This window comes from Chiroxiphia lanceolata, chromosome 3 (assembly GCF_009829145.1).
Source record: "Chiroxiphia lanceolata isolate bChiLan1 chromosome 3, bChiLan1.pri, whole genome shotgun sequence".
NCBI lineage: Eukaryota > Metazoa > Chordata > Aves > Passeriformes > Pipridae > Chiroxiphia > Chiroxiphia lanceolata.
In genome coordinates this window covers 70830661-71115511 of record NC_045639.1, presented here as the reverse complement: position 1 = coordinate 71115511, position 284851 = coordinate 70830661, and the positions used below count along the sequence as shown (strand labels likewise).

General features: G+C 41.3%; 5 protein-coding genes and 1 long non-coding RNA gene across 6 annotated transcripts; 2 read left to right on the top strand and 4 right to left on the bottom strand.

The window, feature by feature from the left end:
- Positions 1–14136: 14136 nt before the first annotated feature.
- SEC63 (SEC63 homolog, protein translocation regulator) lies at positions 14137–73268 on the bottom strand. Its single transcript, XM_032682971.1, has 21 exons — positions 73075–73268; positions 54614–54713; positions 53678–53792; positions 49878–49990; positions 47199–47260; positions 44066–44124; positions 43299–43349; positions 40645–40753; positions 38037–38131; positions 35286–35418; positions 34044–34136; positions 29943–30097; positions 27991–28138; positions 26132–26214; positions 24402–24461; positions 24018–24176; positions 23018–23176; positions 21972–22073; positions 16796–16894; positions 15839–15943; positions 14137–15268 (listed from the first exon to the last, which is right to left on the bottom strand). Exons 1-21 carry the CDS (start codon positions 73196–73198, stop codon positions 15125–15127), a joined length of 2268 nt encoding a protein of 755 aa, XP_032538862.1. The 5' UTR covers positions 73199–73268; the 3' UTR covers positions 14137–15124.
- A 29402-nt stretch (positions 73269–102670) lies between these two features.
- Positions 102671–112705, bottom strand: OSTM1 (osteoclastogenesis associated transmembrane protein 1). Its single transcript, XM_032683815.1, has 6 exons — positions 112366–112705; positions 109378–109492; positions 107822–107919; positions 106643–106807; positions 105660–105825; positions 102671–105353 (listed from the first exon to the last, which is right to left on the bottom strand). Exons 1-6 carry the CDS (start codon positions 112696–112698, stop codon positions 105298–105300), a joined length of 933 nt encoding a protein of 310 aa, XP_032539706.1. The 5' UTR covers positions 112699–112705; the 3' UTR covers positions 102671–105297.
- A 23237-nt stretch (positions 112706–135942) lies between these two features.
- Positions 135943–140293, bottom strand: LOC116784529. The gene is made up of 2 exons (XR_004356112.1): positions 140171–140293; positions 135943–137235 (listed from the first exon to the last, which is right to left on the bottom strand). It is a non-coding gene; the product is annotated as an uncharacterized LOC116784529 (long non-coding RNA).
- A 19062-nt stretch (positions 140294–159355) lies between these two features.
- Positions 159356–177355, top strand: NR2E1 (nuclear receptor subfamily 2 group E member 1). The gene is given in 10 exon segments (XM_032682071.1): positions 159356–159622; positions 164745–164890; positions 165595–165682; positions 165955–166190; positions 167495–167641; positions 172301–172397; positions 172783–172932; positions 173204–173309; positions 175922–175938; positions 175941–177355. Coding segments are annotated over 10 exon segments (1155 nt in total). The 5' UTR covers positions 159356–159597; the 3' UTR covers positions 176084–177355.
- A 406-nt stretch (positions 177356–177761) lies between these two features.
- On the bottom strand, positions 177762–197345 carry SNX3 (sorting nexin 3). The gene is given in 6 exon segments (XM_032682072.1): positions 177762–180982; positions 184426–184480; positions 184483–184510; positions 184512–184550; positions 184927–185022; positions 197090–197345. Coding segments are annotated over 6 exon segments (486 nt in total). The 5' UTR covers positions 197252–197345; the 3' UTR covers positions 177762–180876.
- Positions 197346–203977: 6632 nt separating this feature from the next.
- On the top strand, positions 203978–268467 carry AFG1L (AFG1 like ATPase). Its single transcript, XM_032682606.1, is given in 15 exon segments — positions 203978–204091; positions 206277–206500; positions 215454–215475; positions 215478–215504; positions 216119–216144; positions 216146–216221; positions 217512–217642; positions 222988–223087; positions 226015–226073; positions 242764–242846; positions 246197–246267; positions 246524–246624; positions 260514–260654; positions 262346–262459; positions 263205–268467. Coding segments are annotated over 15 exon segments (1395 nt in total). The 5' UTR covers positions 203978–204003; the 3' UTR covers positions 263337–268467.
- The last annotated feature ends 16384 nt before the right edge of the window (positions 268468–284851 follow it).

Here is a 284851-nt window from a genome sequence, read left to right as displayed (position 1 = left end):
AGTGAGAAGAAGGGGTGTTTGCAACATTTCTGGTCTCACTACCCCTCCTCTGTTGCCATGGAAACCAGACTGTAGCATCAGCCCTTTGTCCCACTCCTGCAGCAGCCTGGCCTGATGCTGAGCTTATGCGATGTGCCACGGATGGGAAGGACCAGTCACTTAGTTTTGGATAATTTACATGGAAATTGGGGGAATAGCTCTTGGAGTCTTTTTGCTGGCAACACTAATGTGTGTACAGTGTTGTTCACTCACACACACAGGTACTTGTACACAAGCACAGAGAGTCGGCTGTGTGGAGAATATTACAGGTATGGCCAGACAGTGATATCCGTAATATACAGAACTATCAGTTATCATAACCATGCCATGGCATTTGGACAGAATGCAGGAGTGGCTTTTCATTGAATTTCCAGTCACTCATCACAGAAGGCACCAGATCTTCCCTTGTTTAGCACAACACTAGCAGCTCCCACCATAAAAAAATATTTCTACAGTACATATGATAAATAATGATCATAATAATCCTGCCATGCTCCATTGACTGTGCTAGATCAAATTATCCCAGCAAAGGGACTTGTCACAGTTGTTTGTGAGCGCTGCACAGCTCCCCGCTGCCCACTTCACATGCTCACATATATTGTTACTCAGTATTCATGGCAACCAAATGTGTTCCTCACCTCTTTCTTTCCAGTCCCATGAGTGCCTCATCAGACAGGCTTGCAGCCGCAGCCACTGGTTCTGCTGGTTTCGTGGTTCCTGTATGGTTTTGTGCTAGTCAGGCTTTATGGATTTTAGGGGAGATACTTTCGACTTGCCACCACAAAAGATGAGATGACTGTTAAGCCTGTTTTATTTACCAAGGAAGAAGAGGAGAAGCAAGAAACTACAAATCCTGGACCATCTGTAGCAATAAGCGCCTGGGTTTTGCTGGTGCCCCTCCAGGGCAGAGGGGAGGAGGGCAAACACCTGCCCACCAGTGACTGACCCAGGTGAGATGCTCAAGTTCATTCTGCCAGTCCCTTGCAAGTTCAGGAGGATGGTCAGGGTAAGAAACATCTTACAGTTATGGCTAGAGAAAAACTCTGTACATTTAAAGAAAAAAAACTCTGAGGTTTGGAAAATTGAGGATAAACAAAATGGTATCTATTATCTTTTTTTTTTCTATTGCATTGCTATAAACTTGACAGACATTATAGGTGTGAAAAAATATATTCACATATTCACACGGAATTGAAACAACTGTTTTCTGTCTCCTGCTACTGGTGTATGAAACCCATGGTGCTTGTGAACACACTGGGTAAGGAAGTACATAAAGGCTCCTCAGCCCAACCTTCATCCTGGCAAAGACCTGTAATCCCTCTTTTTCCCTCTTCTCTTTTTTCTTTTTTCAGTGGGCCAGCATTCATGGATTCCCACACCAGAGTAAAATAGAGGCAACTGAAGTACCATACAAATTCTTGTTTTGAGTTCCCTAACAGGATAAATGGGGAAAAGTACTAATGATTACAAAAAATTGTGACAGGATCTTTTAAAAAGCCTCACTTCTCTTGTAAGTCATTTAAAATTTTGAGCATGAGTCTTAATCATGTCACATTGCCTCCACAGATGCATTTCTGCTGTGGCTTGTCACACCCGGTGCTGTTTGTGTCACACCATGTTACTGATATCATTTACCACGGGCAGGCTGGCACAACCTCACAGCACAGAGGCATCAGCTGTGGCCTCTCACAAAAAATATCATATTAATACAATGCAACACAAGACCAAAGTGGAAATTTTGCTTTTTCTTCACTGCTGTGGTTAATGCCGTGTGTAATTTTGCAGGTCTCAAACCAGCCAAATACCCACTACTTTGGGAGCAAGTTCTGCTCAGTGAGGGATTGAAGAATTCCTTGGACTGTGGTCTTTGGAGGGCTCATTGGACAGCCTTGAATTTAAAGAGTCTTGAATTTTGGTTTAAAACATACAGCTGGTCTGGAGAGCAGCTTAACAGCTGAAAGCAAGGGCAGGTGAATTAATGTTGGGGGAATGGTTCAATGTATTTACATCTGCTATGGAGTCAAATCCAAGGCTCATTCCCAGATCTTGGGCTCCACAAGAGAGGAGGGAAGGGCACAGGGAGTGAGCCAGAGATGGAGCCAAGGGGATGGTTGTGCCCAGGATGGTGCAGGGGAACAGTCTGCCTGTGTGCTTGTGGCATGCTCAGGTGAGTCTCGGGGCCACCTGAGCAGCCATGGTCACCCACTGGTGGCTTCAACCCAAGGCTGGCCCTTCCACCCAAGGCTGGTTCACACCACCCTCACACACACACACGGACTTACCCGATGTTGGGGTGAGGAGAAGAGTGGATGGAGGAGGTAGGGGAGCTTTAAATTGCTGCCCAAGTAAATCTGCCAACCAAACACCAGAAATATGGTTGAGCAATTTAATCACTTGATTAATTTCCAAATAAAAGTGGAAAAGGTGATAAAGTGGGTGGGGGAGGGAAAGAAAAGGTCTTGTTTATGTGAGGCATTAGATGTCACAGCCTCAAAAACACTGAAATACTTTCCTCTGTTAGCATAAGGTTTGCAAATGAAGATGACACTGCAGAGGAATATTAAGGATCTCTGCACAGAGAGGCAGGCAGCAGCAGAGCAAGGAAAACAACTGAAGCCTCCTGCCTCCTGCTGCTGCTTCCCCAACTATTTGAGCCACAGGCCATCATCAATCTCGAAAGTAATTTTTTAAAAATACAAGTCCTCTTCATTGTGTCCTCCATCCACTTCCATGCTCTTTTCATCAGTATCCTGATATTTGTATTTCACCTATTTTGTACTGATTATTTTTCAACCACTCCCTCCACTACTTGTCTTCACAGCCTCCGCTGAACAGGAACAGCCACCTGATGTGGGCTTTTAGGGCAGGTGATAGTATAGTGAGGGATGAAGGACCAGGGTTTTAATGATCGGCAGGGAGGCAGCTCAACACTCAGGGTTTGGACGCGGATTTTTAAGTGCTGGGTTAGCCCCTCGTTTGTCTGATCTCCTGGGCACAAGGGCTTTGCTTGCCTGCCTCCAGACTAGGTGGGTATCCTTCTGTGCCATATACATAACTCTTACCATCACATCTGAAATACCAGCAGCCACATGAAAGCCCTGCTATGCTCTTTGCTGTAGGCTCCTCCTTTGGTAGTTCCATTGGTTGGGGTCTCAGATGTCCATTGCCATCCATGTAGCAAGGGAGAACAGGTAGGGGCACAGCCCTTATCCTCAGGTAGTTTCTGTCATTCCCCCTAGATGTCCTGAAACAGCCTCAAATTGGGACTGAGCCACCAGCTCTTGCTGAACTGCCCAAGCCATTTCAGATAGAAGACAAACCTGGCCACGATCCAGGCTTTGCTGAGTATCACAGAGGATCATGCTGGATCCTGACCTTGCACGATTGTCGCACCTCAGCCACAGGCCCCATGGCACAGCCAGCTCTGCAGCCCTGTGCAGAGCAGTTTGGCACACATCACTCCACCACTCTCCATCCACCACCAACATCAATAAACTCCCACAGATCGTCACTTTACTTCAAGAATTACGCTATAATTTAAATAACTTGATTCTTTAAACAATTACATTCAATTACCTTCAGATTTCCACAAAATCAGAAAGCATTCAGGGTAAGTGAGAAAGGAAATTAAATATCCTAAAACAGCCCAAGTGTGTGCAGCCCTACCTGCTATTTGGGCAGAAGATGAGCAGGGCAGGGGAGGCTTGGAGCACATCTTTCCATCTGGCTGCAGGGGTGACATTCCCCCTGTCAGTCACCGCAGCACAAATGGCAGCTGCCTGCCCAGGTTATGCCCTCTATGTGATTTTCCCCTGCATCTTTATTAGGCATTTCAGTTTAATAAGATTTTTACCTATAAATCTTTCCGGATGATGAATCAATCTCATGCCATCCACCCTGACCCTCTTCAACCTCCCCCATGCTTGCATAGATACAGTTGGTTAAGTTATGATGGGGTCCAGTTTAAGGGAATGAATTTAAACAATTACCTTAATTATAAGAGCAGTATCATCTTTCAAGAAAGCAGGTCTCCAAGGAGGACAGCTGCTGAGAAGTCATTTAGACATGTGAACCTTTGAAAACAGCAGTGAGAGGAGCTGCGACTCCAGCCCTGGCTGCCAGCATTCCCTGCTTACACCCCAGCTCCTTCCAGCTTGCCCAGTAAAGGAACTGATGTGTGACAGCAGCTCTCAGGCAAGCAAGAAATCCCCAGGTTGCCAGGGCCCCACACCACTGCCAGTCACCCCCTGCCCAGTCCAGCCCGGGAGGTCACCTTTTGTTTAGGCACTGTTGCTAAATGGAAGTAAAGCCACAGAGACTTACAGACACACTCCAGCAATCTGCGCAGGAGGCTGAGCTGAAAATTAAGCACATGCCCAAGGCAAAGAGAAATCCCAAATACAAGCCTGGCAGCAGCCTGGATTGGCAAGGGGTGGCAGGACAGGATTCCCATCCCGCTCAGACCCCCACTGAGCCCAACCTGCACCCACTGACTACCCCACAGCCCCCTTTGCCCCCAGGAGGTGCTCTGGACCTGCTCTGCCTCCTTCATCCCTGGCACAGCAGCCCCTGCAAGGTCACCCAGCTACCTCCCCACCCCAACTCACTGCTCGCTTGAGGACATGATTATTTCCCAAATCACTAAACATCAGGAACCGCTTTGTAATTTGCTTGGTTCTTTATTACATTTATTGATTTTAAAATATTTTAACGGCTCGTTTATTGCTGTGTTAAAGAGCTCAGAAAGGCAATAAAGCCACACAGCATCCTTAGTGATGAAAGAAATAATCTCTTGAGCTGCAGAAATCATGTCTTCTGCCTTCCCTTCTGAATTTCTTTCAAGCAAAAAAAACCCAGAGCAACTACCCCCAAAAGGCCAAGTGCCTGGGCAAAATCTAATACACCCAGAGTGGGCAGGTAGAACAAACTGAAACAAACTGTAGTCAAAACTCATGAGCTCCAAAGCAATCTGCTGCAGCTAAGAAACAAAGAAACCTTATTCATCCCCCAAGGTTAAGGTGCTTGACACACGTAGTCATTTGTCATATGTTTTTTTATATCACTGAAGAGGTTGGCCATAGACCATCTCTGTCTGGCCAGTGTCAGCAGTGATGACAAAACAGTGATGTGCCTCCAGGTCTGGAGCGAGAAGCTTGCATCAGTGTTGACTGGGGTGTAAAACACTAACTTGCTTATCTGCAAATATTTAGGAGCCCTGCTTTCCCCTTCAGCCCTGGTCCCACTTCCAGCATTGTGCATGTCACCCTGTGGGATCATGGCCTCACCGTTCAGCACTTGAAGGTAGATGGAGGCTTCACCCATGCTGTCAGCAACCCAGCAAACCCTCCTGTGAAGGGACAGAAGTGGCAGAGGGATGGCCCCACGGGGATGTATCTTTGAGCATCTTTCTCAAAGAACTTGCCTCAAAAAGCCTAACTTTCTGCACTAGAGATAACTGGGTCTGAGCAGTAATTAAAATAATCCTCCAGGTGAGGCTTTTTGTTCCTTGGATTACTCTGCTGTTTCTACAGTCATTTACATCCCAGAGTCTCTCCAGGCACTTAACCAATTAAACACCTACAGCATGGCAGCTGCCGGCAGCTCCCTACTCTCCAGTGGGAGACCACGGCCAGCAAAGCCTGTTCCTGTGTGAGATACCACCAGATTTCATTGACCTAGCCTTTATTCAGCACACATGTCCGTGGTCTGCTTCCCTATGAGCCTGGCTCTGCCCTTAGAGGTGCAAAGCCCGAGCCGCTGGGCTTGCCGCATGGATGTGATCAAAAGAGAAGCAGTGGCAAGCTGTTGTTCAGCAGAGGGGGCTATTCCCCCTCACCAGCAGCTGCCACAGTGCGTGCCATGCCTTTGTGTGGGCTCTTCCCCCCTCGAGCTAGGGCAGGATCACGCTCTCTCCAGCTTCCTCCCTTTCTTTAGGCATGGAAAACTGCTCTGGCATTAGGAAAGCAGATGTTATTCCCATGAAAAAAAAAAAAAAAAAAAGAAAAAAAAAAAGACACTTCTGAGAGCAAGTTAGCACAGAAATTCTGAAAGAAATAGTGTTGAAGATGATAGGCAGGGTGATAAAAACAGCCAATGAATGTCACACCTGAGGAGGATGAAGGTCAAGAAAGCCATTCCCAGCCAGGAATTCAGTCCCAAAAGTTTGTCTTTTAGTAGTCACTGAGACTACTGCAAAGAGGAAACTGTGCTTCCACGGCAGGTCCTCCCCAACAGTTACTGCATGTCCATGTCACACAGAAAGCTGTTCTTCCCCAGACTAAACACTTGCTCGCACACCAGTCAGAAGAAAGACAAGGTGTGATGGTGCCACCTCCTGCCTCCTGCCAGAGGAGCACTGCATCTCACTAGCTAGGGTGGGCTTAGCTGCCAACTTCAAGCCAAACTCATCAGAGAGAAAGCCATTAGTAGCAATTTCATATAATAAAATTTTATCAAATGTACAAGTCCAGTAGATTATATTTTCCTCCATAGCAAAAAGAGCAGTAAAGATATATGTCTCTATATAAGCTATGTTTGCATACTCCTTTTCCTAATTCAATAAAAAAATAAAATCTGTTGCTATCCAAATTCACTGTAATTATCTCTGTTTTTCTCTTGGCAAGTGCTATTTTTAGTCAATACGCATGCATAGCCATACTATAGCATAGCTATTTTTTAAATTACATATGCCAGCATAGTTTATAGATTTTAATTAGCTGGGGATTTGGATAGCCATCAGCAGTCAGGAGCTGCATGTTGTTTGCATACAAACTCAGTCGAGAAACTTCCCTACACAGCATCTGTTCGTACAACTGAGGAGGGGCACACCCTTCCCAGGAGCCAAACCCCGGTACAGTTTAGCGGTCGTTGAACCAAGGGCTCAAATGCCACAGCTCCTCACTTGGAGGAGAGAAGGGAGGCCTGGACGGAAGAGGGTACTTTAGTGATGAGCATGGATTTAGGAATATAAATGCAGCTCTCCACTTCCAAAAAACCCGAGAGATGGGCACACGGGACAGGCGTCCCTCCTTGGTCAGTGTGTCGAAGCACGGCCTCCAACATGAATTGCAAAGGCCGTTTCCCACCCAGGCTACATCATGCATGTCCCCAGGCTGGAGGGAATACAGAGACCCCTCTCCATGTGCACTTTGGAGGTCAGTGATGGTTGGGAGAGGCACAGGCCACCACAGCACACTTCCATCAGCTGCAATATCCATGAGTAGAGCCAGGGAGCAGGGCTCTCTGAAACGCAGCTTTGCAGCCACCCAGGCAGCTGTGGTGCCTACACACAAGTTCACCTCACTGACAAAACTGACACCAGCTACATTTCTTAGCCATACACTATTTTTCTTTAACAAAAAAAAATAAAATAATAATACTAGAAATGATCAGAAATATATAAAAATTTCAGCATCCTCAGCTTCTAAGGATGATCTGTACCTGGATTTCTTTTCACTAGGGAGTGGGGGAAGTACTTTAGTACAGTTTAGCCTGAAAGCACCCTAAAGTCTTGTGAAATTCAGAATCCCAGGACAGGCTGTGTTGTCCTTCATCCACATGTAACTCTGCAGAGACTTGTTGAATCCTTTCACAGGTGAGCAAATAACTGAATTAGCAAAGGAGATTTAGACTTTGCAAGTGGCTTCTGCTGTATGCCAGAGAAGGGATAAGTGGGTTTTTTCCAGATGTGGAATAGCTGCCAACAGAGAAAAAAAGGAAAGAAAAAAAACCAGAACCAAAACATACTTCCCAGTTGTAATCTGATCTAGCTGATTAATTACTCACGTGCTAAACTTCAGAAATCATATTGTGGTTATAATAAAACTAATCTAATTTTAGTAGTGATATCTTTTAAATAAAGGTTTGATTTTAGGGTTTTCCTTATATTTTCCCTCCTCTGCTGTTTTGACACTTCATCGTTTTTGAGGCTGGCATGATGTGCATACCAAAAAGCCTTGCCTGTGTCTAACAAGCTGAACTATTTTATTATTGCCTAGCCTACAACCTTGCATCTACAGAGACCTGGCTTACAAAGGCTGGTGTCAGCTTCCACGTCAGTGCCGTTGAAATGTTTAACACTGAGCACTTACATAAAGATTCAAAGCAGTGTGGTGATTAATTGCTGTCACTCCTGCGAGTCTCCCAGGCTCACATTTGACCAGAGGTCTGTGCTTCCCTTTTAAGAGACACTGGGGCTTGAACAACATTGTTCTATTTTTTGTTTTAATGGGCTTTTAGCAGCGAGCGCAGAAGCAGCTGCGCTAGGCAGGGCTGTCCGAGAGTGTGCGGGCAGCTGGAGCTGACCTGTGGCTGATGCCTGGTACTGATGCCCCAGTGACATCTCACAGGCACCACTCAAGACATGAAATTTGGAAGAGGTTAGAGGTGAACCGGGCAGGGATAATGTCAGCATTGATGTTACAAGGAAGCAATGGACTGGACTAGCTAAGTTGCTTTCATCCTGATTATTTCTCTTTTAAGCCTTGTGCTTCTATTGAGTTCATAATGATGGTCCCCCTTGCCTCGCTACCCATCCTCCTCCTGCCTCTAATGCTCAGCTTGTCTCATTGCTTCCACAGTGCTCAGTGCAGCACTCTGTATGTTGCTGTGTGCCTGGCAGAGCCAGCTCTAGGGTCACTGCGAGGACACAATGTCATCGTGCGAGGAGCAACAGCACCCAGCCATCCCCCACCAATACCCTCTTTCCAAGAGACAATCCTTCAGGAGGTGGGAGCCATCATCCTGATTTCCATGGTTACCAGGCAAAAAACCAAAGGAAAGAAGATGTTCTTCACTTGTCCAAAAGAGCCTGACCCCCCCCTCCGATGCTGGACCCAGAGGTACTGGTTCTCAGGGTGGGGATGGGTTGGGGGAGAAGCAGGTGACACAGATCGCTTCCACCCCACTGCGAGGTCCAGCCCCAGCTGCCCTGCCTGATCACCTTTGAGCCTTATAAGCTTTCTGAGAGGTAGGCCTGAAGAAGAAGAATGAAGAACCCATGCATAGGAGTCTCCATATTTTAAATAACTGGCAACTTTTAGCATACATGTTATAGATTAAATATGAATTTGAATGTAAAATATAATGGAGCAGCTTTTCATCTTCTGAATGAACTCGGTCCCAGTTGCAATGAAGGAGGTAAAAAATAAGAGAGATCAAATACATCTAACAAATCTACATCAGCAGGGAACCATAAAAAGATACAACCAAGATAAAACCTTACGTGAGGAAGTTAACTGCGAAGAGTAAATCCTCATAACTTCAGGAAAAAGTACTCGTACGCAGCAGTCCCTTCTGCCCCTTGATGTTTAAGAGAAGCTAATGATGTAAATGAAGCTGCTCAAATTGCCTCATGATGAGAAGCTGACACCCATGCCTTGTAGATGAGGCTGAGAGAGCAACAGGCTTAACTGATCTGGAAGGACCTGTGCAGCTGGGTGACATTGGTGGCCCAACAGCGGGGTGCAGAATGAAGCAAGAGATATCTCATTTCATCTGTTCATTTCAAACAGCCAAAGTGATTGTCACCTGGGTCTCCAAATCTCACCACCCTGTCATGGACACTGTCTATTTTACAGTCATTATAACCTAATCTCAGCTAGTGATTTATCTCAGCTATGTGATTTACACATAGTAATTAATTCAGTGGTGAGGAAATTGCTCATTCAATTTGAGTTTAATTTACTGTACACACATACATTAGAAAGCACAAATTCCATAGCTGTGATCTGGGCACAGAGAAAGGGTTGTGTGGTGGGAAAGAAAAAATAAAACACACAGTAAACAATATGCCACTGGTCTTTCACACCTCCCACTCCATGAGTGTCTCCTCAATGGGAGGAAGGCATGAAAATAAATCTGGACATTTCAGTTTGGATACTTGGAGGTGGAAGGCAAAGTCCCACTGTCACTGCTATCCCATTTCCCACCTGCAGGAAACATCAGCCTGGAATATTGACGAGTATGGCCTCATTCTGATCCCTGCTTATGTTTGGGGTGTGTATCCATCAGAGAGAGCAGAGTGGGTTGATGGGGTATCATGGTACAGGGTATAAAGACTACAAAAGCTGCTGTATCTGTGGCATACTCCGGAACAACTCTAATGATGGAAAACCATGCAAAAGCCAGGACAACCTTTTGCTGCAAGGACAGCATTTCATTTTCAGCTGCCTGAAGTTAAAGGTGGCCTCCTAACAGGCTGGACTTTGGAGTATCTAGTAACCATGCCCCAGCAAAGCCAAAAGCAATGCCTGGGTGATCCTCACTGGCCTGTGTGAGACCAGAAATTCCCCAGAGGCATCAGGGTTTTCCCAGGTCAGGGACTACCCTGCAGAAAATACCTGCAAGATGTCCAGTTTTGTAGGGTTTCTCCACAGAATGCCTCCAGCGTTATGCCATGAAGCAACTAGCTATGTTGCTTGCAAAAAAGAAAAGCACTCACACCTTATTTTAAAGTAAAGGTGGATGAATTAAAAGCAATTGCTCAAGGTGGTTGGTTCATGCAGTCCCCTTTGTGTCAATAAATTCCACACATGCAACATAACTGTAATGTCTTCCCTGTTTAATGATCAGAGCATAATGTGGAGGGCTTATACACAGTGAAAGACTGAAAATTATTCAGTGCTTCCTGATTCAGCACACATGAGAAATCAAATTCTAGGTAGAGTGTATGCAATTTGGCTTAAAAATACTATCATTAGCTTTACAATCTATTGTGCTAATTAGATTTATTAATAGGTTTCATTGCCAGTAACAGTTTTGTTATTTAACTGAATGATAAACATAAACAATTCTGGTAGAAAATTATTTCTACCATCTAAATAGTGTCAGTATGGGCTCAAACTGCATCTTAAAACAAACAACTGACATGAAAGAAATGAAGTGCAAACCATGAACATCACCCTGATGTATGAATTTAGTATCCCAGCTAGAGATCAATACTGAACAGGAGTCACACAAAGCTCTCTCTTCTGTTTGCTCCCAACACAGCATAGCACCTGCTTACCTTACTGAATAGAAATGAGCTTAAGCACAAGCACCTGCTTACCTTACTGAATAGAAATGAGTTTAAGCACATGCTCAACCTCTAATCCAGCACTTGGGTGCTCTGCCAAGCCTTTGACAAACCTTGAGAAAAAGGAGCACCACCGTCATGCATAAATTTTAAGGATGATACTGTCAGGGGCATTTTCACATTTCCGTGCACAGAGCATAAAACTCGAGTGATCGTGGCACACTGTGGATGCCCACAAGGCACTCTGGGTACCCCACAAACTGGCTCTTCAAGGTACAGCATCCTCATGGTAGAACCAACTAATGCACCTCCCCTTGCAGAGCTTAAAATAGAGCTGAATCAGAGATACCTTCACAACGACCATCTTATGCAAACACTTTTCCAAAAACTAAAACAAAGCAATGTTTATAGCTCAGACTCATTAACAACCCATTTCCTCCTAAAAAAAGGAAGTTATGCCTTTCTTTCTCTGGCAGGTTTTTATTTCAAAATAATTTAATAATAATAGTAATTGTAATAATTCCAATATTAAAATGGGTTTCCTTCAGCAGTTTTTAAATGAAGAGTCAGTAAGGAGTTTGGGGGAAAAAACACCACCAGAAAAACAGATACAGAAAGAGAGGGCATGCAAATGTAATAGTAGAGTTTCTTGAAAAGAAAAAAATTAGATAAATCTCTATTTATGCCCTCTTCCCCTCCGGAAAGGGGGAACACAAAACCAAACCTACAGCTCAAAACACGGTAAGTATCCCCTGGAAGAATCCCAAGGTTTCCTGAAGCAATCCATGCCCCTGCCTCCCCCTGCTGAGCGCAGCCGGGAACTGCACCCGCTCCTTGGGAAAAGCATCTTCCCCTGCAACTCACGAGTTTTCCAACTCACAGATATTTAATAGTATTTAATTACTTTTAATAGTAATCAACCTCTGTCAACGTTTTGCAGGACAGAAGGTTAAATCACATTACACAAACAAGAAAAATCTCATTTTTATTACTTCTTTCTTCTATCTGCACACATCTGCTTCATCAAGCAGCGTTTATCTGCCCTAAATCTAATTCCTGGTGCTTCTTACTACAAATGCAGTTACAGCACCCCACACCCACACGTGAGCTGGGCCAGGAGGAGCACGGCCAGTCACATTGCATCACCCTCCTGCCTATTTCAGCAAAGTCCCATTTTTATCCCTCGAAGTGCTGCAAGCCATGAAGGTATTTCCAGCAGTGGACAGTTGGGCTCTGCAGTTGCCTCCTCTGACCTAGAACATGGGGCTACAAAAAGGAGCAAGACAGCAGCAGGGTAGAAATAAATCTATTCACACAAAAGAATACTAGCTGCTTCCCAATTATGCTTGGGTCACTATTGCACAGGGAAGGCAGCAGCAATGCAGATTTTATTTCTAGAACTTTTTTTTGCTCTTCAGTTACTAGCCCAGAGTTTCAGAAGGTGGAAAACTGGCCAAATTCATTCCTAAACCCTATCAGAAAGTGAGGCATATACAACAGTGAGCACAAAATGCTGTTTCTTCCTGTAAAGCTTTTCCCATCCTGGTAACTATTATTCAAGAGGGAGTTGGTCAATGCTTGAATGACAATTCAAATTTTTATTAAAAAATTGTTATTAATAGACACACCACACAACAGATGAACCAACAACTCAGTAATGCTGGGCACCTGCAGTTGGGTGGTTTCAACTCTGTGAAGCTCTTAAATACCTCCTCAGCCCCACTTTTGCATCTGTCTTGGAGGGTGTTGTAAAATTATGCACAACTACACAGCCAGCATTTTTAAAAGAAAAAGTATCAGCATGCCTTCTTCATGTTATCAAGGTTTCCAATACCACCACAATTTTTCTTCTCACATCTTCTATTGTTACCTTGACTATGCAGGAGACACATTTGAAGAAGTATTAGATTTGACTGAGCCTTTGTTGGCTCAATAGAATTATCCTTGGTTTGCAACTTTCAGTGTAATCCCAGATGTCAGCTTTGATCTTTAAGACGAAAATAGTTCAGTGTTCAGACCAGGGACATGATTCTTTTTTTTTTTCTTTTTGAAATCATTTCACTGCATTCACATCTTGCCGGTATATACCTTGACTTTTAACAGTAAAATTTAGGGATCAATGGTCATAGCACAGCCCAACTCATTCCCATCCCAAAATGCTTCTATTATCAACTATTTCTCCTAACTATAATTGTTTCCCTGCTTTTAACAACTGTAGAATTTCACTATGAGTTGTTCTGACAGAACAATGTAATCTTACCATTCACTTTGCCTACTTGTTTGAGAAAGAGTCACCAGATTTTTTACTATAATTTCTCTCATCAATGCAGAATTTGACTCAAAAGCCTATGGAATGCAACTAGAGCTTTTTTGTTGTTATTTTCCTACTGTATTTTGCAAATAAAAACTGGAGTTAAAAGCCATCAAGCGTAGAAGCCGTTTAATTTAAAGCTATTCTTCATTCTTGAGTTTGAACACCTGACACTGCTTATGGTTTACAAGAGTTTTTTCTGCACAATGTGCACTTCAGAAGTACTTTGAAAGATAACAATCCCATTTAGAACATCTTCAAATTTTATTTGCTCTATTGCAATTACAAAGAATATAACAATGTAAATTTGCATTTAAAGTGACAACCCTTTCTAATAAACAAGGTCACAAATTAGTGTGCACCTATTCCAGCTTTGGGCAATTTTCATAGGATGGAATTTTTCCCTCATGGCAATTTGTCATATTTTACAGCATTGCATTTTCCTAATTCAATACATGGGAACAGAAATACATCTGTTCCTACTTGCAGAACACTCGTATGTATTTCTGAAGTATAGAAATGCAATATTTTCAGTAATTTTCATTTGTTTTACTGGAAGGAAGAAAAGGAAGAATCCATCCATGGCTTTTGTCAAGTCATACAATACACTAACAGCCCTGATTCTTTCCTCCCTGAAATTATTCTCTAATTAAACTTGATTTTTTTTTAAACAGGAGTAGCGACAGAATCAATCGATCAGTCTTGTTTACAACCCTGCAGGAGACTGAGGTTAAAAAAAAAAACCCAACAACTCAGACAAAGAGGCACACTATTACAAATGCAAACAGCCATCAAATTGTCCAGTTTATTCATGGGAATTCAAAACTGATACAAAACATGCCCTCTACGCATGTTGTATTTTACCCTTAGAACGTTTCTGACGGTGTCAGGTAGGTTCAGAATATACTTCGGCTTTCAGCATGTACCTTTTATAAAGGTATTACACAAAAGCCACTTACTTACATAACACGTGGTCCCAAAATTGTTTTCAGACATTCTGTTTATCAAAAGACTCAGATCTTCTGCTGATCTGATGAAATACAGGCTTAAAAATGTTTTAAGCCATTAATAAGTATCCTCTGGCAGAGTCAAGAAAGTTTATGATTTCCATTATAATCTCGGGCATAAAAAGGCAACAGTCCTAAAAAAAGCAGCCCTCCAGAATATATGGAACATGGCAATGGGTATGATGCCAATTTATAATGATCATGTTAAGTAAAACAGATTTTTAAAGCTATGAATGATGTGAGCAGTATCACAATAAAATAGCTAATGAATACCACAGAACCAATCAAGTTTGAAAGTTGAGCAGATGTTGTTTCAATCAGCAGAGATTTATAATGTCAAATATACCAAAAAATTTTCTAAAATAAATTCTTAATGCAGAAAAATTGTGAAAGTTTGCTCCTAGCTAGTAGTACCTTTTATTTAAATTGGACCCTAAACTGATCAGACAATACATAGCCCACACTTTTGGACATTTATAATAAAAAAGCTTTTATTTTCAATTGAAACAAATGCACCATCCTGCACTTTGAAGGCTATAATGAGCCATAAGCATATTCCAAGGTGTATCAATGGCAACAGATTTGTTTCACCTCCACTGAGAAGTTACATAATGCACTCTTAATTGGTAAAGAAAATTTAAACTCAGCCTTCTCAAAGCTTCTGTACTGTGTTTCTTGGTTATTTTACAAGTTCCACAGTCAGACCAAGAGTTTGCAGTATGTGCAGATATTGTAGTCAATCAATAGTACTGTTTAATCATCGTCTTCCTCCTCTTCCTCTTCCTCCTCAAAACTGTCTTCAAAGCCCTCACTGTCTTCCTGGTCCTCATCACCTTCTATTGCTGTATCCCATTGTGGATGATTTTCTGGCACTGGTTTTGCTTCATGAACTTCCAGCTGCAATTGGATAAGGAAAGAGAAGAGGGGGAAGAAAAGGTTACAGATAATAAACAGCAACGCGGAAAAACAAACAAATCCGCCCACCCAGAAACAAATGACACACCACACAAAAAGGACAGTTAAAAAAACAAACAAACAAACAACAAAACAAATCCCATCTCACCCCAAAAATCCAAAACAAAACCAAGAACTGCTTCCAGAAATATGGCATGCCAGATTTTTCTCATTAACTGTATGAATCTAGGACTAAGGGCAGAGAAATGCCATGGTAGACCTCAAGGTATAAAAAGCCAGAGCCAACGATACTGCAGAAATTTAACAAATGCTAGAAAAATGTGAATAAAATACATAGGCACTGGAAAGCATCACAGACTTTAGTCCTGTTTAATCCATCATAAAATTGCGACTACTGACATCAGGCAGAAACCACTTATAAGTCCCTCCTTCCCACTTGTTTTAAAATTAGGACAGGTTGAATTCTTATTGCTAACAGGACTCCCGGGGGTTTAATAACCATATGAAGTAGCTTTCAATGTAATACAAATACATAACACAGTCAAACATCACCTTCAATGGTTTAATCTGGTCCAATCCCATATATGAATCTGATCTTAAATAAACTGTGTACTGATAGTTTCCAGGCTTGCCTGGTGCTGGGAACTTCAGTTCTACCTACAAAATAGAATTTAAGCCATAAGTTCTTACTGCTTTCAAAAGACACATTAAAATAAGTACCTGAGTACTACAATGAACAATAAATACTACTACCAAATAATACCTTTTTAAGAAATGTTTTAATTTCTTAGTAGTGACATTTCTTTGAAAATCTCTATGTAATAAAATAGACACAGAAAAGAGTCACAATACCCAGGAACAATACCTTCCATGAAAGCTGAATAATCAGTCACATGTTTTCTGAGTTAGACCAAGTAATTACATTAAGTACACAATTTCACCCCCTTGTATGCTAAATCTCAAAAACCCAAACAGGTTAAAATATTTAGTCTGCTGAAAGCATTATCTTAACTCTACTGATACTTGAAATTGAACATAACATATAGTTTGGAAGAACAAATACATTGTCTTCATTTTTCAGAAGAGTATCAAGAACACAGCCAAAGGTTACAGTCCCAGAAAGGTTCACATGAGCTGAGGCAAATTAATTTGTCACAGTCTCTGCTTTAAAGAAAGAGGACACTTAATATTTCTAACAAATTTTAATAACTTTAAGAATAACATTGTATATGAATACTGGGTTTCATCAGCTTTTGATATCAGGGAAAAAAACCCCAAACATGTTCTGCAAAGGAACCTGAAAGTCATCTTAAATTACTTTTTTTTTCTCCATTATCAATTTTCATAGTTAAAAGACTCTTCTCCACTTTTATCAGGAGAGTAAAATTTGTTTTCCATTTTAATAGATAAGTATAAAAAAAATTAAAATCTAGATGTACTTGCATACCATAGACACTTTACAACAGAGTTTTCTAATACTCCAAAAAGAAAACTCTCCCAGTACTTTACCTCTTCTTTATCTTTTAGTGTACAAACATGATATGGCATACATATTAGCATCTGCTCCTTCCGATCTGCAATATAGAGCCACCACCATTCTTGTTTTTCCTTTCAGAAGGGGAAAAAAAAAAACAAACAAAAGAAAACAAAAACACCAGGATTATTGAAGTCATAGAAAATTATGCCCCTGCACTTTATAACAGGTAATTAGGAATTTCTGGTCCTTGTAATACAGAGAGAAAGGAGGCAGTTTGTGTTTTGTGGGTTTTTTAAACTCATGGATATGCATGAATAAAATATATAGTATATACTGTACACTGAAGGTAAACTGATTATCACAAGTGACTGCTGGTCTCCAAAAACTTCATTCCATCTATTTAACTTAACTACCATGTGGGACACGGAACCATTCCAAAGAATTGTGTTCACTGAGGGTTAATGAGCAACTTAATGCAATATACTACTACTTTACGTCCTTCTACAGAAATCCAGCCTGGATAAAAATTTCAACATATAAAGCAAGGGACACGTAAAGACAGATAAAGTACTCTTCCCAGTAGTCTTTTTCAGGCAAGCGTACTTTACCCACTGCTCCCCCACTCCAAAAAGTCGGAATCTGCCAAAAAATGAAATTTGAATGTACTGAGATTTCACTTTGAGGAATTGAATCAATATCAGTCAATACTGATTTATATTTGTAAAGGATGCCCAACAACTGCTGCCTATCACACACAGCTTTCAAAATAGCTACAAGACCCAACGGTTTTGCCACTGCAGGCACCAAAGCAGAGTTCCTAAATTAAATTAAATGAGCGTGGTCCTTCATAAAAGACAGAAACACTGTAAAAAATAATATTTTCTTCTTCAATTGGAGTCAAATTTTTAAGACTGTCGTGCAGTTCAGCAGCATAGACACAATGATTCTCAAATGGGAAAGACAGTTCTTTGGCATCAACTGTTCTTTATTTAAACCCTACACCTTTTTGGTTAACACTCTGGCACTCATTTTAAGCAAAATCCACCTTATTGTAGTAGAAGCCGAAACCTTGTTGTTGTAAAAAAGCTAGTTTAGTACTGCAAAGCAAGTTTCCATTCCTTTATCTCCTTAAGTCTTTTTTTTAAACAAGTGAGAATAGTGGGGGCATGAGGGGGAAGACTTCTTCATAATGAAGTATTTTAGTAGACAGGTAACAGTCATAACAGCATAATCTTGCCCTTCAGGGGAAAAAGGGGAAAACACACACTCCTTTTACACAATTCAAATGTCCTTCTGTGTTCCAAAACAATTTTTATCCACCCCTGATGGTTTGTTAACTGATCACATCTATAACAGACTGAAGCCCTCAAAAGTGAATGTCAGAACAGTTACAAGTCAAAGCTCCAAACCAGGAGGGCAATTTTTACATATTTACACCAAAACCAATCAGGTAGTTGCTTCCATGTCACATAAAAAGTGGTTGTTTTGTTTAATTTTTAATCTAACAGCATTAGGAGGACTGAATGAGAGGATACAGTGGACTTTAACACCACCACTGAGATTCTTCCAAATTCCATGGACGGGAAATAAATGCTGTTAATATGTAGAATTTGAAGAACTTTTGTGTCCATTGAAAGAGTCAAAAGTTCAGTAGTTTTAGATATTTTTAAAATTTCAGAAAACACTGTCTGGTGATCTGAAATTTAAATAATGTATAAATTGAAAAATTACAAAAGATAAATTAACTTCTTTTCTCTTTTGAAGTGACTAATTGTTATGCTAGTAATAACTATCACAATCTCACTGAAATATTCAACTATTTACAACAGCAAGCCACTCACATCAACAACCAAAACACCCTGAATTAGCACTGCTGAGTCCCAGAACACAGAAATGTAAAATTAACTCAATATCTTAAATGCCCATTTAACAGTGTATAAAAGCAAAGGCAACTGCATCACAGTAAAGCAACAGCACTCCTTTTAGAGTTTTGGAACAGGCACTGTGACCAGGACAAAAACCTATTCCCACACTATTTAAGACCACAATATATAGCATTCTTAATTCTTACAATTATTCCAAGTGACTTTCTTTATGAAAAGCCATCCCATGTGATTAAAAAGCATAAGTTATTTTATCTGTAAGTTTCAACAGTAAATATATTGTCAATCTCCTTGACAGCTGTAGCAAAGAAGGTTCTTATGCAGTTGGAGTGTTTATTTCCTAGTCAAGAGGCCTCTAGGAATAGAAAGATGAACAGTATAAATAGTACAGATGAAAAAGAGCCACAAGCTAGATCCCTTACAGAATGGCTACTCAGCATTTTGGGCCTGTAAAGACTCTCACCAGAGAAAAAAGCATCTGTAGTTGTATCAATACATTATTTTTTACATTAACAAAACACTGTGCTGACTGGCTATACATTGTGTAGGTTTTCATTACTCCCAGTGGCAAGGAATTTTTATTTTTTTTAAGAACAAAAGATCAAAACTGCCAAGTGGATTTTCACAAAAACTGGTAAAAAATAACAGCCAAGGGGGGAAGAAATACCAGGGCAAATGACATTCATTGATCTAATGATCAAGTAATCTATATAGTAAAACATTTGGAAGTAAAGCTACTGACCCCAAAGTGCCATCGCTTTTTTAGAGAAAGGACAACTGTGTAGGAGTGTCATTTTCCTCTCTCTTATTGGGTGGAATTTAAAGTTTATGCCTGTGAGAATCTGGCAAACTAACAGGCAAGTGGGCAAAATGCCCTTTAACAGATGGGTGCAAGGTTTGGCATGCCAGGGAACCAGTATGTTCATGAAATTGGAACATCTAGGCCAGTTTCTACCTAAAAATGTCAAAACTACAATCTGTGCAGTTTCTGGATCCATGGATTCAGGAGCAAAAGATAATTATTTAGGAACCAGCATAGATTAAAGACACATCTCTGGCAGAGTAATCAACTGCCCCAAAACTTGGATGAAATAGCCATAAGGCTGTCCCCTGAGAACAAGTATATTAGGCTCAGCTACACTCAAACATCTGCAAGTTCTGGAATACACCATTTTATCCTTAACTCTGCATCTCTGAACTGGCCATGACTACAATACGTGCAATTCTCTAAATAACAGATGCAAAAAAACCCCCAGCGAGTACGATGGATTTTGTTCTTCGGATGTTGCAGATCAACTCTATCTGAACATGCTCCAACTGCAGCTACAGCACCACACACAGCTGCATTCAACTTTCATGAAATCCGTAAAGAAAAGTTGAAAATTTACAGCTGCAGTACCATGAGAGAATACGCGTGTATCTTTCAAGTTCAAGCATTCGATTCAGCCCTAGAATTTTTTTAGCAGTGAACTGTATTTAGGTTTTATCATAAAACCCATCTGTAGCTTGGGTAGACACAGCTGAAGCTTATGGAGCTTGGTACAGAGAAAGTATAAGCAAAATCTCAGAAAGAACCCTCAAGTGCAGCAAAAGAGAAATACAAATAGCAACCCTGAGGCACTGGGCGTAACACGTACTCATTCTCTGAACTTCGACTGATGACCAAAGCCAGCTGCCTTCGCAGCAAGGAGGTATTAAGTCTGCAGCATACTTAACATGATCTAAGGCAGCCAGAAGAGCAAAATGCCAGCACACCTTTTTCTTTTATGCTGGTGTACTTCTGGAAGCTGTATTCAGAGATGGGAGCATACCTAACAGCGTCAGAAAAATACAGCATTAAGATCAGCCATTACAAAACTAGATGTCACAAGGCCAGACAGCTCTCAGCTCAGGCCTTCAGGAAAACAATGTATTTGATTTGTATATCCTCTCTAGGTCCTTAGGAACAGGTCTTGCTTCCCAGAATTTGCTTTCTAATGATTACACTACGTAAAATCAGCAAGAACAGTATGATCACAAGCATGCAGACAATGGAGTATGTTTGCACGCACAACAAGCTTTATGGGGTATACACATAAAGAGCTCTGGGGACTCAGAGGAGAGAGCAAATATACACAGTATCTTCCTTTTTTCTCATGTTTTACTCTTTTTCCCCATCTCAGTTGTCTTCTTTAAAACACAAGAGGAAGCATAAGCTTTGCATCCTACCTCTGTTATTGGAGATAGCACAACGACAGAGAATAGATCCTAGATTAGTTCCCTAGTCCGACTGCAAGGGAACAAAGGAAACCTCTGAACCACTGGCCTGGAAAGAAAATGTAGCCAAATACTCCTTCCTCCTGGTTCCAGTCTGGTCACCCCCAACCAGCTAACTTATTTGCTCAGGACACAAACACCACGCTTTGAAAAATCCCATCGTTTTCAAGGTTTCCTTGCTGTAAGGGGTTTTCAGACAACTACTGAGTGGTTCACTGTTTGTGTAAGTAACAACTGATACATCACAACATCCTTTCAACACCAAAGACTGCTGTAGAGACACCTGAGTCGCTGCTCTCAAATACAGCCCTTTCTCCAATACCCATCCACACCTGAACTTCTATTTTTGAGCTCCACAGGAAAGACTGTTCCACAGTTGGCTTCCACCACTTCCAGACTACATTGCGGTAGAAAGACACAGCTTTGCCAACCAACTCCATCTTCCACATCTGCACACTGTGCTGCCACCACGTTGGTGCACTGAGACTTGAAGTCAAGCAGTAAGCCAAAACAATCTGCTGATTCAAATAACTCCCAAACTCTCCTGCCATTACTGTTAACACAGGAGGGGTCAGGACCTCCCTCAGTCACAGGTATTTGCAGTTAGATATAGAGTTAAGGGTAGAATACTACTTGCTCTTTATTAGAGCTGTGCTTTCACATCCCATAGCAAAACGACCAAAAAAAAGGTAAAGAAAAGGACTATAAATTAGATACCTATCAGATTAAAAGCTTTCAGACATAATCTACCTATATGTAGCAGATCAGTAGGAAAAAAACCCACTTCAGTATTACTGCTATCAAAAAGGAACCTTAAATTTCATACAAGTTTGCAAGTTTCTGGGAACCCGATAAGAAGAATAATAAATAAAAAGTTTTTAGAAAAGTATCTGAAGGAGTTTAATAGGATTTTATAAGTTAAGACTTTATAAAATTAAATGAGATTTTTTTTTCAAGTATTAGACTTTTTTAAAAGCCCAGTATTTACAGCAAAAACACAAAAAGAACAATTAATTTGTATTATTATTAATTCTCACATTTTACAACTGTAATGTTTTCTATTACTGACCTCGGGAAAAAAAAGACTGTAAACAGGATGTGTTATCTTTGACTTCGTTTCAAGAAGGGCTCGTTCCTTTCTCTGTATACTTTGCTGTAGTTCTTGCCACTCCTGTCAAAGATAAGGTTAAAGAATAACTGTGCACTAGCCACCTTCTGCATTAAAAAGACAGAAATTTTAGTCCATGAAAATGGTACATGTGACAAGTTCTTGTGCTACACTAAACATGATAAAGGGGAAAGCATGTAGAGATTGAGTTATACAGTACAATCAAAGGCAAAAAAACCCCCAAGCAACAGTAAAACTAGAGACCATCTAAGTAATTATTTAAAAAAACAAACAAACAAACAAAAAACCACACCCCAAAATACAGATCTGTGGGGCTTGCACACATTCTTCAAAACTCGATTCTACAGCACTATCTGTAAACACTCACTACCTGAGCCATAAGAGTTCTGATTACAAGTTTGATGTTTCTTTTCCCACCAGAAGCTTATTCTCACTTTGTACGGGACTTTCAGCTGTCATACAAGTCTTCCACTGTAAGACCTGTGGTGCAGAAAACATCTACCACCACAATGTCTCATTCTCAATTACAATTACAGTTTCAAATTACTAACTTAACAGTGACTACAATTTAGTAAGCACGTGTACAAGTTTGTTCAACTACTGCATGCTTGGAATATGCACTATGCAGCATGCAACACCCACTGCCTGTCAAGAACACAGTTCAAGGGAGAGACTACCTCACAAAGTCTGTAGCAGCTAGTAATCAAATTAAGCTAAAAGAAACACTACAATCTTTTCCTGAAGTTCAGCCATTTTTCTCATGTCATTTAAGTTTCCTGACTACTCTGCAAAGACCCTTCACTACTCTCTGAAACAAACTTGTAGTGACAAAGCTCTTACGCCAGAATGAGATCTGAAAACCTCTGGAGAACTGGTATTACTCCTTCATCCTAGTGTTCCCTGGCCTGAGGGGACGGTAAAGAATTAAATGCATCTTCTGTCAACCCCAGAGGCAATATTACCCTTCAAGATAAAGTAAAGCTTACAGCTTCATCATCTTTGTTTTGCTTCTCGTCTTGTTCTCTATCAGAGTCTCTGTCACTTCCATCTTCTTTTTCACTTTGAGAGTCCCTGTTTGTTTCTTCTTCTTCAGAATCACTTCCTTTATCAGAGACCTCCTCCTCTTCTTCCTTCACAACAACTTCCTAATGGGAAAGAAAAAAAAAGACAACGCCTCTAACTTAGTTTGTCTGCATTACTGTAGTACACAGCATTCACAGCACCTGTCCTAGGGCCACACGATCTACACTCTTCTTGTATCAGAGCGTTTGTCTACAACGAAGGTTAATCCTTCTCACATCATGTGTTAAGAGGAGAAAGGAAGCAATTTTCCTTCTCCTTATGGCACCCACAACAGGAATAGGAGAAAACAGTATTTGATTCCTGGATTGTTTGCCCCATCCCTGGAAGTGTTCAAGGCCAGTTTGGAAAATTGGTCTAGTAGGTTGCATGCCTGCCCATGTCAGAGGGGTTGGAACTGGATGATCTTCAAGGTCCCGTCCAACCCAAACTGTTCTATGACTCTGGGACTGCATTTCAAGAAATCTCAAGAAAAATCACATAGAACTTAAGAAAGTACCTACAACACAGTCCACGAGCTGGAGAAAACACCATACAGTGGAAACACAAAGGTACTAATTTTTCAGAAGAAAGTTTCATTGCAGTTTTTTCCATTAAGGGAAAAGTAGAAGCTACAGAACAATTCACCTCCCAGAAGGCAGCATAACAAGAACTAATAATAAGAAGGGACTATGAAGCCAGATTTCTGAAATAGTTGAGCACAACTTTCGGCAGGCCACTGAAACCATGGTGGTTCCCTAATTACTTTACTAGTTATTTTTAAATGTAAAGAAAACAAATGCTATTTTAGAAGATACACTTCACAAAAGCACAAACCAAAATGTAAGAGACAGCTATAAAACCTGCCTCAGATTAGCAGTGATAAACTTAATAAAATTATAAAATATCATTGAATCTATGAGCTACCCCATTAGCTTGTTTTTGCTTCTGCTGTTTCGGTGGTTGCAACGAAGGTGGCACAGGTTTCTTTTTCAATGGCTTCTTTTTCTTTGATTTCGAAGCTTTCTTGGTGCCTTTATTCTTTTGCTGCCATCCTTTGCTCTTAACTTTGTTGACATCTCCTTGCTGTAGGAAAGCAGTATTTAAAATATTTATTCTGTTCATAAGATTTCTGGCATTCAACTGTAGTTTAAGCAATTTAAGCAGAGAAACAAAATTAAAAGGCACAGCTCAAGATACACTTCAGGAGGCATTTCTGAAAAAAATGCTTGAGAAGTACACAATTAGCAACTCAAGATCTGAAAGAAAGTTTTCTTTAATTAGCAAGAGGAACATTCACTCTTCACTTACCCCTTCTTCTGTTGGTTGCTCTTCCGCTGCACATATAGACTGTTCCTTTTCAAACACTTCCTGGTTAGAGAAAGATGTGAAAACTAATAATGCCTCTCTGTACCAAAAGAGCAAATTATTATTTCGTATTTGAACTTGAACTAAATCAGCTTAATCAGGTCTGAATCTTTTACTCATTATGGCAAATTCTTTTATCAGTGACAGATACAACGGGGGACTAACAGATCAAAATTAAACACTATTTCAAACATTTGGTCTCAGATTTTTCCATCACTAGTATTATAAAGAAACTCAGTAGCAACATGTCACCTTGTTCAAAAGAATCTACTTGTTTTATAAAGCACAGAAATACTATATCACAAAAGCAAGCAGTAGTAAAATGCTAATTCTGCTCCAGTTGTCAGAGCATTAAAAACTTCAACAGCTGCTCTGTTACTGAGGGACACAAAACAACAAATCAAACTAGAAATATGAAACATTAAGACACAACACAATGTTAGTATTCTGTAGACTAGGACATCTCTACGAAAATGGATCTTTTTTCCTTGCATTTCTCTCTTCAAAACATACTATATGCCATCAAAAAAAACCCACCAAAACAAAACAGTCATAAGGAGCTGTCTTATATAAAGATGGTAATAGGAGATACCACTGCAAAAAAAAAAAAAAAGCATCGTACAAAATCTAGCTCTAGTTTTGCAGTTGTATTTCAATGCCAGACTGCCTAGTGGAGGTCACATACGAAACATCTTAAATGAGTTTTCTATATGCTGTTGGACATCTTCATTTTTTAAGTACAGTCCAGTTTCCTCATAATTTTCGGGTTCTTTCATTTTTTTCATTCCAGCATAGTGATACACTGCTTTTACATTTTACCTACTGTACCCTCAGCTACCGCAGCATGAGCACACAGCACTTTTACAGAGAGACTGTTGGTTGAACTGGCTTCAATGGCAAGTCTGATCTTCAACTGTAATACTCATGGATTGTGCGCCTTACCTTAGAGGTATAACTCAGACTTTCTGTTTACTTAGACAATTACGTGATTAGTACAGATGCAAAAAATCGGCACTGTAGTCTTTGTTATGTCAGAGTTTGTTTAGCTCCTGTGCATTAAGGGTTTTTTGTTCAAAGAAAGTACTGCATTTTAAGCTCAAAAATAAGCACAAGTCAGAAGCTTAACTACTAGGGTGTAATATTATTTTGATTATGCCACACTGTTACCTATTCAGCAGTCCACTTTCTTCAGGTGGCACTGGTGTACTTCCTCTATATTAAGTTATGTATATTCTGCATTCTGCTGGACTGAATTTCTTTCATAAAAGTGTCTAAAACACCCAGGAGATCTGAAACATTATGAGCCCACATAAAGTGAAATCAAATCCTGTCCTAAGGACTTGAGTGAATACTTTATTTTAGTTCAAGAACCGAGTCTCTGAATGTCTCTTTTCCTGTTATTTACAAACCTCAGAGCAGTATCACTTGCCATATTCTTTTACCATTCCCTAGACAACAGCAACGGGTCAGACTGAATTCTGGTTTTATTCCAGGAAAACTTTCTCACTCAGAAACAAAAACATAAGGAAGGATTAAGAGCACAAGTTCTCAATTTCAAATCTTAACTTTACAGTTATATTTATAAAACATTATGCTAGCTTGAAAAGCATAAATGCCTGTTTATAGTATATATCTGCAGTTACCCTGAAAGAACAAATATTCTTAATACTTACTGCCATGGTCTGCCTTGTTAGTGTGACCAGAACAGTGACAAGAGAACCTACTGTAATATTGTTGCTGTCTTCATCATCCAAAACTAGTGTAAAAAGAAAAGCAACACATATATTAGACTTCTTTAAACCCTTTTTCTCCATTAAACATTGTTTTTGCTACTTCTAAATATAAGTATACAAATTCCAGAATTTTTAACAAAAGAAAATTTCAAAATATTATTTAATAAGTCTCTTACAACCTCAAATATGCTGTTAGGAGGAGGGTTGGTAATTAAGTAAACTATAAAACTGCAACACTGAGTTTGAAATTTTAATTGCATGAAAGTTAGAAAATTCAAAGTTATAGCTGCTGTGGGAACCATAACCCTGTAATACTGTGCATTATATATTAAAGCATAAAACTTCAGAAACATGAAATACTGCACATGACCAAAGGGACCCTGTTATATTTGTTCTGGGAATCATAATTTTCATTTTCCTGACTTTCATAAGATTAACAACTCAATTTCAATGCCACATTAACAATCATGCATTTAATTCTTTTTTTAAGGAGAAGGCAAAGGAAAATAAAAGAACAGCAATGATTAGTTTAAGTAAAACATCAGACATAAACCCCGCAGGACAGACATTGAGGAGTTTATATTTCTGACCTATAAACTGGAGGATCTCAGGTTGGAAAGGAATAGTTATATCCCAGGGTAGACATTTTACTTATTCCCTCTCAACTTCTCCCTGAGAAAGCAGTTTTAATATTCACTAGTCTTACATATTTATTTTATATAATGGCAATACTGAGCTAAACAGAAATGCATATGCATTGTTTAATCCTTCGTACCACACCTGAGTGCAGCTGTGTGACAAATGAAGACTATGGGCAGAAAAGGAGAGTTTGCCAAAATATGGGAAGGTACTCCAAGACTGAATTTTAAGCAGATTAACAGGACTGTATACAATCCTGTGCTACAATAAGATAAAGTCTTTTGTTTCTTTGTTTTTAAAAACACCTACAAACAACATTTAGAAACACCAAGATTGGGAGACATTTGCTTCCTTAACAGGTATTTCCATTAACACTTGCTTCTCACAGAGGACTTATGCATAAGCCAAAATACAAATCAGGCTACCCAAACAAAGCACATCACATTTTGAATTTGATCAATGCTATCACAGTAACAACATAAACTAGAAGTAAGAATTAGAACAATCTTTCAAATACCACATGTTTACTAGCACTGATCTTCTACAAAGGAAAGGAGAATGCAGAATCAATTCACTTCCCTCTGCAATGCTGCCTAACAGGAACTGCACAATATATTTAATCTTCAGAGGGGGAGAGCATTATACATTCATGGAAACAGTGCACACAAAAGGTACCTAAGCATAGCACAGACAAATTCTGCCAGATATAAAAACTGTACAAGGATTATCACAAAGGAACCCATGAATATTTAGTCATTAGGGTCTCCAACTCAAAATCTCACAAATGTCTCCTCATGCTGGAGTAAGCTGAGCAGAAATTCTGGAATAAGCACAACTTTTAAAGATAGCTAATAAAAGCAATATTTCAACCAGAATTCCACATTGCTCATGAAATACTAAAACAACAAACAAAATATCTGATAAGCTCCTTTAGGAGAAACTACGGCTGGTTTGGGAATCCGTGAAATGTTTCAATGTACTTTACCTCCTCAGACTATAAATTTCATGTACAAGAACCTGCCACTCAGAAAAGTATGTAATTTCCAGGCCACATAAATAACAGTGAGTTGTGTTTCAGCATCCTCTAAAAGCCTACTGCCAACAGACTATCAAAATGTCAGAAGAGTGACATATACAGAACAAAAGCACCTCCCACTCACCCTGTGGTTTTATATCCATAGTGACATATGGAAAGCTGCCAAGGACAGCCATAACTTCTTCATATTTCTTATCTTCTAGGAAGTGCAGTAAATTGCGACGGTCTGAGCCTTTCAAACTCACCAAATCCTGAATACTTTTGATTTTATACTGAAATGAAAAAAAAAAAAGGGAAAGGATGTCATGTGGTAGCATAGAACACAGTCCACAAATAAACTCTTGATAATACACCACTCATGTCCCCACGTTACTAATACATACACACCACTTGATTTGTTCTTATAAAACACCGCACACCTTAGGAAACTAGCAAGCATATGTTTTGAGAAACAATAAACCAAAGAAGTTGCATTCAAACCTACTAAATAGCACTGCTTTGAACATTGATGTGTTCCTTAGCATGTGTCACCCCTTAGAAATGGCACTTTTTAGTTTCTTATAAAACTATTATTTCAGCCAGGTTTTTTAAAAAGTTGAGTCAAGAAATCTTACTAATAGGGTTTTTTTATTTAGATAGAGTACTTCAGTGCTTTGAGATTTGTATTAGCAGGAACAGCTGAATAAAAGTTGCTTTTTTTTTTTTTTTTTTTACTGAACTGGAAATGAATCTAAACCCAATCCTTTTAAGATTTTCAGAGATTTGAACACTTGGTTACCTCACCACTATAAACGTACATACTTTATTAAAAACAATTTCATGCATCCAGGTAGACTGATCATACCTCCAATCTAGGGCACTGTATTTTTGAAGAGCTTAGTGCATGGGAACATGTACAAAAAAGTCTAATAAATTGGTCTCTTCCCTCTTTCAGGGTAAGGACAGATGGAATTATAACACAGTTAAATTCTTGGGGTTTGTACTTAGTTACACTGCACATGTCAAAAAATACATCAAAAATTGCATATTTTTTACAATCCCTGTAGTTCAGGGCTGCATTTAAAAAGAGTTTAATGATACCTATAAGAGAATGGTTCTTTTACTTAACCTAAAGGATAACATTACTTGAATATTTAGTGAACAAGAGGGACTGAAAAAAAAAAAAAAGCAGTACCTAAGAATTCTTAGTCTTCACAGTAACACAGAAGCATTTAAACACCCCCTAAGGCTGTAGTTAAAGCTAAACAAAACTTCCATCAGATAAAAAGGATATTTTCAAGATCTATCCAAATTAACCACTGTAATAAAACTACCAGAAAAGTCAACAGCTTCTAGTAGAAGACAACTGCTTGTTTCTAACCAGGCATTTGTAGAAGATATACTGGCGTCAAGCCAACAAGCAGGTTTGAATACAGGACAAGCAGCAAAACAAAGTGAAGAAACACATGCAAGTATTCAAACAAGACTATTCTTTTTCATCTTTAAATTCTACAAATACCAACACTTTCCCCACTACAACTGCATGGCAATAGCTTTAAAAGACACCCTCTGTCAAATGTAAAGGATCACAAAACCTGAAATACTTCCCACAGTAATTCATTTTTTTTCCTTTTATGAACAACTCTGTGTAAGCTTCTGAATCTCTTTTCTATCAAAATAGATTAAGAATTATATAAGGCCAAACAAGCTTCCCCTGTTCACCCCCAGCCACCCCAAAAAAAAAATTCCCAGTAGGATATTCCAGACACATTCTGGAAAAATACTAAATAGGAGACAGTACATTGTACTAATAAAGAAATTCAATTTCTTCTGTTTATGAGGTCAACATAGACTGATCTTTTACACTTATTTACATTTACCAGATCTCTAATCTTAATTTCCACCTCCTAACTGAGATGGACTTCAAAGAAATAAAAAGTAGACAGATCTAGGAAGTATTGTATTGAATTGCTGCAAAATAAATCTATTTTTATTCTCTTAGCTAATTCATGACCTTGCTTCTTTATAGGAAAGTAGGTACAAGAAGGAGCAGAAAGCACTTTAAGAAGTTAACTAGTATCATTTGTAGTTTTATACCTTTTTATGATTGGAAACTCGCCTAAGATTGTCCTCTTCAATGTGAGGCAGCTGTAAAAGGGGAGACTTGAACTGTTGAAGCCCCTGGACTGTCATCTGGGAAAGCTTCATGCAATTTTCCAAAGATCCCAAAGATGGAGCACGGAACTCCCTTTCTTGGGGAGAATGAAACAAACAACATAATTTTAAACTTTTTTTTCTTCTTACACTTCTACAATGTAAACTTGTATTATAAGCCACAGAAAACCTTGTTTTCAGTCCACCAAGCAAAAGAGACATCTTAAAATGTTCAGCATAATTAACCAGGTAGCCCTTTTACTCTCACTGCAATCACACAGCTCAGCAGACATTTTCTTCCCTCTACTTAAGTGTCACAACTGAACACTAAGAAAGGGAAAGACTTCCATCTCACATTGTCTCAGGGAACAACAGCACACTCTATCTATGAAATTATTACAGATAAAACCTCCACCAATTAAGCAAAAAAACTGCAGCATCAAAACAAACGTGGCTTATATTTGTTTATTTTACGTATGTGTGTCTGTATAATGTGTTTGGCTCTATTTTGTAAGCATATAATTATAGTTTATCATTAAACATTAATCTTTTACAACATAATACATTATTTATAAGATTTTCATCTTGAGAGATGAACATACAGGTAACATTAAAGAAAAAAACTTTACGTATGAGTGAAGCTAAGCAGAGCATATTATATTACGTTAGAAGGCAGCAAGAATAGCTAGAAAAATATCAAACGCATGACTTTTAGGTTTATTTACAAAGGTTAAAAAGAGTGTTTGAGCATAGACTTATTTGACTTTCCCTTTAGAAATTACATATAATTCTTTTAATATTTTAAAGTACAAAAAGGCCTACATTGCACATAATTTAAATTATAAGATAAACAAGGAGAAAGCCCTAGCCAGAACAGAGCAAAAGGAAGAAAAAAAAAAAAAAAAAAAAAAAGCCAAAAAGACATGTAGTGATTTAATACTCTTCATCACATCACATACTGCTATATAACTTTGTTTGACAACCATCCATTTATGAATAAAATCTCTCATAAACCCTGTTTAAAGAAATCATTTCAGAGTTCCCCTGCAGCTCAAGAGCTGCTGCAAGTCCAGAATTGGCCATGTTTGGGTCATTCTATATATCCTTTACCATGAAACAGAGAATGGTTTGGGTTGACCTTAAAGATGATCTGATTTCAACCCCCTCCCCATTCCACTAAACCAGGTTGCTCAAGGCCCCATCCAGCCTGGCCTTGAACACTTCCAGGGATGGGCCATCCACAGCTTCTCTGGGCCAGTGCCTTACCACCCTCACAGGGAAGAATTTCTTCCTTATCTAAACCCATCCTTTAAACCCAACATGACATCAAAGTAGTCAAACACAAATTTAAATGCAAATTATAGTTGCTTGTGAAGGAATGGGTTAAACCACATTAACCTGGGTTAAACCACAACCTCTACATTACACTGCAGCTTCCAGCTTGAATTAAGGAATGTGCCTTGATTGGACAGCTGAACTGATGCCTAACTTCTCTGCAGACAGTTACTAGAGCACATTCCATGTTTTTGGCAGCAAAATCCCTCACTTGACAAGGCAGTTATCTACTTATCATACTTAAAGATGATCTCAAAGAAGCCATGAAAATAATTCAGACCTGCTGATTATCAGCCACCAGTTAACTGCCACAGAACAGTGGTTGCAAGCAATGGATGCCACAAAGCAAAGTGCCAAGATGGTGAAAAGTCATCCCAAGTGCTTTTCTTCAAAAGACTGGATTACAAAGTATTCATAAATGGGTGCAGATATTTTTAAGCTTATAATAATAACAAAAACAGTTCAGGGTATTTGAAAGACACAAATGCAGCACAAAATGAGACTCCTTATCCCACCAGTAACTTAGGTTTCATAAAGTAAGATCTGTCCCCAAAATTTTTCTTTAGATAGTATTAACATATGCCATCATCTTTGTATTTTCACAGATCAGGTCTGCTGAAAAACTACAGCTAGTTATAAAATCTGATAGTTTTATGTACCATGTCAAGGCTGATTTAAGTGAAAATTAAAACTAACCCTAAAAACATCTGCAGTTAAGCTTTAAGCTACTTAAAATTATGCTGGCATATACACAAACTTAAACAAAATAGCCTCTCAAAAATTTCAAAATCTAACTTCAATTTTACTCCTATCATAAAAAATAACCAAAACAACAACAACAAAAATAAAAAAGGAAACAACCCCAAATCCATCCCAACAAAAAAAACCTAAACAAAACCAAACATTTACAATTTCCAATTGTTTCCCAACAACAGTCAGCAGGACAGCAAAGTTCTCTCTACATGTAAAGTCATCAAAAATAGGGTCAATGTGTTACATTTGCTAAGTGATAAATAGTAAAAGAAGTGATTTTGCTTTAGATCAAAGACCAAATTTCTGAATACTGTCTCTTTCAAACTTTGGAAATAATGTTGAGAAAAGCTGTAAAGAAATACCAAAGTCCTCCACTATACCTATGATACATTCCTACTTTTTTTTCCAAATCTACTGTACATAATGACAGCTATAAATTCTCTTCCACTTTCACAGACTCACTGAGGCTGGAAGAGATCACGATGATCTCTAGAAATTGTTAGTAGTAGAGGTTGTTCAGATTTTGTTTATAAATAACCATCACTTCCATTTCACATGCAAATGGAAAATTAGTTTACACTACTGTCTTCCAAAAACCTGTTTCTTTATTTTAATTTACTCTAAAATCTAAATTTTCTGGAACTTCAAAGCAATTTATTAAAAACACTGCATCTATAAATGATGATTTTACTCTCATATTAAAAAGCTATCTCCAGAACTAGAGGAGAAGAACACACCTACTTGGAGGTCATTTAAATTGCAAGGTATATCATGTATTCTTTACTATGCTCAGCATCTTATTTCAGCTTTTAGAAGAAGAACTACAGGTATTTTTAATTTTTCAAGACTTCCAGTTCAGTTGCATAAAATAAGCTTTTGGCTGTATTATTTTGGTTTCATTTTGCCCAAAAGAAAACAAGCATTTCCAAATACATACATAGTTCATCTTAAAAGACATCTTTCAGAGCTTTGAAGTATTTTACGGTATCAAAGGTTCAAGTATTTTTTATAAAGTATAAAAGTTCAAGTATTTTTTATACAGACCAAAAAAGGCACACCCACATTTGGCACAACATCCTTATCTGCTCATGTCCCCTCTCACACTTGATTTTGTTATGAAGCCCAACTTCCAGCACCACTTGCAATGGTGCTAGGAAATATCTTTCCCAAAACTGTTCTTGTTGGGAGGCTATCAACGCTCATTAAAGGAGTTTTAGTCTAGTAAAGTTAAACCAATATGTATTGTTTGACAGCAAACAAAATGGTCAGTGGTTTGGGGTAAAAAAAAAAGCCTTGCCTATCTTTGTTGCAATAAAGGAATGATATCCAAGTCTTTGCTTCTTTACATTGTAAGCAACTACTTCGGAGCAATTGATTTTTTTACAGTGAAAAGAAAAAAGCTTAAATATTACATTTCAATTAAATTGTAATGTCTACGGCAATTACAGCTAATCACCTGCCCTACAAGTTCAGAGTAAAACTACATAGCAGGCTAAATGGTATAGAATCCTGAAATGGAGAAATATGAGCAACAAACAATGAAATAATCACAAAGAAATGATCTAAAAAAGAAGTGGCACTTGCAAGAGGAGGGAAAAACTGTAAAAGTGCAAATGGAAAGACGGATGAACACAGGGTCTTATACTAAGTGCTTTGCTACTGAAAATGCACCAGATCTTTAAGAAAAGGTTTTCAATTGCATTTAAGGAGAAACTTTATTGAATGAATTACATGCAGAACACATATACTCAGGATTTCAGAGCAAAGCCTGGCAGCGGCAGCAGCATTTCAATCCTCAAAATAGAGAACTCTCTCATTACAATAAAAAGAGCAAAAGTGCATTTAGGCATTTCTAAATATCACAGGTTAAGTTTCCCACAAGAACCAAAGACTTTATGAAGTACTGCAATGAAGAAACATATTTACTGGTTTTAATTATACAGTTTCTTTTCTTACCTTCCCGGCTTCGAGCCATTATTATTAGTTGGCAGATCACATTAATCATTTCTTGAAGTAGTGCAGGACTCTTTTTAAGGATAAACTGTTGATCTGCAAGATAAAACTGGCTGCAATTATGCTGTACTACTTTATGGGAAAAAAAAATTAGACAGTTTACATGAACTAGACATTTAACAGTGTGGTCTTCACTCCTACTCATTCTTGTATTACTGAAAATACCACTTTATGCTCACTGACACATCCATCTGCAGCATTTCTCCACAAAACAGGAATAAGCAAGTGCTAAGAAAAAACAAATATTGTATACCAGCTTCCACACCAAATGAAGAAATACTTAATAGATCCATCTAAGAAAAGCAACAGGATGGCATTGACAATTTACCAGTCATACTAAAATAGCATGAATTCTCTAAGTAATCACGAGTTAAAAAAAAGAATTTTAAATTTTAAGTGAAACACCCGTTTGGGGAAAAACATTATTTGTGAAGGAGCAACTACTTTTGAATACAGTTCTGTGAAGCTGTAAGTACAAACAGTAACTGAGTTGGCAAGGAAGATGAGACATTTTTCATGACTATGTAAGACTGATTATTTTTCTTTTGAAAGAAACTGAAAAATTTGAACCAAAGCATCTTCCCTGTTTTGCTCAGGGGTTTTTGTTTGGTTTTTTTTATTTGCACTAAAATGTAGAACATCTCTCAGCCTAAAACAATGACTTTCATGGTTTAAACTTAAGAACTGCATTTAGGAACATTTCAGTCTGAATATTTACAAGTACAAAAAATTCCAAAACACAAACTGAAGCTCACAGGTAACTGTTAGATAGTTCTCGTCTTATCATCTTTGTTTCACAAAGTGGGCTAAAAAACTCCAAAAATAAACACACATGGAAATGTTATAGAGAGCAGCGTTATGCTTGTCTTGGATTTCTTTGCTCTGAAAAGCAAAAAAACTTCACTTGTTTTACCTTTTACCCTATTACAAAGATAAAAAAAGTTTATCTAAGCCATTTGCAGCCAAAGGCATTAAAAAACAAGATATCAGTATTACAGGGCTGCCATGAGTAAATGCTAAGTAAATGTTCTAAAGAGTCATTAAAGTTGAAAAACTAAGTATCCTGCATAGAGGCTATTAAGCAGAGATCCATTCAACTCTTTAATGGACCAGAATCATAAGTACTGTAGCATGCCACATCTTGCTCTGTTTCCAACAATATCTGATTAGGGGAAAAGCCATTACCTTCTTCAAGGACCTCAGGAACTTTTATCCGGGCAAGATGAGTCAACAACAGAACTCTGGCTTTCAGACTGTAAGGGCAGGTGAGAGGAGGCTCATTCTTCTTTAAATTTATGCCACCAATTTCTCTGATTAGCTAAAATAAATAGTCAAACACAAACAGCTATTTTGTTGCTAAAGAGAAGCAAATACAAGACAGTTTACAAGGAAAAAAAGATACCTTCACAAAAGCAAGCCTTTAAGTAACTTTTCCCTAGAAATTTCTGTAGAGATAAACATTTACCCTTTTTATTCATAACCCAGCTCCACAAAGTAAAGAAGTGTCTTTATATGCATTGCTTCAATGTGGAAATGAGGAGGGATAAAAGGGGGTAGTAAGAAACTTATCTTGAATAGCTTTAAGTAAATTTGTATTGGTAGATAAATATTTTTTAAATCTCAACTTATTGCCAAGGTTTACTAGACTCAACCATACTTCTAAGGTATTTACATTAAACTCGATACACACAAGCAACAGCATGACCTTGAGACCTTTCACCCACCTAAGACACAGCAAACCTCCCCAGAAACACTCTCAGTTATCACAAGAAGGAGGTTTATAAGTCTGAAATCCCTTAGGCTGAAGATCAAGTATTTTAACTTGCTTATAAACTGCACCAACTTGAAAAAAGCGTGGTGTTCTTTATTCAGGATGACCTTTCTTGATCCCTACCAGACCAAGACCCACAGCTCAAACAGGTCTGAGTAACAGGAGCATAGATAAAGTAGCACCAACATATAGCCCAGAAGTTTCACTTTTTAGGTCAAAAGGTTACCTGAGGAGAGACAGAGATTTCAAAATCTCCAGCCAAGAAGAGAAGTCTGGGTATCAACAGCTAAGCTACAACAACCTTTGACCAGTCTTCCCCACTCTTGAAAAAAGATCTTAAGAACATCCTGGTATAACACTAGACCAAGAGTAGTAAAACTTTGATAAGAAAACTTTGTAAAAACTATCAATACTTGAGGATAAAATAGTGAAATAAAAATGGGAACAATGATGATGGCCCCAAAAGCAGGATACACTAACAAAAATTATTAGCAATACCCTTCTGTATTGATGCTTCAGAGAATCGTACTGCCATATATTCAGAAAAAAAAAGAACATAGATGACACTGATTACTGGAGCTTTAGAATGGGAACAAAATCCAATGGTATAAAATGCAACAAACATGCATACTAACAAGAACTGCAGCTCAAAGACAGAAGCCTGTTAGCTGGAAAACAGAAACACCCTATGACAAGGGAAATCCAGAAAACATTGAGATCCCACTCTAATTGAAACAGTTGTGGACAACAGTATACTGAAAGCTATTCCTTGCAGAAATACAGGAAGAGTATTCAGTGCCACTGACTAAGGCACTGCTAAGACTTCACATAGAAAACTGTGGAAAATTCTAAGAAAATTAAAAATAATGTAAAAGTTAGAAATATATTGCCAGGGAACAGTATCCCTTTCAGCATGCAGCAGGAGGAGGGAAACAAAGAGCATTTTGGAACAGACGGGAATAAAACACAGCAGCTTTTCCAGTTTAGCAAAATAAAGACAAAAAGATAACTAATGGGCTATTGCTTCTGTCTATAGATGCATTAAGGACAGACAGCAAGAATCATTTTGACTCCAGAATAGTGATGATATATCACCAAGGCTATAAATTGGTCACAAACAAGACTCCTAAACACTAGAACGGCAAGTTCTGGAACAGCTTCTCAGCAGGATATGGTTACAGGAGACTTGACTGCCTTTTAAATAACGAACGATTAAACGTAAAGGGCTTGCAAAATGCCAGTGCTTGCAACAGCATAGGAAAAGAACTGATGATCAAGGTGATCTTTTCCAACCTTTTGCCACGACTGCTGAAAAACCTCACCTTTCCATTTCCTACTCTTCAAGTCTACAACATCATAAAGAATTTGTAAAAGAGACAAAGACAACTAAGTAAAGAGGTATCTCAGTCTATTTTCTTTATGTTTAGGTCATGAAAATATGTTTACAATAAGAAAATTCAATTGTGTGCATAAAAGGTTAAATCTGTGAGACTACCTCCCCTCCTTTGGCCAATTCAAAACATTTTCATTGGAGCATTTGGATACTGAGCTTTAAACTTCTTAAAGCCAAGTGTTAGTTCCTGATAAATAAGACTACCTAAAACTCTACTAGTAGTAATTATTTGCCACAGTATGCATTATGGCATCTCTGTTGGAAACACCAAGTGGAAATGAATATAAAAGGAAACCAGAGGGGAACAGACATTCATGGAGGAATCTTTATAATATTTCAAGACATTATTAATTCAGACATCGGATAATAATTTTATTTCAGTATTAACATACTCAACTAGATCTGTGGTAACGATTTAAAAGAACCTTATCAAAGGGTGATTACCTCCTTATATCAGTACTCAAAATTTGTAAGGACTGACACTCTAATTTTTTATTTAGTTTACTCTTCCCCAAAAGCTGAACCCAGCAGTCTATACACTAAACTGATTCCATTTAAAATAAGCATTAGTACCAATTAATGTTATCTTTTCTTTTAAAAAGTTTAAAACAAGTCTAGCTTCTAATTCCTATTTCTAAAGGGAAGCAGTTATATCTCAGTAAAATTAATGCTTTGAGAACTTGAATTCTGTCAGCTGGTCACCTAGAAGCACCATCTCCCTCTTCCCTTGAAGGGGTCAGTTATTTATTGAACATCTCCTGATATAACTGACCTGTGGTATCCAGATGTTGTCTGCTGGTCTGCTTGTTGCATCTTTATTGTACTGAGGATCAAATTCAGATGCCCCTGCTAAAACCATGATAAGCCCTGCAAAGATAATTGGAGTCAGACAAAGAAAATGACAACAGCATCCTGAGCCATCGACTGATTCTTCAGAACCTTCAGCCATAAAACTTACTCCCACTCTTCCTCCAACAACCATGAATACCCACATTCTCTAGTGGATCAGTAAGTACTGCCACAGGGCAAAGGACGAAAGAATCAATGCCTGGCACGAGACAAAGGAGATCACTCAATGCTCCATTTTGCACGGCATCAAGTCCAGCATTTGACACTAAATGTCTTCACAAAAACAAAATTAGGCTTCTTTAGGACTAGCAGACATCACTGCAAAGCAGTTTGACTACTACTGCATGCTCACAGAACCATTCCTCTCAGCAATCCATATGTCTGCAGCAGTATGATGATGTGTACTGAAGGGGGAGGCAGAAAGGATAATATTTCAACTCCATTTTCTGTTCAGTAAGCATTGAAAATTCACCCCAAAAAAATTCTTTTAATTATTAGAAAAGCAGTTCAGTAAATATTCCTGCAAAAAATTGCACAGAGATGATGGACTGCTCTTTTCCTAACGTGATTAGGAAAATTCATACTAACTCAAAACAATCTGTTGTGTAATTAAGACAAAAGTCCTACACAACTGGGTATTTTAGTCCCATCATATCATCAGTCCACTCATGAACGTCTAAGACCCCTCATCCATAGACAGTCAGAGAAAGATCAGGAATCATTTGCTCCAGTTAAAATAACATTTTCAGCAATAGTTACTCACACTTCTTTCTTAAATTTTGAGCAAGTTTTCTTCTGAGCAATCAAAGTTATTTATGCCTACTTGCAGTGCCCAGTGAATTCCAGCTACTAAATTTGAGTCAAGTTCCCTGAGCATCAATTTTCATTTCCGCCCTCGATTATCTATTCACTTCCTGAGCAAAGCATATTGAAGAGTTTCAGACAACTATAAATATCTTCTCATTATTTAAGATCAACAACTGTGGATCCTCAGGAAAGGAAATTTTAAAAAGTTTGCCTGTAGCCTGAAAAAATACCTTAAAGAAGGCAAGTCATGCAGGTCCCACCATTTCGCTAGCCCAGTTTGACTACATTTGTCCAGGTTTAAGCCCTGAGTTTTTGCACTGATACCACACCACTGTGGAATTCACAACCAAGCCTTAACTGATCACTGTGTGGTTTGTCTAAGCCACCTCAGCTGCACCTCATTTTTAATTCAGACTGCACAACAGACCTCAGTATAAAAAAACCTGACCTGCCCCTGATTCCAGGACTACCTGAAAGTGTTAAGTCCTTAAATAAGGCCACTTAAACCTAGAATTGGCTTTTTAACCAAATCTGTAGGAGAGATAAGGTAAGCCTCGAAGCTGTGATTCTGAGCAAGGTTCAACATGAAATAATCTACTGTTGACAACAAGTTTGGAGAAAGAAGAGACCAGGTTTGAAGTGATCTCCCTAAGCTTCTAACGTCTCACCTATTCTCCCAATTCCTCCTTTCTCACCTAGCTGGAGAGAGAAAAAAGCAAAAGATTATAAAGAATAAGATTTATAAAGAATATAAACTGGTCTGAACTAATCCCACACATAAATCCATGTGTGCTGTGAGTAGAAGGCTAACATATTTCCATACTCTTATCTCCTAGACCTCTTGGATTGTCTGTGAAGCACTTCTGCTCAGTAGGAAAAGGATGTATCAAAGAGCAGATCTCAGCACTCTTCCAGCAAATCTAAAGTTGAACAACAGTGCAATTCAAAGGAGTAAGAAAATATTTTAATGAACCTTTTTAGAAGGTTTTGGGGACTCTTCTACTCTGCTCTTCAATTGCTCTAAGCAAGCAATCTAGTTAAATCCAATCTAGAACTATCTAGTACTATGCTGATTCTTCAGGGCCACGCCAGCCCCCAAATCAAAAGGTAAAATTCTGCACCAACATAATGGATCAATAGATTTCCACAGAAAAAGTTTTTTAATTCCTTTAAAAGTGAGTAGAGAAGAAAAATAAGTATATTGAAAACTACAAACAAGTAATAAATTAACATGAAATTGATAGCAAAATTTTAAATCAGAAATTTAGCTCTAAAATAACAAGTAATAACAGAGAACCAGAAATGCTATTTCATTCTTTATGAATATAATTTTTTTCTGACAGCCCCTAGAAAATTCCCAAAGCCTATTTTGTTACACTAACAGAAAAAGCCACACAGACAGAGGTTGGCTTCTAGTGGCCACATAGTAACTGAGGGCTACAGGCAGGTCAGCATGTTTTTCCCAACATGCAATATCCTTTTTTCTTTTTTTTAAATGTATAGATGGACATAAATATAGATCTATACAACTCCCTCTCCCAAATACTTAAGTCTTCTTCCAGAGTACTCTTCCTCTGAAACAAAATGAAGTTTTAAAAACACTCTAGAAGAACCAGAACCATTATTTTAACCTAACAAAGGCTTATAAAGTAGGAGTATTTAAAAATCAGCAGGCTGACATTTCCAGATGAACACACTGGCATTGCAAGATGCCTTTTACTTACGTTTCATGTCCATGTTCCGTGTTTTATAGACAAAATATGTATATATTTGAGTTGTCCGAATGAGAATCTGATCTCCACTATATCGTATTGATCGGTACCACCAGGAACCCTGAGACATTCAACAAGAACAAGCTGATGTCAGATATGTGGAAACACAACAAAACTGGATGACTCCATGTCTGTTGACAATCAGGTAACTTGGCCCAACTGACTTTACCAATGTTAAGGCCAATTGAATTTCCGAAAGGAGAGGGAAATGAAAAAAAAGTATTTGCTGACACAAATTTTAAAAGCACAGTGATAAATTCATCTGAGAGAATCTGATGCTATATGTTTTTGGATGACCTCTAACCGAGGGAATTCCCCCAAGGATATACAGCTGCACACATATACATGGCTTTGGTTATTTCTGATGTTGTTTTAGTGAACTCACTAAACAGTAAATCATCAGTAAATCATCATAAGATTTACCACTCTCTATATACATGGTAACTCCTTAGAGTGCAACACAGCATTCAAATCAAACTCACTTTAGTCAGACCAAGACCAAATCAAGAACAAATATGAGATTCATTTCACTATGAGAAAATTTGGAAAAAAAAAATTAAATAATCTAATCAGAAAACACTTCTGAGAAGAGGAATCTGGAGGCAGCACAGTGCTCTTGCTGTAGATTTTCAGAATTAAGCCATTTGTCTTCAGATAAGACAGAAAAAGTTTTCCAAACCTTCAGCAACACTCCAAGAATTGAATAACTAACATTACACCAGTGCCTGAAATTATGGATCTCACTCTATAGTGATTGTACTCTGTAATATATTTTCAGAAAAATGGTGTGATGGGTTATAAACTACAGTCTGTTTATCAAACTTCTCCCTGTAACCAAAGCTCACTTAACATGAGAAAAAACCTTGAAGATACTTCTCAATCTGTTGTTAAGTTTACCATAAGGGAAGAGAACAAGCATTAAGGTAGTAAGTGATGTTTACTATAGCAAGTACTATAGCAAGAACCGTGCAATCTACTTAATTATTTAGGAAATGTTATAAGACTGGCTCCCCACAAACTTCTCAATAAATTAAGTTTGATTCTTCCATGAATAGATGAACCCTGACACAAAACAGTACACAACTTCATAAAAAGTTTTTCTGCAGAAAAATTTTGATTACAATCCCACAGATATCAAATTTTTGTCTAAGCACAGATACTGGAAGAAAAATGTAACTACAGCTAGTTTAAATCTACATGAAAGAGGCTGCCCTAACTGCTTCTGATGTAGCTCATGTCTCTTACCTCAAATACAGAATATTATTTAGGTCAATGGAGGTCTGGAAAGAACTACATATCAGTATTTTCCTTTTTGTTGATCTGGATTCAAAGGGTCCAAGGAGCCTTACTTTATTTTAGTTGTCTATCAACTATAGGATGACTACATTGTCGTCAACTTCCACTTCTTTATTGATTCATAAAAGAGAAAGGGGCCCATTAAAGGCATGAATCATCTTGTATGTCTACTTTAGAATGAAATGATAAAATAACTTGCTCCATAAAAATTACTATTCCTCTTCACTGACTATAAAAGAAATTTACAGTGACAAGTCTGAATGCAGAATCCTACATCTGGTATGGGGCAAGAAGAGGCAAATTATTTTTTCTGTGCTCAGAACATTTCTTTGTACCGACACAAAGGATGTTCACTTTCACTCGAGCTACGATAAACCTGGTATAAATCACTAAAAGTACATGTATGCCAAAAAGCATCAACAGACACCAACTGAAACCTAAAAGGAGAGACATGAAAAACAGGTAGACATTGCACCCTGGATTTCAGACATCTTATTCAACAACTTGAATGTGGTGATTTCAGCAATTTTCTAAACTAAATCTTCAATTACACAGAAAGACTCTCAAAGTGAAGGGATAATGTCTGGCTGAATTTCCGCACACATTGATGCATGCAGCTGCCAAGACCTCAGGACACTTTCTCAAATGAAAGTCTTCTTCCCCAGAACATGAATGGTTTTGGGTGTCAATTTTCTGAGTCTTTCTTCATGCCATACCCCAAATGCACCATCACTAGATAAGGGACATTGTTCAAAAACAGTACTGTAGGGCAAACCCAATCCCTGAAATAACACTCATCTAGCAATTGATTCCTCACACAAAGAAATCTCAAGGGCAGACATCTCATGGCCTACAGAAGATCAATAAAAACTGAAGTTATGAAAACAAAGCCAGCCAGGAGAAATCAAATCAACAACCTGTTCCACATGCAGTAATTATTCTAGCACCACCAGCTACAGACATCTCAGTCTTGGCTCTACTGTAACACCACTGAATATCCTCTTGAGCTCATCCCCTCATACTAATTTTCTTCAGACAAATGAAAGAAGGTACAAGACAGATTACATAACTAAGTAGCTTTTGTGATATCTAATATTTTCCCTGCAGCTCCCTCTCTATCATGGCACTGCATTTTTCTGGGAACTCTACAGTAGTTACACTTTTTTCACAATAAAAAAACCACATGCATTAAAAAAAGGCTCATTTGCACTCTCCCTCCATGAAAGGCAAGAATTAGCAACTCTATATCCAAGACAGCTTTGTTTACTGCTTGCTTACAGAGGGTAGAATATTAATCAGATAATACTTACCACAACAACTGGAAGAATAACCATAAATGCTAATCCATATACAAACAAAACCTAGAGGAAAAAATATGAAACACACTGCGTTAGGCACCTGTTTAACCTTTATTCTAAAATACAGTCAAGTATTATTACCACAAGCCAACTACAAATTAATGCAAGTTTATTGCATAATACCTGTCATCATTTCTGAAGAACAACTTACAAGTAATATAATTAGATGGGTAGGGTTTAAATAAGGAGTATCAGTTTAGTGTGAGTAATCTTTTAAATGATTCATGCATTGTCTCAGGACAGTTTCTTTAATAATTAAAAAGTTGGCAGCTAAACTGTGATGCAGTGGACAGGAATGATTAAAAGAAATCAAGTGGTTAAGCCAAATACCTTAGAGCAACAAATGCAACAGATATAACATTTAGTCCCTGTATGATTATAGCATCACTAGCAAACCAAATGCAACTACAGAAACCTAGGAAACAGTCTCATGTGTGTTTTCTTGCAACAGCAAACACACACTTTGTAACAGGGGTGACCATAGTACAGCCTCATTATCATTGGAGTAAGACCCTTCCAAGCATATTAATACTCTCAAACATTAGATTTAAGCTACTCTAATACTTACGACTCTTGAATTTGCTTCAAAGATATGCATTTGGACCAAAGTATTATTAACTACGTGTTTAGACTAAAAATGTGCAGTATGAGGCAAAAACATTTTAAGGTGAACACTTGAAAGTTCACCTTAAAATTCTAAGCTAAGTAAGCTGACTCACCAAAATTGAATTTTTCTGATCAACAATCCAAGCTGGCAAAGCTATACCAAAGCTTGTAGCTGCAGGATGAAAGAAAATAAATTCACTATAAAATATTAAAGAACAATTTTAAAGTCACATTATGCCTAACAAACAAACAAAACAACCAACCCACAAAAAAATCTTCATGTTTACCACTTCAATAAGCAAAAATTTAACAAATATAGCAAAATCAAATAAACTTATTAGAAACACACTCAAGTATGCAATAAAGTAACAAGACTTAAATACCACATCTGTAATACCAAATATTTTAGCTTAACATATTGCAGTGAAATATATATTAAAAAATATTGTCTATTTTAAAAAAAAGATTTCACAGATTGAAAGATTTATGAGTTTTACATTGCAGAGTTTTCAGCAGTTTGAATACATATAGTTCAGTAAACACATGAAAATGGTCTGAGTAAATGACTTCTATAGGAAGTTTTGTTAGTTTGTACCTTTAGGAAAGTCTGTTAAGATGTAAATTGTAAACACAAAACCCTCTGTCAGTTCAAATTTCTGTGCGATGGATAAGAAAGAGAAAGGAACATTTTTCAATTCAAAAGGAGTTAGGCTGCACAAAAGGGAAGACATGATTCTCCAACAGTAACATCTGCAGCATTCAGATCTGAATGCAGAATAGCATAAAATAGCTTGTCTTCAGACACTTTAGTGGTAATAAATTAAATTTTGCAAACACTATCTTTCCCAGTACTGAAAGTTCTATGAAATGAAGGGGTGGAAGAAAAAAAAAAAAGACTACAGATTTCTAGAACCTGCTTAAAAGGAAAACAACATGTTTCCCTCAGTACTAGCAGGTATCAATGAGGAGTAATGCCTTTAATAAGGACAGACTAGGATCCCTATGTACTTAGATACTATTCTGATACTATTTCCAGCAGATCGTGATAGCCATCAATTCAGACAAACAGTTGTTATGCACAAGCCTAATGTTTTATAATTAAGTTGAAAACTATAATTTGTTGAGACTGAAATGAAACATCTGACAAACTTAACCACACCTCAAGCACAGCAGTTCAACAAAATAATTCCCAGTGAATTTACCACATTAAGTTACAGTTGGACAGAGAGGAATACTGCTCACTGTTCCTCTTTGCTAGGCACAGAGGGGGGGATGTACCAAACTTAACTTGGTTAGATGTGTCTAACACCAGGATGTGCTTCATCTCATCCCAGAAAATACCTCTGTAAGGGACCACAACCATTCTTTGACTACAGAACTAGAAAACTAGACTATGGAGCTTGGATACAGATTTTTATGCTACAGATGTAAAATGAAGAGAATATGAATTTCATTAAATTAGAAAGCTCTCCACATTTCAAAGTGGAACATTGCAAGAAAGAACATTACAGAATTGAGGAGGGAGAGAGAAAATTTAAGGGACTTCTCTGCTTTATTTCTAGACCTCTCATTACTGCTTCATCTGAAGAGTAGGAGAACTCTAATTTCACTGTAGTCTCAGATAGAGTTTTCAGAAAAGGAGGCGGCTTCACACACAGCATGAACCACTGCCCTATCGAAGTATCATTTAATTTTGCCCTCCAGGAATCCAAAGTCCCTTAAGTTTGTGAAAACAATCACTAAGCCAATCGCACAATCATCTTCATGCCTTTAAATTCTCAACTTTTGGCTGAGTTTTCTTTTAAGTCACAGTCTCAGGTCCGTTCAAGGACACTGACATACTGCTGAACTCGAAATCCTATGCCTTAGCAACATTAAGTTATTAGTTTGTAGATGTAAAAAACAATTTAACATCGAGAAAAGTCCTAGGAAAGCTATTTGTGCGTATACCGGTCTAAAACTTAAAGTACCATTTTGCTAATATTGTGACAGTATTTCTGACAAAAGATTTTATTTTTATTTTGCAGCAAGAGGGACAGAGACCTCCTACTTGCACAGTTAGGGAACCACAAGAAGCTAGGAGCTGAAAGAAACCTGCTATGTTACAAAACACAGTGGTTACAGAAAGTTAACCACCACCTTAGTTGATCAAAAATGCCTTTGTCAGACTGTTGGCAGAGCTGGTTTTTTGAAGGGAGAGGGAAGATTTCTTTTTTGTTTCTTTGACACACTGGTTCAAAGGTTGGGACTGGTTTTTTTCCTTTAAAAATTAATTTCCCATGTTGGATGGATACAATTCACAAGAAGAATTTACAACACAGAGTTCCCTCACTTCACCATAATTTCATAATTAAGTTACATATCCCATTTACTACTTCCAAGCTGGCTGTAACTCATTTCACATAGATATGCAGTATACACTTAGCCCCCCAAACTATAGGGCATCAACAGCACAGATCTATGGAAGCCTGCCCCAACAAATGGCAGGTTTCAATTTTGCTTGTAATAGCCACTTAAACAACAATCACAAAAATGTTTTATAAGCAACTCACACAACTGCAAACAGGGAAAAAAACTACTAACTTTCAGTCTTAAATTGTTTTAATTTGGATCACCTACTGTACAACTTCAACGCACCATCATCAGGAATATTTTCATGTAGCTACCTGCCCAGGAACAATCTACAATGGGATAATCACCTCAACTCCTCAAGATGAAGGAGGCACAGGCACTCAAATAGTACCACTTTCAGCAAATGGAAGGTCAATGTGCATACAGTATTTATTTCAATACACACACATCCTCATGTACATCCCTTCAAAGTGTGTTCATTGCATTATTGCTAGTTGTTTATTTTTCAATATACATCTATAATACTTGGTCATAAATACCAAGAAAGGTTTAAAATTGACAAGTTTCTGATAAGTATTATTCTATTTTTTGCTTATACCTCCATGAACATTGGCAAGTCTCTCTAGACACCTACTGTAGCCGAGTAGTCAAAAAAATAACCCTTCTCTTTTTAACATAATATGAAATTTGAGAAATATGAAAGCAAAACTCTTTCCTGTTTTTCCATGCCACCACCACCCCAGAGCCAGTTTGACAAGCAAAGAATTGATAAGATGCATTGCTTCAAATCACAGGAGAAAGTTATTATATATAACCATATAAAGAACTGAATACTAATCAACTGAACAGATATTAGCTCTCAATATATAAAATTCTATCATTCATAATTCTTACCTTGTGGTCCATCTGGATTACCAAATTCTTCCCAATTTTTTCGTGATTCTTCATCAGTTAAACTAGTTACAAGAAGAGATATAAAGTTAATACAGAAGTAAAGATACTTCTCTAAATCATTAACATACAGAAACTTTAAAATGTGCTATTCATACCATCCTTTTAGGATGGCTGGGCAAGCTAAACAGATTTTGCTATTTTCTGTGTGAAATCTAATATGAAAAAATACTACTGTATTCCTTCATAATACACAGGCAAATTCTTTTATCACTCTGACAGGAAAAGAAATCAGACACACAAGAAGTATGTGCAGGAAACAGAATAATCACATCTCCCTTTCACGAGAGTGAGTGCATACTCATCAGCAAAGAGCACTTTTTGATGCCAGGTTACAGTATAGCAAATTTTGAAAGACAACAGAGGTTGAAAACGTTCTGGGGTTTTTGGAAGAAAGGTGAATATGAAAGATTAATTGATAGAGCACAAGTGGTCCATATGGGCCTTTAATGATTGTATTCTAGACTGTTAGCCTTTGACAGCATGTGTTTGGTTCTTGGGTTTTGGGTTTTTTTCCCCCTGGGACTCCGTCATTGCATAATTTAATTCTCTCTTCTTAAACAAGACACTACATTCTAAATCTTCCAGTTTCTGTGCCTGTTCTGGAATGCCAGTTTCTTAGCAATAGTATGCCATCTCAACAGAATCCCTGTTACTAGAAGGAAGAATATTGCTTTAGAAAACAAAATACTATGCAACTGCTATATGGAAGATTTTGTCTCACGGAAGAAACCCAGTGAATGAACCAGGCATCTGCTGATCATTTCTGAGTCTCACATTTGTTGACAATCAGACTCATTTAATGGGTAAATTTTACATTTTTTCAAGACAGCATGGCTTAGGAACTTCACCATCATTTACTTCAAGGTATGCCTCCGCCACAGCCCTTGCACTAGTCTTCAAAGTATCAAATGGTAGCACCAAGCATTTGAGTGCTAGCTTGCAAAGCAAAGAATTTAAATGTTTCAGGAGTTCAGAAAGCCATACCAGAATTTGCTATTGAAGAGACTTTCATAGTGATTACAGATGTGTTTAAGCAGAAATATGATTTCAAAACTGCTCAAGTGAGCATGGTGTTGGTTCTCCTTCTCACCCTGCCCCAAACAGGACTCTCAGTCAGTAAGGTCAGCCACACGGACAACTGACTTCTAAGCAGAAATCACCAACTTCCTAGATTCTCGATGATGTGACTGACCCAATGAATCCCTACAATGGAATAAGGCTCAGAGGGATGGGCAAGGGCAGTGTGCCGTGCCACTGAGTGACCACAGTGATTTAGCACAGCTTGCTACAAAGAAGCTGACTCAATCTCAGCACAAAGGGGACACAAAGGTGGCCTCTGTTTTAGACAAAACACCTATCAACATGTTTCTTCAAGAACATTAAAAAAGTATGAATGTCTGCTCAAGTTTGAGAGACCAGCAAGGGGGGAGTACACACCTGACTCAGCCCAACAGAGACTAAAAACTAGACAACTAGCAAAAGAGTTTTGAAGACAACAACAGGTTCAACCCACACATGCCTTCCCATCACCTGGGGACACCCAGCATTGTGACAGAGAACATATGACACTGGTAATTGGAATCACATTGGTACTGTTTAAACCGCATATTGAAATTCCTGTATTTTGCTAAGTCTAACTTGAAAAATATACTAAAATATAATAAAGACACAACACAAATCTATCGCTCCACTAAGTCAGAGATCACGTATCACATTAACTGTCTTCTACGCAAATTTGACATTAAACATTCCACATGTGGAATATCTAAAAGAACCTGAGCAGAGACTACTGGACTCTGACAGATGATCATTTAGACTAGAAAAGATTATAAAGTTGTATTGACATTCCATGTACGAACAGCATTACAAAACCCAAACCACATCTTGATTATGGGAAAAAAAAAAAAAAAATCAATAAATAGAGATTTCCTTTATACCAAATTCTAATATTAGATATCTTCTTTCAGATAGTAAAAAAAAAAAAAGCTGTAAGTAGACATAAGACCAAAAAATACTCTAGAGTAAAAGAAGATTCAAGGATTCAGCTTTTAAGAACTACACGGGTAACGTGAAACAGTCACCATACAAAAAAATCAGGACTATAAGGCAAGTGCCAATGGAATGGGAGATGGGTAAGCTGAGAGAAAACTGAGTCAGAACCAGAATGAAACATCTTTGTCACTAGACGGGAACAGAGTTAAAATGCTGTCTGTCACTCCTTGGCTTTATCACCAGATGAAATGAACGGTGTATTTATTTTCTAAGCATTGCTTCAAAACTGCTGTGACGGGGTTGGTTGGTTAAAAACCATAACACCTATTTTGTTCTTTGTCATCTTTAAGATTTAGCATGTGTTGTATTGGAAACATTTTTTCCTAGCTGACACAGAAGTTTGAAACAAAGATCAAACACCTTATAGTATTCTGACAGTTTCAAAACAAATTATCCTTCCTAACACGTACAGAGAAACAGGCACTGAACTGAGACATGTTTTGACTTGCATTCCATATCCAAATACACTTTTTCCTGTCTGCTTCAGCCATCCTTGCTATTATCACAAAGGATTCCCTCCCCGTAATATTACATTCCCATTTTTTTATGAGCAAAAAAGAAACTTACGCTGCATAGGCCTTAGCAATCCTCATGAACATAACTTCATCTCCTCCTTTATCTGGATGGTATTTTAGTGACAGTGCACGGTACTGTTTCTTAATTTCTGATATACTTGCCCCCTTAAAAAGGAAAGGTTTGAGTTTATTAATAAATATCTTAAATGAAATCCATTCTTATATATGTAATTGTAACACACACTGCACATTATTTCTCTGAATAAAAGAATTATGTTCTAATATAGGATCATGAAACTATATATATATTTCATGAAAACATTATTATACTATTTTTCTAATAGCATTCTTATACCCATTATATTTTTAAATCAAGATAGAAGTCACAGTCTAAAAAAAGACATTCAGATGACTGGGCATGGGTTTTTTCCGGATTATTTTGCTCATCCATCTACAGAAAAAAGAAAGGACTTCTTATCTGTTTGACAAATCTTATCTTCTCTAAAACATATTCATGAATACGAGGAATTCTCACTTGCAGTGAGAATATTTAAGCAAGAGTTCTTCTATTTAAGCAAGAGTTCATAGATCAAGTATGATGGTTCACTTGCAGCTTGCCTGCAGAAATAAATCTGTCAGTTAGCAGGAACAGCGGGTTTCCCTGCTGCTTAAGAATGCCTTTGACCAGAATCATCTTACCCATAAATTATTTCTAACTTCTTGAACAAAGGGAATACATTACCTATACCTGAGAAAGATCGATTTTTACTCTACTACAGCACGTTGTTAAATGACACCAACACAATCCCCTGTGTGTTAACTTTCAGCTTGGACTGTGAACTTCACTACTCAAGAAAACCCACAAAACTTTATAGTAACATATTAGAAGAAACTTTATCTGCTAACATAGAACCACTGCCATGGTGACTTTTCAATTTTTTGTGGTAGAGAAGCCTAGTATGCTGACATTAACTGCATAATAAACACACAAGAAGTTATTTACAGATGATGGTACTATTTCAATAAATTTAAACCAGGAATTAAACTACCCTGAGGCTTCACTTGCTGTTGCTTTATCTCACTTTATGCAGTCTGTCTATCATATTTGAACGCTATTTTTCAACAGCATGCCTGCCTCATTTAATGCACAGGATGAATTTACTACATAATAAATTAGACTTCAAGTAAAAATAGGCGTTTCAAGACTAGATGAAGAATGCCAGAAGAGCAGCAGAAGCTGGACAGTAGGGGGGTTGAAATCAAGTTGGTCGAGTAGAGATGGGGTTTCATAGCTCACATGAATGCTGTCCACAAAAAAAAACCAAAACTAAATTTTTTCTCTCTCTGACACAGAGGGTGCATATGATCCCTGATGAGCTGATGTCAAATTTCTGTCTATCGCTAATCGCTTACTCCTCATTTTCAAAAGCTAAGCTACAGAGATTAGGCCTGACTTACAGAAATGCTTAGTAGCCTAGGACAGTCAGTGTCAGTCAGCACTCTGCTTGGAACACAGAGCATCCCTAAATTAACTACTCGCAAAAAAAGGAAAAATGTAATGCACTAATTTTCTTACTTAAAGAATCAAAATTATAATCACTGTTGAGCTTCATCTTTATGCCTTGGATCCCATCTCTAAACTGCAGTACAGATACTTATTAAATAAATCAGTAATAATATCTGAGTGGCTTATGTATTAGTTAATTTAAGTGATGTGCTTCAAAAAGAGCTATACCATGTTCAAAAGAAAGTGCTGATATTATATACAAAATAAGGTATATGGACATTATCTGGACTTTGTCCGTGTTGTGGTTATCTTCTGGAGAAAAAACAGCTTCTTGTTATAAACTGATATGTTGACATAAAATAAAAAAACTAATCTTGACCAGAGTGTGAATGCAAAGAAGCAAATTAATTACTGCGCATCAAAACTTTAAAGTGCTTGAATCTGCAACCTTTTCATTTGTTTAAGTTTGGGGAGGTTTTTGCTGCCTTTTTTTTTTTTTAACAACAATAACATTTTCATTATCTAACAACACTTCAACATTTGTATCACTTTGTCAGGAGGGTTGGCAATGACTTTAAAGGTTCCATTTGTATGGTAACAAATGAAAGCTGCTAATTTTCATGTAGTCCAAATTAAAAGTTTTTCAAGAGGATTTAACAGATTATCACCTGATGGCAAGAAATACACAAGACACCCTGGGATGTCAGACTCTTATTTTGAGCCCTACTTCAACTATCTATCTTAAAACCCATCTGTTCATTCCCCTTGTAACATCTCTGGCTTTCATTCAGCTTGTCCTTATGACAGTCTGCTCCATCCTGCCATTCTTGAGACATTCCAATATTGTCTTCTTTCTCTGCGCAAGCTGCACTTGCCTTGTGCACGTGTACAGGTTTTCATTAATAAACATGAAGTTATAATTCACTACATACATACCTTTTTGCCCTCTGGGCTGTTATTTGTAGAAATTTGCCAAAATGACAAAGGAAAATCCTCTGATGACCTAATCCCTAGCCTGGTTTGTTTAATCAAAGTTAACCCAGATATACGTACATTTAAATTCCATGTGTCCCACAGATACCATTCAAGAGTAAAAATTTATCTTGTTCCTTCCTGTGCATCAGTGAGAGAACTCAAGTCAGCAATCAGTCAGTCATGGAGGAACTGAGCAGGGGTTGAATTTAAATAACTTGCCTCTAGACATGGCAGGTAGGTGTTAGGCCTGTCTAGCCAGGAACAGGTTATAGACGACTTATCAGCTATAATGGCTTTTGTAGCATAAGGTACTGCTTTTCTGTGCTGACAAGCCACATCACTAATGGCAAGAGATGTATTTGTTAATGTTTATATACATATTAAGCTCTCTCACACTAACAGTATACATCAAGTTTAATCAAAACAGGTACATTCAAAGCTCATTCATATTCTTGTGTTGAGCTGTATCCACAAGTGTTCTTCCTCAGACTTGAAACATACCTCAGACTTCAGACTGAAAAGATGATTCTACTGTTATTCAAAAGAGGAGCTTAGGATCAGGAAGTAATTAACATAAGAAGAGAATTTGCTCAAGGTATTGCGGTTAAGATGAAGAGTTTGACTAGATTAAACAAGACTTTGAGAGCTGTTCAGGTCTGTTTGTCTCCTTGGGATATGTAATTCTTTATATCCATTTTGAGTCAGTCCTTCAATATAAATAAAGCTCTGCATCTGTTTTCTAGTTAAGCATTATGTCTTCTTTTTTTTCCCCAGTTTAATAAACCTATTGGCTGGTATATCACTAGTTAGAATTTGTTGTTTGCATTCACAGATAGAAGCAAGATTCAAGGTAACCTTTACTACATCAAAATGTGCATCACCAACACTCCTCAGTGAAACTTCTCATTTACAAGAGAAATATTGCTGTGCAACAACTGTAAATTAAATGAATTCACATTATTTTTATACAGTTTTTTCAGCACCCCTAAAACTGGCTATTGAGAAGATTTTTCACAGGGCATACAAAGCAGAATTTTCGTTTTGTTTTGTTTTCTTGTACCAAGAGAGGAAAACAACATCAGAATAAGATTCAAAATAGATTAAAATAAACCACCTCACTGTATGAGGTTATTAGAATTTTGAAGGAGCTAGATACAAAAGTTATAAATTAGTACATATATAGGCAAAAAACCCCATAATGACTGACTTTATAATATGCAACAGCAACTTTCCCAGACCAAAAAGGATAAAAACAGTAGATACATTCACTAAAGTTAACTTACTTCAAAAAAACAAGTCTCAAATTTGGCATCTAGACATAGAATATAAAGTTACAGTAGTACAGATTAGTGAAAGATGCTATTACTTACAGGATCCAGATGTAACACCTCATAAGGGTTGTATTCTTGATACTCTCGGTCAGTTTTGGAAACTTTGTATGCAAGAAACAAAAATAATGCCCAGCCAGCAAGGAGGACTATCTTCCTGATTGGAAGAAAGAATTTTTTAAATACACAAATCCACTAGCTCTAGCACCATTCTACAAATAACATTAGAAGCCACTTGTTATCAATCTTCAAGAAACAATATTAAAATAGCAAAAAATATTAAAGCAGGCATTAGTAATTCAGTTACAATACCACCTTTGACACAGATAAGAGCTGCTCTGATTTATAATTAATTTCTTTTCCTAGTTTTTAACAAAGGCAAGCCACTATCACATTCTATAACTGTCTGTTCTCAGCAGGTATACAATAGTATTTCCTATTTTTAAAGGATGACTTATTCTTAGACAAAGTCAGTATTAAAAAAAAAAAAACCAAAACAAAATGCACAAAGCTGAAACAGGCAGAAAAATATTTGCAGAGTGGGAGTATGGATATAAAGCTATTGACTTCAAACACACAAAATTATTACTCTTGTATATTTGAATATATATGTTCAGATATTAAATATTTAAATCAAAAGACATCCCTGGCACTACTAATTTCAGTGAGCGAGAATTATTTTTCTGAACAAATAAATGCATTGTTTACTTATTTTTTTTACTGCTGAGGTTCACTGGTTTCATTTAGAAGATACTTCACGCAGCACAAACAGCATCCATCTTGATTTCAAGCCCTACTAAATAATAATGATTAACTATTAATTATTCAAATACAGCAGATTGCAAATGTCTTTTCAGTGACACAAAAGCCAATGCTACAAAACTAATTCCAGCTGCTTTGATTACAGAAAATATATTTTCATTAAAAAAACAGTAAGAATTGCTTTAATGAAAAGTCATGCAAATGAAATGTACGTACTTTACTGTAGGAATTATGTTTTGTTGCGGTTGTAACAGTCGCAAACGATACCACAAGCATCTTCCATATACATTTCTTATATTCTTTAATCGAATTTGCTCTATAAAAATAAAGAGAAAGATTGTGATTAACCAAGCTGACAAAACACAGAACAACAAAAATGCTCACTTCACCCTGAAGTAGGCGGTACAAGGTCAGTTGGAGGACTGACAAAAGGTCCAGTATTACTGGAGGAAAGAATGCTTTTTATCCATTGAAGTGACACTGCACACCCATAATCATAAGAAGTGGGTCACATTACTTGCTGCTACCTAAAAGGAATACATTCTGTTACCCACATGCCACATAGCAACCGTCACTTGTGAACTCAGCCTTTGCATGTCTAATATGCACCTGTAAACTTTGCTTCTGCCATTTTATACTCAACTCCAACAAGTTTCCCATTTCAGTATGTCAGCTACTGCATGCAGGGAAAACAAACAGAACCTAACCCACATCCAAACTGGTGTTTGTATACAATTAAAGAGTGCAGCGAGAACAACAGCTCCTTCCTCAATTCAAAATATGATGCATTTTCTTGCTCTTTGTGACATCTGCTTTTATAAGTTGCCTTCATTTGTGTTTTTTCGTTGAACAGGAAAAGGAAGGAAGATTAAAGTAATAGCTACTTGTAAACCACATAGATCGGTAATCCCTGCCCTTGGTAACAGAGTATCCACATTAATGACAAAGTAGCCAACAAGATTTCCTCCCTTGGTCCTTTTAGGACAGAATGAGGCTGGAAGGAAATTGTATTTATACTGTCAAACTCCTCATGATGAGGCATGGAAGCTCTCTCTGTTAAGAGCTTTAATTGTATTTCAGAGTTAATCAAGACCAACCTAGCCTTGGTCAAAGAATTCTTTTATTCTAAAAGTACAGTGGAAAGCAAATACCTTGTATAGAATTTCTGTAAATACTGAAATTACATGTTAAAAAGTGACTTCAGTCCTGTTTATGTAACTTGTCTATCCATAAACTATGTACTCTGACCTGCAACACTTCTGAACTAAGGAGGTCACTATTAATTACCTTACTTGCAAAAGAACGAGACCACTAGGCTCTTTTCAGGCTAAAGGAAAAAGAAATAAGAGAAAAAAAATCATCCTGCCTCAATACATTTAGATATTGCTGGTGAACAAAATTTAGAAAGATAATTGTGAATTATCTAAATATGGGAATTATATTAACAACTTTGATCTGAAGCACACGTCAATCATATCCTACTAAGTCTTAAATCCACTTTTGGCCTTTTGACCAGGTGATGTCTTCATGGAATCATAGAATGGTTTGGGTTGAAAGGGACCTTAAAGATCATTTAGTCCAAGCTCCCTGCCATAGGCAGCGACACCTTTCACTAGGCCAGGTTACTCAAAGCCCCACCCTGACCTTAAACTGATCTCAACTAAAATAGTAGTTATGATACATGGAAACATTTATTATGGAAGGCAGTGACAACCTCTGTTTAGTTATTCTGAAGGTATTGGGAGGTGGGATACAGTGTTCAGTGATCTACTCAAATTTCTAAGCAAGAATGTAATTTAAATGGAAAATGCAGAACTCCAGTTTGCAGTCACCAAACCATTTAAGGCAGAGAAACATGACCATAAGTGCCAATGCTGTGTACCATATCAACCATGAGTTCAGATTTAAGGCAGATCAGATGTGAGCATTGGATGTTATTTCAAACTCTGGCTGATTTGGCAGAGAGTGGGAACACAGATGACACGTGGCCACCCACAAACTAGTAAAGCAGACAAAAATTAAAGCTTGCAGAGACAAGGCACCAGAACCAGAAAAAAAAGCGTATCAGCTTATTCTGAACTACTTAATTCTATAAAGTATATCTTCCTCAAAATTCAATACGACATTAAACAACCCGATGCATTTCCTGAGAGTTTTAGTAGTCCCATCACCCCCAAAGAGGGAGAAATGGAGGAGGATAATTCAATCCCCTGCATCTGATCCAACTCTTGCAGTGCTTCAAAATAAGCTTCCAAACTTGCCTCACTATTCTGTGCAACAGATAAACCACATACAAGTACTATGCAGCTCCCCTGATCTGCAAGGATTCTTCACATATCTGAAAGAGGTACTACATGAAAACTTCTAAACAAAAAGAATATGACTAAAATGTGGTTAAGCAATTGCCCAGTTAGTTTGATTCATGTAAGGCTTTAGAAAGCACTGTGAAGGAAAAGTTCAGCAGACAATGAAAACAGAGTGAAAATGCAACACTGACTACCTACTGGTAGAATGCAAATTAATCTGGCATTTTCTCTTTGCAACTTTTTTTTTTTTAAAGACAAAAACTGTGGGAGATCTCTCTTGATTCAGAACTGGATCCTGCACAACCAGAAGTGAGCTAATTGTTACTTAGAATTAAACTACAATTTTTAAAGCAAAACTGAAGAGACACAGAACTAAACATAAAGTTGGCATTTCAAAAAAAAGAAAACCAAAAAAATAACACCATTAAAGACTAGACTGACAATTAAGTTATGAGGACTAAAAAGCTCTGCTACAGAGACAGGGAGGAAAGTGTTCAGAAGGTTTTAAATGGTCACTGGACAACTATGAGCCATAGTGTGATGCTTTTATGAAAAAGTCACTGATTATACTTGAACAAATGGGGCATCACAAGCCTCGCAGAAGACGCGTGTGCTTACGTGAAGCCTAAATCCCTCATTTCAAATATTGTCAATGAATTCAGTCATTCGGTGCTGAAGCAAGATGAAAACAACTGTTCAGCAGTTCAGCCTGGTCCAATCTGTATCACAGCCCCACTAACATTTCTGCAGCACAATCAAGAGGCAGTGCTGTTTGGTCACCGTCCTGACTGACCTGACTACACTGCTTGTAGAAATACCTAACATCAATATGAAAATGCAGTACCAGTGCTCTTGGAGAAACAGAAGGTGACTAACAGAAATCTGTTTACTTAATCATGTAAAACTACACCTAATAGGATATGACTCCTTTTAGTGTTTTGCTAGGATGTTTTAACAAGCTGCTGTGCCTTGTCTGTATAAACCTACACCACAATGCCCTGCTTTTCAAACCTGCTGATGTCCAGCCCTGCAAGGACCAGATGACCCTCTCCTTTCCCCGCTCGGCACCCTCCCTGCAAGAACCACCAGTACCCTTTACCTTACCATGCCAGAAACCTTCCAAAAGTGTCTTAGAGAAAGGCACCTTGGAGAAACATAAAACAGTTGTGCAAGATAAACTGATGACTTGGCATAAAGTCAAATAAAAATTGACCACTAACTGTGGTTTATAATTATCAGAGAATTGAGGTTTTGGAACAGTTTTCCAGTAACAGTTGCAGAAGACACATTTTGTGACCAGTCTGACAACAGCAACAGAAGAAAAACAAAAAGACCAACCCAAGACAAGTGGTATGAGCAAAATTTAAGCCCTGTGAATATGTAAACAGCACACACCTAAGTCAGGTAAAAACTCCCTGGCAAAGGGAGTCCTGGAACAGGTGTGCTGCACAGGGGGACCTCTTCAGCCAAATACCAAATGAAGGTATGATGCTAAGCAGCCATTGCATTTTTTACACATGCATCTGAACAGTTCTGGATCAAATCTAATTATAGTTGATTAAACAATATCAAAGCAAAAGCAGTTTATTAATCCCTTTCTGATCTCGGGATGGCAATAGTCTCATCTGACTATCAATCCCAGAAGGAAAAAGGGCTCTAAAAAGATGAAGGATTTTTTACAGTTACCTGTTCAGAACATAAAGAAAGAATAAAATCCTACTCAAATTGAGGCTAAAGCCCAGACTACCCAAATTCTTCAGAGGCATCCTGAGGCACTTCCTCTGTCACATGCCATCATTAACACATATAAACTTGTGGAATTCAAAAACAGGCAGCTACTTGGGCAAAAGAAGGAGTACAGACAGCATCACTCCCAGTTTAGGCAGAAAGCCACTGGTAAAACACCATACTGAGTAAGAAAGTTATATTCCTACCGTATCCAGGAAAAACAGGCTTCCTGTTTATTTAAAGAAAATGTATGTGATTTCACCAAAAAAAAATACTTATCTTGTTAGGAAGACATTGATTGCAGAAAAAATAAATAAAAAGAAAAAACTTTAAAAAAAATTGAAAAAAATAGAGAGGAAAAAAGAGGACAAAGTTTAAAAAAAAAAAGAAAATAAGGACTATTTTTTAAAAAAGAAAACTAAAAAATAAAATTACAAAAGGAAAAGAAAAAGAAAGAAAATTTAAAAAGGCTAGCAAAGGCCAGAATACCTGTGCTTAACAAAAGCAGCAACATACTCCTAATGAGAAAGTTGTGGATAAATGGAGGTCTTTTTTGCTTTGCCTTTGTCTCCCAAGGAACTTCCTTTTTACACAAGTGGATTTGCCATGCCACAGAATTGGCACACTGTCCTTGCAATATCCTGCAGACCCTGATCGCACAGGAGTAAATACGTTACATACCGCTCAAGGTAAAGCTCTGCAGTGAAATGTGAATTGTACCTTCTTTGGATTTTAGCTCTGGAATCCTTGTTCTGTCAGTGAAACAGATTCAGAGTTTGAAAAGCAGAGGAGTTCTCCTGTTTCTTTTTGGTCCAGATCATTGCTCCCCATTACAGTACCAGAGCACTTCTGACAACATCTTTTGATGATCCATCTTTACAGGGAGACAAGGTGGGGGGAGGGTGGGGGTTGAGGGGGGAAATGCTTTTCCTTTAGTCAAAATGACTTCTCATTCAATGGGCAAAACCCTTAACAATAGTGAATCTCTCCTACATTTTTAAAATAGGTATTAAACAGCCTTGAAAAGCAAAGGCATAATACATCCCTGGGCTTTTGAGTTAATCTCACTAACAATAATCATTGCATCAAGATATTGTTAAAGCACCCTCTCAGAGGATGATGCCGACTGCAGTTCATTTCTGTAAATAATCTGGGGAAGCATCCCATGCTTGCTTTATTTCCCTCCAAATTGTTCCCGATCATCCAAGGTTCCTGAGATACACAAGCAGATTTTTGCCAATACAATTCTGACTCACAGGGGTTCTCACAAGTACCTATGTATAATATCTTAACAAATGCATGCAAATATCCAGCCAAAACTACATCTTAACATACTTTTCAAGTTCTCGAGAAATACAACTAGTACTGATACAAAATAAAATCTGTGTACCATCTCTTTCATTTATTCAGAAAGCACCATAGAATGGTTGGGTTGGAAGGGACCTTAAAGATCATCTAGTCCAAAACCCCCTATCCTGGGCAGGGATGCCACTCACTAGACCAGGTTGCTCAAAGCCCTGTGCAATCTGGCCTCGAACACCGCCAGGGACAGGGCATCCACAACTTTCTCTTCAGGGCAACCTCCTTCAGTACCTTGCCACCCTCACAGTAAAGAATTTCTTCCTAACATCTAATCTAAGTGTCTCCTTGTTTTAAAAACACACAGATACACCATCCTATAAGTATCCATCTGCATAAAAAGTCTCTCTATAAGTCCTCTTTAAGTACTGGAAAGCCACAACAAGGTCTATTCAGAGTCTTTTCTTCTCCAGGTAGAACAACTCCAGTTCTCTCAGACTGTCTTCATAGAGGAGGTGCTCCAGCCCTCTGGTCATCTTCACGGCCCTCCTCTGGACTTCTTCCAACAAGTCCATGTCTTTCTTGTACTGAGGACTCCAGACCTGGACATAGGTTTCACAAGATCAGAGCTGAGGGGCAGAACAACCTCCCTCAACCTGCTGGCCTCACTTCTCTTGAGGCAGCCCAGGATGCAGTTGGCTCTCTGGGCTGCAAGCACACACTGCTGGCTCATGTCCAGCTTTTCATCCACGAGAACCCCCACATCCTTCTCCACAGGGCGGCTCTCAATGAGTTCTTCTCTGGTCTGTACTCATGTCTGGGATTGCCCTGACCCAAGTGCAGCACTTTGCATTTGGACTTGTTGAAACTCAAGAGGTTCTCATGGGCCCACTTCTCAAGTTTGTCCAGGTTCCTCTGGACAGCACCCCATCCTTCAGGAGTGTCAACTGTACCGTTCAGCTTTGTCTCATCTGCAAACCTGCTGAGGGTGCACTTGATCTCACTATGTCAATGATAAATTTACTGAAGAGACAGAGCCCTGAGGGACATCCCTCGGGACCAGTCTCTGCCTGAACATAGAGTCATTGACCACAAGTCTCTGGCTGCACCCATCCAGCCAATTATTTATTCACTGAATAGTCCACCCTTCAATTTGTATTTCTCCAATCTGAAGATAAGGATGTCATGTGGGACCGTCACAGAGGCCTTAAGAAATTTAGGTAGATGACATAGGTTGGTCTTCCCTTGTTGATATTGCAGTCAATTCCTTTGTATTCCAGGTGACAACATGGGCATCAGTGGAGAATGTTTAAGTAAACAATTGACTCCTCTTGGTCAGAACTTATATATGCCTCTGGAATATCCAGGTCTGTAAGCCAGAGGTGTCTAATTTTTCTGGGTGGGTAACCTAGACCACACAGTTCTTGGGCAAAACCAGAACAACTAAAGACTCATGTTCAAAGAGACCTCTGGAGATCACCTAATCCAACCCTGCTGCTCAGGAGGGTCAACAAAGCAGCTGCTCAAGGTCTGGCTGTAGGCCTTTGAGTAGCTTCAAGGACAGAGAGCTCACTGTCCTTCTGAGCAGCCTGTTCTACAGTCTGATCATCCTCATTAGGCAACAATTTTTCTCATATCTGTCTCAACCTCTGTTCTTTACCCATTACACAATGGGTGAGGAACACAGTACACACGAACACAGAAGGAAGCTACTCACAGGCTGGATTTGCTGTTTCCATAGATTGTGTCTATAACTGAGCCATGTCTGACTTTTAAGTTTGAAATTCACCCATCTTATATATTTGTTTCCAAAGAAACAGGAGGATACACTTAATCCTTAGGTATGCTTGACAAATGATCCCTACCTAGACCTAACTCCAGGTTCTGAAGGTCCCAAGAAATGATCCAAAAGAAAACCTAAGGAAGATTCTTTTTCATTCTCCTGAGGAAAGAAAGAAGAATTACACACTCATTGGAAATGGGAAATTCTAGAAGTGATAGAATGGAAAGAGGTACACGTGGAATTGTACAGAAAAGTTTTAATCTCCAGAATCTTGTTCTAGCTGCAACACAGGTCAGCTTCAGGGAAAAAAATACCACAAATAAGGCTATTGTCATCAGTACTTATAACTAAAGCATATAAAAGTTTAAAAATATCATAGTCAATTTGTAGGACAGCTAAAAGCTATCAAAAAAACTAATACCCAGAATACATGGAAGCCACCAGTTTTCCATCATTCTACCTCAAACAGCAGGAAAGAACAGAAGTACATCCCAGCCTCCTGTGTCCTTTCTACCTTCAGGCTACCAAGAAAAGCAAAGGCAGAAAGTCTAAAATACAGCTCCCGTGGACTTTGTGAGAAAGAGAAATAGGAAGGAAGAGGTGCACATGAAACATTCTGCCCACCAGATGCAGACAATTCATCTAAAGGAGAATGCTGTTTGGTTTCGAAAGAAAATTACTTCTTTCAGCAAGGAACACAGAGTGACACAGTTCTGCAGCCCTAGGAAATGCCAAGATCACTTCAAAAACAGACTTTCACAAAAATTATTTGCAGCATGTCATCCTCTCTCTACACTTGAATGGAAAACTTGTACCTGTGGAAAGCATCAAGAGATGCAAGTAATACACATAGCATGCAAGTCTTGAGTAAAGGCTAGAACCCAAGGGTACTGAAGCTCTAAACATGAAATCCGTTCTGTTAAAACTGAGGGCAACAGGCTCAGTTGAAACACTCTTTCTCTGGGTTTGCTGGTTTTTATTCAGGGTTCTACAGTTCTAATCCTCTGAACTGTGCACTAAATACATTCTTCCCATTTAATTTTCAACAGTTATGTGTATGTATACATATACAAAATCTGAGGTCTTGGGCTTTTTCCTGCTTCAACAATTACAGAAATTAAACAATTGTATCAACAATTTATTTACTGAGGTCTTGAACTGAGGATCTCTGAACAAATTTACTTTTTAAGCACTGAACCGCTTCTCAGATAACAGCTGGTGAATACAAGCATGAAAAGGCTACCCTACTGCCTTACTAGGCCATTTTTGCTTAACTCTATTGACATTCTCCTTGATAATTATTATAAAATAAGACTCCACATGGATACAGTATAGTAACTGAGAACAATTTAAAAATCACAGTGTTAGGAAAAAACTCTACAAAAAAGCTACTAATAAACACTGCTAACGATGTTTTAAAGCAGTAACCCATCTTTGCCAGCAACTAAAAGGCAGGATTCAAACTCACAGTAAACTCACAAAGTCAGCAACTCCTCTGAAGTACTAAGTAATTTCAAACCTTATTATAATAGGATTGACTTGCAAAACTCCAAATTAAAGAGGCATGAAGCAAATTAAACTGATTTTAAAATGTTCTAAAATGCATTTGCTTAAATCCAGAAGCCTTTACATGACCACTAGTGTTTTCATTAGGATTTAAAAAAAAAAAAAAGCAAAAAAAAAAGCATGTTTCAGGACTTTGTACTGACCATAGCAGTGAAGAACGAAATGATCTCATAAATGCCTTCTAACTTTAACATCTATTATTGTAAGAATTGTCGTCATTACCTTGAGTTTAGCTATAAAGAGGTCATGTCCAAGTTAGCCTCTTCACTACAACATTTACAGCTGAATAATCTGACCCTAGTTGTTTTCAAAGAGATTTTTTCTGTCTAGCAAATATTCATAGAAATAACAAAAAAAATAGCATGTGTTTTGAGTCACATTAAAGCTCTGAGCAGTCCCTAAACTACAAGAAGTCCTGTGAAAGACTTTAATAGCACGGCTGCTCTTTCCAGAGCATGTTTTGCAGTAACTACGTTAAGCTTAAAAGGGACAAAAAGTAACCTAACTTTTCATTTACACAGTTTGACACAGTGGTGCCGACTAAAAGACAGCATTTGTTCCTAAAAATTTTAATAAAAAGCAACATAAGATGATTCAACATCTTGCAAGTTAACTTCTTTTCAGAGTTTACTTACTCAAACTTTCTGTTTACAGTCAGCCTTGCTGGTCTCAGGGCACAGTTTCACATTGCACTACTCCTAATCAAGCCATTTCCAAACCTTGTCCTTCCTATTAGTATACTATCTTATTTGTACTGACAAAATCATCAGTGGGAATAACTATACTAAATTTTAAGCTACATCACCTAAATTACCACATTTATAGTAGGACTGGACCTACAGGTGTACTGTAAAACTTTAAGAGAATCTGAGAGGAATCAGAAAACTGGCCATTTTAATATGGAATGACACTCATGTGAGTTAAGGTTACCAATTTCAGATGAAATCAACAACAACGCTGGGCTCCAAGAATACACATTCTTAATTATTAGCTTGATTTTATCAGTTTAGTGTGGTAGGAAACAAGAATTCATTCAATCCAAAACAAATGTAGACAAAAGTCACAGCATATCACCAATCACTGAACCTGTGTTCAGTGTTGTTCTGATGCACACCTCGAAGGAACTATAATAAAGGATCAAATTAGCGGACACAGGGATAAGTACCACACATCCACTTATCATCAGTGGGGCTTTTGTGAAGGTAAAGTCCTCTAAAGGAAGTACACATATGGAAGAGGAGATACTCCTCATATAGTCTGTGGTTTCCAAAAGGCTTTTGAAAGGTTCCTCTTAGAAGTCTTTCAGGACAACAATCTAACTATTGCAAAAAATAAATATGTGACTAAAAGAGAGAGTGAATGGCCCATTCTCACAGCAGAAGGAAATCACCAGGAGTTCTGTAGGAACTGGAACTACAACACTCATATTTCACGAATAAGTAACCTGAGTAAAAGGGTGAGCAGTAAAACAAGGTTTCTGGATATGATTTTAACTTATTCTGGGTAACAAAGACAAGGGCATCCTGAAAAATTGTAAAGATCAAGCAAGTAGACTACAGAATGGTGCACGAAATTCGGGGTATGAAAATGTGAAGAGAAATGGGAACTATGCTAATCTAATATGTACTATGATGAGCTTGAGGCTGACCATTATCTCTCAGGAATGCAGTCTTGGTGTTGTGAAAAACTGCTCTGTATAAACCTCAGTTGAATACTTATTAGATATAAAAATCAAAGCAAATGTTTAGAGCATTCCTATGAGGAAAGGAGGGGAACATTACTCCACCACAGAAGTTTGAGCCATGTACAAGCTTGAGGTTGTACATACCTTGAGTATGATGTACTGTCCTAGTCCCCACCTCTCAAAGAGGGGTAACTAGAAAACATTCGATTAAGGTGAACAAGGGTCATCAAACATATGAGAAGATTTATGTCCAGAATATAAGCTACAAATCTTCCAGCTGGGAGAGAGTCAAGTGCAAGGACAGGTAATGGAAGGCTGTGAAAAACCTAAGTGACAGCCAGGATAGACAGAACTGAATGTTTACTGCCTCTTCCAGTAGAGGAAATAAGGATCATCAAGTAACATCAGAAAGCTGATTATTTGCAGTGTGGGCAGCCAAGCTGGTGACCTCCTTACCATAGGATGGTACAGATGCTATAATAAAAGAGTCACTGAACTGAAAACCACTGGAAACAAGGAGAATGTGCAAAGGAAGCAGCATTTATGCTTGTCCCGTTATTCCTTCCTTAAGGCATACACTTCTGTAATACCACATAAAAAAAGACACCTGACCTGACCCAGTATATCCATTCTTTTGTTTCTAAAGAAAAAAGGGTATTTGAAACTTTATTGGTAAGCCTCTGCAGAAGCCACAATCCTTGCAAATATTCTAGTTTCAAATAGTTCATCCAGCAAACCAAGATAAAGGAATCTTCTGAATTTAAAATGCTCGTAAGCAATTTTCTGTAAAAGGGAAATACTAAGTGAAAATCTGAAAACACCTCCTCAATCTTCTTAATTGTACAATTATTTAAAAACTGGTGCAGACACTAATCTTTTTGCTCGGGAAAGAAATTAAGTGCCTATTTTGGGCCTCTCCCTGTTCTTAGTATGTTCTAGCCAGCATGACTCCCCTCACCACGAAATGGAGACATGGATGTCTGGTCCTGGCTAATAACTGAGGGAAAGGCCTACAGACCCCACAGTGGGAGAAGGTAGCACTGCAGGGTGCAAGGATGTAGCAGAAGCCTAGTTTATACTTATTCAAATTGCTGCAGGTCTGAACCCTTCTTCACAGGCATGAGTTTGAAGAACAAATTAAAAAAAAAAAACCAAACCTCTACGACAAGCAACCAACCAAAACAAAATAAACCAACCAACCACTAAAAAACCTACGGAATCACTGTTGATTCCATTCTTTGCCATTTACCTTGCTCGTCTCTCAAAATTCCTGCTCCCCCTGCAAGAATGGCTTAGCTGCTCATGAGACCATAACTGAATCATCACACTTCACTACTGAATATATCAGGTTAGATAGCACCAATTTGAATTCTCTAATACATAGCCTGTATATCCTGATAGTTTAGTATCATCTATGTGAATAAGGAAGATACCCTTGCAGCAAATATTAACTGAAGAAGGTGTGTAATAAAACTTAGGACACAGTTTACATAAGCTTCCATAACAAAGGTTGAATTTTTATAAATAGAAACTACTTTATTTTCATGTGCATGCAGTGAAAGTAAAGTTCTTGTAATACCTTGGTCTTCAGCTTGCCACAAAAAGCTCTTCAGAGTTAAGTGTTCTGGACAGTCTTGAAACTACTCAACTAATCTCTAACAAAGGACTATTAATTTTATTTTACTGCTAGGAAGCTACAGTGCTCATAGTAACATTACAATAGTTAAAAAACTCCAGGAAATTATAGGGGGTTTTTTTTCCCCCCAAATAACAGAGCAGTTTGGATAACTATCCAAATGCTTTGTTTTGAAAAATATTTTTAGAGATAATTGCTAGGCATTACTAGTAACATCTCATAACTTTTGCCCCTTCTTCAAACGTTTCTCAAAAAAACCCCTACTGCTTCAAAATAGCAATATAGTAAAAAAACTATCAAAATAGTGTTAAGCATCACCATTACATTGTATTCTGCCTTCTAACAGTTACCTAATAAGCCGTATTTTTCTGAACTTAAAATGGTTTAAGTCAACCATGGTACACTCAGTCTCTCAGTACCTCAAAAATCTCAATTTGTACGTAAGAACAGTTCTTAAATGCATAACTGCATTTCACTGACTCTCCTCCCACTTCCTGACACAATGATGAAAGGCTATATTAACAGGAAAGGATAAGCATACACACATACGAGCACAAAATGCTTATATTCACAGATATCAAGTTTTCACACTCATGCTTATCCACCACAGCAGCAATGAGCATGGCATCCTGTGGTTTTATCCTGTCCTTTACCAGCATCCTGTACTTTATCCTCTATTACCAAATACCAAAATACTGTGAAATACTTTTGGAGTAAGGTTAATGAGATTTCAGTGAGCTGTGGCCAAGAACAGGCATCACAATTAACCCACTCCAACCAATCTTATCTCACACCAGAGGATTAGAAGCAGCACAGAAGAATTTTACCAGGAGTGGAAGCAGCATCTCCCCCAGCTGCCGTGGGGTAGAAATGCTCATTATTTCATTACAGATAAAACAGAAGAATCACTCCCTGTGTTCTCTGCACTGGCTTGAGTCACATCTAAGTTGCAGACTCACTGTTTGTCCTTAGAGAGCCAAATAAACTTTACAGCCTCCTTTCCCCTACTTCCAAGTTAAAGCAGAGGATTAATATAAATCTCTGAAAACAGCCTCAAGATATACTGATGAAAAGTGCACCAAAAAATTACACAGAAACCTTCACATATACAGTACTACATAGAGAGATCCAGTATAGTGGGCAGGTATACAGAAAAACAGGGTTCTTAATACAGAAGATCTTTCTCAGGTCTTCTACTCAAGGTTTTGAAAGTGGGTGTCAAGTACTGGCTACCTATAGAAGTATGCAAAAAAACCCACTGCTTCAGAACAGCATTACAGTAAAAATTTAACAAAGTAATATTAAGTGTCAACATTACATTATAGTCCCCCTTTTAATGGTCACCTAGTAAGCTGTATTTTTGAAATATTTCTGCATTCTGCCCAGCCTCAAAGCAAAAAGGTTGGTCTAGAACCAGAGCTCTCAAACTGCCTATGCTACTTCCTAGAGGCATGGCATCTTCAAAGATTAGCAGGGAATCGCATCTTTTAGCCAGATTTTTTAAAGGTTTTCTTTGTATTGACCCAGTGCTCTTCAAGAAAATTTTACTACATTTTAAACAGAAACACTTGAGAGGGGAGAATGCAAGGGAAGAAGATAAAAGAGCAACAGGACAACATATAGCCAGGGCTCCCCAACAACAGCAAGACCCACCCCACCCCCCCAAAAAAGCTAAACATAAACAACCAACTAAAAACAAACAAACAAAAAACCCCACACACACTCTGTATGGATCTCTATTACAATGAAAGTACACTGAACAGCTTTTATCCATTTCATATAATTACTTTTTCCTACATACAAAAATGCAGCAGATCTTTTTTCTTTTTTTTTTTTATCTTTTCTACAGCAGGTGTTTCTATTCTTACACTTGCAGAAGGAAGATCTATGTTCCAAGCAGAATAGCTCCTACAGCCTCTTTTCTATCAGAGACTGCAAACTTTTATTAACGGTATCCCTGCATTCACAGCTGTTATTCTTTGGGGGGTTTGAACTATTTTCAACATCTTTTTGTTCAAGTTACTGTAAAAGACTCAGAACAGAGACATTTATTCTTTCCAGCAACTTTGTAATACGTTATGAATACCTAATGCCCTAAAACAGAATAATTTATTTAATGCAGACCTAAATAAACTAAAAACAATGGATAAAATGAAAAACTTTCAGATAGATGCACTTAACTACAAAGCACATCAGAACCTATGACCACCTGTTTCAGCACAGCTTTATGAGTCTCAATTCAGCAGCACAGGTGGAAGTCAAAAACTACACAAAGTTCAGCAAACACATCAGCGTTGTGCAACAACTTGCAAATTATCCAACTAAACTCATTCACCTCTTGCTCTCCATTTCCTTTCTAGATTCTGACATTTAATCTACACAAACCTTCACTGAAATTGGTTCAAAGCAAGTCCAACAATAGGAAGATACTTTGATGGGCACTCCTCCACCACAAATTGCTGAGAAAAAACATCTTTTCTTCAACTCTTGCAATTAAGTTTTTGAAAGACAACTTAAAAATTCCCATTGCAGAAAATACCTTCTCATTAAGAAGTGAATCTGCACCAGAATAACTTTTTAGCAATCATATTTTTTGTTCCCAATTGAGAGCAGTCCTTGCAATAGTTTTCCTCGCAGTAATTAGGTTAAATTTATACCAGTATTTTCCCAAAACAGAGGTGATCCAGAAAAAAATATGAAATTCTTCTAGTAATAAAACGCATATACACACATATATGTTCTCAAGATACCAGTCAAGGATAAACAATACAGCAGTTTCACTGTCACCTGAAGCCATCACCACCACTGAAAGGATCAATCTTCTTCCCTCACTGTCACATCCTGCACCACCCCAAGCATCCATAAAGTCCTACCCAGAAACTAACACACATTAAAAGTAAGACTGAAAGAAAAAAAAAAAAAAAAAAAAGCCAAAAATTAAACTCAGCTAAAACAAGCTTATTCCAGTCACCCACACTGTTTGGGTGCCCTATTTGGCACAAGGGAGGGTGAGAAATAAGACTTACTCAGTTAGAGCACTACTACCTTGATGCAGTTATGAAACTGCAGCCCAAGACACAACACTGAACAATTAACCTTTTATAAGTGCCTTATTAGCTCTAGAGTGAACACCGAGGAGGTAAAGTCATCGGGAAAAATGCAGTTTAAAAAGTCAATTATCTGCTTGTTTGGTTTATCAAAGCTGAGGTAATGAAATCATAGGACAGTTCACAGGGTGACTAGCACACCACAGCAAAACCCTCCCAAATATTAGTACCAACCCCTACTGCAAGTTGCAGCAACAATTTGTATGGACTTTCTCAGAATGCCTGGAGAAGGCAGGTTTAGACACTCAGGAAATAAAGGAAGCTCAAATTTTACTCAGGACTTTTGAGACACAAATCATGCTGTTCTTCCCAACAGTAGAACTGAAAAGGCCTTTCAGAAGTTTATTAAAGAAGCACTAACAGCAAAATCTTAATGGCTCTCCTACTAAAAATCTGATATTAGGTAACACATTTTGAGTTTCCTCCATATAGTAAAGCAATATAGACATAGCCTCACTCTCCAATCTTCACTACAGCAAAAACAAACACTGAGTTTTTGGGGGTTTTATTTATTCTATGAGCATTTACTACAAAACTACAGTACAGAACAAATCCTAGAATGTTACAGGCCATCAGCAATTCCCAGATTTTTGCTGTTCCTCCACTGGCACTCTACTGTATCACGTACCAGCAATCCATGGCAGTGCATTTGTAGAAGGCAACTGCAAGCACCGAAGGCTCGACTTCCCCACTAAAAGCATTTCACTCTTGCTTCAGACTAGCTCTAGTCTGCTCTTACAAAACTATGTGGCTGAAGCTCATCTTCCAACCTAGTTTTTACCAAAAAAGGAATCTGGTCTGTGTCTTCTGGATGCTCTGCTTTGCATTGCAAAAAGGGTCTTGAAGCAAGGAGGACAGGCATCTGCTCTGCTTCAAAAGTTCCCTCTGACCTGCTCTTTTCACTGCTTACAGGCTCCCCTCCAGCTGGAGCTGAAACAGCTCACCTGTCCAGCTGCACTTCACCAAGTCCACCGAGGGCCACAAAGGCTGGGTTCTCTAGCATAGGCAGGGCAAAACACAGTTCCACAACAAAAATGTTAGTTAGTTCTACACACAGAGAGCAGAGGTCTTGGCAGAGCTTATTCAATTTGACCCAGTACTGTGCCCCTCTGGTTGGAAACCCTGCCCCAAACGAGCATAAAAATAAACATCTCATATCAACATCCAGATATTCCTGCTCACTAAAGGATTCAGGAACTAGCAGTGCTGGAAGACTTCAAGACACAGGCCTTCTCTCAGCTTCTGAAATGTGTGGTTTGGCTTTGTCTTGGTTTGTTGGTTTTTCTAAACTAGTGAATTACTCTGAAAACATAAAGTCATGGCTAAACAATCCATACTTTGCATCATTACAAGGTTTTAATTTATTCTTGAAATCTGGTTCAAATGCCAGGACAGGTATGGTTGAATTAATACAAAAAGCCGTGAGAGGGTATTTTGCTGGAAATGAGCCGGCCAAGAGCCACACACTTAAACAACTCAAACAACACAATATTCTACTACTTAGCAGACTTACTTAGTGAGATCTTACTTAATAGATCAACATTAGTTCCCAGTGTTGATCTGCACAACACCTCAACTCTTCATTTAAAAACAGTCTACAGAACAGAACTCACTCAGGAGACTGCAGGCACACTATTAATCTATATGTTAAAAATTGGACCATATTCACATTTTAAAATCCATTAAGACAATTATGAGGCAGAACCATTCATTGCTATGCCTGATAATTTTCACTTAGTTGATTCATTTTTTTTGTACCAACAGCATAATAAAATTTATCTTTTGTTTTGGAAAGTATGGTTTGATACAACCTTGTAAGAATCTAGCACTAACTGCAGAACAATATGCAACAGGCCTTCCATACTGTGGAGGATGCTGGCTAGAGGGAAAGAAATTATTAATGTTTAATGGCAGGCCTATTTAAAAACTGAGTAAAATCTATATAGCCATATTCCAAAGTCAAGTTTTCATTTCCTGCCATTCTGTAAGGATATCTGAAAATCAAATATGTAAGGTGAGTAAAGTGTTTCCAAGTTTGACAGCATTTCTACAGCTTTTCCTGCTTCTGTCAGCCCCTTGAAACTGAAGTTAACATCACTCAGTGTCCCTGCTGGCCATACCATTCTGCACAGCGTCTCAAGTAAGTCACAACCATTTTCCCAAGAAGTAGCTCCTAAGAACTACAGAGGAATTAAAGCATTATGCAAGAGAAAGAGCGATTTTCTCCCCCACTGCCTCCCACCCTTCACCAGAACAAAAATAAAATAAAAATATTGAGTTTTGGAGAAAGGTTACAGAAGTAATCTTCTCTCTCAGATCCCCTGCTCCTTAAATACAACCCAAAGATTACAAAAGATCTTCAACAGTAACACCTCTCTCTTGCAACAGTCAGGACACAGAAAGATGAGGCAGAGAAACCTTTCTTTTCAGCAGAAAGAGCTAACTCCTCAGCCAGACAACAAGTAGTATCTGGAGGGCAGAGACCAATCCTCCAAAGAGGCCCTGTCAGAAGCCACATCTGTCAGCAATCAAGACTGTGGATAGCTATTATTTAGCACCAAAACATTTGTTGTCTTACTCCCTAACAGAAAGTACAGGATTAAGATTTCATTGCTGAGTATTTCTTTTACATATAAAACTAAGTTAAGGAGAACCTGGCAAGCCATTTAAAATGGCATCAAAACCACCAGATACTGAAGGTAAAAAGATGCAGGGAGCAAAAGGGATTTTTCACAGATTTCAAGGCACAAGTGTTCTTAAGAGGTCTGTAGGTTTCAGCGATGAGAATCACACCAAGCATCCCCGTTTTACTCAGCGTTTACTATCCCGCTTTTAAATACCATTTCTACAGCTTCTTTAATCTCAAAACTGCAGTTAAAAATGTGTTCCTGCACACCCCATATACCAAAACGCCTTCTCCTTCCAAGAATAGAGGGATGCAGTAAAGACAAAGAGGAAAATTACTTTGGAAATGAAATTCTGAACTATTAGGAGAAACTTTCTAACACGGCTCGGTGACACAAAGCATCACCCCGAAGGGTGGAAGAGAAATGTAACCCTTCGGACATTTAACCGCGACTTGTAGCGGGAAAAAATTAAATCTTCTTTTCACACTCGCTGTGACCTTATGGCACATAAAAGCAGAGCTCGGTAACTTTTCCTCTCTGGCCTCAACTCAATAGCTTATTCTCTTCTCCATGGCTAAAATTTAGGTCACCCGCCCTGAAACACTCCGGGAAGGCAGGGAGGAAAACCCAAGCCCCAAACAAAGCCCCGGACCCCGGCGCAGCGATGACTCTGCAGGAGCAGCGGCGCGGAGCCGGGCGGGCTCGGGGGGGCGGCCCCTCGGACCCCCCGGGCACCGCTCGATGGCTGACGGCGAACACCCCGCGGGGCCGCCGCCCCCCGCCCGCCGCATCCGGGGGTCGCGGGGCCGGGCCGGGCCGGCCGGACGCCCCGGCCGGGGCGGCCCCGCCGCGGGCCCGGCCCGGCCCCGCTAAGCCACGGCGGGCGGGCGGGCGGAGCGGGCGAGGAGGAGCCCGGCCGTGCCCGGGGCCGGGCCGCTCACCGGCGTGCTGGTCCCGTGGCCACAGGTAGTAGGTGGCGGGGATGACGATGAGCCCCACGAAGCTGGTGAGGAAGTAGAAGAACGTGTTGCCGCTGTCGTCGTACTGAAACTGCTGCCCCGCCATGGCCGCGCCGGCCGCCCGGCCCCGCCGCCGCTGCTGCTGCTGCTGCTACCGGCGGCCCCCCGGTGTCGCCGCCCCGGGGCCGATCCAGCCGCTCCGGGATCCCGCGAGATCCCACGCTCCCGCTCCCCCGCCCCTTCCCGGGCCAGAAGGAGACGTGTCACTGCTCAGCCACCATAGCTGAGACTGAGGCGTCACGGGCCCGCCCGCCCGCAGCATTCCCCCGGCCGCTGGTTGGCTCGTCGAAAAGCCCCTCCCTTCAGGATCGGGGAATCCATCGCGGAATCCCACGATGGGGAAGGCTGCGAGGGAGCGCAGTGGGGCACCTGGTCCGGCCGCCCTGCTCAAACAGGGCCGACCTGGAGCACATGTCACAGAATCGTTCGGGTTGGAAGGGACCTCTGGAGATCATTCAGTCCAACTCCCTGCCAAGGCAGGGTCACCTAGAACAGGTGGCACAGGAACTCATCCAGGTGGGTTTGGAATGTCTCCAGAGAGGGAGACTCCACGACCTCCCTGAGCAGCCTGTTCCAGTGCTCTGCTACCTTCAGTGTAAAGAAATTCTTCCTTAAGTTGAGGTGAAACTTTCTGTTTATGGCTGTTGCTCCTTGTCCTGTCGCTGCGCATCATCCTCTTGGCACCCGCCTTTGAGATATTTACATGCATTAATGAGATCCCTTCTCAGTCTTCTCTAGACAAAACAGGCCCAGGTCCTTCAATCTCTCCTCACAAGAGAGATGCTCCACACAGCTCATCATCTTTGTGGCCCTCTGCTGGACCCTCTCCAGTAGCTCCTTGTCTTTTTTTTCTACTGAGGAGCCCAGAGCTGGACACAGCACTCCAGATGTGGCCTCACCGGGGCTGAGTGGAGGGGGAGGATCACCTCCCCTTTCCCAATGCACCCCAGGACACTATTGGTGCTCCTGGTTGGAAGGGCACTCTGCTGGCTCATGGTGAACTTGTCATCCACTAAGACTCCCAGGTCCTTCTCCACAAAGCTACTCTCTAGTAGGTCAGCCTCCAACCTGTACTGGTATTTGGGGTTGTTCCTGCCCAGGTGCAGTACGTTACACTTGCCCTTGTTGAACCTCGTTAGGTTTCTCTTTGCCCAATTCTCCAGCCTATCAAGGTCCCACTGAATCTATTCAGTGGTACGGGATTGCATCCAGATGGTTCTTGAATATCTCCAGTGAGGGAGACTCCACAGCCTTTCTGAGCAGTCTGTTCCAGTGTACAATCACTCACACAGTAAATAAGTTCTTCCTCATGTTCAGGTGGAACTTCCTGTGCATAAGTTTCTGCCTGTTGACTCTTGTCCTATTGCTTGGCACAACTGAGTAGAGCCTGGGGTAAAGAGATTATTTCAGACATGATGAAGTTCTCCGGATTTGGAGGGTGGATCCTCAGCAGCCATGTGAGAGCAAACATTTAAAATGTGTCTAATTCTGAATTCAGTTGCAGGAATGATCCTACTTTACAAGGGAGTGTGACCTTAAAGGTGTGAAATCAAAAGGCAGGTACTGTGACTCGTCACACCATTAATGGCAAGTTACCTCTGAGGTAGACAAGGTTGATAATCAAGCCCACTCATGAGAATATGCCCATGATCTCATACAGATCTCACAGCTTTAGTACTTGTAAGTTCAGGCTATGGGAAAATGTGACAGAGAAGTCATGGCATCGTGTGCAGGGGGAGCATTAGGCACTCCTTAGAAAAGTTCTGTCCCAACATTAACAAAGACTGATGTGGGAAGTGGAGATAAAGGTAACACAATGCCACACATGGCAGCAAGTGTCCTGGTGCCATGCTATGGTAATCCATGAATGGAAGAAATCCCTAATTGTTTTCTGGGAAAAGATTTTATGTTAATTAAAATGTTTTAAAATGAAAGATCCAATTTTTTTCACTGATACTCTTTGTAATTGCTTCCAGTTAGATCCTTTTAAGGTCCACAGGCAAGGTTAAGATATTTCCTTCTATGTTCTGTGCTATGAGTATTGCACACACTCTGCAGTGATGGCAACTCTTGCAGTAGTTGTTTTGGAAGATACCTGAGCACATGAAACTCACTCCATCTGGGTTTCTAGTCCTTAATGTTTTACAGTGAGGCAGTGAAAAGCTTCTGTACAGTAAATAAGAAGACAGGTAAAAACCTACACATATAGTCAGCCCGATTTTGTAAGCAGAGGAAATGTTCTTTCTCCAGCTGCGCTCATCTGCTGACTTTGCTACTTCAGTCAGATAAAGGGACAAAGCTCTCAATGATTACATTCCTACAGGTTTTGTGAAAGCAACCTGTTAGATGAGGAAGGCTTGTGAGTGCACCAGCCTGAAGGACCAGCAGTACATGAGCTAAGATCTTACTAGACACGGTAAAATCCACATGGGAGGCAGTCTGAGTAAGTACCCTATAGAAAATCCCTGGTCCATGCGTTCAGCCGATCACAGGAGCCCAAGCAGGAGGAAAGCAGGCATCACTCATGTTGCAGATAATCAGATGGTTTCTTAATGTCATTGTTTCAGAACCCAGCTACAGATTTTCTAACCATTCTTGGCAACATCACTCCTTTGTCCCATTGTCGTGTGAGGGGGTTGGTTGCCTGTGGCATTAACTGACCTAGCAGGGGAATCCTAAGGGTCTGCTTTCAGCCTCATCCTGTCTCTGCTTTCTCCCTGCCAGCCTGTTCTAGCAATTAGGCAGGAGCCACTGGAAAGAAGGGCCTGAAAAAAATAATTCCTACTGTCAGGTCCAGTATGCAGGTTTCCCCAGCCAAGAGAGGGGATGCCCCATGATTGAACAGTAGTGAAGAGATACCATTCTAGCCTAAACCCCAACAGTTTATTTGAGTGCTGTTCCTTACATACTCATTTCCCTATAAAAAATGATGGTGATCTCGTGTCCCAGGAAAAAAGAAGAAGCGATGTTGCTTTTTCCGCTCATGGCCTGTCTGGAAGGTCATCCAGGTAAAATAACCCCCAGTTGCCTGGACTTGAGGAGCAACTTGGTCCACTGGAGGTGAAGATAGCATTATGGCATCTCCTAAGTAGATAATAATTTCTAACCTAGAGGAATTTGATCTTCCCCATATGCTCTCAAAATTCTTTAAGGACCTTTTGTGTCAACTCACAGAAGTGCCGTTTTTTGCAACACAGCTCTGCCATGCTACTAGCTGTCGTAGTGGGCTTTTCCACATGGGTAGGGATGGGTTCTGCAGCTGTGGGAGCTACCCTCAGCATCTCAGCACTTGGCCATCCACCTGGCTTCCCTTCAGCACCCTGCACCAGGTTCAAACTACTCATTGTTATACATATGGTCATTTGCTCAGTGGTTTCACAGTTACCAGCACCTCTCCTGCACATCCACTGGTGACTTTTCTGATCTCATGGGATGTTGTTGGTCGCTGACCACCTCTGCTGAGTGTGCACCTTCAGGCTTTTATCAGGCTTAGTTACAAAAATACAACTGACTGAGTTCAATCCCACCTTAATTCCTAACCACACAAGACAGAGACCCAAATTACTGGCAGAAGAAAGTGCGCTTTGACAAGATCCCATAATATCTGTGGAAGAAAAGCAATGACAAACCTGGTGTGGTGCCAAAGATGACCGTCAGACTGATTTAGTGGATAGGAATGATGAAACTTAGAACAATTCAGCCATAACAGATATATGCTTTCCAAACAGAATGGAAAACTTTATGATTATAAAATGGAAATTGCAACCTAGTAGATACACCTACAGCTGGGGGAATTTGTGCCCCACATGTCATAACCTTCTTAATCTTCCGTGAGGTGATGGACTGCCTTCCTGCAGCTGACAGTCTGGAGAGCAGGGATCTCCAGAGGTAAAGTTTGGCCGGCAGATGGTGCTATGGAGATTATGCAAAGCAGCCACCCTAACAGGATTCGACTCTCGGCTTCCGCTGAATCCATAAGTCAAAAGAGACTCTTATGTGAAGTCGTTTTTATTAATAGTGCTACAGCTCGAGCTGGGCACCTCTGAAGACGGACCCCAAACAAAGAAATCCCTGAGCAATCATTCCCTTACAAGCTAAGTTCACCCCTCACGCGACAGTTCATCCCAGTTGGTAATATTGGGGTCTGGGGTCTTTTTGCTTTTTATTGGTTTGATTTTCTTGCTGTTCATTACTAAGTAGTTGCTACAATATGCAGTGGTTCTGTACCCTGTTTCACATCCTCTTAGGTTGTTTTCAGCTGGTTCTGTAGTTAGCTATTCGACATGCTGTAATGGTTGTTACAGTTCATGTACCACAATCTATAGGCTTTGAATGTTCTAGCTATTAATGTTTAAGCTGATAGTGCTAAATTTAAACTAACACGTTCTACAACAGTCCCCCTTTTGTTTTTATTAACATTCCTGTTATATGGGAGCAGAATATTTGTAGTCCCTAAGGTGTGAGCACAGTTGAGTACAGCAACTGTTACAACACTGAGTACAAACAAACAGTATTTCAAAGGTTGTTAAAAAAAGGAATAAACCATGAAGAATTCATTTTGCCCAAGCTCCTAGTCTGGTACCCAGGAGGTGACCCAATACTTCTTGGTGAAGTATTGGTGAAGAAGAGACCATACTTCTTGGAATCTTACTAAAGTATTGTCCAATTGTAATTAATGCATTAATTTTACTTGGTCTTATGAGGTCATGGAATCATCCAGTTATCAGGTATTTCTTTGGTAAGACAGGTTTTGCCCCTGTTGTTTATGTTCCATCTTCATCCTCCACTGCTTCCCACTTTTCCCACTGTTCCTTTTCTTCATTTGTCACATCAATTGGTATAATTCTTTTGGATGGTCAACATCGGGCCATGAGCTCTTATCTGAAGTAACTGCCATAATGTTCACCACAGGTTGATGAGCCACGGCTTTTGCTGCTGCATTAGCTAAGGCATTTCCTTTGCTGATTACGATAGTGTCCCCTGTACAGGCTGGACAGCAAACCACAGCAATTTCTTTGGGAAGTGGGATTGTGTCCACCAAGTACCAAATTTCTGTTCCATTAGCCATAGCTTTTCCAGAGGAGGTGAGAAACCGCCATTCTTTCCACAACATACCTTTTATTTGGCATACGCCAAAAGCACACCTTGAATCTGTATGGACGGTTACTCTTCCCAGGCAAGCTGCTCGGGCTAACACAATTAACTCTGCCCCTTAAGCACTAACTGTGTCCAGAAGGGCTCTGGCATCTGCAACTTTCCACTGGTCCACATTTTCGTAGCCAGTTTTTGATTGCCCATGTAAACAGTTGGGTGATCCATCTGTGAATAAAACAAGATTTCAGTTCTGTCTGCAAGATCTGCTTGTGCCTTACTAATAGTCTGGATTAGCATGTCACATTGCTGATGCTCTTCCCCTTCTCCAGGTATTGGTACTAGTATTGCCAGGTTTAATGTGTTGCACCTGTTTAGAGCCACATTATCTGCATTTAGAAGAGTTAGTTCATATTTATGTGCTCATTGGGGAGACAAGGCTTGTGTTGCACAGTGTTCGTGAAGTAATTCAACTTCATGTGGCACTTAGAACATAATTGGGTGAAGTGGTCTAATAGTAAAAATTGACTTTTTTTCTACTATTCGAGCTGCCACTGCCACTGATCTAGTGCATGTTGGAGCTTCAGATGCCACTGGATCCAGTTGGACAGAACACTACGCCACAGGTCTTTGATGGGGTCCTAATTTCTGCATTAAAACACTACTAGACTCTTTTTTTCTCATATGTATATACAGATCAAAACGCTTTGTGTAGTCTGGAAGTCCTAAAGCTGGAGCCAAAGCCAGAGCTTCCATGTAATGGGTTCTGTTTCTTAATTTTTTTGTTGCTTCTGTCAGAGATTACATTAGTTCCCCTAATCCTGGTGTCCATGGTCAGCAAAACTCAGCTGCACCTCAAAACCCTCATGGCTGGGGAGTTTTCTGTAACTGGCAGAGGAATTTCATTTATAGCTTTTATTCTTTCTGCATCTGTTACCTGCTGTCCTTCCTTTGAAATGAATCCCAAATATTATACTTCCATTTGACCCAGCTAGAGCTTGGATGGAGATACGCCCTTGTTTGCTAAAGCAGTGCCTGAATGTATAGTGTCTTTTAAACAGTCATTACAATCTCTACTACCTATTAGTAAATAAATCATGTACATGTTGCAGTAAAACTAATCCACCAGGTAATTCAATATCCTTGAAATCTTTTAATATCTGAGAAAATATGGTGGGAAACCCATTAAACTCCTAGGGGAGACAAGTTCATGTCAACTGTTTTCTCTTCCAAGTGAATGCAAACAAGGGATGGCTTTCTCCATCTGTGGGAATACTGAAGAACACTGCAGTCAAATCAGTCACAGTAAAACACGTGGCCCAGTGCAGGATTTGCAAGAGTACAGGAGTGGGATCTGGCACTGCAGGGTGCGAGACAATGATATACTGGTTAGTTGCTCTCAAATCTGGAACAAATCAAAAGTCAGGATCTCTGCCTTTTTCCTGTCTGTTTTTTCTTGCTGGTAACACTGGGGTTTTATATGGGAATTCAGACACTTCCAAGATTCCTTGGGCAGGGTGCTGAGCTACTTGTTTTTGAATACTTTTCCCTGCTTCCCGGGGATGGGCTGCTGTTCCACAGCAGAGGGCGCGCCTCCCTTTGTTTTCAGGCGTGTTTCAGCAGTTCCATTTCATTTCCCGATTGACTCTGCAATTCCGTGGGCACCAGCTTCCAGGGGTTTAGGTATCTCCAGGTTGGGAATATTACGAATATGCCTGCGATTGTCAAACTGGTAACCCTGGGTGATAGATGTAAATATACATCCAGGGTTTGAAGGAGTTCCCTTCCTAATAGATAAGATGGGAACATTTCTGGTATTACAAATCTTCCCTGCACCCCTTTATTTCCTATGTGGATAGTAATGGTTTACTTAAAACATGTTACCCCTTTTCCTGTTACCCCTTGAATTAACACCTTGTCCTGTGATAGAGTTCCCTTTGGTACAAAATTTAAGTTGGTTCTTGTGTCAACTAAAAATTCAACTTCCTCTGTTTTCCTAATTATATGCCCCTTTTCATTCAGCTGAGCTTTCTACATGCCATAGTCATTGCATATTACTTCATGATTCCTGTCTTACGTCTTCCACACCCAGTTCCCTTTGAAGCCCCCTTGGATGAAGTGGGCATTTTCTTTGCCAGGTACCAAGTTTCCCACAGTAATGATACTTTTCCTCCCAGGTAATTCTGTGTCTTCTCATTCCTCTTTCAGGTCTCTGATCTGACCTGCCTCTGCCCTGTTTTGTTCTCTCCAAGGGGGAAATCCCCTCACTCACTCTTTAGTTGTAAACTCTGTGACAGTGCTGCCACTAAAAGACTAGCTTCTTGCTTTTCCTGTTTCTTTTCCTTTGCAAGTTCAGCTCTATGTGTTTCCTCCCATACATCAAACATAAACACCACATAAACATAAGCATAAAACTTAGTGTCTTTTTAATGTCTCCCCTTGCCGCCCAGCCATATTTCCCTATATCTGGGGCGACTTGATCAACAAATACTCTTGCCACTAGCTTGTTGTTAAAGTTCTGCATGGTCATTCCTCCATGCTTTTGTAAAGCCCACCGTAATTCTCCCCAGTAGTCACTATGGTGTTCCTCTAGCGTCTGCCTACATTCCTGTACTTTCATCCAGTTCACTCTTGATTCTCCACAACCTCTAATAGCTTCCACTAAATTCCACATTGCTGTCTGACAGTTGCCTCTGTCTCCTGCATTATGATAATACCAATCTGGATCATTTGTTGCCCAAGGGTTCCTATTTCCCCCAGCTTGTTGCATCAATTCTGCATCCTTTTCAATTATTTTATCTTTTTCATCAGATCAAAATAGCTCCTTCAATAATATTTGAGTATCCCCCTGATGATGCATTATATTCACTACAAATGTTTGAAAATAACTGGGGACACCAATTCACATATTCCTTCAGTCTAGGTATTTTACTCCCCCACGCAACTGTGAAAAGATTTCAAAAGTTTCCAACTCTGGAGAAGAGAAGACACAAGATAGGGGGACCTCATCACAGTATTCCACTATTTACAGGGCTGCTACAAAGAAGGCAGAGGCTCTGCCTGCACATGGAGAAGGCAAGGGGCAATGGATACAACAGCACTGGGAGAGGTTTCATCATGATGTAAGAAAGACATTTTTTACAGTGAGAACAATCACCCGCTGGAACAATCTCTCCAGGGACATGGTAGAGTCCCTATCGCTGGAAGTTTGCAAGATGTGATTGGGCAGCGTTCTAGCTGATTTCATCTAGGCTCTCTTTCCCATGAAATGCTGCACCAGATGAACTTTCAAGGCCCCTTCCAGCCCAGGTTGTTCTATGATTCTGTGTCCTAGTTAGAACAGCTGGGACCGATTCATCACTGGATGGGTATAGCCCAAACTGTGTATTCTATAGCCCTCCATGCCATTTCCCAGAAACTGTTGTCAGTAGAGGCCTGCGAGGTGTGTGTGTGGGGGGGGACGTTCCTGAGCACCCTCATACCCTTTTATGGAATGAGCATCCTCATACCCTTTTATGGAATTCCCCACTCTGTGGGGAGGACTAAACACCCTTTTATGGAATTCCCCGCTCTGAGGGGAGGACTGAACATTCCTGCCTGAACTGGAGAGTATATAAACCTGGAGTTTCGGAACCTTTTTACCACTCGTGGGATCCAGAGGAGGACTGCAGCTCACCGCTCTCAACCAGACTGAGATCACCACCCTCAACTGGACTGCAATCACCACTGTTGGCCGGACTGCAGCAGCTCTCCCACCAGCAGGTTTTTTCCCCTCTCCCTTTGCTTTGGACTCAAGGGGGGGCCCAGGGAGCACCGCTTTGTTTGTGCCCCGGGGTGCTGGGTTGTACTTTTGGGCTTTGTGGGTTAGGGCCGGTTGCTTGTCCATGTGGTCGTACTTATTGTATTATTTTATTAAATTGTTATTCTGACTTGTAATCTCTCTTTTGAGTTGGGTTGGTTTCCCCTGCTGGTTACCTTTTAAACCAGCACATTCTGTGATCTCCAGGATTCCAGGACTGATTAGTAAGTACATGCAATACTAGAGGAGGAGTGTTAGTTTTCCCTGCTACAGACTGCTTGGCAGCTGGATTTGGAAGAACGTTAGCATAAGCATTAGATGGAGGAGTGGCAGAAGCAGTAATAAAACATGGGTTAGAAAAAGCAGAGAGGGGAGTGCAGAGGTGGAGCAGATTCCACAAGCATATCTGTTGGATCACTTATGTCTGCTGCAGCTAGATTCATAACCCAGGTTCTCTGTGAACTTTTGCAACCACCTCCCTTATGGCAGTCGTAGGCCCAGTTGTCCCATACATGCCAAAAATCCATTTGATAAGGTTTTGAATATGTCATAGTAAAGTTAATTTCTTTTGGTCAAAGAATCCTTCATAGGGCCACACCAACACACACACACCCCTGCTTCCTGTCATTGTCAGCCATTCATCCTGGCCCAATGCTGCTGCTCAGGTTTTTGATAGACTTGCAGTGCCATCTATTTTCCTCCAATTTTCTAGTACTTCAATTAAGGGCATCCCCTTCTCTATTCCGGGTCTGTTCCCCATACCTATATGCCAAATTTGTGTGCCTTACTCTGATCAGGCCATGCACACCTCTCCTAGCATGCTTCTGAACTGGGACTTGAAGCCACTTGAAGCCAGAATATCCAGAATTTAGTAGCGGAATTTTGGCAACAATCAGTCAGTGCCTCTTGTCTCCAAAGTTCCCAGGTGAACTCACCCGATGCCAGCAGCTGGACATTTGGAGATGAGAGCATCCAACATCCAGTGGTGATTGCCTAGAGTCCCATCTGGGTTGGCAAACTGCTATGGAAATTACAGATACCAGCCACCATAACAGGGTTTGACTTGGCTTTCACTGAATCAATAAACCAAAATTCTTCTATAAGGTCCTTTTTATTAATAGCACTGCAGCTAGAGCTGGGCAATTCCAAAGAGGGACCCTGAACAAAGAGATCCGTGGGCAATTATTCCCTTACAATCTAAGCTCCCCACCCCTCATGCAACGGTTCAGGCCAATGGTAATATTGGGGTCTGAGGTCTTCTTGCTTTGTATTGGCTTGATTTTCTTGCTGTTTTGTTATTAAGTGGTTGTCTTCTTATACAGTATACAGTGGTTCTATATCCTATTTTATATCCTCTTGGGTAATTTTGTCCAATTCTGTAGTTAGTTACTTGGCATGTTGTAATATGTTTGTTATAATTCGTATACCACATTCTATAGGCTTTGTGTACTCTAGCTGTTAATACTTAAGGTGCTAGTGCTAGATTTCTACTAAGTCTTTCTACAACAATGGCAATCCAACACAGTGCTGGGATGTTCTCCAGCTCACCCTGTTGCCAAACAATTCTGATAAGAAGGTGATAGATTTCCAGTGATTTGCCACTTTTATAGGTGTATTAGTTCCTAATAAAATGATGTCTGGCATTACCTAAGCTGAGTATATCTGGGTCATAAAAGCAACAAAAGAAGAAGGCTCTTAGTGTGTGTAGGTAAGAAAGAGAGAAGATAACAGGTTTGCAAGGCATATTTCATTGAAATGGTCATTGCTAACAAAATAGCTCTTTGTAAGAGCTTCAGAAGAACCTGTCACCATGGAAAAGCTACAGACATGAGAAAGGCAGCAGGATCTGCACTGTGTGTGGGGCTGGGATCCACCTCAGGCTGCCAGGCTCTGTTGGGTGGCCACGCAGATCCCTACTTTTGTTCTGCTCCTGGTCCACTCTGCAGGCAGTATCACACTGGAGCTTTTGTGCTTGGCCCAGCTATTTTAGAAATGTTCTTTCTCTGTGTCTGTCCTGTGACACAAGATGGTCAGTTCTTCCAATTAATTCCAGTCAACAAAAGTTTAGCGTGGCCAACCTGAAGAGCCACGAACCACAATTAGACTTTCATGAGGGAAAATACACTATGGGAGGGAAGATGCCTGCAGCTAGTTCCACAAAGGCGAGTGCCTGCACCCACTTCCATGCAAACACCACTTCCCTTTTACGGCAGATGAGTTGGATGGGGAAACCTTCAGGCCCTGGGAGCCAGCCCATTACCTGGAAGGTGAATGCTTTTCCCCCCTGCCCCTGCCACGTGGCCTGGCAACCCTGTAAGGAGCTCACACAGACCACCAGGGAGGGACGGTGTGATGGTTTCACTCTAGGCCTTCCTGGAGACCAGCTTGTAACCAGGAAGGAACTAGGAAGGTGATCATGGAAGTATTCCATGCTATTCCTTTACATAACTGGAGGTATAAATAAAGCCAGCAGGAGGGACCTCGCTCTCTTCCTTTCCGGTGAGGTTCGAGAACGGTGGTTCCCTGTCTCGGTCTGGCTTATCTGGAGCTGAGGCCTACAGCGACTGCTGTTGTCTGCCACGCGTGAGGGGAGAGTGCTGGGCTGTGTCTAGCCATCCTGCTTGTTCAAAGGGAGGTGGTGAGATTTTGCTAATTTACCTTCAGTTGTCTGGTTGCTGAGTTTTAGATTGTGTAGACTTGTTTGGTCTTAGTCCCTTTTTGTCCTTTTCCCTTCTCCCTTCCCGTCTCCCCTTTTGGGGAGCTATTTAGGATTTCTATTGTGGTGTATAGCATTCTCATTGTATATATCTGTCTCATATGAAAAATATATATATATTTTTTGCTATAGCTTTGGCTGCTTAGGTCAGGTTTTTTTCTTTCCTCTCTGGGAAAGCGGGTCCTTGTTGTCGGGTTTCGGGGACTTGGCGGGAGGCCAACTTGAAACTTGTACAGACGGACAGAAGAGGAAGTTTATTGTGGGGATAGGGGTTTATAAGGCTTTTAGGAGGGTCAAAAAGGGACCAATTACAAGTTCAGAGTCTTACAGAAAAAACCAATTAGGTAAAGAGTTAACAGCCAGTAGGAAGGGGTTAACAAAGACCAATGAGAAACACCTCAGGACATCTTCCCAGGACACTCCTGTATGGGAGATAAGAGTCCTTCACAGGGGGTGTCGGGAAGAAGGAGCAATGACTTTGCAGACATGCCAAAGCCATTTTAAAACCTGTTTAAACCACATTAAAAACTTCTGTTTCTATAACATTTGAGCTGTTTTCTTCTTCTTCTTCTAGTCCATCTCTGATAGGACTTCTTCCATCCTACATATGGCAAACCCATTGCCACATCCCTTCTCACTGGCACTTTTTATTCCTGCTATTTTATTTATTTCTCATAGAGTAGTCAGATTAAAACTGATGGCCCAGTGATCCACCTCAAGACCCCAGTGGACCTGTCCTCTTTGGATTTGCCGTTTGGTTTTGATGGGGATAAAACTAGCTGTTCCTGCTGAGAGGTGACAAATTGAGGAGAAAGGTCCTAGAGCAAGTTGCTGACAGCTTGTATCTCAAGACTGTAGAGGTTAGTGGCAGTCCAAAAACCCTACAGTGCTCCTGAATCAAGTCCTGCCAAAAGAGCCAGGAAAGTGGGAAAATAAGAGCTTACGCACCTCATAAGTTCATCGTGACGTTTGGGCTGTGATTCCCTGGATTCTTACCCTTAGCAGAAATCCAATGGTTGAGTTACATCAGGAGTCAAACTGGTTGGCACTTTGGACTACTTTGTTCTTTCCTGTTGCATGCTAGGGAGTAACCATGGGGATGCAATACTGAAGCTGAGCAGTGCTTTAAAGGTTGAGGGTTTCCACTGACCTAGGTCCAAAATGCTGCCCTTTCTCCTCTTTCTTCACACAGGGAGCGGACATGAGGGTTTTGCCCTTGAGGAGGTACAGGCTTTGCTGCGGGGCTTCAAGGGCACTAATGCCAGGAATATTAGCAATGAAAGCCAGAGCGCAGCTGCTGCTTCTCTGAAAATTGGTGTTACGGTTAAATCCAGCAACTGGGACTCAGGGGTATTATAAGGATAGGCACAACAAAGATGCAGTAAGTGGATTATCTGAAAAGTCCACACACACACTTTTTCCCTCTGAATTTCCCATTTTTGTTTAAATTAACTATTTATGCCTTGTTGTTAAGCATGGCTCCAAAATGATGCAATAGCACTGCCTTTAGAAATGGAAAATCATTTGTAAATTATGCTTAACAATTGTCATTCAGAGCTCTCCAAACACCGTCTGTTTTGATGGTTGACCTTGCAAACTGGGGAAGACAGAAGTAAGTCACAAAGATTCCTGCAAGTTAAACTATTTTCCAAGCTGATTATGAAGCTTAGAGCTCAAAAGGTCTTTGTACAGAAACTCACAAAATACCTTTTCTTTTTCAAGGGTTATCACCACCTAATTCATTTTACCTCTGATTTCGCATTAGAGGTATTGTTTACTCCTCTGCTGTTCTGAAAATGCTCAGGAAGTGTGATATTATGGTCCTTCCCACAAGCCTTTTCCAATAAACAGCAGCTGTCTGTTCACCATGTCTGGGCTTTGTTGATGAATGTTGTTTGAATGTTTAAGAGGGGCTTTCCTTGACATTTTATTTATTCCTTAATAATCTCAATCATGCTGCCAGCCATCAGGCAAAATTCACATTGATACCATTGCCTGGCTGCTACCAGTGCAAGATTTGTTGAAGAAATGGTTAAAAAACCATCAATGCAATGAATCATAGAATACAACTACAGAATACCCTGAGTTGGAGGGGGACCCATAAGGATCATAGCGTCCAACTTCTGGCCCTGCACAAGACAGTCACAAGAGTCACACCATGTGCCTGAGAGCATTGTCCAAACACTTCTTGAACTCTGTCAGGCTTGATGCTGTGACCACTTCCCTGGGGAGCCTGTTCCAGAGCCCGACCACCCTTTGAGTGAAAAACCTTTTCCTGATATCTAACCTAAACCTCCCCTGACACAGCTTTATGTCATTCCCTCAGGTCTTGTCACTCTTAACCAATGTGATGCACAGAGGCTTTTGCTGGCTTCCAGAGGGTTTTTATCAGCTTTCATTAACCATTTATAATTAATTACAGTTCCCTGATTTACTTTGTTTATTTTTAAGAGGCAAGAGGATCTGGGTTTAGATGAACATGTCGGAATGCAAAGGATAAAAGCCATTTTTCATTAAGATTAAAAAGCAGTTAATGCCTAATAGAAGTCATGGCAAGAATAAAAGGTTCTTTGAAATTTGTACCTTCTGGCTAAACTGATCTACACCTACCATTGGTGGCTAGAGCAAACACCTGTTGATATATACTCTTGAGAGAAAGCAGAACTAGAGGAGTCACAGTGTTACGGGGAAGCACAACTGAAATGATCAAGGAGATCCTCTGAAGGTCGTCTTACAGGGAGCAAGGAAGCAGGCTGGGACTCTGCACAGGGAGTGGCTTAGAAAGGACATGTTGTCAGCAAGTTGATAAAGGAATTAGATGGACAATAGATCCAGGGATGGATGCTAAAAGGACTAGGCCAGGACATACCCCTGAATATCCCTAGCACAGGAGCACCAGATGCAGCAGAGAAAGGGGGCAATGGACTATAGAAGATGGCAAGGCTCGCGTGCTTTCTTCCGTTAGTCTCTGCCCAGTGAAAACACACATGTGTGCTTGTATCCGTGTGTACCCACTGACTTCAGCCTACTTCTGGTAGAGAGGTTTCTTTGCTTCAAAAAATTACCTTTTTTTTCGTGAATAACCTTCTTGTCTGCTGTGTAATCAATAATCTCTTGTAAACACTTTGACTTCTCTGCTTCTGCGCCAGGAATGTCCAGCCCGAATCCATCTTATTCAGCCACCGTGATTTTCACTTGGTCCCAAACATTCCAGATGAGCTCTTTCATGCAACAGGAATTGGCTGTGAAATCAGTCTGGTTACACAGTTCTGTGATGTGTATTTTTGTGATGCCCATGGTAAAAGATGGGAAGTCTGTAACAAATGAAGAAGGGGGTAGAGCCTCTTTTCTAAGCAGCGAACCCAGGGAGTGCTCTAAAACTGTCCTGATGCACCAGAGCAGCAGACCAGACTGTGACTCTCCCAGTATGGGGCAGCTGCAGCAGTAATTTACTGGTGAGGAGCTGAGATAACACGTGATAGAACAGAACATGAGCAGCTTATAGCTGCTCACCTCTGGGCACACTGAGTGCCTGCCTGGCTCACATACCCAGGGAGTCAGGAGTAAGATGGCCTTCCGTGCCAGACTCTGGTCTTCTGCTTGCTGAGCTAAAATAATGGTCATGGGCATTTTAGGCTCAGAGGATGGGGAGTGCAGGTAAATGTTTTAAGCAGAGGGATTTTGCCCAGCCTAGCAAGGATGGGGTAGTGCATACCTTTGCTATGAATAGTGCCAGACCACCACTCCAGGCAGTCTTGACCACACAGGGCTTCACACCAGGCCAATAAATACACAGTAGCTCCAGCCCAGCCAAACATAGCTCTCACAGCTGCAATGGGGAAGGCAGGCTCAGACAGGGGGCAGCCTTGCTGCTTAGCAGGGGTGCATTTTAAAGCTTTTTGGGTTTTTTGCCATGATATCTATCAATGTATATGAAGTAAAGATCTGCTTTCAATCCTTCTCTAATTTTAATTTTTTTTCCTTTTTTTTTCCTCTGTAGCCATCAATCTGAGAAACCCAGAACTGTTTGGTACTCTCCTTCTTATATGTCAGGAACCAGATGATAAAGATCTGTAAACCAAATGCAGAGGCTGTGTAAGCATAATGAAAGGAGTAATGCAATTCTGTAGATCTTTTATTATCATTCCTCATGAAAGCACTGCACTTGGTGACAAAAATCTGCTACCTCAACCTTTTCAGACAGGGGCTACTATGGAAAGTTATTACTTTGGTGAGGTGAGGATGTAAGATTGATTTGTATGATGCCGTCATACCGTGATGACATTAATTCCATTACCGCCATTTATTTTCTAAGCTTTTCCTTTTACAGGTCATTTACCTTTTTAAACTACTGTAGGAAGTGGAAGGTTGTGTGGTTGTGTTCAGCGCCACAACCACAGCTGTACTTGGGCTCCCCCTCTCACTGGCATGACACACACACCCTGCCCGAACTGCACCAAGTGTTTCACATTATTCTTTCAGATGTGTAATGCTCTGCATTTTGCTGCAAGATAATTCTCTGATGCAGTAAGGAAAAAGGATAATGTACTAACATATGTTTTTTATGCCCCTAAACTTACTTTACTTTGATTGAGCAGATATTTAAAGATCAGTGCAAGGACCTTTAGCGCTCTTCTCCAACGCTGACAAAGGATTAAGAGAGACCAACACCAGGCTGAGACTTGTGTGTTGTTATGTTGACTTTTTTTTCACAGCTGAGCTATATATCTCCAAACACCAGGGTTTCTAATGCAAATGCTACAGCCCTTCACTGTAGCAACTTAGAGGAGCAATGCTATGATTTTAATAAAGCTGTCAGATTAAGTGACTGCATGGTTACACCATGATATTAATACGTGTTCTTAACTGTCAATTAGTTAACTGGCTAATAAAAAGAGCCTAGCTTATAGGATTTTACTAATGAATATAATGCTTTGTTTCTGGGCAAAACATATGCTTTGGATATATAATTAGGAAAAGGCTCCCCTCTCTCTCCCCCATCGAGAGAGCATGTGCAGCTGAATAAAGGAGCTCATTATACCTGTGAGGGGTCAAAGTCTGTGGATCTGTAGCTTATGGTATTATGACAGATTACAAAATCACTCTATTATGTTAGTCAATCTGTTTCCAAGCACAAGCTAGCAGGGAGCAGGGCACTAGAACCTCCCGAGCGGGGCACCCATTGGCTGTTCCCGGCGGTCTTATGATGGGTCAGCTGGCAGTGACACCACCTCTGACAGCTCACATGTCAGACCTTCCCTGCCTGACTTCTGCCTTTGTTATCACAGAGCCTCTTCACAGACAATCAATCCCTGCTTCAGGTTGCAAAGAGCTCCCAGTAAGAGCTGAAACAAATTTGAAATCCATGTGTAGCCATCACTTCTGCTAATTAAAGGGAAAAGCAGAGCACTTGCGCTCCAGCTAACCTCTCTCAGGCTCTCACCTTAAAAAAATGAACTAAAAATTTTCTAAGTGGAGAGGGGAGTAGCTAAACAGCAACAGCTGGGAGGGAAAACATTGGGTTCAGCTTTGGTGCATGCATCAACAAAAAAAAAGTAAAAGGAAAAAAGTACTTCATATGCGGGATAAAGAGATTTCAGACGTGATAGAGATCTTAAGAAATATTTGACTTTCCTATTCTTTAAGGGAAATTATTCTGCCAAAAAGTCTTATTCAGTCAACTCAGCATAGAACTCCTTGGTACCAAGGGGAAAGAAAATCCTCTTGTATTTGAGAAACACAGTAGTAGTCAGCACTGTGGGCACATACACTTCTGACAGACTGCAACTTTCTGAGATCCTACCAAAGACAGGTGGTTCCACCACTACCTTGGGCTGGTTATTTTGCCCTCTCACCAGTCTGGCAGCTGCGCCAAAACCAGGAGGGTCCTAGGGCTGCCAGCATGGCACAGAAAGACTTGGGGGTAAACCAGAACAGGTAAGCTGTCTTAGGTAGCCCTGAAGGACTGGAACTAACAAAACCACATGTGGTCAATTGATTGTGGTGCCTAGGAAGATGCAAAATCTGACTGTAGCTTTTCCTGCAGCTGGGGCTTTTACAGGCTCCATCACGTGGGATTTTGTCATAGCTAACCAATGGAGAGGTCAGGCTGCTGCCTTTCTGAGGGGTAATTTCTTTCCTCAGCAGCCCTTATCATCAAACTTGTGAGAATTCCTATGGCATGTTCTCTCTTGAGTCCAGTTTGATTAAGATTTGCCAAGAGATTCAAAATGTAGGAGATCATAATCTTCATTCAAACCCCATAAGACACAAGCTCACTTTCCTCAGGAAGCCAAGCTCAGAATGTGCTTGCCCTGCCATTCATTGAGAGCTTTTTTTTTCCTTGAAATACCATGTAAAGAGCACAATTTTAACCATCCCATGTTTACAATAGGCACTGTGTTGCTCAGCAGCAATAGCAGCAGCAGCTTTTCTCTCGTGGTGAGGAAGGGACCTGAGTCAGGTTTGGCCCCAAAACGAAGGAATGCCGTCATGCAGGTGCCCTCATGCCCACCCTGGACTGGGATTAACAAGCATTTAAGGAGCTGTTTCGCCACCCCAGAAGCAGACACAGGGCTGCTGGCTCCTGCACAGTGGACTGCCCAGACATCCAGAGATCAGAGCAGGAGCTTCAACACCAAACCCACACAGTGTCCTTCCTGGAGACACCCATGTTTGGAGCCAAGTGTCACCAGAAATACAGTGCAGACACAGCATCAGGAGAAGCCACAGTTCCTGGAGGACACAGGGTGGATCAGAAGAGATTCTTGTAGGATTATGTTGGACACCATACTGCCCCTGAAAGGGCCTGGGCATGGGGTCTGACCTCCAGCAGTTCTTTCTCAGCACCTTCCTGGAGCCACTGACCTCACTTTCAGAGGTGCCCATGCAAAAGCAGGTAACTAAGAAGGTCAGCATAGACTTACCTTAGGGCAACGATCTCTGCATGACCCTGCTTGAGCAGGGGGGTTGGACCAGGTGACCTGCAGAGGTCCCTTCCATCACCAAGGATTCTGTGATTCTGTGATACTGTGAGGAGGACCAGTGTATATTTGATGTGTATAACAATAGTGAGCTGTGGATTTATTTCATAGCCTGCATGAAATAAGGACTGTGATTCCAGAAGTAAGGACTGTGATTCCAGAATCAAACCGCCATATGAGTGATGGTGGATGAATCTTCAAAGCCACCCTGGGTGCTCACAAATGAAGGGCTACTCACAGACATGGCTGAAACGCTGCAAGGAAGCACTAGGGGGAAGAACCAAGCACTTGTTTGAAAAGCAAGCAGAGGAAGCTGCTTATAGGACATAGTGAAGAGTTTTTCCCACCCTACAGACTCCAGGAGCTATGCCGGCTGTCCTGCCCTAAGTGGAACACTGCTGGGACACCCAATCCTGAGTGACCTGTGCACCTCTCAGAGCTTCTGCTTCCCTTCTGTGTGCTTGCCCATTTCTGCAGTGACTTCCTTGGCATTACAGCTCGCTGGGCTCCCCATTGGTTCCTGGTCAGAGCCCCTGGGCTGGCAGCATGTGACCATGGTGACTGTGTTTGTTCTGGGACCTTTAAAACCATCAATGTTAATCTCTCCCACCAACTTCTGGCTGCACTCTGGAGATTCCTTGGATTGCTTGATGTTTACCAAGTGATTGTGCCATTACCTGCTCATGGTAATAAACTTCATTGTAGTTGCAAAGCACTCCCATAATTTTAACTTTGTCATTTGCAGTACCCCTCCAAATTAGCTGGGAAAGCACTGAAGTAAAACACAGGGTGAAAAATTAAAGTAGGAAATCTTTTCCTTTCTGTTTGAACCTAGGCAAAGAGAAGGAGAATTTGCCATAAATTAGTTTTGCTGTTATTATAACAAGACTGGAAGGGAACTTCTCCTTTACTGGGCAGCAGCCTTTCCTGGCAAACACCATGACATGAAAATTGTAGAATTTGGAACAAAGCCTGGTTTTCAATAAAAACTCCCAGCACTTTTTTTAAAAAAGTGTGGTTTCTTTTCTTATTAATCACCTCAAAGATAGTCTGTCAATCTGTGTCTCTTGGAGATAATATCTGTTGTACTTCAGGAGCTAGCTTGTCTTCTCAAATACATTCACAGGTTTTCATACATATTTATCCCATTTCATTGCAGAACATACAGCACCGTCGGTCATACAAACACCTCGTTAATCCCCAGAGGCTGAATCTGGGCATGGCAAGAGTCAGTTCATGTCCTTGGAGATCAACAGAGCAACATTAGTTTACACCAGGCAATGTTCTGATGCATTGGCTAGCAGCCAAGGAGTTCATGACTTTTATATGTTTCAACAAAAGGCGTTGAAAAGAGCTTTTGATATGGTTATTTGGTGAAAGAGATCAAACGCTTCCCCTTTGCATTAATCCTTTTCATGTTTTCAGTATATAAACTAATTTTTAAAAATCTCATCTTGCAGGTGTTCAAGCACATGGTTTGAGAAACAGTTATTTGGGGCATATGTGCTACTGAAAAGAAATGGCAAAGGTTTAGAAAATCCCAGCCAGCATAGAGAGCAAGAACAAAAAATGATGAGTCCTACCCCATCGTACCAGGATTGGCAGGCACAGTGGAGACAGGCTCCTGGACTAGAGATGACCCGTTACAGCAGCTCTTATGTTCTTCAGTGGGCATTGTCTTTATGCCATTATCACCCCAAAGCCCATCCCTGGAAGTTACAGATGGCTGGGGCATGTTTCAATGACACAAGAAACATATCGCAGAGGCCCCACTGTGCTCACATGTGGTATGAGAGGTGCTGGGCTGCTCCAGCAACCATGATCCTGCCTGGCTGCTCCCGGGCTCATGCCAGGCTCAGGCCAGTGTGGGTTTGCCACTGTGGGCAGGGAGCCAACAGCTTTCCTCCTCCCTGAGTGGGGCAAGGGCAGAAAGGCTCCTGCTTCCATGGGGGGTGAATCTTGTGTGGGTCGGTCTCTCAAAGTGGTAGGTGCTGTAGGGTTTGCCTGAGGGTCGGTAGAGGCTGAATTCATTTACCAATGACTCAGCACTTGTTTTCTGACCTCTGCAGCCCCTTTGTGAGCCCCGGACCACACTTGTTTGTATGAGCTTGGCTATTGTACATGTGCTGGGCTTAACTGCTGTTCCTGAAAGCTGCCCACAAAATGAGATTTACTTCTAAGAATTAACAAAACCCAGGCAGGCAGTCATACTCTCTTCATCCTTCCTGGATTTTTGATTTCTTTTTAAATGACCTCTAAACTATTTTCCCATTAAAGCAAGGTCTATTTTTAGGCTATCAATGTCATTTAATTAGTCATTTTGCACAAGAGGCACATCTGACTGGAATTTATGTTCTTTTTATCCTCTTTTAACAGCATACGCATTTTTTTCTACCAATGAGTAAGATGGGGTCTCTTAGTCTTAGGTCTAACAATCTCTGCTTTTTTTTTTTCCCCTTTTACCCCATCTTCCCTCTCAGATGCTGGAAGCAAGTATAGTAGACAATCTGTGCACCCCCATTTCACAGACTGACTCATGGCATAGGAGCTATGAAGCAATGTGCTCTGAAATCAAGAAGGTACACTTAATAGGAAAAAGAAATAGATTCTAAATATTTATATATGTATTTTAGACATTTTCATCTGTTACTTGGATACCTGTCCATGTTGTCTTATGCTTACTGTCCTCTTGGAATGAGTTTCCAGGGTCAAAATACGAGAGTTTCATAATGTCAGACCATAAAGATAACTTACAGCTTGATTTCTGCCCCAACCACTTAAAGGATGGTGCTATTCCCTTACTGAGCTCTCACAGCTGGGTGAATACAAATTTTCAGGGGAAAAAAAGAAGCGCAGATCTTGAATCAAAATGTTCAGAAATAGAAACCATACCAGAGAAGAAAACATAGTTTTGACCAGCTTAAGTGCCTTCAAGATCTTATAGCTGATTGAGAAGAGTTAATTCAAGCACAGAGCACATGGGTCACATCTGGCATCCTTGTGCTCAACAGCCATGTATCCAAATCCCTGTGATGTGGCCATTTTGCTTACAGACCTCTAGACATGGCAGCAGCAAAAACCTTGAGAAGGCGAGAGATCAGATAGAGAACAACTTTATATGCTTTGCTTTTTTCTTGAGGTTACCTACCTGTATGTAAGACTGCTGACTGCTGTACAGCAAGGTGTGCACTGCAGGGCAGTTATCCCACCTGGGAATAAAACCCCAAGCCTGAAGGAGAAGCCTGCTCCCTGTCCTAGAGCTCTAGTCCCTTTGCATCATAGTCAGAAAGCACAGAACATGTGGGTTTACTTCCAACCTCCTATTACAGAGGGTTGCTTTCACTTGAACTAAAGTAAGTAGACATCTGTATGCATAAGCAGCAGAAATCTGCCCCTGCTACCAGTCACTGGGGATCAGCTTGTGCACACAATCTGCCAAGGAAAGCGAGAGAGAAGCCGTATAAAGAAACTAGGCATGGGAAGCCCCTTCACCTCCTCCATTTTTGGAGTGGTTCCCTGCTAGCCAGCTGTTTTGTGAGACAGCCACACACTCCCCAACCAGGCTGACACACACGGGGTGCTGGGTCAAAGCAGCCTCTGCTGTATGGCTCTTAGAGGATGCAGATAAACATGTACAGTGATGGCACAGCTTCTCAGGACTTTCTAAGCCTCTACTCAAATGTAAAGCCAAAAATTACCATTACCATTAGTGACCTGGATGTCTGCTTACATATCAGAACCTCATTATGATACATGCTGCACAGTGCACAATGAACCTCTGGTGCTCGTGACCCTCCTTCATGTGTGGGCAGTGGGATCATTGCTAGAGCCCTGGCAGCAGCCATGCAGGGAAACGTTCAGCTGAGCAAACTGCAAAGAGAGGCCAGGTGCTTTTGCAGAGAAAATGAAATCTGTCAGTACTGCTTCAGCCTCTGAACCAATAACAGGCAGGAGAGGAGAGCCTCCCTACTCTCTGCTCAGAAAGAACCATGTTGAAGGTTTGCTTACTAGCTTTGTGGGCAGCTTTTCTTTCAGCCCTGTGCCCTGTGGGTGCACAGGAACAGCCTCTGCTCACTAAGGGCTCCAGCACTCTGCAGCCCACTGCAAAGCTTGAGGATTTGTAGCATTCAGCAGCTGTGAACTTATGTTACTGGGAAGAAAATCTCCGTGTTCAGGTGTAAAGCTCTTTTTGAAGTATTTTGATACCAGACAGAGATAAACAACACTTCTTAATAAAACACCAACTGCTTGTGCTGTGATACATCAAGTGTTAAAGGGATTCTGTTCTAAGATGGTCTTTCGGAGACAGTCTGTGTAAAGTTGCTTTCATCTCCAATAGTCTTTCTTGTCCTTTAAGGTCATGGACTTCTCTTTTCTTTCCAACCCTAGTGACCGTGAATCTCACAGTCAGCCAGATAACTGTCCCTCACAGTCAGCTGGATAACATCCTCAGGGAATGCTGCCATAGTTATTTGCAGCATTGTGAGAACCCAGTTCCCCTCTGGTGAAACCGCAGTAAGCTGCACCCACCCTGCTTGAATCAGGATTTCAGATATTAAAGATAGAGCAGCAATCGCAGGGTGCAGAAACCCTTTCTGAGATGGCAGAGGCTACTCCATCACAGTGCGGTAGTATAAAGGCAGAAGAACCACCAGACATCATGGATTTTAGAGCTAGGAGATGTGACACCAAGTCCTGGGAGAACAGAACACCAGAAAGATGTTGATTGTAGATTTTACAGTCAGAAGAAACAGTCAGAGAAGGATGGTCTGGTACGGAGAACCAGTCAGGGATGGCATGATGCTTCCCCTTGCATTGACCTTAACAGCCTTGATTGAGTTAGAGCTGTGGTTTTCAGCCTCAGCAGTGCCACACATTGCACTGAAGGTCTCCAGGGAGGTGACCAGGAAAAGCAAGTTCACATACCTGTACAGCATACTTTGAATAAAGCAAGTTCAAAGCCCCACTAGTGAAAAAACAAGAAACTATCAATTGAAATAAAGTTGACAGACAGGAACTAAAGACCATTTGAATGCTGAACTTGACCCAGTATTTTCAAAAATACCTTACAGCTGAAAAAGAAGGAATATTATTCAGAAATAATAAGTCTTGCAGGAGCCCAAGTCCTGCTTTCAAAATGGCTTGACTGTTGGGATGCTACACTCTTCTGTGGGTCAGTGGGTTTGACCACATTTCTGAAGGCTAGGTGTGGACTTCCAAGTCACTAATGGGAAAAATGGTTGTCATTTGTTCCCTCAGAAATCCTAGCTGTTGCCTCATGGATGCAATAGATAGGGGGACAGCTGTCACAGGGAAAGCTGCTGGGCTTTGGCATGGCCCATTAGTGTGTTGGACTCCAGCAGCGTCCCAGTACAGAAAGATGCAGCAGCACTGCTGACACCAAGCTGAAGCCAGAGGCTCCAGTCCCTCATGTTACCATGAATAAGAATCCAAAAGGCAGAAAACCCTATGCCTTCTGGAGAAATTAAGCTCTAGCAACTCCTTTCAAGGAACAAGAGACCCATTTTATTTAGGGAGTTTACAGTTGCTTTGCTAAACTGGAGGGTGCTGTTATATTTACCACACTTTTCTTTCCTTCCCCAACAACGCTGTTACCAGCAGAGAACAGACAGCATTTCTGGTGGGTAGTGAACCTGCTGCCAGTGGCCTTCCCTGATGAGATGCTGCTGTGGAACTCCAGGGGGCAAGCCGTGTGCATGCCTTTTGCAGAGAGCAGCCAGCTAAATATCACAGAAATAAACAGGCAAGGTTGCTTTGGCCATGCCAGCCAACAGGCAAGCTAAAAGCCAATGAAATTGTTCCAGGAAAAAATAAAAGAAAAGCTTAATCTTAGTAAAAATATAGTCCCTGAGCACTGGCAGGGTCAGGGTCAGATTGGGTTACGTGTTGTATAAGCCCCCATTATACAAGCCAAGGCAGGGCAGAGGCTTTCCCAGGACTATTCAATCCTCCTTTCTCTTGCTCGGTTTCACTGTTGCTCCCTCATTCCTTCCTTCTCACTGTCCCTTCTCCTGCTGCTTGCTTGGATATCGAACAGGTGAGTCCAAATGCTTCTATCACTGTGAGTCAGAGCACACAAATCACTTGGTCTTTGAATGATGTATGACTGTGGGACCTTATGAGTGGGCCTAAAGTTGCTCATGTGAGCTGTTGAGGACATTATTTTCCCCTTGAAGCATGCATGTTCCTTTTAGGGCACTCCATCACATTCACCTTGAGATTCTGCTTTTCCATGAAGAAGTGTCATACCAGTGGCAAATTTCTGTGTATCCCAGCACTCACCCTTCAAGCAAATGTTCTGAAAGCGTCTTCAGGCTATTTTTTTTTTAAATGGAGAAATGCAAAGTGATGCTGCTCCTCCTAACAGACTTCCAGAATGCATTTGCTTCTTCAGAAATAGCCTCCTTCAATCCCTCCACTCTCCCTTTGCCAGATTACTTTTAATTCTCTGTTCTGATCACACAGAGAAAAGCAGCATTCACTGGAAATAACGTGCACCTTCCAGAGTGAGAACCACCACCTGCATTTGAAAACCAACTCCAGCACAGTGCAAATGCACTACTTTTCACATTCTTTCTCATTTCTACATGTTTAAGTAATTGCTGTCAACTCAGCACACATCTGCAATACTTTGAAACCCATTTCTCTGGTTTTGATATTCTAAGTTTGACTCCAAGACCCTAAAAAGCTGCTGAAATACATATTGGCAACTCATCATAATCTTTCAAAGAAAAAGAAACATAACACTGTATTGCAAACAGAAAATTAATTGCAATTTTTAGAACTATGGAGAATATACTGAAGCCCTAACAAATAAAACTTGTTTCTTAATCAACAATAAGGGAAGTTAATTATCTAAAGCATGTCTTTTCACGACAGAGGGAAAGAACAAAACAGGAACCAAAACCCACTGACTTTACAGACTCTCAGCTGAAGTCTGCCCCTGTAGCAGGAAGAGAACACCACACAGTTTTACCTGGAAACTGGAGAGCTTAAGCTTTTCAGATCTGGCCAGAATTATACAATAGAACAGATTTTCTATTATACAATACGGGACAGGTATAAAATACCTGTATCACACTTATTTCCCTGTCCCCTGCTATAGGCTCTAAAATACCTGTATCACCCTTATTTCCCTGTCCCCTGCTACAGGCTCTTTTGAAAACCTTAAGTCTTTACCACATCTATCTTAGGACTCTTCCTTGCAAAGCCAAGATGCCTGCTCCTTGCAGTCTGTTTTTTTCTGCAGCACAGTAAATTGCTACCCTTTGAAAAATTTGAATGAAGTCCAAAGGAATAGCCAGTGGCTGTTCTCTCTGTCTTAACCTAGATCAGTTTGACATAAGCCATTTATTTCATGGTTAACCCCGGAAAAATCCTGCAGGGAATATAAATTTGTGCATTAATCCTGCTCACTGGTTTGGATCCACTTAGGTTTGGATGAAAGAGGTGTCACGCTGCAAACCCCCCAACTCAAATTTACTGTTTCAAATGCTTTATGAAAATATCATTCCAGAGCTTTCCATGATCCTCACACAAACTCATTATTGCAGAGGAGAGAAAGAGACACCACTGTAAGCACTGAGCATTAAAATGAAATATAAAGCAGCATTAAAGTTGCTCCGTGCTTAATGCTGCAGTTTAAGCAGCTAATCTTGTTTCGGTTGAATGGCATGTTCATTACAGCAAATAAATCAGTAACATGTAGGATTATTGAAGAGGAAAGACATATTAAACCAGTTTAGGGCATCATATTGATTTTTCAATATTTTTTTTCAGTGTCCGATTTAGCTTGGCGTTTTTCAACAGTCAGTTCTAATAAACGCTTGTATAGCAGAGATTAAGCAGGTGGGAACACTGCCCAGAAAGAGTATTATGAATAACTTAATGCACTGGTTTAATTGCAGCAATCCATGATACTTACTGTGCTGGCACCAGAGGGGAATTTTCAGTATTAGAAGTTAAAACTTCAACCAAGCTACTAGCAAGTATCTCCCTTTTATTAAATATTTGAAAGAATTTTCCAATATTTTCACTTCAGATGAGAGTAGGGAAGATTTCAGAGTTAATGTAACTATTTAACTTATTTCTACCACAACTAATTAAGTTATTTTTAAAAAATAGTTATCATTTACTTGGCACAACTTTGCCTCTCTGACACTGCAAAACGTTGCAGCCATGTCCCTGCTGTCCCTGTGCCCAGTCAGCCCTATTCTGCCCAATCCCCTTTGCAAACAATGCACAGAAGCAAAAAAGCCCAAACCTATCTCACACTTCAAGCAACAGGCTCCTTTCAAAGCTATACTGTAGAGTATTCCCATATTGCTTTCCCATTGCACCAGCATCCTTGCCACAGTTCAGAGAAATGAATCCTTTTGGAGTCTATCCATTTGGCGATGGTCATACTTGAGTAGCAACATAGTTGACCTTAAGGGGTCTCAAAGTAGGGCTGGCAGGAGAAGAAACACAGTTAAAGCTTAGGTAAAAGAGCAAAGGGCTCCCCATTGCCAGATGGCCTCCCCTCAGCCTCAGCAATTTGTCCACGTAGAGTGGAGAGCTCTGGGTAGGACACCAAAGACATCTGCAGTAATCAAGCCCCTGTCCCACACACCATACACCAAAACACCAAAGCAAGGATTCAGTGGGATGTTGATTTATCTGTGGGAAAAAAAAATGCAGCATTTTCTTCTCTGTAAAAGGCTGAAAGGAACAACATCTGTTCGCAGGACAAAAACCTCCCTTTTCCTTTACCTTCAACCTGTGCAAGGTATGAAGGTCCATCTTAGCCCACTGCACCTCTGGAGAAGTGTGCCTGCTCATGGATGCTCCCATGCACTCATCTTAGCCAGCACAAATCAGAAATGCCCCAAGCACCACCCCTGGCCTGAAGCAGATGCTGGGGGAAACCAGCTTGGAGCAGCACCAACTTTCCAGCAGAGCAAAGCCCTGAAGCTGTGTGCCATAGCAGAACACACTGGTCTGACAGCTCCCTAAGCCCACACACAGTCCTGGGTACAGACCATGCCAGGAACCCTCACAATGGCCAACAGAGATGTTAGTATCTATAACAAACACCTGTGCTTGGAAAAGGTTATCACACAACTCATTGTGGTCACCGATCACTTCACCTCCTGTTTTCTTCCTTCCCATGCTATTTTTGCCTTAGATTAGACCAGGGCCTCCAAGACAGCAAGCGCTTTTCAACTCTCAGCACAACACAAGGCAACATTAATGCACTAATTGCACATAAATCATCCTGGCTGACTCCAGCAAGTAGCAACAGACACCTATCACAATGCTGGGAGAAGCAACGCTCCAGAGCAGTTGCAGAATTTACTGGATCAGCTCTTCCTATGTGTAACTTTTTACACTGGTAAAGATACAGAATGTGCATCCTGCACAAACTTGAAGACCAGGCTAAAAAAGCTTACAACAGCCTCAGAAGGAAAATTCACAATGAAATATGAACAAAAATTGGTAAGTTACTCATACATTCTGATTAGGAGTGCAGTAATTTTGCTAATCACACAGTTTATCATTCCAGAGAAACTCTATATTCAGGGCACGAAAACTAAGGTATAAATTAGCAGAAACACAAAAAGATTTGACGGTACTTGATTAACTGGACAGAATGCACTAGAAACAAAACATTAGGAAACTGAAGCCATTTTGTGATTGTAGCAGGTATTTAATAAAGATGGAAAAAACAGCCATTACACAAAAAATATATATTTCTAGTTTGTTTTGAAGAAGTCCCTTGTTCAATGCTAAACAAGAGTCCTCACTCAGCTCAAAATAGAACGGGAGCTTTGTAAAGAATCTTTGAACCAAGATTATTTTGACACCATCACACAATTCAGTTGTCCTACCAGAAGAAAGCAGTTGCTTTTAAGTAACTCAGAAGAAAGTCCCTGTTGTCATCCTACTACTTCCTCCCATTCCTGACCTATGCAGGCAGCCCCCCTGCATGTCCCATCACAGACCAGTGGGGGACCCAGGGCTCAGCTGCAGTGTTTCCTTACCTAGGCCCACCTCCACCAAGAAGCCAGAGCATCCCCCTTCCAGCTCAGCTGCAATCAGGGTCTCATTCATACCCTCTTAGAATATTTCAACCACCTGTGCACTTCAGCAGCATCTCCATCCAAAGCACTTAGTTCCATGTGTGTTTACAGACCCCCATTTCCACCCTCAATTACTGTCAGAGCCTCTGCTCCACTCATTAGGTAAATCCTCTGCTCTTCCCACTTGCCTTTCCCCTGTGCTGATTCCCTTTCAAGCTTCTCCCCCAAGCATACAGGCAACCAGAACAGTCCCTAGTTTTCCAGCTGAAGCCATACCTCATGGACCGGCATTACAATTTCCCCAGCCTTCCTGGAAGTCCCTTGCAAGGGATACACTGAGATTTAAATTTGCCTTTGAGAAATCCACATCCCACCACTAGTGCACAAGGCTCCTGCCCTCAGGCGAGACACCGGGCTCTCTCCATGGTGAAGCACTGCACTGCCGTTTTTAAAAAAATCTTGCAGCCCAACAGCAATCCAACACCAACTCCGTGCCTGCTGACACTGAAAGTGGCCAGTGCAGGCAACCAGAAGCCTCCCCACAAAGACAGTAAGTTATCCCCACCAGCCTTACTCAGGCATACCCATCCAAGAAACTCCATTGCAACTAACAGGAGCCTTTCCATAGACTTCAAGAGGCTCTGACCCAGCTAAACTCCACCCTTTCTCAGCAGTTGCCATTCATTTGTTCTGTAATTCAGCACAGCACTGCTTTGAAAACATCTTTCTGATGCTGTTTTCCTGCAAATGGAATAATAGGGAATAATAAACAGGTGCTTCTGAACACAAACCCAGAACAGCATGAGTATAAAACTACTATAGATGAAGCAAGTAAGTAACCACACTGTTCATTGTTTATCGACAATCTTTATTACAGCTGACTTTCCATGTTTAGAGGTTTCCTAATAAGTGTAAGTATGAATCAAAGTGCTATCCCACAGTAAGAAATCTTTATTTGCACAAAAGAGATACAAACAATCAGCATTTCAAAGTTTATGCTACTTAATATATATAATACTAAAAAGGTAAAAAATAAACCAAGATGAAAGACTAGCAGCAAAAAGTATTCTATTTCTCTTTCAACACAGTCTGTGTGCTTCCACATTTCTGTAGCAAATAGAGTATAAAGAGAATTCAATCCATTTATATATGAAATATCCTGCCAAAAATATAACACTGTGTAAAGAAAGTTAGTAGTACAAAGTTTGGGGCAGGGGAGAAAAAAGAAAAAAGGAGAAAATAGATGTATTATCAAAAATCCCAAGTGTAAACTTTGCTGCTGCTTTAAAATCAAAAACAAAGTCACATGAGTATTTCCGTTTGGCTTGGGAGCGAGGAAAATAAGAAAAGCTGATTTTTTTTTTAAAGTGCTTAAGCACCATATCCAAAAGTAATGACTTTCAGACCTACTTAACATGAATGTGCTCAAAAAGCCACTGCTTACAGTATAAAAGCTGTCATTCTGAAACGCTGCACATTCAAACTGGCTTTATCTGCACGAATGAAAGATTCCTTTGAACAGCTCTCAATCATATGATGTCCCAAATCAATGTAATGCTATTAGAGCAGGCAGCTGAATTAAGTCCCAGAAAGTTGAAGTTTAAGAATAATAGATATAAAAAAAAAAATCTTTTTTTAATTTAAAGGCAGCATGCCTCTCCCAGCCACATGAAGGTAACTTTATGAAATCAGCATGAGAAACAGTTTTATGTTATTGTTGTAAGCTACCTAAAACAAAGTGACTGTTGATCTCGTAATTCACATGTTAAGCAGCAGGATATAGATACTTCTTACTGATAAAACACAAAAAGGCAATTGTGGGTGGGACCAATTGCTAACACAGTATTTTACTTATTATTAAACATACTGTCAACTTGACTTCAAAATAAACAGTATGTCCTAACAGAAAAAAAATAAAAACAAGAAAACCAATTATTTTAAGAGATTTAGGAGTGTTTTGTTACACTGTTATATATTTATTTGAGCCTTAGAATAAAGGAAAAATTTAACAAAGCAAATCAAATACATAAGACAATTTCATGCGGGGTTTTGACAGACATCAGACACAGATTGCAAGAGAAATTTAAATTTTTTTAGCCATTTAGTAATGGCCATTATTTTTTAATCTCAAGGTTAGAAAACACATTTAAAAATTGGAGCAAAGACTTTGGCATTCATTAAGCCCAGGTACTGCTATAAATCATTTCAATCCCACCACTCTCCCAAATCAGAAATACAATAAACAAACCGAACTGGCAGTATTGCTGCAGCCCCTGAATTGTGTCCACAGAGTGACAGCAGCACTACCCATTCCTGCAGTTATTGCACGAATTTCTCCATCAGCTTTGGAATTCTGCAAGCTCAGATTTGTTTACATCCATCTATTTCACAGGAATAATATTTTTACACTATTTCTTGAAAGTCACCAATTTCCAACACAGTATATTCGTTGTTCTTCAGAACAGTTTTTAAGTTAAGAGAACCCAAAGGCAACTTCTCCCCTACAAAGTTCCTGTAAACACCTCTGTATTAAGCCATAGCAAGTTCTAGAATAGGAAATTCAGCATCTCCAGTGAATTGACTTTACCTCACTTCTCCTCTACAAAAACATTTAAAAAAAACCAGAGCACTTAATAATTAAAAAGGAAAGGAAATGGCACAATAAAGACAGTGAAACATTGTAATCCAAGCAGACATGTAAAATAAACCTCTGAAAAATATAGCATTTGAAAAGCAATTATTTTAGTGGTTAAAGTGTGCAAAAGACTAAATATGCCACCTGTTCCAGAGATAACTGAATACTGTAGCCATCAATGATTACTATTCAAGTCCAGCACTGGCAGTTGTGCTGCTTTTGTTGCTGTTTTGGACACTACATATTACCACTTTCTCTTCATTTGTCATGCCTTTTTGTTTTTTGGTTTTTGTGTGTTTTTTTTTTAACAGATCCCAGCAACATGACTTTACAGTGGTATAGGAAAGATGGGAACTTTTTCTTTTTTAAAGGTTTCCTGTCCATCCTAAGTCTGAATATTATGTGAAATTAACAATAATGTTTTACAAACATTATTTCAATTTTTGTCTGTCAATCAAAATCACCTCAAAAAGATTCAAAATCTCATGGTTTTGTGAAACAAATATGATGAATACAGGAAAATACCATGCAAGGAAAGTGTAGCTATTCTATTGATGTGAAGTACAAAAGCTTAGAAACAGAAAAACACCCGCTTCAGTCCGAGACTGAGAAAAAACACCACAGATTTTTCAAAACCAGAGTCCATACAGTGTCACACAGCCCTGCCTTGTCATGTTTGTTAATACCCTCGCTTAGAAGTCAGACAGCATTTTGTTTAACTTGTGTTGCTCTGTATCATTACACTAAACCATAATTAACTCCTCTTTTGTGTCGGCCTCATTCCAACACAATTGTACCCACTGTATACCAGCAGCAGTTCTCAGGTTTTGTTTTGCAGCTCAGCTGTATTTTTCTTGGATGTTCACAAGACTGGCATTTGACTGGATGCGCTTGGCTAGAAAAGGAAAAATTATATGAAAATTAAACACTAAGAATTCCATAAAACTAGTCTCTCCACTCCCTCTATTTATCCGACACAGACTTGCAAACAGCTTTCTGTTCACGTCCAGAAACTTTAATGAAAAGATACGGCTGAAGCTCTTTCCTACCCTTCTTCAGGGGACAGCAGCAGACTAATAGTTGCTATTAGCGCCGTCAGCACAGCTGCAGGCAGATCTGGCTGGGCTCCTCTCCCACACGAGCCAAGCAAATCCCTGGCACCACCCAGCTCTTACAGTGAAATGCCAACACCACCACTTACGCAAAATGAGTATCCGTTTCTTCTGCTTTGAGTGAAGGAAGCTACTAAGATAAAAAACAATAGGTAGGAAGAGAATAAAGGATGAAACTGCAATCACTGGGACTGTATCACTGCAGGGAAGAGAACAGTTGAAAGTCCTGCTCCAAAGCTTCCGAGTGATGTTCATCTAAAAGGAAAACATAAGCAAACCATGAAAGCAAGCACATGCATTTTTTTCTGTACAGCACGGCATGGCAAACACTCAGGCCTCAAGACATTCAAGTGTTCAAATATCACCTCAGAAAACAGCAATTTAACAGAACTCCCCCCAAAACCAAGCAAATCCCTGGAAATGTAGAAACAGACAATTTAGACAAGGCCGAGATTTCATATCAAAACTTTTACAAGCTTCAAAAATACAACTATACTCACATACATGCAGACATTGGGAAACAGGCATGTGGCAAAGAGCTCACTGACAGTCTGTGGGGACAGGACTAATCCCACACTTTTGACAAGCACTCCTTTAGCCCAGCCACTTAAACTCCCACAATATACAGAAGCTTTTTCCAAACATATGTCATCAGTGCTGAGGACCTCTAGAAACAGCTGCTACAATAAGGAATCAATTAATACACCAGCTAGAACAATAGCAGTAAAGCTTCATATTAAAAGCCAGAAGATTAGGAGATTTTTTTTTTTTTTTAATCCATCCCTTTCACAGTAACAAGAAACGAAAGTGCAGCTACTCAAACTGGAATGCACTCGGGAGATCAGGAGCTTCAGTCACGCTCCTGCAGCCCTGACTGAGGACAGGACCCAGCAAGGCAGCCCCACCAAGCTAAATTCCCGCCATGGGACATCAGCCTGTCAAAGGCACTGTTGCCCACACTGCCCCACACCCAAAGGGAAAAGCCAATCCCTAGCAAGACAAGCACAAATGGCTGAGATTAATAAAGATCCCCATGACAAGGCCTCCGTGGTGAGCCTTAATAAACACTTACTGCATCTTCCACGTCGATACATAAGTGTGCGGAGTGCCCAGACTCATCACTTTGCCTGTTCATCCTCTGCAAGTTGTTATACAGGTCATTCAACTTTGTGTAGGTTTCATTGCAGTTTTTACACACTTCTGTGTAGTTATTTGGTGACAGATAAACGGTTTGTCCCTAGGGTTATAAAAATCTGCATGAATGCTGGTTTAAGGCATTACAAAAAAATTGGTTTGATTTGTTAGGTTGCTACTGCTATATTGACTGCTATATCGACAGGGACAGACAGTGCCATACTGAGCAACCCTCTTCATTTGTGGCCTTCAGCACCTCCTGAATGCAACACAATGCACACAAAAACAAAACTACAATCTCTGAAGATATTTTAACACAGTCATGGCTGTATCAGCAACCCACTGACCACGGGGTTAAGTTCTAGTTTAGACACTTCAAGTGATCAGTAGGCTGAAGAAGGCCTATAAAATGAACAAGGTTTATAAAGGCACATTTCCTAGAAAGCGTTAATAACAAAAAAGCAGTCCCCCCCGAGATTGTCCTGTACCCATCATTTCCCATTTCTACTACTGAATGATCCCATAACTTGGCCAGTTTCTGATTGAAATGGAATATGCACAGTTTCTTAGGCTATATAGGGCATTTTCTCTTAGGATGATTACCACATTTATTTAACTAAGGAAGATATATTTGGCCATATTTGCAATATGGCCAAATTTTAACTACTCATAATTTTAAGAGTCAAAAGAAATGTTACAACAATTTAAGGTATCTGGCCTTTCTGAACTGGTCCACATTATCAAAAGGATATTTAAAGACTGAATTTCTATGCCAAAACACAACAATTCTACAAAGAGAAAGAAAAAGAGCCTTACAGCATGCACACATGATATTTCTTACTGTATAATTATCAACTACGGTGAATTCAGAAATTCTGATGCAAAGTAGCATTGCAATTACATACAAAATGAAGTCAAGGTAAGTATCAGTTAGAATTAATTTTAGGCTCTCAATCTGTAAACTGCGTTTTACAGAACATTGTTTTATCTGCCTACAGTTCACAAACTCAGCAGCAGTTTATTTGTCTGGTTTGTATCTGCAGTTTATTCAACATCAATAAGATTTTGATAGCAATTAGAGGATTTAGAGCTTCTCTTAAATACACAGCATAAATACCTGAAGGTTATGTTCAAAACATGTCAGAGATTTATTGAATAAATCCAGGAATTCTTCAGTAGAATTTGATAATCCCTCACTGTTATTCTTTAAACAATCTGTCAAAGAGAAAGAAAAACATCAGGATATTCTAATTCCTAACATTTCCGCAGCTGGCAAGCCCCGGACACTCCACTCCTGTAAAAAGAGCTCTCGACTATAAAGGACAGGTCTAGTCAACACTGCGATTCCTTATCTGCCTGCCATTGATGTCTCAGACCTGCTGACCTAACTCTTCATCGAGAACACTTTTCAGAATTAATTGGCCTTGATTAAGTGAAAGATGAAGACTATCATCAAGAGCTTTCTGAAGAGGGGGACTGAATTATCTTTGGACTTTGAGATAAAACAAGACATTACTTTTATTTTCCAGCATGCAAATCTGGCTTTGCCCAGCAACAGTAGCAGCCATTTTGTGCACCAGCAGTGGAGATGAAACGGCAAGCACCCAGGAAACAGCTAGACCACAAACACAATAGTAGAAATCAGAGTGTAGATTATTATTCTTTAAGAAAAGAGCTGAGCTTTTCACCAGCTTTGAGGGGAGCTCTGGGGCTTTCCTCCCAGTCATAGGCTCAACCCTACTATGTTACTGCTTCCATCCATCCTACCCTGCTTTAGGTGCTCTAGCCAGCCAGACCCTTGAAAAGAAGACTATTTGGGAATTTAGGTGTTCAGCAACAGCATCATGAGAGCCAGCCAACATCCTAGAAAATTCTTCTGAAAGAAGCAAGCATCAGCAGCAGTGAGGGTAAGCATTCAGCTGGGCACTGGGCAGGCAGCACACAGTCCACAGGCTAAGCATGGCAGGACAGCACAGTCCACAGAGCTGCTCCTGTTCTGCCTTCCCAGCCCTCACAAATGAAAACAAACTCTTTTGGGCTCTCAAGGGATCCTGCAGCAAATCCAGCATCTTTAACACTCAGCTCCATAGTGGTATTCCCACTCTTTCCTAGTGCACCTGTTAGTGCAGGGTCCCACAAAGCACACCAGGGGAATAGCAAACAGCCATAGTTTAGCTGTTAGCACAGCACAGCAGCACCAGCATTGGGATGTGAGACTCAAGTATACACTTGGACACTCTTCACCCATAAAATGAAATCAAATCATGGCTGTGGAGGCAGATACTGTTCAACATGTAAGCATCCCAGAGTTCATAACTTTCCTAACAAACAAGGAAAAGACTCTTATGCAAGTTTTTTTAAAAATGGAAAGACAGACAAAAAACCACAATGAAGCTAAAAAAATTCTCCAGCAAAGTAATCACAAGGAAAACTAGCAAGACTACTTTTTGAAAGATTAATCTAAAAGAAATATTTATATAACAACTAAGTTTTCCAACAGATTACTGCCCTCAAATTTTGGCCCTTACAGAAGAAAACCCGCTTGGAGTGGCTATAATTTAGGATTTGCATGTTATCTACTTATATTCAAACAAATAAGTACAATTCTGACCTGTGCAAATTCTGGGGCTAAGCCATAACAGCAGCACAAAAGCTACAGAATGAGTCACATACTTGCACAGTTGGCTGCCTCCCAGGTTTCATTAAAGAACTCCGAAAGGGTCACAACTATCTGCAGCCTGTCTGAGGTCAAGATGCTTTTGGCACAATTGTGGCTCTCAGAAGAATTCTAGAAACAAAAGGAAACAACAAAAGAAGCAAACAAGTGTTAAAAATACAAAGGGAAAATTTTGAAACATAGTTTGCACAAGCACAACTAAACAATCACACACCGCATTGCATCGATATTTCCAGATAAGCAGAGCAGAACTGATGGAACAAAAATCTTTTGATCCTCCAACTCATACTGTGAGCGACACAGCTTATTGCAAGTGGTCTCTGCAGACCCACTAGGAAATGCATACAAGTCAGTCAAAAATACACCACAACATAAAAAGAAAAAACAAGCACAAGACAGGGCCTTCTCTTCCAGGTGGCTCATATTCATCCACTCCTGGGCTGCTACCACAGGAGCCAGCTCAAGGCATGTGCCGCCAGAGAAAAGGACAGGGTTGTTCTCATTAGACAGAAGGAACAGTTGAAGGACCTGAAGCAATGGAGTGGTCTCAAACAAACCAAACCCAAACAACAGAAACATCCTCCAAAACCACAGTACCAATGTACCAACAGCAAACTTCCCCCCAGTGCAGCGATACCAGGAACAGTCCTCTGCAAAGCAGTGCCTGCGCTCACTCCCCCAGGCCTGTGGCCAGGCTGGGCTCTCATCCTCCCCACACACAGGCACCAAGCTCATCTCTCTCAGTGAGCCACCCAACACCTCACAGCAGGCTCTGGCACAACTCATATAGCAACTTATTCTCTGGACCAAGCTCATAAAAAAGTGGAGATCAACTATAAAAGCAGTTACAGAACAGGAAGTCTCCCTGTCAGAATTCAGATACGGAACCATGACCTCCAGTCAGCTGACTGCCATGCTCTAGCTCCTGGTTTCTGGCTGCTAAATTGACTTAAGCACTTCTCAAAATTGCCAAAGCTGCCAAAAGCCTCTTTGATAAGCGACGTGGAACATAGAAAAAAATAATCTCTTTAATGAGAAATTTGTTCCTTATGGAGCTTTACAAGAGATCCACTTTCTGCCTCTCTTTGTTAAAATGGGGTGGGGGTTGGGTTAAACAAGACCTTTCCTTTGGAGGCTTAACTGCAGAAGTCAAATATTGCCACATCTGGTAACTCCCACATTCACTGACTTTCATTTCTACTGAATTAGAGAAGACAAGAATGTTGCTTATCTGGGAAACTGGTTGCTTCACAAAGGCTCTAACTGTGAAATTTCCTCACCACCTGGGCTCATGAGTAGGAAAAAACACTTTACCAAAACTGAATCAAGTAAACCTAAATAATTCCTTACATATGTTTGCCTAATTGATTCTTTAATTAGCCTAGGGAGGAGGATTTTACATTTCAGAGATGTCCAAAACTTAAGTTGGCTGCCCTTGTCACATTGCACTCTAACTGTTGTTAAGATAAAAACATCAGACACCTGACCACTTGTAATTGTGGACTGAGGTTGCAAGAGGTCACCTCCTTTATTTACTTGGTTAGTTAATCCACACACAGAAGGAAAGCCACATGCTGTCTCATACAGATTTGTCTTCCAGACCACAGAGTGGACCAGTCCTCCCAGGCTGCCAGTATTCAAGCACAGCAGCTACAATGTGTTCATACATATTCTAAGTACTGGAATATGTTTGGCAGCCTATTCCTAGCCAAAATATCATGCTAAAAGTACCCAAGAGAATTGCATACTAAATTTTTCCCTTTCACACTACCTAGTCACTGGTACAAACAGCTTCCATAAGAGAAACAGATAAAACAGACTACATGTTTGCAAACTAAAACACGAGATCAGTGGCTATATATTCGCCCTGGAAAGGGCAATTACCAAGTGAACATCCATGCACTTTTCCAGTACAAGCACTGGGGTGGTGAGGAGAACCAGGCAAACAACCCAACATCACCCAAAAGCAACACTTTTCCAACAACAGGTAATTAAACTGTGAAAGGCTTTGCAGCTGGACACTGCAGCACCTGAAGTTTCCCTGCGTTTAAAAAGCGACAGATTTTTCTCGTCAATGGCAATTCTAAAGTTTGGGATTCAGAAATCCCAAGACTGGAAGCACCGTCCAGGGTACACACTGCTATAAATGTGCTCTCTTACCAGGGTACCCACTTCATCACAGATCAAAGGTCCTTTGGTCTGATCCACTAATGTCATCCTCGTATCATCCCAGGAACTAACTTTTACAAACGGATAAACTGGGTGAGAACACACAAAACAAGCCATGAACCACATCCAATGCTAAGAAATGAAAGAAAAAAAAAAAAAACAAAAACAAAAACACACCAAAATCCAAAACCAAACCAAAGTATGATCAAAGTCTGAAAACCCAGCTTCAGCCAAGGTTCTCCCACCAGGAGGGTGCATTGACTCCAGCCAGTGCTCAAGACTTCTAGTTTGCTGCCACACACTCCCATCACCTTTGGAGCCAAGAAAACCATGACACGGCTCCTTACAGATGATGTGCACCACTCACCACAGTTTCACAGACCATCCATTTTCCAAGAAGTGTCAGGCAACCAAGCTCTGGCACTGTTCCTCATTAGTGCTATACGACATGTAAGCCAGAGCACTGCTTCAGCCACTGCAATAACAGCAAGAACAGCTCAAGTTTTTCCACTTGCACAGCTTTTTTCTGCAGGTGGAGCTACTTGCCCCTGGCCATGCCAGGAGCTGGCTACACGGACCACGCCACCGCACGGAGCAGGAGGTGGCCGTCACCGGCAGCAGCGATTCTCACACATTCCCAGCCTCTGCCAAACTGCCCTGCGCACCCCGGTGAGGCTTCTAGCCTGCCTTCCCGATGATCCCACCTCCACCCGACGTGCTCTGGCACTGAACTCCCACGGCTAGAAGCCTCAAGAGAAGGGCCTAGGCCCTCAGCCCGCCCCGGTAGCCCCGCACCTCCCTCACCCCGGACGCACCCCGACGGCGCGGGCGATGCTGCCGTACAGTGTGAGGAGGCGGCGGTAGAGCCCGTGGCAGCCCTGGCACAGCCGCACCGGGCGGGCGCGCCGGCCCAGGCAGCCCGTCAGCGCCGCGCAGCCCTCCGCGAAGGCGGCCAGCAGGCTGCGGCACTCGGGCTCCAGCTCGGGCAGGTCGCCGGGCAGCCCCGCGCCCCACAGCTCCTCCGCCAGCCCCTCCGCCGCATCCAGTGCCGGGACCCAGCGCGGCTCCTCGGCGGCGGCGGCAGGGCCGAGCACAGCGAGCGCCAGGACAACCAGCAGCACCCCAGAAAGGCACTGCGGCGGCGCCATGGCGGCCGCGCCGAGGAACCGGAAGTGCCGCGCCGGGAAGGGCCCGCCCCCGCCGCAGGGCGCCGCCGCTCATTGGCCCCAGCGGGGAAGGGGCGGGGCCAAAGGGCGGGGCCGCAGCCGGCCGGCCCAGGGGCGCGTCCCGGGGCGGGGCGGGGAGCGGCGGGGGCTCGTCCCGGGCTCGTCCCGGCATCCCGTCCCGGGATCTCGTCCCGGGACACGGCGCTGGGGCGTCCTGAGGGCCGGAAGCGGGTAGGGGTCGTACCTGTGCCCGCGGGATGTACCTGCCTCGGATGCGTCCTGCTCCGCGGGAAGCGCGGTGTCTGTGCCGTGCGTTTCATCTGTTTCACACTCTCTCCCACCGCAAAGGGAATCGAAGGGTATCTGCGGTATGGGAAGTGACTTTAAAATATGCTGAAATACAGCAACAATTAAAAAAAAAATCCCCAAAACAGAGAAAGAATTGATGATGGAGAAATAAACTGCAGCTTTCTGCAGGAAACGTATTTCCCGCATCTTATCTGAAGCTGGACACCTTTGTTCAGGTACCACCTTTGTTGGTACCTAGCTCCAAACTTCCCCGTGGCTGATTATGATTTAAACCGCAGCCACCAAAGGAAAACTCTTCTACTCAGCTCAGGAGAAGAGAGTGGAGCAGTAGGTAACCCCTTGCTGAGGGTTGAAGTGCCAGGCTATTTGGCAGGACCTTGACCCCATACCAGTCCCGTCTGACTAAAACTCTTTTCAGCCATTTCCATGGGCCTCTGACTGAGTCTGGGGTTTATAGTGCTCTGGTCAAATACACCAGAGAGACAAAGCAAAGCCCTGTGATTCCATAGCATGGTCCCTCCAGGAATAACAGAGCCAAGCAGGAATGGCCCTATCCATTTATTGCAGCTGATTCAGTACTGCACACGTGGCACCGGTGACAGTAGACAGTGCTGACTGACGGTGCCACAACAGTGGCAGCTGCTGCGAGTTCATGACTGTTTGAAGCTCCCCACACACCCAGTCATACCCAGCTCCACCAGCTCCACGTCACCTGGCCCACCCAGTGCTGACTTGTGCCAGTCATGTAGTAAATGTCACAGCATGCAAATATCCAGGATAGATTTGTGGAAACACAACAACAAAGGCAATAAAGATGCCATCAGGAAGTCGAAGAGCACCCAACAGAAAGCATCTGACTTCTCTGAGTGGGCTGAATGCCTCATCTCTGAAGATCTGGCTTCCAAAGCAATGAATGAAAACAAATTAAAACCACATCATGAATTTGACACAGAGAAATGTGAGAGTTGATCAAAAAATTACCACATTTCCTGTAATTACAAATGATCAGGGCAAAGGCCCTGGGTTGGGTCCTGGACCTTCCCTGAGCCCCCCTGCCCCATCTCCAAGCAGGTCCCACCGAGGCTTTGTCCGAAGCCAGACAGTACCCTCCTGCACGGGGACTGATGTTTTGGGGACCATGTCTACCAAGGCTGCTACGTGTGGAAGCCTGAAGCTGCTTAGCAGGATGCGTGCGGCCGGGTGGCCGCGGGGCCAGAAGATGGTCACCTTTCCTTAGCTCACTAGCAGGGGTGCAGCCTCAGCACCGAGGAAGCCTGGGGCGGCGGTAATGCCTGTAGCAAGCCGGCGCCCGCAGCCCGGAAACGGGAACAGGGACCGGTTGCCGCCCCTAAACTACCCTCGGCCCAGCCGGCGACCAAAAAGCCCCGTTGTCCTGCCACAGGGAGCGGGGTGTCCCCACAGTGCGGACCCCGGACGCGGCCGGGCTGCCCGCATCCCCCCGGGAGAGGGCAGCAGCACTCCCGCACATCGCCCACCGAGGGGCGGCGGGGGGCTAGAAAGGGCCCTCGGAGTGTCCCATACAGCCCTGAAAGCAGCTGCATCCCGAGGGAGCAACGGAAAAACGCCCCGGACTGGTCGCTTACCATCCTCACCGGAGGCATCCGTCGCATGGGTCTGCACGGGCACCGGGAAGGACCGGCTGGAGAGGGTAAAGCTGCGCCTTCATCTTCGCAGGTCAAGGAGGATGCGTTTGCCCACGCCTTGAGAAACTTAAATATTCTCCTGCGAGAGAACGTGCTCTTCCTCCGAGTGGAAACTGGTCTCGGGGGGTGGGGCGACGGAAAAAAAAGAAAGGGAAAAAGGAGAAAGAAAAAATAGAAAAAAGAAAAAGGGGAGGGAGAAGAATTGAAAAAAACCCCAACAACCAAACTCAAGACTTTCAGATAAAATCTCCAAGGCATAACTGGAGTATAAACATTTCTGGCATTAATAAATGCATTGCTGCAGACCTCTAAGATGTCTGGTCATTAAATGCTTCTCCTTTTTATCAGTAATAAACATGATATTACAAAGTAAATATAACAAGTCACTAACTTTTTCAGCTGTGGTTCAGAACCAGGGCTTGAAGAAGGCATGGACCCCTTCTCTGATAATAGATGAATTTTGTTACCAGGCAGAAGTGGTAACATTACCTTTCTGCTCAACCCTGTCAAAGGGGTTGTACTCACAACTAAAGCAAGCAGAATTTGGCCTTGGCCTGCAAATCTCAGAAATATCTAAAAATCTAAGAAACCTTCTGAGGTTATATAGTCCCAATTATTCTTGAAAATACATCCAAGTGTTTAAACACCTGCCCTGACTATAAGAAAGTATTTCATTCAGAAGGAGGAAGAGTCTTACCTTGACAGTGCAGAAATTGAACATAGCAAATGAATATTGATTTCTTTTGTCATCTTGTTGGATCTGTGGAGACGGCAGTGTGAACTAGAGAAAACTAACAGTTTGAAGCTGTGAACTTGGTTCTCCCTTCTGATTGTCTCCCTGTTACCTTTAGTATTCTTTCTCCTGGTTTATGCCACTGTGAGCTGAGAACTGAACTCTTTTTTCAAGTTTTCTTTTTATCTTTGAAGGATCGTGGCTTGGATAAAGCATTTTCTCCAAAGGGCTGAAAAAAAGAGGATCAGACCATAAGTGTCAAAGTAGTGACAGAAAATTAAGTGATGACTAAGAGAGAAAGGAGTCAGGCATGACTGGGAGGCTGGGTGCTTGGGGAGTGGTATTGCTTCAGAGACTGGGGCAGGCAGCAGCTCAGAGGACAGGATGAAAGGGGAGAAAAGGCTCTGCCTCCAAAGTCAAAACTGCAGCACAGAAGACAGACTATTCTTCATCTGAAATAGGGGCTGGCAAGAACAGGGAGGTGTGAAGGTTGTCCACAGAGAGCTGTTTCTGGCATTGTGGAAATGGAAATCTCTTGACCAATTTCATTGCAAAGATGACAAAGCTTAACATGAACAAAGAATCAGTGTATTATATCTTCTTTGCGCAGCTATTCCCTGCCGATGGAAAGCTTTTCTTCCCCATCTCCATTACAGTTCTGCATGTACCTATTAATTCACAGGGCCAGTGCTGGCTCCCTCGTGTGCTGGTTGTGACTGATGTCAAAGCCTAACAGCAAGTAACCCAATTAAAATGACTTTTTTTCAGATTCCACAGAGCATGAGAAAGCGGTCCAGAAAACAGCACCACATATGTAATTAGTAAAGGGCACACACACATCTTCATCGCACCCATGACAATGAACTTGAGAGGAAGTAAATACGTTAAATAAACTCGTCATGTTGAGACATTTTTGGTTAGTTGCAAGTCAAACTCATCCTGGCAATACCATACAATGGTCTGAGCCAACTCTTATTTTCAAAGGTTGTGTAATCTTAGTTTAAAAGCAGTTGACAAACACTTGTCTAGCTGCACCATTTCTGACCAGCTTGAGCCACTGTGCCTGCTAGCATTGTCCCATTGGAGCATTATTCTTCTATGTGCATAGCAAAGAATAGGAAAGCCTTCTCACTCAGGGTAAGAAGACAGAGTCACATCTGCACTAATCTCTGAAGAATGAGCAGAAGAACTCAAAAGTCAGGAAAAAAAAAGATAGTTGATTTACAGTAATTTCAGTCTTTAATTCAGAAAACCCCAAAGTTTATCAGTGGTTTTGCAAATCAGATGCCAAATCCCAGCTTGAGAACTCGGGAGCAATAATGTTGCATTGGCTGCTAGGGAATCCGGGAAGGCCAGACACTTGAAATCACAGAATCATTTAGACTGGAAAAGACCTCTGACATCAAGTCCAACCTATGACCATCATCACCATGCCAACTAGACTGAGTGCCACAACCAGTCTTTCCTCAAACATGTCCAGTGACAGTGACTCCACCACTTTTCCTGGGAGTCCATTTCAAGTGTGAAGACACACTCAGGAACCTCATTCTCTTGTTGAGTACAAGAAACTGCTTTCCCAACTAAAACTTCAGCAATGTTAGACTTATGGAAAATGTGTGTCAGTGACTCATACAGAATGCTTTTTTAAGAATGTTCTGCAAAAATCATTTTATTCCCAGAATTGCCAAATGAAACAAGGAAAGACTAATAACATCACAGTTTTCTAAAGAGATGTTACTACACCTACTGTGCTTGGCTGTACAACTCAACCAGGATCTTCAATGTGTTTGTCTTGGGCAATTATATGGCAAATTGTGAAGCAGACTATTTGCTCACCTAAGCCAAATGACCACATTCTCATTTTGGAGAATCATGAACCTCCACCCAATATCCTCTAGAGACTGTCCACAGAGACCTGCCCAGGACCCATTTTCCATATCCACCTTCTTCTGAAGCCTATGTTTTTTGTAGCCTCTTGTGAATACTCAGGCCACATGCAGCTGGGACAAGCTCAGCAAAGGAGTCCTGGACACTGTCCTGACCCTGTGGTGAAGGTATCAGAAGGCATCGAAGTGACCTGTAATGGTAAACCAGAAAACCATCAATAATTTCCCCATTTCCGAGGAGATATAGAGAGAACACCAAGACAGACATCAGCTAACCCTCTTCCTTAACACCAGCACATTTCTGAAGAGAGAAAACAACCCCACATCTTCGTATGAAGGCTCTTATTTTCTGTAAGTGTATAACAGCATGATAGCTTCAGAAATCATATATAGTGCCATATGATCTTTGCTTAGACCTTAAATGTTTGCGTATTATCCCCTCTATGAATCCATTGCACAGAGAAATATAATTTCCTTGCACCTGTCAGAGTTTTTTGCTGTGGAAAGGAAAAAAAAAGTACATTATATTTTTAGAATCACGACTAGAAAAACAATAATTGACAGTAGAAAATCATGCCAGTCTGTAAAGATATAGTTAGAAATAAGTTGATGGGATTTTTTCTTTGGCTTTTTTTTTTTTTCCCCAGGATGCTGCGCTTGAGCAATTGAATGACATCACATTTAAGGTCCTGGGTGGCATTGCCATTTCCTTACTCATATTAAGTCTAATTAAGTCTTAATTGTGCTGTTTGTTATGAAATGAAAGAAGAGCTGTTAGACTGCATATTTTTCATGACAGTAAAACAGGATGATACTGATGAAATAACCAACGTATAGGGAAAAGAAATATGAAGGAAGGAAAAGAGACATTTGAAGATAATGTTTAAAACACAGCAGAAACATTAGAAGCATCATAATAGTGAAATTAACATGAATAACTTCTTGATTGACACAAATAATACAAAAGGTAGATTCTTTTCATAGTGTGGATGACTATTCGTGTTCAAAAATACCCAGTGAGCCAAATTCTGCTTTTAGTAACCCTGGAGTCAGTGAGTTATAATCCCAGTCTTCTCTTCAGTAGGAAGCAATCCAAAGTTGTTCTTCCCTTTTGCATAGATTGTTTCTTGCTGGTCATATATCTCCATTGAATTTTACCAAGTTCCCAAAGCACAGGCCTAAAACACAGCTCATGAGGGAAGAGAATGGCTGGGCTTCAGCAGACACTGGATCTGCTTGTGCACCCATCAAGTTTCACTCCTTGTGGTACAGCCCCCCCTGGGATGAGCCAGTGGAGGACACGTTCCAAAAGCCGGAGTCCTTTCCTCCTGCATATGCGTGACCAGGACTGAAGCAATGGTGAAGGAGCCAACATTAACATCTGAACTAATCAGCTAAGGGAAAAAGAATATTTTGACAGGTGTCTCCAGGTCTGTCCTGGTGAGTTCTTTGCTTTACATCTCTTCTTTGCATTGTACCTAGGTATTTCCTTTCACCCATAAAAGTAGAAAATTATCTATTTATTAATATAATTTCCTAAAAAAATTTTTTTCTTTCTTCTCCGGATAAAAGACCACAGCAACATGAACCCTAACAGAAGATAGCATAAACATGATAGGTTATTTCAGTAAAGGTATTGAAATTTAAGCATTGCTTACCCTAATCTATGTTGATTCTGGGAAAATTAAAAAAAATAGAAATATTCAGCACAATTTTAGGTTATTGTAGCAACAAGGTGCCTGCTGGTGAAGGGTTGGCAGAGACAGCTCTGGAGGAGAAGTCTAGTGTCCCATCAGGCCTCGGTCAGCTGTAGCCTCTGCACTGTTGTGAGCTTTGAGGAACCTGGGAAGAGCCAAGTGTTGTTCCTGCCTGGGGTATGTCACCAGCATTGGTCCATTGTGGTTTCCACAAAGGGCCAAACTTTCTCATCTGTGAATTTGCAAATCTGCTCAACTGAGTTCACCGAGGTTGCGTGCATGCAAGAAAGGGAGTGTGCTCTGGTCAAGAGGTTATAAACATAATACTGAGTACCAGATGGCTAGCAGGAATGAACAGGCACTTCCAAAAGGCTACAGACAGTTGAAGACTGGATAAAATTTTGTAAACAGTTGCCTTCACACCTCACAGTGTTCATTGCCATGTTTCAGTCTCAACCTGTTGCTGTGACCTGAAAGTCACTTACCCTGTTCCAAGAGTCCACATGGAATTTATATTAAAAAAAAACAAACAGCAGATAATGTCTCAGTTGTAAACATCACATGTAGTGAATGTAACTTACAGTACTGACATGATAATTATGGATGTTTTATTTGTAATAGCTTCTTTTTAAATTTTTTTTTTCCATTTAGAGCATTTTTATTTAAAAAAAAGTTAGTTCCACCTCATCTCAAAAAAAAAGTTTAAACCAACTGACTTAACGGCAACTGATAAAAAACCCACAACTCATTTCCAGTCTTAAAACTGATCTAATACTGCATACTCAATCCTTCTCTGCTGGGCGGAACTGTACAAATCTACCCGCAGGGCCAGTGGAGGCAACCTGGCCATCCTGCCCACACCACGCCTCTGAAATCTCTGGCTGGTAGGATTTAGCTCTAATCCACATTTAAGGGGACAGTTGCACTGGCTCCTTCCAGGGCCGAAGGATCCAAAGCAAATTTTCAAGAAAGGAGGTTCCAGAGACAGAGGTCAGGCTGTGAGGCTTTATAAAAGAATAAAATTTGATTTTCCTACTCTTTCTACACTGAAGTGTTTGAAAGAGAGGAGTTACTTATTCAACACAAACCTGTCAATTCTTCATCAGGTTGGGCAAGCCTTTGTCAGCAGCACTGTTTTTTGAATGTCTGAGACTGTCTTACATGCACTGATGTCTCACTGTCTTCCAGCTATTCAGAGCCTGGATACCTTTGTCGACAAATGATTAAAAAAAATAAGGAACGGTTGATCCCGGAAATTTCCCACGGGATTTTCAACATCTTCGCTTGCGGTGAAAGCGGGGACACACACACACACACACACACACACACACACTGGCCAGTCCTAGCACCGAGTGGGGCCAGCTTCTGTGAGCTCCGTCCAACAGCTGGACACCCACCACAGGAATTCTCCTTCCACGGTTCCTTGTTGCAAGGTGCGTGGCCCCGGCGACGAGCGTGGAGCCCCCCGCCCGTGGGAGCACAGGCGCTCTCCCCCCCGCAGCCCTTCCGCGCACCTCGGGGGGCGTCGAGCAGTGGGGCAGGCGGTGGTGGTGAGGATAGATGAGTGTCCAGACGGATGGACAGATGGATGGACAGACTTCAGGTGAGCCCTTCTGCTCTTCACGGCTCTGTCTCGACGAGGACAGTGCTGGGGCTGCCTCCCAGGGCTCACTCCCACGCAGACCTCTGGAGAACTGCTGTGACTTTTTTCCCTCTGAGCGCGGGTACCCAGAGCCCAGATTTAGGGGTTTGGGGTTTTTTTTCCAGGTCAGGTATTCCGTTCCTCACAACAACCCCTGAATTTGTCACAAGGGAGGCTTAAACAACTCATCAAAGGAAAGGACAGGAGCCGATGAAATCCGGCACGTACACAGGGGTACAAGCCCCCCCCCCCTCCGCAGCCTCACGCACGGGAGCGCTGGGCACGCTGCCCCTGTCACAGGTGAGGTGGGCTCCGAGGGCTGTGGGGATGAACGGCAGCAGCCACCTGTTGACACCGGCGACTGCATAGGTAGCCTTCCCGGGGCTGGGGTCGGCTTCCCATTCCCCTGTGAGCCCTCCACCCCTTTCTCCTTGGCAGGGTAGGGCCGCGAGCAGGAGCTGGGGAGAGCTCGCTCGGCACCGCGTCGAGGATCTGCCCAGGCTGTCCTGCGCCCCTTGAGGTCGGGGCTTGGGAGGCGGGAGTCCGAGAGCCCGATACTAGCCGGGCCTTTTTGGCATAGGACGGGGGTTGTTTTGAGGAGCGGCCGTGGCAGTAGCTCCGGCGGTGGCTTTGGGAGCAACGCCGCCCTCCAGCCCCGCTCCCCCGGCTCCCCCCGGTCCCGCCGCCCCCAGACCCCCGGCCCGCCCCACAGCCGCCGCCGGGGTCGCCCCTCCTGCCCGGGGCCGCTCTGGGACTCGGCTTTTTGTTATTTTCACGGAGCAGATATTAATTAAAAGAAATACATGATTAAAAAGTAATGAGTTGAATAAAAATTATCTCCGCTCATTTTCTGATTATGTTAATTGTTAAAAACCCTTCAATCACGCTGTTGCAGTCAATGGGTTTTAATGTGAAATTAGTGGGCTCTTGATAACTTACAGTCCAGAATAATCCTGGAGGTTTAGTCATCATTCCTAATAACGAGATGTTACTGAGAACGGAGATTTTACATGATTTTGCCACATTCAGCCCTTCCCCCATGGAAAGGTCTGCCTTTGTGGCACACAACTTCAATTTTCATGCGTACGACTACTTTGTTAGTCTTCCCCTGTGTACTGCTCCATTATACGCCAATTACATATTTTATGTGCCTCTGTGTCGTCTGAACATTTAGAAAAAAACCCACCGTGTGTCCGATATAAGGAAAGAAAAACAATTTTGTCCCTCATGGATTTCTAATTTTATTTTATCGTCCAACTCATCTTGGATATTGCGACTCTTCCTTTGCTCTGATTAATTCTCTCCCTAAGAGTTAAAAACAGGTTTATACTGAAAATATTAAAGTAATTAAACTCTTAAGAGAAAAAAAAAAAAGCTGCAGGCGCTGGTATTCTACAGGCTTAAGGACTAGGGGTGGAAATAAATGTGTAGAGTCTCTCCGATGGGTGATCGCGAAGAGCCGGGGATTTAATAACTTCGGCCCCGCGTTCGGAAATGCCGTGAAATTCGCCTATCAGAGAGGAACGAAATGACGGCCCTCAGACCATTGTTATTACAGTCAACGTGTTTCTACCCTAGAAATTCGTTTAAGAGAGGTTTCCTTTTTATGTAGATAACTAAATACATCCTTTTCTGTTCGACAGACTTAAAAATTTTCGCCTAAATCCGCTCCTCGTATCCACCTAAGAATTTAACTGAAATCTCGAGCACTGACAGCAAACTGACTCCTCGCTGGAAGGAAGGAAAGGAGCGGGGCGGAACAGAGGAGCGGCTGCGGAGCACCGATCCATGCTGCCAGGCCGGGATGTCCCCGAATTCCTTCGCAGGGTCTGTCCCCGCCGCGGGCGAGGAGCCGCCCGGGCCACCGGGGAGCGGGCGCTGAGAGCCCTTGGGACCCACGGACAGCCGCCGGACCCGCTCAGTGCCACTCCTTGAGGCTAAAAAAAAGGAGGGGAAAAGAAAAAAAAAAGGGGGGGGGGGGGAAGGCAGCAGCAAAATTGGCGCTTTCTGTGTGTGTGCGAGCATATCCACGTATTCTTTTCCCCCGAGACAAAGTACTGGTGCCGTGCATCCCTCTGTCACCACAAGGATATCTAATTACTGCTGACAGATAAGAAAAATGTTTTCGGGCGGACCGAGGGGGCTGGCGAGGGGGCAACGGAGTACCGGGCGCATTCCCGGCCAGCCCTGCACCGATCAGTCTGGGGACTGATCGCCACGGTGACTTGGGCTGCTGCTGGTTTAATATTGATCCCCTATTACCGCCACCGAGGAGCGCGTGTTTGCTGGCCTTGCGGGAAGCAGCAGGGTCGGGCCGGGTCCAGCAGTCCTGCCTCTGGCTCCTTTGGGGTGGAGGGAGACCGGCCAGGATTGGGCCCTTCGTGTGCTGCCCCCACGGGAAGAGGCCGGCCAGTGGCAGCATCCCCGTTTCCCACCCATGCCTGCCCCCCCGCCCCCTCCCCGGGAGAGCTCCCGTGGGCGTCGGGCCTTGGGGAGGAGGGGGAACTTTATGTCCTAATTTGTTATGAACGGGAGCTCTTGGGGGGCTGTGGTTTGGTTTGTTGTTGTTTTGGTTTGGGGTTTTTTGTAGGTTTTTTTTTTTTACTCGCACTTCTGGTAAAAAAAGAGCCATTTGTTTACAAAGCCCCTCTGCTCTCATCTGAACCCACCCGACGGGGCTCCCTAAAGGAGCGGGAGGGGGATCCCTCCGTGCCAGGCCCCCTCGCCGGTTCGTTTCTCTATTTGCATCCGCAGTTAGCTGAAGATCATTTTAATAAATAACAATGAAAGGGGAGCGCATCTAGAGGGCTTGTCGGCAACATTCAAAGCCAATAGAGTTTATAATTTTACTCTAATCATTTCTTATTGATTAGAGTAATCAAGATAAAAAGCTAGCCGGGCTCCGAGAAGTTCAGCGGCATATCATTAAAGATAAGAGTCAGTTAATTCTGGCGCAGTAGTAATGGTGACGGCGATGAAGAGTTCATTTGCATGAGATGCTGAGCCCCGTAACAAGAGGACAAAAATCACTAATTAGGACTGCAGAGTGTCTCGAGTTCTTCAAGCACCCTTTCGAGATGAGGGATGATGCAAAGAGACCGCACTTTTATGTAAATCCAGGCCAGGACACCGCGACCGGGGTGCTGCGCCCCGGCAGGGATTGCCGAGTGGGAACGGGCCGGGTCCCCGGGGCCTCTCTGGGCTCCGGTGTGTACGGCCGCCTCCGCATCGAGCTTGCGGGACGCTGGCCGCCCAGAGCAGCCCGGGTAACACGGGGGAAAACACGGCTGCAGCCGGTGCCGGGATTGCCCTGAAATCTGCGAGGTGGGAGAACAGTACAAGAAGAAAAAAAAAAAAGAAAAAAAAAAAAAAGAGGGGAAAAATTAAAACAAAAATAAACCCCGTAGCTTTGCTTAAAAGTTTATTCGTCGGTTCTATTAAAAAAAAATGAAAACAAATAAGCCTCACACCGATGAAAAATAAAAGTCTGCACTAAGGTACCCGTGAGCGTGCGGGTTGCTAAAAACTAGGGAGAGTGCTTCGCGGCAACTTGCGAGCAGAGTCCGCAACTCTGCGGAGAACGGGGAGCGCCCCCAGGTCCCCACCGTCCCGGGTGTCGCGCCGAGGCGAGACAAGCCGGGATTGCGCCAGTCACTCCGGCTGCCTGCGGGCTCCCGGGCACCTCCTTCCCCACGGAGCACGAGTGGGACCATCGCCCCCTCCTTTCATCGTGGTTACTGTCTTCCCCCCTTTCCCTCCGTCTTGTCTCGCCCCCTCTCTGCTCGCACAGACACTCCCAAAGCCGAGCAGAACGTCTCAGCTTCAGTCAGCCCTCCGGGAAGGAAGGACACCCGTGGGGCTTGGGGGAAGCTCCCCTCAAAAGCCGGGGGGCCAGTAGTGGGCTGATGGCTATCGACTTGTTTACTCGCTCGAAAGGTATCAGCCGCGGGAGGCTTGGCAGCTGGCTGTCAGCGCTAACTTTGCCCCTCGCTTGGCCGGGGAGTAAAGGATTCACGGCCTTCTTTGGGCTAATTGTAGGTGTCAGCGTGGAAAGCAGCAATGTTTGCCGCCTCTCAAAAGTCTCACTGTCTCTCTCGCCCCCCAGCAGCTTCCCGGCCAGCCCCGCTGCCCCGCCGCACACGCAGGACCAGGTGCCCCGACTACACCCACCCCTCACAGCCTCCTCTCACTTTCACCCGTGTTCACACCTTTCTCTCTCCACACGTGTCCCTCCTCACCCGCCCCCCGCGGCTCACGCATCTTCCGCTCAAGCACAGGATCCACGCCCGCGTATCCACCCGCGGAGATCCCTCTCCCCCTCCGTTCCTTGCACACTCGCGAGCAAGAATGCACACCCGCGCTTCGCCGTCTCGGGTGCGCGGATTCCTCACGTTCCCAAAGCCCCTTCCCGCCCAAGTGCACCTCCTGGCACCCCCTTGCACGCCCCAGCACTCTCACATGGACATGCGCCCCACCTTCCCTGCAAGCTCACCTGCTCACACGCCCTCAGACAGACAGACAGACAATTCACCCCGCTTCACAAACCTCCTCCCACCCCCGACACCCCCCCCCCATACCCTCGCACACCCCCTGAGCCGGGGCCCGGGGCCGGTGCGGAGGAGGGTGGCCGCTATCCTCCCGCCTCGCCTCCCCGGTCCCCGGCTCTTTGGACTTTTGTCTGGCTATGTGGCTGAAGGCTCCTTTCCCCTTGTTCTTCCCATAGAGAATAAAGTCAGTCTGTATTTAATGGTTATGGCGGATGTGAGGAGGATTTGGCAAATGAAGAGGCCTTTTGCTCTAAAATATTGTTCCTTACGTCGTGTGAGTCTACCAACCCACCACGACCCCATATTCTTCTCCGGGTGTCTGACTCGAATGACAAACGAGCTGATTTTTTCAGTACATCGCTGGGAAATGTAGTGAGTGATAATAGAGATTTCTCTTTCATTTTTTACGCTTGACTTGGTTATTGTTGCTTTTCTTTTCCCGTGATTCCTTCTGAGGATTAGCTCTGACTTCCCCACTATTGGCGGTCAAAGTGGCCCAAACTCTGGATGACAATTGATGGGGATCAGGGGATTGCCCATTCTGTGCCTGTAAGAACTGATTTGTGCAGAGAAACTCATCAAGTATAGGCGAAGAATAAAAGCATTTGGGGGTAAATGTATTCATTGAGAAGGGTTCTTCCAAATTGCTTCTAAGTTTTCTTAATGAAAAGTAACGCTTGCAGCAATCAACGGCTTTTGACGGATTACAACCTGGGTAGGACTATGGGACTGCATTTAAAAGTGCCCCAGCCTTAGCATGGGGGCAACTTGCTCACAAAAGTGTAGGAACGAGGGTCAGGCCGCAAAATACAAAGCTGAGGTTTGATGCATGTAGGAGTAATGAAAGGTGCATTAATTTATTAACATGGTGCGCGCAGGAGAAGTGAAAGAACAGCCCGGTGTAAGAAGAATCATTAACTCTCTACCCCAGGGACCCACCCAAGGCTCGCCATTTACATCAAAATAGTTATTGTATCTTTAGAGAGATTAAAAAAATCCCGCGGCAGCGACGGTCCGTGTAAGAGGGGGAGGAGAGGAGAGGAGAAAAGAAAAAGGAGAGGAGAAGGAGTCAGCGGAGATACAGAGCCAGAGAGAAGGTGGAGGGGGGCGGCGGCCCTGCCCCGGCCCCATCCCGGACCCCGCCGAGCCCTTTTTGCCCCCGCCGGTCTCCCCGGGGCGTCGGGAAGCGGCGCTGGGGCCCCGGGGCCCGGCACCCTGAACCCCCCTTCCCTGAAGTGTGGCTTCGGGCGTTTAAACATCGATTTTGTTAATTAGTCTAATCACTAGGGGCCCTGGAGAGCGGCCCTGGGAGGGAATCGGGCAGGAGGCAGCATTCTGCGGGGAGAGCGGGCTTTGTCCTGGGCTGGGTCAGCGCTCCGCCGGCCCGGCCCGGCCTGCATTTCGCGTCTCGTGGGCTCTTTTCTTTCTTTTTTTCTCTCTTATTTTTCTTAAGCAGTCGAAGAACACAATGAGAACGGCCACGAAGTGAAAAGGGTTAGGCCGGGAAGGAGAGCCGGGAGGAATCTCCAGTCCTTCCCTGCGTTCCCTTCAAATCCGAAAGGCCGGAATATTAACTTTTTTCCCCCTGCATCTTGTCAATGCTATCATGGCTTTGATGGGAGGGTCTTCAAGGTGGCACATTTCTGAACTTAACCCCTTTTCAAACTAACTCTCTACCTCCCTTGTTAGTGCCCAGCTCTGAACTTCTGAAGAGTATTTTTGTGTGAGTCAGGGTTCATTCACTCGGGGGCTTTTGTAGGACTTTCTTCCTTTCAGCCCTCAGTGTGTTACACCAATTAAAGGACGACGTGCTGTAAATGTAATGGGCCGAGCAGTGATTGTTTTTGACAAGCAACAAAACACATAGATCCACCCCTTAGATTAGGCGTTGAAGGGAGGTTCATGCCGGTCAGTTACTGAATAGTTCATGAACTGTAATTCTGAGGCCTTGTGTGAAAGAAAATGTCTCTCTCCCTTTCTTTCTTTTTTTTTTCTTTCTTTTCCCCTCTAAGAGAAGAAACACCAAGCATCTAGGGGCAAGAGGATGGCTTGGGAGGGTGAGGGGAGTTGGAGGAGAGCAGAGGTAGCTTTGTCTTGTCATTTAGAAAGGAAAAAAAAAAGAAGCTAACAGTCAAGGCACTTTATGTCACTAAACATGTCAGCTGCCTTTGCAGAGATGCTCCTCTCCATACATCTCCATAGGCAGCCTCGACCTAATAACCTGCTACCTGCTCCCATCCACACAGTATTTTTATGTTGTTCAGATCTTCCTTGTAGCTGGGCCAGAAGACTTGATAATTCTGACTTCATTTCACAAGAGGAAGAAAATGTGGATTAGACTTGAACCTTTAAGGACCATAAAACACAAGAGAAATTGTATCATATCATGGACCTGATCCTGTTCCTCTTCAGCTCAACACGGGGAAAAAAAGAAGGGAAAATTCCTCTATAATCCGAACAGGACCTGAGTCAAAATGGTTTGGGAAATGGAAAATGATCCTTTACCAAATGTCTAAGGGCCAAGGGGGTCCTCGACTTGTTGTTTATTTGAGTCAAAACAACCTGGATATTCCCAGGGAAGGAGTAGACACAGTCACAGGCTGTGGAAAGAGTGAGAATAAAGAGATGAATGTTTCTTCTTTAAAATAAGTGAGTTTCTTCAGCCTTTCCTATGAAAGATTACCCTGGGCACATCACATTCCCTTTAATCCCAGAGGCATCTGCAGTCCTGCAGCTGCTCGAGTAGCACGTGTGGGTTTCTGAAGGGAACCACAATAGTGTACTCTGTGGAGACGGGTTGCGAGCAGATACAGCACAGAAATGCCTTCAGAGCCCTTTGGGAGAGGGATATGCCTCTACCTGTGGCTCAAAAAGTCAGCCTCTGGGGCAACCTCTGAAAAGTAAACCACCTTGGAACTCCTACTGAAGAAACCCAACATGATCTGCTCTCCACTTTTGCCTGGACATCATTTCACCCCTGAATTGATAAGTTAAATGAACAGTCTGTCTTGTGTTCGGATGTGTTATTTCTCTAGGCTTTTTTTAGCAACTCCCACACTTTGCTAAATCCCTGTTAATTCCTGCAGGGCCTCTGCAAACCCCAAAGACACTTGTGGAAACCATGGGCCAGCTGTCACTCCAAGATACAGAACTACTGCCATGCAATAACCAGATCGCAGCCGTTTTGGGCTAGGTAGCAGTGCACAGCATATTTTTCTAACCCTTCTTCCTTTCACTTTGATACAATGGGACCTAATTCCTGCAACTCTTTTTTTGGATGCAGCAAGTTGTTTACACTGGTAATAAGCACACTGTATGTGCTGTAAAATTCGTACTTGTTACTGCAGGAGATTAATGAATATGTGAATCACAGCTGAGGAGTTTAACTCTCATTGACTTCATTATGCAGAAGGTATCAGGAAACAAAAAGACACGTGTGCTAACTCATAAACAGAAGTACATTTCTAATTCCAGTCTGCAGGCCCCATGAGAGCAGACTTTACATCTGCTCCCCCAAAAGAACTGTGTGTTGCTCATGCTGGCACACAGACCACAGCCATTTGAGGCCACAAATGCCGTAGATGAGGATGCTGCGTGGATGATGGGCACATATGGGGAGACTCCTGACTTGGGGTTGTGAGATCTGCTCCCAAGGGAAGCGGATCAGAATAGAGTGGAGGTCAGTGAGTGCCCCAGCAAAGGATAAGGTCACCATCTGATCTGTGCGTTTGATTAATGATAGTGCAAAATGTTGGAAAATATTATGGTATACACAGAAATACGTGAAAAGGGCCCCTCCCATGTTTCCCACCCTTCTCATCAGCGGAGGAAGAAAGCTCCACCTGATAAAATGAAGTAGAGGTATTTCTGCAGACAGAGGGTTCCTGAAGAATTTATTCCTCTTTTTCCTTTTCAACTAGGTTGAAAAAGACTTTCAAAAGACTTAGCCCAGGAAAGCCAAGGAAATTTTCTTTTTCAGGTTGGGAGAGAATATTCAAAGCAGCCAAGTAAAACAAGTTATAAATTTGTAAACATTTCTGTCATGAAAATGGCCTGTTCTGGTTGCAGTAGGACGATTCTCATTTGCTAGAGAAATCATAACCTGCACAGGGGTTGCCAGTTGTACGTAATGTAGCTGTCCTAAGCCTGTGCCAAACAACCTTTCTGCTATGCCAAACCATCCCAGATTTTGTGTAAATTTATTACACCAAGCACACAGCAGCTGTTTAATTGCAGAGAATTTAGGACAGGAAGTGAAGAATAAATCTGCATCCAATTGAATCCACAGCATGTAATTATCTGGAGCACAAATGGGTAAATAACTAAAACTAATGTGTCTAGGAAAATAAAAGCACACATATAGACACATATTTGTGTGGAGCATGAAAGTGTGTTTCATTCAAGTAAAATGACTCACTTGCAACGTTCCCTTGATCTGGCTCCAAGTGTTTGCAGTGTGCCTTACAATTCTCTCCTGAAGAGTGCTACATGACTTCAAAGCACAGTAACTTTTTTCCAGGTGTTACAGAGTACAGCAGCAGATCTCATGATCTGATGGCTCAGAATACTAGGCAGGAGGAAATTAGCCTGTAGATTCATCACAGAAATTAACAGAGATTTGTGCTGTATGAGGCTGACTGTACTCTCTTCCAAGGAATGAAGAGGAATGAGAAAAAGCACCTACTTCCACTAGTGAAGAAAATGACTGTGTTTGTGCCTTCCACAGAACTGGAGAAAATGAGAACTAGATTAATTTTTATTTATTTCCTTTCAGACAGAAGTACAGTATTTTTCACACTTTCCACAACTCTGAACTTTTCCCAAAGAAGAAGGAGTGTGTTTTTTTCAAGAACAGGTTTTAATTTCTGCTGATTGCTGTGAAAATTCACGTTTGAAAATGAACCAGTAGAAAAGTATACATTCAATGAAGATGGACAGGCTGCAGTAAGCTGCCCTGAAAAAAATGTGGGTAAAGTTTCTGGCTTGTAGATAGATGATTGACAAGTAATGTAATCTCCTGGGGAGATGGTTTTCGGATCTCCTCCCCAAATAGATGTTGAAAGCACCGTCCTGCTTATCCAAGGATATTATGATGTGAATACAGTACTGGCTAGCTGCACACAGCAGAAAGGCTGTAGTCTGAAAAATCTGTGACCCATATATACTCGTAAATGTGGTATCCAGAAAGAGTGTTTACTAGTCAGCTCCCTGCATTTTCCCTCTTCTCCTCTACATAATTTTCCATGGCTTGCATAACCATTAGGATGCTCGTGTTAACACAGCTTTCCCAAAGCTATGAGCCACTTTTGCAATCTTTTTAGCTCTCAGGTTTTCTCAACAACCCACTGCAGGGGGAAAAAAAAAATCCACTGAACTAATCATACCACATTCCTTTGGGTGGAAGAGTTTATTGAAGATTTTAATTTTTTTTTAATCGAGATATTTTGGGAGAGAAAGCAAACAGAGAGGATCAAGAAATTTTTCATTACTGGGTGACTGAATGATAGTGAGACTAGAGGAGATTGACTGTTTTGTAGAGAGATTAGCAGAATTCACATTGCCACTGAATGAAAGGTGGAGGAGGCAGAAACCCCAAACAAGTGAATTCAATTACTTCTGAAAGGAATAGGGTAAATGAGGATTCCCTCTTTTGGGGTTTGCTCCAGGAAATATTTCTGAAAAGGTTTGTTGAAGAATACCAGTCATCCAAACCTCAATTTTGTTATCATATAAAAACTCATCGCTCCATGGCAGCTTGTGATTTGGAAACACTTCCCTTGTTTTGCGTATGCAGTTGGCATGTCACCTCTCCATTTAATTTCACTCTCAGATTACACCACCCAGTGCAACTTGTTTACACATGTGGCAAGGGTTTCAAAAGAAATATAAGCCTGATTCCAAGCCCACCGGAGTTAAAGAACAGATCCTCCTCAGCTTCTCTGGATAACAGCCCTGGCGGAGGGAGCAGTGAGCCACCTTCTCGGGCTGTGAGTGTGATTGCTGGTTCTGGGAGGTTTGCTGTGCTCAGAGCTTTAGCATGCCCTGGCACAGCCTGTAACAGCCTAGAGTCACGACCTGGGAAGTTTGGAATTTCAGTTTATTTGATATGTGGCAATATTGTAAGCAATATGGCATGGTAGGAAGTAGCATTTGTTCTGCAGGCTATTAGAGCAAGGTCTGTTGATCGAGAAGTAGCATGTTCTCAATGCAAGCCTGTATCTCTCTGGGATCTCCTTGGAGCAGGACAGCCCTCCCAGTCATGCAACACTCTCCCCTCTTCCCACTACATTTAAGGATGCCAAGCACAGAGGTCCTCCCAGCTGCACTAGGACCTCCAGGAACTACCAGAGTAAGGACTAGGAGCTGAGGCAGCAGCTCCTGAGGGGAGTAAGGAAGTTTCCCAGCAGCACTCCTCCCCTCATCCTGAAGTATCAGAAGACATTGCTGAACAGACTCAGAGTGGAGAGACATTGACTTGCAGATGTTCCTTCCAAGCAGAGATTTCTCCTTTCCACACTGGCTGGCCCCCTGCCATCCCCAGAACTGTCTCTTAGTGCTGCCAAAACTGACATACCCTCACTCCTTTCCTATCTGCCATCCTGCCTCATCTGTACCTGCCAATTTCTGTTCCTTCTTTGTGGGTGCCTCTGCCCTCCCAGATCCCCCCAGCTCAAGGGACATGGTTCCATATCTTTAGTCCTACCAAAACTCCCTCCACAGTTTTGGATGCCTTAGAAAAGCTTCACACTCTCCTGGCAGTCAGAGTTATTGGGTGAGGTGCTGTATAAGATGCAGGAGACAAACTGGTCTCTGCCCTTCACTGTCTTCTACTCATGTTCTCAGTTTATCCTATCCCCTCCCAGTCTTCCCTCTCATCCATTCCCACAGTAGCAGGTGGGGTTACATTTTATTCACTCTATTTATAACTTTATTTTGGCTGTGTGCTCTGGAGGGATAGATAGGGACTTAGATTGATCAGAACAAGGTAACTTCTGAGAATCCATCTCAACCTTTTTTCACTCTCTAAAAAATAAACAAAATTTTCGTCTTCCCGAGACTGAGATTAAGGTCTTAAACTGCAGAGCTGGAAGGAGTCCGGAGGGCAGCTCCCTCTCTGCAGCAGAGTGTAAGAGAACTGCCCCAACCAAACATGCTGTGTTGACCTCAGGTGCAGGAGAAGGTGGCAAAGGGTGACTGTGTAAGGAATTATCTTCCTATTTTCAAAGTCTGCTCTTGGAGGATGCATCTTGCTCTCCTCCCAATGCCCGCAGCAAAAGCAACACCCAAAAACCAAGTTGCTGGGAAAACCTGCTCACTTATTGGAGCAGAAGACCACAGAGGTATCAAATCTGCAGCTGACAGGAGTGGGTGCTGTTTCACTAAAGAAAATGAAGCTGTGCTGCTCTCTCCCAGCTGATGATGTGACCTTAGCTGTATAATACATGCCATGTACAGCCATGTGACAGACTCTCTCCCTCATTGAGGGTGTTCCTGTTTGCAGGGGGAGTCCAGGAGACTGAAAGAAATTCTTGAGCTCCCTTTCTAAATCCCTTCTCTAATAAACTCTTATCCAGCCTCTTCCTTACTCCGTATGTCTATTCTATTCCAACAGCCTAATTATTGCAAAGAGCTCATTTATGGCCAAATTTCTTATGTTTTTTTACTGGCATTTTACTCAGTAATCCTCCAGTAGTTTGTCTATGATTTTTTGCATTGTCCAAATATCTGGCCGTTTCAAAACTCATGTATGACTCAGGACTGAGCTATGAGGTATTTAGGATCATCAGTTTGTACCAGAACCATTTCTAAATAAGTTTCCCCACCTTTTACATAATTTTCCCTTTAATATCTTCCACAATGACAGTTCTTCGGTACTCAGGGATGAGAACATTCGCCAATAGACTTTCTAGTTACTCACCATGTTACATCCAAGGCAGAGACTTTGGAAAGTATCTACATTTCTCCAGCATATCTGATCCTGTAGTAGTTTTCAGGACATGCATCAGAAAACTTTGAACCTGAGCGTGTTGTGGAAGTGGAGAGACTATCTTCTTTTATAGAGTGTCTCTCTTGAGCAATCTGTCTCAGGGCAACATTTGAAACTGACTTCCACTAGGCAGCTGGGACAAGTGGTCTGTAGCATTTTTCTTATTCCAGGGCATGGGGGTGACTATATATTCCACTACTTCTCCCATTTGTAGACAACCTGCCTCTCTGAACTCCTCTGGATTACTTAGATCATTGTTGATATTAGATCTTTAACTTTATAAATTAAATATGAAATCTTCACATTTACATAGCTTATGTATTCTTGTTTCAGAGCAGCCTCACATTTGCAGGGACCTGCATCTGGGCCCACAGGGGCTACAAACTCCGTAAGGGGTTTTCAAATTGGATCTGCCAAGACAAAAGAAAAACCCTAATTCTGAAGTGGTTAAATCTCACATGCCACTGCAGTTGGTGTTTCTTTCTTACTCAGTTTAGGTAGTAAGTCTGCAATATTGGCAAGTCCACAAACAAGGCCTTCGTAGTAAATGCAGAGCCCCACAAAACTCTGCGCATCTGTGACTGCCTGGGAAATTGCCCAGTCCTGTGCACAGCCATATTTTTCTTTTTGTTAGAGAAAACTCTCTCTTGCTGAGCTGTGTGTCCATGAGAAGTAGTCCCTTTTCAGAGCAACTCTCATTTCAGGAAGCTCAAGTTCAGTGGTAGCCTTGATCTGATCCCAGGCTAGTTGTAAATGCAGTCTTTCTCACCAGCAGTCTCTGAGTGTGCCCTGAGCCATCTCAGCAGAGCAGACAGGCTGAGAGGGACCTATTTTGCAGTGACCGTTTCCAAGATCACTCAGTGTCAGCCAGAAGCCGGCACTTTCAAGTGCTGCTTACTGACGCAGTAGAAATGCTGTCTCCTGCCCTTCACCCCTGCTCTTTGCTTCCACTGCCACTTGCCAATTCTTCTTAAAACCGAGTATGGAAACCAGACTGCAATATCCAAGGTGTTATCCGCTCATGACCGTGGCTGCACCTGCAACCATGTTATTTCTTTCAGTATGTTCTACTTTGTACTGAGGCATGCACTATTGCCTCCCTTCACCAGACCTGTGGACGGCATCCAAGTTACTGCTGAAGGCACCTTTAGGTCTTCAGTGGTCTGTACAATGCCTTCTCCCCAGACAGTGTGGGGCAGTTTAATGGGTCAATGACTCTAAAGATGAGCCTTGAGTCTTCATTATGAAGTAGAACAAGTGACTTCAGGACTCAGAGGAACTATACTTGATTCCTTACCAGAGGCACAATTTCATAGTCTTTTTCACTAACTAGAGTCATTAAAAGACGTCCTGACCCAGCGCTGCCCCTTTCTCTGTTTGCTGCCCATAATTCACAAATGCACAGTTACCATATGTTCTGGTTGTGTTGGTGTTAGCAAGAATTTTGGCTCAAAAGAGGACTGAAACAATTATTGGCTTCCAAGTCTACACTGCCTGCAGTCTGGGAAGGGGGGAGGGGGGGGCTTTTAATATAACATTTAATTAGCTTCTCTGGACCAAACACCCCACCACACAAGTGGGTACTGCCAAGTAGTGTTCTCTGACAGGAGACAAGCTCGTACACACTAGGACAGCTCAGTCACTGAGCCAGCCTGCAGCAAACAGGGGTCATCATGGGATTACCTTTGAACCTGCACTGCTGCCCCAAAGCAAACTGCTTATGCAGGTGCCACCCCTGATGCACTGCAGCATTCACTGCCAAGATTTCCCAGATCTCAAGGCACATCTTGGATCCTCCTCAGCTTTCTTTTACTAGCAGATTGCAGACTGTGTTGTGACACCTTCTTCTCCTATTAAGCAAGGCCATTCATGCCCTACAGATAGATCTTTTAGCTCATCTACTTCATCCACGCAGCCTAGACCCCGCTGTTGAGACACTGGCCTTTCACAACAAGCTGTGGAGTGGGCTGCATGGTGCCAACTGTGGTCTCTCCTCACTTCAGCCCATGCCCACCCAATGACCTGTATGCTCAGCTGGTACCCACTGTCCTCAGAACTGGTGAGCCCTCACACATTTGGCCACAGCCAACACACCTGCCTGAGATGGCTAGGTCAACAGCTCTGACCCTTGTACTTCTTCGTGCTTTCAGTCCATAAACTGCACCTTTTCCTCTTCAAAGGTGGGTGAGGGCTTTCACTGAGTGCCACTAGTTACTCCATTTTGGCCACATGCCAGGCTATGGTTATTGTGGTGTTTCTCTACCTGCCTCCCCTTAAGTGAACAGTTAACAGGCTTAGCAACCATTCTCCCAGTCACACAAACCAACTGTACCATTCCTTCTAATCACTCAAGTGCCATCAGGAGGATTCCTATCCCGTGTGTCCAACTCTTGCCCATACTCACTGTATCTACAGCACTGAGCATCTCTCTCTCTCCCGCAGCAATGTCCCCTTTCAGTGTACAGCTGCAGCTGAGCCCCGTGACAAATTCCAGCACCTCTCAGAACGGCTCTGGCCTCCTTTCACTGGTCTTTGCAGGCCACGCCAAGTCCGGCTGAGTCCCTCTAAGTTGGTCCATGGCCAAAGCATCTTGGCAGTCTTTGCTGGAGGTGTGCCAGTAGAGAAGGCTCCTCAGGTTGTCCTCAGCTTAGGTAGATTCTTCCCTTCTCTTTTCCAAGACCCCCACTGGGCCCCAGTCTATGTGGATGGTTTATAGTTTCTGGCTTTAGAAAGTGTGTCTCAGTTGGGAAGTAAACTGCGCTTTTTTTTTCTTTTTTTTTTTTTTTTTTTTTTGCAGGTAGTGTTTTCAGACCTATTTGTTCCTGGGAAACACTGTTCCTGTCCATCTTCTCTGACATAAAGGTTCTGGTCATGCCTTCCCAGATCATTCACTGCAACTCTGCAACTTTTTAGCCAGTTTCTTGTGTATTGGTACAGCTTGTTCAACGTCTCTTCCAGTTTCTGCAGCTGGAACAGTGTTATAAGGCTAGGCAGCAGAAGTCCTCCAGCAGCCTTAATTCCACATCAGGTTTCTGACTTTTGCAACTTTCTGATTTTCTTGTGCTGTTGGTATTTTTAGCTTTTTTAATCCTCACTGCTGTCCTGCTCAGTTAGTAACCTCCAAGCTTGCCAAAGATTCTTTGGCCTTCCCTGTCCCCGGAAAAGCTGCTGGTTCTCAGCCATCTGGTTACTGGTTCCTTATTCATTTATTTTGAACTTGTTCCAGCCTCTGCTGCCCCTAAAAATTTTACCTCCAGTCTCAGGCCATCTCCCAAGCCTTTCAGGCAAAGCCTTCAGATGTTGCTTTAATCCCTTCTGCAAGGTCTCATGTTCTTTTCTCGGTCTTAGACCTCATTTAGTCACTTGTGATAGCCTCCATTTCTGCAGGTTTTGTTCACAGAATTCCACAGGAAGTCTCAGTGCATGGCAGAGCACAGCATTCCTGTTTTCCTTTCTCTACTGGAAACAGCTCATTTGATATAACTTAGAATTGCATTTGCCTACTTGGCAACCCTGTAACATAACATCTCATGGTCAGAGTGTGGTAAGTAACAGAAGGAGGTACTTTTTTTCCCCCTTTTGCATTTCTACGTGATGAACTTCTGGCTTCAAGCAGGGATCCTTCCAATTCATCTTTAAGGACATTTTGCATGATTACAAACTATCTTCATTCTCTTTGTAAAGGCCAACATCTCTTCCTGCTGAATATTCCCATCCTTTTCTTTATAGCTGATGCTACCATGTTTGGCACCCAGTTATTTATTAAAAATATAAATCTTCTTGAGAAATTCCAGGAATAAAATTCCATTTCAGCATAGCCAACTCTCTCCTCTTCTCTAGACAGCTCCTTTTCCACCTCATAGCTCTCCAGTGGCCCTTCAGTCTCCCACAAGATGCTATGTGCTGGAGTCCCTTCACAAATGCTTCTGGTTTAGCTACAGCACTCAATTTCAAGTTTGAGCCTGACTCAAATGAAGCTGTTTTCTAGATCTGCTTTATACTTCAAGGAGTAGGCATGTTCAGGGCACAGTTCATCTTGTCTTGACATGGAAGTCTGAAACAGGTCAAAAGAGTAAGATCTGCAAGTGTTCCTCTGCCTCTCTTGAATAGAAAAAGACACTCAGAACACTAAAACAGGAGCAGATGACTAAAGCTAAGTGGAATTGTGTACCTTCTAGAAACTCCTACTTCCCCTGAAATACCTTCCATGATGTTTTTAGAGAAGATGGCAGGGGAGAAACTGCACAAGCAGTTAAAACCAGCCTCCTGGACATCCAGAGAACCTTCTGCACTTTTGAATTCTTTTGTATTTCTTTGGATATGTCTCCTGTACTGATTCCTCCCTGTGCCATTTTAAGAAATTTGAGTGAATTAAAAAAACTCAGAGTCACTTTTTCCTTTCTCAATCACTTTGAAGTGCTGCTATATTGAATATAGTTAAAAAGTAATACTAGTGTGCACCTTTTACCAGCCTTCTCAAAGCTGTATTAACTGTGAAATTACTGTAAAATTGTGTTTGCAGTTATTTGTGTTTGTTTTTCTCCCAGTCTCAGCTGCCAAGGGGAAAAAGAAATCATATGAAAAATCCAGTAAAGTTCCGTACCAAGGATACGAATTTGGACCGCAACTCTAGAAGCATCAGGTGAAAAAAAAACATTCATAAGTCATCATTTTTCATGCTTGGTAAGTCATCATTTTTCATGCTTCTCGTGCTCGGTATGCTTGGTAGCATTACAGCTATGGCTACAAGAATTTTTTCCCCCACTTGGGATCTGATCCTGCTCATACTCCCAGCAACACCTCCATTAGTAATACACTGATTACCAGGGGCTTTGTAAAAATATTGTTCAATATTGCCAGAAAACTCGTTGCAGGAACGCTGAAGCTAACACTAACACCAGCTCTCCATTCTCAAAGGCATTTTTAATATGGAGGACACGGTGATACAAAAATATGTCTAAGCAACATAATTGCCCTATCCAGAATGATTTCTAAAGCCTCACAAAGAAACCACCTTAAATTTAGGAACCCGCCCCTAGTTGGGAGTCCAAAGCTCTCAAAGCCACAGGACTGCTACTAGAAGACAAAAGGCAGTAGGAAAACATATAAAAATCCAATGTAACTCTTGAACAGCCTCTGCTGCTCTATAATAAGAGAATAATAGAGTGTGGCCCTCTTATAGTACTCTATCTGAGGATCTCAGTGGCTACACAATGGATGAGTTAGTTTGTCTCTTAGCCTAAAAGAGAAAAATGTCCAAAACAGAGCTGTGGGAACACAGTACATCTCCAGTTCAAATCACAAGTCTCTGGGAGCTCTTCAAAGCATGGAGAAAGCCTTACTCATGGAGTATACCTTGTTCCATTTCCCTGTAATGGTTTAACTCCAGCTGGCAACTAGTACCATGTAGCCACTCACACACACTCTGCTGTGGATGGGGAAGGAGAGTAGGGAAAAAAGGCAAAACCTATGGGTTCAGATGAGAACAATTTAATAGTGGATATAAAATAATAATACTAGTAGTAATAATTATAACAATAATAGTAATGAAAAGAGAGACAACAAAAAAAAGAGATATAAACCCCAAGAGAGGCACGTTATTCTCAACACAACTGCCCTCCACTCACTGACCAATGCCCAGCCTGTCCCCAAACCACGATCAGACCTAGACAACTCCCTCCAATTTATATACTGAGCTTGATGGTCTATGGTATGGAATATTCTTTTGGCTAGTTTGGCTAGTTTACAGCTTTCCTGGCTACACTCCCTCCTGGCTTCTAGTGCACCTCCTCTTGGCAGAGCATGAGAAACTGAAAAGTCCTTGACTTCGGGTAAGCACTACTTAGCAACAACTAAAACATCAGCGTGATATCAACATTGCTCTCATACTGAATCCAAACCACAGCACTGTACCAGCTACCAGGAATAAAACTAACTCTATCCCAGCCGAAACCTGGGCACTCTCTTTTGGCACCACAAGGATACAGAAAAGCTGAGAGCTGCATGGAGCATATCAGAAGCAGCTTGGCAATTTTTTGCTACCATTTCTGTGCTGATACTTGCTTTCGATGCTTGCAATTTTGCATTCTAAAAATACTAAGTAAACTAATTATTTTATAAGAGAGGTTGAATGATAGGCTATATATAAAGTACTATCTAACGCATTGAACAGAAAGATATAGGCAATAAGGCATATGTGTGCCCACAAGCTTTTCACCAGAATTTGAGGTGCAAGAAAAAGTGCAAGATTTTTTAGTAGTTCATTGGTTTTAATGGCCTGGAATAGTGCATAATTTATCCTGAACACCAGTCAATTAAAATATTACTCATCCAATAGTTTTATTTTTAAAATCTTTCTAAAGACATTTTCTGCCACATGCTGCATAGGATATAGTCCTCTAGACATCCAAACAGTTCTTGATTGCACATTTTTAAAACACTCAAACCAATGGCTCCAGGCAATAAGTTCCAGGACATCAGAGCTGGGATACTGTTTAAACGTAAACATCCTAGATTGCAGTAGCCCTTGTCTTTGCCTTCCTCCCCTGGAAGGTGATGGCTTCCCATGTTCAAACAAAACACTTCTGCAATGCTAGGTCACTTTCTTGGTAACAACACTGAGCAGGCTGGACTGGATGTAACCACTGTCTTTGACACAGCTTTTTCAATGTATAGGGAAAAATGTCAAAACTAAACCAGTAAAGACCTCCAGCCAGCCAATTCTCCCAGTAGGTTAAAAAATATGCATGTTAAAATGCCAGGACTGTCTAACATTTCACTTGAAGTCCTCAATAGCAACACCACTTTGGTACTGTAGCAAGAAAAAAAGAGTATAAAAAAATCTGAGGTCTACAAAAAGGCCCTTCAACTTTAAAGTGAATGTATTCTTGGAGAAGTGAAGGGTCTGTTGTGCAGATGGCTGTTTGCTCTCAATGCTAGAAGCAGACACTCTTCAGTGAGGAGGAAAGGGGAGTCAGATAGCGTATTACCATGCAAAAGCAGCAAGCTCTGCCTATGATGACTGCAATATTAACTCCCAGGGCTTCCTGCGGCTGAGAGGCAGCAGCGGCAGCAGCAGCGAGTTTCACTTGCCCCCTGCCCCCCACCCCCAAGCTTCCAGGTTCAATAAAGATTACATCATGGAATAAGTATGCCATGTAAGCCTGAGAATCAAAGCCGTCACAATTGGCGGCTGTTTAACTGTAATGTCGCTGAAACACATACTCCCCCTATGTGCACATACACTTTCCCCCTCACCCCTCCCAGCCCATCCCAAACCCTCCGTGGCTCCTACGGCTAAGGGTAGTATTATTGGGGAGAGGAAAATCTGATCAAAACTGTCGACTGCAAACTGCCGATTTTCTATGGATTCAATAAAGGCCACCTTAACGATTTCCCTAATTAATGGATGACATCTTTGGCTGGAGGAGAGGCGCTGTATTCTACTCTGCCTTAGTCTTTGTTAACCTTCTAATTAACTTTCGTAGGTCACCCAGGTCTCCCAAACCTAAAAGTGAAGAGAGCCATTGTGCTAGAAGCAGTAAACTTACTTTTTCTGCCTGGTACTTAAAAGGGAGAACGATTATAGGCAGGGAAAAATAACTCCATTTAAACTCTTTGTTACTGCAGAGAATGCATAGGTCCCTGCCTTAGAAAATAATTGAAACACCTTTTATACCAATATTTGCATGCATAATACACCAAATTAGCAAATATACATCTAAATTCAGCTGCAGTTGCAAATTGATTAGGCATTTGGAGGGGGTTTTGGTCTCCCTTTTTTTTTTTTTGGAATGTCAACTTCAGTGCATCAACAAAAGGAATTGGATTTCTTGAGCAAATTGCAACTGCAACAGCTATCAGCTTTTACATGGCATGATCTCCAGCAAAGAGTCTGGACTAATAGTACACACACATGCATTCTAACACTATAATATTAGGCCAGATTAATCCCTGTGGTAAGACCATTGAAGTCAATGGAATTGTATCAGAGATGAATTTGGTTCACTGCCTTTTGTGGAATCTAATATGAATTGACCATTGAGCTGGAGGCATCAAAGATGATAAATACAGCCCTCTTTCAGGCAGTCTGATGCAACCCAAAAAAGGGCAGGCAGAAGGCATTTAGGATGGGTGGCCTTTTCTTCTGTCTACAGCTTTCTCAGGGAAATTCTGCCCTCATTCACGCCCATTGACTGAAGTCAATTAAATTATTTTAATAAATTGTAATTAAAATTCACAGTGTACAATGAAAGATTGAAACTTCATAGCACAACTTGACTAATAAACCTGAAGTTAATTGCTTCTTGAAAGTAAAGATTGAGAGTGCTTCTTTGGCTTACGGAAGAGACACAAAATTAATTGTTCCTAGTTTTCTCTGCTCAGCAGAGAACAACAGGGCAGAGTAGAAGAGAGTAATAATTGTTCCCCAATATAAACATACAGATGTACATCCCTGCACAAATATCTGGCTATGCAACCTGTATTCTTGGACAGAATGAACTGAGCTTAAAATTTATGTTGAAAAAAATTTATGGTGAAATTTTTGGATCACCTGAAAAGGAAGTATGATATACTGATTAAAAGAGACCTGAAAATCAGGCTATCTCCAGCCTTATCCCTTACTGCCATTGGTCCACAGTGGAAAATGGTGACTTTGACCTTGATTTAGTTTCTCCAACTTTGGGGAAGTTATGTGTCACTGAAGTAGCATTAAAAAAAAGAGGCCTTGACTGATCAGGTATGCAAGGTGTAGTCATGAAAAATGCAACATGCCAAACCAAAAGTGTGAGACTATTAAATTCTTTTTTTGATGGTTTGATTCTACCACCATGTACATATTTTCTAGTGGAATAATTGGCATGTAAGATGACATCTACTGCTTCTTTACTCTCTGATCAAGTGGTGCAAAGTATATTAATCATCCTTCCAAGTGTCTCTTGATTGTCTTAGAAACATCTTGGCTCTGGATACATAACTCTGAGGATATTTGAGTCATGTCACCTTTCAAAAACATCTTCAGTTATACACGCCCTTTACATTTCTGCCTGCGAGGTCCTGAAAGAAGTTTGGCATCATGTAGTACTGATGGATGAGGAAAGACAATCAAACTACATGTATGAGATCAAGATACAAGTACTGCAAAAGCCTGTTTTTATGGTCAGATGAATCCCACCTTCATTTCCTCTACACTTCTGTTCCCCATTTGTGAGAATGGGGATTCACCTCTCAGGAAAGTAGACAGCTACTTTTAGGTCATCTACTAAATCGGTACTTTTGCGATGCAATTAATCTCATCCAAATTCAGAATCTAAAATAGATCCGAGAAATACATCGCAAAAAACATGTGGGGGGGGGGGGGTTTCAGCATAAGGGGAGATGAAGATAACCAATTCTGCAATTCAGATTTCTAAAGGCAAGTAAAATTAATCTCCTCTGTTTGTTTATACAATACCAAGCGCAACAGAGGCCTCTGATAAAAATAGTTTAGATATCTTGTAATAGTGTTTTAACTGCCTTTGCATCTTAAATAATTCAATGACTAATTAATTGGGATAGCTGGTTAACACTCAGTAGAATAAAACATAAGACATTTTTCTCATTGTCATGGTTTAACCACAGTTGGCAACTAAGTACCACACAGCTGCTTTCTAACATACACATACCTCCCATCAGTGGGATTAGGGGTGACAATCAGAAAGAAGGTAAAACCCATGGGTTGCCATAAGAACAGTTTAATAATTGAAACAAAACATAATAATAACATTATGATAATAATAACTGTAATGGAAAGGGAAACAACAAAAAGAGACAGAGAAATGAAATCCAAGAAAGAAAGACAAGTGATGCACAATACCCACTGACCAATGCCCAACCTGTCTCCAGACTACAACCAGCCCCTCACAGACAACTCCACCCAGTTTATATACTGAGCATGATGTTCTAAAGCATGAAATATCCTTTTGGCTAGTTCAAGTGCCCTGTCCTGGCCACACTCCTTCCCAGCTTCTAGTGCACCTCCTCTTGGCAGAGAATGAGAAACTGAAAAGTCCTTGACTTAGAGTAAGCACTACTTAGCAATAACTAAAACACCAGTGTGTTATCAGCATTTTTCTCAAACTGAATCCAAACCACAGCACTGTATCAGCTACTAGGAAGAAAACTGCTTCTATCGCAGCCAAAACCAGGACACTTGGTAATGAACATAACAGACGATTTAAAACTTGTTGTTTCAAACTAAATAAATGATCTGTGATAATATTTCACAGCAACTGGGACATTCATTATCTGTCTTCTTGACACAACACACTGGGTTGTGTGTACCCAGAACTGGAATTGACTATCTGACTCTGACATTAAAGTCACATTTTACAGTCTGTGAAAGATGCCTCCCTCCAGCTCAGCCCATCATTTTCCAGAGGAAATTAATTATTTTTACCAGATAGCCTTGCTGTTAAATTGGATTATTCTCAATTGTCATCTAGAAATAGCAACAATTTCATATTAATAATAATAAAAAGGATTTACAGACAGAGAGTATAAGCCAGGGTTCCTAAAATGCATTTAATTTGTCTTCTTGCAACACTAACACAATTCTTTTTAGGTCAAACTTGTAGTGAAGTCCTGGGTACATAGCTCATTGAATCCACTGCCTTGGCAAGACTGGAGTTGGACCTGAGGTGCAGCAAATGTTCCAACTCTGTTGCCTGGACTAGAAATTCCACCTTGCCACCTTCTCAGCCCTGAGGGGTGTGATGAGCTGCCTTTGCAGACCAGGAGGCTCATGTGGGCTTTCTCCATCCTCTGAACTTTTCTGTGGAGGAGAAGCCCGTGGACTCAGCAGAAACAAAGATGTCAGTCCTTGTCCTTCCCAATTCTGGAGTGAGCTTAACTCTTAAAAGTGATCTTATACAAAGCAGAGCAAGGCTGCACATTTGCTACAGCTTGGTGGCTTTCACACCAAATATTTTTAATTTACACAACAAAAAAAAGTAGTGTTTCTTTCCCTGCTTGGTGCTCTGGCAGAAGCAGAAGGCTTGATCATCTTTGATGACCTCACTCTGCAGCAATTTTGTCTTCACACTGAGCTGTCCCCACAGAGATGTTACATGTTTACCCAATGGGGCTGAGCAGCTGACCCTGCTTGAGGTGAGCACAGTGCAGCCCAATGCAACTGGCATCCTGGTATACAGCAAACTGAGACAACTGGGCTCGTTTAGCCTACAGAAAAGGAGGCTCAGAGGAGCCTCTTATCACTCTCTACAATTACCTGAAAGAAGGTTGCAGCGAGGTGGGGGTTGGTGTCTTCTCCCAAGTAACAAGCAATAAGATGAGTAGAAATCACCTCAAGTTGAGCCAGAGGAGGTTTAGATTGGATATTAGGAAAAAATTCTTCACTGAAAGTGTTGTCAAGAATTGGAACAGGCTTCCCAGGGAAGTTCAGGAGTTACCATCTCTGAAGGTACTTAAGACACATAGATGTGGCACTTGGGGACATGGTTTGAGGGTGGACTTGGCAGTGTTGGGTTAATGGTTGAATTCAATGACCTTTAAGGTCTTTTCCAACCTAAACAATTCCAATATTTCTATAGCATCTGCATGTCTCTTAGATACAAAAAATCGACTCTACCCTGTTGCCTAACTTGTGCCAGCAAACACAGTGCCCAGTGCATGGATCACCTTAGTAAAGTTTCAGTGCAATAGGTCTGCTTCTCTTGGAAGCCAAGAGCTGTCTAAACAGCTCTTGTGATAGAAAAAAAGCACAACTCTCATTCTTGTTTCTCCACAGGTTCCTGTACAGTGTCAGAGCTTTTTGCATGACCTGGACTAGATTTACAAAGAAGTCTGAGACACAGCAAAGTTGACTGAGCTGCTCAGCATTGTCCAGTACTAGAGATGTAACAAAAGTAAAGACTTTATCCCCAAAATACAGCATTTTAAGTGCCTCCAGGTTGATACAGGTACCTTTATGTGGATCTTGGGTACTAAAGAGAAAATTTGGAGTGAAAGGAAAACACTTTGCTCAGCCCTAGCACAAGAGCCCATTGCTGAACACTAGACTGTCTAAGTAGGGAGCAACAGTGACAGGCTCTGAAGGCAGGTTCATCTGTCGAAGACAAAAATCTGGATATTTGAGAAGTTCTGAGGATTCCAAGGGGTTTATATGGATGAAAAAGAAAACAAGAGAATCCATAGATTCTTCCCTATCTGTTGTTGTTTTGTTTAAAGGGTGTCCTACACCAACTGCGGCAAGGCCATGGGCTTTGGAAACCCTTATGGCCACGCCTGAAACTAGATTAATATGTCAAAATATGTACATAATGGCACTGCTGTCCCCCCAGTTCTCTTTGCCTCACTGTGAACTCCATTAGGTCTGCCAGCTGAGGTGCCAGTTCCTTTCTCCCATTTTCTTATCTGCTACCTTACAGTGCATTCCTGGTAACCATTCTTTTTCCTCCTCACTGTTGCTGATTTGGTTTCTCTTGCTGATTTTTGCAGATCAAGTCCTATATTAAGAGCTTCAGATTTCCACTGCCATCTCAATGGAGAATCACTGACCTCGTTTTACAGCTGTTTCTGCCTTTTACACCTTGTGCATTCTCCAGTTACCTTTTGGCCACTCTGATTTCTTTGTCTTTTTTTGTACCTCCTTCAGCCTCTAAGTCTGGTCATACTTACCCCCAACTCTCCTCTCTGCTTCCCTTCTTGCACTTCCCTGCCCACTAAGTGCTAAATCTTCCAGCCTCTATTTGCCTTATTTCATCCAGGCACGTGGTCCGGCATATGTTTCTAGACCCTTGTGTTCATCCTCTGCATCTTTGCATTTATCCTTGCAAAAAAATCCTTTCTTCATCCACTCCCTGCTAGGGTCCCTTCAACCTCCCCCATCCCTACTCATTCTTTGATTAGCACTTTCCTTCTCCAGACTCACCAGCAGACTCTTTCTATGGATCACCCTCTTCGTCTGTTTTCAAATAAGCCTCTGAAGTCTCTGCAAAAACAACCCTCCTCTACATACCATTATGCCTTTCTCATCTCCTTTACCTCTTATCCTTTCAAATTACTAGTTTACTCCCATTCTCTTGAACTCACCTCTCTGACACTCAGCAGTCTGGTTTCCAGCCACTTCACTCTGCAGGAATTGCTCTCTCTAAAATCACTAATGATGTCCTTCTAGTCAATTCTTACCACCTCTTCTCCAGCCTCTTTCCCTTTGATTTTTCCAACACCTATGACATATCAGACCATTCTTTCCCTTGGAGTTTCCTACAATTCAGCTGCTGTGCTGAAAATTGCCACCTTAATTTTAGAGCTTGGTAGTTGACAGCCAGAAGCGTTAAGAATGGGGGCACAATGAAAAGGATAATTCTTTGTATTGTCTTCTGCACACTAATGAAGCTCCTTTTAAGAAACCACAAAAATTTTAAGGGCATACCCAATAGCAAGGAAAACTTGAGCACAGGATCTTTTTTATTCCTGTAGACCTCTACGCCACACTTAATGTATAATGCAAGAAATTTCACTTTCATATCTTTGTAATTTTGATGAATTCTTGATGATGAAACTAATAATTTTACCTTTCTACAGATTGTTTTTTTGTGACGCTCTCTGTTTACTGATAAAATCAGAGATGGATTAATTCAGAACTATATACAGATACATAATATATACAAAAAGAGGATCAGCCTAGGAAGATAGAGAAGTCTTTCCAGTGTCAGGTTAGCCAAAAGTCAAAGAACAGCTAGAGGGTAAAAGCAAATGCAGTGCCATAGCGAAGGTCACAGTCAAAGGTTTAGGAGAGGGGGGTATGTGGTGTGGTGTTAAATCCTCCAGCTCAGTAATGGAACCAGAAGCTCTTTTCAAGTTAAGCTATACTTGCAGAGCTACATGGATAACATGAACAGATGTCCCTACTGTTTGGCTCTTGCTGAACCCATTTTTACAAAGATAGTTCTACTTGAGAAGTGGACTAAATAAAATCTGTAATGCGGACCTTAAAATATTAAAAGTTCATTTGCAGAGTGCACAGAGATAAAACACATAAGAATTATCATTGACTTCAAATCAAACTGCTACACTCTGTACTCTTCTACTCTAAACTCTGTTTATCTGCCTTATAGTCTGCAGCAAAGCTGTGCATGATAAATCACACCGTGTTTCCCATTAAAGTAAGAATAGGTTGCAGAAAATGATGGTTAAAAAAATCAGAGGAGTTAAATTTAACTGTTGGATGCCCCACTCCCTCCCCTGTGTGTCAAAGCAATTAGTGAGAGTTAGATCAAAGGATCTACTGTGCAGAAAAGGAAGAAATAGAATCCAGTGTGAAATATCCCCCTGCAAAGACAGAAGATATTCAAACAAATTGCAGGTAACTAGGAGATCTGATACTATACCACCGCCAGGAGGAGAGGGTCAGCAGTTACATCTGATAATAGCCTGTCTCTTTTATTTGGGGATCATTATTTTCCAAAAGAAAAGCTAAATATTGATTAAGTGATACCTTAAATACCACAAGATTATCAAAGCAATTACAGGGATTAACTTCCCAAAATGCTCCAGTATAACTTCAGCTGCAGAAACTGTGCCAATTTAGTACTGGCTATTAACATCTGTATGCACAAGAGTAATCCCCCAGTTTTCTTTCTTTTTCCTCTCTCTTTGATTGCTTCTATATATATTATAGTTTTTCTAAGTGCTTGGGATGTACCTCCTGGGAACCTCATTCTGCATTCTCTGTTTTGACCTGATTAGATTCAGAGGAAGTCAAAGTTTATTCAAGGAGGACACAAGACATCTAGTTGTGTTGCCCACTTTCACATGGGAAAACCTTCCGTGTTAGAAGAGGGCAGGAGACTTGCCAGTCATGAAGTCCCATATGGATATGCTGACTTCAATCACACTAACTCAGTCTCATTCACTGACAGCGCTGTCTACCTGAGGATTAAATGTGCTGCAGGCACATTTGAGAACAGCATCAAATGACTGAAGAAGTTTAACTTGACTAAATAAGAGCTTCAGCTTGGTCCCCAGCATGGTCGCAGAGCCCAGGGTCCTTGTTAACTTTCTACTCCAAGAGCTCACTCTCATGCTTACGTTGACGGGGACGGCTCATTTTTGCTTCCATTTTTCCCCCTTCACTCTTAGTAGGAGAAGCAACTTTAAAGCATGAGAGAGACAGACAGAGAGAGCATGACGCCCTATAATCCAACAAGTCAACTTCCCGAGCTCAAACATGAACTGATTTTTTTTTCTTCCCTCGCCTTATAAAAAAGAAATTGACTTTTGTTTGGAGTTTGTGAAAAGTGGGACTCGGGGCCCAGTCAATGGGGCTCCCCGCAGCGCGGGCTGAGTGGAGCCATCTCGAACCAGTCAGCCGCGGCACCAATTAATCCGCTCTTTGTCACAGCCCCGGCCTCAGCAGCAGCGGCAGCAGTAGCAGCAACACATTTGGCCATTGTTCAGACCTTCATGCAACGGGATTTACCCTTTCAAAGAGGCAGTTTTGTCCCAAAGAGTTCGAGCGGAAGTTTCTCACTGACAATTTGCCCCAAATAGATAGATTTGTCAGCAGCAACCTTTAAAAGCAAAAAGCCATGGAGGAAAAAGGGGAAAAGAAGAAGTGAAGGAGGAAGAGCAAGTGTATCCTTGTCCATCTGTCTGTCTGGGAGGCTGTCCTGAGCAGGTGGGATGAGTGCAGGGCCTGAGGTACAGAAAGGCGAAATAGCATTGATGGGGGCTCTTGTTCATCTCAAGACAGATGTAGCAAGGGAGCTAACAAGCTCCCAGGCTGTTGTATAGCTGCTCTGACTTCTGAAAGCCTTTCAGGGAACTTCTTTTACATGGCATTGTCATGCCTGATACACAGCAATGTGCTAGGCTGGCCAGGGTTTCCCAGCCTCAAACACCTCAACAACAGCACAAACCTGAGAGAAGCAGGCCTCGTTCTTTATGGTTTTGCCACCAAAATCTGCATTTAAATGCATGCAAGTTTGGGGGTTTTTTTTTGTGAACAGGCTGGTGCAGCTTTTCCTATGCACAGTGCAGTAGGGCTCATATTCCAGGCAGGAAAAGGGTAAACAAACTACAGGTATTTCTTGTCCCCACACTGATGCTGCAATGCTCCTTACAGGCACACCCTCCTTTGGACTTCATGGTCTGTTTGCATGAACAGAAAGACAAACCTGCTCTGTTGCAAACTGCAGCTCTTCACATGCGCTGCTGTTGCTCCCACCCTCATAATATAGCACTACCCAGTACCCCTGGCTCACACATAGGATCTGCCCTTCCCCACAACACTTCAGCACATACTCCAAAAGCAGAATGGGAAAATGCACTGGAAACTCTCTCCACAGCTTGGACTCACGCAGATCTGCGACCATATACACGCAGCCTCTCCCAGCAGCATGGAGACAGCCTTACTCTCACATTGCAGGGCAGAAACTGAGAAGTTCCCAACCCTGTCAGACTAATCTCTCTTAATAGCTCAAATTTTGGGAAAAATAGAAAAAGCAACCTAATCTCACCTTGACTCCACCTTGACCCTGAGATTAGCTCAATTAGTTAGAGCCTGGTGCTAATAATGCCAAGGTTGTGGGTTTGATCCTTTTATGGGCCATTCACTCAAGAGTTGGACTCAATGAGCCTTGGAAGTCCCTTCCAACTAAGACTATTCTGTGATTCTGTTATACCCACTGGGTGGGTGCTGAGGTGGGAGCTAGCAGGTTCCTGTGAGCATTATGGTGTTGAAAACTAGAGCTCTGTTTTTTTCTGGGAAAGGCTGGAAAAAGTTGTTCAGCCCAACATAGAGTTGCCCTTTCCATATGAGAAACTGGCATCTAATCCTCTAGACACCAAGTATAGCCTGCTCTTCCCCAGAGGCCTTTGCACAGCAAAGAAGCCAAATTCACAGGAGAATAAGTGGTTCTGCTGCAGTCTTAGTGTTTATCTGTTGCTATTCAGGCAGTTTGGCTTCCCAAACAAAGCTGAAGAAACACAGTTCACTGACATAGATCTGCTGCAGCTATTTGACCAAAAGAAGGGCATGAGAAATAGGTGCAAGGTAGCTATACAGCCCTAAAACTTTGCAATGAACTCTGGAAACTCCATTACTGGGTGATAGTTGGTCTAGCTCTTCTGTCAGACTACTTGGTCTCGCTGTATCTAAAATGGGGTTTATCTACATTACTGAAAGAATCTCATTGTTTGAATATTGTCCAGCCCACTGGTGTTTACTTGATGGCCTTCCCAAGGCATTTCCTGAAAGACACAAGAAAAACAAAGACCAAGTTCAAACTGACATCAAAAATGTCACCAGTCTGCTTTATACCCACGAAGTTCCCCTAAGCCTGCTTACGCCTGCTCTTGGAAAGCAAAAAGGGCACATGTGGCTGCAACCTAATTATAAATCAGCTAGAAACAGGGCTCATTTACTATTATGTTAGATCTATTCCAAGTGAATCAGTTTAGAAAACCTAGAACACATCGAGCTAAAACTGAGACCAAGTTAAAGTTCTGAGTTAAAACTGAAATATTGGGCTCCACACTTGAAGACACCAGTGGGTATCACATGTTCTAGGTGGCCTTCACCACAGGGGACAAAGAGTTTAACAAACAGTTGCAGAGCAGCAGTGTCCTCAGTCACAGAAGACAGTTGTAGGACCCAAGACCTTCCCCATCTGCAGAGGAGTTTTAAGAGATCATAAGGGTGGGTGAGTAAGCATGGGCACACCTTGCAATGGTGCAATACACTGAGATGGGCTAAAATTCAAGCAATACAATTGCAAGTATATTCAAATACAGCTTTCTCCACATGGCATCTCTCTAGTAGGAACCTCACTCCTTCAACTCTCCTAGAAATGCACAAGTAAATTAATATTTGTTCTTCCCTGGCATGGGAGGAAAACCAGTACCAGGGACAACGGTATCCATAAGGAAGCTTGGTTGTTTTACCTTTTTATTCCCTTAGCATGATTGACCCTGGTCATCAATCAAATTGACGGGTCTCCCAAGACCAAAACTCCTCTTTTCTGAGTGGTCATTTTGCTTATAATTTCCGATAAAAGAAAAAAAAAGCTACTGGATACAGAAAATATTCTACCAGCTATAGTGTGCTTACCATTTGCACAGAAAACAGAACAGAAGAAAAACATATTTCGTCTGTTTGTCTGTCAGATGCTGAATCGCATCAACCTCATGCCAGCAAAAAGGCTAGCTGGATTTGGGCAGAATCAGCCAACACTGACTGCAATGACAATATATATAAAACATAAGTAATAATCAAGCATATACTCCTGACAGTACAAAACTGGTTAATTGACCACACAGTAGATTTTAAGCAACTTCCCATGCATATATGTAGCCAAACTACAATATCTTGTTCACTCTTGGGATTTCCTAAAGATCATGATTTAATACACAGTATCATGTCTTCACTTGTAATTGGAACAAAAGCATTATTGAGCAATAATCTGCACACTGGACTTCTACTGCTTTAGCTTAGTGATCTGCCACACAGCTTTGCTTATCAGTATCAGCACTGCCACAGAATTGAGTAATTAAGAAAAGCAGTTAATGTAAGCATTACTAGTTATTATTACTCCACAAGCACCATTCCACGCTGGATTGCCATCCATGCCAATCCTCAGCTTTTGATTCAGTGCTTCAATACTTTTTGCTCTGTACTGTAGCGTGAAGAACTAAGTCACAAGATAAAACTCTGTCCTGGAATTCCCGTAACACATGGTTTATAAAAGCCATGCTTCATTGAAAAGAGGGACGTACAGATACTGGATCACATCTCACAAGGGGGATATCCTCACCTATATCCAAGCACCTGTAATTCCCTAATATATATATGGTCATATAATATTCTTGTGACAATGTAGCAAAATTGCATCTGGCAAAATCACATGAGGATTTGAGAAAAATATCTGAAGTCTCTTTTAAGAGCACTTAGAGCTCGGAATCCCTGGGTTGGAAGCATGCAAGTACCCCACACTGCAGAAAGCACTCCAGGCACCAGGGTTTATGAACCATCAAAATACATTGCAAGTTGAAGGATGTACATTGTATTTGAATGGTGAAATCTTAGTTGAGGACTGACGGGACTCTTCCAGTCAGATAGGCTGCCTAAAACTTTATTGTTCATGTGGAATTTTGCAGATCTCACCCACACCAGCAATCCTGTTGAAGTCTGTTAAACTACTGCAATTTCATATTTACAATGGAAGACTGCAGGATCAAAATCTGCCTCAGTGTATGTTCTCATTGGACTACGCTTTCTATTCAGGTATGACAAGTGCAAATAGCTGCAGGATTAATTCATTTTACAGAGGAGCACAGTAGACCTCTGCTTTCAAGTTTTCTTAGGGGTAAGAGTGTTAAATTTTGTTACACAGGCTCAGACCACTGGTTTCTCAAACACACCATCCTGATCTCATGTCTGAAATGTCAAAAGGCAGAAAATCCTAACCAACCTCATAATACATGTACCTAGTTGCAGAGTGATGTATATTGTTCTCTCCTCTGTTTGGACTTGCCAGTAATTGCTCTACCTGCAAGGATATTTCTGTGAACTATATTTTATGAAGCAAGAGATAAAGTAAGCTTGGCTATAAACGCTGTATTCAGTAATAAAGCTATACATCTCTTCTTAAAAATCTATCTGCACCAACTGGCTCAATACTTTCAAGCAGCACTGAATGTGATATGCTGACTCAATGCTGCATCTGGAAGTATTTATTTTTGTTGGTTCTAAATTCATTTCCTGAAATAGATACCACAGATCTGGTCTCCAGCCAATATCAAGAGATATAGCTAAATTGAAATCAATGGAGCTGAGCCACTACATTGCCAGCCAGAAATACAACCCTTTCTAACAGCATACTTTGCTGCCACTACACAGTATTTTGTGCAATTGCCTCAAAGGTCAGCTTGTTAATAGGCTTCTCTAGCAAAATTTGGGAGGCCAGTCTACCAGAGAAATGATTACATTCAAAAGACAATCAATCAGGGTCATAGCTAAGGCAACTCTTTCCTACGCACACACAAGTGCTTAGGATGTAACCAGGGCTATTTATTCAATACACTGATAAAATGATTTTTAAATGTCACAGTATAGCTCCAAGATGTATTTATTCCTTGCAGTCAGCATTGTTTTATTGACAATTTAAAGCTATTAAAGCATAGACCAATCTTATGTTTTCTTTTATTGAGTTAATAATATATTTGCTCTTGTATTTGAACCTTTCACTAATTTTATATAGCTGTGTCTCCTCTGGCTTCACTATTGATACTATCTTTTGTGTTCATGTCAGGAAAACTAAAATGAGGCTGTTTCTCTCTAAATTAGGTTGCAGCTGCTGCTACATCATTGGCCTATTACGACATTTTGATTTATATCTAACTAGCAAACTAACAAATAAGTCAAGTTACTAACTACAGCTGCTTTGTTAAGCACTTGTCTGGCATTGTCTAGAGGAGATCAGGTACCAATGTAGGCGTATAAGCCAAGCCTGACATATCCCTTTCAAAGGCATACGTGATTAATGGGGCATTTCATTGCTGCAAGTGAACTCAGGCTTATTCCACCCCTGAATACAAGTATTGAGAAGAAGTGCCATGACTTACAGCAATACTCTTTTCTCAGTTATCTTCCTTAGGTATAATTTTCCCTGCTGTTCTGCACAAGATACCTTTGCTCATGTATACTCACCAGATGCACGACTGGAAATAGAGCTATATGGTTGCTGTTGCATGTGGTCATTAACTTACTTAACCAAGCATGCACATGCACAAGGGAGAAACTCACCACTTTTTCACTGGCATTTGCAGGGAATGCAGGTCTTCCCCAAAGCTTTACTGGATGGATTACTCAGGATGGAGGATGAGCTGAATGCTGCTCAAGCCCAGAATCCACCAGAGGTAACTGGTACATTCATTGTGGGACACCTCAGCACGTCGAGAGGGAACGTAAGGTGCCACCAGCTCAGAGAAAGTCATCCCCAGCTGCTGCAGGAAGGTGTTTTTGCTTTACACAGCACTCATGAGTACGAGGAAATCCCTCTTGCACCAGGAGAGAGGGAGCACTCACAGGACACACTTTTCACTGGGTCATCTTTCTCTGCCATAGATTTTAACATTTTGGGGAAAAAGCCTTTTCTTGCCTCACCTGGATAAAATTCACAGTAATGAGTGGTGCCTTTTGGTTTGCTTGTTTTAATCAGGGCTCTCAACATAGCCCTGCAGCCCTGGAAAGCATCTGGCCCCAGGGCATCCAGGGTGGCTACCAGGCCAGCTGCCACGCAGCATCCTCATCCCACAGGGTCACCTATGTTGGGTGTAGGGTGGAGTCTAAACCCAGCCAGCAACTCAGTCCCACACAAGCACCTGCCCACTCCCCCCTAGTGGGGAGCAGGGGAGAGAATAGGAAGTGTAAAAGGAAAAAACTTGTGGGTTGAGATGAAGACAGTTTAACAGGTGAAGGAAAAGGCACACACACGAGCAAAGCAAAACAAGGAATTCATTCCCACCAATTCCCATTGTCAGGCAGGTGTTCAACCATCCCCAGGAGAGCAAGGCTCCATCACACTTAACAGTGACTTGGGAAGACAAACACCATCACTCTGAACATCCCCTCCTTTCTCCTTCTTCTCCCAGCTTTACATGCTGAGTATGAAGGTCTGTAATATCCCTTTGGTTAGTCGAGGTCAGCTATCCTGACTCTGTCCCCTCCCAGCTTGCATCCTGAGCTCCCTTGCTGGTGGAATGAGAGGCAGAGAAGGCCTTTTGCTCAGCAGTAGCGAAAACATCCCTGCGTTATCAACACTGTTTCCAGCACAAATCCAAAAATACAGGCCCATGCCAGCTACTGTGAAGAAAATTACCTACCTCAGCCGAAACCAGCACAGCGTGATGGCCCAGACAGGGCACAGGGAAGGCCAATGTCACAGTGTACAGTGCAGGGCCCTCCTGGGAAGATGTGCGTAGGGCAGTGGCTTGGCAAGGAAGACTCAATACTGCAAAAGAACTTTTTAGGTGCCTTTCAGGGAGCAGCCTGAGCTGGGCACCAAGCACAGCCGCGTCACAGACCAGGAGTGTGGCGGGACAGCCAAGAAGCACCATGGTCCCTTCAGCAGCCTTCTCAGTGCGGCTGCCCATCCCTCTACTGGCAGGTGGATACAGAAAGGGATTTGGGTGGTGCTGCAAAACCACAGACTGTGACCTAAAGAGAAGTGAAGTTACCTTAGACTTCCAGGGTGATTTGGCAACCTTGAAGAATTAAATCCTGTGGGTCTCTATGCTGTGAAGGTGCTGCTGTGCTCACCCCTTTTGCTTGGGGCTGCCTAGGGACTTCCCTGACTTTTACCTGGTACATACCACAAAGGAGGGCATTGGAGATAGTTTCTCAAGCATCCTAAAGCATAAGCAACTCCTCCTCCCAGGAGAAGATAGCTCTATCCTTTCCCTCCTTATCTCCTTTCCAAGAAAACAGGTTTGTTAGATTTGACTGATCTTACTGCTTCTCACTGACAGAAAGAGAAGAAAATGCCACATCCGTATACTCTGCTGCTACATCCCTACACCTCTGGCAGCCTAAATTTTTCCCTTGCCTGACCTTCTTCTTTTCCTTTTTTTTTGCTCACTGAGTATCTTTTGGCTCCCCATCCAAAGAGCAGAGAAGACATGCAAGACAAAGGCAGGAGTGCTGAACTTGAAGATCGGTTGCACATTGGATTTTTCTTGCTGCTAAGACTCCAAGAAAAGAAAAGATACCTGGCAAGAGACTGTGGCACAATGCTAAAAAATGTCACCATGTATATGTAGTCAGAGTCCAGAGTCCTGAATGAGATACATTGAAAAGAGAACACATGCCAACTCCTGTATCGGGATGGATAACTATTTGTACTTCCAAGGCACTATGAGAAGACAGGAAATTTCATTACTATATTAGCATCTCCTGTATATGTAGGACTGTTTAATAAACAAAATACTAAATATAATTGTTGTGGTTTAACTCAGCAGGCAGCTAAACATCATAAAGCCATTCACTCACTGCTCGCTCAGTGGGACAAGGGAGAGAATCAGAAAAAACGTAAAACTTGTGGGCTGAGATAAAGGTAGTTTAAAGGAACAGAAAAGGAAGGGAAAAATAACAATAATGATAAAATAATATGCCAATAAAGTGATGGACAATTGCTTTTCACCCACAAACTGATGCCTAGCCAGTCCTCCAGCCAGCTCCCCCCAGCTTTTTTGTTCAGCGATGATACCATATGGTATAGGATATACCTTTGTGCAGTTTGGTTCAGCTGTCCCAGCAGTGTCCCCTCCCAGCTTCTTGCACACCCCCAGCCTACTTGCTGGCAGGGCAGTATGAGAAGCTGAAAAGTCCTTGACTTAGTGTAAGCACTGCTCAGCAACAACTAAAACATCAGTGTGTTATCAACATTATTCTCCTCCTAAATCCCTAACACAGCGCTATACCAGCTACTACAAAGAAAATTAACTTTACCCCATCCAAAACCAAGACAGTAGTGGTAAATGCTAAACGGTAATAACGGTAATAATTATAAATAAAATGTTAACAATAATTTCATGCTTTTTTGGAGCTGGAGTGCTTTTCCACCAAATGATCATGGAAACAGCTTTGATAGAAGCTGCAGTGAAAAATTGGACTAGGGAGAGTCCTGTATCTTCCCTATACTCTTGGAAGATACATGATGCCTTCACTTTCAGGGCTGAGGTACAGCAAACCGAAAGGAAAGAGGACAAACCCCAGCTGGTGCAGGTTTGCACAGCCTGGGGAACAGGGAAGGGCTGATGGTTTACTCCCTCCTCAGCAATTCACAGCCCCAGCCCATCTCACATGCAGAGCCAGCTTTGGGTGGGTGCATTATGTTAGTGGAGTTTTGGGTGGAGGGATGGGTTATTCGAGCTCTTCTTTTTATTTAATCTTTGCAGAGCCTGATTTTGTACATGGGAGGGAGAGCCCTCCTCATATTCAGAGCAGCCTGTCTAAGGTGTGGCTGGAACCTGCAGACACAGTTTGATCAGCCTTTGCAGTGTTTTTCAGAGTTTATAAGGCAAAGAACTGTAGCTTCTGCAGGATCAGAGATCTGCCTCACTAGAGCAAGGGATGCCCAGGGACAGATTTGGGCCCCGCTGCCATTTAATCATCTTTGTTTTGGCCTCCAGACCCTGCTAATGTAGCATCTCCTTTCCTGTTGCTCTCCACATTGCTCAAGGAGGTGAACTATTCCCTGCCTCCCTGGAAGCAGATTTGGAGTGAATTTGTCTGTGTTCCCTGATACACTAGTTTCTTTGCTTTCTGAGATCTCCCTGAGTAACTTCCCAGTCCTCTGGACAGTGTCTCTCAGTGTTAGGCAGGACCAGGCTTGTCCTGATTCAAGGCTTCCTTCTGTGCCATGGATGCACTGGACCCATGGGGAGCAAAGAGCAAAAAGTCACTGGGATTCCAGTGCTGTCCAGAGTCATGCAGCCCTGCAACACAGATATGGTATAGGCCCAAGAGAAGTCATTTATAACCTGGGGTAGAAGGATGGAAGGATGAAATAATGAAGTGCAAAAGGATGGGGACAGTGTGTTTAGGGCTGGGCTAAGCACCACTTTCCCTCAACGTTACTGCCAGCAAGGCGTAAGTCAGTTGTGCTGCATTAACACCTCACATCAGTGACAGGGACGAGAAAGGAGAGACCGAGGCACATCCGAGGTTTTCTCAAGTTCCTCAGCAACTGCTGCCCCTGCTCTCTGGTGCCGTTGCCCGTCCCAGTTTGCCTCCGCAGGAAAGGTAGTCTTTCCTTTCTCCCCAGATGCAGAAGGAAAGCGTCTCTCACCATCCTTGTACTGCTCTACCAGATCCCAGCAGGCAGAGAGTTTCCAAGAGATGAAACCAGAGATGCTGAGTTGGGAAAGGGTCTCATCTCTGACCCCCCCGCCGCTCCCCCGCCCCCCGGTTCTGACAGCGCTGCTGGGCCACTCGAGGGCGGTGAGATGCTGAGACACGGCGAGGTCGGCGGTGCCCAAGGGTCAGAGCGGCCCTACGGAGCAAGGGCGGGCTCCTGGCACGGCCGTCGTGCAACAAGTCCCGGCGCCGGGGAGCGGGAAGCGGCAGCCGCCCCCACTCGCCTTGCAAACCCCGCCGTGCGCCGGCCTTGCTCCCCCCGTGCCAGCCTCCGGCTCCCTCGGCAGCATGGAGGTCCGGCTGCCCGGTGGGAAGGCTGTAGGCTCGGTGGGGCCCGGTCCAGCTCGCAGCCCCGGCCCGGTCCCCGCCCTGCCCCGCCGGATGCCAGCACAGCCGTGCCCGGGCCGGGGCAAGGGCAAGGGCAGGGGCGAGCCACAGGCGGGCCCCACCTCAGCACGGGAAAATGCGAAAGAAACGGGATCTTGATCCGTTCTTTCTGCTTTCTCTTTTGTCTCCTCTTTTTTCCTTTTCTTTCCTTTTTTTTTTTTTTTTTTTTTCTGGGGGGTGTCCTTTTTTATGACAGTGAGGGCACAAGGCGAGTGTGGAGGCGGAATCGTCTCGGCAGCCGCTGTATTTTGTGTGGAAGCCGCTCGGGGGTTCATTAATATCATTAGCATTTAACCCCCTCCCTGCCCCCTCCCCTTCCCAGCGCGGGGTGACGTCACGCGGCGGCAGGAGTTGGGGGGAAAGCGAGGGAAGCTCAGTGGGCAAGGGGCGTCCCTCTCCCCTCCCCGCCGCTGCCTGTCACAGCCTCTCTGCCGATATTATAGGGGCTGAAGCCTGGAGCTCAAAGCGCGAAGTCAGCCAGTGTAATGAACTTCTGGAAACCTTTCCCTTTTTATACCATTCAGTTTCTGAGAGGCAGAGACTGCCTCCTCTGACGCCTTTTCCCCCCTTCCATTATTTTTCCAGGCTCTGATCTCCCTGCTCGTTGCACCGAGGCGCTCGACGCAGAGCCCCGCTCCCCATCCTACCTTCTCTTTCGCCTCATTGTTGTCCTGGCTGCTGTGGCTCTCGCTTGCCTTCCAGGAGCGCAGTGGCGATCACAGTCGCACCCCCTGCACCCTCCCGGGGTCCCGAGAGCATCTGCTCGAAGGGGGGCAGCGAGCGGCCGCCGACTTTGGGTCGCTTCGTTGCTATTTTTCTTTGCCTTATTTTCGGCTTTCCTTTTTTTTTTTTTCATTTTGCTCCACTTTTTTTTTTTTTTCCTTTTCCCCTCGCCGCGTCCCCGCAGCGTGTCCCCGTCCCTCGGGAGGACATTGCCGGGGAGCGGGGCCTCGGCGACGATGTGCCGGCCCCAGCGGCGGAGCCAGCAGTGAGCGCCCAAGGGAGGCACCTGCCCCGCGGAGCAGGGGGCGCTCCGGGGGGGCCGCACCGCCTCGCCCCGGCGCCGACGCTTCACCCCGAGTTTAACGACTCCCGGGGGCTTCGAGCATGAGCAAGCCGGCGGGATCAACAAGTGGGTAATAACGCGGTGGAGACTTCGAGCAGCCTTTCCGAGCCCGGCTGCAGCCTGGCCTGGGGGGCGGGAGGTGGAGGGGAGGGAGAGGAAGGGGAGGGGGGGCTGTGGCTTGGGTTTGCATCCCCCCTCCCTCCCCGCCACCCCCACCCAATTGAAAAAGAAGTGTATATTTCCAACCGGAGTGGCAACGAATATATAGGCTCTGTGTTGCCCCGATAGAGTTTGGGCCCAGGGTTTTACAAAAAGTAAAGCTTTTCAGCTGCACGCCCTGGCCTTCCGCGCCGGGAAGCGGGGCAGAAGCCGGTGGGCAGCGAGCCCTGGGGAAGGCGGCTCTGCCGGCGGCGGGGAGGGGGGCTGGTCCCGCCGGGGCTCGGGTGGCTGTGTGCACGTCTCCGGTACTGGGGTGGAAGTATGAAGGTTTGGGTTTAAATGGCTTTACGGCGTTGAAACGTGCTGCTTTTCTCACGGACTTTATGCAACCTTCTGCGACATAATAATTTCTTTTTAAGAGTTTGAAACTCCGGTCACTCAATTACACGGAATCGCGCAAGCAACTCAGTTGAAGGAGGATTTAAATGCAATACTTTGCACACCATTCCCAGTTACAACAAATAATCCTGCAACGAGGAAAGCAGAAACAACTTAAAAGTCACATTTTCCTTAATCCTAAATCCATGCACCTCATAACTGGAGAATTTAAAGCATGACTAACCTCTCTTACAGAATGGCTCAATCCGTATAATCCCAATGGGACTTTCGAAGTTTGTAATATGGATGGAGTCAGTAACAAAGGGGGGGGGGAAATACCCAATCCAATTTAATGTCTGACAAGTGATGGATCGGACAGCTATTTCCTCTGCGCTCCGACGGGCTCCCGGGGTTGCGGAACGCCGGAAAAAGGGAGTCAGAGCCGTGAGGAACCCGCCGTGGTACCTGCCACCGGCCGCCTCTAGCCAGCCCCGAGGCCTTCTCCTCGCCGCTGTCCTCCATTATTTTGACCCGGGTCCGCCCTTTGTCCGCGGGGGCCGGGAAGCCGGGAAGGAGGGAGGGGGGCGCAGCAGGGCCGGGGGACAGCCGGGGGCCTCGGCGCGGAGGTCGCGCGTGGAGGAGGCGAGCGGCGCGGAGCCCCCGGCGCTGCGGCCGAGCTGCCGCCGCTTCGGCGTGGGCTGGTTTTATTTCTTCCTCCTTGGGGCTGAGTGCGGCACCTTTCCGAGCCAGCCGCCCGAGGGGGAAAAAAAAAATGTAGTCGAGGTGCTAAGGGGCTAACCGGGGGAGAGGAGGGGGCAGGGGCCAAAAACCTGCAGTGGCCGGGGGCTGGTTCCGCCAGCTGCACTGCCCGAGGCTGCTCGGGAAGTGCGAGGCAGTCGGAGCGGGATCGGGCCCGTGGGGCAGCCGCACTGGGACATTGTCGGGGCTTCTGGCAGCTTTCTGAGTGCCAGGGAAGGGGCAGGAAGGGTCGGGGAGCCTTGTCCCCAAAAGACGCCGCAGCTTCTGCTGGAGACATTTTGCGAAGGAGAAAACCCGCCAGGCTGGACCGCCCCTCCGGCCGCACGGCGCTGGGCGACCCTGGGCCACTGCCGCCGCTTTCACCGCTCGATGACCCCTGACCCCGGGGACCTCCTGAAAGGGACCCCCAGGTCCGACTCGGCCAAACCCCACGGGGACGGGCACACGCGTGGCCTCGCTCAGGGCCGGGACCCGATCTCAGCCGGGCTCGGCAGCGCATGCAAGCCCGACGAGCTGTCCTGGGGCCTGGGCGCGATCCTGAGGGTCCTAGGGGGTTCCTGGACAAGGGAGCTGCGTCCTGGCTTTTCTGCCCGCCGGTGGGCGCCTGGCGATGTCAGCTGCGATATCAGCCTGGGTGGTAACAAGACCCCATCCCGCCGTCCCCCGAGCCCAGACTAACTTCTTTCAACAGCCTCTGATGGTAATTACAGTAATCGGGACTGCCATATATCCTTTAAGCAATTATGACACAAAAAAAAGCCCCCAAGGACCCCCTGTCGTGGGATGTTCAAAACGGTTTCCCCGCTGAACAGAAATCCCATTTTCTTAGCGCTAAAACTTCCGAGACGAAGCGGTACCTCGGGGAACCGGAGCGCTTTTAAACAGAGTTAATCAGTTATCGCATGACCCCGTGTCAAGCTTACATTTTTCTCTTCCCACCCCCCGCCCTGCCTCTTACCCGTCTACTTATTTCATATTTCGCCCTGCACGAAAGTTTTCTCATAACAGCCCCTGCGGGGCAGGGATTGGGGTTGGGGGTGGGGGGGGGAGCGCAGATCGCGGCCGGGGCTGCGGGCGGGCGGCGGGACGGGGCGGCCACGCAGACTCGCGAAACGGGGGGCCCAGCCGCTCCCTCTACCATGTCCCCTCTCCCCGTCCTCCGCCTCGCCAAGGTCCACGGAGCTCAGCGGACCGGCCGAACCGCTCTGGCGGCTGGAAACGTGTTTATGTGGGTTTGGCGAGGTGCTCCAGGCGCTCGTGTTTTATAGACCGAATATGTAGGCGTGTAAAGGATATACAGAAAATATGTTTACATACATGATGTGGATATGTACCTAGATAGTGCTTAGGATTTTTCAAAACAGCTCCAAAACATAAAATCCGTCTGGGGAAAACTATTTTTTAAAAGTAACCCAAGTTTCTTCCCTCTCCACCGCACGACTTTAGCGCCAGCGGAGCCGAGCTGGCTGCCCCGCACCGCAGGCCAGCCGGGGAAGCAGGGACCCCCGTGGCTGTCCGGTGCCCCAGGGGGAACAGCGGTCCCATAGCAGGCTCGGCTGCGCGGCCGAGGCTGGGAACCGCTGGCAAGGGAAGAGGAGCGGAGCGGGGTCCCGGCACCGCGAGCTGCGGTGGACCGGGGTGCGTGGGGGCAGCGCGGCAGTGCCGGGCTCCACACCGGGATGCACCAACGCTGCACGTATCGCTCCAGTGTCTCTCCCCCCACCCCCAGCCTGCCCCTCCTCCTCCTCCTCCTCCTTTGTGTGCGTGCGTGTGGACCCTCTCTCTCCCCGTGGATGCTAAGGACTGGAGAGGGAAGTCGAGCGCTTTCCCCCCGTTGGCATTGTGCGATATCCGAATTCCCATGCTACACTTTTTGACGGGTCACTGGTGCCCCAATAGGCAGGTGGCAAGGAGGGCTTGTAATTACACACTCCCAGAAATGGTGCCTTGGCCTCAGCCCTCCTCACGGGCGCCTACCTGCAGCTCCAAAGCCGCGGTTTGCTCGCAGGCAGTGGTTCGGGGGGGCATCCTTCAGCTGCGCTCCTTATTAATTGCGTAAAAGTTTTCTATTCTTTAACCCCTCTCCCTCCCTCCCACCTTCCTTCCCTCCTCCACCCCTCCCTCTCGCAGTCCCTAACCTAATCCCCGTCCCTCTCACCGTGTTGTGTATAGCAGCTGTCGGGTTTCATTTAGGGGAGAAGCTGGCAGCTTGTGCTCATTGGAGGCAGTCAAACGAGTTTCAATGGGAAAAATCATTAAGTTAACACTTTATCTAATGTCCCTATTGTCTGCCAGCAGGCATTGTCTTAGAGCCTTAGCGTAGACATGTCTGAAAGTATCTCCGACTCCTAAATTCTCTAGGGAGCCCCTGCGGCCTGTTTCCATTGCCCCCTCCCGTCCCGTAGCAGCGCTCCGCACCGCTCCGCAAGCTGCTGCTTTTACCCCTCCAGCCTTCATCCTCAACCCCCATAGCCGGGGCTCTCCCGAACTACTTCCAAACAAAGATAATGGTCTCGAGAGCTCTTCATTGGAGTTTGGAGACCAAGGTTTCGTGAGAGAACTGAATTTCCAGCTTAAGTTCTGGTAGGAGAGAAGAAGACTGTTTGAGGCAGAGGGAAGAAAAAGAGAGGAGAGAGAAGAGAAGAGAAGAGAAGAGAAGAGAAGAGAAGAGAAGAGAAGAGAAGAGAAGAGAAGAGAAGAGAAGAGAAGAGAAGAGAAGAGAAGAGAAGAGAAGAGAAGAGAAGAGAAGAGAAGAGAAGAGAAGAGAAGAGAAGAGAAGAGAAGAGAAGAGAAGAGAAGAGAAGAGAAGAGAAGAGAAGCAAGAAAAAAGAAAAAGAAAAATAAAAAGAAAAATATAAGGAGAAATAAAAAGAGAAGAAAAGAAAAAAAGAAAAATAAAGAGAAAAATCAAAAGAAAAATAAAGAGAAAAACAAAAAGTAAAATAAAGAGAAAAACAAAAAGAAAAATAAAAACAAAAATAAAAATAAAAATAAAAAAAAAGAAAAACCAAAACAAAAAAAAATAAAAATAAAAAGAAAAAAGAAAAAGAAAAAGAAAAAGAAAAAAAAGAAAAAGAAAAAAAAAAGGAAAAAGAAAAAAGAATAGAAGAGAGAAGAAAAAACCATAGAAATGGCAGAAGCCGAGCGGGGTTTTGGCGGGTTTCTTGAACGGGGCTGCAATACTCTCTCTACGAGTTTTTGCATCCCCCTCAGAGCATTTGCAATTCTAGTCAAAGCCGGTGTGAAAGCAGCGTCTGGTGGAGAGGGGGCTGCAGGAGAGGCGGAGCGGAGCGGAGGGGCGCTGCCCGCCCTGCAGACTCGCACCCAAGCTCGCCCGCAGACTCCTCCGCTCACAAAAACGAGGCGGAAAGTTTTGGTGCAGGTTTTGAGGTGAAGAAAATGGCACGCCCTCTCTGCGACAGAAACCAACCCCCTTTCCCTGGGTTGCTAGCGGGGAGAGGAGATTACTTGGCTTCCTGGTCATTTTATTTTGTTTTGGTTTAATTCTGTGCTTCGGTCTCCTGACCGCTCTCCTGCCCAGGGAAAGTGCCGACCTTTGTTTGCCGTGCGCCAGAAAACGAAGGAAACACTCCCCCTAAATCCCCGCAATTCCCTCCCCACCCTCCTCATCCTCATTTCTAGCGGGCAAGTCTGCTGCTCCCGCTGCTGTAATCTTCCCTTCCAAAATGGGTCTTGGCGATTATAGAAGATCCAAATAAACGTAGTGGGGCATGAATAATGCTCATTGTAGAAGACTGACACTTGCTCAAGGAAAAGAAAGTTGGCTATAAAATCACTTCGTTATTTGCTTGTACTGCGGCTCTGGGGCTAATCTCTCCGGAGGTCAGATTGCTGAGCGCTCTCTTTCCCTCTTTCCCTTCTCTGCTTTCAGGTCGCATCTTAGACATCCCTTGCAAAGTGTGTGGGGACCGCAGCTCCGGGAAGCACTATGGGGTGTACGCCTGCGATGGGTGCTCGGGATTTTTCAAGCGGAGCATCAGGAGGAATAGGACCTATGTTTGCAAATCAGGAAATCAGGTACCAGCCGCAGAGCATCCCCCTCACCGCCTGCACCCTGCATTTCCCCAAGGGTCCGTATTGCCCTCCCCTCGCCAACAGACACCCGCAGCAAGCAAGGCGCAGCACCCTGCAGTCTCATCCTCCCTTCCCAGGGGGTGCCGGGCGAGGCCGGGCGCTGGATGTCCCAGCCCGCCTGTCCCCCGCACGCCCCCCCGCCCCAGCCCACCGGAGAGGCCGAGGGGATGCGTAGGGAGGCGGAGGGATGCGGGCTGGGGGAGGTCGCAGCCAGTACATCTTCTCGTTATGAAGGGACAGAGAGGGGCAGCCTTCCATAAGCCTCAGTACATGGCCGGGAGATAGACAACCATCAGTTTACATGCCGGCGTGTCGTTCCCGCGACTGGCCCGAGGCAGCCTCGCTTTTCGCCTTCCCGCTCCGGCCGCGCTCCTTTCCACCCGCGGACCGTCCCCACGGGGACGTGGGGCTGGGAAGGCGCAGTGGGGCTCAGGGCACCGGGGCGCCCCGAGGGGGCGGCACCGCCGTCGCTGTCTCGGGTGCTGAAGGCGGCCCGGCCCGCCCTATCCCGGGGCCGAGCGCCCGGCCCGGCCCGGCCCGACGCACCCAAGGGCGGCCCCTCTGTGCCCGCCGCCGCGGGGAGGGTGTTGGGAGCCGGCGGGATGGGCGCGCTGCTGCCCCCGGCCCGACGGCTGGCTGTGTTGCAGGGAGGCTGTCCGGTGGACAAGACGCACAGGAACCAGTGCCGAGCCTGCCGGCTGAAGAAGTGCTTGGAGGTCAACATGAACAAAGATGGTACCTGCTCCCCCTCTCCCGGGGCCGGGGTGGCAGGGCAGCAGGACAGAGTTGCTCTGAACTGTGGAGCACTGTGTCATTCTGGTGTATCCTTGCCCTGGCCCCCAGTAACCCCCCCACCCTGCGACAGCCTCGGACATTTCTCCCGAGACATCTCTTGGGCAAGGGGCACGAGAAAATTGCAAGGAGGGAGGGAAGCCCAGCCGAGTAGTGCAGGGTACCCAATGTGGAACCCTCTGGTGACTCCCTCATCTCTCCTTGGTGCCCCACAGCGGTGCAGCACGAGCGGGGCCCCCGGACGTCGACAATACGGAAGCAGGTGGCCCTCTACTTTCGTGGGCACAAGGAGGAGAGCGGCGGCACCCCACACTTCCCCACTGCTGCCCTGCCAGCACCCGCTTTCTTCACCGCCGTCTCCCAGCTGGAGCCCCATGGCCTGGAGCTGGCCACCGTCACTGGCACTCCAGAGAGACAGGCTCTGGTGGGCCTGGCACAGCCCACCCCAAAGGTCAGCCACTGCTCTGGCCCTCAGCAGGCCTGCAGACCAGGGTGCCTGCAACCTGTCAGCTCCTTCCTGCCTCTGGGATAGACATGGCAAAGAGCAAGGCTTGAGGCTCTGAGGGTTGTGGTGGGGACTTTTATTATATCCCTAAAGCCCTGAAGAGATGAGGTGCACAGGATGAGAAGCCCTCTGCAGAAGGGGTGAGCAGCAGCACTGACTGATAACCTGCTCCATACGAACCCTGTCTCTCCTTCATTCTTACACCTTAATGGTTGCAGAAGTGCTATTCCTGCCTGGAGCCCATCCACAAGTCAGTTTTAAACAAATTGTTTCACAAGGCATGCAATCATTGAGTTTTCTTCAGCAAAATGCCCATCTCCATGGTGGTATAGTCCAGAAAGTACTATGTGTACTGACCAAAGCCTGTAGCTTGTCCACATAGACACAAAAAACAAACTTAGCTAAACTGGCTCTGTACTTCTTGGTTGTGACATTTCCTAAGCAGACCAGTGGAGGCACTGATGTGGCCTCAACTGCACAGGAATTAGCTGTGAGGTGATGTTTTTCATTAGCCCATTTGCAATGGTATTTTACATATTCACTGCATCTAGAAAATCACAGAAGAGACGGCTTAAATAGTTCTGCATTTTGAGAGTTGGTAGCTTGGCAGAACCCATCATGAATGTGGTCACAATATATAGTTTTACATGGTAATTTTGGAAAACACAGAATCAGAAGTTATTTGGCAAGAAAATGTAGCACACACTTGAAAACATAACTCCCTTCCAACCCGACACAGCCTTTAGATAGTTATGTTTAGCTCTACTCATTTACTTACGGCCTGTTGCAGTCAGGGAGTAAGATCAAGGTTAAGGCTAAGTGAGTGCTTACTGCTTTGCTGAGCAGGGTTGGAATGCTAAATCAGCTTCTGAAGCAAGGTTACAAACCACAAATTCTTAATCAAATTTGTATTCTTCTAACTCTGCTATCAAAGATGTGTGAGTGTGTAACAGAGTAAAGGATAACGCTTCATTTTCATACTTCCCCCCCCCCAATATAATAATTTCATTCTCCCTTCAGTCTTTTCCTCCAAACTGTTTCTGTAGTACAGCTCATCCAAGCGGATAAGCAGCAGGGAGCAGTTTGGAGTGAGCTCACTGCAAGCAATGCCCTCTGCTTGCGGAACAGGAGAGTGCACACTCTGCACTGAGCATGAGTTTGATGCACAGAATGGCAGCTGTAGGGGAGAGGAAGATGAGACTGCCTTGGTGACACTGTATGAAGTTGCTTTATTTTCTTTTTGACATTAGTACCCACATGAAGTCAACGGTACCCCTATGTACCTTTACGAAGTGGCCACTGAATCCGTCTGCGAGTCAGCAGCCAGACTTCTGTTCATGAGCATCAAGTGGGCCAAGAGTGTCCCAGCCTTCTCCACCTTGTCCTTACAAGACCAGGTAAGGCACCTGCAGTAGGAGTGGCATCAGCCTGGTCTGCTTGTTAAAGTCTCAGATCTCAGATAGGGTCCTGAACTTCCAGCCCTAGACCTCAAAATCTGTAATGGACTTCAGCAGTTCTGAAGTTCACAGTAGAATTTAGGTCTGTCCCTGAAAATCAGGCAGTGATTTAGAAACTGCTTTCCTCCAACTTTTATTTCATGAAGCAAGCAAAAATCAATCAAACAAAAAAAAAATCTAATATAAAGTGACTATTATGGGAGGGCAAGGTTCAGAGGAGAAATCACCAGGCTGCAGACCAAGCTTAGCATGCCAAAACTCTTTCTCTACTTGTGGGACAACTATTCCCTCCATAAAATAGGAAACAGCATCTTACTTTGCTATTTTGGGATGAGAAATGCTTATTTAAGCATATAGCCTCAGGATATGACTAAAGGGTTTCTGAAGACCATTTCTCCTCCTCCTCCATCACCTCCTCTACCTCCTCCTTCTTCACCTTCTCCTGCTCCTGCTCTCCTCTCAACTGTTTACACAGCCAACATTTTTTTCTTATTCACCTTGGCTTCAGTGAACTTACAATTACATTAATATGGTGGAAGCAGTATTTGGCCAGCCCCCAGTATTTTTCCCCATTAATTACAATCTTCCCTAATGTGTTTTGTTTTCCTCTATGACAATTCACCTTTACCTTGAATAAATCATATGTGCACCATACAAGCTGAAGCAATGTCTTAATGACTTGATTCTTGATGAGGACTCAGTGTGCTTTGTATAATGCACCAATTTTTAAAAAAGTAATCACACAATTATAAAATGGAAGAGTGGAAACCTACCCAAAGCCCCAGTCATAAAAGATATCTAATACTTTGATATGATTGAGCTAATTTACCAAAGTGGTTACTCGAAAAATTGTGCCTTAGATGTTACACAGCAGTCTAGATGTTACATAGCAGTTATCAGGGGAACTAGTTTCTTTCCACAGATGCACGTTGCAAATGTTGTATATGATATGCAAAGAACTAAAAGAAATAATTTCTTAGGAAACCAATAGTGTTTTTATCTAAAGGTAAATCATGGTGGTCACAATGTGATATAAGGCTAAGGTATATAAAATTTTTTTTCTAGCACCAAACCCATGTTTTGAAATCCTTGTCTGGAAGTTACACAAAGGGAATGCTGCTCAGCTCCACTGCTATGCAGTGAGGATGAGGGAAGTGATGACACAGGGCCCAGGAGATCACAAGCACTGTTAGGAAGATAATAATCTCAGTGTGGAATGCTGCTCTCTAATCACATCTTCTGCTGGCACTACTCCTGTGGAGCACTGGGTCTGTCACACCAAGCAACCAAAGAAACAGGCTCAAATATCAGGAACAAGAAGCAGGTGTGTTGCTCCAGCCCCAGCCCCAGCCCCAGCCCCAACAAACAGGTGGAGACTGAGTCCATCTCTAGACCAGTGATGTCCACAGCAGACTCCCTAGGCAAAGGCTTTATTTGACATTATAGGGGCACATTTCCCTATGCATCTCTGTTAGTGTGCAGAGGAGGGGGCAGCAGGATTTGGGAGCAAGGGAAGTCTCCATTGCACATGCCACAAACAGCAAGGCCTGCTTATCTACCATAGATACCACAGTGCTCCTGTTAAATAACCCACTGACTCTTTCAGTATCATATCAGGGACTAACATTAGTTAAAAACCCAGCCTTTCCTTAACATTATCTTGACTTCCTCATTGCAAGCCAGCTTCCTCAAAACTCAGAGCTGCTCAGCTCTAACACTTTGACTTGGGCTTCTTTCCGAATGATTCCCCTGACATATTTAGGAGAGCTGGAGAAGAAATAACTGATTTTAATCACTTTATTTCATAAATAATCATACTGTTGATTTTTTATAACAGTGCTATTGCATTATTTAATTTGACAAATGGCCCAGCTGTAAATGTCTGCACTTCTCTTTTTGTATCCCTGACATCTGCCTGAGGAGACTCTAAAACCTTTTTCTGAATTTTAGGGGTTTTTTTGTGCTCTTCTAAAAAGGCAAGTGCACTGTGATTTCAGGACTCTGAGACAGTTTCGTCTTGAAGGCAAGGAAATAGATAGAAATTAATTTGCTGATAAAACACAAGTCTGAGGATTGCTGAGTCACTTCCCCCTGGTAAAACAGAGGGTGCATCCCTTCCCTAGATCCATACAGATAAATCCATCATGAACTGGAAGCCACACAAACAAAAATACTGTACTTCTAGTTCTGCTATCCTGCATACCTGTACATTTTGCCTGTGAGACAGGTTGGCCCAATGCACATCACCAACAAAATGTCACTCTAAGGATGGGGTTGATTAAGAAGCAAAACCCAGTCCTTCAGACAGCCCAGTATTTGTTTTTTCTTTGAAGAAGGAGGGCTGAGTATGACTTCAGCATGAATCATTTTAATTAGTGGTTTTACAAACTTATGCATAGGCATGAAGAAAGCTTTAGCTATTGGAGTAGTCTCTTATTTCTAAAGTCTTCTGACTTTAAAGACTTAGTGGGAAAGAACATATGAAATTGATATCTTCCAGAAACCACCATTCATTACCATTGTATCTGCATGAATGAATGACAAAAAAGTTTTACAAACGCAAATGAAAGGCTGGTGAATCATTTCCTATGTCATACAGAAACCTGCCCATCCATCAGGCAGGATTATCTAGAGGAGGGGCTGGGTTCACAGGTTGCAGTGGTTGCATCTGCTCTCAGAACAGAGTTAAGATGGGCACTAGACTCTAGACAAACACTGCCTCCCCCACATTTCATAAAATAATCTCGGTAGTTTTTCATACTGTGAAATACAATGTAAGTATTTCAAACAGTAACTGTGTGCAAACAGTGACAGAAAGACCTTCCTGTCAAAATTTCCTTAGGTTATGTAGAAGTTCTGCAAAGCACATAGCACAAAAAGGCACAAAATGGACATAACCCTACAGTGACAATTGAGAGCAGGGATTCTGAGAACTCTTCATCCCATTCAGAACAGAAAAGGGGGAATTAAAACTTGTAATCTGAGAATCATAGGCTGGGAGGTACCACAGTGGGTCACCCAGTCCAGCCTTCCTGCTCAAGCAGGGAACACATGACACAGGATTGGGTCCAGGTGGTTCTTGAGTATCTCTGATGAGGTGGACTCTCTGAGCTCAATGCTCGGTCATCTGCACAGTAAAGTTCTTCCTCATGAAACTTCCCATGCATCAGTTTCTGCCCGTTGCCTCTTGTCCTATTGGTTGGCAACAAATAACACTGCCCTGAACAGCAATACTGTTAAGAATTCGCACATCGATGAAGGATTATTTTTATTGATGCTTTCTGTATCAGCTATTATTTTCACATATCTGATTCTAAGGAAATAATCATTAATTTGGTACAACATCTTTTTTTACTTTGTTCTTCCTTAGAGACTCTTCATAGACTTAAAATGCCCACCTTCCTATTTTCCTAAAAAGCTACGCTGCTGATACTTTCAGGGACCATAGCAACGTTAATTTTTGTAGGTTTTGGGGGGCTTGTTTCGATTTGGGGTTTTTTGCTGCATGAGTTTTGGAAAATCTGTTTTCACTGCATGGAGCTGCTAGAAGATACCTCCCTACTCCACACCTCCCTACTCCACTCCAGTTCTCATCCCTCCAAGTCTCTCCCACCCTATTGTGGGGCACAAGGTCCCAGCAATGTGTATGCATCACAACATGCCCTTTGGACCATGAACTTCAGCTGAACTGAGGGTCCTCCAAATGTCTCTTAAGAGTTGGTCTGGGCTAACAACCCTAGATGCCCTCAAGATTAAAAATGACTGGCTTTGCCAGTCTGCATTTCCAGAAGTCTTTTCTCCTCTTCAAATGCACCACTGACTCTTCATGGAAATGAAAAGCATTGCCTCCAAACAGAGACAAACACATCCTCCATACAGGCATACAACATGCAAAAGTGGCAAAGAATCAGCAATGCTGTCAGTGTAGGTGCCTGGGTATTCACATCTCTGAAAGGCAACAGCTCAGTGCCTGGAATTTCTGAGTGATTTTGAGCAAAAAAAACCAGGAAAACAGGTGACACTGAGAAACTCCATGTGTGTCCAGATGCTGTACTTGACAGAGCTAAAGACTTGCTTAGTAAGGAAGGGGCTGTAAGATACATATGTGATCTAAAGCAGTGCTCCCTACACTGATGCAGGATGCTGTCCAGGCTTTTTTTCACAAATTCAGTCTTCCCAAGGGAAAGGAGTGTAATCCCTAGAGAGCAAGAGGAAAGCACTCATCCAAGCTGTCCTAGAACAATTATATGTGTGAGAGAGAGGAGCAGAGAGCCCATACCATGCTGAGAAACAAAGGCAAGTGTGTTCACGTTGTGAGCAAACTCTTGGGGAAGGAATTCTCACTCTCCTCTCTCGCCTTCCCTTTTGGTCCACAACATGGTGCACAGTGAGCCAACGCTCAGTGTTTTTCCACAATGCACAGACTTTTTTCTAGACACCTTCTCAAAAACCTAAGAGAAGAGCTAATGAATGCTGTGGGGAAAATACCATGACAGGCATTTGAAGTAGTTTTTAAAATAACAGAAATTTACATATTTAAATTGTTTATAAATCTATAAATTATACACTATGTTATATTGTACATCTATTGTATGACAGCTGATGCTTTTGGAAGATGCTTGGAGAGAACTGTTTGTTCTAGGAATAGCACAATGGGCCATTCCAGTTGATGCTAACACTCTACTGGCTGTATCTGGTAAGAATTGCACAATTTAATGACTTTGTTACAAAAATTACCATAAAAATACATTACTGAAAAAAGAACAACATGTAAAGAATAACAAATTCCTACTGAACAATAGAACATACCTGTCATTTATAAATCTATATTTAAATGCAAATAATGTTGTTTTGTTGTATTCATGACCGCTTGCATTGTCATTTAAATGCAAATTACTGTGTTTGTTATCATCCAAGAGAAGATTTTATATTAACTTTCATACAATATAGTCAGTTTACATGGAACCAGATAGACAAGTGTGACAATAGAGTGGATATTGATACAGAGGATTTTGTCAGAAATCAATATAAAATAAAGGAAATGCCTTTAATATTATTTATTTCATCTGTTTCTGTTTTAGGCATGAATGGTGACAATACAGATTCTCAGAAGCTGAATAAAATTATTTCAGAAATACAGGCTTTACAGGAGGTTGTGGCTAGATTTAGACAACTTCGGCTAGATGCTACTGAATTTGCCTGTCTTAAATGCATCGTCACTTTCAAAGCTGGTAAGCAGAAAGAATCTCTTGCTCATCTGGTCTGGTGACTATGAGGTTGCTACTTTAAAGAAAAAAATTATGTTTTAAGCCAGATACAGCTTTGTATCACCCGATGGATTTCCCCGTATTGAATTCCAGTAGTCAGTGCTGCATTTTGAAAGACTGACAGTGGAACGCTAGGAAACTAATAGGAACATTTAATTTCCGTTGATAGCACTAGCTGAACTTGTTTTGACCCACCCAAGAGTCAAGCTGAACTAGTAACTGATCTGCTTTCCAGTGCCCACACACAGTGGTTCTGAACTGAGGAGTTTCCGAAATGCTGCTGCCATAGCAGCCCTTCAAGATGAAGCCCAGCTCACTCTGAACAGCTACATTCATACCAGGTGAGTGGTGTCTTCTCTCAATATTTCTGGCAGGTGTAGGGGTAAAATCCTACTCTCACTGTACTGAAGATGACATTTGCACTGACTGAAGTGGGGACTGGGCTGTTACAGCAAGTATTCACTGGCTGTCAGCCTGCTGGCATTTGGCATTTCCTGATGGAAGAGAACTACAGAAAATGTCAGAAAAGACCCTTCAAATCATCAAATTCAGTCATTAACTTAACACTGCCAAGTCCACCACTAAATCATGTCCCCAAGTGCCAGATTTACATGTCTTTTAAATACCTTCAGGGATGGTGACTCCACCACTTCCCTGGGCAGTCTGTTCCAATGCTTGACAACCCTTTTGGGGAAGAAATTTTTCCTAATATTCAATCTAAACTTTCCTTGGTGCAACTTGAGGCTGTTTCCTCTGCTTGCTATTTGGGAGAAGATACCAAAACCCAACTCACTACAAATTCCTTTCAGGTAGAGTGGTAAGGTCTCCCCTCCTTCCTTTACTTCAGACTGAACAACCCCAGCCCTCTCAGCTGTTGCTCAGAGGACTTGTGCTCTAGACCCTTCACTGGTTTTGTTGCCCTTCTTTGGGTATGCTCCAGCACTTCAGTGTATTTAAACAAACAGAAAAGTGCTAATAGGAGAGATCTTCCCCTGGGAAGTGACACCTGCTGTGGAAAACTTTGCAGTTCAGAGGCCTACATTTTCCTCTACACTTCATCCAATTAAATACCTCTAAAAGTGATGCTCAAAACTTCACATCTCAGACCAGTATGAGTGCTTTTTACCCATGATCTCCAATTCCCATATGATTTCCCCCACATTGCAGACACAGAAATCAGGACACAAAGATCTTAAGTGGCTCTTCCAAGATGCTAGCCTGTGTCTGTGCTCGGGTTGAAACAAAAACCCCAGAACTTGTGAATCCCACTTTGGTGCAGCGGGAGAGTGATGAGAATCATTGTCTGGGAAGAAAATATTTCCCCTTGTCTAATTCAGGACAAGTTCCATAGGATACAGAAATCTTAAAACCCGCTGTAGAAGTTGTAGCTGTCATTCCACAAAGTGTATGGGGGTGAGCCCAGAAAATGTGCAAAGTACAACCCCACACTCTAGAACAGCTGGCTGGGAACAGATCAGTAACCTCCTGCTATGGACCACTTCAGAGTCGAGTGACAGAGGAGAAGCCTGAAGGTGTTACCCAACATCTTCTGCAACGCTGCCCTGGTTGGTTCAGGACTCCCAGGGAGAGTTGTCACAGGGCTTGTAAAGTCCACATCTATGTTGTTTAGCTGCAGTGAAGGTCCATGAGACGAGAACAGTGGGAGATGGGAGCCCTGAAAGAGAAACTTCAATACCATCTTTTCTTTCTGAAACTTTGATTTGCTGTCATAATAGCTCTGTCAGGCAGAAGGCTACTCCACATCAGAGATTAGACAGCAGCAGTCTCTGATCACTTCTATTAGTCTAAAGGGAATGGCCTGACGGAGGATGGGAGTAAATATGCAAATTCCATCCAGTTATGGCTGCTTCAGAACAAAAAGAATAACCGCTGCATAGCAGCCTCTTCCTGCTCTTAGGGAAGGCCTTTTCCGGGAAGATTGCTCCCAAGACTGAGACAGGACCTGTTGGAGAGAGAAGCCAGGGAGGAATACACAACCACTGTTTCCATTCCAGGCATGGCAATTTTTCTGCTGCATTTCTATGTTGCTGGAAGTATTTAGCTACTGGGGCTAAACAATATCTGTTGTAAAAGATAGCCTTTTACAAGAGAAAATCTGCAGTCCACTGACAGGACTGTCACTTTGACTTCACTGGGAGAGGGCTTTCAGCTTGCATTTCATCCTCAGGCTTGAATTTACCTTCCTGCCAGTGTTACAGCAGTATCAGCTGTTTGATTTCAGTGGAGTCAACAGGATGCAAGGAGAAGCAGCACATTTCAACAGCAGTCTGGAGAAGCAGTACATTTCTCCAAACGATCTACTCCTCCTTTCAGAGAGATCACTGTAAGCAGAAGTTTGAGAATCGCTGGTGTAAAGTCAGCGTAAGCACAGCTAGAACGCACATCCTATGTTGTGTTGGCTTCAAAACCTGGGAGAAAGGATGGAAAATATCCTGTACACAAACACATTACCTGGGATAAACATAGCTTCTTTAACTAAAATTTTCTTCAAAAATGTCAACTGGCATTCAATACATACGTCAACCAAAAAGGGGCAAAGTGATTACCATGAGAATCTGGCTAGGTTTAAACTGCACTTTAAATGAGAGGGTAGTTATTACAGGTCAAGCTCTTCCCTGAACTGCATCGAGAACATAGTTGTCGTATGAGGGACACATCAGAGCAGATCCAGTCTTTATATTGCTATTGCTCTAGGGGAATAAACAAAGGAGCTAAACAAAACTCAGAAACTTTGTTCTATATTCTGCTAACAGCAATATAGATTTCCTTGGAGTCAATCTTCTTACATGAGTACAAAACACAGGGCTTTAGCACAGGTAGCACCATCTGTACAGTTTATTGAATGTTAGTCCTTTTCTATGAAATAAAATACTTACTCTGAAAAAAAATACTTGAAAACTTCAATAACATTCTTTCTCTCTCCATCTCCCAGGTATCCCACACAACCCTGTCGTTTGGGAAACTTTTATTGCTTTTAACCAGCTTACGTTCAATTAGTCCATCTACAATAGAAGAAGTGTTTTTCAAAAAGACCATTGGGAATGTACCAATTACAAGACTGCTTTCAGATATGTACAAATCCAGTGACATATAAATACCTTAAATAAACAATCAGGATGGACAGTTTGAGAAGAACTTTTATCTATGGAGAATAAGCCTCAACTAACAAAATCTACAGGAAGCATAAGCCTGGGAACGTTTAGCCCTTAAACTCATTGACAAAAACCACCCCAGTAGATATGATTCTGCTGCTCTGAACAGAGTGATTTAGATCATGGAGAGAATGCTTTGTTCTACAGAAAAAGTGAAAGTGGTTGGAATTTGGCTGCTATTCCTGTTACTACAGGATGGAGGCAATTCAGATGCCAGTCATAGTTAACAAAGACTCTGCTATTCTCTCATTTAACTGGCAGATCTGAGACAAAATGTGAAAGAAGGTACTTTAGTTTGTTCAGTATTTGGAACTGAGTGACCAAACTTGGCTTCTGTTGTAACACAAGATGTGGTGGCCTTCAGAATTGTTTTAAAAGTAGCCTATGTTGGGAAAATGTTTTAATACGATAGGCAACATTTAAGACCAGGTTACCAAACATTGCTTCTGCTATAATACATCATGAAGTGGCCTTCAAACTGATTAAAAAGTAGCTTACGATGGGAGCTCCATTCTTCCAACAAAATGAACTGGTGATCTTTGACGCGGATGTCACAATTTGTTCAGTTAACATCTCAAAGACACAAGAGCTTTATAAACTTCCTCCCCAAACTTCCCTCCTTCTTCCACACACACAGACACACATTCACACCCACCCACCCCTGAAAAGATACAAGTCAAGAAAGGAAGACTAAAACAGCAAAACCAAATACAATGGAGATGACCGCTTCAGTGACCTGCTGGCTGTCCCGTTGGCACAGTGCTGAAACCAAAGGCAACGGTGGCCAAACTCTTTGTCGATGAGATGTGTGGAGAAATGAAATGACTATTAAAAAAATCAATGGAAGGAATTTTATTTCAAAGAAATAAAAGTTGTTGACTGATACAATGCTAACAATTTCCAAAAATCTCCATTGCCTTTTTAGAATACTCCAGGTTCTAATTTTGAAGCCTTGTTCACCTATACCCTCTCACACACAAAAACGTTATAAGCTGCTTATTTGATGTATGAAAAATGTAGAAAAAAAAAACATTTAAAGATAGCTGCTGTACTTTTCAAAATTTGTTATTAGGAACTAGCACTGAGAAAGATCAGCACTTGGACTATCATAGAATGAGTAAAACTTTTCCTGTACAAAGTGGATTAACCGATTTGTGAAGTTAAAAAGTTGTACTCATTGTATTTACAAAGAATAAAAATATATTGAATTTAAAGTACTTTCCAGTGTTCTTTTTACGCTTGTTCTTAGTTAGCTTCTTCCACTGTACCCCGCTGACCAGGGAGTAGAAATATTCTCTACTAAAATGGATTGCCTTAGATGCTGTGGAGTCTCCATCATCAGAGGTTTGAAAAACAGGTTAGACAAACATCAAAGGAGTAGCTTAGGTGATCCTGACTTTTGAGATTCTGCATAGAGCTGTTCCCTGTAATCCAAATATACACTGGCTGAATCCAAATATACACTTCCCTTCTCAAGGAGGTGACATACAGCTTTTTCTAGGACACAACTAAGTGCATCAGAGATCTAACCCAGTATTTGCTTTCTGTTTCATGTTATTACAATTTTTAATATTGGTGAATTGCGCAACTAACAAAGGATGATGAGTACAAAAGCACTGCTTCAATTAAAAGATTGAGGTTTTATTAAGGGTGCCCAATTGTGTAATCACAGCAAAGAAAGAAGTAAGCAACTCCTAGTCAACAGAAAAAGTTGGCAAGAGGAGAAGGGAAATACATTGTTCATATGGCAATGAGTGACTGAAGAGTCATGCATGTTAAAATGACAGGTAGAAATATACAATGTATATTAATGGCTCATTGATTTGCAGTGTCAAGGAGTACGGGTCATGAGTGCAATCCTAGCTCTGTTGACTTCCAAGCTCAAAATTCTCACGTGTTTTTACCCCAACTCTCTTCCATTTGCACTCTGCTAGGTCTCACATTCTATCCTTTCCAAGACAACCAGATCATAAAGTACACAAGACAAGTGTTTGGATAAGTCCAGTGAGACAAAGCGCAGACTACAGGACCTCAAAACATCTTCTCTACAAATTAGCATGGAGCCGCTTGAGAATGCCTTTACCACAGGGCACAGCACTTTCTTAAAAAGAAACCAACAAACACTTTATAAACTATTCTTCCTGCACCTGTAATAACCTTATACCATTTTCTGCTCTCTACAATAAAAATAACCACATAGGGCAGAAAAATCAACTGTGGTTCTCTACTCTGTGACAATTCAGTTTACAAGCTAAAGAAGCTGAACTCAGTGTTGCACAGAACCCATCACAGAACATTCATTTCAATAAGATTCATGCTGCTGTCCCAGAGCAGCAATAAATGCAAACTGCATCCCTGCTGCAAGGCAACCAGGCAACCGTGCTCTGCAGTGTGCTGTAGTCCCTACCTCATCCAAGCTAGAGGACAAAACAGAGCGTACTGGCTCTCTTTCAGCTGCAAAACAGGCAGAACAATGGGAGCACACCCATATCTCACCCTCTTACCTGCAGAATTTAGCCCAGTTGCAGAATTGTTTTAAAAGACTCACGAGCTGGGAACAATGCCCAGATCCCTGCGGTTTATGCACAGCTAATCTCAGACTACGTCTTGTTCCCACTACAGCAGATTGCACAGAAGCAGAACCAGTACACTACACTACAATTAGGGTCTCTAGTTAGCTTTAAAGGACTTAAGGTCAGGTAATATCCCAGAGTCCTGTAATTCTCAGAGGCTAACACTCTGAAGTCCTCACTTTGGAAATAGGAATACTTTGACATCAAGCATGCAGTTTTTCCCTCTTTGGCGTTATTTTTTTTCTTTCCATGGCAAATGATACAGACTGTGTCATCATATTTTAGGTATAAGATGAGGCATTTACTTTGATTTCTGAGAGAAGCACTCTCAGAAAAGAATGTTTGAGAAGAGAAAAAGAACATCTTACTCTGTATATAAACCTACATAATGAAACTTCATATACATTTACCCTTCGTTCCCCTTTTCAAGAGTAATTCAACTTTTAAGTGTGATTCAACAAGCACAGGGAATCTTAGAAATCATTTTACATTATCACAAACATCTTGAAAAGCTGGACATCCCCGGGCTGCAAGTGGACTCGGTCAGTTTTGGTCCCTAGTTTAATGAGTGGGACCATTAGAGAGAATCAGCACAGTCTTAGTTAAGTACGAGGTGGAAAGAGCAATTATTCAAACACCTATCTATTCAGTGTAGCTAATCACTAGTACTATACATCATCCAGTTGGCCACCACTGCTTTGTCAGTTAAGTCTTTGACATTCAGATTTCCAAAAATGAGGTTAGTGGCCTTAGTAAAAAGAAGCTAATAACTTTTGTCAGCAAGTTTGTAGGATGCTCTTGACAGCAATAAGTAGTATTGCAAGAAGAAAAAAGCAGCAGAGCCAAGTCTAAGCCAACATGTAGCTACCAAGCAGCACAAAACACTAGAGCAGATTGCTACTGGAATATTCTTGCATCTGTTTTCAAGATGGATAGGTAAACTGTGTGTCACATGTGGAAGACCAAGGAAGCCTCTCCAGCTCACTTCTTTCTCATGAAAAAGACAACCTCAGAAGTGCTGCTTGTGAACTGCAGTTCAGTTGCTGACTATCTGCATTGCACCAGTGGTCACACAGGCACAGTGCTGCAGCTTACCCCTCCTTTTGGGAAGTGGGCTATGATCACATCTCAGAGCAGACTTACGGGATTTCATGTCCCCAACTGTAATTGTAGAGCAGAGCTACTTTTATCTAGGAATGAAGTTATGTCAACATTCCTTTCTCTATAGGATGGTATAGTTTTCACCAGCCAGTTGAAGCTAGACTGATGCTTCTCACGCCAAGCAGAAAGGTACTCTTTCCCCAAAGCTACTAAAGTCACAGATCTGTTGACTACCTACCATGAATGGTATTCCAGCTTTGGCTCCACACCACAGAAACAGCCTTTGATACCTTATATGTTCTTTAAACACTTGCAGAGTGAGTGCCATTGTCTCAGGGTTCTTAGTGCTCACTGTTAGTAATACAAAACTACATTGTGGAAGAGCATCACAGCAAGGCTGTAACACCAGTTCAGTTAGTATAGTCAAATCCTGCTTCTCAGAAAGCATGAGATACCCCACGCTCAAGTCAAGAGTGACAAACATTTGAAGTGCATTTTCACTTTTATTTCAAAACTTTAGACAAGTTACTTTAGTATATAAATTTGATTTTTTTCCTTTTACAGATATAAAGATAATTCCCTCATTACTTCAGTATAAAGTGTTTTACAAGCTTGAAGACAATTGCATAAGTGTTTCTCACACAGGATATCAGAAATAAGCAGTCTTTCTACAGACATTCAGACAGGTGACTACCTCAAAAACAGCATAGCAGTTTAGTCAAATACAAGTGAACACGTGACACTACAATTGTGAAAGTTCAAGTAAGGCCAAGTCAGTAAACATTGTTAAGTCATTGCAAATAATAGTGGAAAGGTTTGTGAGATGTTGCAGGGGGTGGATGGATGGTCTCATAGTATAATACTCTTAAATGAAGGATTCAGAGCGAGTTAGCTAGAAGACAAGTGATTCTTAAATGCTATAAAGCATATGCAAAGAACCAAGCAGTGTACTGGTGTTACTGGAGACTTCGTGCCTGTTCATCCTCAGCATGCTAAGACAACTATAACCTCTTAAAACCAAGCCTAAGAACCACTAATGTTTAAGAAGACAGTTTTAGAATTCAAGTATGTCTTATTTTGGATGGTGTGTAGTTTTTGTCTATTACTTCATCTTGTAAGAACATGTGAAGACAGCGTTCATTCTGTGCCAGTGGGTGGCCTGCAACCCTGCAGAGGAAAAAAACAAGCATTAGTGTCAACCAATCGAGCCTACTTGCAGCTAGCCAGGAGACCGAGGTTTTGTACCAGTAACCTATTTTTCTGCACTTAGGCATGAATCCCACCTTCAGTTCACTGCTGGCAACTAGAATGATGTCTAGCAGCAAGATTCGTCATGCTCCCCCAGATGAAGTTAGTTCATAGGAACTGTGAGCTACCTCTGATCATTTGAAGCATGTTATGTCATCATCTATCACCTGCAATTGATGGGATTATCCACGTGCCATCCTAACATTAGGGAATCTGGAGTTAAGGAAGGCAAATGGATTTTTTTTTTACAGGTCTTCACACCTGTGCCACAGGACCCTCTTCTAAAGGCTGCTTATCCACTCAGTTCTCATCCCACTGAGCAGCAGTTCGCCCTGGCAGAGCTGAAGCCTTGCTCCACCAGGGGGTGCAAAGGCCTTCTGAAGGCTCCAGCACTGCTCCGGGCAGTGACTCCGCTCCATCAGTGCTCCTCTCCTGCAGGGAAGCCAGAGGGTTCTGTTCACCTGCTTGTGTCTTAGCTATCAAACACAGTAGACAGAGTTCGTCTGCTCTAGGAGAGACAAGTATCTGTACTGTAGGTTTTGTTTCACACATAAACGAGACACCATCCTTTTTAACAGGAAAGGAGCTGAAATTGAATTAGGAGACACTCCCAAACTTGGAAGTAAACCACAAGGTATTGCATTCAAACCCTTAAAATACCATGCAGACTCTTGTGTTGGTAAAAATCCAAGGGAATCAGATATCTGAAAGTGATCATGAACATGAAACTTATGAACATGAAATGTAAAGCAGTTTGGTTTAAAAAAAGCTACATCCAGTTTGGTCAATCAAGAGAGACTTCTGACTTTAAGAGAAAAAGTCCCCTATCCTCCCTAGGGCTGCTCGTGTCAGCCTTATGGCCTCCACATCCTGTCAGAACATTTCTACTCTTAACGGAAGTGATCTAGTTGAACACATGTAATACCAGTAAGCTCCAGCGGCTCACCACCAGTACTTCCAAGAACTTCTGTGCATCTTCTCCAAATTTATCTATCAGTGTTTATTTCACCACAGGACATATTCACTAGTCATTGAGGGTGACCTGTAATGAGGAAGCTAAGCTCTCCTATTCAGTATTGATGATCATTTCAGTGCAGTTATAAACTTATCAATCTTGTTGGTTCTAGTAAATGGCCAGTAGTCTTAGCACTAGTTCACAAGGACGATAGTCTAGAATAACTAGTTAGAGTTTCTTACCCTTATCAGACTGAAGTTGCTGGCCTTGAATTTCAAGGGAAAGATTATAGGAGAGGATGATTAGGAAGCAGCATATTTCTGTCTCCCTTTCAGGAAGGTTTGGAAATTGGTGGCTGAATTGCAAGACTAGATCTGATCCAGATTCAACTGAATACCTTGCTCTGCATTGACTTTCCCTCAGTATTTTTCACAAAGGTGACCCTTATAGTAGCAGCTGCTACTTCAAGAATTTCATGTATCTCAAAGTCAGGTTCAGGCAGACAACAATGTTGAGACAACAGCCATCCCTTGATGTCCATTGTACTAGTACCAATGGTGGTGCCAGCAAGCTGGGCCCAAGACAGCTGACTCAATAAGGTGTACTGTCTTGATTAGATTTTACATCTAGAGAGGCAAAGCTTCTCAATAACATCCATCTCAGCACTACTGGATATCAAGAATTGGCATTGGTGCACTAAGATTTTTTTTTGTTACAGTGATATAAATTATCTGAGGAATTCTAGTTCTAGAAGCAAAGACCAGCATTGAGAGTGCAATAATGTGAATGTACTATGCAATGACCTTCAGGTCTAATTTACTAGCACCCAGAGTACTTGGTAGAAGCCTAAGGCTTCTGTGTGGTTCAAATCTTTAGTAATATTTGCTTACTGAGTTGGTCATGCCATTAGAATAAATTGACGAGGTTGAATAGTTTACGAGTTCTGCCTGAAAAGTCCTATTCCAGCTGTACTCAAGTCTGCCACTACATCAACAGCTACATTAACGATCTGCTTCTATGTTTCAAAGGAGGAAAAATTAACCAAGAAGTGTTACACTTTCACAAAATCAATTTATTACTTGCTGTAGGACTGAACAAGTGATGCCCATAAACTGACCATTTCTGTCAGCTATACTGAGTTTTTCAGAGAGTCAAGGTAAGATGACTGTTTTCCAGCTGCTTCGAACACAAACAGCCCTCTTGCACACATGTTGCTAGGCTTGGCATACAAAAGTTGCACTTCTTCAAACCATTTAAGATAGAGTCCCAAGTCTGCATGGACAAAAGTTGTACTTTACAGTCATGACTGCCTTGATCTTACAGCATTAAAAAAACCAAACAAGTTCCATTTTACTATTGGACGCCTTGGAAGTTCATTTCGTTTGTCTTTGAACAGCACAAAGACAGTCTGAAGCATTTTACCTGCTGAGAATCATTATCAATACCTCTAAATTGAGCTACCAAGCAACTATGTGAAGAAAAACCGAAGAGATTTCATATGGTCACATTTACTTGCACAGTACAGAGAGTTTTAGTAAACTAGTCCACTTGCAGCTCCAAGGACACATGCCTGAACTGACTACCAGTAGCTGACAAGTACATTCTCTTAAGTTCTTGTGTAACTCACAGGCATCCTCTGTTAAACAGCATAACTGTTGAACAAGATTAGAATGCTAGCGGAACTGACAAGCTTGAACTTTTAAAGGGAGCAATCTCAAATCCAGTTGGTCTGAACAGCGTTGACTCTAGAGACCAAAAGACTGAGTAACTGACAGCACTCCTTCTTACCCACAGCTTGGATCCACATTGTTAAAGAGATTAAACCAGCTACTCAGGGTTCATGTACAGACAGCTGTTAGTAGTGTCAGATGGCAGAAATGGAATCATAATACTTTGCTACTATAATTTCTGCTCACCTTTGAAAGGCAGTGACAAAACCCAAAGTGTCTATTTCGAACTATGCATGGCTACCTAGAGCAGTGTTTTTACATCTTCAGAAAGATTCTCATGATGATTAGAGAAAATATGCATAATTACACAAGCTGATAATACTTCACATCTGCTATCAAAGTAAACTGCTGTAACCCCATTGTAAGCTCCATTGTTCATACAGTGGAGGATACCCTTTCAGAAATTATAAAGTAGAACTATTTTGAACGCTGTCATTTAGTAGCAATTTGCATAAATTAACAACAACACTAGCAGTCATTTCAGCTGTTCAGGTAAGCATTACGATATCCAAACTAAACACTGGATGAACAATGTTAGTATGTCCTACTGCAAGATTATGTGAAAGTTAATATTCTGAACCTAGTGCAGTTACCAGAGTTAGAGGATAGTAGCTTTAATGCAATTTTCCAGAGCAGAGCTCTGGGTTTGTCTCTAGATAACTAGAGCCAACACTTACTTGTTTATGAACTGTTCAAGAGCCTGCTTCCTTTCCTCTATAAAGGAATCATCAATATACCATCATCTCCTCGGAAGGGAAGCTGACCGGAGAAGTGCTTTTCCTGGTAGAGGTGGTACCACAACCTGAAAGATTTACAGAAGTGTCCTTAAGTGCAGCCTATAAGCAAGTTCATACACCTCTTCCTCCTAGAGGACTCAACTCATCAATCACATCCCTAATAAAGTAATAAAATATTACTTTAGCAGAGAAGACCGGTATCTGTCCAAAGAGGTAAGATGAATTCAAGTAGTTTAACTCTGATTAACTTGAAAACCATTAAAACAGCCTCTAGCATTGTAAAACTGAGGCTTGATAAAAAGACTGACACACTGGTTTATTTCTGGACATTTTCAACCACAGTATCTGCTCCATATGATATATGCTTTATAACATGGCAATAACATTTCAGCATCATTAGTCTTTGTACGAAGACTTGTATTTACCTTTCTCTTTACTCACCTTGCTTTCTCTTTCTAGTTCATTCCTTAGCCATTCAAAGTCACTATATCTTCTTCTGACTGTAGATTCTTTCAATTTGAATATAGGTAGATTTGTCTGAAAACAAGAACACAAGCTGTTGATTAGACAGATTAGAAGTTTTTGATAACCAGAAGAACCAAGCTGTTAAGTTACACATTACTTCCATTTAGGCAACAACAACAGTATTGAGAAACACTCAAGACACAGAATATAAATAAAGCTCTAAGCTACATGAGTAAGCTGTACCTCAAACTGCGTAACTGTGAGCCTCATTATGTGGCATTCTTATCACGGGTATTTTGTCATCTATCACCTAGCAGAATATCTGATTTGCTGGCCACTTGAGGTAGTTCTAAGGTTGCACAAACAACTCTGTTAGGAGCTGGATCTCAGTATGTACAAAATTGGAGGCGGGGGAGGGAAGGGGGAAGAAAGTCTTCTTAATCCACACAGGCTTCTCTTATTGCATTGAAGGGTGCGTTTCAGATACCAGCATAGGACATGAACCAAGCATCCCGTACTTTCTACTCCCTGATAAATCATGGCCTCCAACATCTTAGAAGGCAAACCAGTAAGTCCTACAGTGAATTCATCTAGGACAGATGAAGATTTGGTAGCACAAGCTGCCAAGTTTGGGTAGCTCCAAAGAAGCCAACGAGGCTGAGATGCAATACAACATTCAGTGCTGAAGAGATCAGACTATTTGACTAAAAAGTTAAACTAAGTAGAGCGTGATTATGGACATTAGGGAGAACTTTGCTGAACAAGGTTAGGAGCCAGCACCCAACCCTAACACCCTTGAAAGAGACATCAAATGGAGCAAGGTTTTAGTGCTGCACAAGACCATGTTACATATACAAGCACCCTGATACAAGTCCTTACACTAACTTGTGAGAGAGCCTGTATTACTTCTGTTCATTCTTGGGTGCAGTGTAATCCCACTGTTGCAATCCAACTTGCATGTTATTTTAGAAGTAGACATTGGGAGAGCCCTCTCTTAATGACAGCCCCAGAATGAAAAGTTCCAAGACCATATTCTGAAATTTAGTGTCATCAGCAAACTGGCTAGAACATTACAAAAACATGCCTAGGAGTTATGACTTCCTACAAGTAAGACCATGAGGCTGTAATTGCCATGCACAACCACAAGCAACAAATAAAGCCTACTGTTGTCAGACTGCATATTCACTAACAGTCTTAGTATGCCTTTAAAGAGTCTTGAGGAGCACCCTTGGAAGCTGATGTTCACACGGGACTAGAGTTACCCCCCAGTCTTCCTGTTGACAGATGCACAGTAGTCATTCTCTGCTAGTGCCTTTTACTTTTTACTTTTTGTTGTTTTATTTTTTATCTCGTAAACCATCTCACTCAGGATCTGATCACAGTTTGAGTGGATATCCCTATACAATAACTTTCATAGGATGTTATGGTTAAGCTATCACTGGGCAATAATTTTGGCCGCTCAAAACAGGTTTAATTGCAGCTTTAATTCCTGCACTAGGCAGACCTGTCACTACGGGTTGTTGTATTGTTGCCAGCCAATAACAAGTTTCTGGCTGTCACAGTTCAAAAGTACTTGAGAAGCTGGTTGTGCACTTTCACATTATGCAAGCTAGTCCAAAATTTACAAGTGATAAAGTACAGAACAGTATTTTTTTATGCAATGTTATTGATAAGTGTTTAAAAGTATTCAAGTTCTCTTTCCCAGGTAAAATATTTTGATCGGGCAAGACACTAATAATAAAATTGTACTTAAGACTAATGCCAAAATTCAGGATTTATAAACACACTTGTCTTGAGGGTAAGAATACTCTACTCAAGAGTGAATATAGGTCTCCCAGAGTACATGAAGGAGATTCCCTGGAGTTAAGTACTGGAATATTTTCCTCTGCTTTCAGTTATTGGCTTTTTAACCAAATTCCCCCTTACACATTACATCAACTCTTTGTCAGTGTTTCAGGTAGAAAAAATCCTTTACAATATTTAACAAATATGTTCTCACCTGCAGAAAATACTCCTTTCTCCTCTCAAGTTACTTACAAGAGGGATTAGGACTGGATAAAAGCAATTAAAAAACAATGAGTTCCCAGGTCTTCAGGAACTCTTTTCATGCTTCTAGGCATGAAGTCTATAAAGTTAATCTCTAAACAATATATCAGGCTTACAGGTACAATGTGGTGGTAGAAGTGCCAGTTGAGCTCACTTTACCTTCTACACTCCCTTTTGAACTTTTGACATGCTAGTCCAGCTATCAAGCTGGAGGAAAGGACAGAGTCCTTTGTTTTCCTTTTGAGTTGAAAAATCTTCTCCAATCTTGATCATAAGCATCAGAAATGTTCAGACTGAAAAGTATGTCAAAAGGCATTCATTAAATTAAGTGCCTTACAAGTCACATTTTGACAACTATATGCTAAAGTACATATGCCCTGTCCTCTGGTCTGGATATGAAATTGAGCTATCTGTTGAGATCAATTTCTAAACCTCATGTTTAGGATCTATTTAAAAAAGCAATTTGAGAGTCCTGTTTTATACTGCTTAATCCACTTACATCTTAAGTCCCCTGACGCTATATTCACACCTGAAGTTACTATATGGGCCTTTCTCAGTAAGGATTATTGCCCTTCAGTAGGAAGGGTTTCTGCACGTACTACTGCCTTCATCTACCGTGGAGAGATAGTTTTCATTAAGCAAAGACAGCTCCTGAAGTATGGACAAGAATTTGGTAGAAGGAGACAATCCTGAAGTGTCAACAGAAACTTAAAGTGTCACTTCAAGATCATGCAGGATATCAAAAATTTTATGCTCTGCTTCACATTTTATGTTGAGAGCTACCCTTGTTTAGTCACTAAGGTGCCAATAGCTATTCAGAGCACTGCTAGTGCTTTGTTTGCCTGCTAGAACAGAGACAAGAGTGAGGCACAAAACTTGAAGTCAGCCTGATTTTATTTTTACAAGCATTTCTGCCCATGCTCATTCAGCATTGTAGTGTTGGCTTTCTGGCCTGCTGACCTGCAAAGTCTACTATCATGAAACTCATGACCCAGTTTGGCACAGCCCCTGGAGCACAGCTCATTCCTCTGATAAATTCAGCAGAATTACAGCAGCAGTAGCTTTTTCTGCAGTGTAATAATCATATCATTTGGGGAAAAAAAATTCAAGAACTTCCTAGTCCAAATCATGTCTCTTAGCAGTTTGAATGCAAGCCCTCAACCTGAAAGGATTATGCATCACCCAAGATATTAGACAACCAAAACTCACTAGTCGAATCGCAGATAAAGCACCACTGCAGAAGGACCAATAACCAGCTCCGCAGAAATCGCACACAGCCCAAAATCCTAAGCTGCAGAAAGATGCTAAGATGAGACAGATTCTGTGTAGCACTGTCTCTGTATTAGACTACATGTAGACACCATTAGGCTTTCTCTGACTACTGTCAAACTAAGTCTGTATTCTGCTAGGGGTTAATGGCCAAGCCAGCACACTGCAATTATACATTGTCAAAACGAGTGCCAAGTTACATGACATAGTTAAACAACTGACGACAAAGCCAGACCCCTAAGTCCCTCCTACATTTTTCCACTTAGATGCCAAAAAGTTTCTACAGCCATTTGGTTAGTGCTCAACAAACTAGTAGTGGGAAGCACTGATTGCTTGCTAATAGACTTCAGGGCAAAACCTGTATTCACAGTGAGCATGTTTCTTCTCCTTTATGTTTTATAACATATTCAACTTTGAGTCCAATTCCAAGCTCAGGAGGTTCCCAATTCACCTCAGAAGCAAATGATAGTCCTAGGACAGTAGCTTGGATAACCAGGTAACAGTCTTCTAGCTGTTACTACAGTCAATCTCCATGATAGACAGTTAGAAGTCTAGAAATTGTTTCTATATACAAGTGAGGAGACTTTCACAAACAAAACTTGATTAATTTCCTCATCTGCCAACATAACACACCAGCACTGCATTGCCCATGCTCCTAACAGACCAAGAATAAAGCTTCTCTGTTGCCACAGCACCTACTTTGATGTCATCTTTTCAAGTAGCTTATGGTAGCCTTGCAAGAACTCTATTTCCATTAAAATAGAGCAAAAGAAAGCACACAGCTCACTTTTGATAGAAGCTTGTGGCTTTGACTCTCAGAAGCTAAATTCAAGCATCTTACTGTCTCTTCATACAAGCTGTAATCTTTGTCAAGAGACTACACCCTTTGACTACATTTACAGTCAGTCAAAGGGAGCTCTGGGGTATTACAGTAAATAGCATTCAGGCTGGATAAAAAAGTATTATGATTTCCTTAACACAAGAGCCTGCTGTCCCTTAGAGCAAGAAACTGCCTTCAGCAGTCCACTGTTATTGCAGAAACCTTGCCACTGGTTTGTTTCCTTCCTGACTCAACATAAGCAGCTACCTATTTCCTACACTTACAAAAAGTAAGAAAGAAGGAAAACATGCTCTAAAATTCAGTTTCTAGAAGTTCAGATTTTTGCTGGGTACCTTACTGAAGGAAAGCTTCTTTCCCACTGCAAAATGTCAGACAAGACACTGTTATTTTTCTGTGTTTCAGTCCTTTTGTCTGAACCTTTCCTTTCCTCCACTAAGTGTCCAGATCTACTGAAGGCACATTATATTCAAAAAAATATAAAGTCAATAGAACACTGAAAAATCTGACCATATGCACACTTAAGTTTTAAACAATGTTGACTTAAACTATTCCAAGAACTACAGAGCTTCCCACCACGCAGTAATGAGATACAGAGCTAGGATGTTTTCCACCTTAAAAACAAGGCAGTAAAATCCTAACAGCCATTCAAGAGGGATCAGTCTTTAGACAAGAGTTAACCTTTACCAAGTCCAGTGCCTTGAGCTCAGAGTTGCTCTCTGAAAATGAGCATAGGCATGTCTAGGTTTTTGCCAAAAAGCATCTATCATCACCTGATCAAGTTCAACAACATCAATTCAAACAACTGAATTATGGTGAGCTGTGGTCAAAAGGCTCAAAGCAGAGTAAGTTGAGAAAAACAGATTATTTAGTGATTCTTTATTCTTCAGGTTCCGTGTTCAGAAGCCAAAGGTAAAAAAGGAGCTGACTTAAAGAAGGACTCAGGCAACGAGTTTATAACACCCAAACAGAATTAGTAATTCTAAATAATTATTTCACAGGGTTAGCAAGCCAAAGCCTCTTTTGAAATATCAAATACTCATTTGAAAGAGAAGGGATTGCTACTTTTAAACAACCACAAGGTATAACGGCCATATGCTCTGATTTGGCCTACTGTAATGTTCCCATTCATTCCTCAATGAGAATGACTGAAGTGGGATCACATTAAGTTGACACTTCAGCATCATTAGCTGACATCTGCCAGCTACAGCCAAACAGGGATGAAAAAAATTCAGTGAATTGCTGTAATTGATCATTTTTTATCAGGAACAAAAGCTTTACTGTGCTTTGTGAGCTAGAGACAGTCCAGTATCCCTGTACTTCAACCACGCAAGAAAAGGGAGGTAAGCAACTAGTATAGAATAGATCTACTAAGTAGCAGAAATTTCATATTTCCAGTTTTACTGGAGCAGTAACATTCACATTCTTAAGTAGCCACTAAAAGCTGCAGAAAGGCTTCTGACTCCTTTAGCTCTTTAATTTGTAGCATATCCTAATGCTTAGAAGGTGCTGCAGCTTAGGCCCATGGAAATAATCTTGGAAGCTTTTTTCCCATGTATAGAGGTGGATTTAAACCATTTAATGTGCAGCTTCATTTTGTTCTGGATTTTAGAGTAAAGCTGCTACGCACGAGTTAATAGTTACACTTTCAAGATGGGCTTTGCGGCCGATACAAATGATACTGTCATATGGGAGAACCTTCTGGGGTATACAGAAGTTTTGAATTGGATTCTCAAGAAATAGCCACAGAAGGAACACTTCATGGACCCGTTTTCAGTTGGTAAAACACTTGTTTTAATACTTTGACTAGAAGGTTAGGGCTTTTTCATCCTTTTCACATTAAAAGTTACAGCAACAATAGCAACTTCAGACCCCTCACTCAGTGCTATAGCCTCACAGGGCATTTGGATTACGTACTTGGTTAAATGGCCTCCAGTAGTGCAACTGGCATTGCATTACCAAGTGAAAAAACTTTAAATAAAATACTTCCCTTACCGATAGAAGACCTAAATGATGCAGCACAGATTTATTACCCCAGATGAAAAGCAGCATAGACCTGACTGCTCTAAAGTTCAAGCTTACACTTTTTCAGCAAGCCATCTAAAAATAAACACGTATCAAAACTCTCTGGCATCACATGCCTACCTGGATCACAGCCATCTGTCCTACAAAGATTAGTCATTTTCTCATTTGATTTGGTCTGTTCCACACTGTACTAGAGTGTAATCTTAGTACATGACAATCAAGATCCACACTGTGTGCGCTGAAATAAAAGGACTTCAAGTCACTAATAAGAAGCACTGTTCAGAGACTTGGTTATTTTATTTACACAGTAACACAGAGCAATGTAAAACTAGTTCAGTACCTTTGGACCAGGCTCTTGAACCTAGTTTAATCACAAACCTCTACAGAAAAAACAGCTGCTCAAAGCAAATATAGCAATAGACTTGTAAATCAACTCTCCTTGCTTTGGAAGTTTCTTTCATCTAAGCCATTCCACTTCTCTATCTCCCTAGTCAGTGTCCTTGGAAGTTCTTAGCCTTCCAGCTATCCTTTTCTGAACTACTGCTTGAAAGAGCAGTTAATGTTTGTAAATGTGCCGTATCTGGGCTGTAGAACAGAAAAACAAAGTCACCTGAATCACTGTATTTTTATTCTTTTAAGAGGAGTCTGAAAATATCTAACTGGTAGCAGTGTCAAAAAAAGGGCATTAAAAGCATAATTTACTCCAGTTAGAGAAGATTTGCAGTGTTATGTAAGATTTCCAGTAGTAAAGAAATAAAGAATTACTGCAGATTATGCATCCCTAAACACATCCACACTGAGTCAGTGTTTAGTCATTACTCCACCACAAGCTTCAGCTGTGAAATTCTACAGTGCTGAAGTCAACTACATCAAAGGCAGATTTGATTCTTCTCATGGTGGGGGAATCTGCATCTTCAAACCCTGCCAAACACATGAAGGACAGGAGATTTGGTACCGTTCAAGGACAGACCGTTTCAAAGACACATTCATCAGATAAAGAGCACCACTTTGCAACACATAGCATAAGACAAGTGCTTTCTGAGCAAGTTATACTTTCAGTTCATTTACTGTCTTACTCCAACTTGATTTGATCGTGGCAGTGAGACTCAAATTAGTCACTCAATCCACACTACTATAAATATGCTGAAATGCAAATATTGTATCCAAGCTAAGTCTTGAAAAAATGGGTTAAGAGGAGAACAGACTTTCAAAAGTGTCTCAAGTTCAGCAGCACTTGGATATACTTCCCCAATCCTTTGAAACCAATACTATTCTTAACACTGCAGGCACTTCACAGCCTGTGTGTTCATTTCCTTCCCCACTGGACCTACAGAGTCAAGTACCTCTGCAGGTCTACAGAAGTCTTTCTGCAGGAGATACAGGAAAGGTGACTACTGCCTTAAAGAGCATTGGTGCCACTCAAGTGATCCATTTTACATCTGAAAGCACAGCAGCAAAACAGTACCTTTCTACACCTTAAGACAAGCCACTGCACTAGAGCTAAGGTATACCTTAGTGCTGAGTTTAATAATACTGATTAGAGGCCATTGAACATTAAAGAACAGAACTAAGAAGACAAAGGCTATTAGTTTGACTGTGACCAAAAAAATTCTTAAACTACTTGGACTTATAATAGCTCCTGTAACAGGTGTTTTGTTTGAGTTCTGTCAGTTTGAATACCAACGACTTCCCTGCAAGTTTTCATTAACCATAAACAGATAATTTAATCTTTTAGCCTAGGTGACAAACCCAACCAAAATGGGCAACAGAGAAGCCACTTTTATTTCTACAGAAACAGTAACAGATGAAATAGCATTAACAAAGGGATTTTTCCCCACATGTAGCAAATTCCTGGATACCCATACTCTGTTGACAGTATTCTAACCAATGTGTTTACCTCCTATGGTACTGCCACTACAGTGGGTGTATGGCTCTGATGTGTCACCAGTTGCTGGATCAGAGTTAGCTTGTAAAGCTTAAGTCTTCTCTCCTTAAAGGATTTAACAGCTGAAGCTATTGCAGAGAATCTGTTGAGCAAAGACCTTCCTTTTGACCCACTTATCAAGAAAACTATGTCTCAACTACAGCAGAAGACAAATGACACCTGGAACTGGACTGGGGACTAAAGACATGCTGTAGGACGATAATATGACAACTGCCATTTGTTCTACATTTGTTTCCTGGAATTCAGGGAGAGGACTGACTTATAGCCCATAAATAGTAACAGGTATTTGCATGCCCTCATTGAAGAGTGTTGACGTGCACAAGCCCACCCTGACAAGGTTTAACAAGTAGGAGGAAACAGCTAGTAAAGACTTATGAGAAACAGCAGGGAAGAGTATTTACACTGAGAACTTACCTGTTGGTTCACACCTTTCCTCAAGAGGTAAGGGCAGTGAAGTAGCTTGCAGTATTACTTTAGCAGGCAGTCTAGCTGATAATGTTCGTTTTAAATGCTGTCACCATACTGTGATCATTTAGATAACTTTAGATGAGATGAGTACTTTATCAAGTTTATTTCACTAGAAAAAGCACTTGGAACTTTATACCCTACTGCATTATCTCCATTTTGGCTCACCCTAGGCCATCACACACAAAGGACACTTCAGAATGGTACAAACTCACTACCTAATTCTACTGACGGAAAACAAATTCTCAAGTACCCCATCAAAAACACGACCCACTCAGATTTGCCATTTCAACACTGCCAAGATGGCATTTTCTATCACTTACCATTTCTGAGCAAGACATTTGACTTTTATTGCTGGGCTGCACTGTGGTGGCACACTGCCACATTGTGTGCCTTACAGTGGTTGCTACAGTGGAAAGCTTTCTGTCATCACCTTGTTCAGCTTGCCAAGAACAGACTGTTATTTAATGTAAGTTCAGGCTCAGAAAGTCAATACTTTGGCCAAGTGTCCATCTGTGAAGTAAGCTGCCCAGCTAGAAGTGCTGTATAGGGTCTACCTGCAGCAATTCTCTTAAGAGACCTTAAATCCTTGTCAAAGCACCATGCATTTACCAATATTCACAGCAACTCTTCACAAAGACATTTGCTGTGAAAAACCTTCCTAAGTACCAAAATACTATTGACTTGCTTTTGCAGTTGTGTACTGTTGAGGAGTCTACCCAAAACTTCAGAGTTTCCCATTAGGTGTTCCAACTTCCACCAGAAGCTGATGAGTACAGCAATAGAAGAACTAAAGCATGAGGCTGTTCCACTTGTTGCTTCAGCTGCACTACCAGTAGAAAGCTTGCCAGTAAGAGCTTTGGGGAAACTCTGCAGTATTTCACACATGTACTTTTTGCAAGATACTCATTAACAGATATCAGTTCAAGAGTCTGCTAGCAAGCTCAGTCTTTCAAACAAAAAGAAAAAAAAAAAAAGTTAAGCTTTTAGATTCAGACAAAGACAGAATTACGCTTGGACAGAGTTTGTAAACACCGCGACAATGGTACAGGTCTACTTGCCTCAACAAAAACTTGAATCTCAGTGTCCTCTCTCACAATATTTCTGGCTTAGCATGATCTCCAGCCATAACATGAAGCTGCTTTCTCCAGAATCTGGCAGCAGTTAAGCCTTCCATTTCTGCACACTTAACATTTTAATGTTGGTGTTAGTTGAAGACACAGCTTTCCAGATATGACACAGGTAACTCACACCATCTTCTCAAGTTTGTTCTATTTCCACTACTGGCACTGCTGGGGTAAACTGTCAATGTCAGCTGCTTACTTTCTTACTTTCTATGACCACAAGCACTTGTCAAAGACAGAGGTTAGCTGGTGGCTGTTGTCTGCCACACTCCGAGAAGCAGCTTATAGTACTAGGCCTACCTTTTATAAATACAATACCACAGCAATTCAAGCTTGAATTCTTCTTCCATGCTGAAACTTGCATATAAGCAACATGGTCCGTGTTCTGCTGAGAAGCAGTTAATTGATACAAGTTTAGACAGTGAACATAATTCTGCATGTCTTGTATTAGCTGCTCTGTAGCCTTCCAGCACACAGAGACATAATATTCAATTTTACAGCTCATGATAGCTATGAACTACGTGTACAGCACTATGGGTACACTAGTGCACAACTGGAAAGGGAATGATCCTGTATTATAAGAAACAGTCCTGTACACAGGCATGCACAGATGCAAGAAAGGAGGATGCAAGCAAGGAGGGTGGAGGACACAATGTTTACATAGTAGTCAGACTGGGAGGAAGAACAGAGGAAGGTCACAGCACTATCACAGCGTATGTTTGTCCAAATCACTTCTTGGTCTTCACTACAACAGGAATCCAGAATTTTCTACCCCAAACAGCACAAAGGCTAAAACTAATCTGTCTCAAAACCTGTTTTTCTGCTTTCCTTTCTGATGAAGAACTTCAGTTGAGGATTTTTAAAAAAATTATTGGGTTTTTTTTTAATCACAGGAAATTTGTTCTCATTCCCAAGGCCACATCATGGCTAAGTCCCTTGTGTATCATCTTCCCTGGATCCAGCAATTCCAAATGCTCAGTCTCATGGAAAGAAACGTCATCAGGAACTTAAGGTGCAAACACATTCCAGCAAGGTAGAATTACATCTTTCTGCTAAGTGGACTGCTAGTGTTCTGATAAGGTCAGTGTAATGCAACACAAGTCTGCAAGTTCTAGTTTGTCCTCAAACAGAGGCTGAACACAGGCTACAAGAGTGTTAGCTTATTCTCCCTGCCCACTGACACATCCAGAAACACGAGAATGGCTACTGAACATGACAATTTATAAGCATTTGAAATAAAGTATCCTTTCTAGTAGCTTTAGATCTCAGCTGATTTTGGTTTTTTAAGTAAGGTTACATTAAGCTGGGAACTTAGACCTTTAAAACCAGAAAATCCACACAAAGTTAAGTCTTGTTTAAAGAATTTTAGTGACCAAGGCAGCAGCCCTCAGCTGAAACCCTCCCTGCTCTGAAGGCATATGTAAAACCTCCTATCTCAGAGAATGTGTGCAGGGACTCAGTGAAGCTTTCCCCTTTATTAGTGACTGTAATAACTGACTTGTTTCAATCAGCTTTAGACTCAACCAGAAAACAAACAAACAAATTATAAGAGGTCATCTTTCTCAACCCAACTTATCCCTGGCAATGTAGACCAAAAAGGGTTCCCTACCTCAAGTTCCTACCAGCCACAGGTAAGAACTATGTTGTAGATATTGCATTTTGTTTGTCCACTGCTCTGGGCTCTGTTTATGAAAGACCAGGGAACACAGTAATGACTTCACATAGCTTTTCTCAAGCTCAAGACTACTAGCCTTTGGGGTAAGTCAGTGCACACAGCCCTTCCAGCTAGGAAAGAGCCTAGTGCTACTAAGAAAAAGTACTTGATAGCGGCACATAGCAACAAACAGCCCAGTTTATCAGTCACTGAAATTTTATTTCAGGTACAAAAGAAACCAGGAAGCCCTGCCCCATACACATGTACCTTATCACTTCAGCTGGCTTTGATCTAGCACATGTGCCCACTAAACTTATTTACACATTCTCTATGTATCTTTTGAGACCATTGGAATCCTGAACTTGACCTCCTTCTCAGGCTAGATCCACCCATATTACTCCACCTCAGACAGCTCAGAGTTTGCCCTCCTCTATTTACCTGAAGATAGACAAGCAGTTGCTCACAGTACACGGTATTTCAGTCTAAGGACAACCTGTGCACAGCAGAGCCGAGAGAGCAGTTGTCCTACGGTTATCTGAACCGAACTGCATCGCCTTAGCTCCCAGCAGCCCGTCACAGAGTAAGGAGCCCCGGGCCGAGGACGGAGAGTCCACTGCGGCTCTGCCACCGGCCCCCCAGCGCCGCTCCTGCAGCAGGCGCGACACGGGTCCTGAAGGACACGGCGGAGGGAGCCCGTCACCGCCCCCGGCCAGCCCCGGGTAACAGGAGGGCCCGACACCGCCACCCCCGCGACCGGGCCGGGGCTGCCTCACCTTGACGCGGATCTCGTAGGTGGTGAAGCGGCCGCGGCCCACCCCCACCGTCTGCGGGTTGCCCACGTCGATCTCCAGGAAGTTGCTGGGGGGCCCGTAGGCGTCGTTCAGGTTCTGGGGCTTGCTGATCAGCCGTCGGGTGTCCGCGATCGTCTCGGCCATGGCGGAGCGGGCGCCTTTCCCACCCTGAGCGACAGACCGAGCCCCGAACACCGCTCCACCCGCCCGCCCCGCGGCCAGCTGACTGCCCGGCAACGCGCACCCGCACCCACGGCCCGCGCGCAAGGCACGCTGGGCACTGTAGTCCTCAGGGGCCGCGCCTCTCGCTTACGCCCGTCGCGACCTCCCGCCCTTTGAACTACAGATCCCGGCGGGCGCTGGAGGCGAGGCGCGCTGACCGGGGGAGCTGGTTTGTCGGGCCCGCCCGCTCGTCGGGCGCGAGTGGCCGGGTGCGGGCCGTGGAGCTGAGGGGAGCGGGCTCAGCTTCCCCGCCTTGGGCGGGCGAGGAGACTGCGTAGGAAATGCGGTATGGGCAACGTGTTAGGCATAAGGAATCAGGGAGGTGCGAACGTAGGCTGCAGGAGATGCCCACCAAAAGCTTTGTGTTGAAAACAAAGTCTTAAGTTACAGACCCAAGCTGCAATCAAGGTGACAGCGTTGTCTGTAGTAGCCTTGAATTTTTTAAGGCTTACTGCATTTTTACAAGAGATACACATTTAATAATAAAACCAAGGGGCCCAGATTTTATATCCTCATAGCTTACAAAGACTAAGAGTTTGTTCCCATTTCATTCATAAAGGGTAGGAAAGGAAAATTGTGTTTACAGAATAATTAAAAAATTTTAAAAAGTATTTTAATAACTTGAGAGAGAAAGGAAAAAAGAGAATGAGAGAAAGGCAGAAACGAAGCTGATAGACTTGTTCCCTTCCGTGACATAAGATCTTTATTTCTTCGGTATCTGATCAGGCAGGTGGTGTGTTACGATAAAAGAAATGTTGCCCAAAGTAGTGGAATGTTTACCCTCTTGATGCACCCAGAACATCAGTGAACAGAAATTGTATTAATCTACCAATATTTCAAATTAGTCCACCGTCTTGGAGGGCTTCCAGAATTTTTTACTATCTGTTAACAGTAACCTTCCAATGATTACATACATATATAATTTTCCTTCCTTCTTTCCTTCTTCCTGCCTACCTGCCTTCCGAAAGAGTTCTAGTGATGCTCATTACTATCCAAGTAGAATGAGACTGTAGTCTAGCTAAAAAAAAACCAACAAAAAACTAGTGATATTTTTTCCAAAAATGTGTGTAGGCAGCAGCTAAAATGGCAAGCTGCCCACAGGCCACATTCGAGAGACTCAAAGTTAACATCTGGCAAGTTTAGTTAGCAGTTGTCTATGTTAATAAAAAGATAATCAGAAAGCAGAGATGAACTCAAGATACAAAAATAGCCCATCACCATAACTAGTATGCTGTAGGTGGTTTGCTTGGTAACTTTTCTGTGAATTTCCTTGTCATCACTCCTTCATGATTAGTTCTCCGCCTTACAGTGCACCTTCCTTACTTCCTTTCTTTCCACTAATAGCTGCCAACTATTCACTTTATAATTATAAACAGAAATTAAGCTGACAAGAGTTTTACAAAGCGGGAGTGAAAGGGAGCCTTACCTAAATTATACTTGTTGTTAGACCAGTCTTGCAGCAAGGCAAGAAAAAACTCATTAATTCTACTGAGATCACATATACATGCATCTGGATAAGCTTTTGTTTGTTACACAACCTATCCTGCCACATCTAATTGAAAATGTGACAATGCAGCAGAGCAGTGGTGTTGTCTTTACTATAATATATTGTCTGCCTCCTGGCCAAGCCTTGTTTCATCATCTGTTCCAAAGCAACAAAAAGATATCCAGTACCGTACATTTGGAAAGAGTGAGGCCTAAGTTGAATTCTTTTCTCACAGCATACCATCTGAGCACTACAATTCTGTCTACTTTTTCTAACAGGGATAACTGGCAGTGGAGAGCCATGTGGAGGCAAGCTACAGGGATCATGAGACTGGACTTAAGCTCTCTGTAGTTGTTTCTTCTTGCTAGAAAGGTTCTTTTCTCAGGGTGAAAATGAGCATGAAAAGAAAGTTTTAATTCTGTTTCTGACATGAACTTTGGGCCAGATTTCAAATCTGGAGGGAGAGAGGTCAGCTGTGTTTGTAGGTCCAAAGATTAGATGCAAGAAACCAAGCATTTATATACTCACAGATTTGTTACTACACATTGTTTATTCAACTATGACACAGATTTTCTGGCAGAACATAATTATGGATACCATAGTCTCATAGCATGAACCCATATAAGCAGTTATGAATGGATGACTGCTTCTTGAATTTTGTAAAGTAATACCTCTCCAGTAGTTTTTTGTTTATGTCTTTGTTTTTTTAAAAGAAAAAGTCACATTTAATTGGAAAGGAAACCAAATCTCTCCATTATCCAGTTAGGACTCTTCAGCATTTCTGACAAGTGCCTAGGTTAACACATTTTAAACATCACAGGCATATTTTGTCTTGTGGGGAATGCTGACTCAGGATAAGGCAAAACTCACAGGGCATTGAACTAATTGTGCAATGCCTTATGTGGAAAAATTACTTCCTGATCCCTGCAGTAGCTGCCAGTGCTTTGAAACATGGTGTTTGAATATCTGCATTGTGTACTTCCCTGCCAGATAATAATATTAAGCTTCTAAATATAATTTGTAATATCCACATTTATATATACACATATATACATATATTGTGAACTCCTGTTCTGAGAGACTCTAAGTAGTGCCTGTGTAGCTGAAAGACTGTGCAGTGAATTTCCAACACATTGAGCTGTTTGAGCTATTAGAAGTAAGCTATAAACTGGTAGTGATAATGGCTGTAAGTCCATAATTTTGGGAATATTTATGCAGATTTATTAACCTGAGGCTTTATAAGCAATGTAGATTATTAACAGCATATTTGATTGACTCAAAATAGATGAGGTTAATATCAAGTTTACCCTAAAGTGTTTTGACATAATCCCAGGAAAATGACTTTTGATGGAAACTGCGTTGATGAAAACTAGCCACAAGATTCATTTTCATAGAGTAGGCTGAATGGTCAGTTCTATATCAAAAGTGCATTTGTATTTGGGAGCCAAAGATGTGTCCCATGGTGGGAATATCTTGGAGTCTTGCAGGCAGGTAAACTCAGCCCTCTTTCTGCAGAAACTCAGAAGGGGTCTGGCAGAGACCCAAACACCCTTGGACACATCTGTCCCCATAAGGTTCAACACATCCAGATTTTTAAAAGCAGTGCAGTTTATACCACTAGAGGCCAGAGACTTCTGGAGTGGTTTGATTATACTCCTGATTTATATTCCTCTTCAAGACCACCTATACTTTTGGCTAGCTGGCAGATTAATAACGCAGTTGAACAAGTGCTAATTTAATTTCTGCACGGTTGCAATGTCTCATTTTTGAAGGTGAGCAAAGGCATAGGTACAAGTGTACCACAGAATGGACCTGTATCTGTCCCAGGACATTAACATGGTAGTCTACAGAAGTGTACTTAAAAGTCCCGTTCATTTAGGTTAACACCAAAACTTCATTTTGCCAAGCACTTACAGCCAACGGACAATGAGTTCCCGGAGTGGGCAATCCACTGCACAGTGGCATGTCAGGGTTTGCCCGTGTATAGAAGGCTCATAGCATTGCAGAGGGTTTATTCACTTAGGTAGAAGATGTCAGAATAGAACCAAATGGGAAGTTTTTCTATGCTGTCTTGCATAACAAGGTTAAGAAAAAAACAGTGACAATTTAAATAAATCAGATGTTTTTGCTGAAGATTATACTGTCATTTTCTCCAATTATCTTGACATTTCACCCATTCATATTGTGATCTGAGTTAATAATGGAAGAAAACCCAGCTCTTGTTGCCTTGTTTATTCTTTGTTCTCAAGGAGATAAGTTGTTTATAAAGATAACTTATTTGTTATTTAAATCATTTTTACTGAAGTTGTTTGTTTCCTTGTTTGAGTTTCTAAATATATTGCGACAATTGTGATGCATCTCTGAGATGTCTATTCAATGCACTATGATTTGTACTGGAATTCGTTCCTAAATGGGCACAGGTGTTGATAGCTATAATATGCTAAAATTAGTCAAAACCAATAAATGCCCAATAAAGGAAAGATGAAAGAAAATGCACTGAAAACAGCACTTTTAAGATGTGATTAAAAAGCACTTTACTTCACTACTTAATTAGGTATATTGCGCTGAAGATGTGTCTGCAGCAACTACGTATTTTAAAACAGCTGAACATATTAGAGCATAACTTCAATCACTTAATATTTTCAAGATCATAAACATTATTTTTAGAATTAGCAATACTATTCAGGATATAATCAACTTTTATTTGCCAGGTATTCTATAGTGCCTTAAAGCAACATTTTCCAATACATTTGTAAAAAAAAAAAGTTAATTGGTAGCCTAGGAAAATTACTTGCTTGCCTTCTAATGTTGCACAGAAATTTAATGCTAGAATAAGACATAGGAATTCTGACGTTGCAAAACTAAGCATTTCCTTTGTACTTCTATCAGGAGTAGACATTTTGTTATCCATTTCTTGCACAATGCAGTCTGCAAGCAACATTTCCTGAAGCTTCATCCTGACCTTTGGGTGCATTTCTGACAGGAATGGAGGGTCAGCCAGTGAAAAAGTGAGAATTATAGTTGGTGATTCCTGAGTGCCAGTGCCTTTCCCATGGAGGGCAGGCTTTTTCAATTGTGCCTTTCTGTCAAAAGAGCTGTGTAGTCACAGTGGAGGTGCTTGGATAAGGCAGTCAGGTACCTACCAAAGGAGGAAGGCAGTTGGCACTCTCCCGAGGAGCTCTCATGAGCCACATGTGGGCATCTGAACTGATACCAAGGACAAGGCTTACTGTGTGCTAAGAACAAACTGGCTGAACAGGACTGAATCAGCCTCTAGATTTTGCATTATCTTTGGGGAAATTTGTTTTTATGTTAAGGTATCTTCTTGTTGACTTTTAAATATATATTCATAGGCATAAATGTGATACTGATAGACATAAACTTATACTGATAGACATAAACTGATACGGCTAATGTGTGGATAGACTGTAACTCTGGACAGGAATATTGTTCTTAATATTTTACAAATATTTGTCCTTAGTATTTTATGGTGCATGTTTTTAAAGATAAAATCAAACAGCACACGCTAGAAAGGATCAAGAAATGCAAATTCAGTTGCCAAAACTCCTCAGTGACAGCCAAGCTGACCTGAGAACTGCGGCACCCGATACAGGCACAGTGCAGCATGATACAAATTATAGAATCATAGAATAGTTAGGATTGGAAGGGACCTCTGGAGATATCTAGTCCAAGGCAGGGTCATCTCGAGCAGGTTACACAGGAATGTGTCCAGGTGCATTTTGAATGCCTCCAGAGAAGGAGACTCCATGACTTCTCTGGGCAGCCTGTTCCAGTGCTCTACCATCCTCAATGTAAAAAACTTCTTCCTCGTGTTGAGATGTTCAAGGCAGTTGTTTGGAAAATGGAGTGCATGGGTAGGGCGGTAAGGTGCTATGTGCAGCTGCAGGTGGGTCTGGAAGTTGCAATTTCTGCTGAGTGGCCAGAGCAGCATGGGGAACACAGCCCTTGGGCAGCCAGGCAGGCAGGTGGGCTCTCCAAGGGCTGCTCCACTGCTTGTGGTGCAGTTTGGAGGGCAAAGAGAGGGGGAAGGAGCCAGGGACTGGCAAAGGATCGACAGCCAGATAAACATGAACCAGCAGTGTGCCCAGGTGACCAAGAAGGCCAATGGCATCCTGGCCTATGTCAGCAACAGTGTGGCCAACAGGACCAGGGAAGTGATTGTTCCCTTGTTCTTGGCACTGGTGAGGCAACACCTTGAATACTGTGTTCAGTTTTGGGCCCCTCACTACAAGAAGGACACTGGGGTGCTGGAGTGAGTCCAGAGAAGGGCAATGGAGCTGGTGAAGGATCTGAAGCATATGTCCTATGAGGAGTGGCTGAAGTAACCGGGATTGTTTAGCCTGCAAGAGGAGGCTCAGGGGTGACCTTATTACTCTCTGTGGCTGCCTGAAAGGAGGTTGTAGCCAGGTGCGAGTCTCTTCTCCCAGGCAATTAGTGACGAGAGGACATAGGGGAGGTTTAAATTGGATATTAGGAAGAATTTCTTCCTAGACAGGGGGATTAGACATTGGAATGGGTTGCCTAGGGGGGTGATGGAGTCACCGTCCCTGGAGGTGTTTAAGGAAAGGCAGCACTTAGTGCTGTTCTGAAAAATAATATACCTGTTTGTTTCTGTTATTATAAGCCTCAAAAATATCCCAGAGAGAGAGGAGCTAGCTAAACTTTTATTCGAATAAAAGGGAGAGTTCTCTGGCCGATCCCTAGTGAGGTCTCTCAACTTAATGGAGATCGCAGCCTCTTTTATCCCCTTGCCAGAAAAGCAGGTCCCTCCGCATTTCCCCACTGGCTGAGGTACTCCAGGGTTACAGCCTTCTCGATGCCTACAGTGTGTCCTCCCATTACATGGTCCCCTTGTTTCTGGGCAAACTGCATCTTTCTATAACTAAACAACTGAACAACCAATAACTTGTCACTTCCCACCACCAAATGCAACCACACTACAAATTTTACAAGAACACTTATTTATTCCTAACAGTGCTGTGGTTTATTTGACATGGTGGTGTTCGGTCATACGTTGGACTCGATGATCTCAGCGGTCTTTGCCAAACTAATTGACTCCGTGTTTCTGTGACCCAGGCGGGAGCGCTGGCTCAGCGCCGCCCGTAGGGCCGCGGGACTCCATTTCCCAGCGCGCCCCGCGCCCCGCTGCGGTGGCCGGGCTGGGAAGATGGCGGCGCTCGTGTCGCCCTTGGCTACAGCGCTGTGGCTGCTGCGGGCTCCGCGGCGCTGCGCCCGCCTGCTCCCGGCGCTCAGAGGTCAGTGCGGCCGCCGCGGCACTGCGCGGGGAGGGCACCGAGAAGCGGCCGCAGGAGCCGGTGCGTCCCTCGCGCCCCTCCCTGCCGTGCCGCGGGTCTCCCCCCAGCGGAGGCGGATCGGGACTAGGGGACAGGGGGCTGGTGCCGGGCGGGGTAGGCCGCCGCCGCGGTGCCATGACCTGCCGGTGTCCTCATGTGCCCTGTCCTGGGCCTGCCCGCGACCCAGCACCAGAGGGGACGCGCCTGCCGGTGTGGCGCCGGGAGTTGGCCCCGATCCCCGGGGGGGGGGGGGACACGCGGACGGGGCCCTGTGGCTTCCCGAGTGAACGGTGCCGCTTTCCCCCGGGAAACAGGGCTGCGGTGCGGTGCCTGATTAAACGCGTTGCCTTGCGGCTGCATTGGGTGCTCGGCGAGTGCGCCGGTGGCTGCCAGCGCCGTGCCTGGGCTGTAGGATGTCTGAGGGACTGTTTTCCTTCAAGGATCTTCCGATGCGTAACAACAGCCGTGCTCTAAGCCTTGCTTTAAAATTCAGTACAGTACACAAATTTATGGAAGTTTGTGAACTTGAAGCTTAGGTTAGGAGCAGAGGTCTTTTTTCTTCACTTAGAGCTCTTCGTCCTCTGCCAGTCTAGCAAAAGTGGTGAGAATTCAGTTGGCGACAGGTGGGTCCCAGGGTTCGTATGTGTTCACGTACCCATTACGTTGTGATTATACAATGTTTATATCCTAAGAAAAATAGACAAGCACTGCAGTTAGTAGTATGCTGATTGCATGTGTTCTCTTTGATACTGGTCTAACACTTGAAATCTCTGGAGTTTGTTTTTTATAACCAACATAGTGCCATTTAGAAAAAGTTGTTAGAGCAAATCCAGTGGCTTTAGGCATGGTTTTTCAGCTTCCATGTTAAAGGGAAAGTTGTCCTTGTATATGTTGTTTGAGGACATCTGCAGGGTTGGGCAGCCATCATTGAATTGATTTATAATCTTGGTGTGTAACAAAAGTGTTACTGCAATAAAGATGTTTTTCCTCTACCCATTAAGCATATTGCTTGACCGGAGAGAAAAACCTTTTGATCTTGTATTGTTCCTGAGGAGCTGATGTTGCCTTTTGTTTGTTATGTTATTTTGTTAAGTACTTTAAAAAAAAATCTGCTTGTAGTTGTTCTGGTATTTTTGAATGTTCTGAAGCTGTGTTGACTGGCCTATGAATTTCTGGATTTACCTTTCTCTTCTTTTTAAAGACAAATTCTTTTTCATTTTCCTCCTGGTTTGGAACCTTACCTACCTTCAGTGAGGCCTCAGACAAAACTGTTAGAGGCCATTGTGTTGTTTGGGACATTTACCGAAAGCATTTAGGGATGAATTTCTTTAGATCTCACAGTATTAAAAATATCTAATTGTGCAGTCTTTGATATGTGTTTTTCCTACACTCAAATCTGTTCCCTTTACCATTGCTACAAATTGTGTTTTTCTTTATTATACTTAACCTATTAAATGACAGTAGAAGCAAAGAAGGTGTTTAGCAGCTTTTCAGTGTATGCCATTGTTTCTGATCCTAATGATTTGGCTAGCCTTCTTTGTAGTGCTGTATGTTCTTTCCTTTCCTAGTTATATCTTATTTTATGTCTAGCAATTTTTTTTTTTTTTTATTTCTTGTTTCCAGCAGAATTCCTGCTTGGGCTCATCCCTGTCTCTTCTAGGGAGAAGATAATGCCAGCAGAACAGGCCATGGCATTGCAGGGCTTCACAGCTATTGCCTTGCTCAGTATGGTATTTGACTCTCTCAACTTCCTTACAGAACTCCTGGTTTGGTCTCCTGTTTGCTGACTTTTAAACACTTTCTAAAGTATCATCTAAAGGATTATCTATTCAAAGAAATGCACTTTGGAAGTTTTACCCCAGTTTGATAAAAAAAGGTCAAAACTTCCCTTAAAATAGCTCATCCAAATCTTACCAAGTATCCAGCTGGGCTTCTTAGTGAGTGTACTTTTTAATAATAAAATAAATGGTAAAACATACTACTGGAGTAAAGGTAGTTGATGAAAAATGAAGGGGTAACATACTCTAGTGGTTGTACAGGTAAGTAATTATATATGTCTTTGTGTAAACTCTTATGAATGTGTGCTGTTTATAAGAAAATGTTTTTCAAAACGTCTCTATTAATAGGCTGCTTTTATTTTTTACAGCATACACAGCTCAGGCAGAGAAGAAGACAGGCCCTGGTACTCCTACAGATGCTCATGCCAGAGCCTTATTGGTTTGCAATGGACCTTTAGAACATTATGACTTTCTGATTAAGCAAGAAGAGCTGAAGAATGATGAGCAACAAAGAAGAGTTGTGCAGCACCTGCAGAAGTTGCATGAGAGCCTTAAAGGCTACAACATTGATTCAAAAAATCTTTTCTCAAAGGTAAGGCTTATAGTGATAAAAATGGTTTTTTTGCATTTATATTTGCTCATAAGAATGTGCTTAAAATACATAAGTTTCTGTCATTAGCATGAATCTTGTTTTTCCAGATAGGTCTTTACAGATACATCATTCTTCATATTTCAGTCTCTGTTCTTTTTTTTTTGGTTTATAAAATCCAGTGGCACTCTAGAAGTAACCAAATTAAATATTATTGAAATAATTCTGCAAAGAAAATTGGCTTAGTTGTGTCCGCTGTCTGCCTTTCCAAAATGTTATTTGGCTATAGGAGAGAGGGGCCTAATCCGGGTTTTAGTTCTCAAGCACAGATATTATACTTGTATGTTTGAATTACATTAACTGAACACTGATGTTTTGTGTTCTAACAGATCTTTCATGAATAATTTCCACATCACACTGTAGATCAGATATGACTTTAAAAGAATTTTTTCCCATGTTGTTGTCTCTGAGTGAGGTGACAAAGAAGGCAGAGGTGTGATCTGTGCCCTGATTGAGTTTTGGAGGGGCATCACAGCTTCTTTTCAAAGGATTAACAAAAGTTCAGACATATCCCTGTTGCACAGACACTTGTCAATCATAGTCCCTTAGCATTAGTAGCTGTTAGCCTGCTGTTGCATCTGTAACTTTTCCCTGAAGCTCTTGACACAATGTTTTCCAGAGTCTCTTTGATGGTATTTCATGTCTTGTTCTCATGCTGTTCTCAGGTTGTTGCTGTTGTGGCCTTGCACCTGCAAATATTGATAGCATTGTTATGGTGGGCTCTTATGGGAAGCAATTAGAACTGGTGTGAGAATTCCCCCCTCAGCTTTCCTTGACCCTTGTTTTTGTAGATTTGAGTTTATATTCGAGAAATATATTTTATATTTACCAAGTATATATTACTTGGTAAATATTAGGCCATCATAGATGTACACAGAAGCTAAACAACCAGTGAATATGCTTCATTTGCACCTGATTAACAAATTGGAGTCATAAGCTGTGGTGAGGAGAAACAAGAGCAGAGTGTTTGACTGAGTCTGATGATAAAAGTATAGTGCTGGGAAAAAAGTATGGCAAAATACACATTGCCTTCATCATCTGCACTGGAGAGACACCCTGCCTCTAGAAGGAGGGAAACTGTCATTGCTCTTCCCAGCCAGCCTCAGAGTGTTTTTCTTGTGCTCTCTCTATTTCTCTTGCACCACTTTTGGTTTTATTAATTGTCAGAAGTAACTGTCACATTTACAGTCAGTGTTTGCCATCATCTGCAGTCCTTGCTAACAAAGCTCCGTGCCTCCTCTCACGGGCGTAAATCTAAATATGTAACTCTGTTGAACTTCTTACCTAACCATATACTTCCCATTACAACTCCAAATTCTCCTGTTACCTGGCACAAATACTGTTTTGTTAGCATGGCAAGCCCAGATGATGTAGCATGGGATCAGGGGAGCCAAAGCCTACAGTCAAGTCCATTAAAAGGCACACTTTCCTCTGGCCTTAGGTACTGAATGACAAGTTACCACTCTAGGCTCTTGCAGTGAATTAGCTTCAAGGTGTGAAAAAAAGTAGAGAAGGAACACGTATTATACCTGTGAATGGGCCTGTTGGTACATGTATTAGTACAGCAGGGTGCAGAGCGCTGGATGTGCTTGCCTGTGGTCTTCCTCTAACACTGCTTGAATGCCTGAAACTTGGATATGTAGCTGCAGATAATATATTGCTAATCATATGCTTGACTGAAAATGCTTTAAATGTCTTCCTGCCTCCCGATGGAAGGAAGGAGCTCTTTTTTATTGAGAAGAAACCTGAATGGGAATAATTCCATGGAGCACAGTCAGGCACTCTGGAAGAAAAAACATGCAAGTACAGGAAGCAAAGTCCTAAGGCAGACTGTTCCCAGAGGGCAATGAGTGTGTCTTTGGAAGCTCTGTTGTAGAAGCATCATCCTTATGGGTCCTTTCCAACTTGAGATATCTGTGATCCACTTATCCAGGGCTTGGCCACATGATGCCCTGAAATCACTGCCAAGCCAAATCATTCAATGATTCTGACTCTGATGTGGGCATTGGAGCCAAACTTGTGGGTTGGAGTATGTTTTGCCTGCTCTGGCAGATGAGTCATTTCATCACATTGCTTACCTATTTACTTTTGGGATTTCTTTAATATATTAAAAACATAAAAACAGTGTATAAATGATAGATGTAGGTTGAAAACTGTATGTTTATGGTATTTTAAAACACTTATTAATTTTGTAGTGGGCGTTGCTTGTAAATTCATGTTGTCTTAATGCATTTGTGGGCTAACTCTTGAGTCTAAATCAGTCTCCTGATGCGATTTCAGCAAGTACCAGATGAAAATAGAAAATTCCTCTTTGAAAAATGGTTATTTCTTATCTTTGGTATCCAGAGCAATATGCAGGCATGCCTGAATGCAACCTTTTCTGCTTAAGTGTAAGGAGATCAAGCTGGAATCAACTTGCCAAACTATTTCTATAAGTGGAATCTATGGCCAGAGTTTTATATCTTGAGAATTGTTGATGTGAAAATTTCTTGGGTTTGGGGTTAGTTTTTCTTTTTCATCTATCTGGACTTCTTTTTAATCTTTGATGTTAGGCTCATAATCTTTTAATTTGCCTATCTTGAAATTGTGTTACTGCACCTGGACTATAGAAGAAGTCACTTGAAAAGGAGCCAGTTATCAGGCTTGCTCCTGTATATTTTTGGACATACTGTCAGACTTTTATTCATTTCATATTCTAGAAAAAATGTTATGATGAAGGCATTGGTCTTGCTGTCGAACCTGATGATCAGTAGGCTAAAGCTTTTGATCTTTACTGGAAAACTGTTTTGGACATTTGGATATTAGGTTCTGAAAGGGCTGCCTTTGAGAATAGTTTTGAGAGCTGATCACTGTCAGATTAGTTGTTTTATACTGACTTTGTAGATCAGCCATTGTATGGGTTATTTACTGATTCTTTCATTGGGAAGCATGAATAAGGAAGAAAGTCTGTATTGCAGAGAACAAATACTAATCTTATTTTATTTAAGGAAATGTAATGCTACTTTTTCTCCTACATAACAGAGCTAATGGCAATAAAACCAGACTGACTGATGCTTCCTTAAAAGGAAAAAGTCAAATGCCATTTTTTAAGATGAGAATGTTTTTTACTAGTTCATTTAAAGCACTCCACTTCTTTATTTAACATTGCTTCAATTCCATGCTTTAATTTTAAACCAGCTTTTAAAAATTGTTGCATGGCTCATTGGTGGAACTAATGCCACAGTCAGTGAGAGGCAGCTGTAGAACTACTTGCTATTGGGGTGAGTGCTGTTGTAGTTTGAGGTTTTTCTTCTAGAGCTTGATATTTCTATGGAAATCTCAAGATGGTAATCCAGGTTGATCACGGTAGTGCCATGCCATACATCAAAACTTCAGAAAAGGAGGAGAGCAGTGAATTTTGTGTAAATCTGTTAAAAGCCTAGCTTGTGTAACTAAATCATGATTCAGGCTGAAGAAGTCACAACAGCTTTGTTTCTGTTCTGTTGTCTTTGAGGATGCTATTTGCCAGTTCAAACAGAGCTCCTTTTGAGATAAAATGAAGCCAAATAGAGTATGGATTAAATTCTAGTGCAGGCAAGGTTTTGCTTCAGCAAAGTTGTAATCAACATCCTTAATGAAGGTTTTCCCCAGAATAAATCACAACTGTGACTAGGTAGTTGGTAAAATCATGTGCTTGTCATATGTCTGTTGAGGAGTTTCCTAACTCAGCAAAATACCTGTTTTTCTGTTATGGACTTTCAGAGTAGGGATGCTATTGCAGACTTGGTTTGGCTTTAGAGAGTAGAACTAAGGCTTTTCATGCCAAGAAGAGGTGATGGTGAGTACTGCTGTCTGGAACTGGCCTGGGTTGAATAGGATTTGTGTAGATTTATGAGTGGAATTAGTTCACGTAACTGGTAGGAGGCATCTCCATGGAGTACTAATGATACAGGGCACGGGTAAATCTTGTATTTGTGAATAGCTTGTTGGCACTCTCCTCCCATGAGGGCCTGGTACTTTCTAACTTTGAATATACTGGGAAGTAAAAGATAAACCTTATATTTTTGTGATAGAACAGTTGGTTTCATTTTTCTTTTTGTACTTAATGAGCTTTAATAGATATAAATGAAACAAATGGTTGTTTTAAATTATTTAAAGATTTAGTTTAAAAAAGTTAAATACTTTATCAGTTTACTTAGTATCTTGTAGATTTTCTTTTTGCTTTTTCAGGAGGTTTTTGGCAATTTGACTAGCCTACCTTTAGTATGAAATCTCCTGTGTTGAGAAGAGATTTATCTACTGGCAGCTTTTAAGAAATAAAAAAAATAGTGGTGCTTGGCATTTCAAGTGTACTCATTTTTCCTGGCTCTGTCATTGAAGAGAATGTGGTTGAGAGGCTGCATTGAAGAAAAGGGGATGGTGGAAGAGAAGCATCTTTCAGCCTCTTCTGTAGTCTGATCTTCCTATTTTATTGCCTGATTTCTTCTGCTGATAGAATTGCAGAAGCCTCTTCCAAAATAGCTGTTATTCAAGAAATAGAAACTTCACACCCATGACAAGAATGGTCTGCTTTGATTTTTAGTTTTGTTCTTCTTTTGTCACTTTTTGTCTAAATAGTTTTATTCAGTAAAATATGGTTAAAGGAGGATTAGGGACCAAATATTTGGAATCAGATACAATAGAGGAAGCATTTCAGTGTTTATAGAAGGGATTTATATTGCCTCACAGGCCAAAGCTTTCTGAAATGAGTAGTTTGGGACACACCACCATGACATCAACCATTTTTTTTTCGTGGGTAATAAAACTCTATTTTTTTTGTGATATAGTTTTTTTGGGGCATCATCTTAGAAGGAATCTTAGGGAAAAAAACAATTAGTCTTGCTGCCAACTAAGTAGGCTTCTGTTTTTCAAAATTATTGCTCGAATTTGAACGAGGACTTTGATCTTCAACTTGATGAAGGCGTGGCCTTGTATGTTGAGATATTTTGAGATCCTCTGAATTGAAGTTCAAGGCTGTAAGAGTTTGCACAGACATTTCAGATCTCTAGCTTTTCAAAATAATACCAATCGGGACTTCTAAGAGTTGTTGAGTTGCTGTACTAATGACTGAAATAAGCTCAATTATAAGTGAGGTCATGTTTTGAAAAGAGGTATGAACAATAGTAAACACCATTCAAGACCTTGGAAATGTCTCAGCTACAAGAGCAGCGAAAAGGAGCCTGAAAGAGTGGGAGAAAGAGGCAGTTTTGTTAGCATTTAAGAGAGACTTGTCTCTTGGATTTTGCATATTTTAATTAACCACCTTAGTAGCCTAACCATCTTAAAAGTTTTTCAAATCAGAGTGTAAATATTCCCAGGAAATCAGTTCTTGCTTCTGGTGTTTGAGCGTGGGAGAAGGTGGGAAGATGTTGCATGTTATTGAAGAATAAGAAATATGTTAAGAAAGAATAAGAAGTTGTCAGAATGAAGATGTTCTGACCAGTTCAGTTCCTTAGATGAGGTAGAATACTGTTTGATTGAAAGTGAAGTTTAAACAAAGAAAAAATCTGATCTGATACGATCAAAGCAAGGCTTGCAGTTTTGAAACAGAAGTGTGTAAAATGGGGCTTTGAGCAATCTGGTGTAGTGGAAGGTATCCCTGCCCATGGCAGGGGGGCTGGAACTAAGTGATCTTCAAGGTCCCTTCCAACTCAACCATTCTGTGATTCTATGAAACATTTGATAACACAGAAGAGAATTCTGTAAATCTAGGATACTAATGTTTGTATCATCTTGTGGAAGTGTAAATATTTTTAAGATATGAATGATTTTCAAATTAAAATCTGTAAGTCAACTATCTATAAAAGGAAAAAAGGCTTCTGCTGTAGCATGTCTTGATGATAATGAAACTCTGTGAAGCACTGAATTTATGCTTTCTTAAGTTATTGCAAAGAATGTTGTGGGAATTAAGAAACTTGGAGGACTCAAGCATTGACATATTTGAGGTGATGCCCCTGTTTGAAAGAGTGTGGGGAGCCTTTAAAACTTATGTATAAGCATTTCAAATTCTCCCCTTCATACTCCAGTTTTGTGCATCACTTATTATCTCTGGGTTAGTACATTCTAAAAATTAACTTCAGCTTCCTTAAATCTTACCATTGGTGCAAAAGAAAATGTACTGTCAACAAATTGAACATTATTATACAGAGACCCCAAATATTCGTCAGATAATATGGGAATGAGGAGTGAGGAGAAGCTCATTCATTTAGTTTGTCTTCCTACATTTCCTACTTCTCTCTCTTCCCTCCCTGAAATAAACTAGGACTCTCCTTATTTTAGGGTAACTGGAGGATTTTTTGCATTAGTTCTCCCCCCTCCTTCTTTCAGAGTGTGTGTTTGAATAGAAGCAAGATCAGTCTTCTGCTTTCTTTTCCTTTCACATTACCATTGACTTTCCTGACTGCTTGCTGTGCTGTAAACTGAATCAAGAACATTGATGGGATTTCATCAGAAATCCTAGTTGGAAGTTATATTTTTCTTACACAACTCCTAGAAGATGCATTAAATAATTAAAAAAAAAAAAGGAAAAATTCATTTTATGATTATGCAGAATAACTAGAGATTGGTAGGATGTCTGAGTTTTCGGTATTAAAAATCTACTAATCAAGTTTACTTTTTAAAAATAAAATATATTTTCAAGAAAAAAAACCCAAACACATAAAACAACCCAAGAATATAAAAATACATTCTTAGCATTATACAGTAACCTGACAGGATTAAGGAAGTGATTATACTGAAGTGATCAATAGTGTCACTTTTGGCAGAAGTATATGTAAAATATGTCCTACAAACTTCTTGAATTCCTCAAAGAGGACGAGAGGTTTCTGACATTTGATTTGCTTTTAGAGATGACCAGCTTCAGCAGATGTGTTTGGATCTGCTGCAGTACCCATCCTTTTCAGGAATTAGATATCACTCAAAAATTTTTATCTTTACAGGGAAGCTAATTCATTTCTTAAATCAACCCGAAATTGATTTAGACTTTTATGGAGCCCAAGCCATTATATTTATTTCCGTTAGTCAAACCCCCCTTTTTTCTGTAAGCATTTTCCAGAAATAAATATGCCTAAAAAGACAAATATTAAAATGGTTAAATGTAATTAATAAAAAATTTGCAGTGAAATACTTGTTCTGGTTGTATAACCTTACAAAGACAAGTAAAGCTGTACTCTAAACAGATTTATTTTTCTAGCTTGGTGTCATTCCTTGTGAAAGTGCAAATCAGATTGCACAGCCTTTCTTTGAAATAAATTGAATGTTATAATCTTTTGTTTGTTAAAATGACTGTTGTTAATATCAAATTAAAACAAAGAAATTGTTATGAATGTCTTTCTTTTGGATTTTTTTCCATTCCTCCTTTCTTTTCTGTGTAACTTTGAGCATCAGTAGTTTTACTGAGTGCAAGCTCTTAAAAGTACACAATGAAAAATATTCAACAGTTAAATTGTCTTGCAGTGCTTTGAAAGCACTAGCAAATAGTTGCAACCTTATCTATTAATGGAATGGTTTCAGAACATCTGAACCCTGTCCAACCACAGATTGATGATACCAATTTTGATACCCTATTAATATAGCTTAAATGAAATCCAAAGAGGATCTTATGTAAGAGCCATGCTTGGATATTTCTGAATGAACCTGGTACTCCAGACCTGAGATGTTAGCCTTCTACCTTTTGGTCATGAATTTTCTTTCCTCTTCAATTAGTGTCTTGCTGCTGACTCTATTTCTTTAACATGGCACTGTATTTTGAAGACGTGCTTTAGTTTCAAGTTGTTTAGCAATTACCCAGCTCCAAATGAGACCCCTGGGTTGCAATTTTAATATTCTTCTGTGTTGCCTCACCCCATAGAGCTCTGAAAGTGGAGCCCTTTAAAATAATCAAATACTCTTCTGCAGTGTTTTTGCGGATATCAATTCATTTTCATGGATTTGATAGAATTTTGTTAAGATCTCTATTTTTAGAAACTGTTTTCTTTTTAGAATTATACTTGGAGGGGCTATGCACAATACTGGGGGGGAGAGAGGGAGAGAACTATTTCAGATGGAAAGTCTTCGTATTATATGAAGTTTTTCCATATGTATTTGCGTAAAATAAAATAAACCATCAGGTGTCCTAATATATGTCCTGAATAATATTAAGAAATTTAAAATTTTTAGCAGTGTTTGTTCCAGATAAAGTAACTGACTTGAAAAAATAGTTAATAAAGGCATACATTGAAAATTTTTTTTTTAGGTTTTTATATATTTATGCATCTACACACACAAGGCATGTGTATATAGATACATATTTTTACTGTGACTCATTTATTTTAATAATGTTTAAACCAGAGATGATTCTGCATTTAAGATTCAAAGCTGAGAGAAAGTGGTCTTGCAATGCTCACTGGCTTTGCAATATGATTTCTGAATCATCTATGAGTTTATATCTTTAGCAGAACTGCTGTAATAGGTATATAGTGCATATATCTATGAATACTATCAATACTGCTTAATTTGATACACTTTTTTCTAGAACTGTTCAAATGGCTTAATGAGGGAAAGGATTGTTTTGATGATGATAGATTGGGAAATATAAATCATTATATATATATATTAAAGGCACGTGTTGCTAGGACTGGGAATGGGGATATTTTCAAAATGATCTGGAAAAAAAGGCCCCAACTAAACCCTGCATGTGTGTTTTGCCTCTTTTATAGAACTCACACAAATACAACATTGACTGCATATCAATTCTGAGCTAATAATTTATTCAAGATTGCACTTTGCTAGCTAGTGCTACTTTTGTGGTTAAGTGTAACTACTTTCTTACTATACACAGCAATGTGTTTGCTTTTATTTTACCTCATATCCATATTTATTCTTTTTTCTTGACTTGCAGCTCCTTGCCAAAAACAAACCCCCAAAGGTGTTTATGTCTATGGAGATGTTGGTAAGTTTCATTTACATCCAATGGAACTTTCTCTAATGCATGTCTCTTCAAATTCTGAACTGTCTAAAAGCTTTATGTTTATGTAGCTTTATTGCTTTAATGAATTTACAGGATGGTTTTCTTCCACATTATGATGTTATTTAATACAATTACAGTCTGATTCCTGGAATCTGTTTGACTGGGCCACATTACTATGTGTAGTTTCAGGGTTACCCATTTCCTAATATTTAAGAATGCAATTTAAGAATTGGGGAAGTAATTGTGGAGGCCACCAGAGAGAATCCTCCTATATTCTAATTGCAAGAGTGGAGCATGAAATCATACTGCTTTCCGGAGGAAATGCTAAGGATGTTTTCTGGATATATTGGGGAATAATTTGTGCAACCTTTGGACCATCTCTGTATGAATCAAAATTTTTAAAACAGAAAAATAAACATGCATTTGGTCCAGTTTTTGAACAGAAAACATACTGTTCTTCACAGCAGTCTGGTCTTGTACTTACTCTGTGGAAGACTATTGTTGAATTAATTCAAAGCTATCAAACAATCATTGTTGTAATCAGTACATACTGTACTTTAACTACCACTGAGTGCTTTTTATTGTTTTATTTGAAGGCACAGGAAAGACAATGGTGATGGACATTGTTCTATTCTCACTTAGAAGTAGAAAGAAAAAAGAGAGTCCATTTTCATGGTTTCATGTTGGATGTACACCAGAGTAAGTGCAGACACGGGTATTGACAAGAATTTTATGCAATATGATATCTATAAAAAGGTCTGTCATTCTTATGTTCATAATAATCGCTGTAAATTTATTCAAGTATTTAAGAAAAAAAAAGGTAAAAAATAGGAGAAACGTTGAAGCATTTTAGCATTGTCTGTCAGACCCAGTATAGATATTAATTGCATATTATTTCTCAAATATCTTTTCTGAAGAGATATATATATATATATATACCTGATTGTATAGAAGCTTGGGTGTGTTGTTTAGGATGAAATCCTTAACTAAATGTTTTCCAGTTACCAATTAGCTTACATGAAATCTGAAGAAGGCAATTGCTAAACTGAAACCGGAAAGGTTAAAACTCCGTCTGCGTTTTGAATAAAGAATAACTAAATCAGGTATAAATGCCAAGGAGAATGGAAACTATTCTGGTTGATTAACTTAGTATACTATGAGTAATTTGGAGGAAAAAATAATAGAAAGAAGTTCATCCTAAGTTTCAGAAAATTTTGACAGGGTGTAAATCACTTTGTTTTGACAGAGATGCTGTTTTAGATATTCTAAAATTCGCTTCTGTTTCCAAATTTTATGACCTTATATGACTGTGAAATTGTTAACTGTGCTGTAATTTACAAATGTTGTGACAGCTGCATTTTTCTTGTGAGGCTTTCATCAGTGTAAACAACTTAAGCCGCTTCTAGTGCTCACTTTTCTATCATCAGTGGGTCACTCTTGAGATTTTCCATTTCCGTTTTTTGTCATTTGTTCTTGATCTTAACAAAGATAGCTTCCTACTGCAGAGTCATTGTTTTCCAAACGTTTGTTTGTAGTCAGATGCAATACAATCAGTATCCATACAGTAAGGTATGGATATAATAATCTTACCTTCTGCCAGTGTCATCATCTTCACATTTTAAAGCATGACTCTGTTGCTATGTCTGCATTCTTTTAACTAAATGTACTCTAAGAATACCTTCAGAGCAAGATAGTCTGTAATTAATATCTATTTATAAAAGATAATGTGTAGGTGCACAGCATTCAAGACTTCTTTGATTTTGTTTTATATATTCCTAAACAAAAAATATGAATCATAGAATCTGTGAACTTTTAACTGTTGTCTGGATGTGGTTGAAAATTGTTTTGCCCTCCTGAAACTAGATTAAGTTGAAGCTTTCTTATTTTACTAGACTGGGCTAGTTTTATTTGGTAGCTAAATAATTTTGTTCTTCCAATCTTAGAAAAAGAAATAAGACGTATTTGTTCTTTTCTGTTTTATCAATTAAGGAATACATCGCCTTAAGCAGAGCTTGCCAAAGAGAAAGGCGGGATTTATGGCCAAATCATATGACCCAATTGCACCAGTGGCAGAGGAAATAAGCAAAGAGGCTGCTCTCTTGTGTTTTGATGAATTTCAGGTAAAAAGTCAGAGATTACTCCTTTGCTTCAAGGGAAACTACATAAAATTACTTCTGATCTTAAAATATGACACTTGTTACTGCTAATATAATATTTTAATAACTACAGTAGGAAACTGTAGAAGTTGAAGAATGTAAGTCATTTCACAGTTTTGAAGATGGCAGGGATTTGGGGTTTTTTTCCACAGTAGATAAGATGCAAGTTGGTGTTATAAGTGCCCTTATAGTGCTTTTGTTTACCAGCCTGTTTATTGATCCTACAAGGAGGAATTAGAGTTTGTCTAGAGGCTCATGAATACTTCAGGGCAGGGGCCATCATCCTGTACTGAGTCTGTCCAGTACCACCTGATACTTGCTTGGCATGCCTGGTCTTTGCTGTAGTTCATATAATGCTACAAAATACTCTCTGTGATTAAGGATATGTAAATACCACGTCAGATTCAACCTAAATTCTTTCCTAGAATTATTGAAGTCTTTGGCATGACTGTGCCAGATTATATCAACTAGCATTTTAAGAAACTTTCATTTAATTAAATGTGAAAATTAAAATAAGCTTATAAAATGATCTTTGCACAAGCTGACTCGATTGTTTCATTTTAAATAGCTTGTGAATTTTGTTTTAAGGGCACATCACAAACTTAAGTGTAAAATTGCTTTATTTATTATTAAAGAAACTAGAGGTATTTGGCAATTCTTACCAGCTGAGATTTTCTTTTTAATTTAGAGAGAAAATGCAGAACAAGATAAGAACAGATCTATGTTGTTTCTCAAATCACCGGTAATAAAAGAATAATCTATTAACTGTAAATTGTCTGCATTATGCTCTTAAATTAATACATTTCTGAAATAAATGGAGCAATTTATATTTGCTGGCTGTTATTTTACAAATGTGTGCACCCGAGGAAAATAACTGTTTTGTGATTGGTTCCCATGAAGGGGATTTTTGTAAAGTAGTAGTTTAAGTTACTCTTCCATTTTTCATCTGGGGATAGTCCTTTGATCTACGGTTTCAGAATGTGTGGGCTCATTGCAATTGCTGCTGTTTGATCATTTAATTTATGCTTTATCTATTGAATATGCATGCTGGGCTCCCGAAACTTGAATATAAAATCTAAATACAGAGACAGTTGTATTTACACTGTGAAGAAATGGGAAGGTTTAGAGAGGGAAGTATTAACGCTCATGACATTAAATGCTCAAATGGTAGAAAGAGGCAGTAGCATATATTAGTGTAAATACCTGCTTTTCTGTATAAGTACCCACTGCTTTTGTGTCCTGATATTGCTGTGTTTCCAGACTGTCTGTCATGTTTCCACATTTTAAAGAGAGAGACTGGTATTTTTTGTTTCCAGATTGATTGCCTGCTCCCCCTGCTGACTTGCTTGAGGTACATCAGTGACTTCAGTTGGAAAAATCACCTGGTTTTGTCAGTCTGTCGCAGCTGGGAAATTAATACAAGAACTGTATTTTTAAAAGTGTTTCTAAGACTTTGCATTCATATGTGAATTTTAAAGTCTACTTGTTCTGCGTGTACTAATCTTCTAAATTCACAGATTTCTGAATGGCTGGATTTCTTGCCTGATTTTCTGTAGTATGGAACTCTAATACAGGTTTTGCCTACTGAAGAGGAGTTCCAGCTTTCTTAAATTTTGCAGAAGGCACTGATTTTGGGATAAGAAGCCTTCTGCTTAAGTAATCATAGAGTAGTGCAGTGACTGGATGAGCAGCTTACGTTAATAATGAGTCGTATTTAGTTCAGGATGTTTGCAGCACATTTCTCCAATGGAGCTTGTGGCTATATTTCACTGCAGTCTGATTTACTCATAACTAAAGAATTACTGGATTAAAATGATACTGAAAACAGCCAGAGACTCAAGACAGGTACTGTTCTGACTTGCTGACAAAGTGACTCTGTCTTGACAGATGGAAAGTGAAGATGGCCTGTACTGCTTTGGCAAAATAATTGTATGTAGAGGCAACATCAAAAAACTACTGAGGTTTGCTTTAAACACTTCATGTTGCTTTCAGATACCTGTTGGACAAAAAAAAGGAAACAAGCTGAAATTATTTATTTATTTATCTTAAGAACAGAAACATGGACATGTTGTAAACGGGGACAGCAAAAAAATATTGTTAATGCTCATATTTCAGAGGAAACCAAATGCAGAACTTCAGAAGACAAAAGCCTTGCTTAGGTTGCCATTTTGTCTTTGACAGTGGGCTAAAGCAAAGCAGAAGTATTCGGAAGTGAATCTTCCTGCAAAGCCTAGAAAACTGTCAAGCAGCTGAAGAATTGTCTAATTGGTGTAAAAAAATATTAGAGTGCTTCTTTTAAAAGTAGTGTTTCTGTGTTGTATTAAAAAAATTACTATGTTTTAAATGTTTCGTTTTGCAAATACTGTGTGATAGACAGGACCTTAGTGATGGCACTAAGCTTGTGTGTCTATTTTGAAGAAGGATTTTGTCAGCATTTTGCCTGAATCACAGGCTCTCAGATTATTAAAGCATTGCTACTTCTTACTGATCTTTGTCAGACAGTTTACTGTAAATATTACCATCTTTTTTTTAAATCACAAAAGTCTTAAGCCATTCTAAAAATGCGTCCTCATTTTGAAGAAAAACCCTAGAATTATGCCATTTGTAGTTATAGTTTTGATGTTTTTAGAACACAGAGGTTGGCTAGTAAAAAGAGTCCAGTTATTGTTTAGTGATCAAATAACTATACACAGGTAATTAGAAGGTCTATTTTGGCATGGGACTGTAACCTATGTTAGTATTGAAAATGAAACAGAATCCCTACTTCTTGGGAAGCTGAGTGATCATGCAGTGTTAGTCTTAATATGCCATCAGTACCACTTGGATTTAAAGTGAACTACAATTTAGGGAATTTTTACTAACCTGCATTCTATTAAAAGCCTCTAATAAAAATTAGGCTCTTATTTTTGTGCTAATACTAATTGCTGATAATACATGCTTATGTTTGCCATTCATTACATGGCAATGTACCAATCAGTGGCTGACTGAATCTCAGGCACTTACACATGTAAATTAACTATTAGTCTAGTGTTTTTCCTTCTTTTTTCTTCTTCTTTTTTTTTTTTTTTTGGTAACCTGAGTTATAATGGAAAGCAGCACTATGTAATAAAAATCTTTTAAATGCATGAAATTTCTGCATTCTCTCCATTAGCTGGCTCTCCTTATTGGTAATTTATAGCCTTTGCTTTTCTTATCTGTTTCAATGAATGCTAGATACAGTAAAAAAACATGAGAACTTACAGTCTTTAGTTACTGTCTCCTACCTGCTTTACCCTGTAGAATTTTTTTTGTCTTTCTGAAACTGGATTACATAAAAAGAGCTCATATTTGCATTCTGGTCCTCAAAATGGCTCTCGCTTTTTGACAGAGCTTTCAAGAACTTTTTTTGTTGTTTAGGTTTTTTTGTAATGGAGTTCAGAATTCTGCATCAAATAACAGTTCTTATTAATAAGAGGATGTTATTGTTTTGTTTTATGAGCATTTATATTCTTTCCCTCCCTGTTTTCTAAAGGTAGCATGCTTTATAGTATTGTTAAACAAAAAAGTTTGTAACAAAATGACACATAATAGATTTTTAAAACTTGACTTTTAGGTTTGCTTTGTGGTACAACAAATTCAGTTACTCCTAAGATGCACATCTATAGTGATTCCTTGTATGTCTTGTTCTTTAGGAATGGGGGAAGTTCCTAAATTTTATTATTCAGAAGAAATAAATTACTGATAAGTGATGCATAAGCAGATATATTAGGCATACAGTACAGTACAGAGTTACTATATTTTTTTTAATATCAGATCTTAGTGAGCAGAGATGTGCAAATCTGAGGGGTGTGTTACAGAAAATGTAAAAGTTTGGTTTTTAAAAAGGAAAGAAAAAGTCCCTATTAATGCATTATATAAAACAAAATAGAAGTCATCTTTGGAAGAAGGAAACTAGTGTTTGTATATCATTCATTAAGAACATTAGTGCTTCCAAACTAGCTGTTAGAAATGTAACCTAAGTCCTTTGCTGTCTCTATTGTAGAATTATCTTCTTTTTTTCTGCCCAGAAAGGTCATTTAGAAATGCGAGAATGATGGGAGGTGGAGGGGTGTGGAGTAGAGTCAAAAATTATACTGGTTAAAATATTTCTATACATGTATTACTATCACAGCATACACATCTAAGCTGGTGAAAGCACAGCAAACTGGCAGTCTATTGTGTGATGAGTATGTGTAACTCTCACCATGCCACCATAGGTTTATTTCCTCAGAGTCAGGGTCTGTTTTGGTAAGTCAAAATGCAACAAGTGTCTATATAATAACCACAGGGAATGCAGGAGAATCAAGTGTAATGATCATAAAGGTGGTTTATGTGTTAAGATTGCTGATCTCAGCTGGTAAACTCCTATAAAATATTAATTACTGTTGTAACAAGGGGCTTTTTTATCCGAAAAACTTATTACATTTTTTTCATTTGTACAGAGTGGTTTCTGTTTCCTTTTATTTCTTGGTACTAGAAAGCAAGTTTGTTGAGCTAAAATTAAGATCTTTAAAGAAATTTTACTTTAAGGCTAATTTTTGTTCCTCTGTCTATCTGTTTTTTCCTCCTTCCCCCTCCCCAGTATCGCTTGTCCTACCCATTTTTATTTTTCGTTCGTGTTTTGTGCCTGAAGGTTAGAAGAGGCTGACTGTGCTGCAAGTGACTGCCTGCCTTTTGATTATTCATGGACAGTAATAGAAGGCACTTAAAAAGAACAATGAAATTGCTTATTTTTGTGATGGGCCATCTGTTGAATTGTTTTTTGCAACAATCACACAATAGTATCTATGTCATATCATTCTATTTTCAACAGCAGCTGATTATGTATAGTTGGCTACTTGTCTTTATTTCTGAAGTCCCATGACCATTTAAATTCACCTCTGCAAACCTTTGCCTCAAAGGTAATAGAAATGTAAAACAGCCAGTGTGTATTTTCTTTCTATTTTCTGGTTTTTTTTTCATGTTGCTTCTAATTAAGTAGGCCTCTTAAATGTTTAGGTCTGTTTTCTGTCTCCCACCTGTAGTTTTATTATAGAAGTTAACACGAAATCATTTAGCAATTGGTAAAGAAATGGTGGAGTTCCTCAATAAAGAGTGGGCAAGTTTTGAAAGACTGTGGTACATTCGCTGCTTATTAATTATCCCTTTTATTTTTTTCTCACCAAGCAATAATTAGAATCTCTCTCCAATGGCTTTCACTAACAAGCATTTTTCCTAGCTACAAAGCCACTTGCAGATCTATTGCAGCAGAAGCTGAAAGCAAGATAAAACAAATGTGTTGTCTTCTACAGGTCACTGACATTGCTGATGCCATGATTCTGAAGCAGCTTTTTGAAAATCTCTTCCAAAATGGGGTTGTCGTTGTGGCAACATCTAACAGGCCGCCAGAAGGTAAAAACAAACATGCTACTGGTATTATCCAAATACTATGAATCTCAGTATCTTACAAAACAATTGTAGTAATATCGTGCAGTATTTAACACTAATAAAATCTCTAGTCTGCAAGAATCTGAGATATTCTGGTTTGCCCTGTATTTTTTCTTGTTCTTAAGGAAGAAAGATTTTCACTAAATCATTCTCCTCTTTTCTCTCGAACTCAAGGTGTTCCTTCCCCCATCACTCCCAAATCCTTCCATGTTTTCTGATCTCCTCTACTCTATCCAAACCAGTGGAAGGGTATTTGGGGACAGGGATGTTGAGGAGAGGTAAAATACTGCCTATTTTAGATGTATGCCAGAATAGGAAAAGACCATATTCTGCAGAAGAGAGGGGAAATAGGAGTACGATCCTTCCCAGTTTCTAACTCAGGAACTTGCAGACTTGATCCATCAGCTCAAAGCAGAACCCCTTATCAAGATGCCATTCTTAAAGCCCAATTTGAGTTCACTAGTTGTTTCCATTTCTAACTTTTTTTAGAATAACTAGTCACTGGTAGTGACTAGCTAGGTAAATCCTTCTACAAAGTGCCCAAATCTCTTTGGGTTTTAACAACTGTAATTTTTTGTAGAGCAGAAAGATATTTGTATAGTGTAGCATTAGCAGTTATCATAATGCATAATTTCTATGCAACTTTTAGATTGATTAATTTTGAATGTTTGCAAAAAATACTGAAGAGTTACAGTATTAACTGTAACTACCAGTTAATTTTTCTACCCAAATTAATTAAGTAAAAGACAATCACTACAGATTTACAATGCACCTTATCTTAGAAAAAAAAAAAAAAAGAAAAACAAATCCACCCAAAGTTTTTTAGGTTTTTACTACAGGGTTTAATAATTCCCTCTTGGCTTATTTTACTTGTTTGAGCAAAGGAGATGAAATCATAACTACTGTAGCTGGGTTAACTACAGATAAACTGGATGCCTTACTCAGTTGAGAGCCATCCTTGTGTTTTTGGAGCACTGCTCTTTGAAGTTCAGGAGAAATTTTTATCGTAACTTGGGAATTGTATCCAACATCTTAAATTGAGGTATCAGTTTGTGACCATTATCGTCCTATGGGGTTTTTTAATGCATATTAGGTCACTTTATCAATCCAAAAGCCATGCACTTGTTGTAGCTGCCCAACAGAGAATGTCAAGAACAGCATCTCCAGAACTGAACTACGTTGCAGTCCAGGTGTTGGTCAGTGCCTGTCTCTTCCCTTGTCACTATTCCTGCGTGCTCACGGCTGTCTAAAATCCTCCCACAGGAAAGAGAGTTGAGTTACTGTAGTACGCCACATCAAGGTTTAAGAATGAATGGAGAGATTTGTTTCCTGTTGATACGAAGAGGAAAAGTGACTTTTTCGTTAGAAAGCATATGTATCAAGCTGCTGAACATTAGTGCTACACTTAACTGCGTTTAACTTCTGCCCTAGGGGGATATGAGGGGAAATACTGAGGTGCAGTATTTGAGGAATCCTGGCTTCATTTCTCCACCAAAATTACTGTTTATTTTCTCATCCTCACAAAACAGAGACATAATACAGAACTCACAACCCTACTAATTAAAAGACCTAACAGGAATAGCTGTCTAATAGTGTTGTTACGTGCTCACTAATCTTTGCAAGTGAATATGCAATTGCTATACACTTTTAACAAATGTATAGCCATCCTGATTTGCAGAGTTGTGAATGAGCATGATACATGGCTTCCTACAGCTTTTTTAGTAATTGGGATGTGGAATCTCCTTCACTGATAATTTTCCTAAATATTTCTGTGTACATATCCAATTTTGTGAAAACCATTCTGTAGGTGCCATGTTGGTGTGTCATGCATGCTGCATCTTCTGTCCACCGTGAGGTGTTGGCAAAGCATAAAAGCTTTAGCAGAGCTGTAGCCTTCAAGCATTATGGGGAATATAAGTCATAATCATAACCTGGAATGGTCTTTGTGTGGAGTTCTTGTGATATCTCTACCAGGTGTCTGCATTATCTTGCTCATTCCTCCCATCAGTTACAGGTGCTTTACTGCCTTTTTGTAAGGCTTCCTAATATTCATGAAACAGAGCAGCTCATCATACAGTTTAAGTGGTTACATTTTGAAAGAAGTCATTCTCTTGTGAACTTTTTGGGCAGTTGGATAACTTCCAGAGAAGATAAGTTTATGTTGTATAAATATATGGTGATAAATAAGACAAAAAATGCTGCTTTGCAGTTGTTTTTGTTAACTTGTGTTTTCTTTGAGAACAGATCTGCATTTTGTTACATAACATCTCATTTTTTATAAATTTAGGTTGTATTTTTAGCAACTTTGCCTAAGTTAACATAATAATTTAATTTTCATTTTTTTAGCCTTAGGGGTGACCCTTTTTCTTGCTTTGGAAAAAGGAGTGTACCTGGCAGAATTGCTAGAAGATAAAGTGTACCACAGTACACTGAAAAAGAATGATACTGACTTTGTAAAGTCAAATTGTGTATTTTTAGTTTATGTGGGGGTTTTGCCCTCTGCCAAATACGCAGGATTTAACAGTTGCACAGTTTGGCCTTATAATCATACCAATGTATACCCAGCATTACAAGTGATTTTTATAACCTTACTTTAAAACAAATGATAGTCTAATTTCTTCTGTTAGAATCAGTTTTATGTCATTAGAGATCTAAATCATTTTTTCATTCCCTGCCCTTTTCAGACTTCCTCAGGGTGTTCCTTTCTTCCTTAAGAATGTATTGAATTTTCATACAGTAAAAGAAGAGAAATCAATTTCAGCTTTCCTTTTCTGCCTTTTGTTCCTCCTCCTGTCTCTAGCAACACTGAGTTTTGTTTGCTAGATTGGTAGACAAGCTGACATTGTTATTAAGACTAAGTAGCAAAATTGTACTGATTTTCTTTCTTTCAGATCTCTATAAAAATGGTCTTCAGAGAGCTAATTTTGTACCATTCATTGCTGTGCTGAAGGTAAGGAGAGCCACCTGTTAAATGCCTTTCAGTTTTCCCTCTTTTATTAATAAATTAGAGATTTGTACAGGATTGCTTTGACGCTGGTTTCCAGATTATATATATGCTTTAACTATTTAGAGCAAAAATAATTGAAGGTAAGGTAAGAAAGGACTTTTTCCTTCTGAAATTAACATGTCTTGAAAGCTGGACATTTTTAGTATGACACAAAGTTATCTTTTGGACTAAGGCAGCAGAATTTGTTTGTTTGGATAAGACTTTCTTGCGGCTGGTGTGTGTGTATGCTGTATAACATAGTATGCCTCTAACATTTGTATTGTACTTGTGGACTTCTTACATTTATTATACTACAAAAACTTCCTGTTTCTTCGGTGTAAGGAAAGTAGTGTTTGTTCTGTACACCTCAATTGCCTTGTTTCTGGGCCTTTCTCATGTGTATGTAGTTTTTTGAATGGCTAATTTTGAGGCTTCGTATAATGTTCAACGAGGAGCAGCTCTGAAGCTTCCTTGAGTCTGCATGTTGTAGTGTGGCAGGTCAAAAACTGTAATTGCTTCATGTAAATTAAAAAACAGAGGATCCTTTCTCTATGTCAATAATACAATCAGTGCTTATTTTGCTGTTAAAAAGAACATATACTGAAATCACGCTTTTAAGTTCTGGACAAGTCACAGATATTTTTCATTCACAAGTTACATTTGTATTGTTATGTTATTGAGGGCTGACATACACCTCTCATATCCTGCTCTGCCTGGATTGACGTGACATGTAAAATGGAAATAACAGCATTTCCCTAACTCACAAAAGCATTGCTAGCACAGATACAGAAATAATGTTAACTATATTGATCTCTAAGATAAGAGGAGGGTTATGTAGACTTTAGGGTGGGTTTGGCTTCGTGATAGGAAATTTGGAATTGTTGAATAGACACATTGGTTGGATGTTTCTGTTAAGGTGCTCAGCAGTAAAGAAGAAGACATTGCCTTGGGTTTCCAGTGGTCCCTTTTTGAATTATGAGATTGCCTGATTGCCTAAGCACCTTTGAAAATCTTATCTGATGTTGACATTTGAACAATTACCAGTTTTTGAAGTTAATATGCCATTGACATTATTGTGACACTCCTATACATCTTAGAATGGCTGCACATAAAGTTAGAGAGGTTACTAGTGAAAGTGGTTCTCACCTAGATGGCTTTAGAAAAGTAAGAAACATAAAAAAAATTAACAACCACTTCATTTCAGATTCTTGAAAAGGGTTTATTCTGTAGCTGGCTGCATGGAATGCAGGAGAGCTCCCAGTCATAGAGTAATTTCAAGAATAGAAGTAGTTCCATATGCAATTGCTTTTTACAATGCAGCAACCATAGCAAGTCATTCTTTTTTATGTATCTTCCCTTGTTGACTCTGAGTTTTCTTCCTGATAACTGTAAGGCTCTTTAATTTCACCGATCATCAGACTTTAAGAATATCTGTCATATGCTTATTTATAGTTTCCCTTTTTTTCTTCTTTCTATCTAGCTGAAATAAAAAGAAGTGAAATGTAGTTTATGCACGCAGAACACCTCATCAGGACTGGGAATGTGATCAAAATATTTTAGAATGGAATACAGAGAGAAGCATTAAAAGTGGATTGGTCTAGAGCTGCAACATAGAATGGAATAGTGCAACAAGAAACAAGTACTACAACTCAGACTTGAGGCAGATGAATATTGCCATTATAATGACTGGAGAAAAAAATGTTCAGGTTCAACATAGGAGCTTCAAATTCCTTGAAATGTTCTTGGGAAGGTGGGATGAATGGAAAGTATTGACAGTTAATTTCTGTAAAGAGATGCTTCATTTGAAATAGATTTCAGGCTGTTTTCATTCCTCATAAATGGAAGACGTAGTTCTTAGATACACAGGTAGGTTATGAAAAGGTATTTTCCTGTCTTCAAATGATCAAAAGTAATGGTTTCTTTCCTAGACCTATGTTCATCCTCGATTGTTGTTTTTCTTTTCTGCGCTCCACGTAATTCCAATATCTGTGTTTGAGTTCCTATTTCATACAAAGAAAACTGAAAACCAGTTTCTGTGGAATAAGCAAAAGGGTGAAATAACATTCTAGAGAAGATATAGTTATCTTCCAGAGTTTGTCTGTATATTGTCTTTCTAGTTGGTAGATTACTGGGGACAAGTGATTGTTGAATGCCTGCAGCATGAGGTTGCAGTTGATAAGTTCCAGTTTTTAGGGATGCATGCTTCAGGTCCCACATCTAGTGGCCACAGAAAAGCCCCAGGTCTATGTTACTGGACAGGCCAGTAACACCACTGGCAGCTCTTTCTGCCCTCTATGTGTTCCCTGTCCAATTCTGAGCCTATCCCAATGTTCTCATCTTTTGAAATCTTAAATCATTTGAGATGTAATTTTTCAGCGATTCTTTAATCAAAGGGGTAGTTTTCATGAACAGGGGAAAACTCTGAATTGATCAGTTCATTGTTATGGCTATGTTCTAGTTACAGGGACTGGGACCAGTTTATCACTATGTGGGTATAACCTCTGTGTCATTTCTGATGGACTGTTAATAATGGATCATTTGCAGCAGCTGCCCAGGGCACACCTGACACCTCAGGCTACAAGCCTGTGAGGAGTGTTTCTTTTGTTTTCAGGCTAATAACTGTGATAACTACCCTCCGGGGAGGCATTAGCACCTTCACACCGAGCCTGAGGGGTCATGTCTGCTAATGGGCCATACTGGACTGGCATAATAGGCAGCTGCAAGGACCTAGACCATTAAAGACTCCAAAAATATCCCAGGACTCACAGAGTTAAATCACCCATTGTGAAACTCCCTGCCCTGGGGGAGGTACTGGGCATTCCCACTTGAACCTGAGCATATATAAACTTTGGGGTTTGGGACTTCTGGTATCACTCCTCAGATCCAGAGGAGGACTAGAACTTCAACACAACTGTGATCATCATCCAGACCAACAGGTTTTCCTTTCCTTTTACTTTGCACCCAGGAGGCTACGTGGTGCTCAGCACAGGGGCTGTGGAACACCGTTCTGTTCTTGTCCCAGGATGCTGGGTTATATATCTGTTTGTCGGGGGTGAAAACCAGTTTTTCTCTGTATCACTGGATTTATTGTAATCTTTTTTAGTAAATTGTAACTCTGACTTGTAATCTCTCTTGAGTTGGGTTCATTTTTCCCGCCCATTTACTTCTAAACCAGCACAGGCTATAATTCTTTGGAACACGGTATTCCTTATGGAAGGGCTTAGTTTCTGCAACAAATAAGAGTGCTTCTTCAGTCCATGAAATTTTACAGAGATAGAGCTTTACAGAGATAAGAAGTATTAGGAAGAAAAATCTTTTAATTCTATAATTGTAATTAGATTCAATCCCTTTTGATTGAGCTTTTAATCTTGCAGGATCTCTTACTGAGCATTTTAAAGTGCATGGAACTAATATGTAGGGTTTTTTTAAGGCAGTTTTTGAAAAGAGAAACATTCATTTCTCACAGTTACTTTGTTCAAATACTTAGAGCATAATTACTGCAAAAACTGTTAAGCTAACCAAAAAGAGATACATAAATTTTCTAAATGTTTTAAAGCTGATTTACAAATCACAGAATCAGCTAGGTTGTAAAAGACCTCTGACATCGAGTCCAGCCTTTGACTCAACACCACCTTGTCTATCAGACCATTGGCACTAAGTGCCACATCCAGTCTCTTCTTAAATACCTCCAGGGACGGTGACTGAACCACTGCCCTGGGCAGCCCATTCCAATCTCCAATCTCTCTGTAAAGAACTTCTTCCTTATGTCTAACCTTAACCTCCCCTGGCACAGCTTAAGACTGTGCCCTCTTGTCCTACAGCTGGTTGCCTGGGAGAAGAGACCAACCCCCACCTGGCTACAACCTCCTTTCAGGGAGTTGCAGAGGGTGATGAGGTCTGTCCTGAGCTTCCCCTTCTCCAGGCTGAACAACTCCAGCTCCCTCAGCCTCTCCCCATAGAACTTGTGCTCCAGTCCCTTCCCCAGCCTCACTGCTCTTTTCTGGACCTGCTCCAGCACCTCAACATCCTTCCTGAACTGAGGGGCCCAGAACTGGACACAGTACTCCAGGTGTGGCCTCAACAGCGCTGAGTACAGGGGAAGAGTCACTTCTCTGGTCCTGCTGGCCACACTGTTCCTGTTCCTTCTTGGCCACTGGGCACACTGCTGGCTCATGTTCAGCTTCCTGTCATTCAGAACCCCCAGGTCCCTCTCCGCCTTGCCTCTCTCCAGCCACTCTGTCCCCGACCTGTAGCGCTCCATGGGCTTGTTGTGGCCAAAGCAGAGGACCTGGCACTTGGCCTTGTTGAACCCCATGTTGTTGGATTTGGCCTATTTATCCAGCCTGTCCAGGTCCCTCTGCAGAGCGCTCCTGCCTTCCGGCAGGTCGACGCTCTCCCCCAACTTGATGTCATCTGCAAATTTGCTAAAGGTTCACTCAATCCCTTCATCCAGATCATCAATAAAGAGGTTAAACAGGACTGGGCCCAACACTGATCCCTGGGGGACACCATTAGTGACCAGAATAAATAAAGATACATAACTTGGAATCACAGAATCGTTAAGGTTGGAAAAGACCTTGAAGATTGTTGATCCAACTGTTAATCCAGCACTGCAAGTCTACCACTGAACCATGTCCCTTAATTCCACATCTACGTGTCTTTCCTCCAGGGATGGTAACTCAACCATTTCCTTGGGCAGCCTGTTCCAATACCTGACAAATGCTTTTGGTGAAGAAATTTTAATCCCAGGTCCTTTTCTGCTGGTGGGCTTTCCAGCCACTTTTCCTCCAGCCTGTAGCACTGCAGGGGGTCGTTGGGAGCCAAGGGCAGGACCCAACACTTGGCCTTGTTGAACCTCTTACAGTTGGCCTTGGCCCATCAATCCAGCCTGTCCAGATCCCTCTGCAGAGCCTTCCTACCCTCCAGCAGATCAACATTGCACTAATCTTTAACAACTTGATGTAGAATATGATGTGAGGCTCTTGGGAAAAAAAAGAAGGAAAAGGAAAAAAAAGTAATCTACTGGTTTGGCAGTAATTTTGGCAACATTTTAATTTTTACAGATGTTTAATGAAGACATTTACATCAACCCTTAACTTTTCTGGAATCCTGATTCTGGTTCAGTGACTAGTTCAGTGTTTCATTCTCCAGAAAATCAGGAAGGAAAACTCCTCAAATAATTTGTTGCATAGAGTCTGTAACTTCAGGGAGCAGTTCTTGAGCTTCCAAAGGTTTCCTGGAAGTGTGGCCTGAAGTTTAAAAGTGTCAAGCTGTGTTGAAATACCAACTATGTAACTTCTGCATTTTGTCAGTTTTACTTTGTGCAATAGACCTGCACTGCCCTAAATTCTAACTGAAAGTCAGAAAGTTTTAGGGCCTTTCATAGTCTGAGTATACCTTTAAAAGGTACAATTTTAAAATAAAATGTTTGGCTTTAACTACCTGCATTTTGCTTTAAGAGAAGAAATCAGCCAGAAATTTATTATTAGTAGGACATGAAAGTCCTGTCAGCTTTCTATAGTGAGCTTTTTTTTTTCCCCTTCTGCTATTACGGACCAAATAGTTATTTATTTTAACAGTATTTGATTAAAATTACTCTTAACATTATGCACTCAAATAGAAAACAGTGTATTTTTATATGCTGTGTTGCACTCTTTAATGAAATTGGTTAATGATTATTACTGTGGTTTTAATTGAAATATACATTTTCTTAGAAAGCAAGAAATTGAGGAACTTGAAAGCATTTTCACTTTTCAATAACTTAGTTTGCATATGTGAAAAATACTTGTTTAAAAAACATTTAGAGCTGTCCTTAAGAAAATGGTGGGAGTTAGTTTTGTACAAAGGCATTTGGTAGATATAAAATGTCTTTGATGGTGCAGTCAGCTTTTGTCCAACCACCTGTGTGAGAAATGCAGGCATTTGTTGAGTGGCGGATCTGCCTCCCCCCTCGCCCCCCTCCCAAAAAAGTCATCTCCTTGATGAAATTGATTTGTCAGTTTGTTCCAGTCTAATGGTGTGATAGCCCAGCAGCTTTCACTATGTTGAATAGTTAAAACCTGCTTTTGAGGTCAGTGTCAGCCACTCTGACCCCTGTGAACTGTCACCTGAGTCAGAATTGCAGGGATTAGGCCTTTGATATTGTGATGGCTTTGCCTATCAATTGACTTTTTCATTACTGAAGATGTTGGGCCTTTTGTTTCCCTTCTTAGTATGTAACCAAGCAAACTCCTAAGTAGAAGGAGCATTTGTTCTTGTTCTCTCTGCAAGTAATAGAAGTACTCGTCTTTTGTGAAGTGTACCTAATTAAACACAGAAAAAATAAAAATAAGAAATATAGCATGACTGCAAGTATTTTTGTGCCGAACATCAGTATAATTTCTGGGTGATTTTAGTTGGACAAATTTGTGAGATTATCAACTATTAAAATGTTGTATATAGAAAGCAGGGTGCCAGATTCAAGTTACCAATCCTTTCTGCATTCAACCCTCTAAATCTCTCTGTGTGTACGTGTTGCATTAAAACACAAGATTTATTTGAATTCTGTAGTTTAGAGCACTTAAATGTTACAATATTTTATAATGTACCTATTGCTTTATTGTATTCTCGAGAGATGAACTGTTCAGTTTGTTAACCTTCTACATCTGTCTTACACGCTTGCTCCTACAAACTTTATTTAGAGGCAGATCAAAATTTATCTTAGGATAAAATAGTTGCTACTGTAGCTCTGTGCCAGGCTTTCCGCCTTCTCTCTCCCATTAATTGCTAGGATTTTCTGAGCTCTTGCTTGGTTTGTTTACTCCGTGATTAAAATAAGTAAATCAAAGCATATCATAGGTATGGAATAGTTGATTCCTGCTATATCAGGATAAATTAGTCTAATTACACGTGGCAGTTCTGTTTGCTTGTGATGTAATGTGAAATGAGGTCCTGCCTCCCCCCAAAAAGCCCGAGCCAATTAATAAAGCTTTTAAGCTCTTTGTCACAGGCCACCGTGGAGGTCTGCAGAGAAGAACTTTAATCCAATAAACATTTCATTTAGATCATGAAAAGAAAGCATGAGGAGAAGCTCCTACAAGAGAGGGTGTTACCAGCAATTCTGGTTGTGAAGAGATGTGAGGAATTTGCCAAATTAACAAGGCCTTCATATTTAACACATAAATGTGTCAAAACTAATAATAGAATAATTTAATTTGAGTTGAACCTTATATTGTTAAAATTCTAAGAAGCCACAACTGTTTTCTTCAAAGACTTTACTGTTGAGTTGGATGGACAGGGCAAGGGGAGGTTGTGAGAAACCCAGATAGCAAATAACACTGGCCGAAGCTGGTGGAAAGGGAGGGGGGGGGAAGGAATAGATAATTAGGTGTAATTAGCGGTATGAATTGTTGTCTCCCTGCCCTTGGCTTGAATAAATTTCGGAGAAAAAAAACCCTAGTGGTGAAAACGCTTTGATGTAAGAAGAGTCATTGTGGTTTGGCAGCATAAAGGCAATGTTTTATACTTCTTACATAATGGTTGTGATACAGAATGAGTGAATGGACCCTGCACCCCCCAGCCTGCTTTACAGCAAGGACTTTTGGATTCCCTTGAAACAAAATGCATCAGAAGTTTTCAGTTGTTGGTAATGAGGTAGTGGACCTCATCAGAGCTAAGCGTAAGCCATCTTTAGCCTTTGTTTAGACCTTGATCGCTTTTTTTTTTTTTATTCTGGGAAATCCAGTTTTGTAAATCAATACTACTTTTTTTTTTTCTTTCCTTTTTTTTTTCTTGCCTGCCAACAGTTCTGGCAGGAGCAAAGGCTAATACTGGGAAAAGAAACACAAATCAAATGTTAAAAAGAAAAACAACAGCATAAAAGAAATCTAGACAAATAACTTTGTCCAGGGTATAATTCCAATGAAGTACATGTATTAGGGGTGAATTTGACCCTTAGCTTACGAAACATCATGTTATAAATTCAGTGTGAACTCTTGGCATTTGTTTTTCACAGAATGCCACAGCTTGCTTATTAGGAGATTGAAAGTTACAGTCATTATTGGTTCTTTAGCAAAAGTGGGTGTTATACAGTGATTTGTGGTTTGGAGGTTTGGCCTTTTTTTTAATTTATTTACTTTTTTTATTTATACTTATTCTGCAAGGAGGATTTTTTCCCAAGTGATGTGAAATGGGGAGAGCTGTTCAGTGTAATTCTTATTGCATGGAGGTTTACTCTGCCATTCTTCTGCTCCCTGACTGGAAAAAGGAGAGGCTACTTGTCTCCGAGCCAGCACAGCCACATCTGTACCTTCTGAGTTCTTTCACTTTTGTTTGAATATCTGAAATACTATTCACAGAACAGTACGTTTTAAGAGTCTCTCTCTTTATTCATGCACCATTATTTTACAAGTTAATTGTCTATTTTTCCTCTTCTTAGGGGGTAGCTGATTTGTAGCTAGACATTAAAATAAGTTATTGAAGAGTTGTACAATAGATCATATGTTCTTTGTGGTAGCAAGAATAGTGGGGTTTCTTAGTTGTTAAAGTTTGAAGGCTGTAATGTAAACTCGTGAAACTTCCACTGAATGAATTTTGCCTCTCAATTTATCTTTGCTAAGCTCTTAAGTTTAAAGTCTAAACGTTCTTGTAACAAGTGTAAGAAAAAGATTCATTGAAAAAATTATACTTGGCAGTATTTCTTTTCCCAGATCTTTGTGCTCTAGGTCCATTGAAAAATAATTCACCAATAGAATGTTTGTCATCCAAAATCAAACTGACCATGGTGTTTCCCTCACATTTTATAAGATTCTTGGATGATATTTAGAAAGTTTTCCTCAAAATTTCTTTGTGTGGTTATTTGTTTTTTTTCATTTTGTTTTGTTACAGTGTTTGCAATTGGGATTAATTGTGATATATCTAAGGCTATTTTAGCAATTTCCCATATTTCATTATTGCAGAAGAATATAGGGGAAAAAAGACTGTAAAAAGCATTGCACTGTTTTGTAGAACAAATAGCCTTTTCTCCTTGAAGTTGATTTGATCTGTGAAAGGCAATACCTGAATATCATGCAAAACTAAGTAATTATTCCTGATTGTAGGGTTTGGGGTTTTTTTTTTCAGGTATAGGTCTCAGGAAATTCAGTTAGGGTAGAGTATGTACAAAGCTAAGAAATGTGTGGATTTTTTGTTGTAAGATTGTGTAAAAATTATTTACAGTTAATACTTGCATAAAGGTTAGAAAGGTTGATGAAGTGATATTTAGTTTTGCTTTACTATTCGCTGCATGTCAGAATGTAATTATGACTGATTCATGAAACTGTCTTAGAAATGAACCATCTTTATTAAAATGCTGATCAAGACAAGAGCTGACAGTAATAAAGAATAGAACACTTTAGTCTTGTTGCTTTTGAATGATTGCTAATTACCCCAGAGGTCATGTGTAGTGCTTATGAGGATTCATTGACATTTTCTTTAAAGTCTACTGTTTCAACAACATCTGAACAGGGAGACAAAAACTACGTGCACACCCAACTATGCTTGGACCAAGTTTTTATCCACCACTGAATACCTGATGATTCTCCTTTCCCCTCCCCTTGAGTACATCTCATTCCTGTGGATTGGTGTAGCAGCAAGCTGGAGTTTAACAAATTTAGTTACTTTAAAAAAAAACAAAACAAACAAACTCAAGGCAAAAGGATAAAAGGAGCAGCCCCTGGAAGGTCCTGCACCTGTACCACAGAATCAGAGAATTGCAGAATATGCTAAGTTGGAAGGGACCCACAAAGATTATCAAGTCCAAGCCTTAGCCCTGCACAGGTGGTTGGCCCTCCTGGCTGCCAGGGCACTGCTGACTCACATTCAACTTGCCATCGACCAGGACCCCCTAGTCCCTTTCTGCAGCACTGCTTTCCAGCATCTTATTCCCCAGTCTGTATGTGCATCTAGGGTTACCCCACCCCAGATGCAGAATCCGGCACTTTCCCTTCTTGAACAGAGGTTGGTCATTGCCCAGTCCTCTAATTTGTTGAGGTCTCTCTGCAGGGCCTCCCTGCCTTCGAGGGAGTCAACAGCTCCTCTGAGTTTTGTGTCTCTGCAAAACTTGTTTAGTATCTCTTCCAGTCCCACATCCAGGTCGCGTACCATGCATGCGCATGACCAGCAGTCTGGTTGATCTCCTTTTACAGCTGCACCAGAGAGGAAACACTGCACATAACCTCATACACTTCTCTCAGCAGGCTGTTGACAGCCTGTCCAGCTTATGACTTGTCCAGCTTATGAGTCCCAGTTGGACCAGTTTCACATTCTGAAACATGCTGATGACTGTCACTTGCTGATGACTTTGAAAGTACACTGAAGTTACTCAAAGCACTGTGGTTGTGCTTTGTATGTCGGAAATAAGTTTTTCATGATGTGCTACATTTTTGCTTAAGACAATTCTTCTACCACAGTTATGGAAAATGCCAGTTTGTAATGGTATCCTTTGGATGGAGAAACCTTTTCTTGAATTCATTTAAGGAAGAATTTTGAGAAAGAAGGAATAATATTATTGTTGATAATCTAACACTATATGGAGTTGAATAATGAAAAATAAAAATGGTTAAGTCTAGTGAGCTTTGTTTACCTAAGGAACTCTTCCTCTGTTGTTGGCTGGGGTGCTCTCATCATGTGTCTACGTGTTGTGTGATGCGAAAGAGTTTTTCTCTCTTAAGCTGGATGTAAATGTATGAGAAGAATGATTGCAAATGAACAATCTCATTGTTTTTCTGATTTGCTGGGGGAAAGGAATATTAGTGATCTCGTGTATTGTTAATGGACACCAAATCAGAGAATGCACTTGAAAAGGGAGGATGAGACCTACATAAAAATTATGATTCCTTTTGCTCAGAAAGAGTAGCTGAAAGTTGCACTTCTTAGATAGGCATGGCTTGGTTCCTAGTAGTAGTTGTCCTAATGTGCTTGTTCAGAACTACACAGAGGCCAAGAGTATTAATTGTGCAGCTTTGCGTGTGTTGGGATAGACGTATACTCTTTGCTCATATGGAAAGTGTATTTGATACAGCAGATGCACTGCTGCTGCTGCATTTGCAGGTGGCTGGTTTGACACAGGTGTGAAAGGCTGCAGAAACTCAGCAGGTGTGGGAATTAAGGTAATGATCATCCTAAATTGAAGCACTCTAGTGTCTCTGTTCCCCTACACCTTCTGTGGAGGTCCTCAGATAGGTGGGTTTGACAGTTAAGTGCTGACAATCTAAGCACTCCAGTTAGTTCTTTGGCTGTTGATTAGGATTCTGGGGTGATTAGTTTGTCTATTCTTGTGGTCCAACAGGATGATTTGTATGTTGTTTTTTTCAGTTTTCTTTCTTTTAATGCTGTTAAAATTCAGAGCAGAGGATGATAATATAGGATTGACTTACGATGATTTTCAGTAAGGTTAAGAAATATCTACTCAACTGCATTATCAAAGTTGTTCAGCTGATCGCAATATTTGAGCTCACAGGGGCAAGTGATATTTAGTACAGTGTTTAATGTGGACCACAAGGCTGTCTATTAGCATTTCAGGGCTTTTTGTGACACATGGGAAACACACGTCTTTAGAACTTGCAGGTTATCCAGTTAACTTTGACTGCCTTTTTAAATTTTCTGAAACCTTTGTTCCTCTTCTTAATGATCTATCATGTCATGTACTTTGTTTTCTTGAGCAGTTAAACAATTTAGTAGCTACCATTCTTGATTGCAGCAATAAAGGAATGTTCCAGGTGCTTACGGGAAGAAAAATGTATTTATATTAGTCTGTATTTAATACTTCCTACACTAGGTCTACTGACAGTCTGATTTTATCTATTCTGTCTGAAGATTGTTGTTTTCAATGTTGTGTCTTGAGGTGAGCCTTGAGGCTTTATCCTTTTTTTTTCCTTCTGGAATACAAAGTTTTTATGCTACTTCAGTGGAAATGAGTGCATGCTTACACTGTATTTTTAACTTACTAATAGCATTTTCAATTATGTAATTGTATTTGTTCTTTGTATCTGTAAATACATAAATGACTTCAAAATAAATTGTATGACTAATTAATTTTATGCATTTGAATTGAATAGAGTAAGTCAGACTTTTAAATATCTCAGTAGAATAGAAAATCTTTTGGAAACTATGGATGGTTCTACTAGACTCACTGTAGCTTCAATAATAAGTATTTATTTCAAAAGAAATTTAGCCCAAGTAAATGAAATTTGAAATTTTAAAACTCCATCTTAAGAAATGGAAACCAATGGTTACAGTCGTGGGTTTGACAATTAAGTGCTAACAATCTGAGCACTCCAGTTAGTTCTGTGGCTGTTGATTAGGATTCCATGGTGATTAGTGAGTGTGAGGATGCAATCACATCTGTAGGATTTAATCAGTCCAGTGCTGGAGGTAGTCCGAAGATAAGAGAGAAACTAGAACTTCTATATGTAGTATTGTATGGGTTTTTTTCCCCTTGCTGTAAGAAGAAGAAGAAGAAGGACAAAAAGTAGAGAAGCCTACCTTTCCCCTCCTCCCCAAACTTGCAGATTTTTAAATTGTAATATTGATTGTTTAGTTCTTTGATGCAGGAGAATAATATTGTTAACACCTGTGAAGAGGAAAGACAATGCACAGGGATAATCACATAGGCATACTCTCTGATGTTCAGCATTCTTACAGTTGTGAGCAGGATTTCTTTTTCCACGCTGTGCAACCATGTATCAGGTTTTTCTTTTTGTAAATCTAGGATTTTAAGTGTTAACTTGGACATATACATTATTTTCACATGTCTTATTTTCTTCTGTTATACATTCTGATTATATGCTGTCTTTTTAACACTGAAAGCATGTATCTTAAAAGAATAATGTACAAAGATGAACATTTTGTCCTCTGCCTTCCTGTGAAGCAGATAAGTGAATGTGTGCAGAAACAGAAAACCGTTGTCAGTACTGTTGTCTACAAAGGAAAACTCTAAAGGAAAAACTTTTGGATCTCTGCTCTGCACAAAGCTTCTTTGTGACCTTTCTGACTCTGAGTAAAGGTGACCATGTGCTGAATCCTCCTTTAGAACTGCAGCGGTACATTCTTAACTTAGAGATGGTGTTGTTATCATCTGGCAGTGCAAGCAGTCCTCCCATTACTGCCCTTCGGTTTACTGCTACTGCTGTCACAACTTTTCTCTCTTCTACTATGTGTAGCTCAGTTTGTGTAAATAGCATTGCCCACTTCTGTGTAATTTTTTTTTTTGTTACATTATTTTGCATTAGCACCTATGGATCTCTGTTTGTCATATATTCATATAACAGAAGGTTGTTCCTACCCTGCAAAGCTTATAATCTAACAGCAGGATTCATGTTTTAAAGCAGTGTTTTCTGAGAGCATGTTGCAATGCAGATTATGATGTTTGGGTTTAATAGCAGGAGCTGTTCGTTTTATGTATATTTATACAATGTCTAAAAGAATAGGTGTGGGTGAGCTTTGAAGTGTTTCAGTGAAACTAGTTAACGACAAGCATTAGTAAATACTTACATGAACATATAGAAGGCTTAGGAGATTCTTGTGGCTGTTTCATTTTTATTTAGAATATGGTCTCTAAATGGCTGCAGTACCTTCCTGAACCGAGCATCAGCCTGGAGAGGACAAAACCTTAAATTAATTAGGAACATTTAAGGAGTGGGAGAATAAAATGCCAAATGTTTTAAAAAGGACTAAGTATTTCACTGTTCCTGTTAGGTGCCCCCTGCTTCTATGCTTATATTGTGTATTACACAAACTGCTGTACCTCAGTATTCTGGTTTTCCATTTTGTTTATGTTTGGTTCAGTTAACTTTTGCCTCCTAAGGAAGCAAAAAATCAGTGGGACTGTATTAACTTTATTTTATAGATCTCTGAACAAGATTCTGCTATTGCACTTCTGGCTGAAAGGTCCTATAGCCTAGAATATCAAGCACATATTTTTGAAATAAACTATATAATGTAATACCATATTAGAATCAATAGTAGTGCATCAGTGCAGACACACAAGCAAGATTTATGGGAAGAGAAATATCTTTCAGTTAGGCAACTGTTTGTAGCTTAAAAAGGCCGAAAACATAAATAAGCTTTTGAACACACAAGCTCTTCTTGACTAGTGTCACTAATGATAGTGATTTTTCTTGAATAGTGATAATACTAATTACTTTGAAAAGAAAGAGAAGGAAGACAGAAAAAATGCATCTTCTTTGTAGCTGTATTGGTAGTATTTACATCTACAGTTCTTAACTCCAAAACTCATTCACTGTAATGTTAAATCATGGAGTCATAAAAGGCTGTCTGTGAATTTAAGGAGTGACAAGTTTGTAAGTGGAACACAGGTGGACTAAAATACTGTAGCACCAAGTGTTGATTTTATTTCATCAAGTTGCAATGACCTGCATAATATAGCCCAGTACCAGTCTGAATTTGAGTGCACAGAACTCCTACTCCACTCAGCAGTCATTAGCAGTTGAACCACACACACCAGAGTGTAAATATCAGAGCAACAAATTTACATGAACTATAGTGTTCAGGTGTAATTTTTATTTCTTTCAATCCTACCATAACCATGGAATACTCTAAACTGTATGTAGTTCTGTGTTTGCTCTTCACTGTATGCAACACAACACACTGAGGGAGCAGTAGAGTTTGTAAATTCATCTCGAAGGCCAAAGAGATGAGGCCGAATTCACACAAGATTGCCGATCTCGTTTCCAGGAGAAAACCCCCAAAATTATAAACAGCATTACTAAATATCTGAGTATCTCAAGTTAATCTAAGTAATCTCAGAGTCCCCAAAGCTGTAGTAGTAATCTGCATTTTTTTTCCCTACTAGCATAAAGAAAATAGTACTTAAGCTAATCTTCTACTTTGGAAAAATAAAACATTAGGTGGAAAGATACTGGCAAAGAAAAGCAAAGTGCACTAGCTTTGCTGTGAAATTTCAGTAATCTTCCTTTTAGCCTTGGCTGCCAGACTGGTGGTGAGGAAAAGCTTAAACATCCTCCCTCCCTTGTGCATATTATTACATGCCTCTGAAACTTTTTTCTTCTACTCTGTTATTCTCCTTCTTTGTGAGCTCTCACAAAAAGAAAGGGAATAGATTATAATAATATTGTAGCACCAACGCTATTGTGTTTGCAGTAGCCTTAGTCCAAGATAACGATTTGATTAGCATGGCTTTTTCACTTACTGGAATTAAAGATACGTGGATTTTCCTGGGATTCTGTGCTTTCAGAATGATTTTTTTTTTTCACCTTCTTTCTTCATCTGTATGTCTGTGTGAAGAAGGCGGAGGTTTCAAATCGGTACAGAGCCTTCAGTAATAGCCAAGGGCAAAAAATTAGTGCAGTGCGTCATCACAGTCACTCCTGCAATGTCCTATGCAATGCATTTGTTCAAAAGGACCATTGTTCCTTAAATCACTGATGATAGTTCTTCTAAATTTTTTCCCTGCAATATAGTTGCTATAAATGAGGTTTGACATTTCCAATTTTGTTATTTGAATGGCCTCAAGGAGGCTTCGAAAAGTTTGACACACAGAATATGAAATGCTTAACAAGGGTATTAAAGATAAACTAATAGTTCATAGTGCAGCAAAGAAGCAGAGTGATTTAGTGCATTCTAGCAATCCAAAGACTTTTAATGGTGTTAAATTACATTAAAAAAAATTAATTGCTTTGATTGAATTTTTGATAAAGTTGTCTTTTTCTAAAACATTTAAACTTTTCCCGCCTTTCTTCTGTAGCTTCTTTTGCTTCTAGCTATATAACACACAGAAGTTGTGTATGTTGGCAGTAGTCATAACAGATAAGCAGAGTTATTCCCTTTGCCAGAGGGTGTAAAATCTTGATCCCGCTGGTATTAGTGAGAATTTTGCTCTCAGCCTCAGGACTTGAATCAAAAAAAGCACCCTTTGCTACAGCTGGGTTTGAGTTTTCTAACAGAAGCAATTAATTGTGACTACTTAAGAGATCCGTATCACACTTGTAATCTTACAGGTGGCTTAAAGGGGAACAAAAGGGATGCTTTTCTGTGTCAATGCAGATATTGCAAAAATGAAACAAAATCTTTTTGATATAGAACTTTGTTTATTCCCCTTTATGCTTTGGTCCATTTTGCAGCCAGACTGGTGTTGTTCATATATTTGATGTCTGACTTGCAAAATTTTAATCTTATTAGTAAGAGTAAAAGATAAAATTATTTTTAGCTTATAAAATAGAAGTAGTTTAATTTGTTGCTAGAATTTGTTTGTAGTCTGTTAAACTCTTAATGCTACTAATTTTGTATTTCTAAATGTATATACTTTAATGTGGAAATAATTATTTTTGCACACTCCCCCAACAAAGCAGTATCCTGGGAGAACAAATAATATTCACCTGCATTTCATGTGCTTCTAATCTATATTAATCTTCTATCTGATGGACTTGTGAAAATCGTTACTTTTTTGTTTTGAATATGTGAATGATTTCCAGGTTATTTCTTTGCTTTGATAATTGCAAAGGAGACTTCAATTTTGTGATCTTGAATTTCAGTTTCACAGATGATATTTATGCTGTTGGTTTGTCACAGCAGTGTGTCTTCTCTCTAACACAGACAATAGTAAATACAGCTTTGGCTTGAGGAAAGCTATTCTTTTTTTTTTTTTTGGTCTCTGTAGAAATACTGCAACACAGTCCAGCTTGATTCTGGAATAGACTACAGGAAACGAGTGCTTCCAGCTGCTGGAAAACTTTACTACCTGTAAGTTTATCTATGATATTGTATTTGCTCTCTTTTTCCTTCTTATTAGCCAACAATTTCCTAGTCAATGGGAAATGAAAAATGTATAGTAGAATTAGCAGGGTGTGACTTTTCCTTTTTTTGCCTTCTGGTCCATTTTGTTCAGCAAACCGCCTTCCATTATGCCTTGATATTAACTTCATTAAACTATATTTTCAGTATCCACACTAGCATCATTTATAATGTGTGACTGAATAAAAACTAATTAGATTTTTTTGGGGAGGTGTGGTGTTTGGAGAACTGAAGTGACAGATGGTTAGAAAGTAATGAATATCCTCTTGTGAGAGATTGCACAATTCTCTTATAATAGAAGAACATCCTTATTGTATTTAAGTAATTAAGTATTTATAGAAATCCAATGACAAGGATTCATTTAATTTTGGGTGTTTCGAGTGCTGTCGATGAAAAATCCCAACACCCTCCTGTTTTGACAGATTGTTTCTGTTTGTCATGACAAAATTTCTTTAGCCTTTTATATTTGCAAATAAATAATTTTTAAAAGATATTCACAGTTATGCTTATGGTTGCAGCATAAATCTGCCTAATAGGAACATTCTCTCTTTTTTTACAAAAATACCTTGAAACCTTTGCAATACAAACGTTTTTCTGTCTTGTATTTGCTCTTGTAGTATTATTCAATCAGTGACAACCTGAACAAAGCAGACAACAATAGCTTAGTATGAGATTTATAACTATTCTAGCTTTCAACCCAGCGTATAATATTGATCATGCTTCCATTAAGAAAGGTGTGGTATTTTTATCACTGTGATAGGTATTTGAGACCAAGTATGTCCATGTCACTTTATTATAAAGTTAGACATCATAGTTGTTGTAGGAAGGAGGAATAATGCTTAGAAGAGTTACAACAGGTAACTCTTTCTGCTTCTGGAAGGAAATGACAGAATTTTATGTATGGAAAACAGGTCCAGTGCAGGTTCTGTATCCTCAAACAAATTGTGACTGTATGAACTCAAGAAAAGTAGCTCTTGTTCCATATTCTTGTCTGGCTCCGCTTTCTCTAAGCTTTGCAGTGTCTGCTTCAGAGGTACTTTTTGAAGCCGCCACTGATATCTCTGATATCACTGATATGCTCATCATGGCTCTTGTTCCGATTGCCGCCGTCCCTGCTCACAGCACTGCTTCCTGTGCCTGCTGCACTCAGTGACTTTGTCTGACAATTGTGGAGAGCACCTGCTGTATTCTTGTCTCAGTGTCCATGCCCTGAAGAAAGCAAGAGCACACTGGTGGTTTCTAGCAGGTAATAGGCCTGGGGCAGCAGCTCTCAGTGGAGAAGAAATACAAACAAGTCGCAGGACTAGTACCCAGCTGAAATATATTTCATGGTAATCTGCTCTAAAACTTGTGATCAAGTGAATGGCAGAGATTGGAGATGTCTGTCTTGTATTCTCTTATTGAAAGGGTGTGGGTTACCTTCAGAATTTGATGTGTAAATCATTAGGGAGCACCGAGGGGAAAAAATAATTTAAAAAATCCTGTAGCTACCAATGGAATAAGATACTTATTTCGTCATCCTTTCTTTTTCTGAGGGAATCTTATTCATTCTTCTATTCAGACTTGTTCACTGGAGCTTTCAACACTGCAGAAAGCAGTGTTGAAACACTAATTTTAAAACACTAGCTTTGTTTTAAAATTAGGTACTATGCAGTATTTTGCTACAGATCTTTGAAATTTAGTTAGCAGTCTTGTCCCCAAAAGAAGATGTTCTTGTCTAACATGTTTTCTTTCCTCTATTAAGGGTCATAATATCATTGTCACATTTTGTTAAGAATCCTCTTGATGCTTCATATTTTGTGTAGTCTTGTCTTCATTTAAAATGTGCAACTGAGAGTTGCTTAAAGCTGTTTCATACTCATCTGAGAGCCATCAGTGTAACACAATTACAAGATGCCTGATCAAAGCAACTTCATTGATCTCAGTCTCGGGTGTCTGTTTTCAAAACAAACTTTCTTGGCAATTAGGTGCAACACTCCACCTTGGCATCATATTTAGCTGTTTCTTGTTGTAGCCTTTCCTTTTTGATTACGATATGCATGCATATGCACATACTCTCTGATACAGATATATACACTCTTTCCCCCCTTCTATGGTCTTTTTTCTGGTTTTGTCTGTTCATTTTCATTTGTCATTTTGTCAGAGGAAAGCAGCATGCAAATATCAATGTTGAGAGAAACTTGTAGAATGTTATATCATCTGCTAGTCAGAAACGATTTTTCAAAGTGTTCTGCATTTACAGAAGTCTGTGGGTTTCTTTTCCCCCATATTCTTTGTATCTATAAGGCTTGTTATTGTTAAGCTTGAGCTAAAAAGTAGTTATTTCAGTTCTGCTATTAGTATTTTTAAGGTGCTTAAGGCCTAATAAGGAGAGTAATTGTGTCACTCACTGATCTTCATTTTTCATATAGAGGATGTCTAGAACTGTATGAAGCAATAGACCTTCCACACCAAAAGAGAGTGTAGAAATGTCAATGAAGCATTATATATCCTAGTTTTAGTTTGTTGTCTACAGTAGCATTAATTTACTATTCGTAGCTAGAAATATGATCTATGTGGCTGTATCTATCCATCTCTAAGAATGAAACATGGAAAGATTTGCCCTCTAACCCATTCAGCAATAAAAAAAAATTCTCTGATTGGACTGAGTTATAATTCTTGTGTCAACCAGAAGATGAATATAAACTTCAGCTCTCAGCACAGGTATTTTGCATTTTCACCCTCTGTCTTGGGGACAGAGTTTGGGGGGGGAACTGATAAAATTACTATTGCAGAAATTATACTGGTATTTTTAATTTCACAGTTTAATTTTGAAAATTGTTAGATCAATACAATCAGTTGACTTGACCTTGACACCAACCCCCCCCCCAAAAAAGAAGAAGGTGCTTCAGCATTTAATTTCACAAAGTCCCCTCTCAGGAATTTCAAAGAATACTTCTTTGGGTGCTTGACTGCCTTGCCTTGTCTATTTGCTCTTATTTTGCATGCAAGATAGAGCCAGAAGCCTTTTTTCTCATTGTGTACACATAGTGTTAATGGATCTGCTCTATCTGTATTGCCTCATTACTGGAAACAGCTTGAACACAGAAGTCTTTCAGTGTATGCAAATAAGGCAGAATCATCTACCTGAGAGTTAATATTCTCTACTTTTAAGTGTATTCTAAATGTAATGTTTGTATTTAGAGCATAACATCCTGTTCCCTTTTTTTATGGGCAAAAAGCTAAGCAGGCTCAGGCAGCTGTTTGATGTTGGCTTCAAGTGTTATTAATTTCATATTCTATTATTCTTTTCACTGTAGCACAAGTGAAGCTGATGTGGAGGCTGTCATGGATAAGTTGTTTGATGAGCTGGCTCAGAAACAAAATGATTGTACGTAAGTTAATTTCTCTTGAAAGAGAATACATTTAGAACACAATGCCCAATCTCCACTGACCAATTAATAAGTTCCATTGCTGTATATGGGTTGATGCCACACTCAAGTGGCAGTCATTGTATCAGCATTTTGTCTAATTTATGTGTTGAATCATGTGCTATTATTCATGAAGCTATGCATTTCCTATCTGTAAGAGATGAATTTTATAGTAATTATCCAGAGAAGATTGAGTCTTTGTTCATGTTCCCATAGTAACTAGACCAAGGATTCTAAAAGTGCAAGGCAGAGAGCTGAGGCTGAATAAAGCGTGTGGAACCATTGCAGACTTCACGTTTGAAGAGCTATGCGACAGAGTAAGTACCCAGTCCAATCTAGATCAGTTAATGCTCAGACTTTTCACAGTTTAAAAGAAAAATAAAAGAATCCAAAACACACAAACTCACTATTTTCCCAAGTTGAACTAAATTAAAAAGACTTTCTTTTTAACTTGGCAAAAAGATTTTTAATTTAGGGAAAAACCTGCACCCTTGGCAAAAGAACAATAATAATTTTCTTTTTAATGATACAGTAAATTCACTCTTAGGTGTGTCACAGATTGTCTTCAAAAATCCTACTGCAGTATTTACCTGGACTAACATCATTGTTGTTGGTATATTAGTGGTCATAACATATCAGTATGTGAATAGCATTCAAATGCTGTTTTTAAAATCTGGAGTTTTAAGTTGATGCTCAAGCAAATGAATAATGATCCTGGCATCACTACAGTAACACTGTTGTTGCATGCCTTAGTTTCAACTATGTGTACAAGGGCTGTTCAGTCCCAGGACTTCTCAAAATATGCCAGATTTTGGTAAATATTGCCAAATTCTCTACTTAAACATGTGGGATGTGATCCCTGGAAAGCTTTGTTTGTATATGACCCCCAGTGGGTTGGAAGACAGTTCCCCAGGAGTTGCACTGTACTTAGTGACCTCTCTACTGTTGTATAAAGTTATTGTTAAACGATCACAACCCTAAACTGGGCTGATGGCACTTTTGATTCAGGATGCTGACTAGTCTTTTGGTGATAACATCATGCTTTCACTTCCTTGTAGCTACCAAGTTGATAACTATTTGGATGGAAATTTCACTGGTTAAGTTTCAGACTGTAGGTTTTAGACTGTTGGTTTTCAGTTTCAGACAAAACCAGTTAGCCATTTGTAAGAATGGAGGTATGTCATGGGTAGAACAGCTTGCTTTTCACTAGAAGTTGTGAGACTTTTTCTTTCTTGTGCCTCTTAAAATATCTGGAAGTGATGCTGTCAGCAGGTACTTTTAAAATCCTTTAGTCCAGTAAATGCCTTATGTACTTAAATGGGATGGTAGGTTGCTTCTAAGTAGGAGTGCTCTGACAGGTCACATGTGAATGGCCACTACTTTGGGTCTGAAGGTTCTAATCCTCTTCAAGTATTACGTGGAGTTCAGGTCTTCTTGGCGTAATGGAGCTGAGGGGCTTGGTTCGTACTCAGAACAAGTAAAGAGAATCCTTATGAAATGTTAAACACTGTTTAACAGCACTGTGCTTACATTGATTGCCCAGGACTTAGGAAGTCATGCTGTCTTGATTTAAATGCCTTCTGCATATGTGTTATGGTAGTCTCTAACAGTGCAACCACATGCTTAAAACTAAGACAACATGGCAGACAATAAATGTTTTTCTTTAACAGCGTCCTCAGTCATCGCTTATTTTCTTTGTATATGCCTCCATTTGTTTCTACCTTTAATTGTTACATACAATTATTTACTGTGCCACGATTTTTCTCTTCAGTTCACTGATGTACCTCCAGAAATATTACATTAGTATGTTTGTAAGGGGTACCACTGTGCTCCCTTTATAGGTAGAGAAGTATAGTCATGAACTTGGAATTGTGTATTAAATTTGGAGGCTTGAGTTGCCTCCAGTATGATTTTTTTTCATGATCGTAACTTTTGTAGTGACTCATAGCAACAGTAGAAAATTGGTATAAGCTGCATTTAGGATCTTGCCTGCCCCATTGCTCTATTTGCCCACCCTGTTGCCATTAAAATCTCCTAAAAGGCGAAAGAAAAAATCAGAATTCAGCTGTCAAACCATGAAACCATGTTCCTTTTTTCGTGAAGTCTTTAACTTTTTGATGGAAAAACTTAAACATGCAGTGTCTTTTTTAAACCATCAGAGTTGCTCCCACTCATGTCACATAGGTAGGATCCAGAAGAGTGCCCCAGTGGTTTATAGCAAAAAATACCCCAAAGCCAGGAGACATTCCACACAACAGGAAGTATAAAGTCATTCATATATATTCCAGTAAGCTGGAATGAGAAGTGGGAATGATTTGTGGAAGTATAAAGCACAAATCTGTGGGGGATATAGCTACAAGGTGTTTACTCCTTCTTGTGAAGCCAAATGGTAGGTAAGTTGACAGGCATCCTAATTGCTACTATTAAGAAAAAGGAAAGTAGGAGGCTGAAAAAGAGGTAATGAAAAGCAAGATCCACAAAAGAAAGTATTGGAGGGGAATTTGTTGGATTTGCGTGGAGTGAATCTGCAGGTTTCTTTGTGCAGGACATGGGGACAAAGTCCCATGGGAAGGCAGATTGTATAAAGAGACATGAGGCTCCTAGCTGGAGCCTGTAGCAACCAGGGTGGAGCTTAGCCCACCCTGAGCTCAGCCCAGGCAAAGCCTCCTAGGTAGATAAATGACATTTAAAGTTACTATAGTAGGAGCCCATTAAAATTATAACAGAACTGAAAACAAGATTTGCAGTTGGTTTTATATCAGTTGTAAGACGTGGTGACAAGCATGATAAATGGTAAATTCTCATTAATGGGGAAAAATGAGATACAACTGATATTATTGAAACCTTGTGGGACAATTCATAAAATAATAATGTGCAATCAGTGCTTACAGCCTACTTAAGAACAGAGTGGCTGAAACAGGTGGAAGACAATGTGCAACATTAAAGATACGGGTACCTGCCTTAAAGTTAATTAATACAAGGTTCTTGAATACATATCAATCAGTCTGCTAATTAACAAACCGAAGAGGGTAGCACTCCTAGGGATCTCTTGCAAATGGAGAATGAGGTGGATTGCTTCTTGAGCATGTGGCTGTAAAAAGCATATAAAGAAAATACACCATTGTATGGGAATCTTATGCTGTAGATGAAGCACAGAAGAAGGTGAAATGTAATTATCCCAAAAATTGCAAATGATAATTTTCTAGCATAAAATGCAATACATCCAGTACAAGGTCGTTTGGTTGGAACACCTTTATGGGAACTTAAATTGATGTATTCATCTAGAAATTTGTGTTGTGCAGCAACAATCTTCTCCTTAATTTTCTAACATTCCTTGAAACCAAAAGATACTTCCAAACAGTGAAGTTACATGTTTGATTGTTCAGGAAGAGTAGTTTTTAAAAGTAAAAGGGAAGTATGACTAACTGGAGAGGGAAGTGTAAATGACAACAACAAAAAAGAAGGACTCTTTGAGGAGGAAGATAGGAAAAGTGTTTCCTGTGTCACTGTTGAGACAGAATCAAATAATATGGAATGAATGGCAACTAGTTATGAAGTGCAGGAAAATTATAAAATAAAGGTAATGGGAAAATATCATGTCTCTCAGATAAAAGACTTGTTAAGTAAAATGGCAGTTTTGATATGGTTTATATTATCTGAATGTTATTGGCTTATTCCTACCTGGAGGTGGATGAACTTTAAATAATGATGTGGAAAAAGGAAAAGGTTTTGCAAAAAAAATGTGTTCTAGGTGAAGCAGAGTGGAACACTGTTTCACTGAAGGGTAGTGAAATAATTTTCAGTCTGTTAATAGTTAGCATATGTTAAAAGTGGCCTGCAAATATATTTTGTATCACTGAGTCCTGGAAAACTAGGCTGAGATCTCTGACTACCTTTTTATTTTGGATAAACGTTGGATTCCAAGAGAAAGTCCACATCACTAGAAGGATGCCTCTGTATGCCAGTATTAAAAAATAAACAAGTAAAATTCGCACATACACATGATGACTGGTATAACTGCGGATGTTGGTAAGATTTTAGTCCAGAAAGGGTAATAGAGGAGCTGGTTCTGGATTCATACATGCAGATGACTAAAGAATGGAAATGAAATTAATTCTCCAATCTCCCTGATTTTGTAGGAGGAGCTGAGTTTTGAAAATGCTGTTCTTACTAGGAAATTAGCATTATGCAGTCTCAAGGAAGTGTTCGTTAAATGGATTGCTATGTTAGTTAACTAACATATAAAAAGAATTATTACTGAAGGTTTGTGGTTGAGTGTAGCATTTCTAATGACACATTTTTATACTAAGCTGAATATAATAGTTTTTTTCCCCCAGCAGCTTTGAATATATCATAAATGCTAATACAAATTTGCTGTAAATACAGAGTGCTGTGTGTATTGGGGGGAAGAGCAATGAATACAAGGATGCTGTCTGTGTGTGATTTATTTCTCATCCAAATGGAGATTTTGGGGAAAGTGGGTTTTTTTGGGTAAGAGAGTTTGTTTTGTTTTGCTTTTTTTACATCTAAGCAAACACGCAGTTTCCAGCTAGAAATTGGGGACACAAGTCACAAACAGAGGAGGAAACTGTGCCCTAGGCAAAGTGACTTGGAAATAGATTTAAGGATTGTAATGGACAAACAGCTCAAAAGGAGCTTCTGGTCCAGTTTTAAGAGCATTTAAGACCTTATTTCATCTAGGGTGGGTAAAGTGGAAATAAATAGAAGGGTAGGACGTTTATTTTAATTTTAGAAACATCTCAAATTGATGGCAGAATGTTAGGTGTGGTTTTATCCTGAAAACTTTAGAAAATACATTGAAAAACCTGACAGGGCTGTTGAAGAAACCACAAATCATTTGAGCTGGAGCATTTGTTCCCTCAGATGACAGACTTACAGTTCAGTTTTTTTCAGCTTATCAAAAAGAGGACTGGAAGATAATTTTATAACATACAGCTATTTTTACAGGCAAAAAACCCCCCAGGTATTAGCGTGATCCTAAATCTAGCAGAAGGCAGCATAATAAAACCCAGAGACTACAGAGAGATCCAAATTAAAAAAAAAAAAATAAAAAAGGAAAAGGACCTGTTCACACATTTGAAACAGTGAAGGGAGTGGCAGAGCCTCCTTGTCCTGTGTTTCAGGTCAAAACTGGATGTCATTTTAGGAGGAGGTATTTGTGTTTGAGCTATGTACTAGTTTTTAGGCTTAGCTGTCTCTAAAATGGAGGATCTTGAAGTACCTCATGATCTCCTCTGGTCTTAAATTGTCTTGAAACAAAGATGTGAGAGTCAGTCCCTGCTACCCGTTGGAAGCTGTGTCACTGCCCCAGCACATGTGGTGAACAAGTTCAAACAGCTCTCAGGGGAATGTCCCCAATCCATCCTGAGGTATAACCTGCTCTCAGCCCCCTCATGCTTTTCAAAGGTAATACTTAGTCTACTATGAATCGTTGCATCAGTTCAGACTGAGTTTTTCCAAGGCTTGTAACTTCCTTGGATTCGAGGGGGATTTCATGGGACATATATAGAACATTTCCCTGGTACCAAGCAACCTTTCTTCAGAATTTTGCATGCCTTGGTCTGTGTCATGGAAGCACTAGAACTTCTCATTGAGCTAAAGGAAAGTAACTTGAGGAGCAAATTAGTCAGAAAGTAACTAAGTTACTCTCAGAAATACAGTAATTGACTGAAACTTTTACAAGTAAATTTCCATTCACACAGAGATGCATGTTCATATGAAATCAGTTTGAAGCAGCCATTCAGAATGGGAAAGTTTCAAGATGAAAACTAGTTTTGTCATGGAAGGTGGATGTCAAATCTTGTTTACATGTTTCCCGTCTAGTAAATACAAGGTAGTGAGAGAGTGTGTGTGTGTGTGTGTGTATGTGAAAAAGATTACACTGTCAACATCTTCTGACAGAACAACTCAAAATATCATCTAATTTGATTTAGTTAATGTAATTAACTTGGTTAAACTCATTTCCTCTGTTACATTTGGTTCATAACTACAAAAACATTTTTTAGTTTAAGGTAGAGGGATAAGTGAGTGTAATGAAGAGATTTTGGGGTTTGGGGGAATTATTTTTGATTACACTGAATTCTTGCAATATTATCTTGTAGTTGCAATATTATTTTTTGAGTTTTCTGAAACTGTTGTAAACTGCTGCTCATGTGGGTGTCAGTAATCATTGCAGCATGAGTGGACAATGTTGTACTCAAAACCTGGTTAATTGATTCCTTTGGCTATCTGTAACCCCTAAGGGTTCCAGAAAAAAGAACTTAAGTTTTGCAAGAGTCAATGTGAATGGAGAATGTGAAAGGATAGATGCTTTTGTTATGTTTGAGAAATAATTTATCACACAAGTGACTCTACTTTCACTTCATTGTGACAGTGTCTCTTCTAGTCTGGTCTTGGGTAATTGTTACAGTGCATTCCAGAGGGATAATCACATAGACCTAGAAATCTATGTTTGTTGGTGTAGGATTAAGACAATGTGTTTGAAATTTCTCAGACAATTACTTAGTGACTTTTGTAATTAAATATTTCATATGAACAGCCTGTAAAACCTCTTCAAATTCACTGATGTTTCCTTCATCAAAGTAAAATCAAAATTCTATTTTAAAGGGAAATATTAAAACATTTTCCACTTTGATATCACATGATTTCAGGAAATGTCAGATAATACATAATAGATGAATATAGCAAATCAGCAATTGATAATCTGATGCTATTTGAAACATCTAGCTTAAGCAGAAGTTTCAAAGTACCTGCTTTTTAATTAGTACCTGAAGGCCTTGAGAGAGAGAGTTGGTGCCTTTCTAGTATTACAGTCTTTTGTTTCTTGTTTCATGTATTTGCATTAAACCTTTTCATATCAAGAATAGAAAGACTTAATTCTGTCTAAAATAATGCATCAGATACTGTTAATTGCCAGTTGTCCATTAATGATTATAAAAATAAAATGCAGATAATATATCGTGTGCAATGCTGATATGACATTCCGTTGACTTGCCAAACTATTGTGTGCATCACTTTTTAAATCATAGATTCCCAGTTGAGGAAAATCCCAAGTTTTAGCTAACTTAGTTAATGTCAAATGCGTACACTTTTTTTCTTTACTGGCTGTTTGACCATGTGGAATACTGCAAGATGCTGGATGAGAGGATATTGATCTATTTTGGTTGCTTTAGAGCAAAATGAGACTTTTTCAGACTTGACACTCCAGGGTTTCTGTGGCAGTGTGGCACATGATAGTGTTTGTCATGGCATGAAAGTAGCTGCCTACTCGCTAGGATGGAGCCCTGTAAATGTGATTCTCCAGCAAAGTCATCCAGGAAGGACTGTGCTCGGTTTTCATGAAAATGTTTATTATTTTATCACCTTTTCTAAGGCCCCATAAAATGAAAAATGTAGCCAGAGAAGGCTGGGAGAGGCACCAGTCAGAATAGGGGCTCATAGTTCCTATTTATTGTAGAATTTCAGTGCTAACATTAGCTTCGCCATTCTTTGTGGCCTTTAATTTCTTTCTGCCAGTTTCTCTGTCTATACAATGAGAGATACATTTAGCAATGGAGTTAGATTCTTGCAAAACATAATTAGTTAATTTTTACATTGAGTTAGTGTGTGAATGAAAGATCACACAAATACTTTTTAAAATAAAAGGTACATATCAATTTGGTTTTAAAATCTCTCTCTATAAACTAGCAATTGTGCACATATAAGTTATATCCCATTTCCCTGTGTTTACACATAAAGGTCAGTGTTCATTATGCCTTAGAAAAAAATCACCCTCTGCCAGTCCTCTGTCTTCACTTTCCTTTTAAAATTTTACTTGAAAACTGATAAGTGTGACAGTTTGGCTTGAGTCTGGTATAAATAATGTAGACAACAGTGTACCTTATGTGTAATCTTCCAGGTCCTAAGGGAGTCGAGAGATCCAGTCTTCCCCACAGTGCTGCCTTTTAATCTTCCCCTCGCTTGTGCGCAGCAGCTGCTGCCCTCTGCCGGGAACGCCGGCTGCCTTCTGCGCCCAAACACGTGAGCCTGTTCCTCACAAAGGTTGAATTACTTTTGTTCGTGCATCCTATAGTCTTTCCATTAGGTAATCAAATATATCCTTTCATCCAACTGCCCAGTACCAATGAACAGTGTCTTCATATGATACTAATCATTAGCAAACATACAACAGTGTGAAAGCTAGGAAAATAAATTTAATATCAATATCTATGTTGTAAAAGGTTATCCTACTGCGATTTTTTTCTCTAGTAGTTGTTCAGTGTTTCTGAAATTGGCAAAATACAATTTTTGTGTAGATTAACGCAGCAAATAATTGGCAAACAGTTCTTGTTAGGTTGTTGTTCCATTGCAATAGGCACGCTCTGCAGACCAGGAGGAAGATGTAGTTCCTGACTTGAATAGCTTGCACTTCAAAAGGAAAGATGTAACTAAGCTTTAAATAAAAAGAAAAAAAAAGCAAAGAAAAAAGTCACAATTTTCAAAGGCAACAAGTGAAATGCAAGTGTCTGTCTGTAAGTCAACTGAATATCTCCCCTAGATGATGACATAACTCAGCTGCATTTGCAGTTTAATGATTCTGAATCATTTTGAGGGAATTACCTTCATTAAAACCTGCTAAATTTATCCACTGTATAATTTGGTGTCATGTTTAGGATTGTAGGATTGTCAAGTGTAGTTGTAAATAAACATACCATGGGTGGCACTATTTTCAGTAACCTTTTAGAAGCATAGTTTTCCTTGGTTTAGGATCTTAGGTTTATTCCCAGCCAGAGATCAGCTTTTGCAGCTTAAGCTCTGGACTCAGAGCCTGTCATTTATTAGCTACATTTGCTTTAGAAATGTAATCAGTTTCTATACCCCAAAAAAAGTTGTCTTGTGTAACTCACAAGTATGTGTTATAAAAGAAACTCAAGAAACTTATTTCAGGTGGAAATATTGTAACACAGTAATATTTTTAGCCGAACTTCCTTTCTGCTTTATATTTTATGTGTATCAGAGCTTAATTTTTAGAAAGCACTCCCTTCAGTGAAAGCTGCATAAACCTTGAGGGTTTAGATCCTGTACTTTATAGATCAGGGAATACCCAAATAAAAGCTGATTGTAGTTTGAAGGGTTGCCTTTTTAATTCAATGTTTTGTATCTTGAATTCCCAAGTGTACTACTTTCTCTTTTTTTTAAAGGTTTGTTGACCATGGTTTTGAAATCTTAACAGTAAGTGTCAATATTTAAATAGATATATTAATTTTTTAAGCCTTCTGTTTTGGAGACCATTTCACTGACAAATGCCATACTTTGGAGTTGGAACTGGAAATTTGGCAGTGGAAATTTGGGAGCAGAAACACGCCTTTTGCGGTTCTTTCACTTTGCAGCCAGCTTTGAGCAGCTGATAGGTAGGTCTTTGAGACATCTCACTTTTTGTAGGGTCAGTATGGATATCTGTCACTGTTCTAAGCTCTTCTAAGGCAGGAGTGGTTGCGCTGAATGATGACTGAACATAGGAGCAAGCATCTTCTTAATCAGAAGAGCAAAGCTCTGAAACAGCTTTCCAGTATGAGAAATGTGACTAAAAACTTGTGGTGTAAGGTCAAGCAAAATTAGTTTCTGCCAGTATAGTAAGAAGTATAGTAAGGAGCTATACTCAATCCAGAAAATACCTTCAACCCCAGGGTTTACAGATCTCAGATTCTTGCTCTACTGGTTGAACTAGATGATATTTAAGTATCTTCCAACCCAAACTGGTCTATGGTTCTATGATTTGCACTGCCATCAGTATCTTTAAATTTTTTAACCCAGTTAGCCACGCTCTATCTTCCCATTTTTGTTTAAACTTCAGCATGCTGCTGCTGCATTACAGATCATGCCTCAGGTTTTTCTGTTCCTTTCTTGGAATTATGGTCTTGAAATGTTATCCAAGTAGTATTTCTCTGTTTTATCAGCCTCAGTAATGATTGTATGTGGCTCCTTTGGAAACAACAGAGCTCTATATTTTTTTGTTTATGCTTAATGTCTAATTTGTAAATATTATCTGGTCTTAAATTGTGTGTTGGTTTTAGTAATTTTTTGGTTGTTGGAGTGTCTGCAGTAAATTATAGTTATTGTCAATTACAACTCTTCAGGATGTTACTGGAACTGGCCCTGGAATATCTTCCAACATCAACAAAACCCATTTTATCTTGAGATGAAATATCTTTTTCTAACATATCTTAAGCATTCTGTATTCTTCAGACAATCTTTGAAAGATGATATACTGTGTCAGTGATGAGTCAACAAAGAAGAAAGATGCTTTATGCTATAATTTAATGAACTACATAATAGAAACAGGAGACTACTAACTTTTAAAACAGCCCACAGAGGGCTCCAAATAATAAACATCCTACTTGAACAGAGATGATGGCAGCTGAAAATGCATTAAGTAGACAGAGAAAAAAAAACAAATGAAGGTGAGAACTCAGTCAAGTAGGCTGAAGTGGAGGAAACACACTGTCAGGAGCATAGCCCATGATAGTGCTAATGTGTTTTGCATTAGTGCGATGCCTATAGAATACTGACTCCTGGCATCAGAGTTAATGACAAAAATCCACAACAGTTTTACTGTATCTACACATGCAGGAACAATAATATCATAAGAAAAGTTCTTACCTGTTCATGTTTCCAGGTTTTTAAAATAATATTGTAGCATGTGAAAGAACTGGTAACAAATGGTGACAGTTATTACATAAATGTTTTATTGTTCTGAAGTTGAGTTTTGATGAACAGTTGATGAAACAAAAGAGATCAGATAGTACCAGAAACATACACCAAATTGAGTTATTTTTAGAATGTTGTTCAGAGGATGAGATTAATCAGGCTAAACTTTTAGTAAGAGGATTATATATATATGTATCAATATTAGGAGGATTTGTGGCTTCATTAGCAACTTCAGAGGAAGAAGTACCTTCATATGCTACTGACTAAAATAATATACTTTCTGTGACTGGATGAAATTCATAAAATAAATTTCAGCCCTGGAGGGTTATAGAGGGGACAGTGCTATGTGTCTCAAATCATTTGCCACTAGTCTTGTCACCTAGTCTAAGCCCGTGTTGTTGGCAGTCAGGACCCAGCCTATGCTGCAAGGTGAAGAAAAAAGGCCTGAAGGCAGTACAGTAAAGGGAAGAGCTTTTAACTGCTGAAACAACAGAAATCTGCTCCTCAGTGGAGTTTCTGTATATGGACTGTACATCCAGAACCCCTGGCAGTGGCGTAATCTGGTCTTGAACCCATTTCCTTTGTCTCTCTTTCCTATGTGGCACTGACTTGGTATGTGCATGCTTGTGCCAGCGTCGTGCCAGTTCTGGGGGGTGGCAGGCCAGTGAGAACGTGAGTTGAGACGCTGTCAGGGGGTCTTTGCATCATGGTTTCATGAATTTGGAGCATTTTGAGTTAGCTGGTGAGTTTAGAAGAGTTTTGAAGCAATTACAGGCAGCATGGAGGTTAGGCCAATAACAAGGTTAGAGGAATATGAAAAGGACTCTAAACTGTCCCCAGAGCATTTGCAAATTTGCTGGTGGTTCCTTCTTTTTACGGTAAGTAGAGTAAGGCAGAAGAAAATTAAAGGACTTCCCAAGATGAGAGTAAGTCATGTTGGGAACAAGATTAAAAGCTTTGTCTTTCATCCCCAGGGTTATGCCTCTAAACTCCAAAAGCAGAGAGTTTTAGAACTTGTCTATGTAAAGAACTACAGCTGATGCCAGCTGAGCCATATGTAATATCAGAATAGCTGACTTAGCATTTCAGTTGCATCTCATCAGACTTGAATCTTGGCAGGGAGGTACCAAACTTACTCTGTTAAAATACTCATATAGCTGCTAGGCTCAGATCTTTTTAAGCATAAGATTTCGGAGTCTCTAAAGGCATGTTTCTGCCAACACTTACAGAATGTTATCACTTAGTACTGGGGTGGGTGTTTCAGAAATTCTTGTTACAGCTTGAAATGATCTGCCTTTTATGTCCTTAATTAGAGGAATTCTTGAATTGCCTGCTTTTTGCACTGCTGAAGCAGGTTGAATTCTTGTTTGATTGTGATAAAGATGTATATCATAACCTTCTATGAACTGTGATTTTATGTCTGTATGAAAAGCAATATAAGTATTCTATCTTCCATTCTTCCCATTTGAATTGCATTAGCCTTATTTTTGTCCTCCACCTATTTCCTCCCTCCAGCTCCTCAGGTTTTTCATTTTCCTGTTTGGATATCCACCAAGGTGCCCACCAAGTTCTTAGAAGCATAGCTGAGCAGTTGGGCACTTCAGTTTGCCTATTTTGCAAAAGGTTGAACCCCTTCATTTTTATTTATATATTTATTTATTTTAGGAATTGGCTTTCAGTATTTTATACTTTGTATTTGAGATGAGGAGGGTGTATTCATATGGTTTGGGTGAGAAAGTACATCACACTGGGGCAGGACAGAGTAATTCCATGGGGTTTTGGATTTCAGCAGAAGAGCGCTTGGGCTCTTCGTGTGAGAAAAGAATGAACTAGCATAGCAGTGATGTCTGTAATTTCTTACCTAAAGGGAGACATGAGAAATTCTTTCTTTTCTCAGGTACAATGAGATCACTGCTGTTCTCTCTCACAGGTACTCATCACACAGGCATATTTGATCTCTGTACTTAACAATACTCCAGTCCTAAGTATGGAATAAAAATTACTGTTACCTGAACTACTTGCTTACCACTAATCTTAAATCTCCAGCAGTATCCTGGTGGTGTTGCTTTTAGTGGGGGACTGAAATGGAGGGAGAAAATGAGCACTAAATACAATTTTGAGGAGAGGATATAGCATGTACTGCTCTTAAACATTGCTAGAAACACTTAAACGTTTTTGTGATAATTCTTTTCCTTAGATTTTACAGTGAAGTTGTGTGGTTGGAAATGGGAAAGCAGGGTGATTCAAGAGACTGCAAGTGGGAGAACTGGCTGAGCGTCAGAGGCTTTAATACCTGCCTGGGGGGTTAGCTTATTCCCATTAATTTTCAGAATAATTTCTGGAATGCCATCAGGGTTTCACTCCCTTGTGCTTTTGTAGAGACCATTTCTACAAGTTTTTTATTCTAGCACCTAAACAAAAGCTAAAGTTGGACAGCCATTAATAATTGCTTAAAATAACTTCTTGCAGAAGGGTTCTAGTAGAGAAGTTACACGTGGCCTACAGCAGATTTGTCAAACAATTTCAGTTAGAGAAAATATTTTTTATTTACTGGTTTATAATGTTAGCAGTATTGCAGTGCCTTATACTGTTGGTAACAGCACATTTCATTAGCTGGGAAGGGAGCCATGACATTATCACGCAAAACGCTGCCAATCTTGGTCTCTGGAGTAGTTGCATCCAAGCTGCTGAAGTATTCACGCAACTAAAACTGATGAAATGAGTTCAGGAGTATGAAGTTTAATAGCTCAAGATAAAGTACTGCCTGTGGTACTGATAGGATAGTTCTTGCAGAATCATGAAATGAAAAGGTAATTTTAAATTAATGTCCCTGAATGAGCTACTACTGTTTGTACATATCTTCTGTTGATGGTTTAGATACAGAAAGAGAAACTAATAAGTTCTTATTGAATATTTTTATTTGATCATTACAAGAGAAACCATGAACAAAGGAACTGCTGCAAAATTGTATTTTTGTCTGTTTCCTCTTGCTTTCGGTACTTAGAATATACAATTTTTATTCAGTCTGGGTTAGTCTTGGGTGAACTAAATGTAGGTCTACTTAGGATTTAGTAACTAGTCTATGTGTTTGCATTTAAAAATCTTGCTGCTGGAAAGCATCCTACTACCTGTTCAAATTATGTATGCTTTAGGTTGAAATCACAGCTTAACTATGTCTTTTCTTCCATGGATTACAGTTTATAGTGATTAGTTTATTTGAGATTGTCAGACAGAGATCATAATGTTGTCAGGGTGCAGAAGAGCCATATTTTTAACTCTGAAACACTTGATGTAAAGCCAACAGTATGAATGAGCAGCCATATGTACCTATGTCCCTCAGTGGCAAACACAAGCTTTCCTGAAATGAGATACAAAGAAACAAAAGTAAGAATGTGATCTCAGGACTTTACAGCTCTCTTCTGTAATTGTAGTACATCAAGATTCAGTGTTTATGTGTTCTATTGTGGGTTTCCATTTCTTATGGTTTGTTTTGTTTCAGCCTCTTGGAGCCAGTGACTATTTGGAAATATCAAAGCATTTTGACACAGTGTTCGTTCGTGACATACCACTTCTTACAATAGCGAAAAGGACACAAGCTCGTCGTTTCATTACTCTTATTGATACCTTTTATGAGCATAAGGTGAGAACCAAACCTTTCCTATATGTATAGGAATAATACTGGGAGTCCTCAAACCTGACTGTTACAATTGGTTTGAAGTAAGGCTTTCTGTAGTAATGATTTGGAAAACATAGGCAGAATGAACTAGCACTGCAAAGAAACATCGTTCCAGCTTCAGCAAAAAAAAAAAAATAAAAGGCCCCATTGCAATAATGGCAAATAAAGCAGGGTGGGTTTTTTTTGTTTTCTGAGAGTATTAAGCATAAATATAAACCTGAGCTCATTTGCCTTTCTTGAATGGGGATATTATTTCTTTCCTAACTTGGGAAAACAACAGAAGCCATGTCATTTTAATAATGAAAGATTGTGCTGTGAACTGTGCTGGAGTCAATTTAAGTTTTTTAGATTTTAATCTGTATGGGCAGTTGGTCAGGAATCGGCGCCTTCCTGATCAGGAAGGAGGAGTTAATAGCACAGTTACAATGTAAAGGAAACAGTTACTGTAGGCTTTACACCAGGTTGCAAAATTGCTCATGGAATAGTAATGATAAATGCAGAACTTTATGTGGATTTATAGAGGTTTCAATCATGGAATAAAAATCAGCACAACTAAAACAAAGGAAAGCTCCTGTTTTAGGTGATATTTTTAAAAGTAATGCAAGATATTAAACCCTGGTTTATGCATTATTATATTTGCACACATTTAAATATTTATGCGGCCAGGAAATATTGATTGAGGTTGGTTTTTTCAAGAATGTTCTGGCATTGGTTGCTGATCTGAAAGGCGCCAATTCAGCAAGGTATTGAACTCAGTGTATGAGTAGTCTTATTCAAATCAGCCAGATTCTTTATGCTTTATGATTTGGAAATGGACAGTTTCTAAGAGGATATGCTAGTATTAAACTAATGTGTTAGAAATAGGGGGGTGGTTCGCTCTATCCATGTGCTGTAATTAAGACTTGCAAGCAGTCACTTTCTATTACTTCCTCCACAGGAAAAACACAAGTGTTAAACTCCCATCAAAAGTAGTTGCTTGGGAAAAATATCCAAGAGAGTATTTGTGGATACCTGTCCACAATGCAAACATTTTGCCTTCATGCTCTCAACAAGAGTCTCCTTCTGTAGTGCTATTTCAGTCTGTCTTCCTTGCAGCCCCCCAGAGATACCACATCTCACTGCACATTGTATCTCCTCCCAGCAGACATGAAAAAACAGCATCATTATTGTAACTAGCAAATAACTTTTACTGGAATAGCACAGATGAAAGAAAGAAAGAAAGACTTCACTCAGCCTTCTGGGAAATTTGCAATTTAAACATTCTTTAAATGGAAATACATGTGCAGCGCACCTCCCTACTGGGAGGAATGTAACTATAGGCATTGGTTACTACATAGCTGTTATATTGTAGAAAGTAAACTTTATCATTAACTCATTGCCTATAGCAGATATTCTGAGTATTTAATAGCACAGTTGTTTGTTCTCTGCGTAAAAGTTACATGAATTGTTACTGAGGAAAAGATCCTGTAAGTTTAATATTCCAAATTACTTAAGTCAGGTAAATCTGTAACAGCAGTGCTAATAAGAGAAAGGAAAAATACCTGGGAAAAACCCCCAAGGACATAATTTGTAGTTTGCTTTCCACAGATCATGTATTTTATCCCTTTTCTGTAAATCCCAAGTGTTGATATTTTTGCCTGTTTTCCTCCTCTCAGGTGCGTATTATCTGTTCTGCAGTGACTCCTCTCGAAAGCTTGTTCCTGGCAGAACACAGCAGTGGTCAGCAAGAGGACAACAGAGTGTTGATGGATGATTTGGACTTGAGCCAGGTACATGATATTAACATCATCTCCCTTTTGTAACAAAATTTAGTTTCAAAATAAATTCATAATTACAGCAGCATTTTAGGAAGAGGAACCAAGAAAACATTTAACAGGTGATTTGCTGCTTTTTCTGCAGTGTATCTGTTGCTCTGATAATTACATGTTGTGCTATTTATTCATAGTAAAAGAAAATGTCACAATATACAGAACCATTTTGTGTAAGTTTTAGGGTAATTTCGAATGTTAATCGTTGTATCTGTTCAGTCATGTATAAAAATACTGATTTAAGTTTAGCTCCTACATTTAAAATACAGAAATAAAAGGTGGTCTGTTCTACCTCTTCCTAGATTATCTAGAACAGCCTTACAAGTCCTCACAGACATTACTAATTTGCATGTTGGTTATTCTGTTTTTCTTTTTCCCTAGAGCCTAGCTATTGTTAATGAATTATTAAATAATTTGTTTAAATCAGTATGCAATTAGTCAACAAAAAAAAGGGAAAACAGATGGTTAACATGTCATCGTGTCGTTTTAAAACCCAGTTATTCTTTTTGCCATGTTCCTTCAGAGGATTACCTAGCTAAAATAGGTTCTTTAATTTTGGACGTTAATTTTAATTTTTTGGTGCTATGCCGCTGTCTTGTTTTGTCAAAGCCTGTAAAGCACAGATCCTTAGGAGTTATACAGGATGCACTTCGGTACAGCCTTGTCTCTCACAGTTCTGTGGTACTGTTTTTCTGTATTTATGTAGGATTCTGCCAAAGGACTCTCCATGTTTACAGGAGAAGAGGAAGTCTTTGCCTTTCAGCGTACTCTGTCGCGGCTTACAGAGATGCAAACTGAACAGTACTGGAAAGATGGGGACAGAAGCAAAAAAACATAATTAAAAGTTGAATGAAATCACCAAGAAGTAAAAGTACAGCATTGGAAAGATTTTTAGCACAACTGAAATAATAATTGCACTTTATCATCTGGACCATGTTTTCTTTCATCAATTGTCTTTCAAGTTTAAGGCACAATGACTTAGCTATTTTTTTGTACCACCAGTGTGTGGACATGTGAAATTTGGCCTTCATTTGCTCTTCTTCAAGCCTGGCTGGATGGCCTGGCCCAGAGAGTGATGGTGAATGGAGTTGCATCCAGCTGGTGGCTGGTCACCAGTGGAGTTTCCCAGGGTTCAGTACTGGGGCCAGCCCTGTTTAATATCTTTATCCATGATATGGAAAAAGGGATTGAGTGCACCCTCACTAAATTCACAGAGGATGCCAAGTTGGGTGGGAGTGTTGATCTGCTGGAGGGTGGGAAGGCTCTGCAGAGCAATCAGGACAGGACAGGCTGGATCAGGCCTGGGCCAAGGCCAATTGTATGAGACTCAATAAGGCTAAGTGCTGGGTCCTGCCCTTGTCTCCCAACAACTCCCTGCAGTGCTACTGGCTGAGGGAAGAGTGACTGAAAAGCTCATCAGTGAAAAAGGGCCTGGGGATGCTGGTCAACAGCGGCTGAACATGAGCCAGCAGTGTGCCCAGGGGGCCAAGAAGGTCAATGGCATTCTGGCCTGTCTCAGGAATAGTGTGGCCAGCATGACAAGGGCAGCAATTGTCCCCCTGTATTGGGTACTGGTGAGGCTGCGCCTCAAATCCTGTGTTCAGTTCTGGGCCCCTCACTACAGGAAGGTCCTTGAGGTGCTGGAGTGAGTCCAAAGAGCAACAAAGCTGGTAAAGGGTCTGCAGCACAAGTCCTATGAGGAGTGGCTGAGGGAGCTGCGGGTGTTTAGCCTGGAGAAAAGGAGGCTCAGGGGAGACCTTAGCACTCTTTAAACTGCCTGAAAGGAAGTTGTAGCCAGGTGGGGGTGGGTCTCTTCTCCCAGGCAGCTGGCAACAGGACGAGAGGACATAGCCTCAAGCAGCACCAGGGGAGGTTCAGGTTGGACATCATGAAGAGTTTCTTCACTGCAAGGGTTGTCCAGCATCAGAACAGGATGCCCAGGAAGGTGGTGGAGTCACCTGCTAGAATCCTGGAACTCCTCTGTAGTGTGTTATGTTTTGGGTTTTTTTTCTGTTTTCTGAGTCTAGCCATCTGCTTGCTTTCAGGCTCTAGGAGTTTTTTGTAATCAGACTGTTGCTCAGTCTGGTTCATTCAAGACTAATGGTTTGAACCAAGAGAGAACCCTGAGGAGGAGCTTGAAGGTACTTGAAACTGCACAGGATTAAGATTTAAGTGATTGATGGGAAAAGAGACTATGATAAGTCAGGGTATGCTGTAACATAAATGCCAGTTAATACTCTTTCTAAATTTTGTGGTTCTTGCAAGTCTGGATATGCTGCCTCTACACCAGTGACATATCTGTACCCTGAATTTTCTCAGGCTTCATCTATACCAAACCTTCCACCGCTGCTAATACACCTGCCCTGATCTGGGGAGAGTAGTACACAGTACTACTGAAGCAATTCATCATATTACAATAGGAGTGTGTTTTATGGAAAAGGTGGGATAGTAACTGATACCTCAAGACACATCATCCATCCTTGTGCTTGTAGTTGAAAATTTTATATTTTAGTTAAAAATGCAATGGTGTCATTCTTGATTTTAATCTCACTGAAACAAAACATGACATTGTGTGTATTCACTTACAGTGTATTTTTATAAACAGTCATTTTAAGGGCGTATTTAGAAATTTTGAGTAGGAAAAAAATGTAGATGGACTGAAAAGATTGCCTTCATCTCTTAGGGAGGAGATATGTAACACACTGCCCCCCAAAGTTGAGGGGTTTTCTTGGATTTTGCAACATGACCTATGACCTTTTTCTATCTGTTACCAAACATTTTTTGTTGCCTTTGTTAAGCCTGATCAAATTGTTTCAGTCATAGCCCCCACCACAATTACAGAAAGCTTTTAAAAGGACCTTCTGGGCAGCAGGGAGGGCTGGAGAGTCCTGTGCACTTGCCTGTCTTATGGAGCCACATACTCAAGTCTGGTTTTCTGTTCTGATCCCTTCTGTTGGTCCTGGAATTTACTTATACTGGCTATACCTGTTCTTCAAATAATGTTTAAAGCCTATATTTATAGTTTGCAACTCATGCAATTATGTTATTATTCCCAGAAGAGTGACTACCACAGAGAATTTTAATGCATATTTATGAAAACTTTATGAAAGAGAATACGTTGCTTATACTTGAAAGTATACAAATAATTTGTGTATGTTTTCAGAGATTTGGATTAAGTTTCTCAACAGAGGGACTATAGAGATTCATGCATGTGTGTCTGTATATACAAACACATATGTATATTTAATTTATATGTATATATATAAATCTAGATAAGACTAATATATATAATTTAAGTGTGTGTGCTTCTATATTTATACATGACAGTCTGTACTTATCAGCCTGGGTCTGTGCTGATAACTTGCCTGAAGCTTCAGCCTTGACTTTTTTCCAGTAGCATTCAAATGCCTCTTGCCTTCTCTGAACCAGAGTGTGTTGTGGGAAAATGGGAGATGGTGGTAGATACCCTAAAGCACTTTGCATCTGGATATTTATTTATATTCTTTTAAAAACTGTTTATGTGTTTAGCTTGTATGTCCTCCTCTGTCATGTGGTACAGGGGAAGTGCATAATCTTGCAGAACACAGGTGAGATGTTTGGGATGTGTGAGCGAAGAGGTCCTGGCAGGTTCTGCATTCCCAGAGAGACTGTTTTGGGACAGGGAAGTGAAGTATTTTTCCACAGTCTGTGTGGGTGGTGACTGACTTCCTTTAACCAGGGAATCCCTGTTCGTGTTCAAACTGTTGCTGCTTTGCCAATTGTTATTTGAGGCTTTCCTGCAATCTGAGTGCACACCCCGAACTCGGATGCCCCAGGTTTTTGGAAGCTCCTAAATGCAGTGGGACTGATGTATCATTGAAAGCCTCTGAGGATATAGGTGAGCTCCATCGAACCACAGGAGGAAAGTTCCCAAAAGCCTCCAGAGCCAGTGCTGCTTCCAGGGCATATTGCTAAATAAAACCACAGTGCAGTCTTTCCTTGGCCAGCAAGGAAGCCACCTGTTAGGAGTCACCGGTAGGTACCATCAGTAATCAAGGAGAAGAAATGGGGAAGATTCAGGAAGTGTTTTAGGGCTGAAAACAAGAAAAGCTGCTTAAATCACTGTGCAGTATTTGTGCTTGCACTGCAGAGGGTGGATTGCCACTTTTGGGTCAGGCCCGTAAGGAGACAGGTTTGTCAGCCAGCCCAGATGCCGGGGTGGAGATTCACCCAGGAACCGCAGAAGAAGCACATTTATGTCCGTCTACCTCCCCAAAGAAAGTGAGGCCCTATTTGCTTATTTTATGATGCTGCTAATGATGCTGTAGTGTGTGTAATGTTCTTTCTATTGCTGAGTTGGGGGCACTGCTTCTGAGGTCAGACAACTTCATGCAATTGGCACTGGCCAGAATCTTGCACTGGGGCACCGTGAACAACGCTGGGTATGTCCTGCCCAGGGTGCTGGGTCACCTGTGCTGTCCTGTGCCCTGCTGCCTGGCCTGCTCCTAGCTGCTATGAGACAGCAGTGGTCCAGGACTTTTTATTCCTACATTAAGATGGTGTATTTGCCAAAATGAAAACAGTAAGATGCCTGTGAGTAAATTATGCACACTCCATAACGGCCTTAAAAATTGCTGGACGCTTCTATCCCAAGTTCAAGTTCTGCCTTTTTAGATTTTCCTTAACTTGCAAATTCACGTAATCTCAAATCTAAAACAAGTTTTTATTTCCTTTAGTTACTCAGCAAACGAGTTATTTTTAAAGGTCTTTTCAAGTAACTTTTAATATTGATGTGCTATGATATTTTGCTGTCACAGGAGGTAAAATACTTGGGATTATGGACCATGTGAAACATTTCATGTTGGTTTCTAAAAGTCACGTCCTGGCTGAGAATCTCTTAACTAACTTCTTTCAAATACTCGATTGACAAAGGAATGTTCACAATGCCCAAAAATTTAACTTTTTTTGTTTTTTAAATAAATAATGCAGTTCTGTCTTTCAGAGTTACTGGTTTTCAGTATTTGTTTTTGCACAGATTGAGGGAACAATTGCAGTATTTTGGGTAGAACAAGACAGCCTTCCAAAGGCTTTGGAGGGACTGAAGATCTTTTGGATGGATGGATGGATGGATGGATGGATTGAAGCATGTTTTGCTGTGGCTGGTTTCTGATCTGAAAAGGAAAACCGTTAGTGACTTTTTTTTGAGTAAAGTTGTTCATGATGACACTACAGCTGGATAGCTGTCACCTGTTTTTCAGCAATCTAAACACGAAAAGGAACAACTGACCAGGTTTCAAACAATGCTCAGCACGGTCACCAACCCTCTAACAAGGAGGAAGAACAGTCTCTCCATCAAGACCTGGCTAACAGGATCAAGATTCATGATTTTAATTTCTGCAGTTGCCTGGATCTCGATACGCCTGGTGCCTCAGTTTCCCTGTTGATAAAATAGGAATGATGTTACTTTCTTATTTGCTAACTCTGGAGTGCTGCCAGGCTTCCCTCATTAATATTCTAAGATGCTTGCTCAGACTCTGGGAGGAAAATACTTCAGTAAAGTATGTAAATAGTGCAAAAAAATAATTTAGCTACTCAAAGTGGATTAGTCTCCTTGTTTGGGTTACAGAATTAATGCCATCAACTAAACACCATGTGCCTCTTTGTAGTGATGGTTTTTTTAAAATAATGCATCTATTTTAAGAGTCTATTTAAAGAAAAAATATTTGGATTTGTGAATAAAACCCTAAACCATTTGTATAGATTTTCTTTTAGTTGTAATGACAAATTTCCTATATGATTCATTACAAGCTTAGCTCCTATATTTGTGAAATACAGTAGCTTTGCAAATTCTGTTGGGATTTTCCTTGTATACTGAGCTTTTTTTTAAAAATATGTCATTTTGAATCTAATATATAACAAACTGAACACTGTCAAATCCTTCTGTTATTTGAGAATAACTTATGTTGTAAATAAAAAAAATAATAAATCCAGATTTTATAAACATTTCACTTATTCATGCACCTTTTAAGGTATGAGTTCTGGATAGGCAGACACACTGTTAGAATCATAGAATGTTAAGGGGTTGGAAGGAACCTTAAAGATCATCTAGTGCCAACTCCTGCCATGGGCAGGGACCCTCCCCCTGGACCAGGTTGCTCATGGCCTTATCCAGCCTGGGTTTGAAAAGCCCCACCCAACCTGTCCAGGAACACTGCCAGGGAAGGGGCATCCACAGCTCCTCTGGGCAACCTGTTCCAGTGCCTCACCACCTTCACAGTAAAAAATTTCTTCCTATTATCCATTCTAAACCCATCCTCCTTTAGTTTAAAGCCATTCCCCCTTGTCTCGTCACTATGTGCCCTTGTGAAAAGTCCCTCTCCAGCTCTCTTGCAGCCCCCTTTAGGTCCTGGAAGGCTGCCAAAGGCCTCCCTGGAGCCTTCTCTTCTCCAGGCTGAAAAGCTCCCGCTCTCTCAGCCTGTCTTCAGAGGAGAGGTGCTCCAGCCCCTGATCATCATTACTTGGTGTGATGTTTTTTCCTAAATCTCTGTATTCAAGGGGCAAACCCAGACAGTGTCTGGGCACTTTGGTTGCCTGTACAAGCTGTAGCACCGTATGCCATTGCCCTACACATGGCTCAGCTTTTGGCAGGTATATCCAGAGCTTGTCAGAAACGTCCTCCTCCAGAAGCAGTTTAGACTTGTCCACCTCAGTTACTGCTGCAGGCAGCCCTAATTTTTGGGTTTAGAACCCATTTTTTCTACCTCTGACTTTTCTCCAGCAACTTGAGGGTGAGATGATCTACCTGTTTGCAACCCACAATTAAAGTGCTCTTTTTTTCCTGTTAATCTGGGATTCTTACTGTTCAAGGTCTGTATTTGCTATCAGCTAGTTAGTTCTGTGCTTAGTTGTTACGGGTTTTGTGCAGTTTGGAAAATTGCCCCTGGGAAGCAGTTAGTTAACATGGAGGCAAGCAGAGGTGTCCCCACACTGAAGGGGCTGGAAAGGCTCCCCAGTGCAGCTGCCCTCAAGCAGCACCTCTAAGTGCTGAGAATGGGAGAGCAAGGCTGCAATATGGCACTTCTCCATGGATGTCAGCGGCAGACAGTCAGACAGTTCTTGCTGACAGATGGCCAGCAGTGTTTTACAGTTCAGGCTTGAGAAAACAGTGGTGTAAAATGTTTTAGGAGGGGTTAAGTTTTAGGGCTGTTTCTATACCTTCTACTGGAAACATCCAATCTTCCCATTTCTTGAAGAAGGAGATTGTCATATTGAATACCAAGCTGTGACCAACTTGTTCCACTATGTTGCTTGCAGTAGTGCAGTATCGAGTGTTTGAGAAGAGCATCCAGAAAATGTCTTACTATTCCATTACAGATTCACACGGGTTTGTGAAGGAAGAGGCTGTACCCTTACCAATGGTTGCATGCCATGTCACTCATGTAAACACTGGACCCTTCTCCAGACCGATTTTTAGGATGCTTTTGTTTTTTCTTCAAACATCCCACAGCAGTGAGCCATCAGGGTCTAATTAGAAATTTTGCTTAAAAAGAAAAATCCCTTTGTTTTGCTGCCTCATCTGAAATACCTCATGAGCAGGTGCAGCCGATTTGCCTTTGCAGCTTTGTATGTCCAGTGGATGTTCCCTTGTATCCTGCCAATCCATTTCCTCTCAGAGATAAGCAATCTCCAATGTGTCCATCTCTTGTCAGTGAAGATTGCTGCTCGACCTGGGATACTTAATATTTTTCTTTTGTTCTGTAACCTCATTTCTGATGTAGGAGCACAGGTTTGTGTGTCTCAGCTTCCCCAAGACCCCTGGGCTTGGAGTTTCCTGCTGCTTGGCTTTGGGCCTCAGGAGCTCTGGCACATGTGAAATACAAAATGTGAGACCTGGGGGTGCCTCCGTGTCCCTGCAGAATGGGAGATATTTCTGAACCTTGGGTTGGGGCACTGCCTGCTTTGCCTTCCTGTCTACTGAGAGGGAGGACTTGCAGTGGCAGTCCCTAGAGCGAGAGTAGAGGGAGGATGGAGCAGATGGAGGATGCAGGCCGCTTGCTCCCTCTCCAGCCTTCTGCATTCTCCACGTATTTGTAAAACAACTTTTGTTCTAAATTGAATTGAATTCTAAGAGAGCTATTAAATTACAGAAATGCTTCTCACTGACCTATTACTCTGCATTCATGTTGCTAAAATTTTGGATATGTTTCTATAGTCCTCCCGCCAGTTCTTTGTCAGGGTGAAGGGTTTAGTTGGCTCTGTTAATCCACTCTCTAGCTGAAATTGTTCATTTAAATTGTTATAAAAATCCACTCTTCCAATGTGAATCCTATATTCCCAAATTTGAGTACTGCTGCCAGTGCAAAGACTTCAAATTCTCTGAGTGCAATCCACACTGTGTCAGTCCAAAGCCAAATTGCAAACACTTATCCACAATTCCCCTTACTCAGCTGTAAGCTAATTTTTTTTTAGCAGGCAACAATAGCCAAAAAAGTATAGGGAAAGATTATTAGAAGAGCTTAAGAAATGGTTAATTGATTCCTTCACAAGCTGTGGTATAATTCTACCACATCCTCTTATTGCAAGAAGCAAAACCTTTAGTTCTGTTACTTAACATATTTTTAGCACGTGGTTCTTTGGCGTCACAGTAATTAAGTGCAATCACAGCCACTGAAAGACGAAGTATGAAAAGATTGAGTGATTTTTTTTAAGCTGAAGTCAACTGAACCAGCTCACTGACATGATGAAAAAAAGCCTTGAGTCCTCCGGTCTTCTACAATTTGCGAAGCCAAACACACTTGTGTAACTTTTTCTACCTACAGTGATGGATAATGTTCAGGTCATAATATGACACGTTGGGTGGTGAAGTTTGTTCCTGCAGGCTTGTTAAGAGCATCGCTCACATCAGGTCTTTCTTGTAGCTGAGGTATGATGTGCCCAACAATGGTCCCCTGTTAATCGAGGTTAAAATGTGCTGCAAACACCTAACAAAGTTCCTTGGGAGGCAGGGGGGGTGAAGCTTGCTGAAAACATAGGCAGAGGACCAGTATCGTCCAGTTGCAGTTCATACCTCCAAAAAGTAACATTTCAGAGGCCAGGGGAGAGAGGAGCAACTACTGTCCAGCAAAATTACAATCTGAATGGGCTACCATTTTCAGTGCTTTGCTGGGATGGCCATGATTGCTATAGAAACTTCTGAGAGTGAGACAGAGAGGTTTTCCAGCACTGGAAATTGCGAATGGAGAAGGTTAGACTGGGTGCAAAGCCCATTCAGTCAGGCAGCTGCCAACTGAGCCTCTTTGCCAAGTAGATTGTAGAAAACGCTGATTAAAATGTCCATGGAATGCACCAGGAAAATTAGATTTCGGTCACAGCCGCCTGGCCAGTTTCAGTGGGCAGACGGCTCCAGTGTGTGGTGCACCTGGGCTTGTTCTCCCCCCATGGCCTCTCCCACAGCTGCTTGTCCCCAGCTCACAGGTACCTCAGTGAGGCTGCAGCAGTGATGCTGCAGACATGGCAGTTTAAGGACACAGGTGAGATGAAGTTTGTGGGGATAGGTGGTAACAACTGGTCTAATAAAGGATGTCTGTGGGGGGGAAAAAAAGCCAGACATCATTCCAGGTGAGGGAGAAGCGTCCCTCCCCACTCGAGCTTTGCCATTTCTCCCAGGGCACAAGCCCAGATGTGGGCTGCTGCCACATTCAGCTCCCTCTGACTGGGCTGGCACCCCCATTTTGTCTCCCCCACCCTCCTCGCTGCGTTGGCACATAAACAGGACTACTGTCTTTGAACACGGACTGCCAACCTCTTCCCCTCTCAACAGCCTGCGATGGACACATGAAACTGTCCCTTTGGGGCAGAAGACTTGGCAGTGCACCCAAAAGCCCGCCAGGGAGGGCAGGAGACAGGAGACAGGGCTAAGGTATTGGTGTTGCTTCTTCTTCACCTCTTCAGTAGCCTAGACAAGCCCCTGAAATCCCATCCCACAGCCCATTGGTCCCCAGCTTTGGCTGCCCACGCAGGTGCAGCTGCAACTCCAGTAGCGTTTCTCCTTAAAGGGCTGCTCTCACCTCCTTTCCCTACCCCTACTCCCCCATCCTTTCATCTATGCTGGGGGAGGGTTTATTATCTTTTCGTGTTCATAGCTGGCCTTGGTAAAACTTAGCTTCTCACCCTTCTGGCAGCGGGTTGGGAGAACTTATTCCAGTGCCTCGCTCCCCACTGATCCTCTGAAGGACCGTTGGCTTTATAACTGTCATTGTCTCACTTCCTCCTCTCTCCTGTCTCTCCTCAGCCTCCTTTGATTTAACTCCAAGCAGTCAGCCAGCAAAGTCTCAGGCAGTAAGCTCAGACACGTATAATGCTGTGACACAGTAACACAGCCATTTCCCTTCTCCATAAGTTGAGTGCAATTGGTGTGCCAGCTCAGGCAGCTTCCGCTTAGGATAGCTGCTTTTCCAGTCGTGCTTGGCTTTGAGGCAAAACAGTAAAACCAATGGAATTTCCTACCAACCTATATGGCGGTTTCCAAATATACTGGTTCTTCACAGGCTGTGCTTGGAAAAAAATGTTTGCATTAAGGTACAAAAAATTATATGGCCTGCATAAATAAAAGCAATGAGATTTGTCTTGCAGCATAAGGGTGAATGATGTAATAAGTCACAGTTTATCAAATCCATGAAATGTCTGCTGTATGAAATTTTTAAATTCTTTTTCATTAAAAAATGCCCTTTTGGTAGTAAATAGAATTGGTATTTTGGTCTGATTGTGATTCTGTTCATTTAAAATCCCTCAATACGCAGTTCTTTAAAAGTCAGAGTGACTTCATCCTCTGCTCTCAGAGCACCTGAAGACAGTGCTCAAACATCAAGACATCTGCTCAGGCCAATGCCTGTCACTGCCTGCCCAGGCTTTTTATATGCATTGGTTATTTATTTTGCCAAGCTGGTGCAGTAGTGTGTAAACAAGTTGGTGGAGTAGTGTGTATGTATATGTGTGTATGTATATTATATGTACTCAAGGAGCTATGAAGGGGTTTTGAGGTCCTTGTGGCCTGTAACTGCTCCCATAGCCATGAGTTAAGGCTTGGTTAATGGATGCTAATCTTTCAATTCTTGAACAATTCAGGAAATTAGTTATTGACATAATGGAGAAATTATCTGACTGTATCACAGCAACCCATACTTGAGGACACCTCTGTCTGCTAAGGTTGACCTTAATAATTAACAGCCTTACCCAGTGCCCCAGAGGTGCTTTATAAGGCACAAGGATGAAAGTTAAATAGCTTCTGTGCATCAGATGTGCTCATTACATCAGTAGGTCTATAATGGGTTTTCTGAAGCCACAGCAGCTTGTTAATTGATTGTTCTCATTTCACGGTCTTTCCAGGGGTCCCCTGTACCATTACAAAGCTGTGGCCTTGTCCTTGCCAGATTGCCTTTTCCTGATCAGTCTGATAACTAGTGTCCCCTCTCTGAACAGGAACTGCCTGCCATTCCTTTGCTTGACTTTGGTTGACTGTACAGTGCTTGGGTACCCTTCATTCCTCTTCCCCCAGCCCCACTCCTCCACCTCAGCTCCTTCTTCTGTGAAACTCACAGGCTCAACAGACATCTGCCTCCTGTTTAACCATCCACTTCTACAGTGTAGTATCCAGGCAGCCCTGCAGTTTTTCTCTGCCTGGTCCAGGGTTTATTTAACTTAGTTTTATAAAACAAGGCAGTGATGATGAATCATAGGCTAAGTGTCATAAATGACTTGGTGTGGAAGACAAACAAGGTTTGCAAGGAAAGCACGACCAACTGCTAAAGCACCAGCTCACCGGTCACAGCCAGCATGGCTTCATGAGGGGAAAGTCCTGCTTGCCAAACTTCTTTTTACAAGGTAACCCACCTAGTTGACCAAGGGAAGCCAAGTAATGTCATCTTTTCAGACTTCAGCAAAGCTTTCAATACTGCCTCTCACAGAATCCTTCTGAAAAAATGTTTATCCAGCACACAGCTGGATAAACACATCATGTGGTGGGTGAGCAATTGGCTCACAAGTCGAGCACAGAGGATGATAGTGAATGGGGTAACATCAGACTGGTGACTTGTCACTAGTGGGGTTCCCCAGAGCTCCACGTTTAGGCCCTGTGCTCTTCAACATCTTCATAAATGACTTGGAAGCAGGACTCGAAGGGATATGAAGCAAGTTTGCTGAGGATACTAAATAGGGAGGAGCTGTTGATTCCCTGGAAGGCAGGGAGGCCCTGCAGAGACACCTCAACAAATTCGAAGACCGGACAATCGCCAACCTATGAAGTTCAACAAGGGAAAGTGCCAGATTCTACATCTGGGATAGGGCAACCCTGGATGTTTGTACAGACTAGGGAATGAGAGGCTGGAAAGCAGTGCCATGGAAAAGGACCTGGGGGTCCTGGTTGATGGCAAGTTGGATATGAGTCAGCAGTGCCCTGGCAGCCAGGAAGGACAACCATGTCCTTTGCATCAGGGAAAGGATTGTCCTGCTCTGCTCTGCACTGGTGCAGCCTCACCTTGAATATCGTGTACAGTGTTGGGCACCACAACATAAAAAAGTTAGAAAGTTATTAGAGAGCATCCACAGGAAGGCAATGAGGATGATGAAGGGCCTTGAGGGGAAGCCATGTGAGGAGTGTCAGAGGTCACTTGGTCTGTTCAGTCTGGAGAAGAGTAGACTGAGGGGAGAACTCATTGCAGTCTACAAGTTCCTCGTGACAGGAAGAGGAGAGGTAGGCACTGATCTCTGTGGTGACTAGTGACAGGACACAAGGGAATGGCCTGAAGTTGTGTCAGGGGAGGTTTAGGTTGGATATTAGAAAAAGGTTCTTCACTCAGAGGGTGGTTGGGCACTGGAACAGGCTCCCCAGGGCAGTGGTCACAGCACCAAGCCCTTCTTAGTTCAAGAAGCATTTGGGCAATGCTCTCAGGCACATGATGTGATCCTTGGGGCAGTCCTATGCAGGGCCAGGAGTTGGAATTGGATGATCCTTGTGGGTCCCTTCCAACTCAGGGTATTCTATGATTCTATGACCTACTTCTCTGATCAACTGCTACAGCTGGAAAAAAATAGGAAAAGTTTCTGGGCTGAGAACACCCTCATTTAGAGCTGAAGCCATTGAGCTGTTAATGCCACAAGCTCCTGCCTATGTCCCACGTGAGAAATGAGGTTCAGAAGCCTCGGCCCTTGGGTCAAAATCCTTCGATGTACTTGGGTAACTGGCTAGAGTAGAAGGTGGGTCCCTACAATGGAGGAATTGGGCTTCAGTGCCTCCTGTCTTTTAAACAGAAAGATGATTGAATTTTTTGCTTGCATATAACGCAGTAAGCAGATGGTAAAAGCAGGGGAAAGTGTATTTCAGAATAGCTTCCCATTTCTTGGCTTAAAACAGACAGAAGCTCCTATCTTCTTATTACCTTTACTTCCCAGCTTTCCCACAGTCATGCAAGGGGGATGCACAAAGTCCCCCTGATGTTGTGTCACAGGTCCTGGGGAGACTTTACTGTTTCACTTGGGTTGAGATGCTCCTGAGGAAGGGAGAGGCTAGACACACTGTCAGGATTCGTGGCTTCCTCTCCTCTAACTTTAGTGCATTTACCATAGGTGGCAACAGACAAGTTCAATGCTGTATTTTGAGTGACTTCAGGCATCACTGTTCCATAATCCAAGCAAAATGAAGAGCCCAGGCTAAAGCAGAATAAAAAGTAAATTAGCATGAAAGGCTGACTTATAAGGCAAAGCTAGTCCCTAATCCTATTTTGTAGGAATACTTTTGTACTTGGGTGCATCATACGCCATCATCTGGCTCCACCATGTGTTGGGATTTCTCCTCTTTCTTCAGGGAAGAGAACATTTTTTCCTCACTCTCTGCTACGCCAGTGTTCAAGCACTTGCATCACTCTCTTCAATAGGGTGTTGTGGTTGTGCCAAGCAGGCAATTTCTCATCAACCACGCTCATTGTTTCTGCAATTTGTTGGCCACTTCCAGCTAAAATGCATTCCCTCATTCTTTGCTTGTCTTCTCCAAAGCATGCACACACTGGCCTCTCCAGTGGTAAAAAATTAGCAGGCTGAGGCTATAAAGTCCTAGATCGGCAAGGACTTGTGGGGATACTTGTCCTTAGGATAATGGAAGGACTCACCTGGAGAGCTCCCTGCCCCAAGAGTTGCACCTGCTGTGGCTCTGGAAACACATCCACTTGTTCTATGGTCAGCCATTTCCCAGTGATAAAAGGGACTGCCTGTTCCAGGACGGTGCCTCCGACTTCCTCCTACCCTAGTTTGTAAAATCATAGAATCACAGAATCATAAAGTGGTTTGGGTTGGAAGGGACCTTACAGACCATCTAGTTCCAACCCTCCTGCCATGGCCAGGGACACCTCCCACCAGACCAGGTTGCTCAGAGCCCCATTCAACCCGGCCTTGAACACTTCCAGGGATGGAGCACCCACAACTTCTCTGGGCAACCTGTTCCAGTGCCATATATATCTTTTTTATATTCTACAACTGCTTTGGAAAACTCGCGTTGCAGCCCAGGGCGCAGACGGCGCTGGGCTGTCAGGGCGGCCTGCAAGGCGGCCGGAGCCCACAAGATGGCGAGCGCGCACCGCGGCCGGGCCTCCGGCGGGCGGCCGCGCCTGCAGGGGCCGGCCTGGAAAGAAGTAGGTAAAATACGCCCCAGAGTGTCACCGTCAGGCTGAGAACAAAGTCAAACAAATACACCGTGCTAGCCTGGCATGAAATTCCTTTCAGAAAATTTAGCCTAGAGAAGAGAAGACTGAGAGGGGACCTCATGAATGCGTATAAGGATTGCAAAGGCGGGTGCCAAGAGGACGGTGCCAGATGCTTTTCAGTGATGCCCAGGACGAGGAGCAGTGTCCATAAACTAAAACACAGGAAGTTTCATCTCAACATGAGGAAGAACTTCTTTACATTGAAGGTGCCAGAGCACTGGAACAGGCTACCCAGGGAGGTCGTGGAGTCTCCCTCTCTGGAGGCATTCAAAACCCACCCGGATGAGTTCCTGTGTCACCCGCTCCAGGTGACCCTGCCTTGGCAGAAGGGTCAGGGTTGGATGATGTCCAGAGGTCCCTTCTAACCCTATTCTGTGATTCTGTGAAATGCTTTAAAAAAAAAAAAAAAAAGGAGACTCCAAACACCCCTACTCCTGGCATGGGGACACCTGTGTCCTGTGTCAGGCAGGGTGGACACAAAAACAGGGGGGAGAGGGATCTTGAGGGGCTGTGGGGAGAAGAGTCTTCTGTAGGACACACAAGACCTAACCTTCACCATGCCACAGATTTATGTTTTTAATACACAACCAGTCAATTATAACTTGGTTTTGGGAAGTAAGGGCATCCTTGAAATGAGACTGCTTTATATACCGCTAAATACAATATTTCATGTTGCTTGATCCTTGTGCAGCCTTCCCCTCATGACCAGATGCTGCCTTGAAATGGCTCAAGCTGAATCCTCCTGGCCACTGCACTGTGCAGGATTCCTTGGTGCAGGGTACAGGGCATGTGTGCTCCTGAGCAAAGCCACAGGCAGGCCCCCAAAAGCCTTTGAAAAGCCCAGGACTTCTGAATGGCTACCTTGTGACTTCTCAGTCAGGCATATCAATGCCTGGATCCTTGTCTCCAACCCATCCTTTTTAGCACATTTTGGAATCATGTTGGCTGGGTTATGGAAGGCTGTCTCCACCTTGGGGTGCAGAAGTTCTTGGTGGGGATCACTGCTGCCCATCCACGTAGGAACTTTTTGGCAAGTAGAGCTGGTAGCACCATCCATGCCTGCGATTTTAAGTAATTCTGGGATGCTCATTGCACATACAAGTGGTCTTATGAGAAAGGGAGACTCACACAACTTCAGGCACAGCTGTGAATTCCCCACATTTAAGGGCAAGTGTGTTGACAAGTTGCTCTCTGTATCTTAGTGAAGGAATCATCTTAATGTGGTCTTCTTCATCTGCTGGGATCCTGACACTGTCCTCAAAAAATCATGACAGAGCACTGGTAGGATTTGGCATACGGTGGACTCCTCAAAGAAAACCCCATGACTATGCCTTTATAAAAAGAGATGGCACTTGCTTAGGCTTACTATGGTTAAGAGCTTCAAGAAGCTCCCTAATCCTGTTCTGCTACCCCTTCATCATCAGTCTCTCCACTTCTCCTCCTCCTCCTCTCACAGAGTTCAGTTTGCAGCAATCCTCTCCACTGCCAGTATCCTGAGGAGACTGTGCAGGCTGTATCCTCTCCAAAAATATGAGCAAGGAAGCTAGAAGGTACTAGAGGGGACAAGACAACCTCTGTTTAACATTTCATGGGGGTTTTCTTGTGTTGATTTAGGATTTTTTAAATTGTTTGTTTTTCTCACAGGAGCAGCTGTCTGCTTGGTCTTCCCTGTATGACTTCCCCTTCCAGGCTCATACCCTCTGTTGACTGGTGCAAGCAGCTCCTTGTGCAGTCAGGTTCTGTTCTTCTGAGGTACCAAATTCTCCCCATACAGAGTGCAAGCACCCCACATGGCATTCAGTGAGTCAGGCATTTCAATTCTCAGTGTTGTTGCACGCTTAAGTAAGTACCTTTCAGGTGGTTTTTCTTAATCCTCAAGCTCTAAAAAAAGGCTAAGTTCAAGGAGAAAATATAGACAAACTTGTCAGACAGTGGTCCCTCTGTGGCTTGCCTAGAGGAAGAAATTATGTTGAGATTTTTTTAAGTCAAACTATTGTACAAACACATTGAAGGGAGGTACATAAGAAGAGACTTTTCCTAGGAAACTTCACTCCTATAGACAACCTGCTGAAACGGAAGTCTGATGATATGTAGGAAAATTACCACAGTGTTTCAAGAAACAAGAAAGATTATTGGTCCATCCAGAGTGAAGAAGAGACAAGAAAAAAATAAATCAGCTCCAATCAAGCATGCCAGAGCATAACCCTCTCTGCAGATCTCCTCTCATAACAGTCCAAGCCCATGAAAGAACTTGCAATCAATGGATGCTGAAGTCTACTGAAGGCCTTAAATGTAGCAAGTCAATGAACTTTGATGGAGCTGACTTCTGGAAAATCAGCTGGATTGCCAGGGTAACCACATCACAGAAGGATGCAGGATGGAAGGACATGGATGTTTGCTGAAAAGTTCTATGGGCATGACAAAATTAAATGAAACTGAATGTCCTAGAAAATAGTTTCACATTCATCATGTCTCTTGGCTGGATTCCATAGCATTACGGAAATATTTCTACAAGAATTGATTAATTTTCACATTCTGGGCCCTGGAGAGCTTCCCATGCTGCTCAGAATAGGTAGGTCTTTTTGAGTACAGGCTTAAAGGTGAGATCTAAGCCAGCTGGGCAGAGCCAACATCTTTCAGTTACACATTACCACGCACATGACTGAATCCTGCAATCAACAAGCTGAAAGGAAAGAGAGTAAAAGGACTAGCTGCTTATTTTACCCACATTTAGCAGCAAGATACGCATGTAAAAGCAGATTAACTGAGGGGACAACAGTAAACCAATCTGAGCCAGAGAGCAAAGGTAAATCTTTTTTCTGACACTTAGGAATAACCTTCATCTGGCCAGGGACTAAGCAAATGAATCCAAGGTACAGAGTAAGCTCGGTCAAAAGCAACATTCCCCCAACGTTTTGAAGAAGTTTTAGACATAGGTTAAGTTCAGCCTGAAACAGGGGTTCTTCAGTTCTAAAACTGATTGTTCCTTAAAGTCTGGGTCAACTCCTGCCTGGGTCTTTTTGCAGCTGCAGTCTTTGCAAAGAAGAGCAGCTACTGCAGGACTTCACCTGGTACCTGGTTAAGCCATTTCCATCTCTCCAGCCAAAGCCTTATTCTTCTTACATCCTCTGTACTTCCCTGTGCTGGAGCTCTTTGCTCATGTAGATACTTCTACTGCTTTTCAGAGGTAAGTGGGCTTCAGGAAAACTTCTTGGAAAACTGCTTGCATGTCCTCAAAAAAATCCTAAAACAAACAAACACAAACAAACAAACAAAACCCAAAATCAACACCTTCCCCCCCCCCCAGCATTTCTTATTCTTAAAAGCTTTTTTCCCCCACATAAAAATAAGTTCAGGACTCTCAGTTACTATTTGGAGATCTCCGCTTAAAGCCCTGCTCTGCCTCTAATTTCTGTGTTCCAGAGAGTCTATGGACCAGGTGAATGGTTTGTGGGTACTGACGACAAGTGCATGACAACGGGACAACAACTCCACCCCTTCATTTCATAGAATCATAGAATGGTTTGGTTTGGAAGGAACTTTAAAGATCATCTAGTTCTAACCCCCCGACATGGGCAGGGATACCTTCCACTAGATCAGGTTGCTCCAAGCCCTCTCCAACCTGGCCTTGAACATTTCCAGGGGTGGAGCATCCACAACTTCTCTGGGTAACCTGTTCCAATGTCTCATCACACTCATAGCAAAGAATTTCTCCCTAACATCTAATCTAGACCTACCCTCTTCTAATTTAAAACCATTCCATCTTGCCTTATCACTACATGCCTGTGTAAAAAGCCTCTCTCCCTCTTCTTTATAAGCCCCCTTTAAGTACTGGGAGGCCACAGCAAGGTCTACCTGGAGCCTCCTCTTCTCCGTGTTGAATAATCCCAGGTCTCCCAGCCTGTTTTGGTAGGAGAGGTGCTCCATCCTTCTCATCATCCTTGTGGCCCTCCTCTAGGTCTGTGTCTTTCTTGTGCTGAGGATCCCAGACCTGGATGCAGCACTCCAGGTGGGGACTCAGGAGAACAGAGTAGAGGAGGCAGAATCACCTCCCTCAGCCTGCTGACCACACTTCTTTTGATGCAGCCCAGGATGTGTTTCATCCATGAGAACCCCCACGTCCTTCTCCACAGGGCTGCTCTCAAGTAGTTCTTCCAGCCTGTACTCATGTCTGGGACTGCCCAGACCCAGTTGCAGCACTTTGCACTCGGACTTGTTGAAACTCATGAGGTTCTCATGGGCCCACTTCTCAAGTTTGTCCAGGTTATTCTGGATGGCAGCCCATCCTTCAGGAGTGTCAACTGCATTGTTCAGCTTTGTGTCATCCGCAAACTTGCTGAGGGTGCACTCAATCTTGCTATATCAGTGATAAAGATACTAAAGAGATAGAACCCCAAGGGACACCACTCAACACCAGCCTCCACCTAGACATAGACTCCATGGAGTTATTGACACAACTCTCTGGCTGCATCCATCCAGCCAATGCCTTATCCACTAAACAGTTCACCTTTCAAATCCATGTCTCTCCAATTTGAAGATATAGACACCATGTGGAAATCATTTGCCTTGTTTCAACTCTGACTTTGTGCACAGTTACCCTCTGGAACAAGCAGAAACCAGCAGACTTGTCTTAGGGTCTGAGAGAATAAAGTACTTGCATCATCCCAAGGAGATGCGGAATAAGCAGGAAAGTAGAAAGTACTGGGACCCTGGAAAAGGCAACAGGAGATGAGAAATTTTTTATTTCCGCCATCAATTGCTTTTCTAGAAGAGAAGTCTTGTTTTTAAAATTAGCTTAGAGCACTTGTCTAGATACAGATTGCAGGTATTTTGCCAAGATACCATAGCATGTTCCTGTGAATAGCTACAGCAGCTACAAATTTGTACTTCTGGATGAAAGGCACTTTATCAAAAAGTTCCTGACAAGCTCTTTATCTACACAGCACATCACCAACATACCCATCCAGTGTGAAATCTGTGCAAGAAAGACAGGGTTGGTTTTGTCAAATTATGAATAAGAAGCACCCTCCAAGACATCCTGCACTAGAGAGTATCAACACAGCAAAGCGCACTGAGTCTGATGGCAAAGGCAGTATGAGGAAATGGATACTAGGGAAACTGGAAGGTGTGAAGAACAGGCAAGTGAAGGACAGGTAAGTCCAAAGTTGAAGAAGATGAAATTAAAAAAAGGCAAAAAGAAAACTGCTTATCTGAGCTACCATATGAGCCACTGAGCATCTCAAATTTTTATTCATGCTCTCCTGAGATGAAAGGCACCGATGCCAATCTGTACAGAGGGCTTGTGCACTGGAGAAAGGCTGCTCTTACAATGGGTGTAGAGCAAACATTAGTAAAACCCTGAGCAGGTGAAAGATCAAGTCCTTACAGAAACAGAGGGCACACAAATGTGCCAGGGGTGAGGCTGTCATTCTGATTCTTCCCTTCTACTTCCTGCTAAGTGCTGTTTTTCTCAGTCTCTCTGAGGTTAAGGACAGATAGGAACCATTAGATCTTCACAGCTCCTTTTGGAACTGTTAGTCAGACCTCTCGCATATCACAGCCCTTCAAACCTCACCTTCTTACCTCGCCTGAGACTTGACTACAGTGTCCCTCACACTTTTAACTGTGGTTAGAGCACACCCATCAGAAACAGGCCCATCTTGGCTTGGACACATCTGGAAAATGCACCAGATACCCTGACAGCTTGTTATGATGATTAACCACCTTCATTCCAATAAATTTGCGCCCAGTTTTTCATATGAATGTATCTAGTTTCAGCTTGCTGCAACACATTCCCATAATTTACTAGATTAAAGAGCCTTTCAGTACCTGATATTTTTCTGCCAAGAAAGTTCCTTCACCATCATAATCAATTCCCTGCTCAGCCTTTTTTGATAAAGTAGAGAGAGCAAGTGCTTCATGTCTCCCATTGCAAAGCATTTTCTTCAGGCTCTGAATCATTTTGTGTGGCTCTAATGTTCCACCACCCATTTTTCAATATCAATTTATAACATGCAAGCCATCCCAGTGCTGGTCTCACAGTACATGCTCATATCCATTTGCTTGTCCCTTAGGACTCTTAAAAAAAGAAATCTATTCAGAGTCTGAGGCAGATGCAAGCAGGCTTCCTTCTGTCTGGCATTTGGAGCACCTTTGCTGGTGCTGCCAACTCAGCAGGTAAAAAGAAAGCATGACAAGGCTCTCTCCCTGCTTCTTCACCATGATGCAATGCAACACTGGAAAGCAGCTGTTCATATTCGGGTACCACTCTGAGCACAGATTGCCCCAGGCCACATCCATAGGGATAAACTAGCCAATGGGCACAGAGGAGCCACGTCCAGGCTGTTAAACTCTCTTACCCATCAAAGTGGAGCAACTGCAGCCAGACTTTTTATGTCCATAGCAGGGAATTGTTTTGTGAAGTGCTAACAGCCTGGGCCAACACTGTGCCAGGGACCAGTCTCATCATGGACACAGCTGAGCTCTGGTACCTGGGAGTGCTCCCCAAAGCTGCCACCTCCTTTAACAAGAGAGATAAATGCCATCTTAACACAGAACCAGTCTCCAAGGAGGGAGAAGGATGAAATGGCTTCCTCACTTTCTCCTTCCAAACAGGTCAGCAGGGTTTCTCAGACCAGAGAGGCAGCAACAGGCTGGGGCATCCAGCAGATGCATCAGGCCTCGTGCATCTCAGCAAGAGGAAGGGCACAGGAAGAAAAGACAAGAAATAAGGAAGAAAAGGCAGTAAAGGCACTTTTGCATAAGCTCAGAGAGGAGGGCTTGTGTCTGAGGTCTTGCATCACCTTGCACCTGGGATCAAACCCAGGCTGGCAACCTCACCTAGGCTGATGCTTTAGTCCTGCAGGGCTGCCTGTCCTGCACCAAACATCCACCCAGCACAAGCACCCCAGAGCTTTCTCATTGCAGGCTTGTCCTGCAGTCAGTTGTCAGAGTTGAAACAGCAGTCACTCAGGAACCCAATGCCAACAAAGCTGGAGGTACTTCACACCCATTACATGTAGACAAGGTGTCCAGGCTGTGCCTAAACAAAACTTCGTCTTCAATTCCAGGGCTCTCAGGAGGTTGAGGGGAGAGTGATTTGGGAAAAATATAATCTCCACCCCAACTCAACAGAAGGGAACAAAAATACCTGATGGCTAATATTTTATTAGATTTTGCTTAGAACAATAGGGACTTTCTCTTTGCTACAGAATTTTCCCCTTTCTTATATTCTCTCAGTGGCAGAAAATGCTGAATCACAAACCTGGAGCTTTAAAAAAAAAAAGTATTTCATATGCAGAAGAAACATATCTTACATCATTTCATGCTTCCTGCTCTGCTCTCTGGTGCCACGTTCCTCATTTTCAGGCTGTTTTAAAGGTCAGCTTCACAGAACAAATCCTGACCTCAGACATGGGAAATATGCTGCCTCATCACTCCCGGATCTTTTCTCACATGATTAGTCCCAACATTCCTGCAAATAGAACAGTCCCCATTGCCACTGCTGCAGACAAGAAAAAAAAAAAAGAAGAAAAAGAAAAGGCAAGATATTTTTTTTCCATTCCCAAGGTTAATGTTCACCACCATCACACCCTCATTTCATAGGCTGAGGGCTAATTCAGCA

Coding starts and splice junctions, on each gene's coding strand:
- SEC63 (XM_032682971.1), bottom strand. CDS start 73,198: ATGGCGGGGCAGCAGTTTCAGTACGACGACAGCGGCAACACGTTCTTC. Junction 44,125..47,198: donor TAATCCAGATGGACCACAAG/GTAAGAATTATG, acceptor TTCATCCTGCAG/CTACAAGCTTTGGTATAGCT. Junction 43,350..44,065: donor ATCAGAAAAATTCAATTTTG/GTGAGTCAGCTT, acceptor TTTTTCCTCTAG/GTTTTGTTTGTATATGGATT.
- OSTM1 (XM_032683815.1), bottom strand. CDS start 112,698: ATGGCGCCGCCGCAGTGCCTTTCTGGGGTGCTGCTGGTTGTCCTGGCG. Junction 106,808..107,821: donor GTTTTGAACATAACCTTCAG/GTATTTATGCTG, acceptor TTATAACCCTAG/GGACAAACCGTTTATCTGTC. Junction 105,354..105,659: donor GAAACGGATACTCATTTTGC/GTAAGTGGTGGT, acceptor TTCCTTTTCTAG/CCAAGCGCATCCAGTCAAAT.